At 39.9% G+C, this 214045-nt stretch overlaps 31 protein-coding genes, 1 long non-coding RNA gene and 1 pseudogene across 48 annotated transcripts; 20 read left to right on the forward strand and 13 right to left on the reverse strand.

The window, feature by feature from the left end:
- Positions 1–1031: 1031 nt before the first annotated feature.
- Positions 1032–2047, forward strand: LOC135622664 (chlorophyll a-b binding protein of LHCII type 1-like). Its single transcript, XM_065124692.1, has one exon. It carries the CDS (start codon positions 1100–1102, stop codon positions 1895–1897), a length of 798 nt encoding a protein of 265 aa, XP_064980764.1. The 5' UTR covers positions 1032–1099; the 3' UTR covers positions 1898–2047.
- Positions 2048–2850: 803 nt separating this feature from the next.
- Positions 2851–8002, forward strand: LOC135622660 (glucose-1-phosphate adenylyltransferase large subunit 1-like). The gene is made up of 15 exons (XM_065124686.1): positions 2851–3621; positions 3881–4003; positions 4440–4613; positions 4686–4778; positions 4873–4956; positions 5045–5100; positions 6117–6210; positions 6326–6438; positions 6507–6579; positions 6668–6748; positions 6916–7002; positions 7071–7175; positions 7371–7477; positions 7545–7605; positions 7683–8002. The coding sequence occupies exons 1-15, from the start codon at positions 3385–3387 to the stop codon at positions 7782–7784; spliced, it is 1590 nt and encodes a 529-aa protein (XP_064980758.1). The 5' UTR covers positions 2851–3384; the 3' UTR covers positions 7785–8002.
- Positions 7988–9830, reverse strand: LOC135622662 (mannan endo-1,4-beta-mannosidase 1-like). Its single transcript, XM_065124690.1, has 5 exons — positions 9482–9830; positions 9214–9408; positions 9020–9142; positions 8733–8932; positions 7988–8657 (listed from the first exon to the last, which is right to left on the reverse strand). Exons 1-5 carry the CDS (start codon positions 9791–9793, stop codon positions 8201–8203), a joined length of 1287 nt encoding a protein of 428 aa, XP_064980762.1. The 5' UTR covers positions 9794–9830; the 3' UTR covers positions 7988–8200.
- A 1369-nt stretch (positions 9831–11199) lies between these two features.
- LOC135622666 (GTPase ERA1, chloroplastic-like) lies at positions 11200–16732 on the reverse strand. 2 transcript variants are annotated; one of them, XM_065124693.1, is made up of 9 exons: positions 16317–16732; positions 15237–15382; positions 14960–15100; positions 14767–14880; positions 14516–14641; positions 14252–14350; positions 14051–14152; positions 11487–11567; positions 11200–11393 (listed from the first exon to the last, which is right to left on the reverse strand). In XM_065124693.1, exons 1-9 carry the CDS (start codon positions 16702–16704, stop codon positions 11307–11309), a joined length of 1284 nt encoding a protein of 427 aa, XP_064980765.1. In that variant the 5' UTR covers positions 16705–16732; the 3' UTR covers positions 11200–11306. The 2 variants fall into 2 exon arrangements, with proteins under 2 accessions (XP_064980765.1, XP_064980766.1); XM_065124694.1 differs by having other exon boundaries at positions 11474–11567.
- A 6250-nt stretch (positions 16733–22982) lies between these two features.
- Positions 22983–30593, forward strand: LOC103997131 (uncharacterized). The gene is made up of 11 exons (XM_018818477.2): positions 22983–23623; positions 23998–24045; positions 24146–24301; positions 24396–24442; positions 25965–26121; positions 26205–26266; positions 28371–28578; positions 28654–28743; positions 28961–29109; positions 29229–29358; positions 29459–30593. The coding sequence occupies exons 1-11, from the start codon at positions 23150–23152 to the stop codon at positions 30476–30478; spliced, it is 2541 nt and encodes an 846-aa protein (XP_018674022.2). The 5' UTR covers positions 22983–23149; the 3' UTR covers positions 30479–30593.
- Positions 30594–32581: 1988 nt separating this feature from the next.
- On the reverse strand, positions 32582–36969 carry LOC135623946 (uncharacterized). The gene has a single exon (XM_065127415.1). It carries the CDS (start codon positions 36241–36243, stop codon positions 34303–34305), a length of 1941 nt encoding a protein of 646 aa, XP_064983487.1. The 5' UTR covers positions 36244–36969; the 3' UTR covers positions 32582–34302.
- A 3540-nt stretch (positions 36970–40509) lies between these two features.
- On the reverse strand, positions 40510–43995 carry LOC135622667 (3-ketoacyl-CoA synthase 4-like). Its single transcript, XM_065124696.1, has 3 exons — positions 43856–43995; positions 43600–43754; positions 40510–43069 (listed from the first exon to the last, which is right to left on the reverse strand). Exon 3 carries the CDS (start codon positions 42335–42337, stop codon positions 40757–40759), a length of 1581 nt encoding a protein of 526 aa, XP_064980768.1. The 5' UTR covers positions 42338–43069; positions 43600–43754; positions 43856–43995; the 3' UTR covers positions 40510–40756.
- On the forward strand, positions 43958–46327 carry LOC135622668 (galactinol synthase 1-like). Its single transcript, XM_065124697.1, has 4 exons — positions 43958–44281; positions 44459–44779; positions 45744–45878; positions 45985–46327. The coding sequence occupies exons 1-4, from the start codon at positions 43958–43960 to the stop codon at positions 46204–46206; spliced, it is 1002 nt and encodes a 333-aa protein (XP_064980769.1). The 3' UTR covers positions 46207–46327.
- Positions 46328–49957: 3630 nt separating this feature from the next.
- LOC135622181 (MYB-like transcription factor EOBII) lies at positions 49958–51107 on the forward strand. The gene is made up of 3 exons (XM_065123824.1): positions 49958–50196; positions 50272–50401; positions 50661–51107. Exons 1-3 carry the CDS (start codon positions 50034–50036, stop codon positions 50980–50982), a joined length of 615 nt encoding a protein of 204 aa, XP_064979896.1. The 5' UTR covers positions 49958–50033; the 3' UTR covers positions 50983–51107.
- A 1352-nt stretch (positions 51108–52459) lies between these two features.
- LOC135622669 (large ribosomal subunit protein bL12c-like) lies at positions 52460–55250 on the forward strand. Its single transcript, XM_065124698.1, has 2 exons — positions 52460–53147; positions 54991–55250. The coding sequence occupies exon 1, from the start codon at positions 52551–52553 to the stop codon at positions 53103–53105; it is 555 nt and encodes a 184-aa protein (XP_064980770.1). The 5' UTR covers positions 52460–52550; the 3' UTR covers positions 53106–53147; positions 54991–55250.
- Positions 55251–55802: 552 nt separating this feature from the next.
- Positions 55803–58726, forward strand: LOC103997294 (PWWP domain-containing protein 3). Its single transcript, XM_009418460.3, has one exon. The coding sequence runs from the start codon at positions 55929–55931 to the stop codon at positions 58545–58547; it is 2619 nt and encodes an 872-aa protein (XP_009416735.2). The 5' UTR covers positions 55803–55928; the 3' UTR covers positions 58548–58726.
- Positions 58727–63356: 4630 nt separating this feature from the next.
- LOC135623985 (uncharacterized) lies at positions 63357–63857 on the forward strand. Its single transcript, XM_065127457.1, has one exon. It carries the CDS (start codon positions 63357–63359, stop codon positions 63855–63857), a length of 501 nt encoding a protein of 166 aa, XP_064983529.1.
- A 129-nt stretch (positions 63858–63986) lies between these two features.
- On the reverse strand, positions 63987–66488 carry LOC135585797 (cinnamoyl-CoA reductase-like SNL6). Of its 3 annotated transcripts, none has more exons than XM_009418281.3 (5): positions 66154–66483; positions 65514–65689; positions 64893–65096; positions 64534–64687; positions 63987–64457 (listed from the first exon to the last, which is right to left on the reverse strand). In XM_009418281.3, exons 1-5 carry the CDS (start codon positions 66413–66415, stop codon positions 64144–64146), a joined length of 1110 nt encoding a protein of 369 aa, XP_009416556.2. In that variant the 5' UTR covers positions 66416–66483; the 3' UTR covers positions 63987–64143. The 3 variants fall into 3 exon arrangements, with proteins under 3 accessions (XP_009416556.2, XP_064980772.1, XP_064980771.1); XM_065124700.1 differs by adding an exon at positions 65827–65845 and having other exon boundaries at positions 63987–64687; positions 66154–66294; XM_065124699.1 differs by having other exon boundaries at positions 63987–64687; positions 66154–66488.
- Positions 66489–72453: 5965 nt separating this feature from the next.
- Positions 72454–73756, forward strand: LOC135622672 (uncharacterized). Its single transcript, XM_065124703.1, has one exon. The coding sequence runs from the start codon at positions 72721–72723 to the stop codon at positions 73591–73593; it is 873 nt and encodes a 290-aa protein (XP_064980775.1). The 5' UTR covers positions 72454–72720; the 3' UTR covers positions 73594–73756.
- Positions 73757–75178: 1422 nt separating this feature from the next.
- On the forward strand, positions 75179–83840 carry LOC135622670 (phosphoglucan phosphatase LSF1, chloroplastic-like). Of its 2 annotated transcripts, none has more exons than XM_065124701.1 (10): positions 75179–75662; positions 76086–76192; positions 77224–77686; positions 78133–78204; positions 78877–78998; positions 79938–80153; positions 80503–80614; positions 80755–80867; positions 82133–82280; positions 83492–83840. In XM_065124701.1, exons 1-10 carry the CDS (start codon positions 75354–75356, stop codon positions 83609–83611), a joined length of 1782 nt encoding a protein of 593 aa, XP_064980773.1. In that variant the 5' UTR covers positions 75179–75353; the 3' UTR covers positions 83612–83840. The 2 variants fall into 2 exon arrangements, with proteins under 2 accessions (XP_064980773.1, XP_064980774.1); XM_065124702.1 differs by having other exon boundaries at positions 75534–75662; positions 76096–76192.
- Positions 83841–86326: 2486 nt separating this feature from the next.
- On the forward strand, positions 86327–89815 carry LOC135622673 (carbonic anhydrase 2-like). Its single transcript, XM_065124704.1, has 8 exons — positions 86327–86641; positions 87630–87691; positions 87778–87826; positions 88057–88173; positions 88291–88344; positions 88782–88867; positions 89072–89177; positions 89495–89815. The coding sequence occupies exons 1-8, from the start codon at positions 86465–86467 to the stop codon at positions 89627–89629; spliced, it is 786 nt and encodes a 261-aa protein (XP_064980776.1). The 5' UTR covers positions 86327–86464; the 3' UTR covers positions 89630–89815.
- LOC135623986 (uncharacterized) lies at positions 87266–91583 on the reverse strand (annotated as a pseudogene).
- A 973-nt stretch (positions 91584–92556) lies between these two features.
- LOC135622674 (protein SPIRAL1-like 3) lies at positions 92557–98085 on the reverse strand. 4 transcript variants are annotated; one of them, XM_065124709.1, is made up of 4 exons: positions 97962–98085; positions 94977–95213; positions 93112–93167; positions 92557–92981 (listed from the first exon to the last, which is right to left on the reverse strand). In XM_065124709.1, the coding sequence occupies exons 1-3, from the start codon at positions 97968–97970 to the stop codon at positions 93123–93125; spliced, it is 291 nt and encodes a 96-aa protein (XP_064980781.1). In that variant the 5' UTR covers positions 97971–98085; the 3' UTR covers positions 92557–92981; positions 93112–93122. The 4 variants fall into 4 exon arrangements, with proteins under 4 accessions (XP_064980781.1, XP_064980778.1, XP_064980779.1 ...); XM_065124706.1 differs by lacking the exon at positions 93112–93167 and having other exon boundaries at positions 97962–98084; XM_065124707.1 differs by lacking the exons at positions 93112–93167; positions 97962–98085 and adding an exon at positions 96519–96600.
- Positions 98086–100887: 2802 nt separating this feature from the next.
- Positions 100888–104344, forward strand: LOC135622675 (ninja-family protein AFP3-like). The gene is made up of 2 exons (XM_065124710.1): positions 100888–102084; positions 103946–104344. The coding sequence occupies exons 1-2, from the start codon at positions 101442–101444 to the stop codon at positions 104233–104235; spliced, it is 933 nt and encodes a 310-aa protein (XP_064980782.1). The 5' UTR covers positions 100888–101441; the 3' UTR covers positions 104236–104344.
- A 461-nt stretch (positions 104345–104805) lies between these two features.
- On the forward strand, positions 104806–108217 carry LOC103997144 (glycine-rich RNA-binding protein 2, mitochondrial). The gene is made up of 5 exons (XM_009418290.3): positions 104806–104917; positions 106141–106258; positions 106336–106404; positions 106481–106587; positions 107503–108217. Exons 2-5 carry the CDS (start codon positions 106150–106152, stop codon positions 107941–107943), a joined length of 726 nt encoding a protein of 241 aa, XP_009416565.2. The 5' UTR covers positions 104806–104917; positions 106141–106149; the 3' UTR covers positions 107944–108217.
- A 1805-nt stretch (positions 108218–110022) lies between these two features.
- LOC103997295 (respiratory burst oxidase homolog protein F-like) lies at positions 110023–114882 on the reverse strand. 3 transcript variants are annotated; one of them, XM_065124712.1, is made up of 16 exons: positions 114808–114882; positions 114364–114563; positions 113574–114148; positions 113381–113501; positions 113259–113307; positions 113073–113183; positions 112617–113000; positions 112039–112425; positions 111870–111965; positions 111688–111803; positions 111517–111619; positions 111236–111424; positions 111027–111161; positions 110804–110932; positions 110514–110592; positions 110024–110314 (listed from the first exon to the last, which is right to left on the reverse strand). In XM_065124712.1, the coding sequence occupies exons 3-16, from the start codon at positions 114130–114132 to the stop codon at positions 110205–110207; spliced, it is 2568 nt and encodes an 855-aa protein (XP_064980784.1). In that variant the 5' UTR covers positions 114133–114148; positions 114364–114563; positions 114808–114882; the 3' UTR covers positions 110024–110204. The 3 variants fall into 3 exon arrangements, with proteins under 3 accessions (XP_018673535.2, XP_064980783.1, XP_064980784.1); XM_018817990.2 differs by having other exon boundaries at positions 110023–110314; positions 113381–114148; XM_065124711.1 differs by lacking the exons at positions 114364–114563; positions 114808–114882 and having other exon boundaries at positions 110023–110314; positions 113381–114195.
- An 85-nt stretch (positions 114883–114967) lies between these two features.
- On the reverse strand, positions 114968–121105 carry LOC135622677 (ATP synthase subunit gamma, mitochondrial-like). Of its 2 annotated transcripts, none has more exons than XM_065124714.1 (9): positions 120899–121105; positions 119349–119392; positions 119099–119251; positions 117500–117613; positions 117296–117423; positions 115922–116044; positions 115716–115835; positions 115375–115496; positions 114968–115250 (listed from the first exon to the last, which is right to left on the reverse strand). In XM_065124714.1, the coding sequence occupies exons 1-9, from the start codon at positions 120994–120996 to the stop codon at positions 115181–115183; spliced, it is 972 nt and encodes a 323-aa protein (XP_064980786.1). In that variant the 5' UTR covers positions 120997–121105; the 3' UTR covers positions 114968–115180. The 2 variants fall into 2 exon arrangements, with proteins under 2 accessions (XP_064980786.1, XP_064980785.1); XM_065124713.1 differs by having other exon boundaries at positions 119349–119395.
- A 411-nt stretch (positions 121106–121516) lies between these two features.
- Positions 121517–122824, forward strand: LOC135623987 (uncharacterized). Its single transcript, XM_065127458.1, has one exon. The coding sequence runs from the start codon at positions 121517–121519 to the stop codon at positions 122822–122824; it is 1308 nt and encodes a 435-aa protein (XP_064983530.1).
- A 1005-nt stretch (positions 122825–123829) lies between these two features.
- On the forward strand, positions 123830–126255 carry LOC135622678 (pentatricopeptide repeat-containing protein At1g69290-like). Its single transcript, XM_065124715.1, has one exon. It carries the CDS (start codon positions 123852–123854, stop codon positions 125862–125864), a length of 2013 nt encoding a protein of 670 aa, XP_064980787.1. The 5' UTR covers positions 123830–123851; the 3' UTR covers positions 125865–126255.
- Positions 126256–129798: 3543 nt separating this feature from the next.
- On the reverse strand, positions 129799–132154 carry LOC135622679 (PLASMODESMATA CALLOSE-BINDING PROTEIN 3-like). Its single transcript, XM_065124717.1, has 4 exons — positions 131996–132154; positions 131221–131460; positions 131070–131103; positions 129799–130444 (listed from the first exon to the last, which is right to left on the reverse strand). Exons 1-4 carry the CDS (start codon positions 132045–132047, stop codon positions 130210–130212), a joined length of 561 nt encoding a protein of 186 aa, XP_064980789.1. The 5' UTR covers positions 132048–132154; the 3' UTR covers positions 129799–130209.
- Positions 132155–144445: 12291 nt separating this feature from the next.
- On the forward strand, positions 144446–145021 carry LOC135623988 (agamous-like MADS-box protein AGL29). Its single transcript, XM_065127459.1, has one exon. It carries the CDS (start codon positions 144446–144448, stop codon positions 145019–145021), a length of 576 nt encoding a protein of 191 aa, XP_064983531.1.
- A 1395-nt stretch (positions 145022–146416) lies between these two features.
- On the forward strand, positions 146417–151928 carry LOC135622680 (beta-glucosidase 6-like). The gene is made up of 13 exons (XM_065124718.1): positions 146417–146721; positions 147031–147097; positions 147247–147305; positions 147381–147456; positions 148042–148113; positions 148203–148290; positions 148781–149036; positions 149570–149685; positions 149886–150109; positions 150443–150474; positions 150642–150744; positions 150832–150940; positions 151539–151928. Exons 1-13 carry the CDS (start codon positions 146581–146583, stop codon positions 151711–151713), a joined length of 1518 nt encoding a protein of 505 aa, XP_064980790.1. The 5' UTR covers positions 146417–146580; the 3' UTR covers positions 151714–151928.
- A 905-nt stretch (positions 151929–152833) lies between these two features.
- LOC135622681 (uncharacterized) lies at positions 152834–153273 on the forward strand. The gene has a single exon (XM_065124719.1). The coding sequence runs from the start codon at positions 152922–152924 to the stop codon at positions 153129–153131; it is 210 nt and encodes a 69-aa protein (XP_064980791.1). The 5' UTR covers positions 152834–152921; the 3' UTR covers positions 153132–153273.
- Positions 153274–153941: 668 nt separating this feature from the next.
- On the reverse strand, positions 153942–157496 carry LOC135622683 (major pollen allergen Ole e 10-like). Of its 2 annotated transcripts, none has more exons than XM_065124725.1 (3): positions 156707–157496; positions 156119–156152; positions 153942–154391 (listed from the first exon to the last, which is right to left on the reverse strand). In XM_065124725.1, the coding sequence occupies exons 1-3, from the start codon at positions 157032–157034 to the stop codon at positions 154352–154354; spliced, it is 402 nt and encodes a 133-aa protein (XP_064980797.1). In that variant the 5' UTR covers positions 157035–157496; the 3' UTR covers positions 153942–154351. The 2 variants fall into 2 exon arrangements, with proteins under 2 accessions (XP_064980797.1, XP_064980796.1); XM_065124724.1 differs by having other exon boundaries at positions 153942–154396; positions 156707–157099.
- Positions 157497–157638: 142 nt separating this feature from the next.
- LOC135622682 (zinc finger CCCH domain-containing protein ZFN-like) lies at positions 157639–167216 on the reverse strand. Of its 4 annotated transcripts, none has more exons than XM_065124723.1 (7): positions 166775–167216; positions 165859–166013; positions 163605–163673; positions 162487–162606; positions 161992–162135; positions 160212–160529; positions 157639–158123 (listed from the first exon to the last, which is right to left on the reverse strand). In XM_065124723.1, the coding sequence occupies exons 1-7, from the start codon at positions 167199–167201 to the stop codon at positions 157836–157838; spliced, it is 1521 nt and encodes a 506-aa protein (XP_064980795.1). In that variant the 5' UTR covers positions 167202–167216; the 3' UTR covers positions 157639–157835. The 4 variants fall into 4 exon arrangements, with proteins under 4 accessions (XP_064980795.1, XP_064980794.1, XP_064980793.1 ...); XM_065124722.1 differs by having other exon boundaries at positions 161992–162210; XM_065124721.1 differs by having other exon boundaries at positions 160212–160523; positions 161992–162288.
- A 2940-nt stretch (positions 167217–170156) lies between these two features.
- Positions 170157–177450, forward strand: LOC135622685 (uncharacterized). Of its 3 annotated transcripts, XR_010491140.1 has the most exons (5): positions 170157–170310; positions 170399–170856; positions 170981–171194; positions 176041–176165; positions 176539–177450. It is a non-coding gene; the product is annotated as an uncharacterized LOC135622685 (long non-coding RNA). The 3 variants fall into 3 exon arrangements; XR_010491138.1 differs by having other exon boundaries at positions 170159–170310; positions 176041–177450; XR_010491139.1 differs by having other exon boundaries at positions 170160–170310; positions 170402–170856; positions 176041–177450.
- Positions 177451–181319: 3869 nt separating this feature from the next.
- LOC135622687 (eukaryotic translation initiation factor 3 subunit H-like) lies at positions 181320–188139 on the reverse strand. Its single transcript, XM_065124728.1, has 12 exons — positions 187980–188139; positions 187751–187833; positions 186446–186562; positions 186235–186338; positions 185393–185459; positions 184090–184223; positions 183953–184001; positions 183756–183827; positions 183549–183650; positions 183396–183463; positions 182520–182672; positions 181320–181599 (listed from the first exon to the last, which is right to left on the reverse strand). Exons 1-12 carry the CDS (start codon positions 187987–187989, stop codon positions 181542–181544), a joined length of 1017 nt encoding a protein of 338 aa, XP_064980800.1. The 5' UTR covers positions 187990–188139; the 3' UTR covers positions 181320–181541.
- A 2957-nt stretch (positions 188140–191096) lies between these two features.
- LOC135622686 (protein transport protein SEC24 C-like) lies at positions 191097–212671 on the forward strand. The gene is made up of 24 exons (XM_065124726.1): positions 191097–192197; positions 192468–192704; positions 192857–192931; positions 193011–193109; positions 195028–195139; positions 195387–195514; positions 197152–197271; positions 198125–198205; positions 201156–201233; positions 201328–201420; positions 201644–201698; positions 204456–204532; positions 204854–204925; positions 205004–205087; positions 206633–206752; positions 206853–206921; positions 207853–207930; positions 208125–208263; positions 208473–208637; positions 210048–210193; positions 210289–210468; positions 211694–211782; positions 211868–211899; positions 212043–212671. Exons 1-24 carry the CDS (start codon positions 191259–191261, stop codon positions 212147–212149), a joined length of 3375 nt encoding a protein of 1124 aa, XP_064980798.1. The 5' UTR covers positions 191097–191258; the 3' UTR covers positions 212150–212671.
- Positions 212672–214045: the final 1374 nt, after the last annotated feature.

Genomic DNA, 214045 nt, shown 5'->3' on the forward strand with positions numbered 1-214045 from the left:
TTTACCTTGAAATTTGTGTCAGGCTTCTGAAAAAGAAGTTCTCTTTTTTATTATCCAAAGCTCAATACATTGATATCAATTCTTTTCTTCAAAATGCACATAAGCCCTTCAAAAGTTTGTGGTTTTTGTCAGAATATAATCTTTATGTTGTTAACTATATATGAGATATTAATAAAATGTATCTAGCAAAGTCATTACCTCCACATCTTTAACCTTGACTTGAAAACATAATGCTTGATCCCAAATTGGATCCTTCAGACTCAATTTAGATCATCCATCAATACCAAGTGACCAATACATAAACAAATACCATCAATACCAAGTCAATGTGACATAATTAAAAGTATTAATTCTCAAATAGCATATACAAAACTTGATTAAGGAGAAAGTTAGGTTAAGCCAATGATATCATCAACCAAAATAGTAGTAGGAGATTGCTATTGACATTTTTTTTTTTTTTTTACTATTAGCAATCATAAAATATAATTTTACTAAATACAACAACTCAATTATCAATTATTATTATTTTAGATAATTTATTTCATCTATCGATCAATCGGACATCAAAACTCTAAAAAGAGAATGGAAGGGAAAGAAAAATTGATGTGAAAAAGAGTAGAAACAGTTGAAGTGATAAGTTAAGATATTTACATCCGATTCATAGATGTGTTTCTTAGAAATATTAAAAGTTCGATTGTAAATAGAAAAAAAATTGCTAAGCCTCCTAAACTAAAGATGCTTTACACTGTGTCTGCGGGCGATCCCACCTGATCTATCATCCATCTCCAGATAACAAATGGCATGCTTTGATTGGTGAACGGAGGAACAACCGGAAGACGTAGGATATTGAGAGAGAGAGAGAGAGAGAGAGAGAGAGAGAGAGAGACCAAATGAAGCCTGACGACCGAGGAGTTGTCACACATCTGGTTGAGTTGTGTGCAGGACTGAGCCAATGAGAAGATGGACGAAGATATGCATGAGATAAGCGTTCGTATCTCTTCTAATCTCCCCCGTGCTATTTAAACGTCTCTCCGCTCTCCATCCCCTCACCACCACCAGCTCAAGTTCACTTTGCAGGCCCCACCTCAAGAACTCCTCCATGGCTGCAACAATGGCCCTCTCCTCCCCCTCCTTCGCCGGCAAGGCCGTGAAGCTCGCCCCTTCCGCCTCCGGCGTCCTCGGCCAGGGCAGGGTCACCATGCGCAAGGCAGGCGGCAAGCCGGCTGCCTCCTCCGGCAGCCCATGGTACGGCCCCGACCGCGTCAAGTATTTGGGCCCCTTATCCGGCGAGCCCCCATCCTACCTGACCGGCGAGTTCCCAGGCGACTACGGGTGGGACACCGCTGGCCTCTCGGCCGATCCCGAGACCTTCGCCAAGAACCGGGAGTTGGAGGTGATCCACTGCCGGTGGGCCATGCTGGGCGCGCTGGGGTGCGTCTTCCCGGAGCTGCTGGCCCGCAACGGGGTCAAGTTCGGGGAAGCCGTCTGGTTCAAGGCGGGGGCGCAGATCTTTAGCGAGGGGGGGCTGGACTACCTGGGCAACCCGAGCTTGATCCACGCGCAGAGCATCCTGGCCATCTGGGCCTGCCAGGTGATCCTGATGGGCGCCGTCGAGGGGTACCGCATCGCCGGGGGGCCGCTGGGGGAGGTGACCGACCCGCTGTACCCGGGCGGCAGCTTCGACCCGCTCGGCCTCGCCGACGACCCGGAGGCGTTCGCGGAGCTGAAGGTGAAGGAGATCAAGAACGGGAGGCTGGCCATGTTCTCCATGTTTGGGTTCTTCGTGCAGGCCATCGTGACCGGGAAGGGGCCGCTGGAGAACCTGGCCGACCACCTGGCCGACCCCGTCAACAACAACGCCTGGGCCTACGCCACCAACTTCGTGCCCGGCAAGTGAGAGCAGGCGCTACGTGTGGTCAGTCTGGTGCACCGCATTGAGTGTGTGCATGGAGCCTTTCTCATCTCTTTCTCTTGTGCTGTGTAAGAGGAGGGCAATGTGTACTAGTATTTGTTGGAGTAAGAAATCTTAATGATCTTCTTCTCTCTATCTAAAGATTGAGGATATCAATCGACCTAAGACGAAGAAAAAGCTCTATTGTTTTTTCTATAATTATTCTATTAAACCAATGAATTATAACAATAGGACGTATCATAATGAACTATAACAAGAGGAAGGTGTTCTTTGGTGTTCTTCAATCTGCGCTCATCTTTAGTTACGGCATTCACGTGGGCTTATGGGCCGTCCGTTAAGGCCCAACATGACACAAGTGTATGAAGTCCAAGATTGAGAGAGATTTTTTGACTTAATTCCATATTATAATATTAAAATAATTTTTATATTTAATTATAAAAAAGTAAAATATTTTATAAAGTATTATATAAAAAAAAAATCTTCGATCGTCTGTGATAAATTTTTTTCTTCGCATAGTCGATAAGAGAAAGACTATTAGAATTATCTTCGACTATTATCCACTTAGATAGATCGACGAGAGTTATCTTTTTCTTCGATTTATTTATGTTGTTGCTAAGAAAAAGAAATCTAAAGCTCGTCCGTTAGAGCTTACCGCGTGACATACGACAGGTCACGTACATGCACATTCGACAGATGAGAGAGCATGTGTCCCGAAACATCCCCTCTCTCCTCCGACCACGTGTACGGCTCCAGACCCCGGGGGCAGGGATCCTGGGTCGCTCACGTGGGGGCCCCTACGAGCCGTACACCTGTGCGTCCGGTGATGTGTCCATGTCACTGAACCCCCACCCTCCTCCGCTCCCCTCGTTGCGCGTGCCACCTCGTCCCTTCGTCCAACGAGCAACGACAACCGTCCGATCTACGGATCACGATATCTTTCGGGAAAATTCATAAAATGGTTCGTCGTATACTTCAGCCTTCGTATGCGTGCAGGAAGATCTACGACAGGGAGTCGTGGAACGCCATACGTATGTCATGCCTTTTTGGGATCTTCGAGTGCTGCGTGAAATCTGCGGCTGAGAACAAGCAAGATTCAATGGACATCATTACAGGAATAAATGTAGATCTTATACGAAGTCTACGTAGCTTTTGATGGTTTGCTTTGGAAGTCCCGTGATTCAGGAGACGATATCTTTTTTGGGGATTTCTGTCTTCGAGAATTGGGAAGAGAGAAGCCGACTTCAGATCCTAAAACAAACAAAAAGAGTCACAGGATCCAATTTTTACGTGACTGATCACACGCCCTTCCCGTCTCCAAGTAGCAGCTCGCTGCATACTTGCCCCTGCATTTCTCTTGAGGCTCTCCTCCTCTGCTTCTTGGGACGAACACAGTGTGTGCTTTAGTTCTTGTCGTCTAGGTTCTTACCGTCTCTGTCTGTCGTCTCAGTAGGGAAGCTGTGAGCGTACCTGCAATGGATGTCTGCTGTGTGGGATCGATGGCAAACGCGTGCTTCAGCCAGGTGAAAAGAGCAAGTGTTGGCTGCCGGGAGAGTGGGATTTGGGGAGACGGGATAGGAAATGGTCCGAAAACTACAAAGGTGTGGGATTCCAAGGTGGCAAAGAGTTTGAAGACTAGGAGCTCGTTTGGAGGGCGTAAGACTGGAGTTGCATTCTCTGTTCTCACTTCAGATGTCGACCAGGAGACCATGGTGAGTGAATCACTGCTAGACATTGTTACGCCGTGCCCAAATGCTGTTCTCACCATCTAAGGTTGTTGTTATGATCAAAGATCACAAGTCATCTCTAGTAACTTATATATTATGCTGTGACCTTCATCTGCTCGTATCTTCTTTGAGTTTGATTACTGTGTCAGCTAACTACATGATTTGATGCGTTTCTTCTGCACCATGAACTCACTTCTGCTTCTATTCTATAAATCGGATTGCTAACATTCTGTCACGACTTCAGGTTTTTCATGCACCAATGTTTGGTAGGCGAACCGCAGATCCAAAGAGTGTTGCTTCCATAATACTGGGGGGAGGGGCTGGCACTCAGCTTGTTCCTCTCACTAGTACCAGAGCCACTCCTGCAGTAAGAATTTAGTTTCTATGTTCTCATGACTATGTTTTCTGATTACAAATTGGATGCTTATTTTATGACTTGAGTTGATATTCAAGTCGAATTCACACCCTTTGATATGAGTTTAATGTTTCCTCAATTTTTGTCTTCATGAGAAAGGGAAGCTGATGATAGTCTATAAAATCATAGACGACAACTTGCATTTGTTTTTACAATGGTTGTGGTGTATGAGTACAAGTATTCAAGAAAACTGTGCCTCTTTGATGCCTTTGAGGAAGGGGATTCTGGATTGTTCTAATTGATCACTCGTATGTTATAATAAATCATATGCCGATCTTTCAGCAAGTAGTCGATGAAGCCATCAGATTGAGGATATTATCATTTGCAGGGTTTCATTTTTTTTCAGAATCAATTTAAGAATCGAATGTATGTTTTTTGCAACCTGTAGGTTCCAATTGGTGGATGTTATAGGCTGATTGACATTCCAATGAGTAACTGCATCAATAGTGGGATAAACAAGATCTTCATAATGACACAATTCAATTCGGCTTCACTGAATCGCCACATTTCTCGTACATATAACTTTGGGAATGGAATCAATTTTGGTGATGGATTTGTTGAGGTAATGCTTCCAAACTGACCAGAAATTATCGAATTCTTATGATGGTTGGACTCATCAGAAGCTGATAAGCAGGTTTTAGCAGCTACACAAACACCTGGAGAAGCCGGCATGAACTGGTTTCAGGGTACAGCAGATGCTGTCAGGCAATTCACTTGGGTATTTGAGGTGGGCACAACGTCATAGATCACATTTCATGAATTCATTTGTGTTGCATGAAAATTGTCAATTATGTTAAACTCCGTTCTTGCGCCTTTGTCAGGATAATAAGAACAAGAACATCGAACACATACTGATCTTATCTGGTGACCAGCTTTACCGGATGGACTATATGGACCTCGTGCAGGCATGTCTGAATTCACACAAAGAATTCTTTTTTACTTTGCTCAAAGGAGACTAATTACCTAAATGATCATGTACTATGGAATATGCAGAAACATGTTGATACCGGTGCTGACATAACAGTATCATGTGTGCCTGTGGGTCACAGGTAAATGATTTAACCTTATCAACTGTCCCTTATGATGATTTTGCTTTTCTCTCCTTCACCTAGTAGTTTTGTATTGAGAAGGATCATAGTCATCCAACTATTACTCTTGTCATGTAGAATGGCTAGAAGTATCCATTTGCTGATTTAATATTTGACATGTTAACTTACCATGTCTAGTGTCCTTTTCTGTGTTCCTCATGGCATACAACTTGGTCTATGGGCCTAAGGTCACACATGGTTTAAATTACTGGATTATTTTAATAGAGATTAAACCAAGAAGCCCTCTCTAGCTAATCATTTGTTCATCATCTGTGTTACTGCCCTATCTATTGTTCTTGTCTTCAATATATTCGATAAATTACTTGATACCATACGCAGATGGGTTACCAGTTCACAGATGTGGTACTTGATCACATTGAAATGCATCAATCAACTTTGCAACTGTTGTCATGGGTTTTATGAGCCATCTGATTATGTTTTCACCTCTATTGAGTTTTATTCTTGGTTTGCAAGGCTGGCACAGTTTACAAGCTTGAATCATCACCATGAGGCACCGAAACATCTTTGATCAATTTGTTATGTGCATTCCATATTGCCTCTCTGTTTTTTGACACTAAATTTGATTTTTGATCTTTCCAAAGCTTATGCAGCATACTCGTTTCACTCATCACAATGAGGCACCAAAAGATGTTTGATCTATTTGTTATGCGAATTATGTTAGTTTCGTGGCATATGAAAATACAAGTCTTTGATTCCTGCCATATTTTTCAATAAGCACATCGTTCAACATTTCTGTAATGTTTCCAATTTTTTCCTCTATTAAACAGAATGATACAAAGCTTAGTTTGTGGTCAAATCTCTAATTTTTCTCATAATAGTATTGCTTGGTACGTCGCAAACCTGACTTGCCCGAATCAAAGATCAATAGGTGGCTGCATACTTTTATACACTATTATTTGTTTATGTTGAATTGCTATATTTGCTTAATACTGATCTAGTAAATTATTGTCTATAAGCCGAGCATCTGATTACGGATTGGTGAAGATTGACGAGGCAGGTCGCATTATCCAGTTTTTTGAGAAACCCAAGGGTGCAGACTTGGAAGCTATGGTAAATTAGGCCACTTTTCTTTTTCTTTTTCCCTTTTTTGAATCAAATTGATGAGAATGTATGTGGCATCAAATAAAACATATCAGTAAGTAATAAAAAAAATGTTGAACCGCAGAATGATAATGGAACATTTCTCAGACTGTCACATCAAGATGCTATGAAATATCCATATATTGCATCAATGGGAGTCTATGTATTCAAACGAGATGTTCTTTTAAAGCTTCTAAGGTAGGTGTCTATTTCTAATGTTATTCTGCCATTATATTCTCCATATCTTATTCTATCTTTTCTTCTAGGTGGAATTATCCGAAATGTAATGACTTTGGATCAGAAATCCTTCCTTCTGCTGTAGAAGAGCATAATGTTCAGGTAACAGAGAATGTTTTTACTTGATCTCTCGGATCTGTAAGATGTAATTTGCTTAAGTTGGGCGTAAGGAATGTTGACAACTCGGCAGGCATATGCATTCAGTGATTACTGGGAAGACATTGGAACAATTAGATCGTTCTTTGATGCAAATTTGGCACTGACAGAACAGGTTGACACTAACCATGCAGATAATCCTTACTAAATGTTGTTTGTTTACTCTTCACATCATCCTGTCTTAATACCGAACCAATGAATACATCTGCATTTACCTCAGCACGACTTGAGTTTTAGCTTAACAAGCACTGATGAAACGATATTACCATTCTTTTGTTGCAGCCTCCGAAATTTCAGTTTTATGATCCAATGACACCCTTCTTTACATCACCGCGATTTCTACCCCCAACAAAGATCGAAAAGTGCAGGGTATGCTGTCACGAACGACCATTTTACTGCATCTTATGGCATGTTTAACCAAGAAGTCATATGCACAGGTTATGGATGCAATCATCTCGCATGGGTGCTTCCTGCGTGAATGTAGCGTGGAGCGTTCTATAGTTGGAGTGCGTTCACGTCTAGATTTTGGTGTCGAGCTCAAGGTTTGCTTTCGCTTTACCGAACTTGTTGAAATACCTTCGTATGGATTAGCTAAAATGTTCTTGATACGGATAATGTGATTCGAATGTTGTAATGTACATCAAGATTACTGCTTCAATTGAAAGGAAAGCTTGTTTCATCACAATTTCTGCCTGATATGATCATAGACATGTATTTATTTCACATCGGCACCACAGGATACGATGATGATGGGTGCTGATATCTATGAAACCGAAGCGGAAATTTCTTCTCATCTGGCCGATGACAAGGTCCCAATTGGTGTAGGACAAAAAACCAAGATCAGGTGAGACCTTTGAAACATTTTTACGACGAACACTGGAAAATGCTGACTCTCGTTTGCTGATCTCCAGGAATTGTGTCATCGACATGAACGCGAGAATAGGAAAGAATGTGGTCATAGCAAACAAGGATGTAAGCACTCTTACTTGACCTCGTCTCCTGAAAGATTCTGTCGATGCTAACCAGCATAAGATTCACCATTGTAACAGGGAGTCCAAGAAGCTGATAGGGCAAGTGAGGGCTTCTACGTACGATCGGGGATCGTGGTGATTCTGAAGAATGCTACCATCAAAGATGGAACAGTAATATGATACGAAGGATTCAGCAAGGAAGAAGAAGAAGATGCATGCCTTACAAAGAATAAGCTGCAGTAGTGCAGCTTCATCCTTGTCTGTGAATTACGAGTTTCTATTTGATTTGGTAGCTTTGTATGTGCCCAATAATAACTTCATCAGCAACCTGCTCTGTTCTGTAAATAGACCCTTTGCTTTGTAGTATTAATATGAATCTGCCCTTCATAATTACTTCATCTCATTAAGAATTAACTTGTCAGATCATGAGATTTGCACTTGTATCTTAGGCAGATCAGTACAACGTTTACTAGAAGCGATGCATGATGGAGATAGAACATCGTCGTATCTTCCAATTCTCCTGGATGACAAAGATCATCCACCACAAGGAGAGTCACGATCTCACCTGTTGACGTATATGGAATCCTACCGCATGCTCAGTTTCCTGCACCCTTTCCCTTGTGGGGAGCCTTCAGTTGTTTCTCTCTCATGGCCTTTGCCTTCTTGAGCTTGGCAATGTTTCGCTCTCCGGCACGCAACCTCCCCAGGTAGCGAAGCTGCCGAGACTGGACGGTGATGATTCTGGTCGTCGATGGTGCTTCGCTGAGAACCACTTCATACCCGTCTCTGTACGAATCCATGCCTTGGGCCATCAGCTGCCAGAAGCAGCTACCTGCGGTGGCACCGCCGCTGCTGGCCGACGAGTAGATCTTGGAGTACACAGCTCCGAACATGGCGTCCCTCTGCTCGCTGCTGAAGCCGGGATCCTTGGATGACTTCCCGAACTCCGTCACCAGCAATGGCTTCCGCAGCACATCGCGCGCGTCCTCGATGTGGACGTCGAGCCAGTTGTTGAGGAACGCGAGCTGCGATTGATCGTCCGAGTTGGGTAACCTGTTCATGGATTCAAAGCCGGATCAGGGCATAAAAAACGGATGAACCGCGTCGCATCTGATGAGGACACCATACCATTGATCGGGGTAGGAATGAAGGGTGGCGAAATCGATTCCAGGAATCTGGTTGTTGGCGATGAAATCAGTTCCGACTTGGAAGCTTGGATTGGCTTGCTTCTGTGGAGATGATTCGCCGTAGAACCCCTCTAAACCGGCTTCCAGCAAATGGTTGCTGTCAATGGATTTCAAGTAGGCAGCCATCTCCGTGATCCAATCCTGGATAACAATCAAAGGAAGGAAGAGCTCCTTTTATGCTGGTGACAAAGAAGAAGCCCCACGAGGTTGCAGTTTGTTCCAATTAACCTGTATGCTCTTCCCCGACAGATCCGAGGGGCATCTGGGCTCATTCATGAGTTCCCATGCAAAGACTGTTGGATCATCCTTGTAGGCAACTCCAGTTATGTTGTTGACTCTTGTGAGCACAGTCTACAGAAATGGAAGAAGCAACAGTTGTTAGCTTGCCATGCTCACACGAATGGATTAATCATTCGTATTACCTTGACATGATCTTTGAAGTAACCTTTGACAACAGGGTCGGTGAAGAACTCATCTTCAGATCCAATTTCGTGCCCCTGATCCCTTGCCCATTGGACATACTGCTTCCTGCCTCCATAGTTGTCATAGCTGTTGACCAAGCTCAGTATGAGCCTGATCCCATACTTGCCGGCCTCAGACACCACAAAATCCAACCCCTTGACCAAGAGAAAGCGATGGCGTAAGATAACAAAACAGATCTTTCAAGGATGCACAGAGACAAGGGGAGACCTGAAAGGTCTGTTCATTGTAGGAGCCTGGGGAGTACTGCAAGGCATTGCTCCCTCCATCACTGAAAGCCCATGTCCTGGCCACAGAGAGTTCATGGCTGGAGGCGTCACTCAGTGCAGATGAGACCTTGTCTCTCTGAGAAGGATCTGAGGCCAGGGTCATCATCCAGTAGGCATTGAAGCCATTGGCAAAGAATGGATTGCCATTGAGAACAAAGTGCAGCCCACTTATCCCAATGAACTCTCCTCCTACAGCCTCAACACCATGATGTGCGCCAAACAGCAGGACCAAAACGACAACTAAAAGCTTCATCCTCCTCCTGCGGCTTCTTCCTCTCCCGTAGATGGCGATGCAGGAAGAGGAGGCCTCGGTGGGAGGGTATAAATAGCAGCAGCTGCTGCCTTCTTCCTCTCTGTCCTCGGTGTCTGGTGCAGAGAACCTAAGGGATAACCTGAGCACTACCAAGGATCAGGCATCCTCCATCGTAGATGTTCGAGGTTGTCAGGCTCTGCATGTGACCTATCACTCGACCGCTATGGTAATTTGCACAGTTAAGAATGTTCTGTATTCAGCAGAGATCATATGTTTCTGGCAAGTGGTTGGATCACCGCGATGTTTGCTGTGGCTTGGGATGGTTACTTGACAGACACCAATCCCATGCCCAAGTAGGACCTTAGTTGGTTATGTTTCGAGGTTTACTGGGTCAGCTCGATGCAATCCCATGCCCAAGTAGGACCTTAGTTGGATCACTGGGAACGTTACTTGACAGACACCAAGACAAGCTCGCTCGGGAGATTGGTTTAGCTAGAGGAGAAGCTCGGGAACAGTATGAATCAGACACCCATCACTAGAGGAAAAGGGTGCAAAGCTGCTTTGAGATTTGGCGCCAACGCGATTAGGATCGGTGGCAGGGCTACCGCCATTGCACGTGATGTGTCCACCGCTCCCCCATGCAGAGTCGCGTCCGCGTGCTCGAATCTATCCATCTTTTTATCCGTCCGTCTCTCTACGTCGAACCCCGGGTTCTGTCAACTTATCACATTGGGCGAAGAACAAGATACGACATTGGCGAAGGGTGATGGGTAAGCACAGGGACTGATGGGAAACCAGATGTAGACCACCACCACCATCATCTTCTTCTTCTTCGAGGAAGAACGGTGGACGCGAACAAATGCAGGGCATGTTCTTCGTTCAACATCTGTGCAGATAGGAGATAAGCTTTGGGTGGGCGTTCAGAGAGTCGTATGACCTCTTCTGGTTAGGGTTTGTGGTGCGAGTTCGTAGGAGGTAGAGAGGCTCGTTGCTCGTGCCAGCATCTGCGGCTTTCGATGGAAAGGAAGGAAATGGGAATGGGTGATGTGACGAGATGACATGGGAATGCGTGATGAACTTCTTTGGTCAGGCGAAGCAGTGCGGCTTCCACATGCACATCGGTGCGGCGGAGTTACGCAGCAGAGCAGAGGTGATGGGAGGGGGGGTTAAATGTAAAGATGGATCTTTGTGGAGAGAATGTTAAATGTAATGACATATATGGATTATATCATTTTACATTACAAGAGATATACCATAAAAAAAATATTTAGTCTAAGAGAGGATCGGCCATCGGATCTGTTCAATTTTTTGTGTGCTGATCTCCAGAGTTCATGCGTTCACATTTTTTTTCGACTTAACATAATTATCTGATGATTGATGTAAATATGAACAATTTGAGGCCAGTATAACTAAATGGAATAAAAATATTTGATATGTGATATGAGCCATTTTGTTGCAAATAATATGTTCCACGCAAAGATTAGACATAACAGATGAGTTACAGTTGACACTTCTACAAGGCTCGTATCTGACCACCGTAGCCATAGTATCTGAGAAGACCTTCATCCTGTCGCCAGTTTTCTTTCACCTTCACTTCCACCTGCCCAATCCATGACACAACAGTGAGAGAAGGATGGCAGCATAAAATGCTAGAAAGAGTTCAGAAGGCAGAACATATGCCTCTGCACAGGACCTCAAGAAAGACTTTCTTTTGCAGAAAGTCTTCGATGTCGAGCCTTGCAGCTGTTGCTAGCACCTTCAGCGCCTTCCCACCCTGCATTCGAATGGAGAAGTATGTATAAGATTTCGATATGAAATGATACGAAAATATCGTAGAATACCTTGTTAATATAGGTATGAGAAACAAATAACTACAAGCAACAACTTTTAGGGTGTATGTGAACTATACAATCTTCAAAGATAAATATTTCGGAAGCTTAAGCTTTTCCCATACTTTGTGTTCTTGAGTTTCATTAACACTTCTCCTTTATGAGTCAAGTTGTTCGGTGGTGAAAAAGCAAAATTAGCACGAATAATTGCCAGAAAGTTAAGATCATGCATCTGTGGAAGTTCAGAAAAAGCATTCAGTTTTAGTCGGTACATTGGTTATTTGTCAATGAGGGTTTAGCTCATGACATGTTTGGAAGTCCTCAACCATGCTTCCCGATCAAAAAAAATGAAAGAAGACTTCAATATCCAAGCTTAGCTCATACGTAGCTTGCTTCCTTCTGGGTGTAATGCAGTGCCAAATTAAAATATCCAACAAGCATAAGCACGAGCTCTCCTTGAAAAGGCAGTGACTCGACCGCACCTACCAGTATGACTACCTTCACATCGGTCACTAGCCCTCCCTTTGGCATCCCCTCCTTGCAGTTAAAGATGACAATTTTGGACATGGCCAACTTCCATAGTGTGACGGTTGATGTGTAGAAGGCCTGGGAGCTATTCCATTGTCGTATACGATTATTAGTGATTTTGGCTTCATGCAGGCGAGTTGCAGCATGATGTCAGCAGAAGATTAAAAAAGAGTGAAGATTGTCATTGTATTGGCTCGATTGACCCAGGATAGAGATACTTGCAATTAGTGGCCTAACTAGTAGGAGTTCTACATTCATTCATGCCCTGATGATTACCAACAATTTTCATGCGTAAGTCTATTAACAAATGTCCCTTGATAAGAAAGAATAAGCATTTTACATTTTGAGTTGGAAAATCATTTGAAACAACACTTGCATCCTATGAAGATGTGACTGTTAGAACATAAAGGAAAACCCCAAAATTTCCACTTGTTGGAACTGGCAGAGGAAAAACTCAAAATTTTCCCTCCTTCCGTAAGAGCTTAGTCCCACACCACCAGGGGAGAATTCACTCCCTCTCCTCATCCATGATCCATCCCTCCTTTTAGCCAACCAGGAGCCTAAATAGAAGGGTTAATTGGATCTACATCCATCCCTTGCATGTGGGTTGGATTGAGTCAAATGTCGATGGATGCCGGCTTAACCAAATTAACTTTATTTTATTTTCTTTTACCAATTTATCCTTGGACTAGGTATGACATCTTGCATTGGATTCCCGATTTTGTTGCACGATCCAATGCATGTGATCGGACAATTGCTGTTCTCATTGCGTACAAAATCTCATGCAAGATGTTAATACCTAATCCAAGAACAAAATTTTAAAAAAAAGAAAAAAAAAGTAGAGTGAATTTGTTAAGCCTGTATTCATCCACATAGGTTAACTTGATGAAAACTCTTCGGTGACACGGTGGACTAAAGTCCTCAAAGAGGCAGAAGAACAAGAAATTCGAGTTTTTTCTTATTGTTCCAACAATCTCTACACAAAAACTCAAAATTTTCAAATTCTTATATAACTAAATAAATAAATAAATAACCAACAACATTTATTTATTTATTTACTTACTTAAGGATTTAAAAATTTTGAGTTTTTTGTGGGGATTGTTGGTCTTGTAAGGGAAAAAAACTCAAATTTACTCTTTTCCTCGATTCTTGTTAGGACATTTAGTTCCAGTTAATCCCACATTGAAAGTAAGGACATCCCTCTTAAAATCCACTAAGTACTTTGGTAGAAAGGATGGTTGGATCTAACTATCCAAACATGCATGATTTGGATCAGATTGAATTTTATCCTAAACTTTCTTTTAATGATTTTACCTTTTGACCCAATTTAGTGCCACAGATTTCACCGTTGCATCCTGCGATCCGGGAACACATCCCAGGGAATGATTCCTGGGGTGATGTGGCATCCCTTGATTTGGTGGAGGGCCCAATCAAGAGTTGGATTGCTATCTTTTTCTTTCTTCTCTTATAGTCCATTTTACTATCTATTTTCTTTCAATTTTTCATTTGATTTTGTTGGTGTTGGAACGTCTTTATCATTCTTCATGATCATGCTCATAGAACAACAAATCTTGATTGTATGTTGGGAAATTTACTGACCAATGCCTGCATGGGATGAATAAATATACTAAGGATGACGTTTACACACATCTGAATTTCATTTCTTTCAACTCTGCTTTCAATTTTGTTTTATAACAATGTAATCGAAGTTAGACTCATATCATTTTTCCAATAGCAACAGGAAGCCTAAAACATGAATTGACATAAGAATGCCAAAAACATTCCAATGGCCATGCACGGAAAGTTGTCAAAGCATAACTGGAAGAACAAAAAGTGAAATGCCTTTGCAAAGTAAACGAAGAAGATTCACTATTTACATCAACAAGGTTTCGTGAGATACCTTGCCAATGAGAATGATCTTTTGTGATTCCTTCTCGACCACAATTTCAACTTGAATGAAGTCTTTGGATGTAGGCCTGCTGATGTAGTTCAAAACATTGACCTATAAAGTGTGAAATAGAATTAACAATTACTTTGTTAAACCAGAGAATAGGAAAGCTTGTTTGTGATCAATCATCTTAGAATCATGGAATTAAAAAACCTGGCATGCATATGGAACTTCATTTCTGTATTGCGTGAAGATTTTCTCCCTAACAATTTCTGCAACAAAGAATCTCTCAGGATGTTCGCTAGCTATATCCTGAAACCGAAAAGATGAGAGATGGGTCTTCTTCTGAATAGAAGTTTTCATGTCATATGAAGACTAAATTAATAATTAATCAAACTAAGGTAACTAAGATATTCAAGCAGTGCAGTAAGAGTATAAAGGTAGGAAACAAATGAGAAAAGTCAAGGATGCAACAACCTTGGGATAATAAGCAGGACCAAAGGGGAGTTTTGAAAGTATCCAGTCTTTGACATCATCCACTCCCTGACCAAATTTGGCACTTACAGGTATGACATCATCAACATTGGTAAACTTCTGGTACCACTGCAAAATGGGCCATTTTCAAGTTAACTAACATGACAAAACATGTAAAGAATATACAAATTGTTTAAAACATGAAAAAAGTAAATCACGGCGATCAACTAAAGGAATAAGTATAGAAGTGCAACCTCGAGTCTCTTTGCAATTTCTCCAGGTTTAATTAAATCCTTCTTGTTCAATACCAATAGAATAGGAAGGTTATCCCTGAGAGTTCCAATACCTTCTTCTAGCACATCATCAATCTGAAATTCCAGAAAATGTACAAGTCGAAAAAGTTTGATGTTGATTTTTAGATTAAAAAAATATTCACATAGAAGTTACCTTGTGAGGTACTTTACAAGCATCAACAACTACAAGAACACAGTCTGCATTAATAGCTGCACTCCTGACATTTTTCATCATCATAGAATCCAACATATGCATCTTCTTTTCAATTACACCAGGCGTATCATAAAGTATCATCTGCAAACTAACACATTAATGAGATTAGAAACCAAAATAAGCTCATCAGAACTCCATGCGCTAATTGCTTCAAACATCTATTTTTGATATTAACAAGTACAAAATTATAATTGGTCAATCAATGAAAGTATAGTACCTGGTATTCAGGACCAGAGCATATACCAAGAATTCGATGGCGCGTGGTTTGAGGTTTCTCAGTTACAATCGAAAGTTTTTGGCCTATCATCTGGTTTGAGAGTGTACTCTTCCCAACATTGGGCCTGCCAAGCACAGCTACATAACCTGCAGTTACAAATTCATGGATCAATTTCTATCACAAAGCCACATGACATGTAACAAAACACAGGAATTTCAAAGTTCTTAGTAGTACTAATGCACCCTGAATACACCAACAGAACAATCATCCTGAATTCAGTCTCCATATCTCTAAATTATGCACTACTCATCCTTTCTCTTTTTACTCAGGACTTGTTCCGACCCCAAAAGGGCGAGTTGATAGAACTTCAGACTTAGCCACTTTAGATCATTAATTCACAACGAAACCCAAACGGCATAATCCTTATCACCCTTCAGTTCCACTACTTGCTTTTGAAATGTGACTCCAAGTTCCATTCTGCAATTTCAAATAATAGAAAATTCTGGTCTGATAACACGCTAAGATAGCCAACACTAGCATGCACTCACCAAATTCTGAGAAAAAGGTTGCGGAATGCGAAAGTTTAAGAAAACCATACGTGCAATATGGGAATCAGTACACTTCAGAATGACCTACACTTTTTTATGCAGAGTGGCGATACTTTGTGCAGGAAAAGACAGGGTTTGCCAAGGTACAAATCCTTCTACCGAACATAATGACCTCCCTTTGTATTCTTTCTATGTCACCTCGACAGAACAATCGTTCAACTTAGTTCTTTCTTCTGTATTGCCCAGATGTATCACTCGATCGGAAAGCAAACGCAGAATACATGTGGAAATGAATGATCCGCTTCCGTCATCACCCGCCAAACCCTTTTCTATCGTTTCCATCTACGGAACTAGGGCCAAATTGTGCCACATTATCATGTGAACATATCCAGAAGAAGAAATTTTCGATATCAGGACCAATGAAGATTCAATTTTGCGGCTCCAAGATAGTTAAAGGCATCAATTTCATGACTAGGGGACCGCATACAACCGAAAAGAAATCGGAAAGAAGAGCGCAAGGAGAGGAACTGACCGCTTCGGTGGTTACGGCAAGTGGAGCGGTCGGGGTCGAGCTCCTCGAGCTCGTATTCATCGAGCAACGCGAGGCTCCTATCCGGTTTCTCGCTCAGCGAGAGCAACGAAGCCGAAGGATTACTGGAAGTCAAATAAGGCTCTCCCTCCTCCTCATCCTCGTTACTTCCACAAGGGATGCTACTCCTTCGACTGTTCTCGAGAGACGCGGCCAATCTTGCAACTGGGGGGCGAAATGGGCTTCGCGAAGAAAAAGGAGAGAGGGAAGAGGACTCGCAGTGAAAGATGCGTGAAGAAGGAAGGAGGAGAAGGAGGGGGGAGCCGCCCTCCCTCGCGGAGGTCGGGGGCGGCGCCGCGTAGATGCGGAGGGCCGCCAAACCCAGCTTCATTTCCCCAGGCCAAATCGGGGGATTCCGGCGAGGAGCCGAGGAGATAGATAAGATAACTGTGTTTCCGGGTCGGATCCATTTAGAACCGATCCGAATCCAGTAACTAATCAAGGTGTGTCACCTTCTTCCTCGAGCATCTTGATCACTCAAGGTGTTTGATCTCCTCAATCCGCCTTCCGCCGCCGTCGTTCTCGTCCAAGTCGAGTAACCGCTGCCGGCAGTTGCCTCGCCGGCTCTTGCGACGACCCGAAGCATCCGACATGGCTGGTGGCCATGGGTCTTGCTTGAGTTGGGCATTTGGAATGGGCTGAAATGTTGAGTGGCAGACGAGCATTCCCTCTCGTGTTCAGAATGGGCTGAAATGGAAGTGCCGAAGCATGTTCAGCATGTAAGCATAAAGATATGTAATTATATTATATTAAAATACGAAAATAACTATTATGTTAGGATTACAATCAAATGTATAGATTTAATTATAACGTACCTTTTGATGTCTCAAAGATGCTTGTTTGATCCGCTAAGCATCATCTTTAATCAAAATCACTGCACTGCAGTATGAAGTAGATCCTTTTTCCTCTCTCCTTTCACAGAGACGAAGAGATGCGTCTATACATATGTACGATAAGATCTTAAGAGATTTCCTCATGTGCAGGACAATCCTGTAATAGTTTTTATAGTCCATAATGACTCCTGTAATTTATCTTGTCAAGACAATCATATTATTACATTCAATCATAATATGCATAAACATAAATGTAAATAAGATAGTAGAAACAGATAACTTTAATTAAGCAAGAAGAATTTTAATAATAGCATCCACATAAACATGCATTATTATATCCTTTATGACTTGCTCACAAGCCCCATTCTAAGAAATGTTCTTTGAATATTTTACAATGTAAGGCTTTTATCAATGGATCAGCAATCATCATAGTGGTACTTAAGTTCTCAATTGATACTTATTGTTTTTAAACTTTTTCTCTAATTACCAAGTACTTTATCTCAATGTGCTTAGAACCATTAGAGAAGAAAACTGCTGCGGTGTTATCACAAAATATCTTTAGTGGCCTGACAATTAAGTCGACCATACCAAGTCCTGAGATAAAATTTCATAGCCATAAAGCTTGATTTGTGGCCTAAAAGCATACCGCAAATTCAGCTTCCATTATTGATAATGCAATAAGCTATTGCTTTGTACTTTTCCAAGAAATTGCCCCACCAGCTAACATAAATACAAATCCTGAAGTGGACTTCCTATTGCCGTGGTAATTTGTAAAATCAGCATCTGAATATCCTATCACATCAAGCTGATCTGATCTCCTACATGTGAGCATATAATCTTTCATCCATATCTCATTACTTTCTTTGCAGCTTTCCAAAGTTCCATTCCTGGGTTGCTTTGGTATCTTCCCAGCATTGCAACTGCAAACCTGATATCTGGTCTTATAAATGTTTGAGCATATAATAGACTTCCAACTGCGCACCCATAAGGAATATTCTTCATTTGATTCTTTTCTAAGTCATTTCTTGAGCTAGTTTTGATTGAATTTTTCACCTCTAGTAATAAGTACATCATTAGCTGAGCAAAACTGTATATTAAATCTCTCCAAGATACGATGAATATATCCTTTCTGAGATAATCCTAATAACCCTTGAGATCTATTCCTGAATATCTCAATGCCAATAACATAGGTTGTCTCATTCATATCAACCATCTTAAAGTTCTTGTTGAGAAATATCTTAGATCCAATTTTTTTTCATATGGATTAAATACTCTTATCTTTGTAGGACACCCCCAAATATGTAAATATCTTAGACTGGGCTTCCTATCAGTCCATAACTCAAATGAAGTCGATGAAACTGACTTACTAGGAATCCTGTTCAAGATGTACATGGATGTCCTAAGAACTTCACCCCACATCGACTCAGGTAAAGATGAATAACTCATTATGCTCCTAACCATGTCCATCAGAGTACAATTTCGCCTTTCAGTAACATCGTTCTGCTGTGGCACATCTGGTAATGCATATTGAGCATAAATACCTTGTTCAAGATGTACATAGTTGACTTACTAGGAACCCTGTTCAAGATGTACATAGTTGTCCTAAGAGCTTCACCCCACATCGACTCAGGTACAAAGGAATAACTCATCATGCTCCTAACCATGTCCATTAGTGATTTTGCCTTTCAGCAACATCATTTTACCGTGGCACATCTGGTAATGCATATTGAGCACAAAATATCCCGTTGTTCTAAGAATCTAGCAAACGGACCAATATTCTGACCAGATCCATTATATTTGCCATAAAATTCATCACCTCTGTCAGATCTGATCATTTTAACTTTTCTATCTAATTGTCCCTCAATCTCATTTATGTACACTTCAAGAGTATCAACGGCTTAAGACTTTTCATGTATTAGATAAACATAGTCATATCTAGACATATCATCTATAAATGTGATAAAATACTTTTATCCACTAAAATAAGGAATATGGAGTGGTCCACAGATATCGGTATGAATAATCTCAATGAGTTCTTTACTTCTTGTGGCATTTTCATAGTTTGCTTTTCCTTAATGCAATCCATACAAATATCAAAATCAATAAAGTCTAAATGTTCCAAAATATTATCCTTCATTAATCTTTCAATTCTTTTCTAGGAAATATGCCTCAATCGTCTATGCCATAATATAGAAGATATTTCATTAATGAAACTACGTTTCAATCCAACACTTGATTGTAGGGTCATTAATGTCTTTACAAACTCAAGATTTAAATTAATTCTGTACAAACCATCACATAGAATTCCAGAACCAACTTTTATTGAATCATAAAATATGCTGAGTTTGTCACTATCAAAAGAAAGACGATATCCTAACCCATCAATTCTAGAAAGATAAACCAAATTTTTATTGTAGGGACATAACATGTGTTAACAAGATCCATCAAGTGACTCGTCTCTAAGCGTAGACGATAAGTTCCCATTGATATCACTTTCGCTTTAAGACGATTTACCATAACAATGAATCTTTTATATTCTTTTGGTTTCCGAATTGAAGTAAATCCCTGTATGTTATTTGTAACATTAGTTGAAGCACTAGAATCAATCCACCAAGTGTTAGAAGGAACTTCTGTAATATTTGATTCGAAACATACGAAGGTCGAGTTAATATCTTTCTTTTCGAACCAAGTCTTGCGTTTAATGTATTTCTTCTTCACGTGTCCTTTCTTGCTACAAAAGAAGTACTTTACCGTAAAGGCTTTCTTTTCATTAGTCTGTTTAACATTTCTAGACCCGGCGAGTTTCTTTGATTGATAATATTTCAATTTTCTTTTCTTATTATCAGCTCCTTGAATAGTAGCCATGACATTATATGAACTTTCCTACCGTAATCTTAATTCTTCCTGAACACATATGTTAGTCAACTCATTCAAGTTCCACTTATCCTTATTTGTATTATAGTGAATCTTGAATGGGCCAAACTGAAAAGAAAGAGAATTGAGAATAAACTGCACGAGGAAAGACTCATCAATATTCATGCCTAATGTTTTAAGTTTTGTAGATTTATCAGCCATATTGAGGATGTGATCCTGAATTCCTCGAGTACCATCATATTAAGCCATAGTCAGTTCTTTCATTAATATGCCACTTATCAACATATTTAAATTTACCTTCAATAATTTTTAAATATTCTTTTGTGCTAGTTGCAATCGGTAATGAAGTCTTTATGTTATTTGTAATTGTCATTCTTATGAATATTAAACTAAGCCTATCAGATCTTTCTCAAGCATTCATTTCATTAACTTGTTCTACAGTACTTTCATCAGTCAAGTCTACAGGCTTTTCAACAAGTAATGCTAAATCAAGATCTAATACACCCAGTATGAATTGCACATGCTCTAACCATTTTGAATAATTTGATCCAGAGAGTACAAGAACACTAGAAGCATAAAAATGTATATGCGAAAGTACCACTGCAAAAATATATGATAATATTAATGCTTTGAGTTTGTCAAAAATTAATGAACTATTAATATTATCTATATTACACCTTTGGGTGAAATATTAACATGTTCACTCAAGAATATTTATGGAGGACTGATACCATCCTTGTAGAATAGTATTATTACCTTTGGGTATACAACCCTAAACTGCAAAAATATCCAAAATAGTATCATCCTACCCTATCACATAATTATTTGAATTAGATTCTCCTTCGGGATTATCTAAATATCCTAATTATATATGTCATATAAATATTATTTTCTTAATATCATTTAAGACTAATTATTTAATATTATTTTATAAGTCATTACTCTATGTACTTTGATGGCTAAAAAACTAATGTAATAATATAAAATAAAAATTTTAAATGTTCTATAAATGATAAAACTTTTATTGTAATTCATATCACAAAAATCTATCATCCCATGCCACTTTGGCAACTACTAGTCAATAAAACTTAGGAAGATGAATTACAAATAATATTCATCAATTTTTTTTATTTTTGCTAAGCAGTTCAATAATAAAATAATCATAATAATTATTAAATATTAATACTAAGTAGTTTAATAATAAATAATTATTATTATTGAACATTAATGCTAAATAGTTTAATAATAAATAATAATAATAATTAAATATTAATGCTAAATAATTTAATAATAAATAACAACCATAATAATTATTGAACCATCAACAAGAAAACTCATATGATAATCATGATAACATATAATAATGCCTTTGTGAAAGGTAAATATTATTTCACAATTTCAAATATATACATGTGAATAAGTAAATAAAATTTTAAGAATAATAATTGGATTTTGATTTTATTTACCACATGTATAATCAATAATTCATGTGAGAAAACTATAAAGGAAACCATAATTTATATTTTTTAATCAAAATTAAATCCAATCAAATAATAAAAGAATAATCATGATTAAATTTAATCATAATTATAATAAATCATATTTATTAATTTTATAATTAAGAATATAAACTAAATTTCTTAATTTCGATAAAATTATAAATATTTGAAAGGATATAAATCGAAAAATATGTGATTTATGAATGACAGAACTATAATTTGACATAAATTAGACACAAGGGCAAAACCATAAATATGTTGACGGAACATAAATTGGAGTTACGAAATTTGTAAAGGGTAAAATTATAATTTTTTGTAAAACCTTAGCTTCGAGGGCAAAACCATAAATATGCCAACAACCCTAATCTGCTTACGTCGTCGTCGCCTGCGCGTGTGACGCTGCCGCTGTTGCTTGTGCATGGTTGTCGCCTATGCGTGCGGTTGCTTGCGATAGTTCCAGCCTGTGCGTGGCTGTTGCCGCCACGGTGTTGTTGCCGCGGGGCCGCCACATGGGCGCAGCCTACCCGCAAGCATGGTCGCCACCGGGGCTCTCTGCCTGCGTGCGGCCGGTCGTTGCATGGGCAATGTGATGCCCATGTACGGTGGCTACATGTGCTACGGTGCACACGCTGCTCAGCATAGCCTTTGTCGTAGATTCACAGCGACCATTGCTTGACAATTCTTGGAGAATAAAAGGTAATTTATGTATCGTAAACAAATTAACAAATCTAATGCATTTGATCTCAAAATCCTAGGCTATAATACCAATTGTAAGTATAAAAATCTATAATTAAATTATATTAAAATATAAAAATAACCTTTATACAATGATTAGAATCAAATAATGATGCGTGCCTTTTGATATTGTTTAAAGATGCCTGTTTGATCTACTAAGCACCTCTTTAATCCAAGATCGTTGCAATATACAAGGAGTAGATCATTTCTCCTCTCTTCCTATCCTTTCATAAGACCAACTAAGATTGATGGTTTTTGGGGAGAGAGCTGAGGAGAAAACTGTAATCCCTCGTCGAAGAGATGCGTTTATACGTGTGCATATGCTAACGTGCACTCAGCCCTTAGAGATCATATTTTTTTTTATAGACAAGAGCAATTAGTTATATTATACATCTTATGTAATTATAAATAACCACAAAATCTAACACAGCAATCCATAGACGAGGACGATCCTATCTGTTTATAGGTGAGAATAATTAGTTATGTTATACATCTTATCTAATTATAAAATATCATGACATAACAATCCACATATGACGAGGACCGAGGACGACGATGACAATACACATCATATATATAACAGATTAATAGCGTCGTGTGCGGCCCAGCCCATGAGGCCCAATCTTAGAAAAACCCTAAGATACCAGTGAACCCTATTCCTTCGCAAACTTCTCCTTCTTCTTTGCCACCGGCGCTTAAGAGACCTTAAACTGTCTTCCTTGGTAGTCTCGCAAACTTCTACTTCTTTGCCACCGGCGCTTAAGAGACCATAAACCGTTTTCCTTGGTAGTCCTTTCCTTCTCCTTGTCTTTCGCCATTCGCCGGGGCGGGGAAGATGGGGAAGATCAAGGGAAAGCAGCGGCAGGACAAATTCTACTACTTGGCGAAGGAGCAAGGTTATCGCTCCCGTGCGGCCTTCAAGCTGCTGCAGCTCGATGCGAAATACCGCTTCTTGCCCTCCGCTCGCTCCATCCTCGATCTCTGCGCCGCCCCCGGTGGGTGGCTCCAGGTCGCCGTTCGCCATGCCCCTGTTGGCTCCTTCGTCATCGGCGTCGATCTCTTCCCTATCCGCCCCGTCCGTGGCGCCCATGCCCTGGTCGAGGACATCACCACGCCCCGATGCCGCGCCGCCATCAAGCGCCTTATGGACTCCAATGGCTGCTCCGCCTTCGACGTCGTGCTGCACGACGGATCTCCCAACGTCGGAGGGGCCTGGGCGCAGGAGGCCACCTCGCAGTCGTCTCTCGTCGTTGATTCGGTGCGGTTAGCCACGAATTTCTTGGCCCCCAAAGGCACCTTCGTTACCAAGGTAAGCTAAACCTGATTGACATAAATATCAAGTTTTGAACGTTTTATACCTTTTTGTTGCATGATTTGCTCGCGATGCGTTTAGGCTAAATAAGACCCGATTTGTGATCGGGAAGTTTAATGGTGAATTTGTGACAAAGCGATTACCTTGTTGCACCTTTGACTTGTAGCACCAAAAAGATGAATAATTAATATTGTTGTCTAAAAATCATTTTTTTACTCAATGTCTAGGTTTAAAGTAACATAGAGCCTAGCTTTAATTATTATTGGTGAAAATTTTAAATTTCAGAATCTATTTGGAATATTTTATGAATTTCTCTTCCAAATTTTATGTGAGTCTACAATTCAATTTATTTGGTGTCTTTTTGTTGATAGGTTTTCAGGTCACAGGATTACAGTGCTATTATCTACTGCCTTAAGCAGGTGAAAATTATAAGTTTCTGTACTTCTTTGACATCTAAACTGAGTATATGATATGTAACTTTTTATTGTTAACATGTTTAAATTCTTCTATGGGTGACAGCTTTTTGAGAAAGTTGAGGTGACTAAACCTGTTGCCAGCCGATCCACTTCTGCAGAAATTTATGTTATTGGTTTGAGGTATAAAGCCCCTGCAAAAATTGATCCACGTCTTCTTGACATGAAACATCTATTTCAAGGGGCTATAGAACATCCTAAGGTATATGCTCATGCTCCTTTCTTTGTTTTTATCGATTGGTTATTATACAAAATACAATGCTATTAGTTACTGTAATTTATCTTCTGCATTGAAGGTTGTGGATGTTCTTAGAGGATCAAAGCAAAAAAGAAATCGCGAAGGGTAAGCTTTGCTGTAGATTGCATTTGCGTGTTTGCTGGAAAGCTGTAAACTTGTGATTCAATTGTTTCATTTGCTGCCTAACAATGCTTTTTGAAGTCTTTGTTTTTCATAGTTCAATCTGGATGTGATATAGTTTGATGCAGTCTCTGTTCGGGCTTCTTTTGAGATTTATTTTTTGAGAACAGTGCCAACTCAAGAACTCGGCAAATTATTAGCAAATAGCCTATGCAAACTAGTCACAAATATGGTTGTCCGCACCCTTTTTCAATTATATGATATGTTTACTCATGATTTTGTCGCTGACTTGCTGCAGCATGATTTATGCCCAACTAAGTTGGTGATAGCAGTTTTTAAGATATAGTGTTTTTGAGTAATCATGAATATTTTACATGGAACTGATATTCTTCTTGTGATTTTAATTGGAAGAAGTCATCTGGTTTGGTTGTCAATGCTCATTCAAGTGATTTGCAACATGATTTCATCTTAGTTCATTTTGTTTTCTAATGTTAGTATTGTTGCAACACCTAACATGTGTCTGTGACTCTGTAATTTGCAAGGCACATGTATGAATGATGTAAAGGATCATATTTAACTCTTCTCTTAGCATTTTGATTTATATTGTTGCAGAACATATTGATTACTTTAACAATCTGAACAAATAAAGGCATCTATGTGGAACATAACTAGTTTCCGGTGTCTGGAATCCTGATTACTATGTTGATGTCATTTAATACAGAGGAATCAACTTTTCTAATGGAAGGGGGTTGGTTACTATTTGATCCAAGCAGGGAACTCTGGTTATCAAATTAACAAAGAAATGAACTCTTGTTAGCAAGGAAACAAACACTTTGTTGGATTTTTTATATCTTCATTGTAGCAAAACCTGATTGGACTCGATAAAATTTTAAAAAAAAATTCATTCATCATTTTCCAAGATGGGTACATTTATTAGTCTGAGATGCATTCTAATGTGAAAATAGTCTTGCATGTTCACCAACCTATCGAATGTTAGTACACTTGGATAGGAGATGCTATTGAGTTATGTCCAAAGTCCAACTTGTATTGAAGCATGGATGTTTGCTGATATGAAGCTCTGTACTTAAGCATTGATACTTTTACACATTTACTCAAATGTGTTTTTTTATGTAAATACTTGATTTTTTGGGAACTTTATATTTCAATTGTATTGTTCTGGACCTTTTGATCTGTTCCTTTTCTCCAATAAACCACAATTACTTCTGATTTCTGAGGATACTTTTGTTGATTTGTTGAGTTTCATGACTTAAATGTGGGTACTTCTGTACATTTAGTCAAATATGCTTTTGCTGTATATAGCTGATCTTCTAAGCATTTCATGTTTCAGTTGTATTGTTCTTGACCTCTTGGTCTGTCCTTTCTTTCCAATAAAGCATATTTTCTTTTGAAAATGGAATTAAGTAAAGCAGCGTATTTAACATGATAGAAGATGCTATTTTGACCATTTTACTTATGAGTTTTGGTGACCTGCATCTCTTTTTTATAGATATGAGGAAGGAAATACTACACTGTGGAAGGTAGGCTTAGTTTCTGATTTTATATGGTCAGAGGCACCGCTGGAGTTTCTTGGTTCTGTAAACGCACTGTCATTTGATGACCCAGCATGTTTGCCTATTAGAGATCACGAATTTACCACAGATGAGGTATTGTAACTCTCTTGTACCGGACTTTTCACTTGGATCATTTATTTCGGTCATTTACTGAATGATCTTGATATGTTTGCCAGGTTAAATCATTATGTGAGGACTTGTATGTACTCGATAAAAGCAGCTTCAAGCATCTTTTAAAGTAAGGCTCTTCCTGATCAGCTGCATATGGATGATTATATCTTTGAACTTACTTGCATTGCAAGATGTTTGAAATTTGAACATCATCTGCTCACATGATCTCGTTTCAGTTTCCAAATTGTATCATCCTTGCTGGTCTGTGTAGTAATTGTGAAGATGTGACATCAAATGTCTCTTGATACATCCAACTCACTGACATCAAGAATGCCTTTATGGTTTATATTCAAATTTTCTGCCTTCATTGTGTGATATGTTTAAGACTGAGTAGTAGATTTATTGTGTGTGTTAACTTGCTGCTAAATTGATGCATGCAAGCAGTGTAACTCGGGATGTTTATCCTATGTTCTGTGTCAGCATACACTGACCCTCCCCCTCCCCTTTCTTCTCTCTACTGCTTGCATCTCCTTTATATGAGTAATTTATCACATGATCTTATTCTTGGACGAAGTAAATTAAGATACACAGGTAAGCCTTTTTCTTCAGTTAGGCTCTTTTACTTGTAAACAAGCTTAATTTTTGTTTGCTCGATATTTTACTTTATCAGAGTTGCATTGTGCAATAGGCATGGTTGTAGTAAAGATGGGTTTGACCTGGCCACTTAATATCACAATTCTGTCTTGTCATGATATATGGAAATTTGATGGACTAAGTTTTCAAAAATCAAATGACTTTTAACATATCTTAATGACAGTAAATGATCCATGTAGCCAACCTTAGGATTTACGGTTTTGTTGTTATTGTTGTTGTAAGTTTTGGAAGACCAATTAAGTTGGATCACCGATGACAGTAGCCAACATGATATAGGGTAAATAAGAAACTGGAAACTTTGATTTTTAATAATTCATCTTTACAGAAGGAAGAAGAGGCAAAGAAAAATGAGGCAGAGAGAAGCGGAGAGAGAGGAGTATTGCAACTGTCGCTGCCACTCCTATTGCTTTTGACTGCGAGGATGAGAGTATGAGCAAGAAGAGAAAAAGACTTTTTATATTTTGTGCTTATTTCATAAACTTAATATGTTGGGCCCATATGTGGGTCCACAGATTAAGTTTGTGAAAAAGTTTTTGGGAGAAACTTTTGGTACATCTGTCTGAACTCCAAATTATGCAAAACATAGTAAGATGCATTTGTAAAAATTCACAGATTTTTACATTTGTCTGAGCTCCAATTTAGCTAGTGTATATGCTAAAATTAACTTTTTAATATGTTTAAGTTTGAAAATTTACAAATGTTTATGTTTAGCATTTTCTTGGGAAACACTATTAGATGGTCTTTATCTTTTTGCATGTTCTGATTTTTCTAATATTATTTGGTATCTTATGGATCTTTTCCCATAACCTTTCGTGTTTAAATGAATTTTTTTTACTTTTTGCTGATCCATCCTGCAATCTGGCTGACTGATCCTCTTGTTTGGATAATCTTAAAAATGACCAACCTCGAATCTGATTAAGATTTTTAAATCTGGGTGCTGACCTGTAAGTTCAGGTGTCATTGAGAGGTGAGCTTGTGCCATTCTATGTGAATGTTTCTCTGTTGGGAAAGGTTATGAGAAATTTGTTGTTAATGAGTATAAATCATAATGCTGTAACATCTAGGAGTTTGACAAATTTTAACAGAGATCAATATGTTGGTGATACTGATTGACTATTTGACTAGGTCTAAGTGAGAAGGGTATAGGACAAACATTATGCTACTTTGATTATGTCAGTCTTGTTAAATTGATCATAACTTCATTAATCTAAGTACATACCTTACAACCAAACTCATCAAGGTGGTTAGGGGAAGTGGAAGAAAAGTGCTTGCATGAAGTTACAGGCTTTACACCAAGAAAGGTGCTTTTGGTGCATTTAATATGTGCAATTTATCCTGATATTACATGTATCAGTTGGCATCTTACCCTTTTTTATGCCCTTAGAAAGCCATAACGACACCAATAGCACCTGATTTAGATAACACTCTTTTGAGTCCCTAGATCAGGTTAACTAGTCCTGCACTGTAGATGCAGCTTCTCATGATAGGTTGTAGATCAGTTTGAACAGATAGTAGCTACTGGAGTATTTCCTGAACACCCTTCTTTCATGTGCACTAATTTATCTGTTTGTTCATAGGTGGCGCATGCACATTAAAAAGGCATTGGCATCAGCTGACAAGGCCGTTCCAAAGGTTGATGAGGACGCTCCAAAGGTTGATGATGCTGAAGATGACACAAAAGGCAATGATGATGATTCTCTGCTAAATGAAATGGAAGAGCTCGCACACTTGTTGGACCGGAAGAAAAAGAAAGCGAAGAAACTACTTTCAAAACGACGAGCTAAAGTTTGTATTTTATTTATATCAATATTATTTCAATTGTTATTTTTTGATCTCATTCCACAATTTTGAATTATTTAGGAAAAAGCACGGAGAGCGATGGGAATGCAAATTGATGCTACAGAAGATAGTTATTTTGATCGTGACTTGTTTTCTCTTTCTGCCATCAAGGTTTGTAGGTTATATTGCGCTTCAACAATCAGTGCATAATTCAGATTACTTGTCCTTTATTCTTTGTAGATCGTCTAGTCGAGTCCTATCATGTTTTAGAACATAAGAAAGCGAAGGTTGAAAAACTCTCCAGTTTGACTTAGCTTGGAAAAAAGTGCCTTTGCCAACCTAGAATAAAAGAAAAAAGTGCTTATGTGTTGCTTCTGCTTTTCGTCAGGGGAAGAAAGAGTTGTCAGCAATTGATTCTGCAGAGCTAGATGATGAATACAGCAAGGGTGATGCAGCAGACAGTGAAGATGAAACCCAGACAGCCATGCTCCATGATGATTCTTCCAGTGAAATGGATTCTGATGAGGAACAGAAGAGGTAATTCTCATATTTTTGAATTATATGGCCACTAAAAGTTCATCTACATTGTTTCTATATAATCATTGATGCAATCTTACATTCATGCTATTCTTACTGTTGTACTCCTTTTCAAATAGATATGATGCACAACTTGAGGAAATGCTTGATGAAGCTTATGAACGGTATGTGATTAGAAAGGGAGGAAATACCAAAAAACAAAAACGTGCAAAACGAGACACAGCTAGTAATGATGTGGATATTTTAGAGGTAATATTTCATATTTTTCATCCTTGATGTTGACAACAATTTTTTGTAGTCATGCCGTTTGTCTCATCCCAGCTTGGATTTCTTTTTGCCTCTTTTCTAGAGAGATAATGGTGATGGACTAGTTGATGATGAAATAGATCAACATCTGAGTGCTAAAGAATCAAATCCTCTCGTGGTACCTTTGGATGAGGATGAGCAGCCGACCACAGAGCAACTTGTGGAAAGATGGTTTAGTCAAGATGTATTCACTGAAGCACCAACAGATGACGCCTTTGAAAAAAGTGATAGTGAAGATGAAAAGGAGAAATTTGTCAAAGTTCCTGCAAAGTCCGAGGGTAACATGAAACAGTCCAAGGACCTGACCCTGCCTATATCAAAGAAACCAGAGGAGGATGGTTTTGAAATTGTTCCAGCAGAGCGCATGGAAACAAGTGATGACTCGTCATCATCCTCTGATGAATCAGAGGAAATGGACGACGACTCAAAAGCTGAAATATTGGCTTATGCAAAGAAGATGCTGAGGAAGAAACAAAGGGAGCAGATTCTTGATGATGCCTACAACAAATACATGTTTGACGATGAAGGTTTGCCAAAATGGTTTGCAGACGAGGAAAAGCAGCACTGCCAACCCACGAAGCCGATCACTCGAGAGGAAGTTGCTGCAATGAGGGCACAGTTCAGGGAGATTGATGCCCGCCCTGCTAAGAAGGTGGCGGAGGCCAAAGCCAGGAAGAAGCGTGCTGCGATGAGAAAGCTGGAAAAGGTACGACAGAAGGCGAATACCATTGCAGACCAGACCGACATATCCGAACGATCAAAGGGGAAGATGATCGATCGACTTTACAAGAAGGCAATGCCGAAGAAGCCTAAGAAGGAGTACGTTGTTGCAAAGAAGGGCGTTCGGATGAAGGTTGGGAAGGGGAAGGTGCTAGTGGACCGCCGAATGAAGAAGGATGCAAGGTCTCGCGGGACGGGGAGGCCAGGGAAGGGTGGTTTGAAAAAGGGCAAGGGTGCAAATGGGAAGAAGGCTCAGAAGGGCCAGAAGGCCAAACAATCTGCAAAATCACCCAGAAAGGGGGTGGGGAAGGGACTCAAGAAGAAAGGCCAAATGCAGGAATGATTTTTTTTCCAGTTTGAACTTAAAATGTTGAAGATTCCTGGTGTTGGATACATCTGATGTAACTGAGTTTTGTTGCTTATTCAAAGATTATGGCAAAAGAATGTCTTCAAACTCAGTCGTGAGTTAATTTTTTTGAGTTGGTGTTGGTGAAGAAACCTGCAGTTTATTTGAATAATTTTGAAGTGTGATAACATGAATCTGTTGTGATAGAATGCAGGTTAAGATTATTCGTAACGCCTCTTGGAATTTTTTAGTTAACCATCACCAATTTGTCATAATAAAATTATAAATAAAATGTTAATTATAAATAAAGTGTTTAATATGATATTTATATATATTTGTATCTTTTGATTTTATTTATATTTTATATATCATGAAAAGGGCTTGTAATAAGTTTGATAGCTTCATCTTTATATTTTATATATCATGAAAAGGACTTGTAGTGAGTTTGATAGCTTCATCAAGATTGTTACAGGCTTCAGATTGTTTATATATGTTCGTGTTATTGTGTTATTGTTCCATATGCTTCAGATTATTCATATAGTTATTTTTGGATTTTTTTTTTCAACACTAAGGAGTTACCCGGGTAATATGGTTGGATGGGGTTTTTTGGGTAGTATATAGGGTTGATTCACTGTGCAGTAGTATTTATGTGGATACTTATGTAGTTTTTTCGTCCCGATGACTACCTTATATTCTTGTTTCTAATAAATGTTATCTCTGTCTTTTTTTTTTTTTTTTAGTTTTCAAGGGATCATAAGAAGGTTGATCCTTTGCGAACGGATACATAAGGGTACCGCACGACTTAAACAAAACCAATTAAGTTCATGACAAATGGTTCAGAGTTGGACAAGCGCATAAAAAATACTTGACATGCAAACATGGAGGACATAGTGGGATTGTGTTAAGGGCAACTAGTACGCAGGATCGTTTGAGAGAAACGAACGTTGAGATGTAGGTAAAGGAGTTGCTTAGAGGAGTGGGCATTCAAGATTAGTATTTAGATAAATAGCTAACCTTTCGTGTGAGAGGCACCACAAGGACAAGTGAGCCAGAAAGAACGTGTAGTACACAGGTTAGGGTGGCTAAATTCGAGTTATAGCTCGACATTGGCAATCAAACTTAACTGTGCTTAAAGCAAGTTAGGCACTTGGCAAAGGATGAGACCGTGCAAAAAGCAAAACTCTCAAAGATGAGGGGAATAATTAATTTAAAGAGTTCGGTACTCATGCAAGGGCTTATATGCGGATGATGGACTGTCCATGGCCACTCTAAGGCGATACATCATAGAGCATTAAAACTTTCTCTTCAGCGTGGGATGGATATGTCCGTAAGCGATTGACATGTATAGCAAGTTCAGTATGTTATTAGGCCTCGAGGGGCGTAGCAGTGGTTGTATTAACAAAAAGTAACAATCTAGCAAGTGTATTTATGGAGGGTGGAATAGTATATTGTTTGTTCAGCAAAACGGAGTAGTCTAAGGAGATGATGGTCTCCGAAACTTCTAGAGGGAAAAATAGAAGAGAAAAGTTGCTCCAATAAGATAGATATCTAAGAGGGATAAGTCCTGGTTCTCTAGAGAGAGAATCATATGCAATAGACCGTAAATATTGAGAAGGGATACCTCAAGACAATTACTCTATAAAGTTCAATGGACCGAGCAAGCGGCAAGGAGTTATTGCATGATCTTGCATGAGGTAATGTGTTAGTGGATACATTGTGAGACTAATTGAGGGAGCAACCTAAGGCAACACCAATGATATACTTAGAGTCGATATGGAGATCAAACTCAATAGAGGGTTGACCCATAAAATGGTGAGCATAAGGGCTACCATTAACTCAATATAAATCGAGAAGCAAAACAACTTATGTGGAACTTGCTGAAGTACCTAAGTCGCATGAAGGGAGTCGATGTAAAAAACGGAATATGGAGCAGAGGCACAAATCTTTCCTTGAACAAATGTCAAGGACATGAACTCTTACATAGGCAAACATGAGATCATGTCATTCTATGGGTCCCTCATTTTGATGGAGCAGACTCATCTTATATAGTACTAAAGTCGAAGAGAGCTTCAAGATACATGCACCTTATTTTGACAAAGTATTTGACGAAGAAACTAATGTGACTCAACTTACATAGGTAAAATTAGGATAAAAAATCCTTGGCACGAGGCAAGACGACGTGGAGGCATGTACCCGAAGCTACTCATCATAAATGTTGGAGATTCAACACTCTGGAAGATAAAGATCTATCTACTAGAGAAACAAGAGGATGAATCGGAAGGCAACTTGCTAAAGACTGCAGGAACAACTTTGGAAGGAATCAGAACCTCCAAAAAGGGGTCCGGCGGATACAGATTCCCGGTGATTGCGAGAATCCTTATCATGTATTATTTGGCCCGCCAAGCCCTCCCTTTCCATGACCGCAGGGTTGGTGCTCTCCTCCTGCAACTCCTCTGAATCCATGGCGATGGCAATCCTCATATGTTTAGATCAGCTGATTCCAAGATACAGTTGGTTCCATATTCAGTGACTTGGGGAGTCGGCGAGAAAGCCGGGATTCTTATTGCATGGTACGGTGACGCGTGGGTCAGCCGCTCGTCCATGCAAGCGCTGGGGAGGGAAGAAAGGGAAAGGATGGATCCGATGCTAAAGCTTTGGAAGGAGATCAATGTTCTACTTAGCACCTTTAGCCAAAAACACGAGATGCGGAATTCCTTCCTTTGGTCTGAATCCAATGGAGAGAGCCGAAGGAAAGAAAGCTAAGAATCCAAGTAGGACAGCGGTGATTGCAGCGGAACAATGGGATTCTGCACTCCATCAATTCACAATCTTTTTATTCTCTTCCCGCATCCTGCGATCCTCCCTTTGCCTCCACCACCCTCCTGCTTATAAGCACTGCCGCCTCTCCATGCCAACCCACACGATTGCAGGGATTGCCTTCCGCTTGCCTTCCGCCTTCTCCTTCCTCGGCACAACGTGGCCCGCGCCGTCGGCGGGAAGTCGGCGGAGGAGGTGAAGCGCCACTACGAACTGCTGGTGGAGGCCATCCTTCGCATCGAGACGGGCCAACTGCCTCATGCTCATTAACCCTCCTCCTCCTCCTCTGCCCACGGAGGTACCTCACTCTTCCTTCCAATCTTCCTCGTCCTTCTCCTACGTTCTGTCATCCACTTCTACGATGTCCACTGTATCAAAACATCCCATCAAGTTGAATTAGACACACTTCAGTTGAGAGACACCATCCACTGAACCTTCTGTTCTTTCAGACAGGACGAAGTATCTATCAGCTGGAGTGAAGCCAAGAAGTCAGAACTAGAAGATACGGCCATCCCTGATCTTATCACAAGTCATCCGCTCCTCTTCATCTGTATCTTCTCCTCTCCTCTCTTCCGTTCTACGCTGTACACATGCCGACGGCAGACATAAACCCGCGTCTTGTCTTGTAGACTGTAAATATATATATCTATGGAAGCTCACTCTGTTCCTGAATCCTTATGGCTCACGCCATCATAGTTCTTATTACTCTGGTAATTCTTAGGGGATCCATAAATTACAGAGGAAAAAGTTTTGATCCGAATCAACAAGCTGGTCCTCGCTGCAATGTCCGATTCTGAGTGCAGTGAAACACCAGCTTTGATTTCCAATCTGTGTTGCATTGATGATTTAGCTCTAGTTTTCTTACAACTCAGGTTCTCTGAAATCAGAGAAGAATCGTGCTTCAAATAGGCTTGTTCTGATTGAGGAAATGGGCTCTTGATCTGATAGAAAACCAAGTAGCAAGAACAGTGCAGATGCTTCGTTTCCTCCTCCATCATACCTCTTCAAAGGAAGGAAAGCAGAAATAACCTGCGGATTCGACGTCGGTATGGCATCAACGAAGCTACGTTTCCTTGTCTGACTCCCCCCTCCCCTCCATCTCTTGCAGATGCTTCGTGGCGCCCCGCCACAAACCTGGCCTCGTACACCGGGCGGAGGCTGCCTTCCAACAGCTTCTGCCTCGCCAGCCATCTCCTGGGCTTCCCGGACGTTGTCTTCGGTATGCTCCCTCTCTCCACAAGCGCCACCCACCCAACTCGGCCTCCCTCTTCTTTCCTCACACCCTCTCTTATCTTCTCGCATATCTCCCTGTAGACGTCAACTCCCCTTTCCTCCTCTTTCTTCTTCTGTAGTTCTGCCATCACCACCAGTTGTTCCGCATCGAATGCGACAACACAACCGCCCCTGAGTTGCTTTGAGCTGCTGCTATATGCTGCACTCTCGATGTAGTGCGCGTGCACGCACTGGTTTCTTTCGTCGTGCGTCCTGATCACGTCAGAATCCCGGCCGGTGACATAGAGATACCTCTCCTCTCCTCCGATGACTCCTTGATCGCCGGTCCTGACGAAGCACCTGCCGGTTTCACCGCGTAGCCTGCCATGGAACACTTCCCTGGTCAGGGATGGGTGGCCGAGGTAGCCGGATGCGTTGCTTGCAGAAGACACCCATATCTCTCCTTCCACACCGTCATCTACAGGTTCGCAGGTCTCTTCATCGACGACGACGATATCGATATCTGCTCCTTCGCTGGCAGACGAGGACAGGGAACCCAGCCTGGCAGAGGGCAGTAACCTGTTGTAGGATGGCATGTTGGGGTAACGACTGCGGCATCCTTCATCGCTTGGCCATGCAGTGGAGACGAACGTGCAGTTCTCCGCCAGTCCGTAAGAAGGAGCGACGGACGAAGGATCGATTCCAGCAGCTGCGAATTCTTTGACGAACTCATCCACATAAGACTTGTATACGGGCTCGTTGATCAGAATCAGGTTCCTCAAGCTTCCCAGCTTGAGAGGCAGCTTCCCGTGGTTGATCCCGCCTCTCTGCACCACCAGAGGCAGCGCAAAGGCGGGCACGGGGGTGCAAGTCGCGTGGAACTCCGTGACGAGCTCGAGCCAAAGGCGAGGGCGGTGCAAGAAGGCACTCGGGGAGGCAAGCACGCAAGTGGCCCCAGCGACGACGGTAAGCAGAAGGAACATGAGGCCGCAATCATGGTACTGGGGCAGCCAGGACACGACGACGCTGCTGGGCTGGAGATCGTAGGCCTTCCTCGCCGCCCGCACGTTGTGCGCTGCTGCGCCGGCCGTGACGAGCACCGGCTTGGGTATCCCAGTCGTGCCGGAGGTGTACTGGACGAGGTAGGTGTCACCCGGTCCACAACCCAAGTACGGAGAGGGGCTTAAGCTTGAAGCAGCGGCACGAGGGCACTCATCGTCCAAGTGTTCCACGGAAAGCCACCGTAGCTTCTGCAGCAGGTGGCCCAGTCGATCATCACTGGACGATACAGAACCAGTCACCGCAGCGATATAGTGTCGATCGGCGACGACAGCATTGGGTTTGACCTGAGAGACGACGCGGAGAAGGTGGTGGTGGGCCGGGCCGCGGCAAGCTGGGGAGAAGGCCGAAGGGTCGGGCGGGATTACGGGAACGGCGACGATGCCCGCTCGTTGGCAGGAGAAGAGGAGTTTGACGAGTCGGAGGCCGGGAGAGCAGAGTAAGAGAAGGGAGTCTCCTCTGTTAAGGGTGCAGAGGAGCTGCGAAGCCATGGCTTCGGCTGCATTGTCGAGCTCGGAGTAGGTGATGGAGGTCCATGTCAAGCCACTGGGAGCATCCTGGGTCCATATGAAGGCGGGCTTGTCCCGAAAACTAGGTTGGATGGCCCATATCGCAAGGTAACGATCCACCACGGGCTGGTCAGGGAAGCAAGGATCGTAGTTCTCGCAGGTCATCCTCTCTCCTCGCCGTCCTGCTTCTCACGCTGCTACAAGCCACACCTGAGCTGGTTCGAGCATGGGGTAATCTGCTCATATATATATGTAGATTGGAGGGAGACAGGTAGCACATTGGATATTCTCGTCAGAATATTCTGTCTCCTCCTTGAATGTATACAATAACAATTACAGGCTTGTCCTCATCAAGATGGAGCTGTTCATGGCGATGCGAGGAGTGGAAGATGCGTTGTGGATGCGAGACGGCTGTGCTTAATCCGCGACGTGTGATCGAGCGAGTCGATGATGGCAAGGCAAGATTAAAAATGGTAGACCCGTCGGCAGTCCCCCAAATTCGACGACGTCTTCTGTATCGGTTGAGACTCTCTCTTTTATTTTGGGTTCGGTTCTTCTTCTTCGGCTGTCGCCGAGTGCTTTGGGCGCAAAGGCGTGAAGAAACCCTAACCGCTTGCATCTTCCTTGTGCATTTAAATCCGACCTTGACGACGACAAAATTGGATGGGCCGGAACGAGCGTGATCTCATACGCAAGTTCTTTCTAGTATTTTGGTCGAGATTTCTTGAACTCGTTTAGGTTGCATGTGATGATCCATGATGTTAATTTTGATTTTTAACTGCTTGTTTATACGGCCGAGGTATAGCTCCATAGCACTTGAGAGGGGACAGGCGGCCACCGAATCATTCTTCATGTTCCCTGGAATATTCTCCAAGATGCCAATCGCTCCTTCATATTCCCTGGAATCTTGTCAACCTAAGATGCCAATCGCTACTTCTAGAATGATCGGTGTTGATAAGTGGGGTCGGTCATACGACATTTTGGCGTTTTTGTGAGGTCGGTCATACGGCATTTTGGCGTTTTTGTGAGGTCATAGGCATTATTATCAACATGTTCGATATATATATATATATATATATATGTGTGTGTGTGTGTGTTTGTTAATTTTATTTATGCTTTATACAGTATATATTTTACAATGCTATTTTGATTAATTTTTTATGATTATTTTAATTTTATAAATATAAATTATGTGTAATTTACGTAGTAACTAATTCAGAGTATTATTCAGTGCAATATATTCATTGATTATTAGGATGATACATGATTGGTACAAAATTGCTCACTCTCTTATTTCATAATAGTATTATTATATAAATATTTTATATAAATTTTTAATTACGATGGATCAAATCTTTTGTTGTATAATCATTCAAAATAATTTATATTATCTATCAAGTATTTATTAAAATAATTATTTATGGGATTCTGAATTATTGTAACTCGTTAAGGATCATAAAAAATTTCAGAGAGATTGATTCTCTACGATAATGATAATAAGTGTTTTATTCTTATGTTATCCCATCTTCCGTTTTTTTTTTTTTTTTTTGAGATATTTCTCCTAACATTCTAAAAATACATATATCTCTAATTAATTTTTTATAAGATCCCTCGCCAACTCTATTAGATTTCCGATGACAAACTTATGATAGACTCATACACGAACCAAAATTTGATCTATAACCAGAATAATAAGCTATTAACTTCAGAAAACTCGGATGCATTTCCAGTTTGTAGGTCTATCCCGACATACCGAACTGAACATGTCACCGATTGTCCTCGGGCACCTTAGCCTTTTAATTTACTTGATGAGGCACCTTTAGAGTGGTCATCAATCTCACCAAATATGTATGTAACGAAACAACAATGACTAAATGACTAACTACAAGTATAAATCAACTTAAACTAGCAACCTCACAAGAAAAATTTCCAACATCTAACATTAAATATAAGGAGTTGGACGATAAAAATAATATAAATAACAGAAAAAACAAAGAAAATACTATTTAGGCCATTCATACAAGTAACTAATGAAAGAGCTCACACACGCAGAATCTGTACCTCTACTGGTATGCAAAAAGAAAAAAGGGAAAGAAAATCCACATTAGCCACTAATCTTCTTGAACATCACTTGTAATCCTTAACTTGAAAGCTTTTAAGATGATCAGTTCACATATTGGAGATGCAAGTTAAGAAATCAGTATAAAAAAAACATAAAGGCTTTCATAAGGGGAAGGAACGATTTTAGAACAGAAGTTGAAACTGTTTTGAAAAATATACAAATATAAAATTACTTAAGTCTTTGTTGAGACATCCGAATTGATTAATGTATTATTGCACAAGTGTTAGATCTCAAGTTTGAATTTGCATGTGAACATCATGTAGGCTATTTAATATAATAAAATTAAGAATCAATGGATCCCTCATCTAAGGATGCTAGATGGGCCAACATGTATGATCGAACACATCATATTCATAGATTGCTCAAAAAAGAAAAACAAAAAAACAGAAAAGATACCTCATGTCTCTCTCCTCTTTCGTGTTTATTCCCGATAACGTAGATCATGATGAGCATAATAATACAAAACAACATGAGAATTGTGTCTCAGCAACAATGTGTTTCATAACCTACATAACCTACCTGCTATGAATGAGCATACAAGAAATTTAAGGAAAAGAAACAAGAATATAGGGCAAACAAACAACAATAGGACACAAAAGGCTCATTATTGTAAGTTGCAGAGGAAACACAGTTCATATAGAATGATCAAAGCAAGAATAAGAAACTAGATATAAACCAATCTAGATCTTTCAACTGCCCTAAAAAAATAGCAACAAACTGAAGTCAAAAGTGGAATGAGGTTTCTTGTATAATTTGCTAAAAGTAGTGATATTGAGAGGACCAACCCACAAGAATGACAAGAAGAAAAGAGGGAAGTACCTAAAACAGCAGTAGCAAGACATCATATCTTCTAACATTACATATCCATGTATAGTGGAGCATGTGATAATCTTCTATATTTTTTAACATGACATACCTAGCTTTTTTCTCTTGCACATGTCTCAAACAAATCTTTGTCCACTATGGCAAACCCCTGCCTCTTCCCTTTTTTCCCTCCCTCGTCTCTCATGCAATGCTAGTTATGTCCACTTTTCTATTACCAAAGTAACCTCATATAGTAGAAGCTTGATACCAAGATCACTATGTGCATAAGCATGTGACTGGTTCTAGTCTACATTGTTAACCGAATCATCCACAAAAGGGAAAATAAAAATGGCTTGAACAAACAAGGCATTAGGAAAATAAATATTACCAAAGGAAGACTAGTTTATCAAGTGATAACATAAGCAGGCTTCATTTTGGTGTCATAAGATATGACAGGATTATTGTTTCCAAGTTTTATAATACAAGTTGTTATTTATCAATTATTAATCTAGATACTAAAAAAAAGCTACTGCCATTGTATAAAAAGACAAAGCATATACAAAATCACCAAGAAAAGGAGAACACATCATTTCATGTGTTGAGAAGCTATCTTCATGATACTAATGAATGATTAGCATTAGATACCAATATCCAAGTCAATTAGAAATGCTATTCAAACAAAAAGGGAATTATAATAAACAGTCATTCCCAGGAATCAGGAATAAGGACTTTGGATGATAGTATGTACATTTCTTCCATAGATCTGGAACACATTTGAGCTTTCCATGTCACACAAGACATCTACTATGCATTACCATAAGCTAAATCAACTTCATTATCCAAATTAACTAGACTGTAAAATATAAACTAATAATCCTCTAACAGTTCAGATGCCCGTGCCGGAAAAAAAAAAGAACCAGGATTTCATTACCAATGTTTAAAGTAATCCTTCTAGTTGATCATATGTGCAACATTTGAAACACAACAGATCTATGAGTAGTTAGCAACACATTGACTGAAATACTTTTCATCTTTGATGACACTATGTCTTTATGCAGCAAGCAAAATTCATCTAATAGTAAATTGATGAACAGAAATATATAGTTTCTGGGGAAATAAATATCATTTTGGTATTAGTATATCATTGAAGAATGAAAAAAACTTTAAGATATGGATAAAGAGAATCAGAATTAGATTCAACAAAAATGACTTTGTACACTGAAGAATAAAGACATTTAACTTAAACTACACTCAAAAAAGATTTTTCTTAATGTCCTGCATGGGTTGTGTGCCCATGCATCAAACTTCCTCTTAAGTGCAAACTACCATCTTGCAGAAACAAAAAACAACTATCATGGACAATGATTTTCGACTTGACACCACACAGTGAGACATCAAACCAAACAGAGATTGTGCATAATCATATGCCTATTTTGACATCTCACTTGGAACATATATTATGGTAAATTAACCCAACTAATTGGAAGCAGAGGAATCAAAGAGCATAGGAGAGCATAGCACCTTTAGCTTTCACAATATTGACGTGCAAGAATAGAAATTCATCTGTTGTAGTGCTTGCAGATAGACACTAAAGACAGTACCAAGAAACAACTGACCTCATGGTTTCCATGATCAAATGACACAGTAAACAATGTATCAATGAGACCTAAGTGAAAAATAACCTGACATTTTGTCAAAGGAACTGCCTAACCAGATTGCACTCTGCCTTTTGCCAAGTTTCTCGCAGAGCCACTATTGCTCATGTGGCGGCTGAGGAGGAAACCCATCAACAATTTCCACAGGGTACCTATGGATGCAATCCTCCCATGGACCATCTGGAGAGGGCTTCACATTGCAAAGCGCCTGCCACACAGCACTATTGCACTTGAAGCCACTCCCGAAGGCAATCTGCCAAACCCGGTGGCCCTTCCGCATCCGCCCCTTTGCCTCAGTGTAAGCAAGCTCATACCAGATGGAGCTGGAGGACGTGTTGCCAAACCGGTGCAGGGTCATCCGGGAAGCCTCCACATGGTCTGGCCGGAGCTGCAGATTCTTCTCTAGCTCATCGATGACGGCCCTTCCCCCAGCGTGGATGCAGAAATGTTCAAAGGCAAGCTTGAAGTCTGGGATATAGGGCTTCACCTTGCCATTGAAGAGCTTCTTGGCCACGAGAGTCGCAAAGAAGAGGAGCTGTTCGCTGATTGGAAGGACGAGGGGACCAAGGGTGGTGATGTTGATCTTAAGCGCCTCCCCGGCAATGGCCATGAGGTCCTTGGAGAGGGACACACCCACTTTGCCAGCGTCGTCTTGCTCCTGGTACACGCAGCGAAAGGCCCTGTCATCGGCGCCACTGTGGGTGCGAACGACGTGGACTAGCTTGTACTTGGAGCGCCAGCGATCCGCCGAGCGATTGGAGAGCAACATGGCGGCGGCGCCGACTCGGAACAGGCAATTGGGGATGAGCATCGACTTGCGGTTGCCGAAGTACCAGTTCTGGGTGATGTTCTCAGTGCTTACAACGACCGCGTAGGTGGAGCGGTGGATCTGGAGGAGGTCCCGCGCGAGATCGATGGAGATGACGCCGGCGCTGCAGCCCATCCCACCGAGATTGAAGCTCTTGATGTTGCCACGGAACTTGTAGCGGTTGACGATCATGGCGGAGAGGGACGGGGTGGGGTTGAAGAGGCTGCAATTGACGACGAGGATGCCGATGTCCTTGGGCTTAACGCCGGTGTTCCTGAAGAGGGCGTCGAGAGCGCCGAACATGACCTCCTCGGCCTCCTCGCGGGCAGAGGCCATGGAGGGGCGGGGCGGAAGATAGTGTAGGGCGCTGGGCAGGTACGTCTCCTGACCGAGGCCGGAACGCTCGAGGATCCGGCGCTGGAACTCGAGCGCGGACTCGTTGAACTCTCCGCAGAGCTGCGAGTGCTTCATGAAGCGGGGGAAGGGCGCCCGGAGGTTGGGCGGGGGGCGGTAGCAGGCATAGTCGACGAGGTACACAGGGCGAGGCCCCGTCATGATGTAGACGGTGGTGCCGAAGACGAGGAAGGCGGAGCAGACCAGTACGCTGACGAGGTTGTACTGGAGGTGGAGCCACAGTTGGCGGAGGTCGTTGGGGTCCGTCTGCGCCGCCTCTAGGAGGATCACCACCATCAGCGGGATCAGCAGCAGGGTCAGGAGGTGGGTGATGAGGTAATGGTAACCCAGCTTCACGTACTTGAGGTTGACGCTCTGCAAGAAGTCCGGAAGCCGCCGGCTCTCCCGCCGCTGCGGCGGCGACGAAGCCTGATCACGGCCGCCTGGCCCCGCCCCCGCCGCTCCTCCTCCCTCCATCGTCGATCCTTTTGCTTAAGATCTAACAAGATTTGATCCAAATATAGATAGGGAGAGAGGCGATCCGATCCGGAGAGGGGCCGCGGATACGTCTCCCCTGGCCTCCCTCTCTCTAATCCCCTTCGCCCACCTGCGTTTAGGTCAAGCAGGCCCCTCTGTTCCAACAGATTAAATAGTCGCAAAACTGCCTTCGGTGTTCGACAAAAGCCGCGGTCTTTAAAGTCCAACCAACATGGGGGGCGTCGTTCCCTCCCTCGCCCGCTCGTGGTCAACCGAGTTCGATGCTCGAAGTAGAAGGGAAGCGCCCCTGTTTTGGCTGGCCAACGCGAGGAGAGCAGAAGTAGGGGAAGACGAAGGAGAAGAGACGGGAGAAGGGAAAAGATAACTGACAGCAAAGCTGGAATCTGAACGATTTAGTTTGTTTACTTCGACTGTAGTGCTGGCGGCCTTCGATCATCCCAAGCATAGCATCACGCAACAACGTGCACAGGCTGTCCCGCGTTGGTAGCTGAGAGGGCGTTCGCGGAAATGCCCAACCCACTTAGCAAGCTAATTGCTGCTTGCGCACCAACCGCTCGACGCGTCGCACCCGCCTGACGCCCTAATCCATCCTTCCGCCGGCCACAACGGAACACACGGAGTACGTCCATCGCGTCGAAGGAAGTGTCTGGTTTGCATTGGATCTTATCGGATTCGATGCTTGTTTTTGCTCCCATTCACTAGCAGGAACGGCTACAAAGTCGCAGTATGAACATAAGGACACTGTGTCTTATCAAATGATGATGACATGTCTCAAATAGACCCTTACAGATGAAGGTGTTTGGAACTCGATGATTATAGAAAACCTAACATTAATCACTAAATAACAATGCATATTCGAGTCAAATCAAATGTTAAAAAGCATAAATTTAATTTGAACTTGATAAATATGGCAGTAATTTAATTTACGATGGGAACATCTCCTGTTCAATATGGATCATAAGGTCCTCCTGTGTCAATTCTACACAAATCTCAAAGCCAATGGTGATGATTTCAGACTTGATTCTCGTTCATGTTGCAAATATAGATCCTTTAATATTAACATAATTCAAATCGATAAGATAACTGACCTATTAACTTTGTGGAATTAAACTAGGAGCATACATCAATTATCTCCATCTTTCCTTGAAAGATATGTAGCAAAGCTTAAAATACTAGGAGAGAGAAATAAAACATTATATAAACAAAAAAAAAAGAGAGACAGAGCAAGAAGATATTCTTACCATAGTAGTGCAACTGGAACCCTCTCCCATGTATATTGTAACACAAACCTCTCCATTCATTCTCCAGCACCACAACATTTTGGATGATCTGTAGCCGTTCATTTAGTTGAAATCGGTATATGAATTATCAGCCAATAGAAAGCCCTCATCATCCTCTACAGTCCAAAAAAAAAAAGTTTAATAGGTCCTCTACAGTCCTCTGAAAAAATAATCAAGAGAAGAGAAATAAAAATGACAGAGAGCTTAGAACACTCACTTGATCTATTTAAGGTGGCATGCAGTCCCCACACATCATAGGAATATACAGGCCTCCCCGTTCAGGACAACACCCAAGACCTTCGACGCGGTCTCTGTTTCCATGGCATCCGAGACTCCTGAAGGCACACTCCCATCCATGCCTCTGACAGACCAGGTGAAGAAGAGGGCTTATGTGACATTCCTGGCGGGAGATGGTGACTACGTGAAGGGAGTGGTGGGGCTGGTGAAGGGCCTCAGAAAGGTGAAGAGTGGCTACCCCTTGATAGCGGCGGTGCTGCCCGATGTGCCTGAACTGCACCGTCGGTTGCTTCAAGCCCAAGGTTGCATCATCCGGGAGATTGAACCTGTTCACCCACCTGAGAACCAGGTGCAGTTTGCCATGGCCTACTATGTCATCAACTACTCCAAGCTGCGCATCTGGAATGTAAGGAAGCCAAACAATACTTCTTTAGGTTGACACTCATGCTATTTCTTCCTGTCTCCTGGTATATCTGCATGAATTAGTAAAAATAAGCTGAACTTTAGATTTCTATGAAAAAGAATTTATACGAATGATGTATCTACATACTGATGGAATCTCCTTGGCTGCCGCTAATTGTAGTTTGTGGAGTACAGCAAGATCATCTATTTAGATGCAGATATCCAAGTGTATGAAAACATAGACCACCTGTTCGACATGCCTGATGGCTACTTCTATGCGGTGATGGACTGCTTCTGCGAGAAGACATGGAGCCACTCTCGACAATACTCGATTGGCTACTGCCAGCAGTGCCCAGACAAAGTGGCATGGCCTGCTGAGATGGGATCCCCTCCACCATTGTACTTCAATGCTGGGATGTTTGTATCTGAACCGGCTCATTCAACTTACAATAGCCTCCTTAAATCTCTCAGGATAACACCTCCAACTCCCTTTGCTGAGCAGGTGAGTCTCTTGCCGCTATGCTTCAAAAAGCTATATATTCAGAAGTTAGTGCACCTGGTTTTAAGACTTTAGGAGCTAGATACACAATATAGAACATACAGAGTAAAAGGGAATTTGTAATTGAATCTGAAACTATAATTAGTAGCTGTCCCAGATGGCTATGACTATAGGACTTCTTTTGGTGGTGTTGTAAAGTAAATCTGGTAAGAGAAGAAAATTACTTAGTCTTGATCAGAAAGAATCTTCCTGAAAACCAAAAATTGAAACTAAAAAGATGAAACAAACTCCTAGACCATTACAGACTATGTTTAGAACAAAAACTAATAGTATAGTAGATTTTATAGTTCATTTACTCATTTTGCCTAATTGATATCCATGTCTAGGGGAACATCTGAGGAACCACAAATACCATAATGCTCTAAGTAATAAAAATATGGGCTATGCAAATCTGACACAGCCTAACCATCATGTGAAAGAACGTCCATTGATGTACATTGTCTCCATATGTAAGATCCATAGAGTCATTTATCCTGTGTCCAGAAAGTTGCTCCAATTCCTAAAGAGGTATGGGTACTCTCTAACCACAGGCATGAACAATATAATAATAACTTGATAAGAAATGCCAATAAACTCTGGCCAATTTAAAAATCAGAACTTCAACAACTATAGAGTTACATTAGTCGACAACTATAAGTGGCATAAACTGACCATATATTCATTCTTTACATCATGCCTTTTCTATTGTGATTTACATGAATATTCCTTAAAGATAATAGCGTTTACAAATATTACAAAGATAGGGAAAGTGACAAACATGATAATGATATTGGTGGTTCACATTTGTAGCGTTATCACAACCAAGTTTTCGTATAGAGAACGTTTGAAGATAAATGGAATTAAATTTATCAATGTAAATTTTTGAACCATGTGTTTCTCAACATCTTTCTGACCTTATTTTTGGTAGGACTTCTTGAACATGTACTTTGAGAAAATCTACAAGCCAATTCCACCTGTCTACAATCTGGTTCTAGCCATGCTATGGCGTCACCCTGAAAATGTTGAGCTTGAAAAAGTCAACGTGGTCCACTACTGTGCTGCGGTAAGTGCTGCGATTGGTCAATTATCCCAAGTACTAGCATCATATTCCCACTAGTTGCACAAAATTCATATTTACCTTATCATTGTTTCTAATGATGGTGACTTAGGGTTCCAAGCCCTGGAGGTTTACTGGAAAGGAAGCTAACATGGATAGGGAGGATATTAAGATGTTAGTAGCAAAATGGTGGAATATTTACAATGATGACTCTCTTGATTTCAAAGAAGAGGATGCCATTCCAGAAGGAGATACCTGCTTGAGGTCTACTTCGGTTGTGGGGACCATGTCGGAACAAAAAATCAACTACATACCTGCACCCTCTGTTGCCTAGGACAAAATGATGAGAGGAAACAAGATAAACTGTGATAGACATAAGGAATTTGATATCTTTCATTAAATGTGCATCTCTGGACTCTCCATCTTTCAATGCCTATCACGTGCTTAGTATTGCATCCTCTTGGTCATGGGATATATGTGTTTACCCCCTAATTATAAAAAACATATAGCAGTTTTAGTCCCTTATTTTACCATGATCTAAAATTGAGCACAAGCAAATCTAGGCGTTATCAAAGTAGTTAAAATTTATCAAGACAATAAACGTAAATGCTTTAAGTTTCTAAATCCATATATATCATAATCTTTTCTCTAGAATACAACTATAATTTAGCTAAATCCCATTCTTGATGGACTATTTTTCTTTTAAAAGGCAACCTATAAATCTTAATTTATAAGAACACAAAATTACACTTCAAGCAAAAACACTCACATGAGCCATCTAAGTTACTACCAAGGTCTAAAATCTCAATATAGGTTTTGACAACTCATCATATCATGGTACCAATATACTTGTCTTATATCACTTGGTATCACTAAAGAACACCCACCGCAATTGAGCTAAGTGGTCTGACACCAGTCCTTGGCCAATTTGGTTTATATTGGTTGGCTTGTACTGGTCCAACCAGTCTATGAAACATTGATTACCAGTTCTACAGACAAAGGAAAACATTTTTGCATTTCTTTTTACACACAGTAATAATTGAAGAGTCAAAAAGAAGAAACTCCGCAACAGACTGAACCTATACATCAAGAATTTTATCTGCCAAATTCTACAGACAACTGCTATGAAGCTCTTGATTCAGTTTTTCTGCTTTAAGCTACTTGGAAGTCCTTTCAAGTTATATAGTCCAAAATGAAAAGCAGTGGTTATTTCAAGAACTTCAGATTAAACATATGATTAGGTTACGCAACATGTTGGGCATTGCCTTATTTTTTATTACATAATAGGGCCCTAGCCTATTTCCAACAGAAGCTCTTGACTCAGTTTTTTGTATTAAGCTACTTGGAAGTCCTTTCAAGTTATATAGTCCAAAATGAAAAGCAGTGATTATTTCAAGCACTGCAGATTCAACATAGGATTTTGTTGTGCAACATGTCATGTGTTGCCTTATCTTTATTGCATAATAGGGCCCTAGCCTATTTCCAACAGAATAGTTATTTTTTATGCTAAGGTATGACTCTGGTATTCTCACATTTGTCTTTAATCGTTGCCCTTACAGACTCAGGTTGATGCTCCATCTGTGAGTCATGTGTTACAATAATATGCTTTACATTATTATCAACTTATGCTTTTCTAGTACAAATAAATAGATACTGATAAAGAAGAAACAGCCTTATTTTTTTACACTATTTCTTTAGAGGAAGCTTGAGAAGTTTGATGTTCCCTCTTGATAAGTCAGGTTTCCTGTCCCTAGATGTAAAGTTGAGAACATGTTGAACGAGGATGATTTAACAGGAATGGCTAGCAGTTGAGATTTGGGTTATACCTCGGGACAAATTGATGCAGAACCCTCTGCGAGAATCCTTAGGGCAGAGCAAAGCTCTCCTCTCAATACTCAGTTTCTACCTCATGTTTCTACTCATGGCTGGATATTAATAGTAAATTTGCAAGTTTTCTTAATTGCATGATTTAAATTTTTGGGTATACAACAAATTTTGGATAGCAGGCCAAAATAACTGTAAATTTAAGATTCTACACCAAAAAAATGTATAAATTCCATGAGCAACCAAGGGCACTTGCAGTTTCTGTGCCTTGATATATGCATATAGTACATAACCCGACCTACAATGCCAACAGCTACAAAAAAACAGTAGATCCTATGCCAGCCTTCACAACTCTCATTACTTGTAGATCCCTTCCTAATCACCAAAAGTACTGCTCAACTGTGACCTAAGCCTTCGAAGGGGCCAAGAAACAGTAAAAGCAAACGGGGTAAAGCTTACAACCTAAAAACCCTAACCAAATTGATCAAGTTTCACTGTTACTAACGTGTTACTTACCTTAACCAAGTGATGAGGTTTGGATAACTCCAGAATCCAACTGCAGGGGCTGCCCAATTTCCCCTTCAAATCAATGAAGTAAAATTATCTTGGAGTTAAACCATGAAGACACCATCAAAAGAGTAGGTCATAAGGGATCGAAACTACTCTCTCTTCCAAGTAAGCGAGATCACTATCGGCGGAATGAGCGTCGAAGAGTTGCAATTTTAGCTATTCAAAACATCCGCGGATCCACAAAACTCACTTTACAGGGAAGTTGAGGAGAAAAGGTCCGACCTGGTCCAGTTTACGTCGCCGGCGACGAGTGGAGTACAACGTAAGCCAAGATTGAGACGGCCGATGCCGATGGCGGGAGGAGCGGCCGTGAAAGGGCGAGAGGAGGCTAGTCCCGATCTCTTTCGACTTCGCGCGAAATATAACGGTGAGCGCTTTATTTATCGTATGTTCCTGTTACGACTATTATAACGGATATTATGTGTTATATTATATTATATTTAGATTATATTATATTATATTATATTATATTATATATTGTTGGTTTTTCGTGAAGACAAAAAAAAAAGCAAATTCGAAGAAAAAACTCAACTTTTTTTTTTCTACCTCTTATTTTCTAAGAAACGAGATTATCCTTCATTCTTATTACTTTGTTTTATCGGTCCATCTCCGAGACCAATAACTTCCTTGACGTGAAACTCGAATTCCCCAAGCTAATGCTACATGGAGTCGTTCATACCAATCAATACTAAACTCATGATAAGTCCAATATGTATTATGTTATCTTTTTCTTCATCCCCTATAATCACTTTTATCAATTCATCAAAAAGATTTATGATATAGTGAAGATAAAAATCTTTATCACGCCCTGCCCCCCCTCATCGAGATCAGGAGAGGTAGACTAGAGTGACAATTGAGGGAGGCAGTGAAGTCATCGCACAAGTTATACAAATGGTTGTATCGTATGCTTTGTAGCATGTTGAGAACTTTCCTTCTTTCATCACATCACCCTATTATGGGTATTTTTATTTTTTTCATAATTGCATTCATCTCGTCGTCCATGCTTTCATTAAGGAATTTAAGAGAGGAAGGTCTTTGAGACCATCATCATAGAGGTTATCGCCATGAGGGGCTCCCTCATTGCTATGGTGAGGTTGACATAGTGAAAAACGATCCAAGGAATAATTATAACTTATATAAAATAAGAAATACTATAAGGATATAAAGCAAAAGGTGCTAAGAAAATAAAAAAAAAATTTGAGGCGGTATTTTTTAGAATTTGCTTGACATCAAATTCTCGAGAAATAGGAGAGATTTATAGCAATTGGGATTGGGTTGCTCACTTTCATCAAACCAAATTCCCTACCGAAGATTCTACTCTAACCAATCGTGCATGTCTCGCCTCTAATACCGGGGCCACTCATGTTGTGCTCACCAGGTGTTTGTGAATAGGCCGGTGCAAAAGGTCGGGCCCAACGGTGCAGAATAACAAGATTCCCTCGCACATGCACACGCATGCGTGCAGAAATGTAAGCGTTGCTTCGTCTTTTTCGACACTCAAGATGGATGACATACTTGGACTATGTGTGCAATTAACACACACTCGTTTCCTTGGCTTGCACATGTAGTCGATCTAGCAGCTGTTCAGCAGTACTTTCCTTGTGCATATAACCCTGCTGTTTTAGTGTAGTTAATCATGACAAGCGATACAACCCACTCGTTGTCTTCTCTATAAAGCCCCCAAACAATCTCCTCACCTCCTTCGCCATCCCCACTCTCCCGTTCCTGGTTTTTTATCTGCCCCCCCTTTGCCCCTCCTCTCCGGCCATGGACAGGAAAGGTAGCAGCAACATGAACGATAAGAGGGTGGACAGCAGCCAGGAGGCGGAGGTGAGGAAGGGGCCATGGACCATGGAGGAGGACCTCATCCTCGTCAACTACATCACCCACCACGGCGAGGGCGTTTGGAACAACCTCGCGCGGTCCGCAGGTACGCATCTGCGCCCGACCCTTCTCCTCCTCCTTTCCTTTTCCTGCCTCTTACGGCTCTTCGTCGTGCGTGAAGGCCTGAACCGAACTGGGAAGAGCTGCCGGCTTCGGTGGCTGAACTACCTGAGGCCGGACCTACGGCGCGGGAACATCACGCCGCAGGAGCAGCTCCTGATCATGGAGCTCCATGCGAGATGGGGAAACAGGTGAGCCAACGAACAACGTCAAGATCGATCGATGACGTCCATGTTTTCGCGTGTTTAGAAGCTTCATGGTCTAAACATGCTGCATGATCACTTCAACAAGACGAACATGTGCTTGGAGACAGAACTCGGCCAAGAAAGCCACTGCATGCGATATAGCACTAGTCCAATAAACAGAATCAACACAGACGTCTTCTTCTTCTCTTCATCTCTCTCACCTGTATCATCCTACTAATTATGCCTTTTTATTTTCTCCACCAAGGTGGTCGAAAATTGCAAGACAACTGCCGGGTAGGACCGACAATGAGATCAAGAACTACTGGAGGACCAGGATACAGAAGAGGGTGAAACGGAGCGAGTCCGACGACTTCCAGAACGCCATGCTCACGGACGAAGCTGGTGCTGGCACTAGCCAGACGAACAGCAGCAACGATGGGAGGGATCAGCCGAGCCACCCCGATGAGCAGACTGCTACCGCTGCTGACGGCGTCGACCCTCAATTCCCCGCCGAGTCCAGCTACAACTTCTGGACCTTCGAGGACTTCTGGTCGATGCAATTGCCCGACGACGATTACATGAAATGAATCACCCCATGTTTATGGTATAGAGATGTGTACGTTTAGCGTGGTTCGGAGTCGCAGTACTTGTATGCTACTGTACAAACCACAAATGATCAAACTTATTATTTATGAGCAAACCTTTACCCGTATGTCCTCTCTTGACCGAGATTTTGAAGAACAACACCTGAACATGATGGTTTGACTCGTTGCACTATCTGCGTCAGCTAACAACTGTCAGCGTCATGTTGGTCACTGTATCGAGAAGAGAGAGAGAGAGAGAGAGAGAGAGAGAACAGAGGTTAAAAGCAGAGCAGCTCGAGAGAAAAATGGGGGCTCTCTACCGCTTCTTCGTTGCCTACCGGTGCAACTCGGCATCCACCAGCCGACGGAAGCCATTAACGCGGCGAGCCATTTCGGGCATGCACTTGAAGGATCGACCGTTTCGGTGTGCAGCCGAGTGCCATCAGTGTTCTACATGAGCCAAACTTTTAGGCGGTGGAAGACGACGGCTCCGACCGGGCTAATGCAGCACGTGCACGCCGAGGACAGGCGTACGAGTGGCCCAGCGCTTCTAACAGCGACGCGAAGGTCGTCGAGGGCCAGGAATCAGATCTCCACGGGGTTGAAGGGGGACGGTGGGCAAAGAGCCGAGGGCGACACATGCGGTATTGGGGCAGTTAACGCTGGGTTGGGCGGCTCTTTCCATGGATGCGCCGATGACTTCACCATGGCCGCCATGTGAAGTTACCGCACTGGGAAAGGAGGGTGCCTTGGCTTGATGGACTCCATGCCCGCCCTGTGTTGTCCGAAAGCAAAGCGTCCGAGATGGGGAAGTGGATGTGATATTTGCATCACGTTTGTTCCGCTGAGAGAACCAAGGACGCCATCAATGGACTGTGAGTTGGAATGAGATGAGACCATAGGTTCGGTGAGGCTCGAGGACGGTACTTGAGAGTGACTTGGAAAGAGAAGAAACAGCGGATTCGTGGCTGCCATTTCTTGGCATGTGCTTCAAATCTATGGTTTGGTTGGTTGGTACTTCGAGAGTCCTAAAAGAATCATCCAAAGCACTTCCATCACCATTCTTCCGGTCCACAAGAAACATCCAATCCACTGTGAACGAAGCCGTACGTATAGACAAGCATAGTCTAGTCAACGTCCAGCCCACAAGACAAACTATAATGTTGAGATTAGTGGATTTGATGAATGGTGATTCTTGGCCCAATTGATTCATCTAAAGGGATGAAAGGGTTAAGTTTGGATTGAGGCAGCTGAGTATAGAGTATACATCTGTTATCAGTATTTTATGATGTACGTGACATGGTCTGTAATGCTATTGAATCGGGATTGGGTTGGATGCTGACTAAGGTTGGGTTAGACCATAAAGATCCCGATTCAAATCGAGCGTGTGAGCCGGTCTTAACCCGACTCAAACCGGGTAGTGCCTGAGCCGCTCCGGTTCAATACCACCCGAGTTTGAGTCGGTGACTTATGTCTTCCAGAAAACGAAGCTGCTGCTGCTGCTGTTGCCGTGCCTGATCCGCTTCGTCTCCCGCTTCTTCTGATCTCTCTCGCTCCGAAAGCACAAGGGAATGGCGGCTGCTCTCTCCCTCACTGCCTCCTACTACATCGCCTCCTCCGGCTTCCCCATCTCTTCCTCCGCCCCATCCCAAACCCTAAAGTACCCTTCCCAACTCTTCCCTCTCCGCTCTCTCCGCCTTGCCGCCGTCTCCCTTTCCCCTCCCGCCGCCGTATCCCCCAAGATCGAGGAGCTGGGTAGCAAGATCGCGGGCCTCACCCTCGAGGAGGCCCGCGGCCTCGTCGACTACCTCCAGGACCGCCTCGGCGTCTCCGCCGCCGCCTTCGCCCCCGCCGCCGTCGCCGTCGCTCCCGGAGCCGCCGCCGAAGCGGCCCCCGCTGCCGTGGAGGAGAAGACGGAGTTCGACGTGGTCATCGAGGGCGTCCCCAGCAACGCCAGGATCGCCACCATCAAGGTGGTCCGGGCGCTGACGAACCTGCCGCTCAAGGAGGCCAAGGATTTGATCGAGGGCCTGCCGAAGAAGTTCAAGGAGGCCGTGTCGAAGGAGGAGGCAGAGGAGGCCAAGAAGCAGCTCGAGGAAGTCGGAGCGAAGATCTCCATCGTGTGAACCCTGGATTGAACAGAGGATGCGAAGAATTCCATGGCTAGGGTTGTACAACTTATGCTTCTCCTCTCATTATGTATTTAAACTCTTTTATTTTGAATTTAGTCATGAATTCTTATACTCTGTTTAGTGATTGTAGGGATTTTACTTTTCACCGCTCTTCATTCTTGTCTTTATGTTATATGAGTAATTTAGTACCGTCATTTTGAGTAATTATTCAATTAATTTGAACTAATCTCGCTATATTATATCATAGCTTTCCCTCTGGTCTTTTGAGTTTCATAATTTGCATCCCTTAGTTTTTGGTAAGTTTCAATTATAATTTGCAAGTATACTTATTTGTAGTTGCAAGTATATCATTTTATGTTCATCGTGGCTGACAATTTCGGCTCTTTTTTTTATCTTGTGTCTATTGTGTTCTATATCAAAGCCAGTATAGATTACATGGTGGTTTGATGAATCTGTTTAGAAGTCATCTTTGATGTTAGCTCCTTTTGAGTGTAATGTTGCATACTTTATCTATAGTTTACATGGTTGCTTGATGAATCTATTTAGAATTAATATTTGAAAATAATTTTTTCCCTTCATCTTGTTACATACTTTAAGCTGTCTAATATGCTTAAAATCTTGAAGAGGACATGTTTTGGAAGGGAAAATGTAGTTGCATTACAAGTAATAGTCCTGCATCTTTGTAAACCTTAAAATTTGGCAAACAGATTCTGGTGATGCCCTTGCTTTGCTTTACATCTTGTATAAGAATTCTTATTTTTTATAAACTCTAAATGAACTAGATGTTTAAAGATATAATGTGGTTTTAAATGAAAATTAGTTAATAATGTTGGATTGCATGCCAAAGACGCAAGCTACGTTCACCGCCTCATGCTTTCAAGAGTGTTTGGCGGGGCTTATGGAGTTTAGATTGGAATTTAACACTGAAGTCAAGAACTTTTGTTTCTTACAAGTTCTTTTGACTGTACTAAATCGTCTCATTCTTCTGTTGAGTGCATAAAGAAAGCTGACCTTATATTACATGACAATCGGCTTTGATGAACAGACTTCAGAGTGGATATTGTCCCTAAGGTAAAGAAGAAAAGCTGTATGCCTGTCCTCTAATGAATTTGGATAACCTTAAAATGTTTGTCTTGTTTAGTGCTGATGGTCGTGTCAACTCTGGGAATAATCATTTGGTTGGAATTCCATTAAATGAATATAGAGATGGCCTGGATTTATTTATATGCTTGGACATATTGGAGAACTTTCCATTGTAAGATACTGATTAATTCTCCACTTGGGAAAAGAATTTAAAGTTTCTAATAGACCTTGATTGCTGAAAAATCTTTTGCTGAGAGATCAATGAGTTGGAACAACTACTTTGATGAGTAGTTTTACTTGACAATCTGTTTCTTCCTGATTAATCTCCCTCTGGATATTTCCAACATAGCCAAGTTGAATTGTTTTGAAGACCCCTTGTGAAGTGTGCAAAGGGAGTCCTATGCCCCCTAACCAGTCTAGATAATATGGATATTTTTTGCTTTCAATCCATATGATACGCCTCCCTAACAAACATATTTGGCGAGGTTGTTCTGGATCCGGAAGTTGCAAACAAAAATCTACAGGTTCAAGATACTGTTGTCTTTTTTGGTGTGTAAAGTAGCTTTCTTGCTATGCATATGACTACACCGAGAACAGCGAGAATTTTATTTATGTAAAGGATAAGTTGTGAATATGTGATTCGATCCCAGGATTCTACTCCTAACTTTATCCTATTTGACGGCTTCAGCAATGAGAATTTTGATTGTTTTTTTGCTTTCAAATCTGGACACCAGCAGTGTTTGGTTTATTATACATACACTCTTTGAGGCCTGACAGAGTATTCTTCTTTTTCCAGGATACATTCAATCAAGCAAGAGCAGTTCACTTACAAATGGCAGCTAGAGAACCTGAAGAACTCAATTGTCGTGAAAGTTTTTTTTGTTGTTGTTGTCTTCTTCTTGCTTTCCTTTTTCTTTTTCGAGCTGGAGTTTTCCAGATGTATGTGTAATGCTTTGCTTCTGGGATCTGTTGTCATACAACTTGGGTATCATATCAGGGGTTTTTATTCTTTGGCAGAACAAGGTGTTGCCTTTTTAAAGAATCATATTCTTGCCATGTGAAGCATTACAACCTTTTCGTCTGCGTGTGGCGTTGCGCTGCCTCTTCACCAAATGCACCCATCTGCTGCGCTGCTGATTTATTTGGTGTAATATCATTGCTCAGATCTAAAATATGATATGCATCTTTTCGCTATGTTCTTTTGCTCTCAGTATACTTCTTTTTCATTCTTGAAACGAATAGATTACGGGCCATTCCAACTTCTACGTGATCGAGACAGGTGCGCGCAGATGACTGGCGCAAGAAGCCGGCGGGTGCCCGGCGCTCCGCAGCAGGCTCGCCTGATCCCCAACTTTTTATAGTTATGGGTCGCAATTCTGCCACGTGGAGATGTCACCACTTCTGGATGCCGTCCGAGGCCCACGTCCACCTTCATTTGGTCTCAACACTTTCCGGAAGAAAAAGTGGGCGTAAACTTCCGTCCCCCCCGAACGCGGCCCGCTTATGCACCCTCTAATCCCATCGGACTTGTCATTCCATCTTCCCCATCCACCAGAACGTGGGTCCCCTGGCGAGGCCTGACTCGAGGGTTTATCTAAACTCTCAAACGCAATTGCGCACCGCCCCCCTCTTCACTCCCAATCTCTTCTATTCCTCTCTCTCTCTTTCTCTCTCTCGCCCTTTGCCCACATTGTAGCGTGTTCATAGGTCAATTTCTCGCCAGAAGATTCGCTGATGGAAGACCCAGACACCCTGGCGGAGGATCCTCCGGCCGTCGCGAAGCCACCAGACGCGCCAGCAACCAAGCGACGCCGGCAAGCGGCCGAACCCACGGTCTCGGCGGAGCTTCTCCTTGCCAGAACTCGACGCCGCGTCGGGGATAGGGTTTCCACCGACACCGAGAAGCGATCGATGGCCGCAGCCCCACTTCCTGAAACGGCGGGAGGAGGAGGAGGAGGAGCTGGGAGGGGCTCGTTTCGAGCTGGGGATCTGGTTTGGGCCAAGTTCAAGATCCGCGCTTGGTGGCCAGGGAAGGTCCTCGATCCGACTTTGCACGCCGGCGAGGTCAAGAGACATGGCGGGGGTCAGTCCGTCCTCGTTGCTCCCTTTGGCGATGCCGCCGTTGCTTGGTTCGAACCGTCTCAGCTGAAGCCGTTTGAGGAACAATTCCGGCAGATGATGAAGCAGAGTAGTTCCACTAGCTTTGTGTATGCTGTCAAGGATGCCTTGGTCGAGACGGAGAAGCAGTTAGGGTCGGAGATGTCTTGCTACTGTTCGCCGGATTCGAATTCTGAGGTCGCGCAAGGGGTTGGCAAACGCTCAGTCGCTAAGTATTCGCCTGCCCAGTTCCATGAGCGACTACTCGATGCTGCTCTCGATGTTTTGGGTACTGATATGCTTGAGGTTGTGTTGCTGCGGTGCTGGGCATTGACTCTTCGACGCGTGACACAGTGTCCAGCCGACCTTCTGGAGAAGGATTATCGGGATGATCCGCTGCATGGTCCCGCTTCTGACGACACTGAAATGGAATCCGAAGTCGGATTTAACAGGGCAGGGAGAGGGCCAGGGACTTCAGAGGTCTCACAGCAGAAGAAGGAAAGAAGTATTGCTGAACTCATTGCAGATAAAGGTTCCGAAATAGCAGAACCTCATCGTAGTATGGTGAAAGCTGCTAGCTTTCATGAGTCGAGTCCGTCGTCATCATCAGATTCCCAAGAGCAAAAGAAGAAGGGCGAGAAAAGCAAAAGCTCTGAGGTTGGAAATGGTGTACTTAGGGTTCAAGAGGAGAAAGCTATCTTCATGGACAAACCTGATCCCTCATTGTCAACTGATAAACAAGCAAGCAAGGGTGAGAAAAACCAGAGCTCTGGTGTGAAGAATGATGGTGTTGTAGCTGAACAAGAGACAAGGTCCAGTGGACGGGAACGCAAAAGAAGCAAGTACCTATCACCTCCCTACACTTATATAAGTGCATATCATAAGCGCCCAGTTTCATTCAACTATGAGCCAACAGAAAGTCTGAACAGAGGTGCTGAAGTTTCTCAATCATCCTTTACTGGGTCCCCTCAAAATATAGTGAACATTAATCAGGCTTCGAAAAAGGAAGCTGGTAAGACTGGTTCTGCATCTAATCATGATAGGAGTTCCACTAGTGGCATCCTATCAGTGTTCCTCTCAGCAGCTATGGACCCTTTGTCTAGGAAATGGAACCAATCAGCCAATGTTGTCAGGGACTTCTTAGATAAGTTTAGAAGTTTTGTTTACTCAGATGGTTCTGACTTCCATAGTTACCAAAAGTTCCTCGATGATTTGGGTAGCAATGGTGAACGGTCTACGGAGGCCTACATGAATAATAGTTCAGGAATTGATGGTACTGATGCGAAGAAGAATAAGAGACTGAATTTGGTTGGTGATAAGACTCCAAACGGCCATATTCCAACTGAATCAGGAAAAGTTCAAAAGAGGAGGAAGATAAAGCATGGTGATGGTGAAGCTGGTACTGAAATCTCAATGGCCACAGAAAATAGTAGTGCAAATGGCACAAAACTAGTTAACTATGCCCAGGAAAGGAAAATGAGCAAAGGAAATAGTGTTAGTGCTAAAATTAAATTTGATTTGCATCATGAACTCAGTGGTAATGCGGAAGGAAGTAAATTGAGGAAGAGAACAAACAAGGGCAATGATACATCTGATACTGAAACTCGATTAGATTCTGGTGCTGGATTTGCTGGTCAAGCTGAACCTAATAAATTGGGTAGGAGGACCAAGGGTAATGGTGGCAGTAAACCTGAATCAGCTTCAGAGATGGAACACAAACCCACAAGTTCTTCTGAAGAAGATAGATCAAAGAAAAAGAAAGAGGAAACTAACTATGAAACTCCTGCTTATCTGCTGCTGAAATTTGCCCCTGGAACTGCTTTGCCATCTAAAGGTGATATTATCTCAAGATTCAGTATATATGGGCCTGTAGACAAGTCTGATACAGAAATTTTGCAAGGTTCTCATTGCATTCGTGTTGCGTTTAAGAGAGGCATGGATGCAGAGAAGGCCTTAAAAAATTTAGATGGTAGTGGATCCTTGGAATCTTCGGTCACAAAACAAGAGCTGCATTACTTTTCAGGAAATATAAGCTCTCAATTGCGAACATCCACCGTTCTGAAAACTCCCCTTCCATACATAAGGAAGAGCCTTGAGAGGATGATTTCTAAGCTTACTGAATTCGTGGAAGCTGAGAAAGATGTAGGATCTTCCAACATGTTGAGGCCAGAGATAACAGATAATCTAGTGGATGAGATGGATGGCCTTCTGAAGAAGGTTGATAAGCTTCTTACTGGACCTTCTGTTAGTACTTAATTTTTGTTTGCATAATCATACGTCTCCTCATCCTCTACTCTACGGTTTTTATAATTATGACACTGTAGACTGGTTTGAGAGCACATAGACTGTCTATGTTGGCTTACAACATTCACTACATATATTGATGTAATTATGGGAGCTTTCTTTTGGTATTTTCACTGAGAAATTTACCTATCGATTTAAGCCTTCTTGATCATCAGGATACAAGTCCAGAACTAGCTGGTGGGCAGTTCATGTTATAATATGACACCAAAATTCATTTGTTTTTTGTTGATAACTTCAAATGCCCTTAGATATGAGTTGCTGCTGGAGGCTACTGTGCATGTTACAGGTCACATTTATCCATTCCTAGAACTTCTATATCTCTTTTATGAGTCTGTATAAGGAATATGGTGCAGTGGCCTTCCATCTCTCACAGGGGATTAACCTAGGCTTGGTATTTAGTTCATACACAATATAGTTTCTTTGAAATGTCATGAGTTAATAAAGTGTAATCTAAGGTTGCATATTTTTGTATAAATCTTCTGGCACGAGAACTTCTTCCAGCATTTAATTTTCTACTTTAAGTGACTAGAAAATGATTATTGGACTTCGATGCCAGCATCTAGTAATATGGGCCTGCAAATATTTGCCATGATTATCTCCATGTAATCACATAGCTAATCCACATTCTTCTTCTATGTCTCAGATCTGACTTCTGTTTAGTGGTGAACATGTTATTGGATTTTTCAATATCTGTTATATTGATTCACACAAAAGTCGGATGGTAGCAATGCCTTGAGAATGATGCGATAAAGCATGCAGTATTTTTGCCTATGATGTGTTGATATTATGTGTCTCATATTGCTATTGCTTTGTATACTACTAAGGCAATTATATTCCATGTGCATAATTTTTTATTATTCTTTCAAAAGGATAGAGCACCTGATGAATTTGATTATGTCAGCCCTTGTAATGATTAGGATTTGAAATATTTTTCAACAATTTCGTATGAGATTAATTGATTAATTTAAACAATTTCTCCATTTAATACTCTTGTAAGGCTGATTCATTCAAGATGCCATATCAGTTTCATTAATGTGACTTTTAGTGATATATCAACTGCTAGATCCTCTGATTCATGATATGGATTTGATGGAGACTAAGGTAGAATTACTTCTCGGATGACTAAAGTTTGTCTTTGAGAATGTTGAGATCGTGCAATCTTGAAAAGAAGTATGCATATCAGTTTCATTAAACTGCTAGATCCTTTTATTTATGATATGGATGTGACGAGACTAAGGTAGAATTATTTTTCAGATGATTGTTTGCTGTTATTGTTTGCCAAAGTTTGTCTTTGAGTTTGTTGAGATCATGTAATCTTGAAAAGTGTGCAGTATTTGTGTGCGTGTGTGTGGAAGTCGTTAGACTTTTGAGGTCTCACTTCATGATAGTAATTGCAGATCATGTTAGCAAATGCATTTTCTTTTGTGCATGATCGACTTCTTTATCATACAAACTCATTTCGTAGTCGGTAATGTAACACTTCGATTTATAAGACAAAGATTGATTTATAAAGATTTGATAAGTATATTATTATTAATTTTGATTTAAGCATCTTGAACTAGTAATTTAGACTCGATGAAGTTAACATGTTGATTATCCCATGATAATTGATATTAGGGTCGATCTAGTATTGAGGCATGATGTGAAGATTGAGTAGGAAATGACTATTAGTGAATGGGTCCTAAGATATGTCATAATGAGGAATTATCATTGGGTTATGTCTCATATACATTATGGTGGGTTTGATCTAGGTTATGTTAGGTTTTGACGAGGATGTCAAGCGAGGGAGTAAGAGAAAATTTAACTTATAAAGGTCTAATCTAAATTATGTTGAGTCTTGACAAGTGCATCAAGTCCTTAAGTGAGGGGAGTTTATAATATTCTGATTAGTCTCGTATGAGCTAGGAGAAAGATTGATTTATAGATATTTGATGGGTATATTATTGTTAATTTAAATCGATGGTTTAGGTTAACGAAATTAACTGAATATATTTATTACACGCATTACACGCATACTTGTTAGTTCCTAAGTCATATATTTATTTCTTGATTATATAATAAGTAAAATGTTATCGTGTTATCTAAAGTTAAGATTGAATATATTACATCATAATATCGTTATCTTTAAATCTCAACTTTTAGTAAGAGATTAAGATTAGTATAGTTTTTACCAAGAGCTTTTAATCTATTAACAACATTTATAAAATGGATATACATAATATTAATATATTTATTTGGTTTTATTTTAAATAATTTATAATTATGAATTAAAAATTAATTTAATTTTTTAATTCAATTTGTACCGTTATATATCACGTACAGTATGATAGGTATAAAATTAATTAAATTTATTTTTATATAATGTACAAAATACAACACTTATAGTTTAGTTTTAGCATTTAAGAAAAATACTTTTTTTAAAATTATTTTAAAAGATTTTTAAAAATTAAACTCAATAATATTTTATAAATTTAAAGAATAAAAAAAATATTCATGTTTTTTAATATATATAATTTATTCAATTGAATATGAGAGTATGTGTGAGAAAGTATCTTTCTTAATTACTTAAAAATATTATTTATTTTTTCTTAGATATTAATCAAAATAAAAGAACGTGGTTTTGATACTCATTGTTAGAATCTTAATAACACAAAGAGATGAATTAGTATAATATTATTTTTAATTAATTTTAAAACTCGATCCATAAATAAATATATTTTGAAAATATGATCAAGTTAAAATTATAAGTAAAAAAGAATAAAATTAAATATAAAAAATAAATAAATTAATTTATAGTAATTTAGTCTTTACGAAATGAGAGGGGCAGAGGCAAACCATTCATGTTTTTTATAAGAAAAAAATATTTTTTTTAAAAAATAATTTTAAAAGATTTTAAAAAACCAAACTCAATAATATTTCATAAATTAAAATTCATAAAAAAATCTTCGTGCATGTTTATATATATATATATATATATATATATATATATATATATATATATATATATATATAATTCATTCAATTGAATATGAGAGTACGTGTGAGAATAAAACTGCCGCCTCATCACAGCCATTCATCCACACTCTTCCCTCAGCAGCACTCAAACACAAAAACCAAAAAGATTCAGTGTCTCGGCCGGGCGATTAAATACGAAACAGTCGTTTCCCATTGGCTGAGAGCCTGTCGACCCCACATTCTGAAAGCACGGACCCACGAAGGTCGAACTCAGATCTGCCCTTAATCAACAAACATCGAAATCCTTCCGTCAAAATAAATAAATAAATACAAATTAAATTTCCACCTGTCCTCTACAATCTACAGTCTCGCATTTGTTGCCTCTCGAATCCATTCGTTCACATCCACGTCATCAAGACACCGGAGAACACGATTCACCGAGTCAAGAGGACACGATTCACCCATCATACTGTACCTCTTTCATGAATTCCACGTCGCCACTCTCCCCCTGTGTACGCATGCGCTGATAAGATCGATCTCTCTATCACTGGGAGAAGAAGAAGAAGAAGGAGAAGGAGAGAAGCACTCCCCCTTTCGACTCGTTCTTCCTATGCGATCTGATCTCTCTATCACAGGGAGAAGAAGAAGGAGAAGGAGAGAAGCACTCCCCCTTTCGACTCGTTCTTCCTATGCGATCTGATCCGACTCGAGCTCACCGCAACAGCGCGATTTCATCGAATCGGGTCAGCGTCCACATACCATCATCCTCTCGTTACACTCCGGTGTTGTCCCATCTCGTCATCCAACGAGTTGATGTGGGCCTTTCCACGAATCATAAAGCGTGCGATCGTATATGGCTCGATTCATTGCACGAGATATAAACAATATTATATGAGAAATTAGTGATACATACAATGCATGGCCTCGATGAACTTGTCCGATCATGGGACAAAAGACACCTTGCTGCACGCTTCGAATGAATCTATTTGATTTGCCTGGTCTGATCGATCTAGAAGAAAAGAAAGGAAGACATGACACATTCGATCAAAACTGGGACTTGCATGAAACAGGTTGACACCACCTTTTGTTTCCTCCTCTCTCCACAAGCTCTTCTTTGCTCCATTTTAGCGTGTAGGGCCGACTTGACAAGAGTGGAGCACTGGATTGAAGGGATAAGGAAGGCTTTTACCATTTGTTTGAATCCATGGGACTGTCAAAGCCTTTCTTTCCCCTTTTCATCTTGATGATAAGAACAGGACATGCTATGTAGGACTCGAGTGACCTCAAACCGTGTGCTTAACGTACGACACATCAAATCCATTCCCATAATCGATTCATCAGACTCACCTGTTCCCTACCAAATATATGATCACCGTATACCGGATTAAGTCTACACTTTCTGCAGACTTCAGACTGCAGCTTTGCCTCAATGGTGACACTGCATGCCTTGTCTTAGGCTATCGCTTTTAGCTCCATTTCTCAGATGGGTACTCTTCCCGCAGTCGCTGCTGCAGTCACCAGCTCGATAGCTTTTCTCTTGCAAGCATTGGGACTGCAGCACCTACTCCCAAGTGGCACCAACCTGTGTGGGGACGATGGTGATGACAGTGCTGTCAATGAGGGGTTGTGTTAACCTACTCGACATGTTTCCCTTCCATGGCAATATCATGGGGATGGGATCATGTACGCTATAATGCATGCACCTCCTGACGTCTATATCTGGAACACCGCGCGCAGGCCGCCATTTAGTCCACGTCGAACCAGCTTGCGTCGTCCTCGTCTCTTCTCTTGGAATCAGGTGGACGGATGGGGAGGTCGAAGAGCGAGGCCCCGAGGAGGCTGCGCTTCGCGTCGCCCGACGAGGCCGGAGACGACGTGGAGTGCAGCGGCGCGTCGTGCCGGTCGTGCGCCGCGGTCATGGTCGCCGACTGCGTCGCGCTGGGCTGCTGTCCCTGCGCGGTGGTCGACGTGCTCGCCTTGGCCTTGGTGAAGGTCCCCTGGGCGGTGTCGAGGAGATGCTTGGGGATGCTGAAGAGGAGAGAGGGGGCTTCGCGAAGACGAAGGGTGAGAGATGAGGGAGGAGTAGAGAGGATGAGGGGGGAGGTGGTGGTCGAGGGAAGGGAAGCGAAGAGCTCGGAGAAGATGAAGCGGTGGGCTGACGTTGGAGCGACGGTGGGGGAGAATGGCCAAGGAGGTCAACGATCTGACGCTGATAAGGTGTGGATGGAGCTGTATCAGATCGGGCACTGGGGGTTTGGTTGTCATTCTCGGGAATTCAGGGGAGGGGCAATTAGGGAAGACACGTAGGCCGGAGTGCCGAAAATACCCCTGCCAAACATCAGGCTTGATAGACGACCGGAGGGCACCGATTCCTCTCTAATTCCTCCTGAAGTAGTGTTATATATGTAATGGAATCCACGCAACTCTTTTGAAGTCTCGAGTCTTTAAGTCTCCACGTCTTTGATATCGTAGCAGAGTTATCTGTTCAAAGGTTTCGAGCACCAGTAATCACACATGGCACACTCGGTGCATTCATGAGCCTATCAGGTATTCGAATGTGCTTCTCCCGGAATGTACACAATGTGTAGGCCTACTACTCCTGCGAGATCGAGTAGATATCGTATGTACACCTCCTCCTCCTGGAAGAGGATAGCCTTGAGAGCTTCCGGTTGGAGAGCTCCACCCATGTCGGGCAATCGGCGTGGGCGTCCCTGGATACCCTGTTCGGAAGACCCAGCTGCCGCTCTAGTTCGGCGGCCTCTTCGCCGCTTCGGATGACATGATCGTAGCAGATGTATCGCCCACAAGCGGTGCTGCTCATTGCCTCGTACACAGCTACGTGAGCCTCGGCTACCTTCTCCACGTCGGTGGTGGCGAGCAGTCCCTCCGTGAGCATATCTTGAGCTCCTGCAGGCATTTCCAAGGAATGAGATGTAGGATCCTAGAAGGCGACAGTGAGATGGGCGAGGGAGTGGCCTCTGGCCTTTGAGGTAGGCGATGGAGCTGGTGGAGTTGCGACGAAGGAAACCAGGTCCGGTGACGAGGGCGGGGCATACGGTCACCAGCTTCACATCTCTCCCACGTGCCGCCCTCCATGCCGCTTTCTCTGCCATTGTCTTGCCCAGCGCAAACCATAGCTGCCATTGTTCAAAAGAAGATCTATTCAGGTGGCAGATTGTGTTCTAACAAATAGCTTCTGATCTGAATGGAACAGTTGATCGGAGCCCCCTCATGCTCGAAAGGAACCAACGAGAGTTTCGTGGCCCTTTTTTGTGAAGGTTGAATTGGCAAGCGTTCGATAGAGACCGGAGAGAATCAATTATCTTTGTGCAAGTCTCTCACCTTTTTATCACGACACACTCTCTGATCGCTCCAGCAGTTCTCGTCCACGATGGTGGGGCGACGGCTACTTCGAGGAGTGCTGTTCTCTCGCCAAACGCAAGCCAGAAGCGAGGAGGTGAAGACGCATCTTCTGACCGATTGGGTTCTCACGCAGGCTTCAACCACTAGCTCGGCTGCTCTCACCTCCATTTGGGCCATGTGCTTCTGCAGACTCATAGGAGCACAACAAAGATTAGTTTCACATGCAAAGAATGTGACCTCCTTACCTGCCACAAGCTTGATCCAACGAAGATGAAAACAAAAGCTTTCCTTTCCCAGTTGGACGCTCACAAAGGAGATGAGGACATCCGGAGAAAGATCAAGGTCGCCTAGGGATGGCATGGAGGAGGGTCTAAACCATGTTCGTGTTCAAACTACGATTGAAGCAGACTAGAAACCAATACAAGTCGTTGCTTCTTATCCAAATCTAATACAAGAATTGCTGCATTTGTCAACTTGATAATGACAACACAAGTATACGATAATATAATGGGTAGGTGAATACGCTGTTATTTGGAAGCCAAATACTACGCCCAGTTTCTATTATATGTGGTAATACAAGGAAAAGGGATGGCGGCTCACCGAGTAGCCAGAGAGACCCCCCGGATCAACGACGCTGGAGGTGTGGAAGACCCCGACGCACCCATCGAACGCCCGGCACAAGCTCTCCAAGTCCATCACGCTGGCCATCACCGCCCACACCCCGTCCCTGCCCATCTCGCCGAACATCTCCGTCTCCCTCAGCTTGTCCATGTCCTCTGCAATCCAAGCGACCAGCAGACACAGCGTAGTCAGCAGCAGCAGCAAGGAAGTCACGATGGACCCCACTCCATCTGCCATCGGGGTTTTGTTTGGACAAAAGGCAAATAATATAGCGCATCGTTTGGTGGCATACGTGTTTCCAATTCGTAATTCTGCGAAAATGTCAAGATAACTATTAAGGTGACGAGTAGCTATCGCCCAAAGTGGTCGAAGAAAGCAACACTAACAATGACAATCTCAGGGTACCGCCAACGGCAAATCGGGCACGTTCGCGAATCTTAAAGCAACTCCGTCTCCCGTCGAGAGGAAGTCGAGAAGAACAAGGGGAAAAAAAAAAAAATCGAGAGCATCGGCGTGGAGATCGACGAGCATCAGACGGTTAAGATCGATAAATCAGGTGGTAATGCGTGTGAGAGAAAGAGAGATGGATCGAGGGATGGGAGGAAGAGAGAAAGCGAACCCTGGGTTTCGAGGGCGAGGCGGACGGTGTATCCGCGGTCGAGGAGGTGGTTGACGACGGCGAACCCGACGAACGAGATCCCCCCGGTGACGCACACCGTCCGCTCGTCGCCTACCCCGCCGTCGCCGTCCGCCCTCCGCCGGACGCTTCCCGACCCCGCCTTCCGCACATGGGCCCTCCCGATTCCGCCGCTCCGCAGCAGCGCCTCCCGCATCTCCTCGATCTCCGCCTCCAAGCTCTCCGTGCTCCTTAGCACCCCCATCTTCTCCTCCCCTTCCTCTCCCTCTCCCTCTCCCTCTCCCTTCCGGTTTGATGTTTTTAAGGTGGGGGGTTTTCCTCTTCCTCTTGGCGAGAAAACAAAAAGGCCCTTATTTCTACCGCTTATATAAAGAAGGGACCCTTGATATGTTCACACCCCGTAAAGGCAGAGCGGCTTTCATTTCGGCTGGCTCGGCTCACGTCAATTGGCGGAATCATTTTCGTTTATTACGATCGAGCTTTTCTTTTTTCCGAGCCAAGTCTAAGAGAAAAATTTTGCCTCCATCCAAAGCTCAGCCACGCCGGCAGGATTCATCTGCTCGATCAATTTGAGAATCCCCATTCTTGGCTTCAACCCATCGGTTTAATCTCGCTCACTTTTGTCATATGTCGTGGACGTTGTTTTCGGAGCGATTCCATTGTTCTAAATGACCAAATCAAAGTAAAAAAAAAAAAAATAGTATTTCGATATTTTTTTTAATTCGAGTTTGGAATATCGATTTTTTTTATTTTTTATAGTGGGAAACGTCGTTATAACGTCTTTTCCTCGTTCCTGCCCGACCTGTCTCAACTACCTATGCCGGCAGGTACGGGCGGGGCCCACAGACAATGGGAGTGCCGGCCGAATCCACTCAGGTGAGGGCGTAGGTGATAACGTAGGATCCATACGTGTGTTTATTGAGGCGAGCGCCGCCTGACCTCGGAACGGCACGGCTCGGCTCGGCTCGAGTCCCACAAATGCCGCGAAGGGGTCCACAGAACAAGGTGCTCGTCCTTGAGCCGTCCCGATCGAACCGCCGCGAGAAGCCGGCGAAGGGCCACGCGCGATGCGCGGAAGAGACCCGACCCGGCACGATCGATCGATGAGCACGATGCGATGCGAGCCTCTCGATAGGCGTAACTACCACCACGCAGATGCGTGGCGTGTAAATATCCACAAATCGAGTGGGGGAATGAGAACAGAGAAGACACAGCATGTGACGTTAAAAGAAGGTACAGCCAACGGGGAGCGTCGATGACACGTGCCACTAGTACAGCCACCTATCGGAAGTAGCTAAGTGTGGAAGGCAATGGTCTTAAAATAGAAAAAAAATCACAAAATTACCAATAAAAATTAAATAGGAAAAAAAATAAAAGACGAATCATATAAGAAATAAGCCACCTACTCATATGAACCATCTGTCCCATGTCCGAGTTGCCCGCCTGAGTGTGACGAGTCAGTAGACGGTGATGTTGCGGGTAACAACTTTACGCCGTGGTCTCGGGACCGACGTGGTTGGTTCGGGTTCGAACGAGCGAGGGTCTTATTCGGCGTCCCTCTGGGTTGCCGAGGCGGTCGGTCGTGCTGATCAGGTTGCATCGGAGCTCGCCGGGCTTCTCCGGGGGATGGAGGTTCCTCGCCTGGGTGTTCGAGGGGAGGAGCTCCGTCTTCGTCCCTGCACATAGGTCGAGTCGGGAGAGCTCAACCCGACCCCTCCAACGATCAAGTTAGTGGATAGTCGTAGGGGTTTTTTACCTCTTTCCTTCTCCCCCTCTATTCCCGTTCAGAACGCGAGGGTATTTATAGGGAAGCTTACTGTTTCCTGATGTGCCCGCTTGTAGTGGGTAGGCTCGTACTCCTGGTAGCGTCTGACATCGGTGTTGGCATGGCGTGAAGGATCGAGCCTGAGCAGGATGTTGATGTGCCTCGGTCGACGTTCCGATCCGTGTTGACCAGGTGCTGTCAGGTCAACAAAGGCGCGAGGCATCAGCTGGCTTCACCCGAGTCTTATCGCCATTATTACCCTCATCATATTCCCCATCCGAAGGAAGCTATGCGTCGGTTGTTGTAAAAGGGGGGTTCGAGGCATGGCTTCAGCTTTAAGAAACTATCCATGTTGGGTTGTTGCCGGTCCATTACCAGGGGTGTGGGAATTGTGGAGTTTAGTAACTAAGGAGGGTTGGATGCGCAGCGGTGGCCCTGGGCAGTATGCGGCCGGGGAGCGTGATTCAGGCCGCACAGAGGTAGTGGTCTCGGGCAACTTGCAGCCGAGTAGCACGACTCAGGCAGGCAGGCCACACAGAGGTGGTGGTCTCGGGCAACATGCAGCCGAGGAGCACGACTCAGGCGGGCAGGCTGTGCAGAGGTGGTGGTCTCGGGCAAAATGCAGCCGAGGAGCACGACTCAGGTGGGCAGGTCGCGCAGAGGTGGTGGTCTCGGGCAACATGCAGCCGAGGAGCACGACTCAGGCGGGCAGGCCGCGCAGACGTGGTGGTCTCGGGCAACATGCAACCGAGGAGCACGACTCGGGCGGGCAGGCCGCGTAGAGATAGTGGTCTCGGGCAACATGCAATTGAGGAGCACGACTCAAGCGGGCAGGCCGCGAAGAGGTGGTGGTCTTGGGCAACATACAGTCGAGGAGCACGACTTAGGCAGGCAGGCCGTGCAGAGGTAGTGGTATCGGGCAACATGCAGCCAAGGAGCACGACTTAGGCGGGTAGACCACACAGAGGTAGTGGTCTCGGGCAACATGCAGCCGAGGAGCACGACTCAAGCGGGCAGGCCACGCAGAGGCGGACTCGGGCAGACTACGGCCGAGGGACATGACTCAGGCAGGCAGGCCGCACTGAGGTGGACTCGGGCAGTCTGCGATCGAGTCATGTAGATAAAAAGGGGGTTAGGCCGGAGCTAACCACGAGCCGGGAGGCGGTCAGGTAGATACTGAGCCTCTGCTCGGAAGAGACTGAGGCAGGGCCTAGATTCCTTTTACAAGGACTACATCGGATAGTCACCGCGGGTGCTCGACTTCTTCTATGGAGCCCGCTGCCAAAAGTCGCTCCTCCTCATGGCCACCTAGGCCTCCGCCACGATGTACTGGTTAGCCCACTGGAGCATATCTGGTACCGTGGTGGGGGGTCACTCCACGAAGGACTAGAGGAATCTGGAATGTCACAGGCCTATCATAAACGCCTGCATTAATAGAGAGGGGTGAGCGTCCGGCAACCCCCAGATTTGTGTTGTAAAGCGATTCACAAAATGGGAGAGAGGCTCGTCCTCCCTTTGGTTGAGTCCGAGGAGCAGTGCAACAGACGACTTTGGCCGAGCGTAGGCCAAGAAGCTAAGCTCGAAGTCTTTGACGAGCTGATCAAAGGAGGCGATCGTCCTGGTCTTCAGACCGTTGTACCATGTGCGGGCTAGCTCCCTCAGGGTCGTGGGAAATGCCCTGCACATCAAAGCATCAGAGGTTCCATTCAGCGCCATTTGGGCACGGAAAGCAGCTACGTGGTCCGCTGGGTCAGTGGAGCCGTCATATGCGTCCAAAGAGGGGAGCCGGAAGTTCGGGGGAACCGTTTGATCTTGTATCTCAGGCACGAACGAAGACCCTTGTTGTGCGTCCTCCCCGAGCTCTCCCTTTGACCTGCGAACCTCATTCTCCACTTCGTTGAGCCGCTGACTAACAAAGCGTAGCTGGGCTCGCAGGGAGTCTGTTGAATCCGAAGATAATGCCTCGGGTTCCAGGCGGCCGCTCGGGTTTGCCATCACTCGATCCTCAAGTGGGGCCGATCGAACCCAAGGCGAAGTGGGGAGCTCCGGAAGTGGCGTGTGGGCCCCAACGTGCGGCTCCTGTTGCTGCAGTGGTTGGATTGCAGGCGGGTGCACCGGATGAGAAATGAGCAGGATCATGGTTTGCACCATACCCGTCAGAGCTCGGATTTGATGAGCGAGGTCCTGAAAGGCCTCGGACGACACGGGCGACGGGTCGGCTGGGGCACCTTCAGGCGAACCAGCCCAGGTCATTGAATAACCGCCAATGGAGCTCTGAGGTCGCGATGGGGTGCTCTTCTCGAGGTTGGTCATTCGAGGGGTGATCCCTTGTGGCCCCGATCAGGTGTGACCCTCCAGCAACGGGTTCGTTTGAGTCGATCTGCCAATCCCTCGACTTTCGGCCCTCCTTCTAGCGCCAAAAATATTGCGGGTAACAACTTTACGCCGTGTCCTCGGGGCCGACGCGGCTGGTTCGGGTTCGAATGAGTGAGGATCTTGTTCGGCGTCCCTCTGGATTGCCGAGGTGGTCGGTCGTGCTGATCGGGTTACGTCAGAGCTCGCCGGGCTTCTCCGGGGGATAGAGGTTCCTCGCTTGGGTGTTCGAGGGGAGGAGCTCCGTCTTCGTCCCTGCACACATGTCGGGTCGAGAGAGCTCAACTCGACCCCTCCCGACGATCAAGTTAGTGAATAGTCGCAAGGGGTTTTTACCTCTTTCCTTCTCCCCCCCATTCCCGTTCAGAACGCGATGGTATTTATAGCAAAGCTTACTATTTCCTAATGTGCCCGCTTTCATGAGGCAGGCTCGTACTCCTGATAGCGTCTGACATTGGTGTTGGCGTGGCATGAAGGATCGAGTCTGAGTAGGATGTTAATGTGCTTCGGTCGGCGTTCCGATCCATGTTGACCAAGTGCTGTTAGGTCAACAGAGACGTGAGACGTCAGCTGACGTCACCCGAGTCTTATCGCCATTATTACTCTCATCAGGTGAGGAGCTTCATGTTGTTACGGGAAGAGGAAGAGGGGCAGTAACGGTTGATGATACACTTGGTGTAGATGTAAACAGAGGTGGTGGATGCCGTGATCAGATTTGGTTGCCAATTAACTAAGTGGTTTCTCATTTACTAATTACTAACATATTCATACAATCTCCCCCTTATATCTGCAAATTATTCGCTATTAACTTAAAATATTTGAAAGATCCACATTTTTCTAATTTTTCACTATTAACTTACTATATGTGGAATTTTTTCTTTTCTTGGAGGACCAACATGATCGACTTATATCTATATATAATAATAAAATATTTTATTAATATTATTGATCTTATCATATTGGGACATCTTATCGTTAGATCTTGGCTTTGATCTTAATCTTATTAATATCATAAAAGATCTTGTCTTACTCATGGAGTCCAGAGATGACATTCGGGTCGGACCTCTCATGCTCTTGGAACTATTATGATTGGTAATAAAAATAAATTTCTCTAGGATAAGGTAGAATATTTTTGTGTCAGATGATGTGGGCTCTTCCTGTCTTGCTAGAATCAAAACATTCTTGTAAAGAATTCTTGTAAAGCATTTCCAGCATCAGAACATACGATGATGTTTTCGGCGTAGGCTTTGACTCTGTCAAATTGGTCAACCAGTTTCCATTCTGTGATGGAGCCTTATTGACCATTGAAAAAGAGTTGGGACCGCGTTGACTTGGGCGTGGCGCAACCAAGCTGGGTCTTGACACTTCACAAGCTTTTAGTACATCAGGATACCGATGCCGATCACATATTTTTGGAGGAATCCATCTGAACAATCCAAATTCACTGTCAACACAGAAGGATTGTTTTCTACACTTGTGATTTTTTTAGGACAAAAATGTTAATTGTCACTGAAATTATCGAAGCACAACATTCCGACCAATCCTGATACATGAATCCCAATCAATCATATCCTATTAAGACTAATGATGTGTAGCATATCAACCTCAAATCTTAGCCGCTGTATTCTCTGAATCATAGCACCATTAAATAAATCTATCTTGGTACAACGTACGGAAATTCTTACTTCCGCATATAATATCATATATTCAAAGCAAGCATCTATCGATTTAATCTTGGAGAAATATCATCTTGCATGAACCTTCGATCTAGAAAATTTCACATTTAGTCGATTTCTTTGTAATTAAATAGGGCTCTCTCGCCAAGCAGCGAGGTCGGTTGATTCGTTCATAGCATGTTAAGTTGGCGATCAGAATTGAAATTAATAATAATTAATAAATATTTAATATGATAGCAAAAAAAATCAGAACTCAGATTACGGTCCTATTTTGGGTGCCATACCACCCCTGAAATTTTTCAGGGGTGATTCGTCCCAAAGTAGGGCTCCGAATTGCCACTAAAATCTTCTGCATCTCTCACAAGCACGTAGAGAGAGAAGAGGAAGTCTCGTGGGGCCCACGTAAATACCTCCCTGGGGGGAAACCTGGAGCCGCGCCGTTATACCTCCACTTCTACCGGCATCGGCGGCCACTGGGCCACTTGAACTTGCCCTTCTGGAAACCTCAACGCTCTTCCACCCATCACCCACCCTCCCCCCTACTCTTCCCGCGACGCGTGTGACTCGTGAGCCAACCGGAAAGGCAGCGTCCTCAACCCGACCCGCCACCCACAACCCTGCACTTCCCTCTCCTCGCTATTAATCCCCACCTGCTCCTCCCCCAACCAACTTCCCACTCCAAATCGCTCTCACAACAAGCGAAGGAAACAGAAAAGAAGCCCATAACGAACGACGATGCAGGAAAACAAACGGAGAGCGATGGAAGCAGAAGAAGAGGAAGGGAAGCAACGCGTACCCGTCCTCGTGGCTTCCCCCAGCTTCCGGGAGCCCTTCGCCGAGGCTGACGATCTCCTAGATCCACCGCCTCCCGTCGGCACCGGGGACGGCGGAGATGAGTCCGACGTCGACGACGACGATTCCGAATTCGCCTTCGTTGTCAAGGACCCCGAGACCGGTCCGGCCATCACCGCCGCCGAGATATTCTCCAACGGCCAGATCCGCCCCATCTACCCCGTCTTCGACCGCTCCCTCCTCCTCGCCAACGGCGACGACGATCGCGGCCGCCTCGTAGCGGAGGGGGAGGAGAAGACCGCACCGGTGCGCAGAACCCTAGGGAAGCTCTTGATCGAGGAGCGCGAGGAGCACTCCGCCTCTGCCTCCTCATCCTCGTCGTCCTTGGGAACGGACGAGCTCGAGGGGATCCCGCCGGGGACGTACTGCGTGTGGGCGCCGAGGTCGACCGCGCCGTCGGCATCGCGGTGCAAGAAGAGCAGATCCACGGGGTCCTCGCTGCGGTGGCGGCTCCGGGACCTGGTGATCGGACGGAGCCAGAGCGACGGGAAGGAGAAGTTCGTGTTCCTCGCGGCCAAGGGCGAGGAGGCGGTGGCAGCAGGGTCGGAGGAGAGCAAGAAGGAGAAGGCCAAGGCGAGAGACAAGGGAGGTAAACCGACGGAGGTGGACGGACCTACCGCCCATCGGGTATATTACGGTAAAGGCCGGCAGACACGGAGCGGCGCGGTCCGGCGTTCGTTCCTTCCTTACAACCAAAATTTGATCGGGTTCTTCGCCAATGTGAACGGGCTTTCCCGGACGCATCACCCATTTTAAACTCCCCTTTTTTCTTTAATTTTCTTTGTTTTCTTTTTTTCCTACTTTTTAAGTCTTTTAATGGGGGGTTTAATATTCTAATGATAGATGTCAAAGATCGTCGTGGATTAGGTGGTGAGAAGGCTATTATGTTGATGCAGTGGACATATATATTCTCATTTTACGCTTTGTGATCGCAGTGGAGTTGCATATGTGTTTCGTGTATATGTTTGCATTGTGCATTATAATTTCATCGAAGGCAAATGAACATCTAAGCCACATTTAGAGAAGACAAAAAGGAGAGAAACTTCTGAAGCAAATGAGTCGCCGAGTGCTCGCCAGCTCGCACATCGCCCAACGAGATCACGACGCTGGAAAAGGTTTGTGAAGGCACTGATTTGAGTGCTGCATGATGACAACGATGAGGCCAATAATTTGATGTCCTGTTTGATTCCTATTTCGCTTCTAATTTAGAGATTATAATTCATCGATAAGGGCTTCGACGTGACACGTGTTTAAACTTAGATTTAATGCATGATTAATAGACAATTCCGAGAATATATCATATAAACGTAGCTCGATGGTGCACTTGTCATATGTCATGATTAAGATGGATACTGCTATTTGATCACAAGATGCAAACAGTGCACTCAAACATAATAATCGTTCCAGTAGGCATCAGTTACTACAGGAGAAAGAGAGTATGATAGAAAACGACCATACACTACTTTTACTAAATACCTCCAAATTGTTTGGAAAGCATTATATTAAAATATTCTTAATATATTTTAATTCATAAGGAATATATATATATATATATATATATATATATATATATATATATATATACTTTTTATTATAAGGATGAAGAAGAAAATATATTCTGTTTCACTATATTATAAGGATTGTCTTTAGGACGAATTTTCAGAAAAAAATTCTCTTTTTAGAGTTTTCTGTATAAGTATCGAATATTATATTTTTCTCATAATAACTTGAAATATCATTTTTTTTCTCCCTTTTCCTCTGAACTAATCTAGTCACAATGTTTTTACACTACGTTATAATATTTTTAGTAATATCAAAAAAATACTATAATTAAATAATTTCTTATAAATTTAGTAAAACATTATGTATATTATTTTTTGGGTAATAATTATGATATTTTTTTATTATTACTAAAAATATTATAGCATAATATAAAAATAAGATCGGTTCACCCTATGTACTGTCCCATAAGAAAAACAAAAAGGAAACAAAATAGAAGGAGATATATATTATGGAAAATAATAGTGTTAAGAAATTCTGAAAATTGGGATAGAAAAGTTCGGAAAGAAAATTTTAGAAATTCACACTTGTTTTCATATAATTATATATATTAAATAATATTAAACAGGTTTGAAGGAATAAAAATGTTATTTTGGATATCTGAAAAGACGTGTGTGTGTGAGAGAGAGAGAGAGGTTAATTTATTAGAGAAAAAGAAAAAGAAATCTAAACAAAGATATTTTTTTCCGCTCATGAGAGGGCGGCGGCGCGCACTACTGGACGTTAAGGGGGGCCCACCATGGCACGGTCTTCCCGTTGCGTCCCGTTCCTCCCCCTCCCGCTTGTCCGTCCACGTGGCTTGTGGATCAGAGACCGACGACGGTGTCGTCTCGTCCGCCCTCCGTCCCTCCCTCACCACGTCCAACGTAACCGACTCACGAGGAGGTACTGCGAAGAAGAACTCTTCTCCTCCTCCTCCTCCTCCTCCTCGCCCTGACGAGCTCCGACCCACACCAATGGCCCTTATTCTCCAACTCCCCCCCTCCTCTTGCTGCGGCCCCTTCCGCGAGAGGAGCGATCGGCTCGCCGCCCTCTCCTCCCCTTGGATTCGCGTCGGTGGATCGCTCGGTCGGGTCGCGACTGTCTCGGCCGCCGCTAACAAGGGGACCGCGCCACGGGACCTCGTTAGGATCTCGGCTATGGCGGATCAGACTCTGTACAAGATGAATCTGAACGAGTACATGGTCACCCTCGAGAAGCCTTTGGGCATTCGCTTCGCGCTCTCCGTGGACGGGAGGATCTTCGTCCACTCGCTCAAGAAAGGGGTATTACCATCTTTCCCTTATCTTCCTTCTCGATGTGCGATAGGCGAATCGAGAATCATATTCTTCCTTTCTGTTCCGCCTTTTCGGCGCTAAGAGATGGCTATTAGGAGATGACACCCTTCAAAACCCAAAATAATGTATCCAACGGGACTCTGTTCAATGTTAGGATGAGTTTTTTTGTCCCTCTCTCTCTCTCTCTCTCTCTCTCTCTCTCTCTCTCTCTCTGTAATTAACTGTCTTTCCTTTGTTCTTTAATTTCTAAGAATTTTTATTTTTTTGTGTAATTTAAACAGTTAAACTTAACAATCATATATGAATTCTTTTCTTATTGTTTCTTTTATGCATGCATCTCTTTTGATCCTTTTTCTTGAACTTGTAATGGAACTACTTTAAGTGATGGATATTCATACTCTTATTTTTAAGGGAAATGCAGAAAAATCAAGAATAGTGATGGTTGGTGACGCATTAAAGAAGGCAAGTAACGTGTCAAGTGGTGGTTTCATTGACATAAAGGACTTAAGGGATGCAGAGTATGGTATTCTACATTTTGTTTGAATTGAAAATACTGTTGAACTTTTCAATTATTTTGTTTTCACGTTTGGAGACAAACTGAAATGTCTAATGCATTACACTGTGGAGTTATCACACTTGATTTAGTCTTTAATTAATGTAGCATGTTAGTGTGTGCACCTTTATCTTATTATCATATTTCTGTGCTGCATTGATTATAGATTGAAATGCCTATTGGTTACTAAATACAAATAGTTAAAACCAATGCCTCTGGATATGCATTCTCTGGATGAACTTTTGGATTTAACTTTGCAAACACAGCCTTACAGGTTCTTAAACTTGGTTTTGACCATATATAGCTGGATATCAATTAACACCATTTGGACTTAGATTATGTGCACTAGTGGATTATATCATGAAAACTTCGAATCTCAAGAGGAACTTACGTTGACCTTCTTCTTGGTCTTACAGATTGCTTCCCTCTTCTATATTATGTCATAAAAACTTAACCTAGATTGATCTTCTCCTTCTTCATAGTCCCCTGACATACGATTGTTCCTTGTTCCAATTGCTATGGAGCTTATTGAAAAGTGCACATCACAAGACAGACAGAAAGGATCAGATCATGAAGGTTATTAAATATTTATTACCAGACCTTTAGCAGATAAATACCATCTCGAAGATCAACTTTTTAGTACATCTTTTATGGGGCTTGGGCCACATGGTTTTGAGCCTGGGTTGTGACATGCTATCTAAATTTTTTCATGCTCCTGATGCACACATTATTTGAAATGCAGACTGATGAATTAAAATAATCTTCTCTCTTTAGCCTACAGTATCGATTCATATATGCTACGAAAGCTTTAAAAGTCGATTACCTGTGGCCTCTTCTCTTGCATTGAAGCAAAAAAAAAATGGAGATATATCTTTTTTATCCCATAATATAATTAAGTTTGATTAAGTTCAGCATACATATACTGAGTCAAAATTTTCCACTTTTCAACTATTTAATGATAACCTTATCTTTTTGTCACCATCATTTTTCTTGCAGGACGATGCTCAAGGACATTGCAGGATTATTTAGTCTTGTACTTGAAAGACCATTCTCTCCTTATCCAATTCAACAATTACATTTAAGTGGTGTTTACCATACTTTGTTTAATAGAGGCCGGGTTGCTTTTGCCACTTGGAATAGGAACGTCCTGGCAACAGATCTTCAGCCAGGTTCTGAGGGAAGTGGAGAATCCGGGTTTACCATATTTTCTCCTAAGTTTCTGAAGTCAGAGGGGTGGATGCTTCTGGCAAATGAAGGCTCTGTTGATTCCCCAGTACAGAGCAATAGGAGCATATTAGCTAAACGTACACATGAGATTGTAAGTATTTTTTCTGAAGAAGAGAGCGAAGATGTTGAATGGGCCTACGGTAGCTTTCCTCTGGAGGAGTATATCAAAGCACTGGATCGAGCAAAAGGCGAGTTATACTATAACCACTCACTTGGCATGCAGTATAGCAAGGTGATTATAAAATTTCAATTCTATCACTTTAAATCATTAATCAGTTACATAGTTGTTTGGCCCTTATTGAGATAACATTCTTTGCTTAGCACTATTCCAAATCTTGCACATGAATGATCAGCAACAGGTCTCTCATGACCTCGGATGGCTAATCCACATTTTCTTGGTTAATGCTGGAAGCAAGAGGTGATGCTTGATTCATATCCATGATCAGCTATCCATGAATTTCTGTTTTTGGAAGCAAACACAATCTTTATGGTGTTTTTTTATCATATCTGTTATGTCTGGACCATAATATACCTCAGAAGTTCAAATTTTTGGTGCTCCATGTAACCCAAATAGTTAGTTACAATGCCAAATACTAAGTTACTTAAACCTGAAAGATCAAAGTCAGTGTCTTTTTTATCCAATGTTAACAAATATTCTCGATCCTTGATCTTTTGCAGATCACTGAGCAGATCTATGTTGGTTCATGCATACAAACAGAAAAGGATGTGCAGACATTGTCAGATGCTGTGGTATATACTGTTTCTTAGATTTGTTAATCCCATGGATCGTTCACTTTGTTCTGTTGTTTATTTCTAAAAGCTTGTGCTGTTAAAAGAATATGGAACACAAAGGCCACCAAGAAACCTGAATGAATAATATAAAGAAGTGTGAAAAGAAAATTGTGTCATGCTGTTAAAAAGCAATAATCTTGCAGACATTTTTTTACATTTGATCATTGTTTTATTGAGATGTTCATGTACATAAGCATCTGCTTTAACATTGAAATAATTTCATGGTGCTTCATGTATGTTTGCTTTCATATGCATGTTAAGCTCTTTGCTTGTGAATACTGTCAATTATGCAGAGCTCATAGCTCTTCATGATGTTGTAGCTTAGCTTTGAATTGATCTATCATCTTAGTTGGTTTTTCTGTTTAATCATTAATAGCCAATTGGAATCATCTTGTATATTGTACATTGATTTTTGCATTGTGCTTCGATAGGATTTCATTCTGCAAGGAATTTTTGAACTCCGCTGATTACTACTCCTTTCTTGTTATAGGTCTCTTGCACCTTCTTACAGACATTCTGACATCTTTTATATTTCTATTCAGATGATACTTGTGGTGTTTCTTCAGAAATTATGTTCAATTATTGCAAGGTTCAATATACATCATAGTAATTAGGATGTCTGTGCCTCAGGGTATCACTGCTGTTCTAAATTTCCAGAGTGAAAGCGAACGTGCCAATTGGGGAATCAATTCAGAATCCATAAATGATGCTTGTTGTCAAAACAATATTCTGATGGTTAACTATCCAATAAGGTATGTTATGCACTTTCAAATGATTCAGTCCCCTGGTCTCATTTTTAATTTGCATTGTTAGAGACTTCAGTTTCATATGATTAGTTGATACTTGGAGGTACTAGAATAAGTATAAAGTGCATGATAATCAGGTGTGCAATGCCAAATAGCCGTTCATGATCCTGGGTACATGTAGACTTTGCAGGAATTGGTTGTGTTTATGTTCACCAGATTTAAGTGTGCAAGGTCATGCATGGAAGATGCTTCTATGATGCCCATGTCCTACAGTAACTTTTACATGGTCAAGTGCAGATGAGATGTGATAGTGAAACATTTTACAAGAGCATAATTATAAGGAAACTAGTAATTGTGGTACATAAGAGTTCATTATAATTTTCTGGTATAAGTATGGAAATGACGAGTTATCAAAAAGGCAATATCATTCACCCGATAGTAGAAGATGATAATGAAATATGACAATCACAAAGTTGATTAAAGAAATATAATTAACAAACACGGAATAAGACATTGATGATATCAAATATAAGATCCGAAGGAAAAAAAAAAAGGCCTATGTTCGAATGGTTCAGCTGATGGTGACCAATATTGTGAATCTACGTGGGTCATTTTAACATAGTATCAGCCGACTTAACCCAATTGATCTGAAGACAGAACATTAGGACCCCAAGAAATCCAAGTATTTGGAATCAATAATTGTTCGATCCTGTTGGTGTCAAATTTGAATAGTGAAAGGGAAAGTATTTATTGTTCAGTGTGTTTCATATGTTCCAAGTGCTAGCTTCTTTTGTTACAATCAGTAGTTGTTTGTACTTTGTAGCATGAACCTTTGTCATTCTTATCTGTGCATCTTGGAAACATTCTGAAAATTTGTTTACTGTTTCCAAATCTTTTTGTTTCCTTCTCCAAATTATATTATCTTATTGCCATGACATGTTTCAGAGAAGTGGACTCCCTAGACTTGCGAAAGAAACTTCCATTCTGTGTAGGACTTCTGCTACGACTTCTGAGGAAAAACTTCCGAATATTTGTGACATGTACAACTGGATTTGATAGATCCCCTGCCTGCGTTATTGCCTATCTACACTGGATTCAAGATACTGCTCTTCATGCTGCACACAATTTTGTCACTGGCTTGCATTCATGTAGACCTGACAGGTAATATATTTCTGAACATCTACCAGATTAGCCCATTCATTTGATTTGATTTGTGTCTTGAGTATGCTACCGTTACATACACAATATCCATCCCACTCCTTAAAGTTTGTTCATCTTAATGTGAAAAGAATTTCTCAAAGTTCAAGTAGTTAAATGGACCACAGAAAATTGTATACTTAAAAGTTCAAGCATGAGATTCTATCAGCAAAAATGCATACACTAGTTATTGGCATTTGATGGCAACTAATTCAACATCTTCTGCAAAAGCTTTACTCCACCATCTGCTTATGGCTCTGAATGGATGTTGCATGTTATGATACTAAAGCCTGATATCTGCAATTGAATGCAGAGCAGCAATTGTCTGGGCCACATGGGATCTTATTGCTATGGTAGAAAACGGAAAGCATGATGGACCTCCAACACATGCTGTCAACTTTGTGTGGAGCAATGGTTGTCGAGAGGTAAACCTGGACTTCTCACAAAATCAGGATGATAACTACATTAATTAATTTATGCTTGCATCATGATTCCAATAATTTTTCATCAAAATTTGCTAGATGGATGACTTTCTCTACTTAATAATGATAAATTTTGATTGCAGGGTGATGAGGTATTTTTGGTTGGAGATTTCACAAACAATTGGAAAGAACCCATCAAGGCTGTTCATAAGGGTGGATCAAAATTTGAAGCTGAACTTAGACTACGGCATGGGAAGTATGTTCACTATTCTAGCTCAAAGGAAACCGTCTTGAATCTTCTTTTGCCTTTCAGACACAATTGAGTTACAATTAATGCAGGATATCTGTCTGTGTCTCAGTATATTTGTGAATGCATCTTCGTACAAGTAGCTTGATTTTCTCTGCCTGGTGGATAGATCTATGTTACTACCTTGTGTTGTTATGCATTCTGTAGATACCTTGATTGCAGATCAAAACATGCTTTTCTTGCTCTTAGGATCTTCCTTTGTGCTATTCTTTTCTATTTTATTCAACCTTTGTAGGTTTAAATGTAAGCTCAACTTGCTGAATAATTGAATATTCAATACTTTTGTTCCTCATCCTTCACTTTTTGTCATGCACATTATTGCCTCAAGATCCAACTATTTAATTTTGATGATTGTTCCTTGAGCAACTTAGCTGTTGTCCTTTTTACATTCGCGTAATTCTTAGCAAGAAGTTAATGTTCTTGTTTACTACATACCTATGTCTTCACCATAAGTGATTTCATAAACACTATAGCTGATTTGCAAAATGTAGTCATTGCATATGCATCCTCTGGAAGTTGATTCCACTTGTCAAAATTTAGCTTATGGTGCTTAGTTTCCAACCTTTAAACAGAGAATTTCTCTTCTCATGTGAAAAGAGGGGACGTAAATTTTGATTCTAGTATCAATATAGGCTTTGTGATCTGCGAAATAATAAGGTCAAAATCATGTCAAGAAAGGGCAAACATGTATGTCTTTTGAAAAATAATACATGGAACCATGTCCTTAAATATAATCAGCTATTTATATACTTCAGAAACGGCAAACATGTACTTTCTGAAACATATAATCATCATGTTACGTAATTTGATAGCCATGATGAATGATGCTTAGAAGATCGCCACGGTGACAATTTTTCCAGCATTGCTCTAAAAGCGGAAAAAGCTTTTTGTATACTAAAGTAAATTTTCATGGAGAATTTATGTTCAATTTTGTAGGATGTTTGGATAAGTGTAAGCACCATTATCTAATCGCTAGCACATGCACAGACTCTAACCTATTTACATACTAACACGTAACAAAATTATGTAACTGGAAGCTGATATCATCATAGAACATGATAATTTGCTTATAATTCTCGACCTTATTACTGATATATTGAGAAAATCTGTTTACTGGTCGCCAAAGTTAGTTTTTGTTCTGATACCTAGTTAGTTTTATCAATTTGTTTGTTCTCATGATATATTTGAGTTTTTACTTATGTTTTGATTTTCAGATATAATTATAAGTTCATCATTAATGGGCAATGGAGGCACTCGCCAGCATTGCCTGCTGAGTCAGACGAATGCGGGAATGTTAACAACGTTATCGGGGTTGGTGATATCGCTAGGATTAGACCTTCTCCTTCTCACCTACAAATAAAGGTATGCATCACCAGGCTTTTGTTCATGCATTTACCAATCATGCTGAGTTGATATTAGTATGTACATAAAACTTGGAGAACTGCTCTCGCTTTTGAAAGTGCATATCCTTTGAATATCTGTTACCATCTAGTTCTTTGCAATTCTACGTTTTCCTCGTGACCTTCCTTGCATGTTCTTCTGCCACAGTTTCCCATGAAGTTCCTTTCTCAACATTTTCAACCTTTGTTCAACTTTGTTAATATACATCATGGATATCCATGCCATGATTGACAGTCAGTATGTCTACTGCCGATGAAAAACTAGGCACCAAGAAGCCCCTTTATTGTGTTCGTACTCCTGGATCTCACACATGACCGATGCTGACCTCTAATCCAATACATCATGTCCAACCTCTTCTGAAGAAGCCACCAGAAATAACCCTCTTCAGTGTCCACATCTTATCACTCAGTATAAATCATCCATTGTTGGGATTGCATTGTCAAGGCACTTGCCGACAACACGTACCGAATGAAAATTAATTATGACGAGGGTCATGCAAGTGTCAAGGCAACCCTTGCCGTGCTAAACTATTTCTAGTATATCAACCTTTAGCATGGAAGTTCTGGTGAGCAAGTAACTCTGTTTTCCCATCTTGATGTTACCTATCAATTAAATTGCTAGGGAGAATTCTTTAGCAGTGGCTGTTGATTAATTTGGTTGGTGCTTCTTATGGTGCCAACATATCTTTTTTCACAAATACTTTAGCCTATGGTTCGATCTTATTCTTTCCTTGTAGATAGTAAAGCCACATGCTAAGTTTCTTGATTCAAGGTCCGTAAGTTAAGACCGGATAAAATGGTAGGACTGCTTCTATATGACCGTTGGTGACCATGGTTCGACAATAGAAACAAGGCCACTCGGTCCCATGACCTTCCTCTGCGAAGTCTCAAGTATTTTGATCTTTTTCATATGGAATAGGGCATCATTTTTGGTCAACTCTTGTATTCTCGTCACTGAATTCTGCAATCATCTTGATCTCCTGAATTATAGCCTTCCATGATCCATTGGCTAGACTACTTCAATGCATTGATGTATCATATGTTTTTTCCTTCTATATGAAGAATATTATTATTCCCTGATATTGGAATTATCTCAGATAAGAATGGGATGAATCGGTAGATATTGTTCTCCATCTCTTCAGTTTTATTCATGGTCCGTGATGACAATTGCAGGATCCTACGGTTGTGAAGGTAATCGAGAGACCATTAACAGAAGATGAACGCTTCATGTTGGCCTTTGCAGCACGCCGGATTGCATTCTCCATCTGCCCTATCAGACTTGCTCCCAAGTAAATACTTCGGCTCCTATGGTGACCACATGTTATCTTCCAGCCAGCCGTTCGATCGGTGGTTGTACATACACACATTTGGCACCTTAAAGAAGCAGCATCGAGTACTTTTAGCACCATATAAATCGTCGTTTGTTGTATATTCATGTATGATCGTATAGAACCAATTAAGCCATGTTACCCACTGGCATAGAAAACCACGTTCGATGGAATCCAGCTTTAATTTCTTGAAACTACTTAGTATCTTATTGAAATTTAATCGCCCAATTCACCATAAAAATATATATTTTTCTTTTGTTTTTTGTTTTTTTTTGTATTTTTTTAATACCTGAAATACCTCTGTTAATCTACTCCTTTTCTTTTGTCTCTCTCTCTCTCTCTCTCTCTCTCTTTTAATTATAATAATTTTACATTATATTATAGTATTTTCAGTAATATTAGAAAATTATTATAACATAGTAAAAAAAAACATTATGGTATAGTGATTTTATGCTACATTATAGTGTTTTCTAGTATTATTAAAAATAAAAATACTATGATATAGTATTTTTATATTATGTTATAATATCTTTTTGATATTATATATATATATATATATATATATATATATATATATATATATATATCAAAATTTACAAGATTATGAGTAAAAATATTATTATTGCTTTTGATATATGACCATTGGGTGACTTATACAATCATGATAGTAGGGACAACAAATATATGTAACATCCAATCATCTTTGACATATGTCATCCGATTAGTCATTTGGTGGTAATCATTTGGTGCCACCTAAATGACTTATAAATGAAGGGTTTATGCACTCATATATAATATTTTTTGAATTAGACTTTTTTTATTAACTTAAGTATCAGATAAGTTTTATCAAAATTATTCAGGCTTAAGACGTCAAAGGATAATTAGCTTAATCATACATAGGGACATTTAGTTTTCGATGACACCCATGGGATATTTAGTCGAAGTATTTATTGATAATATTTCTGACATTAATAATTATTGATAAAATATTTATAATAGTTGAAGTAATCAAGATCATATTATTATTAATACTCTCCATGAAATATTTTTCTATTCCTCTATGAGACATTACTAAGATTTTAGCCACTACTAAGCAATTCTAAGAGTTTTCTTAAAAAATATAATTCTAAATTAAAAATTATTATATCAAATATAATTCATGATGCTGACATGTGGACTCGAACATGAGACTCCGAGAGATAAACACAATTCTAAGAGTTAATGATGGTAAACATGAGAGAATAGCTATCATATAAACCAATTGAAATAGCATCTAAGAACCTCTACTTGGTGTCAACGATGATAAGCACAGTCCACCTCATGCTACTGACAACTATAACGCAAAGATGTCGTTACGATGAGCACACTGTTTCGACGCTTCGTTCTCACCCTTCTCATTTAGCCAAGGGTTGGATGATCTCTCTCTCTCTCTCTCTCTCTCTCTCTCTCTCTCTCTCTCTCTGTGTGCTTACCTGCTTCAGGTGTTCGACCGTGCATCTCACTCCCACAGCTTATTTTCATATGCATGTCCTCGGAGTTCGTCATTCATCACCTCTTGTCGAGCCCATCTCCCTCGTGCATGCATGCATGTAAGCAGATGAACAGACCTATGTATCTTTTCCAGTCATAGGTACGAGGAACAAGAGATGTAGAAGATCATGCAGCAGCACAGTTGCAGGTACAGATCTCTATATAATCGTCTTGAGGATGACACATCAAGGTGCCAAAGTGGAAGGTCCACCATGGCGTTCATTCTCTCCATGCGTGCATTTGCACGGAGGTATGTTCTTCTCATGTCAGTTGTTATCATTGTAATACACTTAAAAAGTATCTGCCGATAGCTAAAACTTAGATCTGAAACTTGATTCTTTTCTTTCTCTCCTCTTATTTGATGCAAAGCTGTGGAAATTTGAGGTCCATGCAAAGTATACATGAATCTACCTTCCTTAGTTGAAACCCCAAGCCAAAGGAAGCTATCATATAACCTAAGAATTACTGTATTCTGGCTCCTGATCAGGTCACTATCTCCTAATGGATCTGAATGACAAGCATGTGGTCATGGTTTCATCAACTGCAGATCATAACATTCACCGACAACTCTTGGAGAATTAAAAGAGCCTAATTAATGGCTTTGCATTTTGGTCTTCCTGTTTTGCTTGGGATCATAGTCTGCAAGAGGCTATAGCACTCCTCGAGAACTTCTATCATGTTCATCTTCTGTTTGTGATGATTGATTAAGCATTCGATCATCAAGCTATTCCAAACATGTCGATCATAATGTGATTTAAGATTGCTTGCAGATAATGAACTTTCTAGAGCTGGCCTGGCCACAAAGGAAGAGAGAGAGAGAGAGAGAGAGAGAGAGAGAGAGAGAGAGAGAGAGAATGCACACACAGGCACCACACATGAAAAGGAAGACAGACGTGGAGAGTTATCAGCAGAAACAAGATGAAATATCTTTGGTGGAAGCTTCGGTACCCACAAAAATTGAAGATCCACCTGTAAGCAGGTGAGGGAATTAAACATGGATTCTCCTTAAGGTTTCTATATGTGGTGCGTTGTACACCATTCGTCCCTCAAAACATCCCAAATGCCTATCCCCGCCACTGCTTTCCCAAGTTCTGGCTGCTGCCCCGGCTGTGCCTGTGGCCACTCTTTTTGTTGGTTCAGACTGTAAACCTATCTCATCCCTATCGACTGGTGGAGGAAACCCACAGCCCTCTCTCTCTCTCTCTCTCTCTCTCTCTCTTCCTTCCTCGTCCTTGTCCTGGCGGGTTGCTCGGCATAAATACCCTACCACACCTCGCTTCGCTGCACAATGTCGACGACCGCCGCGGTGCACTGCGTCGCTACACTTGTCCGAGCCAACAAGCCCACGACCGCCATCCACAAGAAGCCCACTTCTTCTTCCTCTTCCACTCCCTCCCCTTCCTTCCCTCGCCTCATCAGGAACTCTCCCGTCTTCGCGGCCCCGACCACCGTCGCGCCCGCCGTGGTAAGCAGCCGGCCCCTCCATTTGTTCTCCTGCATGTCCATGGCGAACACAGTTGGGAACGCAGATCCTCCATATATAGATATATATATATATATATATATATATATATATATATATATATAGTACTCCGCACCTACTGGAAGTGTCACGAGTTCATGCATACATGATCGACTTGTAATCTTAAAACTGACTTAACACGGGCTAATTATATATTATTGTAATGTGTTATTTTTAAGCATCTTGATTTATATATTTTTAAAAATTACATTAAGATCTTTATCAATGTTTACTTTTATCTTATATATCTTTTAAAAATATAGGGATCAAAATACTAAAATAACTAATTATAGGGATAATATGTTTCATATATCCCTCCCAAATTAATAATTTTTTATAAGTAATTTCTACTTTTTTTTGGCTAATTTTTAATATTTCTAATATACCTCTTTGCAAATAGAGATATAAATGATCTCAACTTATCTCTTAATTTCAAGAATTCTTATTAGAATGAGTAATAATTGAAAGATTGTATTGAATAAAATTATATTTTATTATTATTTTTTAATGATTGTATTAAGGTTGCTAATTAACGATTATGCCATTTAAGGTTTTGTAGTGAATAAATTTTATAAAAAGTAATTTAAATATTTTATTGCAAGTGTGCTGTCGACAAAGCCTTACAATAATAGATATGTAAAAGCGTTTTTCTTATGTCTTTGGATAAGCCACATCAACTACATATGTCAACGAGGAAGGTCGAGCCGAAGACCAAACCTTCTTCTACACCAAACACCATAAGACCACATCCGCCTACCATATGCAATGAGTAGTCCAATTTTGATCACAGGCCACAAGATCTATAAGAACGCAAGGTGCGTGGCGGCACCACCACCACACCAAAGAAGACCAAACCTTCCCCTCTCCCCTATCCTAAAACTTGGATTCCAACCCTGGGGAGATCGCCAGTAATTTCGTCCAACACTTGCAGGAAATGGAGCCACTGGAGCGGGTCCAGTCCGGGTTTGTGCAGTTCAAGAAGGAGGTCTATGAGTGAGTCGCCTGAGCCATGAGTTGATGCGTTGTTCATGTGTTCATCCTCTTTAGGATCTTCACAGCTGAAGTGGTATCCATTGCAGGAAGAAGTCGGATTTGTTTGCTGAACTCAAAGAGGGTCAAAGCCCCAAGGTCAGCTTAACCAAACTCAATCTCATAATGACCTGAAATGAAGAGCTCACTTGATCAGTCTTTCGATTGATAAAATATATGCTAGTCATCAGTAATTACAACAATTCAAGAGAGAGGGAGGATTGCAGCATACTCAACTGAGAAAGAGAAGACAGTGTAGCGTGTTTCGGTTTAATTTTCCTGTTAATGATAAGCTTAAATTAGTGGTGGTGGTGGTGGTGGTGGTGCAGTTCATGGTGTTCGCATGCGCCGACTCTCGTGTGTGCCCGTCCGTGGTGCTCAACTTCCAGCCCGGTGAAGCCTTCACCATCCGCAACATAGCCAACATGGTCCCTCCCTATGACCAGGTCATGTATACATACATATCCTTAAACCTTTCCTGTTAAGTGTAACACTTGCTGCGGCTGCTTCTATACAAGTCCGCCATTGCTAACTCCCATTTATGCTTTTCTTCTTTGCTGCAGGTAAAGTATGCTGGTGTTGGAGCGGCCATCGAGTATGCTGTGCTCCATCTCAAGGTCAGCATCTCTTTGTATACATCCTCCTCTGCCAATAATGTTAGCTTGTGAATTCCCGCTCACCTTACTCGAAAAGGAATTAACCTGAAATTAAAAATGAAATGTTTCATGAACTGTGAAGCATTTCTACTTTAGAAGAAAAGAAAAAGGTAGCAGTGGCGGCCAAACTTCAAAAGGTTGATGGTTGGATGAGATCCTTTAGAACAAACAGTTCCATTGACTGAAAAATAGTTGATCAGTTTACATGTGCAGATGAGCAGATTTTAGAACTACATCAGTAGCAAGAAAATGTTTCAGCTCACAGAGATTTAGATAGGTGTTATTCAGTGCTCAAAAACCCATGCATCAAACCAAAGAAGACCATGAAAGAGAACATCAACAGCTTTGAACTTGTCAGAACAGTGTGACCAAGCAGCACCATCTTTTCTCTCGTGCAGGTGCAGAACATAATGGTCATCGGCCACAGCCGCTGTGGTGGCATCAAGGGACTCATGTCCATCAAGGACGATGGCACCACCAGCACGTAAGTATATTCCACACCCTGAATCACATCAATGGACTTGGATTCTTTTCTATATCACACTGTTGATATTGGAGGCACAACACTCTGGTTCCATTAATCCTGCTCACGGTATGCATTAACTCTGATGTGAGCGTCTCAAGGACTGCTCTTCTCTAAACACCCATCTAACAGATCAATTCTTCTTGTCTCATTTTGACCACCCAGTGACTTCATAGAGGATTGGGTGAAGATTTGCCTACCAGCAAGAGACAAGGTGAAGGCTGCGCACGCAGCCTTGTCTTTTGAGGAGCAGTGCACCAAGTGTGAAAAGGTATTCTTCCTTTCTCCCCTCTCTTATTCCTTAAACTCACACTACCAATGGAACTTTTCCTCCTAAAGTTTGGTGAAGTTCAGGTAGGTCGTTCACTGAGTATCCAAGTGTTTTCCAGAATCATCATTGCATGTTTGAGATGTTATATCTAATCTACACTAGCAAACGCTAAACCTTTATGGTCTAACACATCAAATCCTTTTCTGATAGATCTAACTAAAACTTGATAACAATCTGAATCATGTTAATACCTGCGGCATATCCATGTCTTATCTTTTTACTAAGCTTAGCTTGATCTCCCTTATATCTTTTTGCAGGAGGCTGTAAATGTGTCCCTGCAAAACCTGAAGACCTACCCCTTTGTGAAAGAAGCTGTAGAGAAAAAATCATTGAAGTTAATTGGAGCGCATTATAACTTTGTCAATGGCATCTTTGAGACATGGGAGGACTAAACTCTTCCTTGTTTTCTTCATGTTAAAGAGTTTGTAGCCATGATCTACAATAATCCTATGTATCTGACCACTGTGTTTTCACTGTATGATGTATGGTTTGGTCCTTATGGATCAGAATGTCATGAATGATATAATATCTATGTAAGCCAAGAAATAAAAACGTGTGATGTACTGAGTCCTTCTGCACTGGCATCATGGTGCAAAAATTTATCTAATAGATAAAATGAGATCAAAAACATGAGACTGGATGACATCATGATTAATACAAAGCCAACAAAGCTATAAGAGAAGTACCTCCAGATACCAGACTACCTTGAATCTGCAACAGGTCCAATCATTCACATCCACCAAGTACATCTTTCTCGCTTCACAGGAACAATCATCACGTCAAAAATTCATTTTATAGAAGTATTTTGATAAGTGTAATAAGGATCAGAAATGAGAATTACCTCCATTTTCAATCCAAGAAACAAGCCCGAACATGGTTTGTACCAGGAAAAGTTTTGAACTCTCACTTCTGACTACCTCGGAGAAAAGCTCACACTTAAAACCTTGTTTCTGTCTAATTTCCAATAGCAGGTGCTCGACTGTATCCTCTAAAGGACAAGACAAGACAAGTTCTTCCCCAGTGCCAGAGAGCTAACAACATTGTCAGCAGCTCTCATATCATCATGGAACTCAGAACCCAAGACCAAGTATGAGAAATGTTCATCTAACACCAAGGTCAATCCATTATTGGTGGATTCAAGTGAAGAAACAGTCTCAGAGGCTCTCAAGCCCAGCACTGATCCAGCTAAAGGACAGGGGCATGCTTCCAGGAATCGTTGCTGGTGCATCAGCCACTTTAAAGAAGTAGCAAATCAGTCAGATTCAGTATCTTCTCTCAATCTAGTATCGAGATCGTTGGAGATAACACAAGTCCATCTGCATCCGATTACCCAAACACATAACGCAAGCACACATCTGAAACCATCGTAAGCCATCATTGGAAGAATTGAAGCATCTCTAGCAAGTTTTGTCACTTTCTTCGGCAGGCCCACTCGGGTAGACTTCTTAATAGCTAAAAGAGTTTGGCATTCCCATTGCTTTCTCGCAGCAACCATCTATGATAAGAATCCTTAGTCGGTGACGAGAAATGCCAAGAACAGAGAGGTTCCGAGAACCGGAGATCCGAGACATGCTTGGCCAAGGGATAGAGCGACTCATTTTGATTCATCTCCACAAGCTTCTCCGTCAGATTCGCGGAAGCAGGGCGTCCAGAACTTCCCATTCCTCGAGAACAACGCAGCACACGGCGATCCCACTGGAAACATCCGGACCTATCAGAAATCCCAGCTTCTCTATCCCCGCACGCGCGAATTCGGCGCCAGATGGGTCTGCAGCGACGCAACCGACGGATTCTTTAGGAGCCGTTCGCAAGGACGAGGTCAAAAGGCCCCAAGAACTCGCCTTTACTAAGGGATTTGGGACGTTTGAACTTGCTCTGAGGTTTTCGGCGAAACGGGAGGCTAATTCGGCGATGGCCGCATCGGTTTCCGAGATCATCCCACTCGGAGACGGACGTGATGAGGGGGACTCCGACGGTAGTCTCGGCGTCAGGCTTCGACTGCGGGAGATGTCGTCGGGGTTTGAGAACAACGGCATGGGAGGGTTTCCACCGTCGGTCTTCGCGGCCATCCGAGCGATGGTTTTGCATGACAAGGTTTAGGGTTTGATCGGTTCATGAAGCGGAACAGGTTGGAAAGCTTATGGTCCGGTCAGGCCGGTTCACGGTACGGTTTGTTCCCCCCTTGTCCGGTTCATGAGCCATTATGAACCAAAACTTTTAAGCCAAGACATCTTTACAGAAATAAAATCAAAACAAATTGGATCCAAAGTATAGTTATTAAAACTGAACGAATAATATCAATGATTGGTCGAACCAATTGTTTGACAAATCAGATCGGAGGCTCTTAAATTATAAAATATGTTATTTTCATAATGATAGGAACGAAACAGCACGTCGAAGGGATGATGATAAAATGTGGATATAGTAATATTTTTTTTTTTTAGATTATTAAATTAAAAAGAAGAAATCCTTTAAAAAAATTCAAATATGGTTGATAATAAATATATAGACAAGGGTATTTTAATATTTTTTATGTCTCAAATAATCTATTTATTATATTAAATAAATATACTTTTAGGCCTTCCAAGACCAACCGAAGATATTTAAAAAATAACTCCATGGCTTTAATATACATATTCATGAAAAGTGTATGTATTATGTAAGATAACAAACTCTTCAAGAGCTTGAAAGGAGAAATTGAGATTGAGAGTTAAAAGAAGTGTATATGATTAATTACATATTACCCGTATAATTTACCCATAATATCTCAATCGCAACACATTCAAGAGCTCAAAACGATAGATACATGCTTCAAAATGAGAAATTGAGATTGAGAGTTAAGAAGTGTATGTGACTAATTATATATTACCCCTATAATTAGTTAGTCATAACATCTCAATCCTTACATATTCAAAAGTTACATTTGACTCTATATACTTACAAAAATAAAATATTAAGATCCTTGGTTAAAAAGATAATTTTATAAAATTAAAAATATTTTTCTTTGTTAAAACAATAAAATTAAATATAAAAGTCTTATGTAACTTTTGAAAATATAAAGGTCTGGATACTGAAAATAACTAATTATAAAAAATAATATATAATTAACTCTTATATACACGATTGTGTTATTAATTTCAATATATGGATTCCTGAAATAGTAATAATCTCAATTCAAAGTTTTCTATTAAGAAACATAATTTAATTGAGGAACACAAAATTCCGAAATATAAATGAAAATCAACTAGCTATAAATGAAAATTAAATTTTGACTTATCGCAAATGATTGGAAATGCTTAAAGACACGAGACTTGACGGATTCCTCCAATTGAGACAACTGAACTTTACTACTACTGATACGATCTTATCTAGTGCAGAGTACCTAAGACTGCAAGAATGCAAATATAATTTCAACATAAACATAAAGGGATTTCTGTAACATACCTTAACATCTAATCAAGACTTGGAGATGGAACATGGTGCCAGGACCAGTGGTTTAAGGGCAGAATAGAAAGCAACGAATTCTGTTTCCAACACTGATTTATAGCTTACACAATCATGAGTCCTTGCCAACTGCAGAGGTGCAAACCGTGTCTTCCCAACAGCTGCAAGTAGCAATAGTTTTCTTCGACAGATTCTCTCCGCCACAAGCAGAGAGCCTCGTCAGTTGCCGCCACCACCGAAAAGGTAACCTAGGGAAGAACCACCACCAGGAGCAGCTTGCACCTTCGTTGAAGGTCGATCCTGCAAAACATGCAATGACAAGACGTAGCTCTCAACAGTAGAAGGTACAGCAAGAATACACCAACCAAGCGTCACTTTTCACAAGCATCTATGGCTGATAAGATGAAGATAGTCATCACATTGGTCATACCAGCAGTAGCTTTATGTTTGCAAAGACAGGAAAAGCTGGTTTGACACGAAGTCTGCCTGTAGATTGAGAAAGCAAACACACAAGTGTTTTTGCTAAGAGTTGCCTGGATTTTATTGCCTAATAAATTGATGCCAAAATGAGGAAATAAGCAGAAAAGTGAACCTAGGTTGTATTAGGATAATGGCACTTGAGAACTGAATGGCTAAAAGTTGTTTTCTTTTTTTTACCAAAAAAGGGCATCTGTCTGCCTTTTACAAGTTCATAATAATAAAGAGAGGCAACCCCTGTCTGGTGGGAAAACAAGATCACCTCACTATGAATACACCTTGTCTCCCAAAAGAACCTTATCAAAACTTTGACCATTTTACCATCATCATGAATATACCTCAGATCCTCCCTAACTCAAGAACATAATCATCACCAGCTGCAACTTAGGCATGTAAGCTCTAACATAAGTACTCTTGTCAGGTTAACTACTGTTTCAATCAAACCAATACAGTTTGAACCAAGGTTCCAATGTCTAGTCAAAACGATAAGCAATATATGAATCTTGGAATGCATCTGAAGGCCAATTTCCTTGTTATAGAAGGATGAGATAATAGCACCTACACTCAATTGTAATGTGCAAGTCCAACTATAGGTTAGCATTTATTCCGCAACTGCAAATAGAAAACTCTTCAAGAGAGTGGAATATTTATGTCTTGGACTAACAGCATTTTATTTCAACTCATGTTTTAGGATTAGCATGCAACATTTAAGCAACTCCATCATCTGATCAAATAACACCAGAGACAAAAGATCATCATAATAAGTTGCTATAAGGTTTTCAGGATATAGTGCTGATTTTGCGCATGAAGCTGTTCAATTTCATGAACATTAGGAGTCAAAATGGTCTTACACTAAAAGTTCCATGACTAGTGTCTTAGAAGTGAAAAAAAAGCAGGGAAACTCCACTCATTGTTGCTCTCACTCTCCTGACCCAGACTTCGGCTCAGTGGCTAGTCAATTTCACAAAAGGAAACACCACAGAATTGCAATTCTGCATCTGTACACTTTTCTATATGAATCAAGAAAATTTTGGTTAACTTTTTTTATTACTTTATCTAGCTTGACACAATATTATTAGTAATACTTTTTTGATGAAATAATACTATTCCGGTAAATAACCAGATATCTACGTAGTAAAATAACAAGTCCATTCATGACCCAATATGTATAGAAAAATAACAACTTCAATCATGACCCAACATGTATCTTTTCTTTTTCCTTTCTCTTTCTTTTTCTTTCTTGCTAAAATACTTGTGTATTATCCAGAAAACCCATTTTAACCAATATTAAGAAAAAAAAATTTACTTTATGGTCATTGACACAACTCATCTAACAAATAAAGGAACTTATTAGAAATTGAGTTTGGAGATGTAGGCTTCTGGATAATGCTTGCAGAACTTGATTCCAAAAACTTAAAAGAATTCTGAGAACTCGAGATCAAGACTGATATCCACTTTCATCACACCAAATGGCTGCAAGTGCTTAATAGCAACAGGCATAAGTCTGTAGTAAATAGGGACCGAGAAAATGAGAATTGGTGTTCACATCAGAAAGTATAGTTTATGACTGTGTACTGACATATATACCCGTCCAGCTAATATCAACTATATCATTATATAGCAAAGTCACCAAAGTAGATGCAAGTGAAGAATTCCATACTCAGAGAAAAAAAAAAATGCTTTTTCATGGTGAAATAATAATGAATTTGCAAGCTAAATATTCTCCCAACATATATCAGGTGCAATATAAAATAATAAATAGAACAAATGCACTTCGAGCGCAGATAAATATGACAAATAGAGACAGTGAGATCATACCGTGATGAAATTTCCACAATTCTGCCCATCTGCACGGTGGTAGTTATTTGCAAGGTTCCCTTGAATACCTGCAGGGATTTGCTTCTTGTTGTCAACTGGTAGTGGTGAAGGTGATTTCTGAGCTGGTGCAGCAGTCTCTCCAGTAGATTTGGGAGCCTCACCACTACCAAATAGGTAGCCCAAAGAACTCTGACCACCTCCACTGCTTACTCCACGACCCATGCTTGACTTGACAAGCTGCAAATTTTGGGAAGCTGCAAGTGTGAATAGTACTGATAATTAAAAGTGAATTGAGGAATAGACATAACAAAAGAACAGAAATAATAGGTCAGAATTATTAATTCAGCAATCATGACACCCTAGGACCTGATTTGCAGAGATCCAAGTACTCAAAATTGTTGTGGTTTCGGCAGTTAAAAGCAGCTCTTAAAATCTCTAATTTGATAAATAGTTTAAAATTGCCACACACATTGGTTTTTAAAATAAAAACTAAAGAGGTTTGTAGGTGAATGTGCCATTTCATTGGCTCTCTTCATTATGCATATGTATTGATAAAGCCTACATTTATAATATCATAGATAACATGAACACTGGCTGACAGTTCCAAAGGCCCACACAAAGAGCCCAGTACCACTCTTGGCAATTGGCATGTCAATTTTTAAATTTCCACCATCAATTACTCTTGAGGAAAGAACATAGAAGATTTTTTAGCACTTTCTCCATTTGTTCCTTTCCTCAAAGGCAACACTAAGGATCCATAAACCACATTACCAGAGAATATCTCTAGTAAGAATGAGTTTGGATTAAGCTTAAAGCACACAACCTATGCTCTGTTATAATAGTATAGCTTAAACCAGTGATAATCCTACTAAGACTCGTACTTTATGTTGTAAACCTTTTTAGAGAAAATCTTTGAGGGTCGAGATTAGCTCGTCCTCTAAACAATTTAAGCATGCAAGTCCAGAAGCATTCGCTTGGATAAAATTTCTCACGTACCTATAAATCTTCCAACTTCACTCTCTTCTCTTGTTTTGTCTCTTTGGAGGTATCATGCTAACCCTCCAAGAAAAGTAATTACCTAATAGGAGGAGACCATCCTATCAAACTACTTAAGGTTCAGGGAATTTCAAAATTAAAAAAAATACAGGAATAAGAAGTTTTGCAAAGCTGTGTTTTGGATTCACCAAGTAAAAGCTTCTGGCTCATCAAACTTGATAAAAGCTCAAAGGGCATAAAACTGTCGATATCTCTTAAAAACCAAGCGTGAAGCCCGAGACAAAGTCCATGACATATTACATGGCTCACTTAACATACCAACCATGCACTAATATCCAAAGAACTAAAAAAGCTTATTTGGCTCTTTAGCTCAAATAGTAGAACATTATGTTAGAAAGTATAAGAAAAACTCCAAATATTGGGAAAAAAAAATGCAGAAAAGTAATGAAGCAATAAAAGAAAAAAATCAGTATCGATGGAGGATGGGATCTTAACAAGAGTAAGAGACGCGAATGAGTTGATTGTGAGAAAATTTAATCATTGAACCTGTTATCCAATATTTATGAAGAAAACAGCTTCTTCAACTGTTGGTCTTCTTCCCTTATTCAGACGGAAAAATTCTTTACCCCTTCCACAAATACACATATTAATATAACATTAGAGAGATAATAGAAAAACATATTGCAGAACAGCATTTTCTTTGCCCTTTGAAAATGTTCGTGGCACTTGTGGTTCGATGAATTTTGAGAACCTCAAATGGTGGCTCAAAATCTGAGCCTAAAAAAGTAGGTATCAAGACAACAATGTGATCTCATCCAGAATCTACTAATGCTTTTTTTCTCCTAAGAGGATTCTACTCCAACACAGGCAGAATTAAGATTCAGCTAAATTGAATCATTATATCATTCTATAGCACGTAATCTACATGCTAGCATAAGCAGATAAGCATATCAAAGTTCAGAGGATCGTGGTAAAATAGTTACATAAGGAAACAAGTACTTATGATTGTATCTCATTCTAATGAATGGAGCCTCATGGTTGTAGTGACAGAGCAAGCCAATATGTTCAAATAACAATATTGATTTCTGGTCACAGCTCAAAGTTGACCTTCTAGATCTATTGTTCTTCTTATGTGGCCTCCCGTAACCTCTACTGCTTGCAAATTGTATATAAGAAAGTATCAGATAGAAAATTATGACGCCCAGGTAAATTTATTAGGGATCAAAACCAAGTCATCATTTCAACTTCTCTCCAAGTCAATGTAAACAGGCATTAACCTAGTGTTGCCTCCAATTCCTTCAGAAGATCATACTCAATGTTACAAATACCACCACAGGATGATGTTCCACAAGATGTACTTCATATTTCGTCTTAAACAGCGGTGCGTCTATTATTCGTATTCGACAACCATAAGCTCTAATGTCCAGACATGTCAATAATTCTTATTCAAACCTACAATGCATCAAAAATACAACGGAATTCTATGCCCAAAGATCACGAAACAGAACGATGTCATCGCTGTATACAGATATTGAAACATAAAAAATGTTCTAACGACAGCAAAGCCTGCAAGTAAACTCAATCGATGATCTCGATTCATTTTGGAACAGTGGTCACTCCAACCCACCAGAGACTCCTAAAAACAATGTCGATCGAGAAATAACGAGAGAAAACAATATATGAAAGAAAAATCCACATTACGATCCCAAATCCCCTATAAAGCATGCACCACTCGGGTAAGGCAAAAATCCAAAATTCACCACAAAAAACACGCGCTCAGGTTGAAATGCCTCAACGGAACACCAAATCCGAAGATAAGATCAGAACAACCGGGAACAATCCCGGAGGGGTCACGAACAGCGCAGCGAACCTATAGAACATCGACTCCGAAGCTATCGCAAAAGAGATCGAGACACGAATGCAGCAAAAACGAAGAGAAACGAGAGATTCAACCGATAGAAGCACAGATCTAAGTCCAGGGTTTCGTACCTCCCCCATCTGTAATCCTAGTGGTTATTAGAAACTCGTAAAGAGAGAGAGAGGAGAGGAGAAATTTAAAGCGGAAAGCGAACCGAATTTTCCGCTATTTATAGACGAAAGAAAAAAAAAAAAACTTGTGGCGAGAGATAAATAAAGGGCAAATTCCAAAAAAAAAAAAACTGAATATTTCACTTTTCTCACATAACTTTGTCTTTTGTTTTATTCCAATCAAGTATCCCTTGTTTTATAAAAGATACATCAATTGTTTACCCTACTAACAAGTTTTCATATGATCACCTTCGTCTTATTGTAAGGCTTTTACCATTATCTAGTGTTAAGATGAGAGATGAGGCTAAATACAAGGATGCAATCACGATGCCACCTTCGTTACCTTTGTCACACTAATTATCGTATATTGTGATCATCGATATTGACGAGAAAGAAGATAATCATGATAAGACTTTCATTGACTTAGGCATAACCCATGCTTATGCTATGTTACTTTAATCGAGTGAGTAAAATAAAAATAAAAATGAATAAAGATCTATAAAAAAATTTAAAATCTATGAGATAAAAGAGAGGGTCGAGAATAATACCTTTAAATATGACATAATAGAAGGTGTTTGAGACGAAAGTAATGATGAAAATAATGGAATGTGAGGAAGACAAAAGACGAGGGTAAAAGTCTCGAGTTTTAGTGGTGCCTTAAACAATAACATATAATATTATAATATAATATTATAATAATGACGACCAATGTAATAATATGATAAAGATCATGTCTTTATAAAAATAAGAGATAAAATAAAATAAAAAAATACTCTAGCAAAAAAAAATATATATATTTTAAAAAAATTACCTCATAAATATACGAGTAAAATCATGGACTCACTGGCGGGTCCCACTTGACGTTGTGCTCTCTCTCCATTTATTACACGAGCGTTCCCATCGGGTAAGACAGGTGTCGACAACGTAACGACATGCTAATAAATAAACCGAGGACGGTGAGGTGGGAGCCCACATCGAATGCGTCTCACGCACTGAGGGGGTCGATCTGTGGGTCCCGGCCGTGAGGTCGGTGACACGCGAGCTTCGTCTTCGCGTATTTTTCTTGTACGCACCCGTCGATTTCGGCCGTTCCTTTGTTCCAGAGACCGGCCAACGAGTCATCGGACGGCGGCCAATGATGCGTCAACATCACGCGGAAGGCCGTACGGTGAGCGTGAATGCGTGTGGCCCGATTGCTCGACCGTCGGACTGGACTCGACCTGATCCGCATTTGCCATTGCATGGCTTCGATTATTGCACGGACCGACCACATTCTATCACGTTCACGTCACCATGACGATTGTGACATGATCGATCGAGTTATTTCCACGAACGGCCCAAGAAGGTGCGAGTGGATCATGAAATCGATGAATACGTGTGATGTGATGATTCCGATAGCTTTCGTTTGGTGGCTTTCTGCCGATCAGGAACAAGTATATTTGTTGGTCGGGTGATGGGGACAGCCTTTGGAGCTTCGAAGGGGCAACCACCGCTGTTGCATCGCCATTGATGAACTAATTAATGTCTTCTATTCTACTCCCCATTGGATGAAAAAAATTAGCTGTTTAATGTTTGGTCCCAATTGAACTTTTCGATCTGCATGCGTTGAACATCATTTATTTTACCTAAAAATAATTATAGGGTCTGACTTTTAATCGATTACACCTCCGGAATTAGTTTTAAATTAAAGTTATTATTTTTTACTATTTTTATAAAATATTCTTCTGTCCCCACATCCACCCTTAATCATCGTGATCTCTTCTATGATTTCTTCTTCTGTATTGCTATTGTCATCGTCTCGCTCTCCAACTATCCTTTTGTCTTTGTCAATATCATTATAGTCTTCGTCTCGCCATTCCTCACATTTTTCTCAATATTATTGTTGTCTCCTCTATGACCTTCGGTTCCCTCTCCATCTTTACTGCTATTACTTTGCTCCTTCTCATTCACGATAGTGACGAGGAGGAAGAGCTCCCTATTGCCCATAAGAAGGGGTTAAGTAGGGTTATTATGACAAAGACAAAGAAGATAGTTGGTAGAGGATAAAATGGTGACAATGACATTAAAAGATAGAAAGGGGAGTCAAAAGTTATAGAGGAAATGAAAAAATTACTAGCAATAATTTGGAGGAGCGGGAGGTCGCTAAGGAGGCGACGATAGTGTTGGATGATGGTATATCAAAGACAAATGATGATGGTGAGATATTTTCATCAAGATAATAAAAGGATGTCCTTAAATAAAAAATTAATTAGAGAACCCTCGTCCAGTAAAAATCTAATTGTAAATATTTTTTAAGGTAAAATGCTAATATATTTTCTAGGCATAATATATGCAAATTTATTTATTTTTCTGTATTTATCATAAATATTCTATAAAGTATGATTAGTAAATTTGAATTACTTATTGTTGGTTTATCTATGCTAACCTTACTTAAAAGTCTCGTGTGGACAGAATCGAGTCTCTTTTTACTTCAAACAATAGACACTTTTCCTTTTTACCCACGTGGAACCGAAACGCTTTCTCCGCCACTTAAGTCACGGCTTGAGACGTGAGTGGCACATATTCAAATGCCAATCCCACGCCTTTCTCGCATTCCGGAGATGAGTAATCCCGGCAGTGGCGACCTCAGTTGTGGCTTTTAGGTCAACGTGGCCGAACCAACCCTACATATGTCGGGGTGATGTGAGCCTCCTGAAACGTGGGAGCCACAACGGTATTCCATCTTTCAGGAAGAGGTAGCATCACCCCGACACTCTCGAGGGGTGATTCGGTCGAACTCGGCATCGGCCGGCTGACAGCTACAACGATAGTGACTTCAGGGTGGGCGGTCGGCTGGGGCACCGACACGTGTCTATATGGTCAGGAAGCTCCAGACGTTACGAGACGTGTGCTTCGGACAACATGCTGCCACTTCATCGGCTCCGAGCCGCTTGTGTCGCGTCGACGCGGCCTCGTCCCTCGCCACCTGCGGCCCTTCCCCTTCTCCCGGCTGGATGCGTGTCCTCCCGCCTCCGGCGCCCATCCCTCAGATAGGGGCATTTTGAGCATCACAATTGTCCTCGGCTCAGCAGCGAATAGTTCCCCCCCCGCCCCCCTCTCTCTCTCTCTCTCTCTCTCTCAGATTCCTTCTCTACTTTGATGTCTAATTGCGTATCCCCTTCGACTGGTCTCGTTTTTCTTCACCCTCATCAAATTGTCCGATGAATTTGAGATATTTGGGGCTCAAAGATCTCCTTTTTGTGTTCTTTCCTCTGTTTTCTCCTCGTCCCATGTCTTCTGTGTTTGTCTGGCACAATTTTTCCTTCAAATTTCCCCTAATATTTGGTTCGTACCCAAAACCATTTCCCGGGTTCGAAATGAATCGATAAAAAATCAAATCTGTGAGAAGAAAGTTCGGTTTTTGATCGAAGTTTTTCGTTGCCGTTTCTTTTGGGTGTGCTGATGGAAGCAGAGGCAGCGGAGGGGGAACTGGAGCGCCCGTCGTCGGCTATCGAGAGCTTCCCGAGAGATTTGCTCCATAGATTGTCCGGAAACAACTTCTCCAGTGAGCAAGCGGAGGCGCTGGGCGGGGAGTCCGATGAGGTCGAGCTCAATCTCTCCCTCGGCCTCTCCCTCGCCGGATGCTTCGGGGTGGATCCGGAGGGGAAGAAGCTGGTTCGGTCGTCGTCGATCGCGTCCTTCTCGTCGCTGCCGAGGGAGCACGACTTCTTCACGGTGACGCCATCCCTCGTGAGAGCGAGCTCGTTGCCAACGGAATCGGAGGAAGAGAGGAGGAAGAGGAAGGAATCGCAGGGCTTGAGAAGGTTGGAGGCGAAGAGGAAGAGGCTGGAGAAGAGGAGTTCGATCAAATCGGGTGCTCTGAAAGATGAGGGAGGGAAGAGTTTGTCGGCAGCCATGTCAGTCGACGGCCGCCTCAGCCTTCCCATCGGAACCCAGTTCAGTGGGGTGTTCGACGTAGTCATTCCTCCAAGGCCACCGGCGTGGGCAGCGGGGCCTAACAGCACAGTGGCGCAGGGGTCAGTTGGATCGCAGGGCAGCAGCTCCTTCAGTGTGTCCGAGGTCGAGAGCCAGACGCCGGCTCGAGGTACTACGTCAGTGCTTAGATTCTTGGTTAATCCATGTTGTTATCTATCTTGTTGATGATGAGTTGGTGCACAAAAAAACTCGATCTTTCTTATGTTTATTATCGACGAATTTATTTATCTTATAGTAGGCAGAATGATCGATTCTTGAGGTGGAATAGTAATAATTGTAGTTTGCTAGTGGTTCAAGTATGATGTATTCTTGATGGACAAAGAACTATGTCTTGGTTGTTTTCTACAGTACTGTTTCAAGTATGTTGTTGCTTGAATTGTGTATTGCTAGTGCTTTTCTCTATCAACACTGGCTAAATGGTTTCGGTAGTTTGTGTTCATGGTTTCTTGCTCGGTATCGGTCCAAAGGTATCGAAGTAAATGAGCATTGTATGTGTGACAATTTAAGTTTTAGGATGTCAACATTCTCTGCAGGACTTATCCAAAGTTGCATGAACATCACTTTCTTTTTGGAACTCGAGCTCAAAATATTTAGCATAATTATCTAAGCCTTGAAATCTGACCATCATAACTATATCTTAATTGTCACACAATTTGTGTTTGTAGTTTGTTCAACATTTTCCTTTTCACTAACACAACATTTGAAGATACTTCAAATAGATAGTAACAGCAAGTATCATTCGCAGAATATGCTTCAAATAAGGAGTAGTAACAACAAGTTTGGTTATTTTGTCAGCCTCTGATACTTCATTATCGGTGACAAAAGTGCTATTGTAATATTCATGTAATTAATAGGAATTTTCAGACGACATCAAAGACACTTTAGATCATGTACAACAAGTCCCACTGTTTCATCATATAATTTTTGTCGATGATACTTTAAATCATGAGCTGTAATGACAAGTTTCACCTTTTTCACGATAGTCATAGATTCTCATATAATTGTTTGAATGTTTTTCTTGTCGTCAATAATAAGTTCGATTTCATCATATAATTTATCTGAAAATACTTGGAACCGTACGTTGTCAGTTTCACCTTTTTATCCTGCATTTTCAGTATCATTTTAGATCATCGAAGATACTTAAAATCATCAACAAGTTCCATTATTTCATAATGTCATTATTTGAATATGTAATGAGAGATTTTGTCTTTTCATCGTAGATTTTTCATGTCATATTCTGAAAATACTTTGAACACGGAATAGAAATGACGAGTTCCATCGTTTCGTCATTATTTAAAGATAGTTTAGATTGTGAGTCGTAATGATGAGCTTTAACTTTTAATCACTCTCATATCTGTTATTTGGTCATAAATTTGCGTCACTTCTAGCAATAAAAGTGCTCTTAGGATAATTATGTCATAATAGGCAATCTTAGACTAATATCATGTGTATCGCCTATCGCATGGTATTTGCATTTCTCTTAGGATTTTAGGGATTTTATCTTCTTGAGAATAAGCAGCTATCATGTAATTACTTACATCTACCACTATGCCTTTACTTATTCCACTCACTAATAAGTAATTTTTCTGTCGGTACGTATCAACCTTATTAGTAAGAAGGACCACATTGAATCAATTTCTCTGGAGAAGGAAATGGATTAGAAAATATTAACATTTTACGATGAACTTTCTGGAAGATCATCATTTGTTTAGTTCATTTAATTTTTAGAATGGTGATAATATTCTAAAGCAAAAACAGTCTTCACTTGATGTCGGTGCTCCAATTTTACGTGCCTACATTCAATGTTTTTCTTCTGTTCATCAGGAAAAGAAGACGAATTTTATGTCTCCTTTCTTGTTTATCATGTTTTAGTCAGCCTGTTTTTAGAAATAATACATATTTCAGCGACACCTCCACAATTCAATCAGTTCTTATTTCGGAAGTTGGAATAAATACTCATCCTTTTGCAGGAGAGGAAGATCCTCTGAAGAAGGTTGCAGATGCAACCGCCGACGCAAGTCTGGGGAGGAACATGATGGAAGACATGCCCTGTGTCTCCACCAGGGGAGATGGTCCCAATGGAAGAAGAATTGAGGGCCTCCTCTACAGATATAAGAAGGGAGAAGATGTAAGAATAGTGTGCGTCTGCCATGGCAGCTTCCTCACCCCGGCTGAGTTCGTCAAGCATGCGGGTGGCGGTGATGTCGCCCACCCCCTGCGGCACATCGTCGTCAATCCTTCTCCACCAGCCTTGTTGTAGTTTCAGCTCTCCTCTCTTCCTCCCCGGAAGAGATGGAATTCTCTTCTGACATATGATGAGTTGATGATGACTTCCTATTGCAGATGAATGGATGTGAATTGTACATGCATTTCTTGTTGCATCTTGATGAGAAAGTGTCTCTGGCTTTTGTGGTTTGATCTACAAGCTGCAATTCTTTGTCCTTCCTCAGTTGGCAGATAATATTGCTGAGAAAAACCATTGTTAATATCCAGTCTCTTACATCTCACCTCGGTACTAATTTGGACCGTATCAAGAATCTCAAGCACGATTATTGATATCAAGTCTCTAATATCTTGCATTATTTTTTGAGTACTAACTCAGATTATATCCGTGAATCGTATTCATATCGTCGAAGTCTCTTCGATTGCGTTTGAAGGTCAGCTAATATATATATATATATATATATATATATATATATATATATATATATATATATATAATTTTTTCAATCGTCCAAATCAATTTAAACATGCAATTTGAGTTCAAGGTGGGTTCAGTATTGCATACCCATCCCACGGCTATCATTCGATGAAGTTAAATGAACGGACACGATCCTATCGATTTGCCTATATAAGTCGGCACAATTCCATAAACCCCCTTTCTCGTAGGGTTTTGACCGTATCACAAATCGGAGCGGTCGCGAAGCCCCCAAAAAGTAGCGGTAAGCCCTACCCCCGATTTCGCTTCCGCTACGCGAACGATCGGTTTCTATGGATGGTTTCTCTTGATTTGCGCAGCCTTTTGATCTACTTCGTCGTCTATTTTTCGAAAAAAATCGTCGATCCTTGCTGAAAGTTATTATTATTATTTGTTTGAGTAGATTCCTGGTGATTGATTTCTTTGTGTACTCGGTTTGAAGTTTATAACTTGCTTCGGTGATTGGCGGTATGGGTCAACCGATTTGTTTCGTCAATTAGTCTTTGGTCCTTCTGGATTTCGTTTGATGTTGTTATGGTGATCTTCACCTTCTTTGTTTTCTGATCTCGATGCAGTTCGAGGTTCAACACTGCGCGTGATTGTTATTTTTGGGCAGTCTTCCTTTGTTATACTTGTAGTCTTTTTTTGTCTATTTATGTCAGCCAGAGGGTGTTGTATTTGTATTGGTATCAATGTATAAGGTTTTGTTTACTCGTTGTTGGTGAATTTTGACTTTTACGTGTTTGTTTTGTTTCTAATAAACCTTTCGATATCTGATTTTAGGTTGGGAGAGTGGCTATTACTGATTTCCAAGTCACTTCCTGTAGTTGATGAGTTAGAAATGTTGTGTGTACTATTTTTTTAGCTGGCTAAATAATCTTGCTGTGGTGAAACATATATTTTTAATAGCTTTTGTTGCATTTGTTGTGGCAGTGGAACTATGTGTACATGTTTTGCTTTGTTTAAGGAGTGGACCACCATTTTTAATTGTTGTTTTTTATTCTTTAAGTGTTTGGAAAAGGGGTTTTATCATTGATGATGAATCTTGGAACATTTGATTTAGATGACACAACGAGATTAGGGTGGCTTTGTGGTATTGCTCCACTTAGAAAGTTGCCTTTTGCATCATTATCATGATTAGACACTTGCAAACAAATTGTTTAATAATTGGTGACCTTTGCTCTTTAGGTGGTTTCTCTGGTTAGTACATACATTATTGTTTAGAGTTGTGATTTTCTTTATCTCATGAAGGTTTTGGTGTCACAAAAGGTGGTTTTCTTAAAATAAGGTTTAAAATCATCACAATTTTGATTTTTCTTCCTCATAAGCAGAACAATATAATCTGCTTGAAGGTAGCTTAGAGGGGTCTTTGTTTCATACACAAAATATGCCTTCATTTTTTTCCAGTTCCTTCAATTTTTATTAGAGCTTGTTCAACATTGTTACTTATTTTTTTCTTCGTTTTAGATCTTAGCTATGGCTCTTGCCAGTAAACTTGGAAATCTTCTAAAGCAAGCTGTAACTTCCAATCCATCTCTGTATCAAGCAATAAGATGCATGTCATCCTCAAAAGTCTTTGTGGGAGGTATGGATCATTGGTTGACTACTTTTCAATGTCTAGCTTTCCTCAGGTTTTTCCACTTTGTGATACATTTTTTTTAGGGCTATCTTATGGCACTGATGATCAGAGTTTGAGAGAATCATTCACTGGTTTTGGTGAAGTTGTTGAAGGTATGTGTTCTTTTCATTTGTATATTGATCCAATAATTTTCTGGTGTTATGAGCTGACATGGTCATCTCGTTGCAGCTAGAGTTATCGTGGATCGTGATACTGGTAGGTCTAGAGGTTTTGGCTTCGTGACTTTCACTTCAGGCGAAGAGGCATCTGCTGCCATTAGTGGCATGGATGGGAAGGTACTAATGGTTCCTCATTTCTGAAAAATCAGTTTGAGCATGAAGAAACAATAACTTCTCAAGGATCAAGAGTGCCAAAAACTCTCAGACTGTTTAATTTCTTTACAAGTTGAATTATCGATTTTAATTGCATATGTATGATATTAGTAAGATGAAACATGAGTGCACGACATGAAACTAGTTTGCTTGTAAACACACAAGGAAGCATTTGTAGTTTAACAAATATATATGTCATCCATTTGTCTGGTTGATGTCCACTTGGAGACCTCATTACTATATAGGTTGGATACCATGCATACGGAAACAAATTCTCTGCTTGCAGAGCTAACCTTCGGTAGACCTGTATTGACAGGAACCTTTTATATTGGGCTGCCCATGCATGTGGATGATCACATACTCAAAACAACATTTAATGTTTGACACATTGATGTATACAAGAACTTATAACATCCTTTGGTACTAAGTTTAGTGTCTATATACTGTATAGGAATGAAACAAATTTATTTTTGGTGGATCCAAAACATTCAAGTGGCAATATAATATACAAAACGCTATAGATGATGATGTTATTCTTTGTAATATTACTTCAAAAAAATCAAAAGTTTCTTGGGCAAGGTATATCAAATGATATGGTACACAATCATCCAGGTTTAAATTTAAATGGAATAATATTTTGATTTGATGAAAACAAATGATTTTATTGAAAATCTAGTGGAGACAAAGATGTGTATTTGGATTATGCTAAAAGCACATTGGAAAAGATTAATGCAGAAAATGCTGTGGATGCCTGCATCTACTGCATGCAGAAACTGCTGTACATAAAACTAGTCTGGTGTCTTTATGATTGCATTCTTAGTCCAAACTGCTGTGGTCCATTTTTTAATGTGGTTGCTATAATTATTCTTTCTTCATCAGGATCTTCATGGCAGGATAGTAAGAGTTAACTATGCTACTGATAGGACTGGTGGTTTTCGTGGTGGTGGTGGCTATGGTGGCGGTGGCAGTGGCTATGGTGGCAGCGGTGGTGGCTATAGTGGTGGAGGGGGTTATGGAGGTAATACCGGAGGCTATGGAAGTGTCGGAGGAAGCTTTGGAGGTTATGGTGGCGGCAGTGGTGGTGAGAATTACCCTACTGCTGGGGGCACTGGCGGCAGCAGCAGCAGCTATGTCAGTGGTGCCTCAGGTAATAACTTTGGCAGCAGTGGTGGCTTCTACAGCGATAATGCCACCACCCAATCCAACAGCAATTTCAGTGGCAGAGATGGCTCCTATGGTAACGACAATCAGGATGATCTCTTGGAAGACAATTTTAAGGATGCCGACGATGAACCTGAGGACTATGCCAAGCGAGGGTGATCAGCCATCAAGTTGGTGCATCTGCCTGTCGAGATATTCAGTTGCACATCTTGTGTGGCATTGCATCACGCAATTGTGGTAACAAGATTGCATCAATCTGCAGACTGATTTAGACATTTGCCATTGCTTTTTTTTTTTTTGCCATTTATAATTTGTGCTGTGAACCACTCGTTGTATGAGTTCAGGACTGTTTGTTCTTGATCAGATGCTTGCTTTTGTGTTGGACAATGTTTATTCATGTTCCACTTTCAATTTTGATGGTTAGTAATTTGAATGTTTGAGTATACCTCAACTTGCAAAGATTACGTTGACAATAATCCATCTATCGTTTAGATGTAGCATTTCTGATTTCCCTCTTGAAATGCTGATAATGTTCATGCTGTTCGGATTGTTCATATCTAAGCAAAACCATTAAAAAATGGAGGCTTCAGCTCACAACTGATGGTGAAGATGTGACTCGATATACTAACTGCTTGGCACCGTCGAACTAGGGTTAGTTGAGGTTTCAGGATAGTACCACCCTTCAAACAAGTGATATAGGGTTGGATGAGGTTTTCGTCCTTAGTTGTGTTATCACGTAGCAATGTGTAGTCTCATAAGGGGTCTAATTATAGATTACCTTCGATAATTAGTTATATTTAGTATCTTGATTTTTATATTTTAAAAAATTATATCGATATCATCGATATTCTTATAGTTACGAAAGTAAAATATTTAGGTCTATTTACCTTAACGATGTTGGTAGAGATGCATGGCGTCGGTGGTGGCATCAACGTCAATGCAGTTGTTGAACAGTCCTTTCAACACTATGTATCTATGTTGGCGTTCCATTGTTACGAAATTGAAGTCCATTACTGAAGCCATCGTTGAGCTCCGGTGCCTGTCGAAGCAGGACTCGAAGATGCACACTCCCCTTCGTCGTCTCCTCAACCACCACCACTCGTATATGGTCGAGGCCTAGGAGAACGTTGTAGTTGCCCTTTGCAACCTCTCCATCTCCACCCACGAGACACTCATGTGCACCCCGAGCATCCTTGATGCCCTCGTCGCTGTCCTTCGCTTCCGCTCCCTCGCCCATCACGTCATCGCAACTCTTTACGGTCTCCTCTTTGTCGAAGTATACCGCTCCATCATTGGGTCAAAAAAGCCTCTCATCATCACCCTCGTGGACCTTTTCGGCACCGTTGGTGTGTTGACTAGGTCCATCAAGGAGGCGCTTAAGGTCCTCTTTCACCTGGCCCTCTACTCGCTCAATTTCACCGCTCTCGTTGAGCTGGGCGTCGTGCCACTCCTTTTTGCACAGGTGGTGAAGGATGGGCGTAGGGGAGGTTATAAAGGGTTATTGCGACGACGAAGAGTGATGATGAGGGCGTCGAGGATGCTCAGGGGGCACATGAGCATCTCATGGGCGAAGATGGAGAGGTTGAGGGGGGCAGTGGCGACATTCTCCCTGGCCTCGGCCGCGAGCAAGTGGTAGTGGTTGAGTAGGTGGGCAACAAAGAGGGGCATGACGCCAACGTCAGTGGGGGGGGTGCACATCTCCAGGTCCTGCTTCGACAGGCAACAAATTTCAATTCCACAACGACGGAGCGCCAACACAATTATAGAGTGACGAAAGAGCCGCTCAATAATTACGTCGATGTCAACACCAACGGTGTCGTTATCGCCTACCACCACTAACTGAAAAGTTAAAATTATCTTTTTACAATTTGTTTTTATATTTTCGTTAGTAAAATTAACATAGTTAGAATAAATAGATCTAAAATTTTTACTTTCGTAACCAATAAGAGGTGTAAACCAATATATACTAAATGTAGCTAACTATATGAGTAATTTATAATTAACCCCTTATAACAACATATGTAGAAAAAAGAAACAAACTAATCTATTAAATATGCACTAATTTTTTTTATATAGTCCTTAACAAACTATACGAGGTTAAGGGGCGATTAACCTTTTGTAAACAAATATCAACAAACTTATAGGGGCAAATCGAAACCTAGTTGAATCTGTTAATATTTTAATACTATTATAGGATGATGGCTAATTTTATGTTCACTTTTACCACATTTTTTCATAAATGCTATTCCCTTACATGGGGGTTAGAAAAGAGTTTATTCATCATTCATTTTCTTGAAGACTATTATCCTCAACCTGAAACATTCATTCATTCAGGTTAAGTGCCTCAACAAAAAAAGAAAAAAAAAAAAAGGTAATAAAAAGAATGACATCCTTTTATCTCTGGTGTGCAACTTGTAGAACTAATAATGTTCCTTGTGGAACACAAATCTGGTGGAGGTCTTGATGCTCATCTCATGACACAATCTTTCCAAGTCTCTTCCCAGAGCTGCTGGTCCACAGTAGAAAACCCCTGCACCCGATTACACCAAAACTATAAGCAAGCTTCAAATCCAGCATCACAATACAAAGCTTTATTTTGCCTTTTGCAGTGTAAACTATTACTGATGTTCTTGGTTTTGGATTGCTGTTGGATCATCAAGTGGTTCTCACTTTGTGAGCCTGCTTAGACCGGTGATTACAAGACACAGCATGAACTGCTGGAACCTTACCTATCCTCTTTCCTCCATGTCTACCAGCCAATCTAGAGAGGACCCTGGACCAATTTGGCCTGGCAAACTTCGTCCTCACCTAAAACAGCAATCAAGCCATTTACTCAGATGATAATATAGCTTCAAAAACTCAGGTAAAATTTCCTTTTACTTATGGTTTAGGTGGATGCATATCTTCATCAAGTGATGATCGTGTGGTTTCCTTCTGCTAAGAAACTTTGGGCTCAATGGCCTCTTGCTATTAGCTGTGTGAGACAGGAGCAAACCAGGAAGTGAGCACTGGAACTCACCGGCGTCTTGGAGATGATGTCTACGCCACTCTTCATGAAATGGAGGGCTTGTACTGCTCTCACCAGCGCCGATCTCTTATCCCCTTCCTCGAACACACTCGTCAGGTAGTTGTGCATTTCTATCAGCCCCTGCAAATGATCACAGATCGATGCACGACCCGAGTGAATCCTCCTTTTGCTCGTCGAATCAACCAGAGCTGAAAATGGAGGTTTGCCACTTCACCTGCTTCTTGTTCAACACTGAGACCTCCTTCATGATGTCCCTGAACCACTCGAAGGAGCCCTGCTCTCTCGTGACCCAGTAGAAGTAAGCTTTCTCGGGGCCGCTCCCGGTCCTTCGACCATTGGCATCTCCCACCTGAGAAGACTCTCCGAAGACATCACTCAATATCGAAACAAGAGACGGAAGTGGAAATGACAGCCTTTACATACATTGTCTTCTGGCGGCGGCGGCCTGCGCAGACCATTGGCGATGTCTTTGAGGATGCTGATGAATGGCGTCGCGCCGATGCCGAGCCCGACGAGCAAGATGATCTTGTACTTTGCGTGGTCCTGAGAAGCTGCGCCGTAGGGGCCATCAATGGATACGTGTGGCAGATCCGGCTTACCGGAGAGCAATGCCTACATATCCAACAAAGAGATCGGATGTCATGATTTGGAACTCCTGCTGCTGCCGTTCCTGCACGAACAATTCCATCGTCAGGTTTGCGTACCTCTTGGAAAAGGCTGTAGATTTGGCAGCTCCAGTCTCCAAGCGATCTTATGTGCAAGCCCAAATGATCATCTCCTGGTGCAGAGGTAAGAGAAAATGGATGCCTGCAATCATGATTTCAGAAGATTAACATGGAGTATTCTTTTAGATCCAGAGAGAATGAACTACATACCATTCAAATCTGGAAATCTCAGGGCACTGAACATATATGTGCATGCCACTGCGAAATGTGAATCCTGCAGGCTTCATCAGCTTCAAAGACAACACCTTGCCGGGGTAGATTGTTGCCTGTGAAGAACAATCGGAGCTTAGAGAAGTCCTGAGAGAGGGTGAAAGATCAGCTAACATGCGTACTTTTACGACTTCGACATTGTAGATCTCTGATCTTATCGTCCGAAACATTCGCTCCCCGGCGTAGATTAGGACCGGGATCGCAATATACATCCATGTCTATCATGTTCAAGAGATCAAAGTGAATGAATGCCCTGTAGATCAACAATGGGTAGAGCAAGAGATGAGGTACCGTCTTCTCGGTCACATCGTGTGTCAGAAACAGGAACATGGAGTGTATTACGAGCAGCACGTAGACCAGGATCAACAGGTGGTGCGAGTACCAGAAGGCATTGAAGCCCGCCCACCGGCCGATCGGCCTCGGCAACGACGCCGGGCTCCTTCTCGATGGCCGTGTCGCGAGCAAGAACGCAACGATCATGAGGACCACCATGGCGATCCCGGTGGCGCCCTCGGTCGTGAGCACGATCTGCACGTAGGATGGCTGGCGATACTGGAAGCAGTAGGCGATGGTTTGCCGGAAGACCAATCTGTCGGCGTTGGCAATCCTAGGGAAGTCACAGGTGAGGTGTGTGCCGCCATGGAGGATGATGCCGATCACTATCCCACCTGCAACCAGCTATACTAGAAGGAGGAGACTGCAGTCAGAAATCTCAGCACTAATTCCTTATCTTGATGAAGACTTGTTTCATTGCTTAGGAATTAGATCGAAGAAGAGATGCTACATATCAGTTTATGAAGTATATGACAAAAAGACGTGTTCTGTTGATAGTAATTACTACAAACATGTAAAGGGCACCACTGAGATACCTTGTGGAAATTGATGGTGTCATTGAAAGGTACGACCGAGTTGATCCGACGACTTCTGCGAAGCCACGTCATGGTGTTACGGCACACGGGGAGGAGAACGAGGGCCATGTTGAGCTTGAGCGTCTCGGCAGCGCCCTTGGCGGTGCACAAGCAGTACCCCATGACGTCAAAGGCCAGCCGGTGGCGGTACTGCACGAATTTCCAAGCGAACAGCGCCATGCAGGCGGCGAGCCAGAGCAGAACCACCCAAGCTCTTCTCCAGTGCGTTCGGAGGAAGAGGTCGATCCGCGACATGGTCAGGCCGCCGGAAGAGCTCGTCGGCCTCGATGGCGACCAGCCTGTGTGCGCGGAAGTCTTGGCCAAGTTGTCTTCTTGTTTAAGCGACTGCACGCAAGACGCCAAAACTAAAGATTGCAGACTTCTACTGGTATTCACGTAGTGACAGCAGATACGCACCTCGAAAGCTCCATGGCCGGCGTCAAGCTCTTCGACGATCAGCTGCGCACACTCTTCCGCCTCTTCGTGGGACAAGGAGATCTTGTTCATCAGTGCGCTCGACATGATTGCCTACGATAACAACACGGCAAGCTTCAGCATGGATACGCATGCGAGATAACCGGAGATCATGCAGGCTCCAAAGACCTTCTCGATCTCCTCTACTGTGATCTCCCCTTGCAGGTTGCTCCCGTTCCTGAGAAGAAGTGAAGAACAACTCAGAGATCATATCACCGGAGATGCTCAACGAGGTGCTGTGAAGAGATTACGTTTCGAGGGCGAATCTAATCTGAGGAAGGAGACAGGGTTCGGTGGAAAGGTGGAGCCTGGGACTTCTCCCGCCCATTGGTTGCGTGAGATCGCTTGCAGCTCCATGACTTCCCATACTATCTGCAAAGAGAAGAGATGGAAGAACAAGGAACGATGAAGTTTCAAGATCACCACAGATCCCAGAAAACATACTGCGTTCATCATGCAGCTCGTCCACTTCCGTCCACCACAACCTTCCGTTCTCGTCCTGTTCGACGAACTCTGTCTCGTTTGCATGGACCGGTAGCAGCCTCGTCTGCCCATTCTCCTGTGGCTCAATTGGAGCAGAGGGGCTGGCACCGACAAAGAGAAATGGAGAGAAGCAAGAGCGTTGGATGTCGAGGTTGCTCCGAGGACAGGAAGGACTAGCTTTGAAGTTGAGCTTGATATCCACGGGCGGACTTTGGACTGGAGAGAGCAGGCTGTAAGGAGAAGAGAAGCGAGTGCAATGTGGCTCATTCTGGCAATTGACATGCACTTGAAGAGTGGGAGAAAGTTCCTCATCAGCCTCCGAGGAGTGAGAGATTGGAGAAGACCAGGTGTTAACTCTGGTTTGGAGATGCAGCGGAGTGCTGTTGGAGTGAACCAGTATCTCCATCCTTTCAGAATTCACAGGACTCAAGGGTGTGGTAGGAGCAGTATCAGCATTCCAGAACAAAGAACCACCGTCTTCTTTCACGAAGATCGAATGAGACTCTTGGAGTGCTACCATGTTGTCTCCGAAGGTCCTGTGAATGAGAGATCACAAACAGCAGAGAAGCAGATTAGAGCATATGCTAGCATTGGAGTGCATGCTGTGTGTGTGAAAGGATCGTGTGATAATATTGTGAATGGGACTTGCGGTGGTTGTCATTCTAATGGGAAGTTGTTGAAGGGATGGGATTGATTAGGTAGCTTGCTGCATTTTTTCATGAAGTAATAAAAGAAAGGGTTAGGGGTTGACCTGAGAAGATCGAGTTGGTCGACCTGGTTGAATTGAGATTGGTTTGGTTGATTGGATAGGTGGGAAAACTATTCCTTCTATGGATGTAGTCGGACCAGAGTTGATCTGGCGTCAGGAACAAGTGCATCGCTTGACCCCATCTTTTGCCGGTATAATGCAATCTTGTTGAGCTGCCATCCATTGGTTTCTGCTAGTGCGTGCTTTATACACCCCAACTTGGTTTAGTTGGCAATAATAGAGCGTAACAGGTGATTAAAGCCAAAAAAATGGTACCTACCTGAGAACAGATTTGTCAAGTTAAGAGCAGCAATAATGTCAACTTGGGAATACATCAATGGATTCAAATAACGTAAGCATGCCAATTTTGTATTGTTTGTCCGTGGCTCTCAATTTTACTTTTTTTTAATCTTAATTAGAATTGCTTGTTAGTCAACATTCAGATACCTTTGCAGTTTGAGCATGCAAGCGTATCTCCTGTATTGAATATTATCAATAGCTCTTGCTGACTGAGAAAAACCTAGATTCGAAAAAAAAAAAAGAGAGAATAAATGTTAGCAATTCAATACAATAGAGCAATTCCAATCTTTATTGTCGAACATAATCGGAAAAAAAGGCCTGAGGCACACCAAAGGCAGTATTAAAGAAAATCTGTTATATCCAACGTTGTTTCAGAACAGGAAGGTCAATCATAAAAAACAAGAGAATGGTGCCCATTTCCAGGCAATCCAAATTCGTCAATCATTTATTACAGACGACATAGAAGGCTGTCTGAAAAAAAAGATGCACGGCATAAAAGCAAATTTCTCAACCTTCAATCTTAACCCGTAAGAGCTGAAGCTCCTGAGATGATCTCTATCAGCTCTGTAGTAATTGAAGCTTGCCGAGTCCTTTGGAGAAGAAACAAGCAAAATAGAAGTTAGTTAAATCACTTGTCATTATTATGGTTGTATCTGTGTGAACGTGTGTGCGCGCGTAATAGAGATAGAGAGAGAGAGAGAGAGAGAGAGAGACCTGTTGTATGTCAGTGTAAGACGGTCAAGCATTTCACCAGCATTCCTACTGGAGCTGTCCATGGCTGACATACGTGCTCCCAGCTCACTACAAGCATTTTCCAGGACTGCATTAAATAGAACCTGGACGCAATAAAGCAAATTAACTTCACATACATAAATATGAAATATTAATATTTCACTATTACAAGACGTGCACTTAACATGGTCATGTTTATGAGTGGACTATAAGGAGCTCATTATAGACAAGTTAGAATTGCAGTATCTGCATACAAAATAGTTACAAATTCTCCATAAACTATAAACAGAAGGGAGAACTTAAAAACTACTGAGAAGTCTTACACAAGAAAATTGGAATTCTGCAAGATTCTGCAGCACTTCAGCTTTGGTGTCACCCCCTTCAATTTCATAGAAGTCCAAACTCCCAAGCTTCCCTCCCGCTTCCGACTCTTTCTCCACAGTCTGAATACAATGAGTGTTAAACCACTTGCAGTTCTGAAATATCCCTAGGAGAAGTGACAACTACACAGTCAAATAATTGAAATCACCTCAGGGGAAAGTATTGTTGAAACAGTTGGCAGAAATGACACAACAGACTGGAACTTGTTATAAATAATCCTCAGAGCATCAAACTCCATGTTCTTCAAGATATCATCAGCAAGAACAGAAACCTGAAATATTAACAGAAGTCCAAAAGTGAAATGATGCAAATTACAAAGGACATACATGTCAATTTTAACAAATAAAAAAATTATTTTAGTCTTTCGAAGGCCGGTGAAAAACTTCCTCAGCCACATGCTTTCAATTTAAAAGTATTTTATAGGCATATGCTCACTACTAAAAGGGTCTGTAATCCCTTACAGTCATAGACTCCTACTGTGCCTTTCCAAGGAAGACTTGGGTACTAAGTAGGATTTGTTTTGATTGACTTTTTTGCTTGCCATTTGACTTTGTTTTTCTGGTCATCTAGACCTCAGAGTTTATTAAAGATAGTTCCAAGTGATATGATTACTGAGTTTGGAAAATTCTAAATCATGTCAACTCAGGCACCTTCACCAACTTCTAAGTACTAGTGATGTCTCTCAAAAGTTTGTCCTAGTTGTATTTTAAGTTAGGAATTCACTAGAAAAAAAATAAAATTTGTCTAGTTGTGTATGAACAGCGAAGGTATCTATGATCTTAACTACATCACTTATTTAATGAAGTAACTTATTTGCTAAAATAACTTATGTATTGACTTCTCTGTCTCAGTCTCTTATTTAAGTTCTACACCTTTTAATTCACACATCCTAGTGTTTTATGATCATGGTGCATGCTTATGTATACAGTAGATCCTATTCTTTTCAGGGTAATTCTTTAGCGATATCAAGAGTCAGTAAAATGATGCTTCCAGAGCAAATTGTTGCGGTTGCTTATTGGACAATCACCTGTATAACAGTAACAATTATGTTTGTACTTGAGCTCTTAGGTAGCTGTTGAAACATAAAGAACTGTAGTAATTGCTGTCGGAAGAAGTATACAATTCTTTTGTAACCATCCAAAAATAGAATATTCACAATAGCTATCTAAAAGGGACCCCAGAAGTTTCAATGAGTAACCATATCTTGCATGAACCAGCATGTGGTTTTCTAGACATCAATCTTTCATAGTGGCTGTAAGCAAGCATTAAGAATAACTTTGTTCTTGGGCACCGTGATCAAGAGAAGAGATGAAGCAGTAAGTCTGGCTACATGTTACTTTGCTTTCTTAGGATGAGGGAAACAAATGTAAAATTCATTACCCCTCATCCCTTGCACATGTTTAATCTCTTTTCAGCAGTTTATCCATGAATCTTTTTCATTAACATCACTCTCATAACTCTTTTTTTTAATAAGAAGTTCAATTTTGTCGCTAAAGAAATCAGAACCATACATAGAGCTGACCTGAGTGTAATTGAGAGGATTCTTTTGCAACTCAGTGATGTTCATCTCAATGCTATTTTTTGAGTCACGCACCAATTGAACCTTCCCTTTCTCTCCCAATACGACATATTTAGTTTCCTTTTCTGGACCTGAGGGCAACAACTGCTGAAATTAGAATTTCAACAATTTCTAGCTACTCTGTTGTGGATCATATATGAACGGTACCAGAAGTCAACTTATAGAGAGCCTTGCTGACTTTGACTGATGTGGAGTTGATGCCTCCGCAGAGCCCCTTGTCAGATGTAATAGCCACAATAACATTCTTCTTCACATTCACACCTGAAATGCAACAAGGCATATTGTCAAACTAAGAACAATGGAGATATATACATATAGCAAGCTGAGTGAAGGCGGAAGACAAGCTGACCTAGACAAAAAGGAACAAACAGGTAAAAATTCAGAAGGATAGAATACAATGCTTTGAAGGTTGGCCTAATAGCAAAATGCATAATAGGATCAATGGATCATTAAAAAAAAATGAAAACAATGGAAAATATCTACATAAAACAAGCTGAGTGGAAACAAAAGACAAGCTGACCTAGACAAGAAACAAAGAGGTAAAAGTCAAGCATTAAAAGGATAAAATATAATGCTTTGAAAACAATAGAACAAAGTGAATAGTAGAATAACGAGGTAACTAAAAACATGTGAACAAGAAATACTTCATCACAGTATATGCAAATCTCACAAACAAAAAACTTTCCTAACAAGCTGTAGCCTTATAGCAGCTTGCATATTCACTACTTAAGAGTAGGTAATTGTACACAATGAACAAAATAATTCGCTAGATAATCTCTATAGAGAAGTTGTAATGCATATTAAATCTCTAACAATTTTAAAAATTATAGGATTACAGTTAATCACTCCTTAACTCTAAAACCATGTCTCAAGAAGTCAATATAAGCATCTAACAAACCACAAACACCAAGCATTATTCATCCTTTGTTGCTTGACTTTTGTTTGGTTGAGGATTACCTCCTACCTGGATGGAAGACTAACACGCTAGCTCCACAAAATCCATTATTCTGTAAACCCTGATACTAAAACTCAACAGATTAATCAAGCACTGATATCAATAAGCTGACCAGGCATGGCATATTCCATTGATTCAAACATCGGTCAGGCAAAGCATATTCCGTAGATTCAATTATCTGTTGGTATGCATTACCCATCCGACCACTGACCAGTCGGTATTATTTTTTATTTTATTTTTTGGTGACACCAGATGGTCGGATCAGTATATGGCTCTATAAACTGATGTTATATTGGTCCAGTAAATTACATGAAACTGATATCAGAAGGAAATTTGAATCTTTGGCATATTCCAAAAGTTTACCTAATGCACTTGTTTTTTTTCCCTCTTTACTACTTAGTTTCTCTGACAAATTTATACAAATATATCTAGATAGCCCAATCTTTTGACTGCACAAAATTGCTAGCCTGATATTAATCCTCCAATCATATCCTGGTGCCCAAAGTAGAACTTAAAACCTCTAAATTTGTAAAAATACAAAAAAAATCTGACAAGACTCTAGGATAAAAATGCACAGCCTTCAATTATTATGTTTGCCTCAGTGTTTCGCGTAATCATTAGTAGGCTTAAAGATACAGCCAACAAATGAAACAACAATCAAAAGGTTAAAAAATGTGCATGTATAAAAACCTTCTAATGAGAAATCGGAAGGGCTATAGTAAGAGATATTTCTCATAGTTAATCATTCTACAGGCATCTATGCACTAAAAGAATGGAATCTGAAATCATACTTGGGTTATCTCCAAGAAGTGCAGTAAATGGCTGCCAAATCCCACGGGAGTTCTCAGTTCTGACTTGAACAGCTCGAAGCTTTGATGCTGCCACCATTTTCATTGCCTTGGTAATCTTTTGAATGTTCTTAACACTCTTCATCCGATTTCTGACTGCAGAGAGATGAACAAAGCAAAATCACCTTCCAAATGCATTCACCTATTTCTGTTTGCAAAAAGGAAAAGAAAGTGGATTGATAGAGCCTTGTACCTGCTTGAGTAGAAACTGAGCGTGCCCCCATTGGCCCCAACTCACTGCTAATTGACAACCGAGTTAGAAATGTAATGATATAGGCAGGCAATAAAAGTAACAGTCCATGCATTGAACCCGAATCAAACTGCACATGTGCATTACAAATTTGATTAAAAAAGACTCCAAAATTTCAGGAAGATTGCAGTGCATCTGGATGAGTAGGGAAAGAAGTTTGCGATATGATCCATTGCAAAAGGATGAATGAAAAGGTAGCTAGAGGTCTAGCAACTCAAGGATTAAAACATGAATGAGAAGAATTTTCTGAAAAGAGTCTAGAAAATAAAACTTTCGATGATGCAATAATATGTAAGAAAAAATTCTGCCAAGTATAAAAGCTTCTGTCAATGTACTTTCTTTGATGTTTCAGTTGGTCTCTCCACATATAAGCTACTTAACATTATGATGATAAAGTTTGTTGAAAATTGATGTTATCAATTTGCTTATACATTGTTGTCATCATATTTTCTTAAATGAATAAGGTAGTTCATTTTGCCAAGCTTCACTTTGTGGATGCATAATAGCCAATTGATAACGATGTTTTTTGTGTAAACATAGTACAATTGCTTCTTGGCTTCATCAAAGCCTTTTCTGATACTTTCTAACTCACAAGAAGCTGATGATTTCATGTTTCTTGACATATTTAAAAGAAGGTCACTCATGTTCTATACCATTTATTAGATGAATCAATGTAAAAAATTGGGCTGCCATGTCCGAAAAAATTATAACCTAAAAACAAAGAAAACAAGCCAAGCACAAAAACAAGGTTTGACAGCTTTGCTTTCATATTGTTGTTTGTAAGTATCTTTCATTCAGAAAACACAGAGAGAGTTGGTAAGTATCAGGTTCTTATGGTAAAACTGTTTGGCATTGACCAAATAAAACTCTTCATAGAAGGCTTTGGGCCATTGATTTAATTATATCTCTGAGAATTTAACTGTTAATATAAGTCCTAGATAATCTTCCCGAGAAAAAAAGATTATTATTAAACAAGGATAGTTCATCTATCAATGTGGTGTTGAACAATGTGAACGGCTTTAACACAGAACAATTCTTCTTTCACAGTTTCCTATGTTTTACACTAAGGCAGTGTGATGTTACCTTTCAGTGAAAATTTCCATCGCTTCTGTGTATCAAATGTACAACAATCATAAGGAAGATGGCTCAAAACGTAATCACAGTACGATGACGACTTGCATAGAGTTCATTTGGCTGGAACATAACAAAAGATCAGCGCACCGGCTGGTCCCTAAATACGAATGATTCAAGCAAAATAGACAAGGTAATTTTACAATTCCCCATTTATCTTAGTCTATAGGAAAATCTATCCGCGTTATGTTTCCCTCCAAAATGAAGATTGAGTCGGCCTAAGCATCCATTTCTACGATCGATCCGGTAAAACAAAGCCAAAAGAAGGAAGTTCTACTACATCCATGCAACAGAAACCAGCGATCGCCAACAGATCCAGGCAAACCAACTGGAAGTCACCGAGAACCGATCGATGTGCTTACTCAGAGAGAATCGCGGATCGGGCAGCGACGGAGGAGTTGTAGGAGACGGGGGAGAGGAGAAGCCGCCTCCCCTCCCTTCTGAGAGCCGCCATCGCCATCGTCGACCGCCTTAAGAGCTCGTCCCTCCCGAAACCCTAAGAGCGCCTCTGCTCGTCGCTCGGAGAATGCGATTCGAGATTTGGAGAATTAACTTTGCTCGATGACGTCGCTCCTATTTCGTTTTAACGCCAAATAGGTAAGGGATTGAGGAGCACACGGTGAACGCCTCCCGCAATCATGGACGTCCAAGATAAAATGGACGGCGATGCAGTTTTGTCGTTATTAGGCCTTTAATGGGCTTACCTTGATGCCTTAGCGGGCCTAACAGCGGCCTGCTCTCTTCGTCCACGGTAGGCAGGAGGAAATATATTGGATTAATATACACATAGCTCCTAATTCCGATTGTATTTTCCATCTGGAATTTCTGTAAATATATTGGAAGTTATATCTACTTAGGAGATTGAGTTTTAGATATATTAGGAGATTATCTCCTACAGAGGAGAGGATTCCGAGCGTCGGTTGCAAGGATCTCTATATATATGTGCAGACGTCGTGAGTCAACGAAAAGACGGCATCAGCATGGGTTCCATCTTCCTCTTGACCCTCTTCCGAGGTTGCTCACGAAAGCCCAGAAGCAGCGCTCGCGTTGCCGACGATGCGCTTTCGGAGGTCGCCCTTTATCTCGACGACGATATACTTCCGGTGGTCTTCTCCTACTTCCCGGCGAAGGCTTTCTTTCGCCTGCAGCTCGTCGCCAAGCGCTTCCACGAGCTCTCCAAATATCCTCGCTTCCTCCTCGAGCAGGCGGGCCATAATAAGTCCGCATCTGGCTTCTTTTACCGGGACGGCTATGGTCCGTATGGCTTCCTCCTCATCGACCCTTACGCCGGAATCCCCGCCAGCTTCCCGGACTACTTCAATTACAGCGACGAGGTCCTCGCCTCAGCCGGAGGCCTCGTGTTCTATCAGAGGAAGCGGTACTGGGATGATGAGCACGGGAGCTTGTGCGTGTGCAACCCGGCCCGCCGGACATGGCGGACGCTTCCCTCCCCGCCGAGCCAAAAGTTCGGCAAGGAAACGCGCGTCAGCGTCGCCGTGAAATTTGTCTACGACGGCGATGACATGGCGGAGGACTACAAGCTGATCTGCCTCACTGAAGCCACCGACTGCATCTTGTTTCAGCACTGCGGCGTGTATGACTCGGCCGCCAATGCGTGGACGACGGACGAGGAGATCGACTTCGGGCCGAGGGAGTTAGAGTACGACCACCCGGTGGTCTGCGGTGAGACGGTGTACTGGGCGTCCGACTGCGTCAGCTACTTGAGAATGCCCGACCCCTACGTCGTCGCTTTCGACACGACGACGAAGCGCACGGAGATCATCCCGGTGCCGGAGGGAGCCGTCATCGACTCCGACGAAGACACGATCAAGGTGGGGATGTGGGACGAGAGACTGCCATGCCTGATCCATTATAGCGTGAATGCTGCCACCTTCACCCTGTGGATGCTAAGAAGGAAGAACGAAGGCTCGCCGCAGTGGGTGAAGTCGCACGAGATAAGCTCGATCCCTTACGCGCGATCCTTCGTGCTGAGCCATGGCTCGACGGGGATGCTACTGGTTTACAGCGACGGGTACAACGCGTACAGTTACAGCTTCAAGGACGGGGAGTCACAGAAGATAGGAAGCTCGTCCCGCTTCTTCAGCAAGTTCATTCCCTACGCTAATACGCTTCGGCCATGCGGCAAACAGGAGGTGTTCTTAGAAGACCTGAGAAGACCTCTTCTTCCTTCTTTGCTTCCATGGGTTTTCCGATGCAAGAACAAAGAGAAAGATAGTCTTACTCTCCCACATACGATCCAATTCTCTTACAGTGTTATATACTTTTAGTGTTAATAGCTGCATTATAATGAAAAATAACGATCATTATTTGGCAAATTAGCATCATATATATTACTGAAAATAACATCCGAGCATGATGTGTATCATAACATTTAAGTTACAGCATCATCATCATCATAAAGCATCATATATCACTAAATGCTCTCTTTCTTCTTCTTTCTTTTTGTTTTAACTATTGAGTATGTCGATAGTATCAAACTAACTTAAATGCTCTTCTCCTAATCATCATCATCCTCCTTCTAATTAGAAGTTACTAATAGGGTCGAAAAGAATGATGGGAAACAACATCAACATAATTAAGATTTCGACAAATGAAATAAAGAGGTATAGAAATAAAGATATGATTGGTAATTGAAGGATTATAAATAATAAAATTATATTTATTATTTTATAAATATCTCAAATAGTAAGGAAATTGCAAATGGCAAGATGAAGGTTGCCAATAGCAAACTTATCATTTTTTAAAATTTTAATATTCCTAATATATACTTTTTTTTTCTTCATACGAGTAATATTGTAAGGGCATCGCAAAACGTCAAACGATATCGAGCGATAAGAGAGTGGAAGTAACGTTAAGGAGTTATGAGAAACACAAAAAATAAAATTAATAATAGAGAAAATATAAAATAGTAAATTTTTATTTTTATTATTTTTCTTTTTTTGATATTATTAATAATAATGAGATTGCCAATAACAAAAAAAAAAAAGTAAATTTCTTCGTCGTTCTCACATAAATTTAAGTATTCTTTAAATGGAAGATGATTTATAAGGATAAAATTGCAATGACGATGTTGTATCAAAATACGGATTTGTTTTTGGGATCCAATAGGAGTATCAGGGGGGGCATGTAGGACTGTAGCTTTAGATCCAACAGCGAGCATCAAAATCCGATACCTAATGGATCCAACCCGAAATATCGAGTATGGATATAGGTTTTTGGATCCGATCCGATAACACTTTTAGGCATCGGCGGCGTCCCTCCGCCAGGAAGAACTCGGTCAAACGCACCGCAGAAATGCTGAGAGGACGTCTCCTCCCTCTGTTCCACTTCTGCCATCCCAAATCCTTCTCTTCTTCGTCTTCTTCCTCCTCCTCCTCCTCCTCCTCCTACCCCGAAATCCCCACTCTCTATTCCTTTCTCCAACCTTCCATCTTCGCCATCCGCACCACCAAAGGCCCACAAAACCCCCCGCCCTCGCCCTCGCCCACCTCCCTGTCCTCTCCCGGCAAAACCCTAACCCCAGAAGACACCGCCGCTCTCGAGTCCGACCTCCTGTCCGCTCTCCGATCCAGCCGCACTGACGACGCATGGAAGTCCTTCAAGTCCCTCGCCTCCGTCCCCCGACTCCCGCGCCCCGACGCCGCCGATGCTCTCGTCGCCCACCTCGCCTCCCTCCGCGACCGGCACAATCTCAAACGTGCATTTGCCGCCGCCGTCTTCCTCCTTGAGCGCCGCCCGGGAACCCTCTCCATTGCCTCCCTCGAGGCCCTCCTCCGCGCCATGGACTCCGCCAATACCCCCGCCCCTGCCCTCGCGCTCGTCCGCTCCATGCTCAAGAACCGGGTTTTTCCTCCGTTCGCCGCATGGGGGAGCTTCTTGATCCGGATCACGAGGAGGAACGGCTGCTTCGACGCTTTCTTGCGCGTGTTCGAAGAAAGTTGCCGCCTTGTGCTGGACGAGAACGTCGAGCCAATGAAGCCTGACATGGCCTCCTGCAATGAGGTTTTAGACGGGTGCTGCCGTGAGCTCGGGTCAGTAGCTGCTGCGGAGCGGGTGGTTGAGATAATGTCCACTATGGGCATGTCACCGGATCTGCAGAGCTTTGGGTCGCTCGCCTTTTTGTATGCATCCAAGGGCCTTGAGAGCAGGATCGTTGAATTGGACAAATTGATGGACGCATTGGGTTTCTCAGACAAGATTATCGTTTTAAAAAATCTGATTAGTGGATACGTGAAGTCTGGTTCTCTTGAATCGGTTTCTTCTGAAATTTTGCGGGCTCTGAAAGAGAGACATGATAAAAGTTCATATTGTTTGGATGAAGATACCTACGGGGAAGTTGTGAAGGGTTTCACAGATGGTGGCAGAATCAAAGATTTGGCTAGTTTGATTATCCAGTCACAAGAACTGGAGTCATCACAAGATTCAGTTGGCATTGATAGGTCAATCGGGTTTGGAATTGTTAATGCATGCGTTGGGCTGAATCTTCTGGACAAGGCACACAGCATTCTTGACGAAATGAATGCTCAAGGAGCTCCAGTAGGGCTTGGCGTGTACTCATCAATATTAAAAGCATACTGCAAAGAGCAAAGAACAGCAGAAGCTGCCCAATTGGTGACAGAGATCAGCGCCGCTGGGCTTCAATTAGATGCAAACAGCTATGATGCCCTCATCGATGCTTCTATGTCAGCTCAAGATTTCCAATCAGCATTTTCTCTTTTCAGGGACATGAGAGAGGCAAGAATTCCTGATCTTAAGACGAGTTATCTCACTATCATGACAGGGTTAACAGAGAACAATCGGCCTGAGCTCATGGCTTCCTTCTTGGACACTGTGGTCGATGACCCAAGAATTGAGATTGCTACACACGATTGGAATTCCATAATACATGCTTTCTGTAAGGTTGGTCGTTTGGAGGATGCTCAAAGGACATACCGAAGAATGATTTTCCTAAGATTCGAACCAAATAACCAGACATATTTGTCGCTCATCAATGGCTATGTGTCTGGAGAGAAGTGCTTCAGTGTGTTAATACTTTGGACAGACATCAGGAAGAAGGAGTTTGTTCAATTCGATCATGATTTAGTGGATGCCTTCTTATATGCCATGGTGAAGGGTGGATTTTTTGATGCAGCAATGCAGGTCGTCGAGAAGGCACAGGAGCTGAAGATTTTTATTGACAAGTGGAGGCATAAGCAAGCCTTCATGGAGAACCACAAAAAGTTGAGGATATCAAAAATTAGGAGGAGAAACTTCAGGAAGTTGGAAGCATTAATAGCCTTCAAAAATTGGGCTGGTCTTAATGCATGAAGATGTGGAGTCTGACTTCGTATAAAACTCTATCCAAGCAAAAAGCCTACCTTGAAGGAAAATGCTGCATCAAAATTTATTATGTGAATGGTGGACAAGGCATGCTCATCCACATACCGTAGTCTGCAAATGTATTGGAAAATAAATTATGAAAGATTCAGAAGTCATTGGAGTTTGCAAACATATAAATTCAATTGGACAAGACATGGTCGTATCTGTCTGTACAAGTGATGAAGTTAAATTATTGTCTACAGAGTCAAACAAGATAATGTCTTAAAACTATAAGAGTCAACTATGATTTCTTTCACAGAGGAGTTCAAACAAATACAAAATCCACTATGTATGCAATCTTTACCAAGTCAGTATGCATCAGTTCATTCCAGCTTGAAAATGTTCAGTGCTTGAGTGAATTCCAAATTTACTTCCACCTAGAGCAGAGAATTGGTGCTTCCATATTCAAAGATTGCTAAATTGAATTGGTTCAGGGAGACGTCGGCAACTAGGAAAAATCAGTAAATTTAGGTCAATATAGCTAGTTTGTAACCATTTTCACAATAACTGTTACAAAAAACTTAGCCAGGGAAAAGTTCAAGGTCAAAATGTCTTCTTCAATCAAAAGAGTCCTGTCTTGACATCAACACATTTTCTTTTTCTGGTGTAGCTATTAACTGTTGTTAAATCAGTGGCGAGAAAAACTGATTGTCTTCTTGAAGCTTCTGAATTTATCATTCCTAGTCATTGTAGACAATGAAAATTGTTCTGATTGATTCTTTTTGGATCATTGTTGCCTTGTATGGTTTATATTTTCCCAAAAACCTTAGCCTGAATCAAGGATCATTGTTTTGGGTACCGGACTCGCTTTGGTGACTTGTCAGATCGGTATACCGATCAATATCGGTGTATCGTGTGTCAGTACACCGGTACATATCAACGTTTTGGAGAGGAAGGAAAAGAAGAAGAGTAAGGGCAGGTGGAGGAAGAGGAAGAAAGGAGGAAGAAAGGAGGAAGAGGAGGAAGAGGAGGAAGAAGAGAAAGTGGTGGAGAAGGAAGAAGAAAAAGCAATGGAGGAGGAGAAGAGGTGGTAGTGTACTTGGGAAGAAGAAGGTACATGACGACAGTGGCGTCGTGAAGCAGCGGCGGTGGCAACAGCATTGAATGTGAACGTGGGCCCTAGTTTCTATTTTACGTTTTTTTTTTCTTTTCTTAGTGCTGAGTTGGATGGGGCCCACCATTATTTTAGGTTTTTTATAAAATTTTTTCTGAGTTGGATCGGGTCGCCCGAAACGGGGGTGATCCATGTACCGGTCCACGCTCGGACCGGTATGTACTGCCCTTTTGATACTGTTTCGGGCAGTACGACAATCCTTGGCCTGAATACCATTTTTAACCCTTGATGATCAACAAGCTGATTCTTGTTATCATAAGCATGACCAATATTGTTATACTAATTTGCTTACACGTTTTCCTTTCTTGAAGCATTTTAATATCTACATGAAAGAGATCTTATGGCCTAACATATCTGTCTACTTCAAAATTTTTGAATTGCTATCTTGTAAGTCCCCTGCTTTTTATAACTACTAATTATGAGCAAAAGTCCACCAGAACAATCTAAGATGGCTTTTAAGTTGACTTGAATGATATGAATATTCTCATTCATTGGATGATCTGAATCATATTACCTTGACTTTTCCATACAACTTAGTTGGTTTTGGCCTGTTGTTGGGGAAGTAGTATATGGTAATAGAACCTACTTATGGAACATTGTTTTCCATTGTGCCAATGGGCTTGTACAATATGGAGTGATACCTCATGGAAAGGCTAAGTTTTACTGGCTATATATTCAGGATTTTGATTTTTATTTGTTTCTCATAGAAATTTCTTTTATACAGATTTTGTTCAATTTAATTTTATTAGTTCTTTCTTTAAAATGGAACTTCTGAATACTTTTTTACTGAACCTCTGGTTATCTTATTGGTTTAAATCTGTGTGCATCTGTTGTCAATGGTCTGTACAGTCCATCAGAATTTTTTTGTTTTGTGTTGTTGCTGAATTGTCCTTGATATGCATAGTACTTATGAGATTGATGCATGCCTCTTCATCTTCTTTTTTGTATGCAGTTCTTTGTGTAGGCTTTTAAAGGTTGGTTTGTTTGTTTTCTTCAATCATAGTTAAAGGTTCTAGCTGATGAGGAATCCCTTCTGAAACCTCATCCCAGAACTGTTAAGCTATACTTCAAACAAACTGATCAGTTTGTTTCTTGGTCTCGCTCAGAGTCGCAGGTATTATGAAGTTCAATATGAGTCTTGGCTGTAAAACAATAATCATAGAACTGCAAATTTGCAGCACTTGTTGTTAGTGTTACACATTAACATTGTTTTGTTATGCATCAGTCTGCATCATTTAATGTTATACATCAGTCTGAATTCTAGTAAATATTCTTTTACTGTGGATAAATTCTTGCTTAAGATGATAATTCTGATTTTATTCATTTCCAGGTTCCATTTTCATCTCTTGGGGCTTCTAAAATGATGGAGGTGATCCTCCAAACAAGTGTCTTGATATATGGGTCATGAGAAGTCAAAGAGGTCATGTGTTGTGCAACAGAGAGACTAAGATTGAGTTGGAGCAATGTCATTGTAGAATTTTAAGAGTCTACCTGCCTCTTGAGCTTTATGCAACTCCACCATTGAAGATGTCTTTGCATTTTGCTACTTGCGTAGATTTCAAGGTATACCAGGCAAGGTGAGCTGATTGAACATGGAATCAAAGTGCACCTTGTTCATATGGTTGATAAATCTATGCTTCAAAGTGCTGGCAATAATGCCACTGAAAAGGAACCCAGAATAGGCACCTTGACAAGCACAAATCGTGGCTGTAATTAAAGGGAATGATGCCAAGTCGCCGAGATTGATGGGATCGAGGACTGAGATCATTCAGGTTATATTTAGGTTCCTTCTATTGGTGCACAAACTGGAAATCCTTGCCGGTGGCGAGACGTGTGATTGGTAGATTCAAGTTATGGAAAAGCAAAGATGACAATCACATGTTGGAGAAAGCTTGGTCATCCTCATCAATCAGGTTGTTTCATCTTTTCTCTTCCCCACTTCTGTTTCTCTTTGTCTTTCCCTTTTGTCTTTGATTTCAACTGGATTGAGATTTGTGTTTCAATTGATCTCTATAACTAAGAAAAAGAACCATTTCATGATCATGTTAATGTCATGCAAGCCTCTATTACTGTCATAATACGTGTGAAACTTAGCATGTGATTAGTATGCAATGTTTGATTGGAGAAGGAAAATGGTGCTCATCTGCTTGTTGGCATTAGTTCAACAGCATATGCAATCAATATCAATCAAACTAGGATTTGTTTTGAGAGTTGTTTTAAATCCATGTGCGAACTATGCTTGTGTTGGTTTTTGTAGTTCAATGAATCTATGTATATAAATTGGAGCATAAGCATTTAGGCTTTAGATCAATCAAATTAATGAGTTAGTTTTATATCAAGTCCTAATTATGATGATGTCTCTCCATAGCCTCTGTGGATTTGGACAAGTTTGTATTTCTAGCATTTGTATTTATTTCTGTGTGATAAGGATGACTTGAAACTTTTTGATATTTGATATGACAACTCCCAAGAAACATTTAACACATGCAATCAAATCATTCAACAAAGAAATCCAGATCAATAGAATCAAGGTCCAAGTTTATGTCAGACTATCATCACTTGTCAACAATTACAGCTCTTTTACTTTTTCCAGACATTTCATTTTTGTAGACCAAGGGATTCTGACACAAATAATTCAAAATTCAGCAATCTTGTCACATTTAATATTTCTTATTTGAATTGATGGAAACTTCATAAAAGTGACAGTGCAAACTTTGAGGGGCCAAAAATCTCTCCCACCACATAAAGAACACCAAGACAGCCAAATCATAGAAAGAGAAATTGTAACAGATCATACTATTCATTGGCATCAAAGCTAGTTGCACATTAACCTAACTAGGGAGGGCACCCAAAACCTCATTTAATCAATAAATTGCTGCCTCCCTAGATTTGAGAGAGAGAGAGAGAGAGAGAGAGAGAGAGAGAGAGAGAGAGAGAGAGAGAGAGAGAGAGAGACTGGTCCATGAAGAACAAGAGAGTAACACATCCATCCTACCAACCCATAGCACCATCCACCCAAAAGGAATAAAAAACCTCCTATGTTGCCACTAGACAACAAAACTAGTGTGCTAATGTCTCAAGATGCATCCACCAACCATTCATCAGTAGTAATATCACATGCTTGTTGCACAACCTGATCCACCCGTCAATTTGCATTCCAACTTTCCCAATATCTTCATATCAAAGCCTCAATAAAACCAAGGGAGAGAGCAAAAAGGTTAGGAGGAGAGAAGGCATCCCTTTGTTTGGAATCAGGCCACCATCACTCCCATCAATGCTAGTTGTTCCTGTGGGGCCTAGGCCACCCAGCACTCCTCCAGTGCCTGTAGTGCCTGTGGTTGGAGTGAAGGTGCTTGGAGTTGTGGAGCTTGGAGTGGTGCTTGTGCTTGTTGGAGTGGTTGAAGAGCCTGCAGCACTGATGCAGAGTAAAAGAATGAAAAAGTTTTAGGGCTTAGACAGATCAATGTAAGTGGAAAAATAAGGTAGGAAATTGATACAACCACATCTAGGCATTTAATCTAGCAAAACTAGCTTTGAGTTTCAACCTTGGCCTTCAATTCCAATAAACTATGGGGAAAAGATAAAACAAAGTTCCAGCAAGAAAAATAGTGAAATACCCAATGGGTTTACTAGATGATTAGAGGATAATGACAACACAAATGCTTTATAAACAGAAGAAAATGAAAGAAAATGCAACTTGGCATTTTAAAGTCCCAGTTAGAGGCAGAGGAAGAGTTGGAATCCACAGAACAGACAACTAAAGTTGCCTTAAGATAGAATTGGATGAATGGAGAAACTTAAAATTGTTTGGGATTCAAGGAACCATAACACCATCATCAGTGAAGGTTGCTGTAAAACTGTCCACTCCAGCAAAACCAAGAAAAATTGGAGCCTTCCAGCTTCTAGAACACCTTTCAAGGTTGCTTAAATTGCTCAGGGTTGAATTTCCTAAAAGAACCGAAATAAAAAGGCCAGAGGAAAAGGAGAAATGCCTTTTACAAAGAGTTCGAATATATCTTATTTCTTCTCAATCCCATTACCTTGTAGTGGCAGGGTATGTGCACCCATTTCCTCCTGCAAAAACCAGAAAAGACATCAGTTTCTTCCCACACTGATCTACTTGTGTGTCCATGGCATGTAGCAAAGGGCATGGAGAGAAAGATGTGTTTTGAGAGGAGGCTTAGGGATCACCTGGGTCAGTTGAGCTAAGCATAGCAGTGCCAGCAAAGTCACAGGCATCCTGTGTCTGACCCTTCTTCTGGTAATAGCTATTGGCAGCATAGGAACAATGGGCAAGCACTGTGTTAGGGTTGTAGCAAGCCCCATTTTGTAGGATTGGAGTGCAATCAGCCCCAGCTCCACAAGCATAGTCCAGTGTCTTTTGCAGAGCAGTGGTGCTCAAATCAGATCGACAAACACACCAAGCAGCATCTTCCCAAGAAAAAAAAAAATCAAAAAGAAAGAGGATATAAGATTTTAGATCATCTCTTACATTTCTGGACATTATAATGAGCAACAAAAGAGAACCTGGCGTATGAAAACTAGTTTAGAAGACTCTCAAACCATCTTCTTTATATTTTTCTTCTTATTATTTGCACTCCCAAACCATCTACAATAACTAGCTTTTGTGGTTCTCAGAATTCCATTTTCTGTGCAATTTGTGTAGTAATAAACAAAGACAGCCATACAAAAGGCCGAGAAAAGCAATCTCAAATAGAAAAATAGAAACGCTCATCCTGAGGACACACAGTACAGATCTGAGCCAAAGGATGAAATGACATGTGTTTGAAGAAGAGGCTGCAAGTCATGGCTAATGGACACTTGAACAAACATCTTTGCTCTCCTCATAAATCATGAGAAAAAAGGAACAATCATGCAGAAAAGGCAAAAGAAAATAGATCATCTTTCAGAGACACATGACAATAAAATATAAGAAAGAAAAAAATGAAATTATTCTAGAGCTTACCTGAAGCACCAAACATGGCCACAGTCATCAGGAGGAACACTAAAGCAGCCATTAGTTGCCAACTGAGAAGAAGATGGGAGAGAAGAAATGGCCTGCCGACCAAGCTTTGTTCTTTGAGAGAGAGTCTGAGAGAGAGAGAGAGAGAGAGAGACTGGGCCTTCCCCATGGGTAATGATTTTGTAGTGGTGCATGGTGTACCAGTGTAGAAGAAAATGGTATTCCCACGCGTCCGACTCACGCGTAACGTTAACGCGATGAGATGGCAATCAAACGGCCATTAGGTGACGAAGGGAAAAAAGAGTTGCAGCCACCGATTTCGGTTGGAGGCGGCGGCCGACTGCTTGTGGGCCCGAACTAGTATGCCAGGTAGGCGAAACGGGTAAATCGTCAGCAGGTGGGGAGAAAAAGTTCATCGTGATCCAACATAAATGGACGGTCGAGATGCCCGAAAGGGAAATTGTAGCGGTGCGTTCAAATCGTAAACTTGGACAGAATCACCACCGACGCCTGATCTAACATAAATGGACGGTCGAGATGGCGGAAAGTGCGATTGTAGCACTGCGTTTAAAATCCATTAGACAGACAGGATGTTGATCCCCACCGACGCCTTGCCTCGCACGCATCTCAAAACACCGCTCACCTCGATCCAACACAAATGGACGGCTGAGATGCCAGAAACTGAAATTGTAGCATTGCCTTTAGAATGTACGATCGCAGAGGATCCGCACCCACGCGGTGTTCACCGAGATCGAAGATAAATGGACGGTCGAGATGTCAGGAACCGAAATTGCAGCACCGCGTTTCAAATGTACAATCGGACAGGATCCCCACTCACCCACCCACCCACCCTTGCGTCTCGCATAGCTCTTCTGCCCGTCTCTCTGGATTCTTTGGGGACGGAGGCGAGGCATCTTTCGGTGGGCATGTGTGGGAATCGGGGACGGCGTGCGGCACGTACCGAGGGAGGTGGGAATGTGGGGCCACGGCGTCCTGTTCTCTCGTCCGTTTCGTGTTACTGTGCTGCCACCGGGTAGGTGTGATGTGCTGGCGTCGCATCAAAATTCGGTATTCGAGGGCTGGTCCAGATGTGCAATATTAGCTTTTCCTTCGTCCCATTATTTTCATATACTTTATTTCTGGTTGGTAGATTATTATTATTATTATTCTTCTTCTTCTTCGTCTCTTTCTTTTATTTTAACTTTTTTTTACAAATTTTGGTCTCTTATGTCTTCCTTTTTTTTTTAATACATTTTTTTTATCTCTTAAGAGATAGAAGTTCTTTGTGCACTAAAAAGAAGGCACATATCACTTACCAAAAAAAAAGAAGGCACAATATCATGTAATATTCCAATGAAAGAAATAAGATTTATAAAAAGTGTATGCAAAAAATCTACTTTTTTAGATTATATATAATATTATTTTTTTTAAAATAAGTACTTATAAGTAATAAAAAGTTAATTTGATGATATTATGACTGGAAATTTGTAGCCACCAATCTAAGCATATATTTTCCCTTTGTTAGCTCATAAAATGAGGTTTAATGAAGTTCCAACTAGTTGGGTAATTAGAAAATTAAAAAATTAAATTAAATTTAAGTAAGTTTCAGTTTGGGCAAAATAAAAAAAAAATATCCTTAAGTTTTTACTCTCTTTTTTCTAAATTTTATTTATTTATTTCGATAAAAAACATCTTTTATTTTGTAAAGGATGAGATTATACATCTATTGTGGTTGCCTCCATCCTTTGTCATCACTAACTGTCTTTGGATTGCCACGAGGTCTTGTTGCCTTTGTGCGGTGACATTCGTCTTATCGCTCGTGTCTCTCATCACTGTATTCTCTTTGTCTCTTATCTGATTTTATCGTCGTTGCTTCCACCCTTGCTCTCATTTGTCTTGCATCGTATCATTATCAAGCAGGGTGTCCTTGGCCCCCTTTATATGCAAGGGTAGAGATAACAATGAGGGCCAAAAAGAACAAGACAACGAAGGTGAAGATGAACAATGACCAAAGAGGACTAGGCAAAAAAACAAAAACAAAAGTAATAGGACAAACGAATAATAGTGACTAGAATAATCTTATCTTTTAAATAATAATGGACTCTTTATGAGAATAAATAAAAAAGAAAATCCTTGGCGGGAAGTCAATGTAATCTCTTTTTTATTTGAGAATTTATCTTTTAAATTTAGATATTTTATAAATATAAAGGGGATCATGCAACTTAAACCCATGATCACAAGGTGGTAATTAGTTTCATTCTTTATAATTAGGGCTATTACATTCTTTTAGAGTCAATTTGGATATAATTAGGCTAATCATAGAAAGTTAAGCGTAACTACTGTGATTCACTATAATTTAAGATCATTATCATATTTTTAGGATCAATTTGAGAGTAATTAGACCTAGTTATAATTGATTCATAAACTTCTTATATTTAATATAAATAAATAATTATATTATAATTTTTCATACATTAATAAATCGATTTAGAATTCTCATGTATTTAATTTGATGATTAATGTTTAACTAAAACTAATTATAAATATTTTATTAGATAAGACTTAATTATTTGTATAATTTATGTACGCTGACAATTTAGATTCCCAAGTAAATTGTAACTACATCTAGCTTAATCTCCACGAATGAGTAAGAGATAATCTTCTCTAAATCCAACGGAGAGAAACTTACGAGTACAAAATATCATCCTTTATTTCATTTCCTCTCATCAAAATATTAAAATTTATATTTATAAGAATAAATCTTAATTCTTAAAGACTACTCTTTATAGTTTTGATTTATAATCTAAATTCTAATTCTAAATCATCGAGAATTTAAATACACCTTGTGTTGAATCTCGGATTTTGATGATGAAGTCAATTGTCATTTGTTGTCTAATCTATGTGTTGAGATAAGTGTGCAGGATTAACTACGATGAAAGTTAGACAAGCAGCAGGAGTTGCGCCGGAGTCAAGTTCATGATCACGTTGGGAGTTCGAGAGTTCGACGGAAGTTCGGACGGTCGTCGGAGGTTCTGCGAGAACAGATCCGAGAAGTCCAGAAGCTTGCCAAGCGAAGCTCGTCGGAACTCGCCAAGTGGATCGTCGCAAAGTCCAGGAGTTTGCCAGAAGTCCGCAGGAGCATCACCGAGGATTCATCGGATGATCGACGGAAGTTCGCCGGAAACTTGCCGGAAGAAGCAATTGACGCACCGAAGCAAAGCTGCAGAAATTGTCTTAGATTTAATCGTAGTTAGCACGTTGATTAAGTTGGAAAATGGGAGGTGATCCCATTGGCTTAATCTTGGGGCAATTGGGCCCCTGAAAGATTGAAATTGGGTCGAATGGAGCTAACCATTCGGACCCTGATTGCACCAAGAGGTGCAACCGCCCAGGCCAGGAGGTGGCACCGCCTGGGCTAAGCCTCCCAGCGAGACTGGGCGGTGCAACCTCCCCAGCCAGGAGGTAGCACCGCCTGAGCTCACTCTTCGAGCAAGACTGGGCGGTGCAACCTCCCTGACAGAGAGGTAGCACCGCCTGAGCTCAGTCTTCGAGCAAGACTGGGCGGTGCAACCTCCCTGACAGAGAGGTGGCACCGCCTGAGCTCGGTCTTCGAGCTCTGGCAGAGAGGTGCAACCGCCGCAGTCAAGAGGTGGCACCGCCTGGGCTCAGTCTTCGAGCTCTGCCAGGCGGTGCAACCTCTCCAGTCAAGAGGTGCAACCGCCTGATCCCAGAATTCCGGGATTTCATCGTTTTGAGCTCCAAATTTGAATTGGGTTGGGGCCTATAAATACCCCACCCATTCAGCACTGAAGAGACACAGACCTACACCGAAATCTTGATCTTTTCTGTGATTCTAAGAGCTCAAAAGTGTTGTAAAGCCTTTAAGTCTCCTCATTCTGTTCTTTAAGTTTTGAGTTGTAAAGTGAGGAGAGAAAGGTCTGTAAAGGTTGTCTCCTGAGCCTGTCAAAAGGAGAGAAACTGTAAAAGGACAGTTGGCCTTCGCCTATTGAAGGAAGGCCTCTAGTTGACGTCGGTGACCTTGTCGGTGGAGGAAGCCAAAAGTGGAGTAGGTCAAGACTGACCGAACCACTCTAAATCTCTGGTTTGCGTTTATTTTGAGCAATTTATCATTACTGCAAACCTCCTTCATAACTACTGCTCTCTGCGCTTTTACGAACAAGTTCTAACTGCTGTTCTTTCCAAATCTGCATTCAGACGTAAATCGGTGTTTTCGTATATTACAATTTACGTTTACGTTTTGATTCTGCAAAACTGTCTTCTGCGCCTTCACGAACAAGTTTCTAAGTGCTGATCTGTCCGAATCTGCTTTCAGACGTAAACCAGTGTTTACATTGCAGTTTACGTTTATGCCTTGATTTTGCAAAACTGTCTTCTGCGCTTTTACGAACGAGTTTCTAAGTTCAGATCCCTTTAAAACTGCGTCTAGACGTAAAATTGCGTTTAGACGTAAAACTGCCCAAACTGTGTTTAGACGTAAACTGAGTTTAGACGTAAATCTGCGTTTAGACGTAAATCTACGTTTAGACGTAAATCTACGTTTAGACGTAAAACTGCGTTTAGACGCAAACTACGTTTAAAACGTAAAACTGCGTTTTAGACGTAAACTGAGTTTAGACGTAAATCTGCGTTAAGACGTAAATCTGCGTTTAGACGTAAATCTGCGTTTAGACGCAAACTGCATTTAAACGTAAATTGTGTTTAGACGTAAACTGCATTGAATCTTAAGTAATCTTAAAATCGGCTTTTACATCGAAATCGTTTTTATCGAACGAACGCAGCTTTCATTTTTTAATCGCTGAAAGATTTCCGCTGCACTAATTCACCCCCCCCCCCCCTCTTAGTGCTCTCGATCCTAACAATTGGTATCAGAGCAAGGTTAACTCTCTAACGGATTAAAACCCAAAGAGAAATGGCATACGCCGGAAACCAAGAGGGGCATTCTATTACGCATCCACCCATGTTCAGTGGGACGGACTACACCTACTGGAAGACCCGAATGAGGATCTTTCTTATTTATATGGATTTTGAACTGTGGAATCTTGTCGAAAACGGATTTTCGAAGTCTTCTCTTCCAATGATCGATTGGAATGATTTGGAGAAGAAGGCTTTCGCTCTTAATGCAAAGGCTATGAATGCCTTATTTTATGCACTTGATAAAAACGAGTTTAACCGTGTTTCAACTTGTGAAACTGCATTTGATATTTGGCACACACTCGAAGTGACCCATGAGGGCACAAGTAGAGTAAAAGAGTCAAAAATCAATTTGTTGTTACATTCTTCCGAACTTTTTCGGATGAAACCGAGTGAAACCATTGGCGACATGGTTACCCGTTTCACGGATGTTGTCAACGGTCTAAAAGGATTCGGAAAGAGCTTTTCGGATTTTGAACTTGTTAATAAGATACTAAGATCCCTTCCCAAGAGTTGGGATCTCAAAGTCACTGCTATTCAAGAGGTAAAAGATTTGCGAAATTTCCCTCTTGAAGAATTAATCGGGTAATTAATGACCTACGAAATGACTTGTATGTGATTAAGAATGTTGTGCTTCGAAACTAAAAGTTTTGAAAACCTTGTGCTTTGATTTCATTCAGAATTAGGAATGTTGATGTGTCCGAATAGATAAACTTGCTAAAATTATTTTTCGGACTATATTGAATTATCAAATCACTTGATTGCCATGTTTCTATGTGAAAATCTGCAACAAAATCTTATCCGAATGCATCTTATTTATTCGATTGCTATAAAACAGATTTTCTCATACACTTTCATGAATAAATTTGATGAAGTGATGTGTATGTATTCCATCCTGCAAAATCTTTACAAAAAAGGGGAATAAGTATTTAAAGCAATCTATGTAAAATTACTCTATAAGCTTACCAATATTATTTTCCTGGTATCATAATTACTATGCTTTTTGTTGATGACAAAGGGGGAGAAATACATGAATTGATAAACACTGCTATGATTAGAAATACTATGAGTGATGCTATAAACACTGCTATGATTATGCCATCCTTGCATCACCAAGAAATATATGAACATGTGCTAAAGTTTGCATTATGCCCTGAGTTGATATCTTATCATGTGAAGAAAATGCAAAACTTTCTAGAATATTTCAAATGTGTGCATCATGTAATAGTGCTTCACAGCTTTATATAATAATGTCCAAACTACATGATGAATAGTTACAAACACAATCATACAAACTTGATGATATATGTCAAGCCTTGACATCATCTTTGAAGAGATACATCATGAGTATCATGATGGGAGTATTGATAAGTTTAACTGATCTAACTTATCAATACGTCACTTGAATTCTTGGGTCTTGAATTCAAGGTTGACTTATCTCAACTATGGCATATAGACAGGGGGAGTTAAGGATAACTCCATTATCAATTGATTGTCATCATCAAAAAGGGAGAGATTGTTGAATCTCGGATTTTGATGATGAAGTCAATTGTCATTTGTTGTCTAATCTATGTGTTGAGATAAGTGTGCAGGATTAACTACGATGAAAGTTAGACAAGCAGCAGGAGTTGCGCCGGAGTCAAGTTCATGATCACGTTGGGAGTTCGAGAGTTCGACGGAAGTTCGGACGGTCGTCGGAGGTTCTGCGAGAACAGATCCGAGAAGTCCAGAAGCTTGCCAAGCGAAGCTCGTCGGAACTCGCCAAGTGGATCGTCGCAAAGTCCAGGAGTTTGCCGGAAGTCCGCAGGAGCATCACAGAGGATTCATCGGATGATCGACGGAAGTTCGCCGGAAACTTGCCGGAAGAAGCGATTGACGCACCGAAGCAAAGCTGCAGAAATTGTCTTAGATTTAATCGTAGTTAGCACGTTGATTAAGTTGGAAAATGGGAGGTGATCCCATTGGCTTAATCTTGGGGCAATTGGGCCCCTGAAAGATTGAAATTGGGTCGAATGGAGCTAACCATTCGGACCCTGATTGCACCAAGAGGTGCAACCGCCCAGGCCAGGAGGTGGCACCGCCTGGGCTAAGCCTCCCAGCGAGACTGGGCGGTGCAACCTCCCCAGCCAGGAGGTAGCACCGCCTGAGCTCAGTCTTCGAGCAAGACTGGGCGGTGCAACCTCCCTGACAGAGAGGTAGCACCGCCTGAGCTCAGTCTTCGAGCAAGACTGGGCGGTGCAACCTCCCTGACAGAGAGGTGGCACCGCCTGAGCTCGGTCTTCGAGCTCTGGCAGAGAGGTGCAACCGCCTCAGTCAAGAGGTGGCACCGCCTGGGCTCAGTCTTCGAGCTCTGCCAGGCGGTGCAACCTCTCCAGTCAAGAGGTGCAACCGCCTGATCCCAGAATTCCGGGATTTGATCGTTTTAAGCTCCAAATTTGAATTGGGTTGGGGCCTATAAATACCCCACCCATTCAGCACTGAAGAGACACAGACCTACACCGAAATCTTGATCTTTTCTGTGATTCTAAGAGCTCAAAAGTGTTTTAAAGCCTTTAAGTCTCCTCATTCTGTTCTTCAAGTTTTGAGTTGTAAAGTGAGGAGAGAAAGGTCTGTAAAGGTTGTCTCCTGAGCCTGTCAAAAGGAGAGAAACTGTAAAAGGACAGTTGGCCTTCGCCTATTGAAGGAAGGCCTCTAGTTGACGTCGGTGACCTCGTCGGTGGAGGAAGCCAAAAGTGGAGTAGGTCAAGACTGACCGAACCACTCTAAATCTCTGGTTTGCGTTTATTTTGAGCACTTTATCATTACTGCAAACCTCCTTCATAACTACTGCTCTCTGCGCTTTTACGAACAAGTTCTAACTGCTGTTCTTTCCAAATCTGCATTCAGACGTAAATCGGTGTTTTCGTACATTACAGTTTACGTTTACGTTTTGATTCTGCAAAACTGTCTTCTGCGCCTTCACGAACAAGTTTCTAAGTGCTGATCTGTCCGAATCTGCTTTCAGACGTAAACCAGTGTTTTCGTATGATATTTACATTGCAGTTTACGTTTACGCCTTGATTTTGCAAAACTGTCTTCTGCGCTTTTACGAACGAGTTTCTAAGTTCAGATCCCTTTAAAACTGCGTCTAGACATAAAATTGCGTTTAGACGTAAAACTGCCCAAACTGTGTTTAGACGTAAACTGAGTTTAGACGTAAATCTGCGTTTAGACGTAAATCTACGTTTAGACGTAAATCTACGTTTAGACGTAAAACTGCGTTTAGACGCAAACTACGTTTAAAACGTAAAACTGCGTTTTAGACGTAAACTGAGTTTAGACGTAAATCTGCGTTTAGACGTAAATCTGCGTTTAGACGTAAATCTGCGTTTAGACGCAAACTGCATTTAAACGTAAATTGTGTTTAGACGTAAACTGCATTGAATCTTAAGTAATCTTAAAATCGGCTTTTACATCGAAATCGTTTTTATCGAACGAACGCAGCTTTCATTTTTTAATCGCTGAAAGATTTTCGCTGCACTAATTCACCCCCCCCCCCCCCCCCTCTTAGTGCTCTCGATCCTAACAATTGGTATAAGAGCAAGGTTAACTCTCTAACGGATTAAAACCCAAAGAGAAATGGCATACGTCGGAAACCAAGAGGGGCATTCTATTACGCGTCCACCCATGTTCAGTGGGACGGACTACACCTACTGGAAGACCCGAATGAGGATCTTTCTTATTTCTATGGATTTTGAACTGCGGAATCTTGTCGAAAACGGATTTTCGAAGTCTTCTCTTCCAATGATCGATTGGAATGATTTGGAGAAGAAGGCTTTCGCTCTTAATGCAAAGGCTATGAATGCCTTATTTTGTGCACTTGATAAAAACGAGTTTAACCGTGTTTCAACTTGTGAAACTGCATTTGATATTTGGCACACACTCGAAGTGACCCATGAGGGCACAAGTAGAGTAAAAGAGTCAAAAATCAATTTGTTGTTACATTCTTTCGAACTTTTTCGGATGAAACCGAGTGAAATCATTGGCGACATGTTTACCCGTTTCACGGATGTTGTCAACGGTCTAAAAGGACTCGGAAAGAGCTTTTCGGATTTTGAACTTGTTAATAAGATACTAAGATCCCTTCCCAAGAGTTGGGATCTCAAAGTCACTGCTATTCAAGAGGCAAAAGATTTGCGAAATTTCCCTCTTGAAGAATTAATCGGGTCATTAATGACCTACGAAATGACTTGTATGTGATTAAGAATGTTGTGCTTCGAAACTAAAAGTTATGAAAACCTTGTGCTTTGATTTCATTCAGAATTAGGAATGTTGATGTGTCCGAATAGATAAACTTGCTAAAATTATTTTTCGGACTATATTGAATTATCAAATCACTTGATTGCCATGTTTCTATGTGAAAATCTGAAACAAAATCTTATCCGAATGCATCTTATTTATTCGAATGCTATAAAACAGATTTTCTCGTACACTTTCATGAATAAATTTGATGAAGTGATGTGTATGTATTCCATCCTGCAAAATCTTTACAAAAAAGGGGAATAAGTATTTAAAGCAATCTATGTAAAATTACTCTATAAGCTTACCAATATTATTTTCCTGGTATCATAATTACTATGCTTTTTGTTGATGACAAAGGGGGAGAAATACATGAATTGATAAACACTGCTATGATTAGAAATACTATGAGTGATGCTATAAACACTGCTATGATTATGCCATCCTTGCATCACCAAGAAATATATGAACATGTGCTAAAGTTTGCATTATGCCCTGAGTTGATATCTTATCATGCGAAGAAAATGCAAAACTTTCTAGAATATTTCAAATGTGTGCACCATGTAATAGTGCTTCACAGCTTTATATAATAATGTCCAAATTACATGATGAATAGTTACAAACACAATCATACAAACTTGATGATGTATGTCAAGCCTTGACATCATCTTTGAAGAGATACATCATGAGTATCATGATGGGAGTATTGATAAGTTTAACTGATCTAACTTATCAATACGTCACTTGAATTCTTGGGTCTTGAATTCAAGGTTGACTTATCTCAACTATGGCATATAGACAGGGGGAGTTAAGGATAACTCCATTATCAATTGATTGTCATCATCAAAAAGGGGGAGATTGTTGAATCTCGGATTTTGATGATGAAGTCAATTGTCATTTGTTGTCTAATCTATGTGTTGAGATAAGTGTGCAGGATTAACTACGATGAAAGTTAGACAAGCAGCAGGAGTTGCGCCGGAGTCAAGTTCATGATCACGTTGGGAGTTCGAGAGTTCGACGGAAGTTCGGACGGTCGTCGGAGGTTCTGCGAGAACAGATCCGAGAAGTCCAGAAGCTTGCCAAGCGAAGCTCGTCGGAACTCGCCAAGTGGATCGTCGCAAAGTCCAGGAGTTTGCCAGAAGTCCGCAGGAGCATCACCGAGGATTCATCGGATGATCGACGGAAGTTCGCCGGAAACTTGCCGGAAGAAGCAATTGACGCACCGAAGCAAAGCTGCAGAAATTGTCTTAGATTTAATCGTAGTTAGCACGTTGATTAAGTTGGAAAATGGGAGGTGATCCCATTGGCTTAATCTTGGGGCAATTGGGCCCCTGAAAGATTGAAATTGGGTCGAATGGAGCTAACCATTCGGACCCTGATTGCACCAAGAGGTGCAACCGCCCAGGCCAGGAGGTGGCACCGCCTGGGCTAAGCCTCCCAGCGAGACTGGGCGGTGCAACCTCCCCAGCCAGGAGGTAGCACCGCCTGAGCTCACTCTTCGAGCAAGACTGGGCGGTGCAACCTCCCTGACAGAGAGGTAGCACCGCCTGAGCTCAGTCTTCGAGCAAGACTGGGCGGTGCAACCTCCCTGACAGAGAGGTGGCACCGCCTGAGCTCGGTCTTCGAGCTCTGGCAGAGAGGTGCAACCGCCGCAGTCAAGAGGTGGCACCGCCTGGGCTCAGTCTTCGAGCTCTGCCAGGCGGTGCAACCTCTCCAGTCAAGAGGTGCAACCGCCTGATCCCAGAATTCCGGGATTTCATCGTTTTGAGCTCCAAATTTGAATTGGGTTGGGGCCTATAAATACCCCACCCATTCAGCACTGAAGAGACACAGACCTACACCGAAATCTTGATCTTTTCTGTGATTCTAAGAGCTCAAAAGTGTTGTAAAGCCTTTAAGTCTCCTCATTCTGTTCTTCAAGTTTTGAGTTGTAAAGTGAGGAGAGAAAGGTCTGTAAAGGTTGTCTCCTGAGCCTGTCAAAAGGAGAGAAACTGTAAAAGGATAGTTGGCCTTCGCCTATTGAAGGAAGGCCTCTAGTTGACGTCGGTGACCTCGTCGGTGGAGGAAGCCAAAAGTGGAGTAGGTCAAGACTGACCGAACCACTCTAAATCTCTGGTTTGCGTTTATTTTGAGCACTTTATCATTACTGCAAACCTCCTTCATAACTACTGCTCTCTGCGCTTTTACGAACAAGTTCTAACTGCTGTTCTTTCCAAATCTGCATTCAGACGTAAATCGGTGTTTTCGTACATTACAGTTTACGTTTACGTTTTGATTCTGCAAAACTGTCTTCTGCGCCTTCACGAACAAGTTTCTAAGTGCTGATCTGTCCGAATCTGCTTTCAGACTTAAACCAGTGTTTTCGTACGATATTTACATTGCAGTTTACGTTTACGCCTTGATTTTGCAAAACTGTCTTCTGCGCTTTTACGAACGAGTTTCTAAGTTCAGATCCCTTTAAAACTGCGTCTAGATGTAAAATTGCGTTTAGACGTAAAACTGCCCAAACTGTGTTTAGACGTAAACTGAGTTTAGACGTAAATCTGCGTTTAGACGTAAATCTACGTTTAGACGTAAAACTGCGTTTAGACGCAAACTACGTTTAAAACGTAAAACTGCGTTTTAGACGTAAACTGAGTTTAGACGTAAATCTGCGTTTAGACGCAAAACTGTGTTTAGATGCAAACTGCATTTAAACGTAAATTGTGTTTAGACGTAAACTGCATTGAATCTTAAGTAATCTTAAAATCGACTTTTACATCGAAATCGTTTTTATCGAACGAACGCAGCTTTCATTTTTTAATCGCTGAAAGATTTCCGCTGCACTAATTCACCCCCCCCCTCTTAGTGCTCTCGATCATAACACCTTGGTTAGTATTTTTTTAACATATCATATTAATACTATTAAGAGGATTGAAACCCAAAATGTTATGATAAATTGTCAAAGTCATTATCAACTGACACTTCATCTAATAAATTTTAAATCTAAAGTATTAACCACTGTAATATAAAAGTTATTTATAAATCTTAATTCTCTAACAATTAATTTCTAATCAAAATCTTAATTTTAGTTGAACTTTTTTTAATATTTAAAATCTAAATATTTCTCTAAATACTTAGAACCCTAACAGAACCCTAACAGATATAGCGATAGAAACGCCGGCTACTCTTTCTCTCTCTTTCAATTACTAAAAGCCTTGCCTTTTTCTCTGATTTCTACATCGATAATTAGGCATTAGCACCATGGGAAGGCGAAAGCTCCCCTTCACGATGATCGACAAGAAGAGCCGCCGGCAGATAACCTTCTCCAAGCGCCGCAAGGGGCTGTACAGGAAGGCGTCCTACCTTTGCTCTCAAGGCTACGACATGGCCATCATTGCCATGTCTTCCGTCGGCAACGCCTTCGCCTTCGCAAACCCCGATATCGACACCGTCATCCGCCGCTACGTACGCGATGGGCATCCCATCGACTTTGGCAAAGAAGAAGAACAAGGAGGAGAGGTTGCAGCAGTAGTGCCAGTAGACAACCGGGCCACGACTTTGGGCGTTTTGCATGGCAGCGGCCCAACGCTGGATCTGGTTACGACGCCGAAAGCCGGCAAAGAAGCCGCGACGAGCAGCAGGATGATCGGGGAAGAAACGGTGACGAAGGCCAGCATACTGGAAGACCAACGGTTCTGGTGGAACAAGTCGCTCGATCATCTCACGGTGGAGGATCTGCGAGAGCTCGAGAAGGCGATGGTGGAGCTGCGGAACAAGGCGCAAGAACGTGCAGATCTTATCTTGAGATCGACGACGCTCAGCCTCGGGCGATTATAATTGTGCATATGTAGCAAATTACTTTTAGATTATCTGATCAGAGTAACATTACCTTAGTCAAGTTGACTCTGATGTGATAAGTCAAACTCACTCTATGTTACTGTTCAGACCAATTCAGATGAGGAGTCAACATGAATCGTCTTAGACAAGATAACTGAGGCCAATGATTTTGACTTGTCCCACTGCAAAATGTTGCAGCTCTTTTTTCTGAAGATGATTCCCAAAGAGTATAAATCAAATCTAAACATGGATGGATAGCTACTGATAGAATGGATTGCAGGCAGTCTATTTGTTGACTTTCACAGTCTTTGGTCTGTCCTTATGTTAGCAGCCAGAAGCACAATGTCAACAGATCTTTCTGCTTCAGATCCCTCTGTAGGCCGCTGGACACCTCGAGCTTTCAGACCTGAACCTGGAAAGCTCATGGGCTGTGTCACACAGCAAATTGGACTCAGGCAAGTAATCTTTCCCTTTTGTACACAGCAAAAGATGCATGCAGACAGCTTTGGGTAGTGAAACAGTGTCATGCATTGCACCACAGAAAGAAACTGATTCCTTGGATTCTGCCAGCCCCTACTTTGCTTGACAGCAAAGATAAGCTTTCAGACAAGACTTCTTTCTGCGATGGCTCCAAACTCTGCAACAAGAACACAGGTTAGGCATCGTGTTTATCTCTTCTCAGAGGAGGAAATGATAGTTGGTATGAGAAGGTTTAGAAAGAGATTACTCACAACATCCTTCATGAATTGATTCATGGAAGCCACAAGAATTCTGAGACTTACGCGATGAAGTTTCATTTGTCTACAGACGGTGGTGGGGCGTCTGAAGCACTCCTAATTGGTAAGACAACCAAGAAATGTCCTTCTTTGCGTGTTGCCTTTGCATTTTCTGGGGGTTATATTCACGTAATCTGTATGTCCTCTACAGTATCATGTCAGAATCCTAAATGATGTGCTAAAGAACAAATCTTTTTAAGCTCGGACATGACCTGTTTCCTTGCAGCGAGATGGTCCATAGGAACGATCACATGTGGGAAGGAGTTCACATCCAGTAGTGTCTCCTTGCAGAAGCTTCAACCCAACGCTTGGACCTTCGATGTGAACATTAACTACCGCCGGCCTTGTCCCACTCGAGCTAATTTAATGCCCCCTCCACTAGGAATCATCTCCAGCGTCATCTCTTTGTAGGGAACTACAGACAGGTCTCCTGCGCTTCTTTTACCTGCAGCCGAGTGTGACAGCATCCATAAGAAACATCGATATGGACTGATAAGCTGACAGCCGACTAATTTACATGGCCACAAAAGGTACGAGGGAGCAATAATTGCCGACTAATTTGTATGCCATTCATCACCCTGTCGTGATACACTAGCAATTCCCACTCGCACAGCTTGGCAAGGAAAACGAGGAAGAAATGACAAGAAGAGTCATGGGGTTTGTCAGCTGGTTCCCACCGTCTCTCCTCGACATAAATACATATCCCATCAGTTGTCGATGCCGCATTCTCATCTATAATCTCTCTCCCTCTCTCTCGATACATACGTTTGCATTGAGAGAACAATGTTGTTGGAGAGAAGTCTTGTTTTTGTGGTTCTTCTGGTGGTGTTTGGGGCAGAGAAGAGTTTGGCACGGAGTGGAGGACTGAGCAGAGGGAGTTTTCCCAAGGGGTTCGTCTTTGGAACTGCTTCATCATCTTACCAGGTGATTGTTTGACCTTCTTCCTTGGAGACACTGTATCTATTTTGCTATGTATGAGATATCAATGAAGGATTGGTGTTCTCTTTCCACTCATAGCTCTCTATTTTACATGGTACGATTTCTTTCTTCGTTTTCCGTGTTTTGATTTCAGCTATTAAAGGAATAAGAATGCTAAAGAGATTAATAACAGTAAGCAAAGCAATGATAAGCACCAGAGCAGAGAAAACAAATCATTAGAATGAATGGAAGAAGAGTAATAGTTATGCTTAACCATTGAATGCATCTCCTCCAAATGTTATCCTTTCTTCTCAGTACGAAGGAGCAGTGAAGGAGGATGGAAGAGGGAGAACGGTGTGGGATGCCTTTGCTCATTCCTTCGGTACGCCATTAGTCTTCATTTCACGCCTCCTTGAGAGGAAAAGCCCCATTATCCAACTATGCAAGCTTTTCTTCTTCTAACAAGCATTCAACTATGAAATGTCAACGAATGTTATCAGTAGAAAAGCTTGCTCATATTGAGTTTTGCAGGGAAGGTGATCGATTTCAGCAACGCCGACGTCGCTGTTGATCAATACCATCGGTTCCATGTACTTCATCTTCACCAAAAGCTCCTGCTATTCTGTGATTTGTAGCACTGACATCCTTGTCGATTGCAATTACAGGAGGATATTCAACTTATGAAAGACATGGGAATGGATGCTTATAGGTTTTCTATCGCATGGTCACGAATTTTCCCAAGTAATAACTCACTCTCTCGATCACAATTTCCATACCATTTCTATAATGTATACGCTTTTAGTGGATTATTTTCATACCATTTCCTTGGTTGCTTATTACTCAGTGTGTGATAGCTTTCTGAATATTATGGTATGAGACATTAATGAGCAACACAGAGTCATGCAAGTTCACAACTGTTCATCATCGGCATAATTAAGTAGGAATAACTTAGCATAAGAGGCTAAAGAAATTCTAGGCTTATCTTAAGAACTCTGAAACGAATCAATCTCATGACTTTGTTCAGTATGATTCCTCTTTATTGTAGGAAGGTCATTTTGGATGTCGACTTGCATCTATGAAAGAGGATTACAAGTTTAATGATATCTTAGTCAAAACTAGATGAAAACTTCTAAGGAGGACATGCAAAAAAGAGTCAACAACAACAAATAACAACAAACAACAACAACAACAACAAAACCATAAAAATGGAATTTGCAGAAGACACAGAGAAGGGAGAATAGAACTTTTAGCATAGAGCATGATGTTGTTCTCAGGTCAAGCAAATTTTGCATCTGACAAGACTGTTTTCTTTTGATGTATTTGCAGATGGTACTGGTGTGGTTAATCAGGCAGGGATCGACCATTACAATAAGTTAATCGATGCTTTGCTAGCTAATGGTAATCGGTTATCACAAGAGAAACTCTTTATGAACTTGCAAATTGTTATAGTTGGTATCATATAATCTCTAATAATTATCGATTTGCAGGGATCGAACCGTATGTGACTCTATATCACTGGGACCTTCCTCAAGCCTTAGCTGATAGATACAATGGATGGCTTGATCGCCAGATTATGTGAGGTTTTAAAGCTATGATAGAAAAGTAGCTCCAAGGATTTAATTGTTACGGCAGAGCCGGCTAACATCTTTCTCCGAAAAGAAATTAAAATTTTAGATTTGATGATATTTATTTATATCTTTGATATATTTCATTTCTATATGACTTGAATCAAAAAGAAACTTTCTTTCGGATAAAAATTTTCTTCATGTTTTCTTAGAAAATCTTGGTAAGATTGTAGTAGATGTTTCCATATGGAAACTTATAAAACATGAAAAAGACACGGTAATGTAATAGAAATTTTATTAAAATAGAAAAAATAAAAATAAAAATAAAATTACAAGCTATATAACTACAAATGCTCCACACTTTCTGAATTGCTTCTAGCATAGGTTCAAGTCCATGGTAAAGACATCAGATATCTTCTGATTAATGTAAAACAAGTGTACATGATTCTTGTCTTTAGTTACACTTTGCATGTGTGAATGATACATTGTGACAATTGCAGAGAGGACTATGCAAACTATGCAGAGACATGCTTTAAGGCATTTGGGGACAGAGTCAAGCACTGGATGACCCTTAATGAGCCCCACACCTTCGCAGTTCAAGGCTTTGATGTGGGGCTGCAAGCCCCCGGCCGCTGCTCCATTCCCCTTCTGTTGTTCTGCAGAGCAGGGAATTCAGCAACAGAGCCATACGTTGTTGCCCATAATGTTCTTCTCTCACATGCCACTGTATCTGACATCTACAGGAGGAAGTACAAGGTATGACAACATTTTTGCTGCCAATTCCATTGTCATAACAGTTTTGCATGCCATTGGAAGTTTAGAAAACAATCGAATTGCAGTAAGAGATGCTGAGTTTCTTAACAATGCATGCTTTGATGTTGAAGATCATGTTTAGTCTCATAATGATAATGGGTTGGAGAGTTGGGAGCAAAAACCTCATAAGGAGCGAAAATGAATCCACTCCAAGAGGTGCTTTTCGGGATCCATCTTTCGACATAGAGCCGATAATTATTTATAGCTCAAAGGGATTGTCATGGGCTTAGAAGAGACTTTGGCTCCCCCTCTCATGCCCATATTTAGTCTCATATTAGTTGTAGAGTTGGAGAGTCAGATCCTAATAAAGAGCCAAAGATGAATTGATTTAAAAGACGTATGGGCTCACCACAGCAAAAAAATTCCTCGCGACTCAAAAAGCTTGAGATGGTAATGATTAATATCAAGTTTATCAAATTTGATTTTGAATGCACATTTACATATAATTGACCAAAAGCATCATTGCTGATATGCAGCAAAATCAACAAGGATCAGTTGGCATAGCTTTTGATGCAATGTGGTTTGAACCCATGTCAGATTCCCCCACCGACATTGATGCCACCCAAAGAGCACAAGACTTTCAGTTTGGATGGTGAGGCCACTCTTTCTGCTTATGTGTTCTACTATTTCTGATCTTGAAGTGGTTTGACAACTTTATTCTGCTACTACATTTTGGTGTTTTATACTCGGCATAAAATGTTAGTTCAGCATAATTAATATATGCAAAGACATATGATGAAGTACATGCATTCAAATATCTACTAAAACCTACCTGCTTCATTCAAATAACAGGTTCATGGATCCTCTGTTCTTTGGGGATTATCCAAGTTCAATGAGGACAAGAGTCGGAAACAGGCTACCCAAGTTCTCCACAGCTGAGGCTGCTCTGGTTAAGGGGTCATTGGATTTTGTGGGAGTAAACCATTACACCACATACTATGCCAAGCATAATTCAACCAATATAATTGGAATACTCCTCAATGATACCCTCGCAGATTCTGGTGCCATCACTCTTCGTAAGTCCACTTCATTTCATGAAGATTTACTTATGATACATAGTTGTTATGCACATGTTGTTTTAGGGATTGATCAGAAGTGGTTTAGGTTGTCTTCCTCATAGAGAGAGTTACCAAAAAGACAATGCATCATCCATAAAGTCCTAACTATCCGGGGATGTCTTTAGGTCACTCTATCGCTTCTCTTACTACTAATGATTATACCTCACCTAACTATAACATCCGTAGATCTCCTTAAGACATGTCCGAACTTGAATAATACCATTAAAGGAAATATAAGCATCGTTCTCTCTTTAGAAATTCTCATATTAACTATTTCTTCTCATCATGCAGCTTTCAAGGATGGAAAGGCAATTGGAGATAGGGTAATTCTCATCGACAATACTGGGGCAGATACATCTTCAATCTATCAACTATTTATAAACTTCTACTACTTCCAATTCTTATGTTTTAGCTTACAATTTTCTATGTTAAGTGTATAAGCTTGAAAAATGATGCTGTCATCGAACCATATGATGATTTTGGAGTGCAGGCTTCTTCGATATGGCTCTACATTGTACCTCAAGGGATAAGAAGGTTGATGAACTACATCAAGCAGAGGTATGGAAATCCTGTGGTTATCATCACAGAGAATGGTAAGTCTCATGCTTCTCAATGTGTTCAAGATTTCCTCCTACATGCATTAATTTTTGGAAGCTAACAATTTTGTGGCCAATGCGAAGGGATGGATGATTTCAACAATCCATTTATCTCGATTAAGGATGCTCTCAAGGACGATAAGCGAATCAGATACCACAATGATTATCTATCGAACTTGTCTGCCTCCATAAGGTAAGCCATCGCGGTATATGATTAAATAGTAGGATTGCATTAGAAATTCAAAAAGTGAGCATTAACACAATGGTGAAATTACTCCTTTGAGATCTGAAACATAACATATATATTCATTGATCCAATCCAAATCTCACATCGGCAAGAGCTTCTTGCTCTAGTATTATCCTTCAATCATATTGAAAACACAATCAGACATGTAAATTTAATTTTTCTTTTTCCTTCCAAAAAAAAATTTATAGGATGAGGTTTTGAATTCTCAACCTTAGATAAGCGGATTAGATACATCAAATCTTTGTGCTTTTTATAAAATAATTTCCAAATCTTCAAGCTGAGGTAAATCAAATCTTAACACCTTTTACTTGATTTGATTCATACTTTTTATAAAGTACATTTTACAGATCTTAGTATGGATTGTTAAGGGATATTTGATGTTGGTGGTGCCATAGCTGATTCAATTCAGTCCAATCTCAACTTCAACACTTGCTTAGAGAGAGAGAGAGAGAGAGAGAGAGAGAGAGAGAGAGAGAGAGATGGAACTAATGACATTTACTGCACTGCACCTAAACCATCTACTTTTTGGTATTCTATCATGCAGGCAAGATGGCTGCAATGTGCAGGGGTACTTTGCGTGGTCTCTTCTCGACAACTGGGAATGGGCCGCAGGATACACATCTAGATTTGGCCTCTACTTCATAGATTACAATGACAACCTTAAGAGATATCCGAAGAACTCAGTCGACTGGTTCAAGAAGCTGCTGAAGTCTGCCTGAGCTCTATTCACCCAACACATTATTGGAAAAGGATCATTTGTCATATCAGTAGTAGTAGTTATAAGCTTTGTTGTAAGCCAAATCCTATTGGGGTGTCTCTTCATTCTTGGGCTTCAAACATGAAGTCTTCACTTCTTTACAGTGTGGTGTGCACAATGCTCACATATTTGCAAGCACTAAGAGGACTTAATTTTGACCGCCATTTAATTTGTACCTCTTGTATTTAGAATATATACATATATATTTATTTCTGAGAATCGATTTCTAAAAAAAAAAGTTTTTCTTTTTGAATTTTTTTCAAAAAAAATTTATTTTTAGATTTCTTATTACGTGTCTCTAATATCTACGATGTTCTTGACTTTCCATCGACTCGTGTCCACTCTTTATGGATTGGTTCATGTGATGCACTCTTAAAAAATATGATTGTTATACTATTTTCAAGTTTATAATGCTTTTATTAAGGTGGAAAAAATAATGTAAGGCTATTCAAAACCATTATAGCAACTATAAGAATCATATTTTAAAATTTAGTGAATATATGTACGCACAGAATACATGTTCTTAGTAAATTAGAAGGATAGTTTAGCCTCTAAATGACTCTATCTTAAGTTAAAATTTAATATATATTTAGTTTTATATGTATCCTAGTCTTTTTATAAAATTTCATGATAATTAAAAAATATTTTGTCAGATAAAATAATAAGGTATTTATTTTCTTCTAGAATAATCAATTCATTTGATTTTAAAAATAAATTACTAAAAAATTAATGATAAAATCAAGATGAATTTTGAGGGCTAGTAAAGTTTATTTTATAAAAAAAATTATATCAAACATTTTTTTTATAAATTATTATAAATTAATAATTCGGGTTTTTAACTAACGCCTATACTTTTAATTTGATAGGTATATCGTTTCTTAGTATAATCAATCATTATAAAATATCTTTAATTGTTTTTTTTAAAAAAATATTATATATATTTATATCTTAAAAATAAATAATATGAAATATACATATTGGCAAAATTAAATGTCACAAAGAGCCACACAAGCCACCGTCACACAGATGAATGAATGGCAATCCCCGCGTTGCATTTTAATGAAGAGCGAGAAAGAGAAAGCAACATCCTGTTCTCATCTTCTCTTCAAATAATGGAGGTGGAGATGAAGGAGAAGGCGTACCGACAACCACACAGCGGGCGGGAGGAAGATGGCGGACTGGGGGCCGGTGGCGGTGGCGGTGCTGCTGTTCGTGCTGCTGACGCCGGGGGTGCTGTTTCAGCTGCCGGGCAACGAACGGGCGGTGGAGTTCGGCAGCTTCAAGACCAACGGCGTCGCCATCATCGTCCATGCCGTCCTCTACTTCGCTCTCATCACCATCTTCGTCGTCGCCGTCGGCGTCCACATCCACATCCGCTAAGTAGTCCTACGTCTACCCGATCGCGTAGCAGAGGAGGAGACGAAGTGATTCCCGATGACTCCGCACTGTAGAAATCTCTATATGTGATTTGAACTCGACTCTCTTGTTTGCTGTCTTTGGAATCTCCATGCAAGCTTGAACATGTTATGCCTCTCTGCATCACGCAATAACATGCTCATGTGCAAGTAAATCATCCGAAGCCATCAAACTCTTAAGCCAATCCGCTGGAACAATTTATTGAGTCTCCACAGTCTGCAAAGTCATCTTTCTACAAATCATATTAAAATTTATATCTTTTTTCCTGTAGTCTCTCATATTCGATGCGTTTGGATAATTGATCCATTAATTTATTATGTCTAAATAATAATAAAAAATACTAAGTCTCAAGCTAACATTAAGTCACCTATTAAATTTTTTGATAGTCAACAGGAGCTATTATCCAAATCAAGTGCAAAAACAGACATTTCATCAGCCCATTCATTTCATGAGAAAATTATAATGTGCGCAAAAAGCAAAGCTGGATTTAACTACATAAGTTTTTTAGTCAAAAAATTAGAAGTTAATGAGACAGTTTTTACTATTAAGATCGAATGGTCGAGTAAAATTAATATTTTAATTTTTCTTATTATAATTCCCCAAATCCTAATCACCAAATGGCAGCATCCAAGTCATCAAACAATCTCAATCAGCTTTGAGAAAAATAAATGGGATTTGCATTAATGTACTAAGTAAAAGAGATTGCATAAATGTCAACGGCAACAAACAAGTCCACATGTATGTTTAAGCTTGTAATCATAACTCAACGATAACTATATTGATAAGTCATATAATGTCTTAACTATCCGAGATCAATTTTGTACAAGACAATATCTTTATTTAACATTTATGATTACAATCCGTAAAGTTGCATCCGAGAAAGAAAGAGGTTGCACAGTAAAGAAGATGCTACATCCGATGTCTTGTTCCTTTCTACAAGCCTTTGAAGGTGGCAAGATCAACACAGTTTCACCAACCCTATCAATTCTCAAACAAAAGAGTGGCAGATACAACAATGTGGTGTCAAGAGGCCTAAGCTAGTCTTTCAGAAGAGCAGTGAGACGAAGCAGAGGCACATGACTAGCAAAAGCGGGCGGCACAAATGAGAAGCAACAGCCATGTCGATAGCAGGCACCGTCGAACCGACCACTGGAGGATTCAGCCTACCACCGTCACCGACATCATCACCACCACCGGCGTTTGGTGTACTTATTAAGCCTCCTGCTGTGCTGTAACCAAGACATGCACTGTTACAATCAGAAGTCTTTTGTTTTTGATGCAGATTGATGCTTCGGTAGGAAAATATAGATATGCTTGGACTTGTGACCCATCAATAAATGGTTATCTTTGGAAATCATTAATGTGTGTGAAGAAGGAACGTGATCAGACTTTGTAGCTCATATGATTTCCCTTAAACTTAATTGATATCCCAAACAGATCTGGCTAAATAAAAAGGAAGACTATAGACGTAGTTCTACTGCAGAATAAGTAGTTCGTAATAGGCTTACAGAACAAAACATCATCAACAAGAACAACTGTTGTGTTTAATATTAGAATGACTCGATTTATATGAGAAGCAAGAACAGAAGGAAAAACATATCCTGCCTATCATAAATCATAACGACGACGATACAATACTGTAACACTTGTGATAGTTAACAAACAAACTCGTTTGTTTACAGACAATCAGGAGTTTGCCTAAAGTCTATTGGTTCATGTAAATTAAGGTTTTACTGTCAAATCATAAACATCACCTGCATTGTGGTATAAGTATCGAAAGCATGCAAAGATCTCACATAGTGGAGAGTTGAGGAAGCATGTGATTTTTAAGCAATGATACAACCTTTTCAACTGAGGTGCTTTTTTAAAGGACAAAACAATCATCCCATGGATCATCAATATCTCACACAGTGTATAAAACAGATCGTTGGCCTACATTATTGTCGTCTCTAGCAACCTTAACCATATCGAAACAAAGGAATCACAAACGGGGGCTCTGTTGTGATACAAATTAGGGAGATAAGTGGATTTTGGCAGTGAAAATTAAAACGAGAGAAAGAGTTGACAGAGAGAGTTGAGGGAGAAAAGAGAAAGATTAAAGGAGCTTTATTTAGGTTGGAAAAACTAATGTTGTCAACTGTAACATCATATTGGGATTACAAACTTTTAAATAGCAATGCAAAACCATTACTCTAGAAAAAAACATATCTAAGTCTTTGAAGTATATAGCACGCTAAACAGTGATTGTGAACTTGAATGCAGCCTTACTGATCTAAAATGAGAATTCACGAGTTTCAATTAGCTTCAGGTCAGGTATCAGACTAACAAGAGCTGCAGGATATATAGATTTAGGATCAATGATCCAAAAAATCCATCATCTGAAAACTTCAGTCCTAAAATGAGGAAACACCCGAAAATTAACACCACCTCCGTACGAGGTAATAACAATGACCAAGACAAAGGAAGAATCAGATAATCATAAAATGCAGCTTGAGATGGTCGAAACTTAAACAAAACACACCTGATGACATAAGATACTTCAAGATGGTCCATGTCAATGTGTGTGTGTGTGTACATGCACCAAAGTAGCTTAACAAGTTCAAAACATAGATATACTAACCAATTAGCCATAACGTACACGAGTAACAAATCACAAGCAGACATTATTCACAACCTAGTTCTGAAAACCAATCAGATCAATATGTACCATATGATCTTTACCCATCTGATTAAAAAAAGATAATACTACATGTAGTTTCTTATCAATTGGTGTTTATTTTTTTATTATTTTTCAGTAATAACAGGCGGTGGGAGTCCATATACCACACTATCTACCAGTTTCAGAACTGGTATCGAATGAGTTGATTCAAAACACAATGTCTTAAAATAAATTCTTCATTCTTTCTAAAAAGAGCTTGTAACTTTATGTTTAGAAAGCAAGTATGACATACCTTATGGATGAAGGGTACGTGCAGGATCCATAACCTGAAGCAAAGTTTAACAAGAAAAATCAATTTAACATATCATCCTTTAAATGCCCAATTTTCATCTCAAACCACTGTTACCAATTCCTACAAGAAGAACCCCTACAGTAAAAAAAAATTCAGACAATAATCATATGAAGTCATATGAGAAATACAAATATTTCTAAAGTTCTTTTTACTATTTTTCTTGGAAAATCAATAAATACATATTGAGTCTCCAGAATTGAGAATACAATGTATATAACTCTACATGTTTGTTGAAAATTGAATATATCCTACATATCCTTTTAGGAAAATATAAAACTTCGACATGGTTTTTTTTCTTAATTTTCACATATATTATTTGCTTACAAAAATTTGCAGGGTTGTAATTCCTGTTTATTTTTTTCCCCGGAGGTGAAGACTACGGACAGGGGAATCTACAAACTCGCCATAGTGTGCATCTGAAGAATTCCGACGGCAGTAGTCAATTTCAGGCATACACTCCATCCATCACCGCGGCAGAAATAAGGAGAAGGAGAGAGATAGAGGGAGAGATAGAGAGAGAGCACTGACTGGGGTTCGAGATGGTGATGGTGGCGGTGCCATGGAAGTCGCAGGCGGCGGGGTTGGCGTTGGAGCGCTGGTAGTAGCTGTTGAAGGCGTAGGAGGCGTGGGAGGGCAGCGTGTTGGGGAGGTAGCAGAGGCCGTTGGGCTGCACCGGCGAGCAGTCCACGACCCCGGACCCGCACACTTGGTCCATCGCCGCCTCCAGCGCCATCGCCCCCGCCTCACTCCGCGCGACGCACCACGTCACCTCCTTCTCCGACCCTCTAATCATCCCCACCACCACCACCACCACCACAACTACCGCCGTCGCCACCACCTCCGCCTGTCCCCTCATCGCAACGTCGAAAAGAGAGAACGAATATTGGTGACTAGGGAAGTCCGGCAGCGATGCGGGAATATAACAGATAGTGAGCGCGCTTCACTTTTCTTTCTCTTCTCCTCTACGGGAATCGTCCACCGTTGGATATGTGCATTCTGGAATCAGACGGTAGACGAAGCCAGTAAAAGAAAGACAGTTGCCTGTCTTTTGATTGGATATAAAAAGCATATGAACTCTAATTGCTCTAACTGTGACGAAGTTACTTAAATACCCTCCGGTTTTTGGATACGTGGGCTTATGATGAGGGTAATCTTGGGATGCGAAGGACTGGGGGTTTGAGCGGGAACAGTTAGTTAGTTATCAAGAACTATGCATATATAAATGTACCTCGTTACGTATAAACATATTTTGGATGCAACAAATAAACTGTTATGAACAATATATAACATAACGTCAAAGAGATGTGGTAAAAAGGGATAATTTAAGATGGAGAAATTAAAAGAAGCCAGAAAAAGATCACTCTGCGAATGCAAAAGTGGGGACGAAGCCATACCAGGAGGAAGCGAATAAAACATCCAATGTGACGGGGCATTTCACATTCCCCACGATGGCACATAACTGAAGCTTATGAGATGAGGCGTATTTAAATAGGGCAATTCTTGTTTGCCACCAAGTGGATACATCTTCGGGTGAAAAATTTTCAGCTGACAACAAAAGGACTGTACATCTCCAGCCATGGAAGCTGGATGTTACGGACTTATCCAGGGTAGCTGAATGAGAAAAAAAGGAGCCTGCAAATGCTTGTTCAGGAACCGGCTACGACTCTGCCTCTTCATTCTCATCCCCAGCAGCTGTGTGCCGAGATTCCGATATCGATATCCGTCTTGATGCTCCTGAGCTGCCATTTGCGGTCCCTTGGGATGGTGGTGGTGCCAGAGTAGGAGGCTCCAATGAGGATCCCAGTAGGTGCCAAGCGGTTGGAACTCCGGTGGCGGAGGATGCTGAAACACCATATGCAAAAGTACCCATGGGATGGTCGAACTTGCAGTTAGGACCAAATTTGCAGATCCCATAGCGAGAATAAAAAACACATACGGGCTCTCCCTGTTAAAATTATAGACATCTTCAGCAGTCATCCATATACTATAGAAGGGAAAAAAATATTGAAATTATAATATAGAGCAAAAGTATCCTAATAGAAATGTGCCATATGTCCATAGAAATCTCTCAAGCTCTTGATATATTTGTGTATATGGTGCCTAAAAGACCGGGTTTAATTTTATGGCTAAGGTAACTAGGGAAATAATAGTTGAAATTTGATCTTATGCTCCATGAAATGAGAGATCAGATTGTGAACCAGTATTTCTGATATTCTACTTCTAAAGTTCTAATGCTTATCCATTATTCTCTAAAATAAAGTTTCAACAGTTTTGACTCGATTTTTCAAACAGCCACATCTAATGGCTTCAACAAAGCTCCACTGGGTCCACTCAAGATCTAAAGAACTAGATTACCCCTTTGATCCCTTGGAATAATATACTAGAAATCTTATAAATCAAGTGAAAATTTTAATGGGAGATACATAAATCTTTCAAGTACAAAGAAGGATAAATCTTCAGTGCAATGAGTACTTCAGAGATTGACTAAAAAGAGAAATTTAAAAAGAGAGATAAAAGGTACTAAAAGAATAAAGTATTGCCCTTTTGTAGCACTAAAATTAAAATATGATGAAGTAATTAATATGAAATCTGTGAATATTTTTATCAAGCATTTGACAGATTGTTAAAAGTTTACCTATGCATTAGTGAAAAGAAAATTTCACGAGGCTGGAAAGCAACATGAACATATGGCATAATAGTAAATTACCTTGTTCATTTTATTTCATCATGCTAAGTTTCAAGTGGAGGGACAACCGAATTTTAGCTCCAACCATTGAAGGTTAAGTTTACGGCTGTATATAAGACAAGAAATTCCAAAACAAGAGGAAAGAGGAAATCTGAGGTAACCATGTTCTCCTTGGACCATTTAAGTATAAAGTTGCCCTTTAATATCTCTGATTTCAAGAAAAATCTGCCTAGCGTGCATGTTTAAACCATGTAGCATGCAGAATAAAGTTTCATTAACACTAGTCATTGTATACAAAAGAAATCATTTGTGTGGTCTGCAGTAGACATCACATTTAAGCATTTTTTCACAGAGCTCTTCATTTTCTTCTACGCTAGAAAGAAATAGGTAGTCATGGTTAAATAGGCAGTAGCTCCATTTCTAATATAACTCAAGTTTGATCTTCTCTGTGTTTAGTCTAGCTTGAAAATCCTCTTGTTGGTATTCCTATTTCTCTCTCCTGATAAAGTCAACCTAGTCACTTCTTTCCTTTCAACTTGCAAAATTTTCCCATGAGAATGTTTTCATACTGACAGGGTGCATATATTAAAAACCATCTCCATAAATCGACCCTTGACACTGAGGCCATGATGGAGCAATCTTAATATGGCATCACCAGCTGCCATCAAAGGTTGGTCCAACATAGCATGCTATACTAAATTAGGAAAATACAATCAATACAACAGCCTTCAGTAGACCAATCAACTTATGATAACAATCCATATCAATAGTTGCAATGATGCAACTCAAAAAAATAAATTAAATTTCTTATGTGGTGTCAGAGAGGTTACAAATCACTAATGCATTTAAGAAGCTGGAATAAAAATTTAATAACTCATCTTGGTCATTAATACCCTCTATCTTCTGACAAGAGCCCCTTGGAGCCATAAAAAAAGCACTGTCCTCAGCAATTTGAATTCATCCTACTTTGTGTGAATACCTTTTTTTTTCATTGTTTTTAGCTGGTAGAATTTCTTCTCAACGGTGTATTCTCTCAAAAACTTCTGGTGCTTGTCCGATGAAAAATGATAGTATGCTAAAAAGGTGACTGCATAACATAATGCTTTAGAGTTTACAGGTACACATTGTCCTTGATCGAGATTGATATCTAAAGATCAGAATAATCAACACAGAAAATTCTTTCAACATAGTTAATAAAGAAGTTCTAAAGATTTGCTAATTTATCAAACATAACCACTCAGTGTTAGAAAAGTAAATTCAATAGAGGACCAAAGTGGTGTAAGGTGCAAAGCTGATCCTAAACATGAATGGATTATTGATCAAAAGAGATTCAATGAAGAAACTTACTGGACGTAATGGAAGGCCCAATGGACTTAAGACACAATTTGGAACTGGAACTAGTCTCTCCTTGGGGTGATGGAACTTGCAGACGGCACCAAACTTACAGTCTCCAGTCTTCATGTAGAACTGGCATTCAGGTTGGCCAGGCCTCTCCGGAAATATGTTCTCTCCTGGGACTGCATACAGTCCCATAGGAGCAGAACCTGGCCGGTAAGATGGAAATTTCCCTTGAGCTCCAATGCTTGTCTCACCTTGCTGTGAGGGACCATAAAACTGAGCAGTTCCTGTTGTTCGCTGACTTTCCGGAGATGAACCCAGCTGTCCCTGCAAGGACATCAATCAATAATCATGATAGAAATGATAATAGCTTAATATACCTCTCTCATACAAAAAGTTATAATAAATCAGAATATTAAGAAAATATTGATGTGAGGTTTTCAGGGATGTCCATTCTTCCAAGCACAACTAGCAATCACGACATATCCAAAATTAATCAGAACTAAAATCATAAGTTAGAAAGGAAACATTTTTTTCTATTAATTCTGTGTACCCCCATCTTGCAGTATTAGCAAAAGTATTTTCACAACTTAATTACTGTATTGCAGGGGAACAGGATATAAAGAGCCAGACAAAAATAGTGCTAAATGCAGTCGATATATGTCTTACCAAAAGAGTGGAATCTCAAATATGCTGAGCACAACTAAATATTAAACATGGTGAAATCAACACCTTCTGACCCTCCAAAGATAAGTTGATCTATAGATAGAGCAAGAAAAAGTATATTCATAAGACAATAAAACATATGGTAGAAAAGAATGAAAACAAATCAATTCTGAACCTAATACATGCAAATCAAATCTCTTTCATTTGTGCCAGGTGGTACATACCACTCTGAGCCTAGACCAGTAAGCAGACTGCCCTATTCTCAGTGAAAATACAAATTTTCATGGTTTCAATCAAAAGGACTCATTAAACCACGCACCTAAATCAAGAACTGAACTGGTCTGCTGGTTTGTGATGCAACAGTCCTTTAATGCTTGGATGTTGATTGAAGGGACCCAAAAACTTCAACCCCAGAGCAACATGAATGACCAGAAGAGGAAAAAAGGGTAAGACAGACTCTTTTAAGTTCTATCACATTGAAACATCCTCTAGCAGCTGTACATTGTGACAGAAATTCAATAGTTTTCCTTTTCTTTTTGGGTTTTTTTAATATTCTTAGTAAATGATTCTAGGGTTTTTCGCTTTCAATGTGCTGCCAGCACACATCTGTCATGCCATGTGTTGACAATGAACCCTACTGGTACCTTTATGATCTGAGTAGAGAGTACTATGGCATTGGCACTTGAGAAGGCAATCCTTATTATGAAATATGAGTTGATAACATTCTTGGTTGTGCATTTTCTCTCTTCCATTTTCCAAAGAACAAATCTCCAGTACAGGAGGTTCATAAAAACACTTCATGGTCGTAAATGATACGACCTAGCACAAGAACAACACTAAAGGAGGAGACAAATCTCCTTTAAAATCATGTAAGGTTCATACCAAAAGATAATAACAGTAAGCTCAATGAACTTGTCCTTGTGTATTTATTCATATTCATATGAATCTCATATTGTATAAATTTGCAGAAAGAAAAGATTTCAAATTAACATCAAAATCCACATAAAAAGCAATATGCAAGGACTTATACCCTAAATAATCAGATCAAAATCTAAAGTTTTTTTTTATTTTGAACAACTGCAACTTAAAATTAATATAGGCAAAAATAAAGTACAAGACTTACAGAGTAAGAAGTCCAGCCAGGTACTTGGACCACACCCTGAGGAAGAATCAACTGAGCGAAACTTGAAGAAGCTTGCCATCGAGGGCTAGGAATAAAAGAAGATCTTGATAAGGTCCAGTTTGTCATCTCCGCAGGATAAGTTTGCTGACCAGGAGTTGTTGGGGAATGTACAGCAGGATAAACAGGAGAACCACGTAGAGCAACTACTGCATTAGACGGCTGTGGATGGTGAAATTTACATGTACTCCCGAACTTACACTCTCCGGTTCTTATATAATATGCACAATCCTTCTCATTCTATGATTCAAAATTGTAAACTATCATGCAATGGTCCAATTAACAAACAAGCAAACAAAAAAGAGAGAAAAAAATGAAAGAGCAAAAATACCAAAAAAAGCTGATGTATAGTTAATATTTAATCATACTCTAACTTGGTGCTAAGTGCTAACAAATCCTATTATACCAGAAAAAAGGAAAACCAGATAAAGCACAAACCAGTCGCAATGGGTAGCCTAAAATATTTAACTGAACTCGTCCAGCAATTCCAGCCTTCTCTTTGGGGTGATGGAACTTGCATATAGCTCCAAATTTGCATGTTCCTGTCTTCAAATAGTACTGAAAAAGAGTAGAAAGAAAATGTTACAAGGACATTAAGCCCTAATACGATGGAACAATCAAAGAAACTCAAATTTCCCTCTCATTAACATGGTACAAAAACAAAGAAGGTTAACATAAAAGAGTTCTTTTCTTTTTAGCGAAAAAGTCCACCGTCAACCCATCAACTTCATTCAATAAGAAAGTGAAAGAAGCTTACAAAAAATCACATCATAGCAAACAATAAATAAATGATGAATAATAGCAGAAGGTAAGACAACTACAAGTCCCAAACAGATCTCGGAAACACCAGCAGTAACAGGTTCCATTCAACAGATGACGTAATTCAGGCTTCAACTTACTTCTTAAAAAAATAAGTTTCTTTGATGTTATTTACTTGACACTGACCAAACAACAAATTACCTATGTTTTTGTACTATGACAAATCATGAGTATTAGAATTCCAACTTTACACTTTAGGTGGTTTCACAAGGATTTCATAAGGAAAGACGAGATAATTCAATCTAGAAATAAATGGGAGAGGACCCCCAAAGAAAACTTGGTCTATATAGTGAGGATCCAGCATCCCTTGATTAACTGAAGATGTTGATTGTAAAAGAACTAAATATCTAAAAAGATACATGTGGCTGACTCCAAATAGGAAGTAATAAAGGCAGTAGATGTATACAAATGCAACTTCCTAGTAAATGCCTTGTGAAAAGAGAAAAAAAAACAATTATAAGGCATCCAAATAATAAACACTTTGTAATTCAGAAGCTACAAGGAACAAGACAATGCAAAAATAAAGACATATAATGAATCCATATTTTTTTGACCCAAAATTTAAATACACTACATCTAATCAAAGTAGAAACTAATTTCATATTAGTCAATATAAACAAGGAAAAAAAATACAACTTAATACCAATCACTGATTTTTGATACTATACTTCACTTACACTATGTACATAAAATATTTTTTAAAAAAAGAACTCTCAATGTTATAAACAAAGAGTCACCTGACATTCAGGTTGGCCAACTCGTTCAGGGTACCCTCCCCTGATTCTTGCAGCAGCAGCAGCAACAGCCTGAGATATGACAGGATCTAATTAAAATCATCAAGTCTGCTAGAACTTTATTAAGTAGGAGCATTAATAAAACATGAAAGTAGAAAGGAAACAACAAAATGAAAAAAGGTTTTTTAAAGGAATTGTGAATTAACCACGAATAATTGCCCAAATAATCCAGACAACTTAAAGAATTTTAATCACAAAACACACAGATATGCAGCAACCCTTCTAGGTGTAAGAAGTCAAAGTGCAGAAGATCCAAGGAAAATACTAGATTTAAAATCATCTACTGCTAGAGGAACTGGCAACAACTAAAAATGACGGTAATGCACAAAGGTTCACCAATCATCAATCAGTCCAATATTGGTTACATAAACAAGGGAGGCAACTATTGCTTCTTAGTGTTTCTCAATAAGAACAGAAGGGGAGAAAAAACAAAGTCAAACTGTGGATCTAAGCATCGGCTTTTCAATAGCAAGTATCATGCTACCCAGTATGGATTATTAAATGTTGTATTACACGTATTGCCTAGCCGGCGGCACTTACCACACCAGCCACCATTAAGGCAATCATTGATCTTGTTCTCCTGCATACTGGTAGTACTGCGATTCAGTTGCTGCAACCATTATAACAATTAATGATTATGCTCATCAACTTTCCTCTTAAGACTAAAATTGACTTCTCTCAATGCACACTGTTTATACTATAGTTAATCTAGAAAATGCCAAACTTCTAATGTTAATTGGAAAAGGTCAGGATGCCATGATAGATATTATAACTAGAGTTTGCACACATCTAACCTCTTGTGATCAATGCATCTTGACATGAAACTCTCATCAGAGGCGTGCCTGAGATTTTCGATTAAAATCTAAAATCCACAATATAAGCTCGTATAAAGTTGACATGTAGCATTAATTATGAGTTCTCCTATGGCTTAAATAACAATATTTTATTGATTTGAGAGAATAATAACTTTGACATGTACTCAGTATCAGTCTATGAGTGAATAAGCAAGGGACACAACAATTTCTGGATATTCTTTTTGGTCAACATCTTACTGGTAATGAGTGGTGTTGAAGTCACACATCTGTGTTTGACTATTGGACACTCGACAGTTTTTTGTTTTTTTGTTTTTCCTGGATGATGGCAGAGACAACCATAGCATTTGTGATGAAGGTCTTGTTATCACAAGGATGCAAGTATTAAGACGAAAATATTTGATCCATACACAGCGTGACTGAAGGCTTCACCTAGCAACGATATTGAAGCTTAAAAAAAGAGAGTATGTTGGAAAACCACATTTAGCACATATTTAGTGCCACAAATATATTCATGAATACATTTCTTCCCACAGTAAATGTACATGGCGAGGGTTAGTTACATTACAGAGTCATAAAACCAAATAACTTCTGGTTGGATTTATTTATCATTCAATTGACTCTTTTCTTTTTATTCCAACAAACCACCATCCCCATAAAGGGGGGCAAAAACCTGCTAATACAGTTAAAGGGGGTGTCTAAGTTCCAAAGTGGACACCATAAAAAAAAAAAAGTAGAAGTAGACAACAAAATTCAGAAGCTAAGTGCATCAGAAACAAAATATTATATTTTCTCAAAGTTATAGTAGATCATGAAGCTAGATTGCATATAGATTGAAGTTGATAGAGCAAAATTTTCCAAAATTTCTATTTATCTAATCAATCAAACTCATGCAACGAGAATGATCGAAAACCGAGCCTAACAAAACAATAAAACAATCAAATCTTAAGCAAGGAATAGCTACCAAATCATACAACCTAACTTGAAAGAACTTTCAAACAGAGCAGAAGCTACTCTGTAAAGCATGTTTCAGAATAAAGACATCTAATAGCCGATGAAGGATCAGAATTCAATTAAGAATGTAAATTCCATCCAATATGCTTTTCAGAATGAAGGCATCTAATTGGTAATTAGCCAGACTTATATTAAGAACATAAATTCCATTCAATGTATAAAAAGCATGGGAATTCTTACAAAGTTAAAGTGACAAAGATCAGGGTCACAGAAGTAATGAAATAACATACAGCCAGGCTACTTTTTCTGACTTGGCAGTTACACATGATGTTATGCTTCAAAAGTATATGAGCAGTTGAAATGGAAGAATGGGAATGTTTTTGTATCATTGCAGAATCCAATATATGTAATTGCACAGGAATCTTCATTACCAACATCCTGTTAGGAGGATGATTAAATTTGCAAGTCCTCCCAAATCTGCAAAGGCCAGTCCTGATGTAATAAGCACAGTCTGGCTCTCCTGGCCGTTCAGGATAGGGTCCAGTTTCCATGGAATCACTTTCTCTCATCCTTTTCCACATTGCTTCTGCAACATTAAAAAAGATTCCAGGTTTTAGATTGCTTTCTTATGTTTGATAACAACTTAAGAGACTAGATGCAGAAAATTTTGCTAACAGTTAGAAATCTGCAAAATGGTCAATAAGAAGGAAAAAGGAAAAACAGAGCCGAAATCATTATGATGCATACTGCAGGACATTTGTCAGTAGACAAGACAACAATAATAACAACTGAGGAAAGATGTCAACCTAGATGCTTACACATATACCTGGCCGTTCCAACATTCACTAAGAAATTGGTTCCAACGCTATGGCCAAGCAAAACTTACACTGTTGGTTTCAAAAATCTGATTGTTACGTAAGTCATGGATTGCGCCGTCAGATCACCAAAACAAAACACGAACAGAACAGTAAAAGGCAGATGCCAAACGAATGTTAGAATAATCCTAACAGGTAAATGCAAGATCATATACCACTATTTAGGATTTGAATAGAAAGCCGAAACAGAAGCATCATAAATCATCAAACGAGAGTCGTCTCGATCAAACTAACGAACTTATGATTAAAAAGGAGCCTCTCTATGCAGAAAAATTAAAAGTTTCCAATTTGGACCTATAGAAACGTCTCGATTCATCGATCCTTGCGCAAGAAACAATAAAGACCGGAACTAGAGCTCAATGTCCACAATCAACATCCCAGTTCTCTCATCCATCGTATGGAAATACCCAAAAGTACGACAAGTCGCAGCGTTGCTACGGTGTTCCAGGATCAAAGAAACCCTAATCCGTACCTTCATCAGTTCCGGGCTGCGACGACAACGACGGCCCCTCCGTCACGGTCCTGGCGGGTGCCCTCGTGCTCCATCCATCTCCCGCCATCACCAGATCATCGCCGCAGGAACGCCCATTCCCTCCGCTGATCCACCTCAGACTCCGGCACCTGCGATCACCGAAGAGGCCGGGGACGAGACGGAGAAGGGTGGCACAGAGGCCAGGCAAGGTGGCAGCGAGATCGAGAGGACGAAGCGGAGGAGGAGGAGGGGAAACGCTCTCCTCTCCACAAACGAGGAGAGGAATAACAGCCAGCCATTCGATTTCCCCCTTTCTCTCTCTTTTTACCCCCGCGCGATCCAGCGATCGAGTTAACGGACCCGCGAAGGAAACCGTTACTGTAACCGACACCGATCCCTCGCAGAACTTCCCATCGCATGTGCTCATTTATACGCCTTGATTTCTCCACATAAACGATCGAGGCCGTCAAATCTACGAAGCGTGATGCTGCGGTCAGACATACATGCGCTCTTAACTGCGTCTAATATATTAGCTGCGAACAAGACTGTCATGAAGTGAGCGGTATCGTAACTCGCGGAGACTTAAGAGCTGCCACGTAGCTGCTTTCCCTCCTTCGACGGTTGGACGGGAAAGCAGTACTGGGAAAGGCTTTGTTTAAGCATCACCCGCGAGTGAGGGGAACAAAGGAGAGGAAGTCGGTCGGTGGCGGTCCGAACAGCCATTTGAAGGAAACGCCCCTCCCGTGCGCGCTATTGCACGATCGTCCCAGTGATCGACGATTTGATCACCGTTCATATGATCTTGATCCAGATGACCGGTGAGACGGAGCACGTTCCGCGTAAGTAAGTCTGCGAGGGAACGGACGAAAAGTGGGCGATTTCGAGCCTTCGTTGGGAGGAAGTGGGGGTTGAAAGAACGGTTCAAGGAGCGCCACGTATGGCAATTTGGATACGCGCCAGTGGACTTTCCGTGCGCTTTTCTCTGCTTTTTCTTAAAGGGATCCGCCAACCCCACCAACGAGCATCGGCACCAACCACGGGGCGCCCTCCATGATGATGACTGGGCCCCGTAGGCGAACGCTCCAACGTGGTGGGAGGTGTGGGTCAGGGGTGAAGACATGGGTGCGGGACGGGCTTTGCTGGGTTTTGCGATCGCAGGTTGGGCACCCTCGACGGCGTTGTGTGTGTGATATTTCCGGGGCTCGGGCGTGGCTCGGCTTCGCCGTTAGGTGGGGTGCGACGCTGGGTAGGCTGGATGGAAGGTGGGGCCCGATATGAGGCCAGTACTTCTGACAACGAAGCGAAACAACCAACCGCATGAGTCCTTCCGTGATGTTTTAGTACGCACAGACGCCACCCGAAGAATCACACGTCAGCAGCGGCCCCACCAAAATGTCAGGTTCGTGAGAGAGTTGATATGGTGAAGGTATTGGATCACTTAATATGCCAAAACAAAATTTTATCTTAAATTAAGATTTTTGGGTTGACTTTCTTTTCTATATATATATACTTGTAATATAAAAAAGAAAAAAATAAATGATTAAAGAAACAAACATGCTAAATATCATGATTTTTTAAAATATTTTTTATATATAAATAACAAATTAAATCTAAAATATAATTAATAATTATTATTATGCTATCTAGTCATCTCATGTGATGCTCATATCAAATTATATTAGTTAGAGAGTGAACTTCATAAATACGAATATAATAGAGAATAAAATTAGAATAATTTAAAGTGAGAAAACTACTTATGCATTAGTCTCCTATCTTTTTCCCATCTCCCTAGTGACATAATTTTCTTTTCTTTTTTGTTAGTGTATATACCTATGGAAAACTTTAATTTCATTTTATACTATATCAAAATATGCTATGATGTAGCTAGCACCATATAGAAGTGAAGTTGGTGTAATGATAAAGTGAATACATGAGGTTTTATCATTCTCTTATTCTCTTTTAGGGTGAGCCGAATAGACTAGAGAGATATCATATCAATCATATTGAGTTATCATAGTGTCCCATTCAAATAATTTACGAGGCGTCAAGATAGAGATATCGATATCGATATGAGATATATTAATATGCATCGTAATTCAAATGATTTACAAGAAATCAAGATAGAGATATCGATATGAGATATGTCAATGTGCATCGATATATATACACAAATATAAAGATATTGATGTAGAGTATTTTAATATAAAAAATTAATCTCTCTCAAATGCAACCATATAATTGGTATAAGATATTCTTAGCCGTCAAAGTTGTAAGTTGCAAAGTTGAACCTCCTCAATTGTTTGCTATATTTTAGGTATTCTATGATTTATAACTGCAAAGAATAATTGTTTTTTTATACATTTTCGTATTTTTGTAACGGTACGAACTACAAAGAGAAGACTACCATTTACGTATGGATGTCTACACATGGCGTCCGTCGCTTACGTTGTAGACATCCATACGTATTTGTCGGTGTAATTTTTTGTGTTACTATTGTTAATAATGATATTATTGTTATTATTTTATTATCCAGCTTCACCGATTCCTACTTGCTAGCCATCTTACGTGTCGAAAAATAAGTGCCGAGAACGCGATATGATCCGTGCATCACGACCGTTCATGTCGCTGATTTTGCACCGTCCTGATGATTGCTTGATCCGGACCACGCCACCCGTCGGTACCCTGCGCTGCTGTCGTGCTCGCGCCAAGTCGCAGCCACAAAACTGAGACGCTCCACAGAAACATGAAAAGACCCCTCGCCACAGGTCCCCAACCCTAAGCTGGTGGACCCCGAAACCTCCTCTAGTGACGGCACAGGTAGGTTTGGGAGTAACGCGGGACCTGCCAATGACGTTCTATGCACGAACTACGGTGCTCGTCCGTCACCACGCTCGCGCTATCAGTTCAACCGAATCACCCCTGTAAAGTTCCCTGGGTGAAGTAGCCTCCCCATGGACTGCTCGCGGTGTGTCCCACGCGACAGCTCCATCAGAGGCCCCCTCGCCCGGAAAAGCTTCATCGCGCCTCCCATGTTTTTGCGCGGTTTGAACGAGATGCAAGCCAGGAAGGGCGGGGAAAGGGACAAAACGTACGCTGCGTCATGATCTCGAATACGACCGCGGCGCAAGTGGCGTCGCTCCGAAGAGGAAAAGGGCAGCCCCGTCCTTCGCAGTCCATAAAAAAGTCTCGATCTCTCCGCTCGGGAAGGGGCGCCGGAGATCGGAGACCGACGCGGTGGCATTCTCGCGAATCATATAACGCTCACCCTTCCTTCGGGTACACGTTTCGACATCTGATTGGCTAGGTACGGTGCTCCGTCCTTCGCTCCCGACACAACCTCACTACCGGGTAAAAGGGTCAAGGCTCACGTGCCAGGGAGGTGGTTATGGAGGGGGTAAGGCGAGGAGCGAATGCTGGGCGGTGACGAGAAAGAGGACGGTTTAGAGAGGCGTACCGGCAATCAGCAATGGAACGGTTTGATGCCGTTTTATCGTCCTTTTCCTCTTGCAATAATTCCGATATTTCCACCTCAACAAGTACTTTCTCGCAACATTTTTTTTTCTTCCATTTTTATCTTATTTTCCGTATCAGACTTATTTATTCTCCAATGGGATGGTTTTGAAGAAGGCGAGGAAATGAGGGAGGGGCGGGCAAAGAGATCGCTGCTGTTGTGTGCTTGGTTGCGTCCGGAAGCTTCGCCTCTGTCTCTCTCTATCTCTCCTCCCTTTCGCTTCGTTTCTAGTTTCGATCACACCATTCTTGGGACGATGCTCGAGATCTGGTAGTTTCTTGCCTTCAGATCCAGTAAGGGTTTCGTTCTCTTAACTTGCTTGCCTGATCTCACCGTGTGTGAGTGGATCCTTGGGGAACCAGGATGCGCGTTTAATCGAGTACTCTTCCTTTGTTTTCTTACCGATGATGAAAGACTCTTCGTTTGCCTTGGATCTCAAATTCTTCTTCTTCTTCTTATTCCTATTTTTCAGATTCTTTTGCTTTAATTTTTGGTTGTATAGCTTATTAGAAGATTCTACCTCGTTGGAGCAGACGGATCTCGGAGAAGTATCCACATCACACTGCGGTTTGTAAGTTCTCTTCCTTTCTTTTTTGTGAGATTTCTGGTAATCACATCGAGAGGCTGATGAGAACTATTTTTATGTTTACATGGGACTTTGCTGATGTTTGTGACTGATGGTGTGGGCTTGGCAGATGATGGGGTTTCTTGTTGATGCGCTTGCATGAGCGTTGTTGGTTGACAACGAGAGAGAGCACGCCGGTCCGAGGCCCATGCCGGCTGCCATGGTCCAGTACTAGCGTGCTCCTTCTCGTTGTCACCCCGTTTCGCCTCACCAACATCAATCGCTTCTTCTTGCCCCATATTCCTACCGTCGGCCTTGTCGAGATGAAGTGCTGCATCTGATAGGTACGTTGTGGTTTCCTCACGCTACATCCATACATTCATTCACTCTAATCCATGTTGTTTTTCTTTTCTTTTAGTATGTGTGATTATTTATTGTATTGTCTTAAGCAAAGGCATGCCTAAATTAGCCAGATATCAAATAGTTGGTCGTCGAATCTCTTTGTTGATATTTGATGAATCTTATGTTGCTTTGCCTGCTGGTAATTTAATACTTGCTATTCTCTACTTTTTTTAGTATATTTGATTTATTTATTGTATTGTCTTAAGCACGGGTGTCTATGTTAGCCAAATATTAAATAATTGGCCATCATATCTCTTTGTTGATGTTTGATGAATCTTATGCTCCTTTACATGCTGGTAATTTAGTACTCGGTTTTTATTTTTCTTCATTCAAGCTTAGTCATGTTAGTGAATAGTTAGGTTACAATGTATTCCTGATTTGGTATCCCATTGGTATCCTAGTATTAAATAGGATTCCTGATTAGTTAGCCAAATATTAAATAGTCAGGTTACAAGAAAGGATGATTGCTAGCTAAGATTTATGTTTGGGTATAAATGTGCCTAAACCTTGGTATGTAGATGTCTATATATGTTCAGAAAATGGAGGACAACACATGTCCATTCTTCCCCTAGAATACTGGAAAGATGTCCTTTTTTAGTTTCAACTACATCAGATGATGGACATATGGTCAATTTGCAATGTGGTCAATCAAAAGACTAATTTCATTTACAGAAAATATCAATTAGCAATGCTTTTATCAAGTTTTTGCAAGAGGCACATAAGATACATCCATGTTTTTCATGTGAAGTAGGTTGTATTGTTGTATCCTCATAAGAAGAAAGGGAATGTAGGGGGAGCAAGCTTAACATCTTTGTTGAACTTCAACACAAGTTGTTTCAAGACCAATCATCTTAACCAATATTGCATATTGATGCAATACTGTTTTGATGCAACTTCAACAACGTCTCTCTTTTATTGATGCAAGACTGTTTTGATCCTTGTCTTCACTGATTGAATCATTCTTATTTGGAGTTTCATCTTAACCTTTCCATAAGATCAAGGATCTTAGTTTTTGTTGATTTAACATGAATTCATTCGATTTCCGGAAAGCACATGTTTTTAGCATGTATGGGCAACTCCTCATGAATGGCTTGTTTGTACATTATCTTGACAATATAGGAACTTCAAATGCATACACTATTATTTTGAGTTTGTGATTCTTCTTGACTGATCATAGCCTATTTTAACATATTAAAGAATATGTTAATAATATAGTACAAAAAACCTTTATTAATAACAACAACAAAATGGGTCTTTTTGGGATGATAAGAACTTGATAAAACAATTCTTGAGATAGGCATTCATGTCTAAGAAATAATATAATAATATTAATTATCACTCGTACATATTTGCATGTGTACTTGTAGCTTTTTCTTGTAAAAATTAATAGAGAAGTATGTATCAAGAGAGATTAGGATAACAAGTAAACAAAGATGTGTTGGGTTTTTGAAAGAAAAAATATGGTCTTGAAGTATCCAAGCAATCAATTAATATCCAGTAGCTCCTTTGATCTCTGTAAAAATCTGTTAGTGAACTTGTTTTAATTCCCTTGGCATGGACACCATAAAAAGGAAAGAGGACAATTTTGCCCCCCAGTATCATGGAAGAATCCTATGGCATGGGCACCATAGAAAATTTCTTTCCTATCCAAATGCACCAAATCACCAAGTAATTTGGTTTTTTTTAATGAACACTTTTTTTGTTTTTATATTGTTCTTATCTTTAGTTGTGGTATGTTTTGTTCATACCAATAAACTCATCCACAAACAGAAAGGAAAATTTTGGAATAAGCATTCGTGTCCACATTTGCTTGATCAATCAAATTAAACCAGCTATAAATTGATGGTGTCAAATGGAAATCTTTATGTACATAGGAAGTAGCACACTTATAGTATACTGTATAATCAATGAGGAGGAGATTGAGAAACAATTGTTTAATAAATAAGAGCAGGCTGGCTAGAATAAAGTGCAACTACTTTCTTGTATGATTGTGTAGTTTTTCCATAATTAAAAGCAAAATGTCTCTAAATTGGCATAGAAACAGGCATCATAAATGCTTCAAAGGGTTATCAATATTTGTTCTGACTTCAATATGCTAGAGATGATGATAGAAGGAAAAATGGGATAAAAATTATTGCATTAGTGATAAGATGAGAGAAAATATTGTCTAAGATGATTCAAGTCGTCTTCTACTTTATCATTCTCAATTGGATTAGCTAATCTAGGTTGGATCCGAGTAGGAGCAAATCTTAATTGATCAATTTCACAGCATGGAAAAAATATAGTTTCTTGTGTAAGTTGGTCTCATTCATCAAGACTTTTGGTTGATTTCTGTTTTCAATGCAAATTTTGGACTAGTTAAATTGATCCATACTAGATTTGCATGAATGTCCATGACATTGTGTCACTATTTGATAAATTGTAGATGTCAATGCAAAAACACATGATCATTTTACAGTTTAAAATACATTAATGTACTAGTCCTAAAAATGTTTTATAATAGGTGATAGTCTGTCAAGGTGGTAACTACCTAGGCCATTTGACATCCACGAATTAAGAATAAAATGGAGTAAAAGGTAAAAAATTATGACATTAGATGTAGAAATAAAAGGAGTACAAGCATAACTAAAAGTTATTAATAAGATAGAAGATGCAGCTTCCAAGTTTTCAATTTGCAATCCATTGCAAAATTGTTTTCCAAGTGACAAACATACTCCAAAAGAATTTGATTGCTCAACACACTATGAAATAAAAAATATTCTTCTTCTCTTTTGAGGTGGCTCTTTGCTTCACTAAAGGCAACCTTCAACTAGGTGTGTCAAACTAACACTATTTCCATCCTGATTCTATTTGTTTACTCTAGCTAAGACACCCGCAAAAGCTTGATACTATAATCATTTACATCTGGCCTTTATTCTTAATTATCACTGAGTTGTGCTAATATGGTTAGGCCATATATTTTCTTTCCTTGGCCTAAGATCTTCTTAGCGCACATCCATTATGTGGCCAAGCATGCCCAAATTTGGTTTCATGAATGTTTCCTCTTCTAGGCCCAGTTTTCCTTGCCAAATTTCAAGGTATATACAGGCATGGTCAGCCAAATCACATGCCCAAACAACAATGTCTTGTGTAGATACAAATCTTGTCTGCCAAATGGTACATATTGAAAATTGCTGTCCGGGAATGTTGACCAATACTAAAGTTGACATATATTGAGCTAACCTATTGATGCAATAAGATGACTCTATGATGCATAACTTTGCAAAGCATACATGACTTAATACAATTGTCTAAAACATCATGAATAAACAAAGTACTATAGTTAATCCAGTTTTTACCTATCCAAAGCATTAGATATCTATTAAATAAGTAGCATCATTATACAATTGTACAATAACCCTGAATATCCTTATTTAATATAACTAGTATTACTGAGCTGCCAATCACTCGCACTTTACTGTCCCAACTTATTTGATAAACAATTGGAAGAAATTATGAGTCCAACAGCCCACATAAATTTGTAATCATACACAATTTTTAGAAAAATACAAGTCTTGCTATTCAATTCGTTGCACAATGTTGCAAGAGTGCTAATAAATTGTTGGTTCCATGACACTTTAAATTTGGTCTTCGAAAGACGTCTTTCTGAGACAGGCTTTCTTCCAAAGTATTTTGAAAAGAATTTATGACCTAGACTGGTTGGGGAGACAGTTAATATAGCTATAATGTACAAGGAGGGGAGCCGTCTCATGATATACCAATTATTTTTATGATTATCAGAAGTTCACATCTTCCTTTAGAAACATATTCGTAGACAACCAAGCGTCTTTTAAATGATTTAAACTACTTGAGATAAAATTCTTTACATATAATGATATGCATTCATCACTGTCCAACTTAAAACAGGTCTCCTAATAAATTTAGGACTGCATAAACTTCAGAGACCATCTTCTAACTAAACAATAATTTTGGACTCGGACATTATTTTCTTAGCCAATTTTAAAGATTAGGCTATTCTGACTTCAAATCATGACTTTTTTGACCCATTATTGTTCTCAAGTGCGTTCATTTTGTTGTTGGCTATGAATATGTGGTTTATAATCTTAACAATTCTTTCCTGTTAGAATCGTCAAAATTCAAGCTAGCACTCTGGATCATCTCTCATTCATTATTTAACTGAATTGCTTAGATTTCTGGAACCAAGATAAGGTAACTATCCTGTATTATAAATAAGCTGATGATAACTTTGAGACCAGGTATTGAGAGACGTCCAAAGTTGAGTGACAACTGAAAAAAGGAATCATTAAAACATTCTTTGATATTTTCACAATATAGAATATTATTACTGGAGTCTTGTGCGATGCTGCCTGTAGATTTTTAATTGGATGGTTTGTTTTTCCAAAGTTCAGGATGTCTTTGGTTTGTGGTAACTTGAGGCCATAATGATTGTTTGCTGTATAATTATCTCCCTACCTGCTGATACAAATCATCATGGATATGCAATGTGCAAATGTAACTTTTCGCAGGTTGCTTTGAAGTCAAGCTCTGATAAGTCAGGGAAGTTTTTTAATGATCTCTTGAACTTTTTTTATTGGTTTTCTTATATATATAATGCTATGATAGAACCTTTAGGGATTGAACCATCTTAAAGCAATTTATCTTTAAAATTGAATCAAACTTACTTTTAACAGTTCTCAAGGCTTTAGGTAAAGAAGCTGGGTAAACTACTGCTAGATTTTGAATAGGAGAGGTTTATTGTTCCTAAATTCAGGATGTTTTCTGCTCTAGGTTGGCTAAATGAGGCTTGAGCAACAGTTCATGCTGAACCAATGTACTTCAAACATAAGCCGGCAGGACATCTTTATGTGCAAATTTGAATTTGGTAGTGTAGAACCCCATTTCAAGGAAATAGGGTGAGTCAGTTTGATGTTCTTTTACTTAATATTACTTAATTTTTTTCTGAAAATAAGAACGCATAATTTGCTTTAAGTTGGTCCTACTCGTTATCCTTCAATTGTACCTAATACAATCCATTGTAAATCGTGGTCTAGACATAGTGACAATCCAACATGGAAAGTAATATGACTGAATCAGATTCAAGTCAAATTAAGTGATTTTTGAATCTGACTCAACTAATCCAACTGAAGTTTGTCACAAAGTTTCTGCATGTCGCAGATAGTAGGAAAACATTAGAAATCCACTTCATTTCCTGTAACTTCTACAGAGAAAAACGCCATTTAGTGTATTGCTATTCCTCAAATTTTCACTTACTATGATTTTTTTCAGAATTGTAACCATTCAAATTGAGCCGAAGATGTTCCTAGGAATTAGCATTTGAACAGTGAAGTGTTTCCTCCAATTATAGTTCTTGTTTATATCAGTGGAGGACTCTTTCAGCTTTCAACAATGCAATTTTGTGCCACTAATTTATATTTATTTCTTTACAAATGTATCTAATGATGCTGCAGTTGGTTCAACTATTCTTGAAGTGGACTGGTAGTATTCTGATTAATTTTTGTCCTGCTAACAAAAAAAATTGCTTGCAAACTGATACTATAATGCTATGACTTATGGTGATAATTGAATTCATCATATCTGTGCCTTTCCGTGTGACAGTGAAATTAGATGCAAATATAGATATATCTACAGCCAATACTAGTGAATTGTCTCAACAACAACAAGGTCGTAAAGTCTCAACCATTTTGGGAGTACTAGTGAATTGTCTATCTTGTTGAAGTTATCTTGGTAACAAAGATACAATCAACATGAGAAATAGTGATATTTATACAGCGGTTCAGTGCTAGTCAGCTAGATATATCAAGAAGGGATGAGAAGGACATGTTATACCACTTGTTTTTTTTACATCTTAAGCTTCACATTGAAAAGAACCATTCTATAACTTTGTTCCTTAACATGCAATGGTTTCATCAGCTGAGGTAATTCCGTCCAGCAATATAATTTAAATCTGTCCAATTTTTACTTATTGCTTTCTCTTTTCTTCCTATATATTCTTACCCATCATGCATTGGCAACAATCATTTGAAATTATTTTTTTCCTTCTGCATTTTCTATTTTTTGATGTATCCTTTTGTCAATTGTTCACACAGTAGGTGGGTGAGACATGTGAAATTTACCATTATATATTTTTTTATTTTCAATCATGTACGATGCATGTTCTAAATTACATGCTCTCTTTAACCTGCTTGGCCCAAAATTACAAGTAATGAGGTGAATGAAGGTCTGGGAATACGGTATATCATTTCTTATAATCTGAAAAGATTAATGATACAATATAGTAGTTTTGCTTCATAAGAATGGTCTCGATAATCATAATATTATGAAGATTTTTTCTGGTAATCATTTCATATTTTCATATCAAGTTTACGAAATTATGCTTTGTTGTAATTCTAGAACTTCTCTTGGCCTTTGCTTTTCTTGAATCTAACAGTGAATAATGCAAGGCTCTTAGTTATTGTATGTCACCACGAGTAAAGTAAGCTACATGAAATTCTTCTTTATGATTTTTGTATGATATTTGACTTCTTGTTTCCTGCTTTATGATAATAAATAAAGCAAGGGTCAATTATATTTCTTTTTCGAATTTTGTTACAGTGATTTTTAATAGTTGCATTTTTCATGAAACAATTTGGAGCATCGATAACTTTTAGATAAGTATCATGAACTCTACATCCAATAATATTTATCTGTGCTTAGCTTGTATGGTGCACCATCTCAAATACCTGGCACTAAAGTGAATCAAGCCCTAGAATATTGATGTTTAGATATGTATCCATAGAACTTCCAAGTCAACAAAGAGTATCTGATATCACCCATAGAGATAGTATGTTTGTGGATTGAATATGATAACGATGATGCTAATGAAGGAAAGTTTCTCTCAGTTTAACTCATGGTATGCACATGCATACGAGTATACACATATGTGTATCTAGAAATCAATCAAGAGATTAGCTACTTGAGATATTGTGTCATGGAAGCTAAGCACGGACGAGTATTGTCAGATGCATAATTCATGATCTTTATTTAAAAGTTAATGATCTTTTTAAATGCTTCAAAATAATTGCTTGTTTCATGAAAATGCAACTGCAAATAGCAAATAGTTATTGTAACAGAACCCACAGAAAGAAAAAGTATATATATAATTGACTCTTGCCTTATTAATTATAAAAAAGACAACAAGTGAAATATCATAAGATTCATGAAAAAAAAATTACAAAGCTTACTAGTCCTTGTCTTATTCATAAGTAGATTAAAAAATATATAAAGGCTAAGTGAAATATCATAATAACAACAAAACAAAATTTTCTTTGCAAAGATTACATGTAAACTTGATATGACAATCTGAAATGATAGCTAGATAAATTATTTAAATATTAGAAATTATTGAGACTATTCTTACGAAGAACTAATGAACTGCATTATTTATCTTTTTAGTATAAAAAAATTGATCATATATTCTCAGTAGTTTTCTAACTTCATTATCTGCAATTTTGGGTTAAGCTAGTCAAAAGCATGTAATTTAGAACACATGGTACATGAGTGAAAATAAAAAGGATAGAATAGTAAAACCATCCTATTGAGAATAATTTACATAAGGATACATCAAAAAATAAAAAATACAAGGGAACAAAAATAATTTCAAATTAATGTTGCCTGGAAAAAAAAACGTAACAAATAAAATTGGACAGAATTTAAGTTATATTAGCAAGAACAGAAATACTGGATGGAAATAATTCAACCGATTGAAACTATTGCACATCAAAGAAATTAAAATGATTCTTTTCGAATCTTAAGATGTGAAAAACAGGTTGAATTTATTCCTCATGTCTGGTAGTATAACATGTCCACATCCTTTCATAGAATAAGCTAGCTAGTTGGCATTGGACCACTGTGTAAATGTTATTATTTCATGATATAACTGAAATTCCAGAAGCATCGGCCGAAGAAGTTTGAGAAAGAGATTCAAGTATAGGTCCTATTTTCAAGGAGTCATCAATATCATAACCTTATAAACGTTTTCTAGAGCACTTGGAAATGGAATTTGCATACACTCATTGACCTCCAATGTAAAGTACTTGAGAAGCATGTGGAACACTGCAGACGGAACCGAGAAGAATATCTTTACGACCCCTCGCGACCGCTAAGAACGAAGAGAATAAAAAAGAACAGAAAACCAAAGAATTCACAAGAAGCTCACGAGGGTTTAACGCTTCAAAGAAGCCAAATGGTATCGACGACGGGGAGCGATAGATACCCCTACCTACCCTATGGAACGACGAACGATTCTTCTTGTGCTTGTTGCTCCTCTCTGTTCTGCTCTTAGAGTAACACACTAGGAGTTGGGATTGGCAGAGATCCACGGGCCCCACGTGAGCCATTGCCTTGCTGTTTTGTTAGCACTGAAGCCAACGATAATGACTTTCTTTATATATTATCCCTTATAGTTAATTATCTTTAGTGTGTTGATTACAAGTTGTATTGATATCTATATTGTTATGAAAGCAAAACATTTAGGTTCATTTATCCTAATAACATCAGTTCTATCAACGAAAACATGAAAATAAAGAGTAAAAAGATAATTTTAATGTTCGATCGCAGACGATGATGTTGCTGATGTCAATGCCAATGTGGTTGTCTGGCTGCCTCCAATGACAATAACGTTCGCTCTTATCGCGACACCATCCATCTTCACATGGAGTTCGTTGTTAACCTCATCGTCACTCGTCCCACATCGTTCGACATCTATGTTGACGTTGATGTAATTGTCAAATGACAACTGTGTTGGTGTTGACACAAATGGTGGTGACCACCTCGTCGTTGACCCATCGAGTGGACCTCAACCTCGACCTTTCCCCTTTTGCATCTAAATCATGTTGATGCAAATGTTGAGCGATCACTACACTGGATGTCATGCTTGAAGATAGCGAAGTACATGACCACCAGCCTCCTCTACCTCCATTAGAGCTGCCTCACCCCATGACCTCACCATCCCCTCCTCCTCCACCACGCCCTCAGGAGTGGAATAATTCTGATGAGGATCCCGGGTTGTCCGGGAATGAGGCATCCGAGGAGAAGTTGATGGTGCTATTGAACATCACGGTGGCGTGCGTAGCGATTAAGATGGAGAAGTGGTCGCTAATACGAGAGCGTGCGTAGCGATTGAGATGGAGAAGTGGTCGCTAATACGAGAGGTGGTCGCTAATACGAGAGGTGCTACGGGTGATCAGAGAGGCGCAGGCAAAGGTGATGGTCTTATCCAACAACAACGACCACTCGTCGGGGAGGTGGTTGGACACGGTGTAAAGCTTGCTAATGGAGCATGGATTGGAGGGTGATGGTTGATTGGCATCTACATCGATGCCAAGGCAGATGCAAAGAGGGGAGGGATCGAGGCTAGGATTTGCATGACGAGTCAACGATGAGATGACCACCATCTTCATTGTAGTCGCCACCATCATTTGTGTCGATGTCAATGTAGTTACCACACAACAACTACATCAACATAGATATAAAGTAACACGGGACGAACGACGGTGAGATCAATGACGCACTCCTCGTCGAGGTGAGTGGCATCACAGTGAAAACGAATCTTATCATCATCAAAGGTGACTAGACAACTGCATTGACGTCGATGACAACGATATCGTCGTTCACAACCATCGTCAACAATAACATCGTACATCATCAAACATTAAAATTATATTTTTATCTTTTATTGTTATATTTTCGTCAATAAAACTAACATAATTAATATAAATGAATCTAAATATTTTACTTTCATAACTATAAATATATCGATATAATTTTTTAAAATAAAAAAAATAAACATTAAAATTAAAACAACTAACTATAGAGGATAATATATAATTAACCCCTCTATAAGAAACTATTTCCCAAACTGGAGAAACACATCAGTAATAATTGCTTGCACATACTTCTTTACTAACACAACTTAGCATCATACTTCCAGTTGTGTAGGCAAGACATCTGCCGTGTAAGATTGCAACATTATGCAAGCTTCCAAGTATGTAAATATCATGTCAACAGTGTGGAGGATGTAAGTTGGCACTTTACATTGCTCAAAATTCTAAGATCAAAATGCACTTAAACAAGGTTTTCAGCTGCTTCGAAAAGACCAATTTGCTACAAGAGCCTCTATGATTAGATAGCAGCTCAACATAAGAATTTCGCCATAGTTAGTACAAAATTTTGTAGCCACCATGGGTGAAGCTACCATCCAACAATCGCACACTCGGTGTGCCTTCCTGGATTTAATTCTCGTGCAAAGCCTTCATTAGGTATAATCTGCTGAAATTCTGACCAGCAACTCTGCAATTTTTGGAACAAAAAAAAAAGTCATCAATGTTTGAGTTTTCTGCTGATTGACATGAAGGACAGGAAGAATATAAAATTTAATTTGATTGGAAGAAATCACTGGGTTATAAATACAGCTCAAGCATCTTATACCCACTTTTCCAACATCCAAAAGAAGTAAAATATGTTGTAAAAAGGTCAAAGGACAGATCAAACAATTGGTAGTTAATATTCCCATGATTTGTTTCAATTGAAATGGCCATCATAACATTTTCTGAAGTTACATGTTAAAAATATATTTTCTAAGCCAAAAAAAATGACACCCCTTGTTAGAGGTACTAAACCCAATGACCATATTATGCCAGAAATAATGGCCATTATTGGATCTCACCAATACAGTAGATTGTTATACAGATTTAGCACATCATGACAACTAAATTATTTAATGAACCATTCTTTAAATAGTCAAAATATAGCAACAATGAGCATACTTACTATTATTTAACATATAATTATGAGCTGCTGCCATGATATATACTTATATTGAACACAGGGATGATAGAAAACCATACTGAACATTTCTATTCTCACCGAAATGGAGCAAATGTGATTCACAGCATGAGACACAAATAAGAAGAAAACAAAGATGTTATGGGTGTTGACTGTGTCTGAACATGTTTAATGTCTATTAACATCACCAAGTACTAAAAGAAATTAGCATATCCATGCTGAAAAGGATGACATGTTTATGTAGCAGCATAGCAGTAGGATCGGTAAATTAAAACAAAAATAAAATAAAATTTTGCTGGCTAATATATATATATATATATATATATATAGGGTGTATAATGCAAAATGTGTTGTTTAAACTTCATATATGTCATTATCGGGTACTAAGGAGGACCAGTGACATGTTATTAGCAGAGCTTGCATACCCATTAATTTGGTTGCAGTAGTTGGATGTCTGATTTGTGATGAGATAGCTATCCAAATGGGATGGTTCTGGTATTGGCTTGAAGATGGAATTAGAAGGATCTTCCTCAGGCAATGGTTCCTCTCCAGCTGCTTTCCTTGCCATGTTCTCCACCCTACCACATACAACAAAAAGATCCAAGTCTATCTATCAAATTTTACATGAGACATCTGACTTGATCATAAATAACATGTGCACAAGGTCAAGCAGAACTCATTGCATCAGATGGGTTTAGTAAAATCACACATTAAAAAAAAAAGACAATACAAACTGTGTTTTGGTTGCATAAAATTGGCTTTTCACTGTAATGTCTATCCACAGAACTAGTGAATTACCTAAACAGATATTGCATTAACAAATAACAAATAGATTGGCAACGTTCTGAGTGGGAGTCCAGAGTCCAGAGTGATAGAGTCCAGACAACTACATCCTAGATCCAAATAATTTTACAACTACTAAAGTATATCGTACAATCATATTCAAGTTTGGCCCACACGTCATATGCATTGTCATACGCAAGATCATTCAGTCTGCCTCTATTCCTGGAAGAACATCAAGAAGAAACCGTAGAGGATCATGTCAAGAGCTAGCTACCACACAGCATTAGATGATTCATTGTAGAATCTTCAAAGAATCGGTTTCAGTTTCATCACATCAAAAGCAACAGGGTTAGTCAAATGAGAAGAAACAAGTTTGTATGCAGGTCACATTAGCATAAAAATGAACAGATCAAAACTAAGTCCACATTCAAAATGCATAAGAAATAAGATGGTCCAATGTCTAAAAATAAACAAAGTGATATCATCTTTTACATAATTTGATTGTGCCAACATTGTACCTCCTCTTCTGAAGCCATGCTTGCTGTTGTGCTTGCTGCCTTGAGAGACTTCGGTAATAGTATTGGAACTGAAAGCAGAAAAAAAATAAAATGAAAATATGAACGTCTTTGCTAGAATGAAGCAAGCCTAATCCTTTGTGTGGCAGAACAAACCTTATTCTGTTCAGAAGAGAGATCTTCCATACAATCAATCAAAAATTCTAAGTTTCTCTCCATGTATGGAGCAGTAGATAACTTCAGTCGATCATAATCACACTGTCATAAAATCTCCATGTATTTTAGACTTATGAATGAAAAGAGACACCAGAAATTCACAGAATGATCCAGTAGAGCATTTATAGAATGGAGAAACTATCAGACCTGGGCAACAGGAGATTCAGGCTCTAACTCTGTCATGAATGCACTAATAAGTGCAGAATTAGAAATTTTAATCTGCCAGATCAACCAATGCAAAATATACCTCATGATAAAATTTAAGCAAATAAGTGGATATATATTTGCAAACTCAAGTTGGAAAAACATGTACTGTAAACGACAGCTTAACATAAACAACTCACAGGAATCTCCTCAAAGATATCGACCCATGACAGTTTCTTTTCCCTCAACCTACAAAAGGCAAAGCAGTAGCATGTATAGTACATAGAAATATAGCAATCAACTACTTGATTAACTTAGATCACAAAGGAAGACGTACTTCTCCCCAGTAAAATTATTTTTACGGTGAAGATCCATAAAAGAGTCTGTGAGTTTCAAGGCCTTGAGAGCTAAAGCACCTTGAGAAGACCTTGATGGATCATATATGATACACACACATCTTCTAATATTCTCCTGCATGAAGAATAATGTTATATAAAATTAATACAAGGTCGAAGATATTCATCAAGGACAAAGCAGAACCATCAGATATTAACCAAAGCAACATAATAGACAAATATAAAGAACCAAGTACACCACCAACCATTACCATCAAAATATAAGCAGACATCATTCCAAATTCTAAATATCACACACGAATGCACAATTGAATTAAAGTCCAATTTTTTTCTCTTTAAATCTTCATGATGAATATTTTGCATCACTCTGCAGTGTTAGCAGGTATTGTGATGAAAATATCATACTAGCCCATACTTTATAACCTTAAATTAGAGCCGCACAAACTTTCCAAGCACACCAACAGCCATCATATTCTTTTTCTTATGCCAACCACCTACCAAAAGCATTGCCCTGAGTCTATGTCAGATATTGTACTCAGGATACAAGATGTCTCATGGAATCACATGAAATAGGTTTCACAAGACAGTTTACATGCTCATCCAGCCTCTCAGGTAGATATCATCTTAGTTGTGGTCTACAAAATAGAAATGGACAGAATCCATCCCACAAGTTCTCCCAATTCTGGGTGTGACTACATTTCCTTGAGTGCAAGTTACCCTAATCTCTGATTTGAGAGAAGAAAAACAATAGTGAGAAGAGGGAAAACATGAGTATTAGCACACACACAAAAAAAAGAAAAATCATGTGACCAGCTACAAGAAGTATGACACCTTGGATTCAGCAGGCATCAGAAGGCAGAGAATCCAACCTTTGGCCAGACAACTTAAAGCAACCATTATCCACTAGCAGCAAGAAAATTTTACTTTTTCTACTGGTAGTTTCCACTTCTTTTGTCATTCCTAGAAATTTGATGACATATAAAATCATTAAAAAATCAACCTATGAGATCTAAAAATGTCTCCCCCTCTTCCGGCAGCCCTCTAGCATTGTTGTTGCCTATTCTTGACCACCACCCCCTACCCTTCCCTTCTTTCTTTCATTGTCATCTCCATCTGTTTAATATTCAGAAAACATGGTATATCATAGACGTTCTCCATCCCCTTCACGTCACAAAGCCATGTATTTCAGGATGGAAACTAGGGAACTTTATAAACAAAAAGCAGTTATGTTAGAAATAGTGTAACCTTCCATTGTGAGAATATGACCAAGGATCTTTCCATTACCTGGTAATTCATGAATGTTTCGATCAGTTCCACAGTCTGAAAAGATCCCAATAAAGTTGACTGATACCTGAAAATAAAAGACAATCATAAAAGGATATAGGTTGTAAAAGCTTGAGAATCTAAACACGAGCACTTTGATATGAACAAAGTTCATATTAATAAGATAATAATACACAGTTTATCCACAAAAAATGTAGCTAATGAAGAGATCAAGAAATAATAATTTGAAATTATGTTTTTACAGGAATTTCCACCAAAAGCTCAGAACTCATTCTCCCGCAGGCCACAATTAAAACCTCAACAAAACATCAATACGAAAATTATATCAATGGATTCCAATCTGCAAAAGGTTCCAAGGGAGATTTGACAAGAGTGACGACTCTAGTTATCCAAGGCAAATCTAGAAATGTAAGGTTCCCATAAAAGGTAAATGGTAGACAAACTTAAAGGAAGCCATTTCTGCAGGTGAGTGACTTATAGCATAACAAAGTTATTTACAAGAGGTCAGATTTTCAGTGCAGATGATTGAACCAAAGATTGATAGAAGTTGAGGATGTTCCCAAAATGACTCATCACCATCCACCACAATGATGTTCTGAGGGATCCTATGTAAAATCCCAAGCCGATTTTACCTTACAGATGTATCAGTTTTTGGCTATAATAGCAGCTTTGATCATATGTAAGATGATCGAACATTATAGGCAGAATGTGATAAAGAGCAATAATTTTACCAATATATTCTTGAGGATGAAGGCCCTATTAAATTGCTTATAAGGTGATTCAAAGGAAAGTTTCCCACAACAAATGCTTCAACATTAAAAATAAAAAACAATAATGCATACCATCCGATGGTATTATTGTCGACATTGACCTCCCTTAGGCATCTCATCATTTCCAGCTGATAGTTGGCTCCATCTGCTTCAATCTCCTCATCTTCTTCCCTTATCTTTGACGGATGAACATAAAAATGAGAAGAAAAAAAATATTTTCCTTAAACATCACTGAATCATTATCATTTATTTGGTCTACGATTGATAAGTAATCACTTCATACCGGGAAAGGAAAACAGTTGGTGACTTCAAGAACACTCCCAACATCCAAACCAAGAAGTTGACCTGTGACTAAAGCTGGTGAGAATTCATTGCAATGTTTGATTATCTTCAGAACAGCCTGCACAACATCAACCAGAGAATATACAGCCTGTTGGAAACTTCTTTCATCATGATAAATTAGCACCTGAAAGCAAGAACTTCCAGAACAATATCTTTACTTTACAATGAGAAAAACCGATCAGATACCAGGACGATATAAGAATTAATCATGGCCCATCCACCTTATGGGACATTGATTTGGGATTGAAGACAGTCAAAAAGCATCATCCATGTTCCAAATATATGAGGTGCATAACACATGCAATAATTATTTAAACAAAAACATAGTTTAAGTCAACAGTTTTGTAGGATAATTCAAAAGAATATGCAATAAGCCAATAACAGATGACTCTTTGCTCTTTTGAACAATGGATCCAGCACGAGAAAGGTTTAGGTGATTCTGAAAAATCACTAGAAAGGTTTATCATATCCTTCTAACTCAAACTTGCAGCAAATACGATTGTCCATCAAATTTGTCAAAGGGGCTTAAGGTAAGGGCATGGTGTGTGCATGTGAACCATCATTTATATTTTTCTTTTACATGGTAAACCATATTGTGTTCTCCATACACGTGCCAAACAAACACACACACGTAATACTTTCAATATATTATTTCTTTTGGCTACTGACAGTTCTGCCTAACAAATCCACCTCAACATCTTTGATACCATCAAAAAATCAACCTGACTATATCGACATCATAATTAGGTAAATCTTCAATGATATACTATTGTTCTAATGAATCCTTTTAACTCTTAGCAGCACCTGATGATCCATAGATCTTCCAGGGAATGTACACACGGCAAACGGAATCCATATATTCCAAAAACGAGGAAAAATCTAGCAAATCTTAAAGAATCAAAAACAGATAAAAGAGACTTTTGAGCATGTCCACATGAAGTGCTCCTATTCCTTTTGATCATAACTCCAAAAAACTGAAAAACGAACTAAGAACTTGCTGTGATAGTACATATCAGAACACATATCTCACCTCCGATACCAAACCCTAATTCTTGATTAACTTCTAATCGGAATTCCAAACTTCGATCCGAGATATAGATTACGAAAACCGATAACGCATCAAAGATAAAACACAAGTTTAAAATCAAAACTCTAATTCTTGTTCGCGAAACAAGAATGAACGACGTTTCGAGTAAGAACCAAAACGAAAGATAAACAGAAAAACAAGAGTTGGTTCAAGATTTACCAGCCCTTCCATCTGAACAACTCGCAGAGGCGGCGCAATCTCCTCGGAGGAGGACACGGCTTGCAGGAAAGAACGAGCCATAGCTGCCAAAATCCGAACCCAACATCGAACTTTAGAAACAAGAAACTAGAAGCAGCCAAACAAATGCGATCTACCAATTGAAGATACTGGGGTCAAGGCAGAAAGAAAACGTTGAAGGAATCCACTAACAAAGACAAGATGAACTCACTGTTCGCCATCGGAGTTGGAACGGGATTAGGGCACGGCACGACGAAAGGATGACTTGCAGCTCCACTGAGACGGTTCCCTATTGCGAAGTCTGATGACGAGGGTTTCTTGGCCTTTCAAGTCCCGCGGAGTAAACCCCCCTTAAACGCTTCCTTTCGCGAAGAGGATTTGTGATGATGAGAGTTGGTTGGCCTTTAAATCCAACGTGGAGTAAGATAGAGACCTTAACCTGTCTCGCCGTGGGCAACATACAATTTCATTATTATTATAAATTATTTAAATAACAAAAAAATATATTATACCTTTTTTTTAGGAATAATTATACATATTATAATTACCGACTACCAATAATTAAAAATCTTAATTAAAGGAGAAAATTATATTTATTTGGAGATGCGGGGTATCGATCCCCGTATCTCTCGCACGAGCGCTCTACCATATGAGCTACATCCCCAATTTATACGATGACATCGTATAACATATATATATATATATATATATATATATATATATATATATAATCATTACACGGATTATATCCTCTTGCGAAAATATCGTAAAGCTAATATACCGTTTTACGAAGTTGTCGCTCTCGTACTCTATGATAAAATGGGTAGGTTTCACTATAGCTGTTTAATTATGTCGCTTTCCTATTAGGTGGGAAACACATAAAGTTAAGTATGTCAAAATTAACTGTGATGAACTTTTAGATTATAGTTGTGATGGGTGTCGATTTTGAGATTAGGATAATACATATTGTGAAATACAATTGATGAGGAGAAGACAATCATCATATGATATGTGGCCTTTGTGTGGTATATAGGCTAGAAGAAGAAGACGAATGTCACTCTATCTTTCTACATGGACAATGATCAAAGATAATGATTGCAAACTATCTCTTTTTTTTGTTTACGTGAATAAAAGATCGAGGGGAGGTTACTAAAGGTGGTTAGAGATTGTCTCCCCACTTAATATTTTATGAATTATTTTTTTTTCTTTATGATCATATATAAAATCTCATCTTCAACACAATAAAATGGAGAATATCATCTTTGGACCACTTAGCGTCTACACTTACTTACTTCATATTACTAACTTGCATGTCGAAGAAATCGGGTTAAGAAACTTTTGTCGATTTTGGTCTTCATATAGATGACACCTTAGGCGCTCAGCATCTTCACCTTAGAGGCACCTCATATAACCCTACACACGTGTTTAGACTACGTTTGGTTGACCAGGATATCAATAACATCTTTATGTAATAATAGTTAAAATTTACTGATGTATAAGAGCTTAGAAATTGATTTTGTTGACATTCTTCCTAACACTTTAAATATGATGTTATTATTAAGGTAATACATGTATTAGTGAGGATATGAAATGACTAATTGATTAGTTATTAATAGAGAAAATATTCACCTCAGTCATAGTTCATCGTGGATAATCTAACACGAGGAGACTCGAGTGATAATAAACAACCATGCTACTTAGATATTGACCAAATATAAAACATCATAACATATTTCACTCATATTGAAATATTCATTTTAACTTAGCCAATTATAAAAGATTCATCGAACCATAATAATCGAACCCAATCACTATTTATAATGAAATATTTATCACAATCAAGTATGAAATAGGTTGTGTTAGGTAGTATCAACTTAACAACATTCCTCGACGAAGATGATTAGATAACATAAAGAGTTGGGTGCATGTACAAATGCAAAATCCTCCATCGATGAAAGCATGAAGGATATGTGGATTTAGGGGAACCCGAGCTAAGCAAATCAACATACAAACAAATATACCACTATGTTGGGTCAAAGGGATATTGCCTAGGTCTAGATACCTATACCAAATACTCAGTTAAAATGGAGTATCAGACATGCATGTATTCTAAGTACTTTGAGGTTAAGACAAAATCCTTGTCCTATAAGCCTTTCATGATTTGAAGATCTCTCGAGATCTTTGGACCTATTTTCGTAAACAGCCCAATGAGGAAGTTGGGATCCCTCTTAATCTCGAACTATTTGATGATGGGACTTTGACTCTCTCGATGGCTAGTTAATTAAAAGATAGAGATTTTGATAAGAGAGAGGAAGAATTATTTTTTTTTATCCTCGTATGAGGATGAGAGATAGTGCTTTAGAGAAAGAAATAAGGATCAAAGACATACAAAAATGAGCCTCATTATTGCATAAGTAGTCATTATAACTTAAGGGCATCATCTCGACTATCAAACATCATTTTATTAGTGACATTCTACCTAACGACACCTCATTCAACACAAGCCATGGCATATGCCCTATTTTCATGCTTAACTTTTATGCTCGTCAATTCTAATTCAATTATCATTTATTGAAGCATTGACTAATGTAAGTATTGATCATTGAAGCTATACTTGAAATGCCATATAATATATCATTTTTAACCTAAGTATCTAAAATGCACCCAATGTATTGTTATCGAGCTAAGTATTAAAATGTGTTTGACGTATTATTCTTGGAGTAACCATTGATAGTCTCTCAATGTGCTCCCCTGTAGCTAGATAAATGTATCTAGCATTGAAAGATGTTTGATTACTGTAATCTTATGAATCTTACTATCAATTCATTGAATCAATTCATATTAATGAATCGAATCGATTCACTGAACCAATTTAAGTCAACCCCATCATTTTTATCAAATTCCTCAATTTCCTTCCTTCCATAATCGACGTTTCCTTCCTCTCCGAAGAATAAAAGGGAGATGGGGGGGGATAAAAAAGAAGCTAAGAATATCCAACCAAGTTGGATTCATTTTAATTTTAACATATAATAAGTTAAAAAAAGAAGGTATTTATTCATTTATGAAAAAAAGGGTAAACTCGGTGCGGTTTGGTAAAAATCAATTAATGGAAGTTTTTCTAAGTAAATATTATTGTATCGCATCCGCCACGTGACCATCACGAGGTATCACCGCTTTCAGTATATTTGCCTTTCCTTGAGTCGAGCAAAACCTTCGCCCCTCGGAACGTATATTACGTCCGTCTTCACCTGCCCACACGCATACTCCACCGTCTCCACGTTGCTTCGCCAATACCCTCTCGCCACATCAGACTCTCGGTTTCAGCACACGCTTCCGCTCGGCATTTACCCGCACGCGATCTTACCTCCCTCACACCAGTTTGGTCCTTCCGCCCGTCCATCGTCTCTCTCAGATCCCAATCTCTCTCTCTCCATCTGTTTGGAGGTTTCCGCCCCGCCCTCGTTCCGTTACCGGCCCTAACCCTAAATCCATGTCGTCGTCTCCGCCTTTCGTCTCGGGACAACCACGGCCGCGACCCGGCTTCGCCCCATCGGCCAATCCCAATGCCGCCGTCGCCACCCATAACCCCCAGATCGGCCGCTCCCCACCCCCCACCAGTGCCCCCCGCGCCGCGTCGCCGTCGCCCTTCTCCGCCTCCTCCCTCCCCGGCCCCCCTCCCCCTTTCGCGTCTCGCCCGCCGCCGCAGGGCGCGGCTGCCTTGTCTCAGGGCCTGATCTCCAGCAACGGGCCTCCCGTTGCGGGCATCGCTTCGCAGCGGTTCCCTCCGCCGTCTCCCGTGCAGCAGACGCCGCCGGTGGCCGCACCGGCGTCTATCAGGGCGCCTCCGCCGTCGGCTGCCCCTTCCCAGGCTCCCGGCGTCCAGTCGTTTCCCGGGAGCCCGCCTGCTGTTGCTCCTGCATCGTTGCCGTTAATGGGATCGCCGGCCTCGCAGCCGTTTAGTAGACCACCGCCAACGCATACACCGTTCGCTGGACCGCCAGCCTCGCAGCCACCCTTCGCTGGACCGCGGACGTCGCAGCCGCCCTCGGCAGGACAGCCTACCTCACAGCCGCCCTTCCCGGGACTGACGACCTTTCAGCGGCCTTTCGCCGTACCGCCATCCTCTCAGCCACCCTTCGGCGGACCACCAACCTCACAGCCACCCTTCGCCGGGCCTCCAACCTCACAGCCACCCTTCGCCGGACCGCCAAACTCTCAGCCACCCTTCGCTGGACTGCCTTACACCGGGCCGCCAACCTCACAGCCATTTGGTGCGTCACCGACCGTGCAGCCGTTCACTGGGGCACCGTACGCAGGACGACCATCCTCACCATCATATATGGGCCCACCATCTTCTCAACCATTTTCAGGGCCCCCAACTGCGGCCACTCCTTTCGGGGCTCCGGCTTGGTCGTCACAGCCACGGCAGGTCAGGGAATTTTGTAATCTGAATAAATCAAGATGCTCCCTCCATCTTGAATCTTAACTATTTGCAAATATGTGACTATTTCTGTTTTCTTTTGTTGAGCAACTAAAGAATTAACTGATTTTGTTGTTCTTCTGGAACCTACTGGGTTGACACGATGCCCATCTTCATTATACTTTTCATTCACATTGTTCATTACTTGGCTGTGTTTGCTCCAACTAGTTGATATGTGATTGAAGTTGACATCAGGTTATTCTTGAAAATTGGTTTTAGGTGGCCCCATCCATGCCTGGTGCTGTGCAAGCGCCTCCTACAATGTTTGGCATGCCACCAAGCACGCCAGGCCAATCTATGCCTCCCATTCCACCTGCTTTGGGTCATTCGTCTCTTGCAGGTCCTCAGGCCTCAACACCATCAAAGGTAGATCCAAACCAAATTCCACGACCAATGCCAAGTTCCTCAGTCATACTCTTTGAGACTCGTCAGGGAAATCAAGCAAATGCTCCTCCGGTATTTCCTCAAGCTGTGATATTTGCATAGTAGTATTTTCTTGTCGCTTATAGCTCATTTATAAATGATAACTAATTGTATAATGAGATTGTTTTTATCTTGTTGATTTGTTTCCTTTGGTTGTTCTGACTTACTACTGTTATTTGTTTAAGCCTGCAACTAGCAATTTCATTGTCAAGGATAATGGTAATTGCAGCCCTCGTTTAATGAGGTGCACCATGAATCAGGTATGTTTTTTATTAACATCTCTTTTGTTGGTTCCTTATAATTACTTTGTTTTAGTTTTAAACAAGTTTATGTTGGTAGATACCATGCACCGGAGACCTTTTGTCTACATCTAGCATGCCTTTGGCATTGATGGTGCAACCGTTGGCACTTCCACATCCTTCCGAGGAGCCCATCCAAGTAATGCACCTCTCTTCCCTTGGTCACTTAAAACATTTAGTGGCTAATGCTATTGTTCTAGGCATTTTAACTGAAGAAAGTAAGAATGGCTTCTCGCATTTTTTAGCATAACACCATGAAATCGAGTTATTCAATTGTTTTTGAAATCTTCTATTGTTGAGAGCAGGCTTAACATTTTGAATTTGCTGGTCATTTACTATGAACCTTTACTCTGAACTTCTCATGCCTGTAGCTCTCAATACTTAGTGCATCACGAAGAACACCAAATACAAAGCAACCTGTACGGAAGTATCGAGTTTGAGTTGTCTTCTGAACACATTCCTGGAAGGGCTGCTCTTTGATGTGGATGGCTGAATTAGTGGCATGTTAACATGGATAGTGAAGGAGGAATTATGAGAGTTGATCAACAACAGAGATCAACTTTAAAAGAAATGTTTTATTAAAGAAAAACATCGCGTTTTGAAGAGAAGATTAAATGCAGGAACTGCTATTATAAATCAATAAGCTGAACTGTCCATTATGAAAAGAAAGAGAAATCTTGCAGGTTTGCACAACTGACAGTCACGGTGCAAAATAATTCAGCCTGTTTCATGCCCTGTCAGATAACATTTCGTGGAAAACATTATATGAATTCATAGCAATTCTGTCTCAGCATTATCCCAGTTTTAATTAATTGTTTCTTCCTTTATGCATAATTTTTTGATTGGAAGCTATGACAATATATATGTAGCTCTCATGGAAATTCTATGACGACCAGAGATCTCCAAAAGTTGTGTATTTGTGTGAATCTCAAGCCTTCTTGAAGCTCATTGATTTATCACAGATTGCTGCAATTTATACTTTTCTATCAAGTAGATGGGATTGGGGATACATTAGCCTTTCTCTTTGGAAGGCTAAAAGCTCTGTCTTCAGTTCATATATGAAATGTACTTTTCATTTTTCCTTATATGATCGAGATGGGACATGTGTCAAAGTCCATTGTTACATCTGATGCTTTATGATTGAGATCTTGTTCATAATTTGTTTGGTGCTATGTAAGATGGTCTAGTCTCTATCTTAACCGTCATAGTCAGTTTTTTCCCCTTAGCTATGTCCTTCCATAATGCTGCTATGATTTGAATACATGGTGACAGAACCTAATCCTTCTGTTGGCTATGAGCAATGTTTGTTGTGTAATCTCTATATGTTTGTGTCTTTCTCCAATACTCTATATATATATCCTGATACCAAGATGTCTCTACCTTCGTAGCCCGGAAAACATAACTGAATCACATTAAGAGTTGCTTTAGAAATTAATACAAGGAAGGCTAGTGGAAGCTAGTTTGCGAGCAAAAATTTGAAGCTAGGACATCCAATCAGAAAGTTTTTAGCACGTTTGGATCAAAACAATTTGTTCCTGTATTTTTATTAGAATTTGTAAACTATGGATGCTGCACTTTAAATAGGTATTCTTGCTGCTAAGGCATAACCTTGGTTGCGTATAATTTAATTTGTCATGAAAAAAGGGCATCCTTTTATATGAAAAGTTATATTGTAGCTAAATTCATAAATATTGATGATTTTACTAAGCCTGCATTTGGTTTATGCACGTGGGCTAAAGAAGCAGATTTCTACTGTCATTTGCAGGGAAGAGAGGAAGTGTGTGTTTCTACTTATGAGTACTATTTCATTTGCTTTCTTTATGTCTGCATTCGTTTCTATTGTAATGTGTTGAATAAATAAGTGCTGACATTAACTTTAACCATTGGTTGATTGTTACTGACTTTGTTTCCAACCATTGGCAGCTTTGAAATTCTTGTTGATATGTTGGATAATATATTCACTTATTCTTATGTGGAAGCTTCATTATGCCAGAGGTATATTTTGACTTATCTAATTTAAGATCACTGAATTTCTATTTATTGTTTTGGGAATATAGATTGTGGACTTTGGTGAAAGTGGACCTATTCGGTGTTCTCGATGCAAAGGTTACATAAATCCTTATATGAGATTCATCGATCATGGACGAAGATTTGTTTGCAATTTATGTGGTAGGTTTCTAACTCTCAATTCAGTTAGATTATGCTAGTCTCTTGCTTTTAAAAAATTTTCCTATTTCAATATCTCCACTTGAGCTCTGAATACACTTCTTTGCCTGTCTCTGTGCTGGATCCTTTTGCAGTATGCTTATATTGTAATCATTTGAAAGTACCGGAGTGCTTATTATGATTATCCGCTGCACACCTTATTGTAATCATTTCAGATTTCAATAGTTTTATTTATAACTTTTGTTTGCAGGCTTTACCAATGATACTCCGCGGGATTACTACTGTAATCTTGGACCAGATGGAAGACGCCGTGATGCTGATGAAAGGCCTGAACTTTGTAGAGGAACAGTTGAATTTGTTGCTACCAGGGAATACATGGTTGGTGAAACTTTCATCTGTCTTCTAATGTAGTCTAGCTTTGTTTTTATTTGTCTTTATAGAATTGATATAGGTACAGACACAAGCATTTCTTAAATTACTTCTTCCAGTTAAAAGATTGAATATATTTCTTGGATTACTACTTTCAGTTAAATTTTTGTGTGTGGAGGATTTATGCATAAAGATATTGAATCCTATTCTGTGTGTGTGTGTGTGTATATATATGTGTGTGTGTGTGTACATATGTGTATATGTCTCCACCTCTCAATTCATCAAAACATTAGAATCACTTTTTAAGCATCCAGAAGCAGCTGTCTGGGTCATATATTCTGCCACATCTGCATGTTTGTTAGGACATGATATGTGTAGTTCCCATATGTGCTCTGCCTGCATCCGAGTGGTTGACTCCTTATGCAAATTTGGCAAATTTATGTGGAGAGAGTGGATGCCATATCCTAAAATTTATTATTGAAGTATTATATTTAGGTCTCACTCGGTTTAAAATTTGTTTTAAGCTATATGTTTGTCACCTTAAAAGAGGAGTCTTGATAATTGAGGTGGAGTGTGTGATTATTGTTCATTTATCTGACCTTAGAGAGTGAATTAAGTGTTTTTATGCCTTCCGCTGTTTGTCCTCTATGACCTGTCTTTATACTCTACTCTTTGTTAATCTTTTCCCCTCTAGTCTTCTAGGTCAATTTATGTACCACTTCGTCTCTGCTTGCTTTTCTTCTCTATCTCTCTTCTACTTGTTCAAAATTAGTCATTCCTGAATAATTGAGATCTGATGCTTTCTTCTTGATGTTGTATTATCTTCCAATCATGCTGCATGCTGAGATTAACTCCCGTTTACCAGCTTATGCTTAGAAACTTGCGACATATAATGCTGGAATTTTCTTGCTTGCTCTTCTGCTAAAATTTCTTGGTCTGAAAATCTATACTGAAGTGGCTTCTTGTTGCTGTTATAACTTGTGTTTCCCGCGTGTCATGTTTTTTTTTTCTTGTGTCTGGTTATGACTTTTTTCCTTACTTTGAAATGTATATTTTTGCATCTTATGACATTTCTGTTATACTGTTAAAATTATGAAGGCCGACTTTCTTTTTATGATAGCACTTCCAAACCAATCTGAAAATTTCCTGCATTGCTGCATATGAACAAGACATTTTAGTGCCTTCATTTATTGATGTGGTGCTATCTTGTTGAGGATGTGGTTCTATCTTGTTGAGGATGCATTGAAGTGACTGACATTAATGGCTTTAACTTTCTCACTTTTCTTTCTCTCGCTATACTTATTTCATATTTTAAATGAACCAAGAGAGCCTCTGCCTACATTTTCACACAAAAAAAGTAAAAAAAAAAGATGAGTAAAAAGAATAAGTAAACAGTGGCTGTTCATCAACTTAGCTATTTTTTTAAAGTCCTTATTTTGATCTTAGTGCTATATGCCTCTTTGGCCACTTGAAGAAAATCCTTTACATAAAGAAAAAATGTCGGAAAATTAATTTTTCTTCCCGGGATCGGTTATATTCTTTGTGTGCAAAATGCAAAAGCATTTACAACTGTCATGTCACAATAAAACATTATATGTTTCTTCTGTGGGATCGTGTTAATTTTTGCAATGATCATTTGGTTTCAGGTTCGTGATCCAATGCCTGCCGTCTTTTTCTTCCTCATTGATGTTTCAATGAATGCTGTACAAACGGGTGCTACTGCAGCAGCTTGCAGTGCAATCAGTCAGTCTCTTGCAGATCTTCCTGTGAGTTATTGATTCTTTCTATTGTTAGTTATGTACAGCAGACTGAGTACCTTTACAAATGTACATTCACATTGAAGAAGTACAAATGTTATAATTACATAAGAAAGGACATATGTTGTGGTTATTGCATTCTTAATATTTTTTGGACATTGTCATTTATGTATTATAGATAATTAGATATTACTAGCTATATACCGGAAGTGTTATCAGGCTTGACCCACCTGGTAAACTTGTAAACTGGTAAGGACTAAAATGATGCAGATTTTAATTTGACTGTGGTATGAGGGTACTAGAAGTAGAACCATAATAAATTAGATGTTGGGGCAGATATTGGATCCTAAAATTGATATTTTGCTTCCTCTTTTATGCTCAATCTATTTAGCTTCCTATTTAAGTTCCCTAAGATTGAACATGAGTTTTGATGATCTATTTCGACTCAACTCAAATCTGAGTTATTCAATCATTCTAAGACAATGGAACATCTGTTCATCACATATGAAGAACAAATGTTTTGATTGATCAGGAATGAGTATAAGTTAAATCAAACTGTAATGACTGATATGTAGTTAGATAAAAGTTCTGGTTTCCAGGTGTTGCTTACTGCTAATTTTTTATAGGTTCAACTAGGAGCTATTTGTCATTTAACTTCCAAGAAAAACCTCCCCTGCAATATATTGCTTACCTTGCCTTATGAATTTCTGTAACTGTGGTCATGTGGTGTAAATGCATACAATTTTAGATGACTTATACTTTTGTGTTAATTCTGATATTTCTCACCATGAGTGCTTGATTTTGCTTTCACATACTTGAAGTTAATTGATCTTTTGAGTAAATACATTTGCTTCTTTTGCAGGATGGTCCGCAGACAATGGTTGGGATTGCAACTTTTGATTGCACTATTCATTTCTACAATCTAAGACGTGCCTCACAGCAGGTATATAGCAAATATCATTTTGGACGACAAGCATTTTGGTCTATGCATCGCATTGTTATTCAGCTTAGAATTAAGAATAACCATTTTTTTGAATTAATATTGCCACATAGAACTTGAAAACAGCCAACTTCTACTGGAATTGAGGTAGCATATTGTACATTCTTCGTATATAGTTTTTCATCAGAGGATGTTATAAGAATGAATTGTGGTAAAGACTTTGCAATTTCAATGATGACGAAGATAATACAGGATGAACGAAATATAGCGACATTAACTCAATGGTTAATATGAGGCCATGAAGTTAAATTGAATATGGAAGGTGGTATTGAACTGATTCCCACAATTGCAACTACCAGCTTCATCATTTTGTCCATGACAATATGTCGGTGTACCAGGTTGGGATCTTTAGGTTTAGGAAATTTCAGAGAAGCCTTGATATAAAGATTTTCTTAAGCAGGTCTTCTGATGAAATATAGATGCTTGAATGCATTAATAAAAGGAAACACAGCATGAATAAAATGCGGGTAAACATCAACATTCTAAAATGCAAATTAAAGATTGCTTCTGAAGTCAGATTTTGGGGAGACTGGAGAGTCTATGACATTGCATTTGGATGTCAGCCAAGCTGCAACAAGGTTGATTGGTTGAGGTTAATCAGGGCTCTGCAAGTTTGCATCACCATTAGATGTTGGCAGGCATCAGAGTAAGGAATCTCGAACTTATGGTGAAGGGACTTATGGCATACACATATACGTATATATGTGGTTCAACAAGGTGGGTAAGGGCAGTTAACTTTAAAACTTGCAAACGAGATAAAATATCTCAGCCAATCTGTAGATTTTTTAGTATTTTGTTAGAAAAATCTAGATGACTTTGTATAATATAATGATGAAATTCGTATGAAAAATCTGAAAAATAGAAAATACTATATAAACAAGTAAAACATACGCAAGTGACAATTTAGACTCGATTGGTTCAGTTCTGACGAACTGAAGATTCAAATGGAAGCTTCAAATTGAATCGAAGTTTATGATGGATCTATCAAGCACCTATTTGCTTTTGCAATGTAGATCTCCTCAATATCTAAAGTTTTTCCACAAATTGTTGATCTACCTCTGATGCACCATGATCTTATGTTGAAGTCCACCCCTGCATTGCAAACAGTTTGATTGGTCTCAAATCATCACATGTAATTTATTCACTATGCCTTGTAATGTATGTCAGCATCTGATATCGTTTTTTGGTCCAGTCAGTAGGGAATCCATCCTTGATCATGTATACTGGTTTCAAGATGATGGTTGGCTCCAGATGCTGCCTTTCTCAATCTGTTGGTCTTAACGTGCTGGTTGAAATTTAAGATTTTCTATTCACCACCTTGTATGATAAATCATCTTTCACTATATTTTTCAAGCTCCTTAGTTGGATTTCATGTGTTGCCAATCCCCTCATTTAGTGGACATTTTCACTAGCATATTCTGGTAATGTTGGTTTACGACCAGATCTTGTCGATTTTGGTCCTGCACAGGTAGACACATCAAGCAAATGACTGCAGCTTACATAACTAGTCTTATCTAGTTAAATTCTGTTGCAGTGTTGATATAATCTGTAGAATCAATCTATCTATCAGAGACTTGACAATCTTGAACCTGTTTGTTTAAATTTAAGTAGGAGATGTAAGAATTGATACATAGAATTACTTTTTTATCTGATTGATTATCAGATGAAGCAGAAGATATATTAGCCATTTGCATCAAGCTCAAACTTCCTTCTTGCATGCGTGCTTCTCCAAAAGCACACACAATATGACAAAATTGGAGTTATTCTGTGGATTGATATAAATTTTTTTAAAATGCAATTGTTTCATTAAGTATAGCTAATTCCAGACTAGTCATAGTACATATTTTATACGGGTTTGCTTATTCATTTTTCCAGAATTTGGACTTTATCAATTCATTTTTAAAAGATGGTTTGAAAGTAGATAAAGATTAAGCAGAATGAACAGGTATTGTTCCCTGTTGTACCAAATAACACAGGATCTATCAAGAGATTGGCCTGTGATGCTCTAGCGAGCTTTCAGAAGAGTCTCACCTATCCTATTGTAATTTAAACAGATTCTTGGCAGATAATGAACTTCTGAAATTACTTCCTCTGCTATTGGGTCGAAATATACACTGTGTTTGGGTGTTGTAGCAATGGATTATGCAACAAGGTTACAGGAAAATGGAATATATATCATACAATAACAATTTGATGTAATGCAGTAATACTACATGTCACTAGATCTTGTACAGTTCCTTTTTTGTAAAATATTTAGAGAAAATGACATTAGCAGTAGATATAATGAGCTTAGAAAAAGAATCATCAGAGAATTGAAGAATAAAGAGAAAAGAACAATATATAAGAATGCAGCAGATGGAGAGAGGCAGGAGAACAGTAGCAATGGTGGAAGGCGATTAGTCGACCTCTTTCTCTCTTACTTCCTTTTTTAATATTCACATGGAGGACCATCAGTCTGGCTTTTGATAGAATTTTAATATTGCCTAGACTAGACAAAAAAAACTCATTAGAAGTTTTCTTTTAGTTACTTTAAAAGGGTAGGGCTCTGCTGGATTTTGTAGTTTCTTTAGTATTTTGCTGCCAACAGAAAATGACCAAAATGCTACTTAGGATTTTTAAATAGCTACAATTACAGTGATGAAAATTCTTTAAAAAATTCTTGATAAATCCAAAACAGTATTAGTTAGCTATAACAAAGCCAAGAGACAAATTTAGATCATGATTTTTAATAGTCTTATTTGATATATATTAAGTTTGACTTCTTTTATAGCATGAAATTCTTCTGAATAATGTCTATTTATTTGCTTCATTGCTTTTTCACTCATGCATCCATGCATCTGTATTGATAACTGATCCGACTGGAATGATATTTTCTAATGTTACATCCATGCAGCCTTTAATGCTCATTGTTCCTGATGTTCATGACGTTTATACACCCCTTCAAACAGACATAATTGTTCAACTTACTGAGGTTTGCCTTCTTTATCCTATTTTTCTCGTGTTTATTAAGAATTACCCTTTGGTTTCTTGCTTAAATAATATTTCTATTCTTTCTGAGAATCCAGTGCCGCCAAGGTTTGGAGCAGTTGCTAGAGAACATCCCAAGCATGTTCGATAACAATAAAGTTGCTGAGTCTGCATTTGGTGCGGCTATCAAGGTGATACTTATGCTTAGTATAATAGTTGTAAATTGTAATTCTTTTATGCTCCTTTGCCTTCTTTTCTCCATTGGGTAATTCAAATATGAACACTCGCCCCCACAGAAGTGTCCAAGAACTTCTTCACTATTATCTCTACTAAATTTGTTAGATAAGCTTTTGATGATTTCGTATACCTGGACCATGCATTTAAATGTAAAATGTAATGTTTCATCTATCGCAGGCTGGGTTCCTGGCACTGAAACCCACAGGTGGAAAACTTCTTGTGTTTCAGTCAGGTAAGCAGCAACATTCATTTTTTTAATCCTGATATTGTTATTGGAACTTTTGCCTTTTGTTTTAGTTATGATCCAATCCAAAATCGTTGTAGACCGAACCAATCATTGGTTCCCAAACATGGATGAGTGAAATTGGATCCATAAATCAGTAACTAAAAGAACAGAAAAAGCTTTTATTGTGTTACTTGAGTTATAGAGGAATTCCTGAACCAAAGAATTAGACGAGTTCTTTGTTACCCAGAATAAAATAACAACTTAGAGTAGCAAACAAATTATATTTGTTGAGAAATGCAAAATGATATCTGTTCATTAAGTAGATTTGCATAAGATCAGGTACCTTCCTGTTTGTCAGATTCCTCTCGTCTGCTCTGTGCGCCATTTCCTCCATTTGGTACTGCAGCTAAGAAACATGGACACGGGACATGGACATGACACGGACACAACAGCACATCATATTTAAAAAAAATTAAGACACGGACACGGCGATGACACATGTATTTTTTTAATATATATAAAATTATAATTCATACAAATATATTAATTATAAAATTATAATTATATATTAAATACAATTATATTTCCATAATTCTATGGGTTTTGTGATTGACTAGCTTGTCGTGGACAAAAGTTGTCCAAGCCAAATGTACCATTAGTCTTAGCGCCTAGATAATTCTTTTTATACTGGTCATTTTTAACTTTGGTTGTCAAACAATATTTGTCCTTCAGTGTCTGTATCCTGCAGGTGATGGAGAAAATAGTGTAACTATGAGTCTGTTAACCGATTGTCTTTATTGGAAGAGGATTCAACATGGTTGTCCACTATTAATATTGCAGCTAGACAACAGTTGGAGAGGTGTCATTGTTCTGTTTGACATTGATAACATGCATATTTTATATGAAAAGATATCTGAAGTGGTAAATCATGGGCTGTTGCATAGGAAAAGCATATTAAGACAAGTCAAGGATTTTTAATTTTTTTTTGCAAAGGGTAAATGATGAAGGCGGGATTCGAGTCCAGGATCATGTGATAAACTGTCAAGATCTTTACCAGCTGAGCTAGCTGACACATTTGAGTCACGAAATTTTGATGTTGCATTTATTTATATTTCATAGTTTTGTTACATAATGTTTTATGTTTTGTTAGCACTTGTTACCAGGAAGTTGGTGTGTGTTTTCTGCACTAAAATTATTATATCTAAAGTGGTGAATCATGGGCTGTTGCATAGGAAAAGCATATTAAGACAGGTCAAGGAATTTTGTTTTTTGCAAAGGGTAAGTGATGAAAGCGGGATTCGAGTCTAGGATCTTGTGATAAACTATCAAGATCTTTACCAGCTGAGCTAGCTGACACATTTGAGTCAAGAAATTTTGATGTTGCAGTTATTTATATTTCATAGTTTTGTTACGTATGTATTATGTTTTGTTAGCACTTTTACCAGGAAGTTGGTGTGTTTTCTGCACTAAAATTATTATATATGAGAATTGTTTGTGTTTTATGAGATCTGATGGAAATTTGGTGATTATGGAGTTTGTCGAAGATGAGGCTTGTCTATATGATGTTTAATTCTAGTAAAACTAAGTGAGAATATTTTCTTATTTTCTGCAACTATCTAGTTTAGTTATTATATTTGGATTTCCATATAAAAGTCCGTACTACATATGGTTTAATGCATCCTTATATGGATAGGGGCAAGATTCATGGTCCAGACATGTCTTATGGCCATCAGTCATTTATATAAACATCTGACTATACAGAGATGCATTAAGTGAGAACAAAAATGTTGGAGCATCAGCTTAGGTATTTTGGGCTTGGTCAATAAAAAGATGCGAGGTATTCACGAGGAGCCTGCTAGACATGATTGGTACAATTAGAGCAGTGTAGTCAGGGGCCATCTTGACAAACAAGGATGCTGCACAAAAATTTGAAATTAGTTAGTATGTACCAGCTGGTATTAAGTTATAAAGCTGAAATAAATTAGTTTAGCTTTTCTTGCTTTTTTTGGTTTAGACTGTTTTGTATAAAAATTCTAGTGTTGAAATAAAGTCTGAAATTATGTTCATCTTGAAACTCCCCATGGAATCAAATACTGATTTGTACTGCATTTTACAGACTGGTAGAGTAGCATGTGAACACAGGCAGTCATTAGCAAATAAAAAAGAAACAGAAAAAGAAAGAAAAGAAATGAGCCAAACTCTTTATGTTTTGGCTGGTAAAGTACAGTCTCCATTTATTTGTCCCATCTTGGTTTGGTACATGGTATGTACCGCCTTTTACAGGCTTAGCAAAACTATGCTTGAAAGCCAATTTGAGAGAAACAGAACTGGGTCAAGTTACCCTAATTGACACAGGCAGTCGCCTTTGATTGGGGCAGTATGTCTCTGTATGATACATTTCTTTGTTTCTACAATATGTGCATACCCGAGAATCATGTTAAGACTCAGTATTAATTTTAAGTTTTAGTCTGGTTCAATCTCTTTCGAATGCTAATAATATTTTCATAGGCTCATATTCTACTGCATCTGAAATTGGACTTCAACCAGATTCATTTTAAATATGAACTTTACAAGCTTAATATTGACTCTTAAGATCAATGCTGATATCGAACAATTCAACCCTGAGTGATCAGGCTCAAGCTCCATAACCTTGGCTTCACCATACCTCCTCCATTTACCTTTATCTAACTCTCAAATTATGTTTTATTTCCTTTTTGCTGATGGTGCTTGTACAAGAATCAGACCTTTTGTTTATTTTTGCAGTTTTGCCATCAGTTGGTATTGGGTCTCTTTCTGCCAGGGAGGCCGAGGGAAGAACAAATGTTTCTGCTGGTGACAAGGTGTACTTATTACACATACTCTTCTTGAATCCTTGTTAGCTGAATTCTTGTGATGTTTGAATTTCTTTTTCAGTTTTGCACAACTTGTTCAGAATTATGACCCATTGGATATCTGAATCTCGATGATGATTTCTTTTCAGTTGCATTGACACTATGTGTCCAGTTAAACTGCTTATATAATAATCAGCTATTCTGACTGCACTGTTGCACATTGATTTTAATGAAATATTTGTCCACTGATGAAGTTAGATGCCACTAAGATTTGTGTCGAAATAAATGTTGAACCTGAAGTATGTCTAATCTAATACTTGTCAATTTCAGGAAGCTCATAAGTTTCTCCAACCAGCAGACAAGACATTGAAAACAATGGCCATAGAGTTTGCTGAATACCAGGCAAGTTGCTTGGTTTTATCCTGCCACATACCTCACTAAGTTGGAATTTAGACTAATTTATCTGACAATGTTCTCCAGGTTTGTGTGGATATATTCATCACTACCCAGACTTTTGTGGACATTGCATCCATTTCTGTTGTTCCAACAACTACAGGGGGGCAGGTAATTCTTTTTATCTTAGTCCTTTATCAGGAATTTGAGGAATATATAAATCATTTGCTAAATCGCTACTGATCGTGTGATGTTGAAAAATGTTTTCTTTTGGATTCACTGTTATAGCTATATAAATCAGCTTTGATTTCTTTGTGGTAGGATCTGTAATTAGGACACTGTGGTGTGGGGACAATAAGATCTCATTGTTACCAAGATGCAGTGGATATATTGTGATTGTCAGGATGATTGGATTCTGTACCGATTACTATGTTTACAGTATTATTACTTGATTTATTACTATATTTATAATTCAACTGGTTTTACAGTATTATTACTTGTCAGGATGATTTTTTCCATACCGATTACTATGGTAGCCTCCAACTTGAATTGTTTAATGTACTTGTTGTTGTGGTATCTTTTTTGTCTTCTCAGACATGTCAGGAACACAACGATTTTTTGCCAGCTTATTTTCCATTAAGTGGTTCAATCTCAAACTTCTTGTGGAAGTAGTTACATCTTGCCCAGTAAAAATTATCATCTATTCTCTTATTTCACTACGCTGTTGAAAGTTCTAAAACTATGAGACATTGTCAAGTTGAAATTTCAAAGTTTCTTTCCTCTAATTTCAGTAGCATTCTTCCATAATGCACCAATCACTTCTTCTAACATATTTTTTTTAGAAAGTTATAGGAAATCACTTCTTAATATATATGTGATGTTTCTTGGCTAGAAATTATGTGCCAAACATGAAATTTTGTGGCTTTTTGTTGTTGTACTTATTCACATGCCTAAAGGCATTTTGTGAAGCTGGTTATAAAAAAGTCCTTTTAGTTACCATTGTAGCATATTCTTTGAAATTAGTTTATTCACCGATTTAAGTCATTGTAATACTATATTCCTCCTCCTTGAGGTCTCTTGTCTGACATGTGGTGATCGTCATAAGAACTAATGTATCCTTGATATTTTATTGCTAAAAAGAGCATAATGATAGCAGTGGCAAACATTAATAAATGTCCAATTTTAAGTCCAAATGTTTATTAGTTGTAAAGTTTACAGTGAAAATAAAACTTATAATAGTCAGTGCAGTATGTGAAACAGAATGTTTCTTCTGTTGCTATGTCAAAAGATATTCCTTCATAAAATGTCGTCTACGCTTCATCCCTGGCATATTCTGTTCCATCTTTCCTTTTCCTACAAAGTCTCATTGCTTGTTGCTTCAATAAGTGTACAAGGATTCAAAGCAAATGAATTTTATTAACTGTGGGAATAATGCAGCAGTTGTTTGTCAGGATTGCTTTTTGTGGTTTGTTTCCAGATTAGGTTCCATATATACCATTCTCTTGTTCTAGTATATTTTTGCTATGGATATAATGCTTAAATTTCTGGATGCGCTTAAGATTTATTTCTTTCGCACCTGCTGTTTTACAAGTACGGCTACTATTTATAGTTCGATTGTCATTGTGCATTGACACATAACAACTGTCATGGTTAATTTAGCAGATATTATTCCTTTATGCTGGATTATTTAACTCAACTTCCATGTTATTGTTGCAGGTATATTATTATTATCCATTTTCTGCTCTTTCTGATCCTGGTAAACTCTACAACGATCTTAGATGGAACATCAGTAGACCCCAAGGTTTTGAAGCAGTGATGCGTGTTAGATGTAGCCAGGTACATTTGATTTGGCATATAGTTTTCTTGCATCTGGATGTGCTATGTTTGGTAAAAAGTTTTCTCAGAAGTAATTATTTTCTGTGTCATGATTTTCTAGGGTCTTCAAGTTCAAGAGTATTCTGGAAACTTTTGTAAGCGTATTCCCACTGATATTGATCTTCCTGCGGTGAGTATTTTTATATTATCATCAAAACTGATCTAGCTAATGTTAATTTCAACTTTAAATTTCCTTGTAAATCATTAAGCTCTGATGATAATAGCTACCAGTTATGACTTTGAACCTGCAAATTGTTTTATCTACTATCAAGAATAGCTCTGATGATACTTCATTATTCTAAATACAATGCCTTGTAGAATTGTTGCTTTTGTAAATGCCATCCAATTTACTGTAGCATGAATGTCCATCCAACACTGTTGTTGTGATTTGTACTTGATCACCCTCAAGGTATGTTTCTGAACTTTAACATTACATAAGCATGAAGTTCTAGCTAACCCATGCTAAAACCACAATGGATTCCATCTGGATTTAGTCCCACACTGGAACCCTATTAGCGATCGTGAGGCTATATCTAGTGTGTTGAACCATTCTCTTCCCACCTTGCTGGGCAAAATGGAAGAGGAAAAATCAGTGCATTCTTATTGGAGGTAGAGGGTCCTGGTTCACAGGTCATTGTGAGTGGTACCGGATCAATTCTGCAGGTTCTTGTGTTAGCTATACATGCTGCATGGCCACTCCATGAGATGGTGAATCCTTAGCCTTCCGAGATGAGTGAAAAGAATCGAAGACAGCAGAAGCAAGAGTCATTTAGGTCCCATTCCTAGCCTGCATATAGTGTCCACTCCGTTGATAAGTCAGGGTACTCCTGGAAGGTGATCAGGCTTTATGAAGTCAGCTTTTGCTTTTCTTCTTCTCCTTTATATATTGTGTTTAATTCTGCCCAAAAAGTTCTTTATTCTAACTGCATTTCTATCAGAATTCACATAGATATCTACAAACAATGGAGTATGATGTGCTACCTCCCAGTAACTGTCCATGTACTAATGGTCTAATATTTTTAGTATTTATTGTCTGCTCTAAGGAAGCCTTTCTGATGCAGATTGACAGCGACAAAACCATCATGGTCACATTTAAACATGATGATAAGTTCCAGGAGAATTCAGAATGTTCCTTTCAGGTATATAAGTAGAACCTCTGCGATTATGGGCTTATATCATTCAATAATTGAATGCCTTCTCTCCAAACTCAGTGTACCTTTTGATAAATATATCCAACCGCAAAGGACATGTTAACTTTAGATAGCAATATACATTTGTCTCTTTTGAACAATAAACGTGGTAGCACAACTTCTGTTTATGTTTCATTCTGCAGTGTGCACTTCTTTACACTACTGTGTATGGGCAAAGAAGAATTCGAGTTATGAATATCTCCCTTCCTTGCACTACCATGCTCAGTAGTCTGTTCCGTTCAGCAGATTTGGATACTCAGTTTGCTTGTTTTCTCAAGCAAGGTAAAAAATTTAAAACTCTGTTACATGATATCACTTAATGCTTCTTCCTTGATCTATTGCTGCAGCATAACTTGCTGTAACTTTTTTGTTGCTACTATTGTACATTTTAGAACTGTTATGTTACTATTACATCTTATCAATCTACTGATAATATTTAAGGTTTCAATTCTAAAATTGCTAAATATTTGGCATTTTTCTGGACTTTGTAGCTGCAAGTATGCTCCCTGTGAGCCCTCTTTCCCAAGTACATGAGCAAATCACAAACCTCTGCATCAACATCCTACATGCCTACCGAAAATTTTGTGCCACAGTATCATCAGCAGGACAGCTAATTCTTCCTGAAGCTCTCAAGCTGTTGCCTCTATATACTCTAGGTACACCTATACAAGTCCACGTTGCTGTGTATTATTGTGTCAATGATTTTCCTTTGCTACTTATCAAATGTCAATGAATGATATGAGATCTTCATGTTATTTAGTCATAGAAGATAAATTGGAATTGTAATTTGAGCAAGAGATGATATGACATTGTTCACACTTCACAGAATATATATTGGAATCAAAACCAGAGAAGTAGATGATCTAATATTTGTTCTGTTTTTCATGAGTTGTGCAATGAATATATTCAGACTCTGATGTGGACTTTCATCTTAAATTTAAAAGTTGTGCAATAATTTCTGTTTCATTACCTGCCCATGGACTCATGTTGTTGTGAGAAAGAAATTTCTTTTTATTTTTTTTGTGTTGACATGAGCACAATTTCCAACAATATATTGAAGTTTTTCTATGTAATTAATAGGTGAATGTATCTAGTGAAAATTGTTTGTAAAAGGTAAGTTCTTGAGGTAATTATGAGTTAACTGTAAATGCATTGAGATCATCAAATTTGATGGTGAAGTTGCTCAATAACACAAAAGCCTTGCATAGCCTTGCACAATAATTAGGGCACGTCTCTGAAGCACAACATTCTAATACTATCTAGATTGTTATGGTGGTTGGGCATGCAACCTGGCATTGCATGATTGTTAGTTCTTTGATTAGGTATCCAAATATATAAGATAAAATTAATAACAAATATTACCAAATTACTAATTAGTGATATCATTTGCATTGAGGTCCTTGTTAACAAGCCCTAGATGAAACTATGTGGTCTAATGAATTGTTGAGCAAGCACCTCCATACATAGGAAGGACCAATAGGAAGCCAGAGTTTAATTGATATATTCTATTAATTTATGGCGATTGTTCTCTCAGCTCTGTTAACTTAATTTTTAGCATGGTCATCTTAAGGTGTCCAATTATTCGAGGTCACTGGAACTACCTTCAGTATGTACTCATTTATCCACAGCCTCAAGTTATGTTGTGTACATCCTTATGTTTCCAGGTTCTACATTAAACATTTTCATCAGACCTTGTGATATGAAATGGTTTAAAAATATAGAAAATGAATCTTCTAAGTCTTTAAAGTTTCTATAGGATTGTATCGTATTTTTTTAATATTGTACATATAAATGTCCTTGTATCTTCATTTTATTTTTTTGCCTGAATTGGATCCTTGCAAAAACTTTTGCAGAGTAATTTCTCTTTTTATTATCGGAAAGTAAATCAAATTTAAAATTCAATTGCCATTGTGGTTGCCATCAGTTCTTCGTGTGGATTATTTGTTTTGTTACCTTCATTTCATTGCCATGCCTAGTGTATATTGCATGAATAAGGTTAGAGAAAGCCGCATTCTATGCTGGAATACAAGTAAATCACTACCCTTTATGTTATTCTACATTCTCAGCATTGGCTAAAAGCATTGGGTTGCGAAATGATGGGCGGTTGGATGACCGTTCCTATTGGATCAGCCATGTCGCATCAATTTCTATATCATTGGCTATTCCTTTAGTATATCCTAGGATGTTATCTATTCATGACCTTACTACAAAGGTATGTATAATGAATCATCATTCTTAATTGATCTTTAAGTTCAAACTAGTTCGATCAATTATTTGTTTGAACTCAAAATTATTCTAATGATGCAGGAGGATGATGGATCCCTTTTAGCTTTAAATATTCCTCTTTCTAGTGAGCACATAAATGATGATGGAATTTATCTTTTGGAAAATGGTGAAGATGGGTTAATTTATATTGGAAACATGGTCAACCCAGATACCCTACAACAGATATTTGGAGTTTCTTCTGTGGATGGACTTCCATCTCAGGTACATTTCATTTGCTTCATTTCATTGGCACTGAAAACAGACCTTAGTATCATAGTTCTTTTCTATGTTAATATGAAAACAAGTGAATATTCATGATGATCACTGATGAAACTTCAACAGCATGCTAAAAATTTCTCATTCCTTTCTTTGTTGACTGATGACTTATAACAAAACAAGCAATCAAATATGTCTTGATGACTGAACCTTTATTACTGTGTTAAAGAGACTTCCTTGATGGATCTGCATTTTCGTGATCCAAAGATATGGGAAATACTCAGATAATGCTATTGTGATTTAGTTGATTGACAAAAGTTGTTTCCAGTAGGGTTTAGTATAGAATGGATTCAACTGTGTTGATTTCATGTTTCATTGTTGGTGGCAAACCTTTAGTTTCAGATTGTGATGAAGAATCTATATTATTTGGTCATTTGAGTCATCTAGGGCAAAGCATGTAGGTTACTGAAAAAAAACCTTTACTTGCAAACTGCAATACTAGGCAATCTTGTTGCTTTTAGTTTCTAAAGCAGGTCTGCAAGTGAATAGTGTCACCATGGATTAAAATTTTAGCAGCATGTCCTTTGGCTGTTCCCGTTAACCAGCTGAAGGTAATCTGTCAAAGGCTGTTCTCGAACACTCAGACACCCTCTCATAGTGCATACATTCTGTTGGAACTCGCCCAAATTCAAAAGCATATTGCCATCTGACATCTGAACAGAGGTCTCTTAACTTGTTTACTACGTTGTTTTTGAGAATTTAACTGTGTTTGTGTGGTGTCAGTGAGTATGTGGAGCATAAGCTTGTGATGTTTGCACATCTTCTGTGCATGTATTTTTGTCTGCATTACTGTCTGCTCTCATTTGTGTGTGCCTGCAGGCGCTTTTCACCAGTGTATCCATGTGTGTTTTCAGAATACATGAGGGTGTAATGCTTTGATAACTCTGGTTTAAGATCTTGAACTGACATGCTGTGTGTTTGTGCTAGTTCACAAGTGTTTCCTTTTATGTTTGCAGAATACATGAGGGCATTATGCTATGATGACCCTGATTTAAAATCTTGAACATTCTCATGATAAAACAACTTCATTTGGATGTAGCTTAGTAGTGCATGTCTTGGATTATTGTTTGCTGAAGATATGATGATTTAGGATGATTGATTCTGGCTTGATTTTCATAATCAATTAGAAATTTTGTTACTTACTGGTGAATTGCATTCTCGGTCAATGCAGCTTGTTTTAGAGCAGTTCGACAATGAATTGTCAAAGAAACTAAATGATGTAGTGAATGAGATTAGACAGCAGAGATGTTCATACCTACGGTATGGCAGATGTTTTCTTTTTGTCCTCGTGTATCTTAATAGCTAGTATGTACAAAACACTAAAGTGTTTAAATATAATGTGCAGTTTGCGGCTATGCAAAAAGGGTGATCCTTCAGGTCAGTTAATATTTAAAGCCGTACGAAGCACCAGATAGTTTTCGTGATCTTGTATTTCTGCTTTGTGTGCTCAGCTAAAATCCAGAAGTTTCCTGCAGTGTGATTTATTTTGCATACTTCATCGGAGTTTCCTTTTTGTGCAGGCATGCATTTTCTATCTTATATGGTTGAAGACAAAAGTCCCGGAGGCCTCTCCTATGTTGAGTTCCTTGTACATGTCCACCGACAAATCCAAACAAAAATGTCTTGATCCAGATATGCATGTGCAGAAAATTTTGGTTGTTATTTGGCTTTTTTTTGGTTTTGTGGAACTTAAACTAAAGTTGAAGATGGGTTACCAACAGGAGCATTGGATGCTTCTGTGCACTAGCTGAGTGCTGTTGCCGCTGATTCACCTTTCTCGTGAGCCAGAGCAGGTGACAGTTTTCAATTTTAACTACTGTTATTACTGGGAGGTAGACCAAACAGATTAGTTATAGGTGCAATATTTGGCTGTTGTCTGAGGCCCCTTATTCGAGATTTATTTTGATTTGGTTTAGACTGGGGGGGGGGGGGGTGGGGTTGTATGATATTGAAGCTGATGTTTGGGGTCTCCATAATAAAAGAAAGGTTAATTACCCCATCAGATATTTTCTTGGGTGATTATATTGTTGGGTTAACAAGTAAACAAACGTCAAGTTTTCTTCTGTATCTTCAATTATCTCATAAACTCTTATCTCTGGAATCGGTCTTAAGGTTACCATATTTAAGCAAGCTTGTCATTCATGAGTCAGATTGTGCCTAATCAGGTAGACCTTTTACGTCTACAGTTGACTATGTTCTCGCATTGAATTTGCTGCATGCTTTATTTGCTGCATGCTTTATTTGCTATGTTTGCTGTTGTCAAACCGGGCACTTATTTTGTCTTGCTGCGTCTTACAAGCTCTCATGTCAAATTCCCATAACTTATGTGAATCATCAGATTGTTAAGAGTCAGGTTAGCTTGTAAATTTTCTTTTAAGTTGTTGAATGTTCAGCTTAAGGATTTGATGCTCTGTTTGTCATTTTGGTGGTCTTTATTTTGTTTATAGCATCTTGTATCCTGCCATCATATTCAAGTATGATAGTTATTTAGTGCCAATTTGTTTTCTTTATATTATTACGTCTTTGAATTGTCACCGTATCAACCATAAAAACAGCGTCAACCCTATGTAGAATTCTCGACTATGATGAGCACGTTAACCCCACGGATAGCAGTTTGTATGCAGAGAGATCTTTGGTGTCGTGTATCCATTGCACCGATGAAGCAGTGATCTTTTCTTTGGTTGTGTCGAATTAGCTAATGTACGTCATTCTTCTTATATCGAACATTTTTTATTTGTTCCGTTAATTGTTAGACATGGTTGGCAAGACTGTCTGCATCAGAGGGAATGCATACATCCGTGGCTGATAGCCGTCACATCATTTAAATAGCTGGTCTGGTTGTGATATTTCCACTTAATTTATCTAGGATTCTAATAAAAAGTATATGTGGAGAAGATATTGATTAGGTTTTAATTCATTCATTGTAAGGTCGGATTGAATACCACAACAATTGTCACCTAAAGAATTATTCCAATATGATTATTTATCCACCAAAAAAAGGTGAACTTAGTCCCTAATACTATCTTATAAGTACGATAAATTGTTGTCTCGCTTCATGTTTATTTCCATAATAAAAACATACGCTTGAGATTATATCTAAGAACGCCGTACATTTGTTTATATCTTGTCAATTTTTGAACTTCTCTATATTCTTTCTATTAACTATTGGATAACAACAAATTAATATGGCTAACAGCATTACATAGCACTACCAATATTAAAACCTTCGTCATTGTTTTTCCTATAAGCTTTCCTCTCGTTCATCTAAAATTCCTTCGTTGGTCTCTTTTATGCTCAAAGTTACTCTTAAACAAGAACTTAAAATGGCCAGCGAATTGCTAACAACAAATTGTATTCTTTTAAGAGCTAAATTATTTATATAATCATATTTTACATCATTTAAATTATTTGTGAGTATACATATAAGCTTCAAAAATCGAATCTATATGTACTCGTATTATTGTCATCGTAATCCATCAATAACTTTTGATCTCTTGATCCTGCGGTAATCTAACTATACAAC

This window comes from Musa acuminata, chromosome BXJ2-9, assembly GCF_036884655.1.
Source record: "Musa acuminata AAA Group cultivar baxijiao chromosome BXJ2-9, Cavendish_Baxijiao_AAA, whole genome shotgun sequence".
In the NCBI taxonomy this organism is placed as follows: domain Eukaryota; kingdom Viridiplantae; phylum Streptophyta; class Magnoliopsida; order Zingiberales; family Musaceae; genus Musa; species Musa acuminata.

What these genes read in the sequence shown, in the direction of transcription:
- LOC135623985 (XM_065127457.1), top strand. Translation starts at nt 63,357, where the DNA reads ATGGGGAGGTCGAAGAGCGAGGCCCCGAGGAGGCTGCGCTTCGCGTCG.
- LOC135622678 (XM_065124715.1), top strand. Translation starts at nt 123,852, where the DNA reads ATGCTGAGAGGACGTCTCCTCCCTCTGTTCCACTTCTGCCATCCCAAA.
- LOC135622668 (XM_065124697.1), top strand. Translation starts at nt 43,958, where the DNA reads ATGGCATCCGAGACTCCTGAAGGCACACTCCCATCCATGCCTCTGACA. An exon ending in CCAAGCTGCGCATCTGGAAT is followed by an intron (nt 44,282 to 44,458) that starts GTAAGGAAGCCA and finishes CGCTAATTGTAG; the next exon opens with TTTGTGGAGTACAGCAAGAT. An exon ending in TGGTCCACTACTGTGCTGCG is followed by an intron (nt 45,879 to 45,984) that starts GTAAGTGCTGCG and finishes ATGGTGACTTAG; the next exon opens with GGTTCCAAGCCCTGGAGGTT.
- LOC135622675 (XM_065124710.1), top strand. Translation starts at nt 101,442, where the DNA reads ATGGAAGCAGAGGCAGCGGAGGGGGAACTGGAGCGCCCGTCGTCGGCT. An exon ending in GAGCCAGACGCCGGCTCGAG is followed by an intron (nt 102,085 to 103,945) that starts GTACTACGTCAG and finishes ATCCTTTTGCAG; the next exon opens with GAGAGGAAGATCCTCTGAAG.
- LOC135622683 (XM_065124724.1), bottom strand. Translation starts at nt 157,034, where the DNA reads ATGAGGGGACAGGCGGAGGTGGTGGCGACGGCGGTAGTTGTGGTGGTG. An exon ending in CATCACCATCTCGAACCCCA is followed by an intron (nt 156,153 to 156,706) that starts GTCAGTGCTCTC and finishes ACTTTGCTTCAG; the next exon opens with GTTATGGATCCTGCACGTAC. An exon ending in ACGTACCCTTCATCCATAAG is followed by an intron (nt 154,397 to 156,118) that starts GTATGTCATACT and finishes TCTTGGTTACAG; the next exon opens with CACAGCAGGAGGCTTAATAA.
- LOC135622181 (XM_065123824.1), top strand. Translation starts at nt 50,034, where the DNA reads ATGGACAGGAAAGGTAGCAGCAACATGAACGATAAGAGGGTGGACAGC. An exon ending in CAACCTCGCGCGGTCCGCAG is followed by an intron (nt 50,197 to 50,271) that starts GTACGCATCTGC and finishes TCGTGCGTGAAG; the next exon opens with GCCTGAACCGAACTGGGAAG. An exon ending in CATGCGAGATGGGGAAACAG is followed by an intron (nt 50,402 to 50,660) that starts GTGAGCCAACGA and finishes TTCTCCACCAAG; the next exon opens with GTGGTCGAAAATTGCAAGAC.
- LOC135622686 (XM_065124726.1), top strand. Translation starts at nt 191,259, where the DNA reads ATGTCGTCGTCTCCGCCTTTCGTCTCGGGACAACCACGGCCGCGACCC. An exon ending in TTCATGACCTTACTACAAAG is followed by an intron (nt 210,194 to 210,288) that starts GTATGTATAATG and finishes CTAATGATGCAG; the next exon opens with GAGGATGATGGATCCCTTTT. An exon ending in TGGATGGACTTCCATCTCAG is followed by an intron (nt 210,469 to 211,693) that starts GTACATTTCATT and finishes CGGTCAATGCAG; the next exon opens with CTTGTTTTAGAGCAGTTCGA.
- LOC135622672 (XM_065124703.1), top strand. Translation starts at nt 72,721, where the DNA reads ATGCAGGAAAACAAACGGAGAGCGATGGAAGCAGAAGAAGAGGAAGGG.
- LOC135622669 (XM_065124698.1), top strand. Translation starts at nt 52,551, where the DNA reads ATGGCGGCTGCTCTCTCCCTCACTGCCTCCTACTACATCGCCTCCTCC.
- LOC135623987 (XM_065127458.1), top strand. Translation starts at nt 121,517, where the DNA reads ATGGGTTCCATCTTCCTCTTGACCCTCTTCCGAGGTTGCTCACGAAAG.
- LOC103997294 (XM_009418460.3), top strand. Translation starts at nt 55,929, where the DNA reads ATGGAAGACCCAGACACCCTGGCGGAGGATCCTCCGGCCGTCGCGAAG.
- LOC103997131 (XM_018818477.2), top strand. Translation starts at nt 23,150, where the DNA reads ATGGGGAAGATCAAGGGAAAGCAGCGGCAGGACAAATTCTACTACTTG. An exon ending in ACGAATTTACCACAGATGAG is followed by an intron (nt 26,122 to 26,204) that starts GTATTGTAACTC and finishes TATGTTTGCCAG; the next exon opens with GTTAAATCATTATGTGAGGA. An exon ending in ATGATGTGGATATTTTAGAG is followed by an intron (nt 29,359 to 29,458) that starts GTAATATTTCAT and finishes CCTCTTTTCTAG; the next exon opens with AGAGATAATGGTGATGGACT.
- LOC135622680 (XM_065124718.1), top strand. Translation starts at nt 146,581, where the DNA reads ATGTTGTTGGAGAGAAGTCTTGTTTTTGTGGTTCTTCTGGTGGTGTTT. An exon ending in CTGCTTCATCATCTTACCAG is followed by an intron (nt 146,722 to 147,030) that starts GTGATTGTTTGA and finishes CTTTCTTCTCAG; the next exon opens with TACGAAGGAGCAGTGAAGGA. An exon ending in CAAGACTTTCAGTTTGGATG is followed by an intron (nt 149,686 to 149,885) that starts GTGAGGCCACTC and finishes TTCAAATAACAG; the next exon opens with GTTCATGGATCCTCTGTTCT.
- LOC135622674 (XM_065124706.1), bottom strand. An exon ending in ATTGTGGAAATTTCATCACG is followed by an intron (nt 92,982 to 94,976) that starts GTATGATCTCAC and finishes CATGTTTTGCAG; the next exon opens with GATCGACCTTCAACGAAGGT.
- LOC135623988 (XM_065127459.1), top strand. Translation starts at nt 144,446, where the DNA reads ATGGGAAGGCGAAAGCTCCCCTTCACGATGATCGACAAGAAGAGCCGC.
- LOC103997144 (XM_009418290.3), top strand. Translation starts at nt 106,150, where the DNA reads ATGGCTCTTGCCAGTAAACTTGGAAATCTTCTAAAGCAAGCTGTAACT. An exon ending in CTCAAAAGTCTTTGTGGGAG is followed by an intron (nt 106,259 to 106,335) that starts GTATGGATCATT and finishes CATTTTTTTTAG; the next exon opens with GGCTATCTTATGGCACTGAT. An exon ending in TTAGTGGCATGGATGGGAAG is followed by an intron (nt 106,588 to 107,502) that starts GTACTAATGGTT and finishes TTTCTTCATCAG; the next exon opens with GATCTTCATGGCAGGATAGT.
- LOC135622682 (XM_065124720.1), bottom strand. Translation starts at nt 167,201, where the DNA reads ATGAGCACATGCGATGGGAAGTTCTGCGAGGGATCGGTGTCGGTTACA. An exon ending in TAGGCTACCCATTGCGACTG is followed by an intron (nt 162,289 to 162,486) that starts GTTTGTGCTTTA and finishes TTTGAATCATAG; the next exon opens with AATGAGAAGGATTGTGCATA. An exon ending in CTGGCTGGACTTCTTACTCT is followed by an intron (nt 160,530 to 161,991) that starts GTAAGTCTTGTA and finishes ATGTCCTTGCAG; the next exon opens with GGACAGCTGGGTTCATCTCC.
- LOC135622681 (XM_065124719.1), top strand. Translation starts at nt 152,922, where the DNA reads ATGGCGGACTGGGGGCCGGTGGCGGTGGCGGTGCTGCTGTTCGTGCTG.
- LOC135622687 (XM_065124728.1), bottom strand. An exon ending in AATAATTTTACTGGGGAGAA is followed by an intron (nt 184,002 to 184,089) that starts GTACGTCTTCCT and finishes TGCCTTTTGTAG; the next exon opens with GTTGAGGGAAAAGAAACTGT. An exon ending in ATATCTTTGAGGAGATTCCT is followed by an intron (nt 183,828 to 183,952) that starts GTGAGTTGTTTA and finishes TTGATCTGGCAG; the next exon opens with ATTAAAATTTCTAATTCTGC.
- LOC135622670 (XM_065124701.1), top strand. Translation starts at nt 75,354, where the DNA reads ATGGCCCTTATTCTCCAACTCCCCCCCTCCTCTTGCTGCGGCCCCTTC. An exon ending in CTTAGACTACGGCATGGGAA is followed by an intron (nt 80,868 to 82,132) that starts GTATGTTCACTA and finishes TTTGATTTTCAG; the next exon opens with ATATAATTATAAGTTCATCA. An exon ending in CTTCTCACCTACAAATAAAG is followed by an intron (nt 82,281 to 83,491) that starts GTATGCATCACC and finishes TGACAATTGCAG; the next exon opens with GATCCTACGGTTGTGAAGGT.
- LOC135622677 (XM_065124713.1), bottom strand. Translation starts at nt 120,996, where the DNA reads ATGGCGATGGCGGCTCTCAGAAGGGAGGGGAGGCGGCTTCTCCTCTCC. An exon ending in ACTTCTTGGAGATAACCCAA is followed by an intron (nt 117,614 to 119,098) that starts GTATGATTTCAG and finishes GTTGCATTTCAG; the next exon opens with GTGTGAATGTGAAGAAGAAT. An exon ending in CAGAATTCCAATTTTCTTGT is followed by an intron (nt 115,497 to 115,715) that starts GTAAGACTTCTC and finishes TATTGCGTCCAG; the next exon opens with GTTCTATTTAATGCAGTCCT.
- LOC135622662 (XM_065124690.1), bottom strand. Translation starts at nt 9,793, where the DNA reads ATGAAGCTTTTAGTTGTCGTTTTGGTCCTGCTGTTTGGCGCACATCAT. An exon ending in TGTCGGGGAAGAGCATACAG is followed by an intron (nt 8,933 to 9,019) that starts GTTAATTGGAAC and finishes ATTGTTATCCAG; the next exon opens with GATTGGATCACGGAGATGGC. An exon ending in CATTCCTACCCCGATCAATG is followed by an intron (nt 8,658 to 8,732) that starts GTATGGTGTCCT and finishes ATCCATGAACAG; the next exon opens with GTTACCCAACTCGGACGATC.
- LOC103997295 (XM_018817990.2), bottom strand. Translation starts at nt 114,132, where the DNA reads ATGGTAGCACTCCAAGAGTCTCATTCGATCTTCGTGAAAGAAGACGGT. An exon ending in ACACCATCAATTTCCACAAG is followed by an intron (nt 112,426 to 112,616) that starts GTATCTCAGTGG and finishes CTTCTAGTATAG; the next exon opens with CTGGTTGCAGGTGGGATAGT. An exon ending in ACAATGTCGAAGTCGTAAAA is followed by an intron (nt 111,804 to 111,869) that starts GTACGCATGTTA and finishes TGTTCTTCACAG; the next exon opens with GCAACAATCTACCCCGGCAA.
- LOC135622666 (XM_065124693.1), bottom strand. Translation starts at nt 16,704, where the DNA reads ATGAAGCTGGGTTTGGCGGCCCTCCGCATCTACGCGGCGCCGCCCCCG. An exon ending in AAGTTCCATATGCATGCCAG is followed by an intron (nt 14,153 to 14,251) that starts GTTTTTTAATTC and finishes CACACTTTATAG; the next exon opens with GTCAATGTTTTGAACTACAT. An exon ending in AAAAGAAAGTCTTTCTTGAG is followed by an intron (nt 11,394 to 11,486) that starts GTCCTGTGCAGA and finishes TGGATTGGGCAG; the next exon opens with GTGGAAGTGAAGGTGAAAGA.
- LOC135623946 (XM_065127415.1), bottom strand. Translation starts at nt 36,243, where the DNA reads ATGACCTGCGAGAACTACGATCCTTGCTTCCCTGACCAGCCCGTGGTG.
- LOC135622664 (XM_065124692.1), top strand. Translation starts at nt 1,100, where the DNA reads ATGGCTGCAACAATGGCCCTCTCCTCCCCCTCCTTCGCCGGCAAGGCC.
- LOC135622667 (XM_065124696.1), bottom strand. Translation starts at nt 42,337, where the DNA reads ATGGAGGGAGGAGGAGCGGCGGGGGCGGGGCCAGGCGGCCGTGATCAG.
- LOC135622660 (XM_065124686.1), top strand. Translation starts at nt 3,385, where the DNA reads ATGGATGTCTGCTGTGTGGGATCGATGGCAAACGCGTGCTTCAGCCAG. An exon ending in ACTATATGGACCTCGTGCAG is followed by an intron (nt 4,957 to 5,044) that starts GCATGTCTGAAT and finishes TGGAATATGCAG; the next exon opens with AAACATGTTGATACCGGTGC. An exon ending in GGACAAAAAACCAAGATCAG is followed by an intron (nt 7,478 to 7,544) that starts GTGAGACCTTTG and finishes GCTGATCTCCAG; the next exon opens with GAATTGTGTCATCGACATGA.
- LOC135622673 (XM_065124704.1), top strand. Translation starts at nt 86,465, where the DNA reads ATGTCGACGACCGCCGCGGTGCACTGCGTCGCTACACTTGTCCGAGCC. An exon ending in AAGAGGGTCAAAGCCCCAAG is followed by an intron (nt 87,827 to 88,056) that starts GTCAGCTTAACC and finishes GTGGTGGTGCAG; the next exon opens with TTCATGGTGTTCGCATGCGC. An exon ending in TGGTCCCTCCCTATGACCAG is followed by an intron (nt 88,174 to 88,290) that starts GTCATGTATACA and finishes TCTTTGCTGCAG; the next exon opens with GTAAAGTATGCTGGTGTTGG.
- LOC135585797 (XM_065124699.1), bottom strand. Translation starts at nt 66,415, where the DNA reads ATGGGGGTGCTAAGGAGCACGGAGAGCTTGGAGGCGGAGATCGAGGAG. An exon ending in CCTCGCCCTCGAAACCCAGG is followed by an intron (nt 65,690 to 66,153) that starts GTTCGCTTTCTC and finishes CTTGGATTGCAG; the next exon opens with AGGACATGGACAAGCTGAGG. An exon ending in GAGTGTGTCGTGATAAAAAG is followed by an intron (nt 64,688 to 64,892) that starts GTGAGAGACTTG and finishes GAACAATGGCAG; the next exon opens with CTATGGTTTGCGCTGGGCAA.
- LOC135622679 (XM_065124717.1), bottom strand. Translation starts at nt 132,047, where the DNA reads ATGGCTGCTTTAGTGTTCCTCCTGATGACTGTGGCCATGTTTGGTGCT. An exon ending in GGCCATGTTTGGTGCTTCAG is followed by an intron (nt 131,461 to 131,995) that starts GTAAGCTCTAGA and finishes TTTCTTGGGAAG; the next exon opens with ATGCTGCTTGGTGTGTTTGT. An exon ending in ACATACCCTGCCACTACAAG is followed by an intron (nt 130,445 to 131,069) that starts GTAATGGGATTG and finishes ACTCTGCATCAG; the next exon opens with TGCTGCAGGCTCTTCAACCA.